The following is a 275,370-nucleotide window of genomic DNA, read 5'->3' as shown; positions in this document are numbered from 1 at the left end:
CCAACAGCTCCCACGCCAAAGAGGCCCAAAACACTGGCACCCCACCTGCTCTGAGCTCATGCTTGACTCCCTGTCTGGATTTCTCATGCTTTTTCCTACGCCCTTGTTGCCCGATGGGTCCCCACGTGGTCCTGGCCCAGTGCTGCCATGGTGTGCCATGTGGGATGCACGGTCTGGCCTGCGGTTCCCTGCGGATGCACATATGGATCCATGGGGAGCAGCCAAGCGGGACGGGGGGTTGCAGGCATTCAAGGCTTCTGGTGGGCTCACTCCCTGGCACCCCCCCATCACCTCCAGTTGAAGGGAGCAGGGTGGCAACGCGTTTGCTTTCCCTGTGCCCCTGCGTGCCCTCTCTCCGCAACTCGCTCATAAATCCGTGCTGGTTTGTCCCGGAAGGCTGCTGAACCAGTTTGTTGGAAGAGCAGAGGAGAATCGCTATGGGGCATCGCCGAGTGGTTTGGATTTTTCCCTTTTTTGTGTCACACCAGCCAGGAGGGTGGCTCTGGTGTTTCTTTAACCACAGCTGAAAAGCTGCTGTTCCAGCACGGTGGTGTTTGTCTGCAAAAGGAGGTGGTTTAGGTTTCACTGGCCCCACCTGACGGGAATTCGAGCAGGCACTAAAACTAGGGCTTCTTGTGCCTTCGTTATCGGCGTTATCTGCTCCGCCACAGCGGCCTGGGGAGCGGGGGAGCCCCCGGGATCTGCTCCAGGCAGCCCCCACCTCCCCGGGCTGAGTCACCAACGGGCCGAGTGCATTTGCTGCCGGTGTGACGGCAGCTGTGAAACCCAAAAAAACCCCAACGCTGATGCTTTTAATGACAGGCGAATAGCACAGCCCCGAAGAGGATTCATACCGTGCATACCTCATGCGCTGGCTATTAGCAGTGACTAAGACCGTGCTGGGATGGAGCAGCGACAGCCTCCCCGCATCGCCCGAGTCCTGGCGTAATTAATTCTGCAGGTACCCATATCGGCACATTAACCCAAACTGGCCGTCTTCCCGCCTGTCCCCAGCCTTGTTCCATATTTAATCTTTCATGTTCACCTGAGTCTCTAATTAAGCCAACTGCAATCCTCAGCCGAGAGCCCGCAGTGTACTAACAAGGTCTGGCCTTCCCAGAGCGCTCTGCATGCAAGACCCCACCAAAAACAACCCCCAGGCTGATGGTTTTTCTGTTTTTTCCTTTTGTTCTTTCTTTATCCTTCCCCCCGCCGCCCCCCCCTCCTCGAACTAACACTGGTCCCAAAGCAGGGTCTCAAGTGAGGGCCCATTAGCAACAAAGTTCTTAAAAAAAGGCATGTGGGGACTGTTTTGGTTTTGTTTTTTGCCTTTTCCTTTTTTTACAGCAAAGCCACGACCAGTTAGTTTGAGGTATCTGAAAAGTGCTTTTATTGGGTTTCTTTTCACTGGCAGCAGCCATCCGGAGAGTGGAGAGCTCGTGTCTGGGTGAGGCAGGGCAGCACGGAAAGCCGTGTGCTGCTTCCCAAGGCACAGCCCCAGGAGCTGGCCCGTGGCAGGGGCAGGAGCAGCCGCTGTCCTGCCCACGACATCCCGCCTTCCTATTACAGCATCCTGGTTAAAAATAAAACCACACGCCAAAGCAGTGAATGGGGTTCTGATTCCCCTCGGTTGTTGCATGGGTCTGGGTGATGGGGAGAGATGAGCGTTGTAAATAGAACAGCATATCCATGGCAACCCCAACTTTTCATTATTGTTAATTACTTGCACAGTGCCAGAGCCGCGCATGGCGCTTCCCGGCGTGGATAAAGATAGATCCCCCCTTTCAAAGCCTCTCCAAATGACATCGAGGCGACAGCTAGCTCCTGGGAGGCTGGAGCCGGGTCTGGCAGGCAGCGACGGAGACATTTTGTGAGGAGTCGGAGAGGAGCCGGGATTTAAAGAAAGAGGGACCGGCGAGGCAGCCAGGAGCTCAGGAGCAGCTTTGCTCCCAAAAAACACCTTCCCTGAGTGTTGGGAAATGGTTCAGAGGGGCCATAGCAGCCAGCACCCGGCTGGGAGGAGGGGGACAGGAGTGATGGGGAGAGGGGCTGCCCCGTGCCCGAGCACTGGCTTTTCTTTCCTGTCTGTCTAATGGCGCTCATGGGAGCGTGGAGGGGAGGGAGCGCCAGCAGTGTTTGTCACTGAAGGGGCAGGGATCTGTTGGCGTTGGCTTGAGCCCTCATGCCCTGGAGGAACCTCCCGCAGAAAGCCTGCTCTGTTTTAAAACCAGTGCAGCTGAGCTCGCTCCTGAGCGGACGAGCTCGGCCTCAGCTGGCACCGTTTGGGCAGGCTTTGCTTGTCTGTTCCTTGAGTTTTATTTTATTGGAAGCAGTTTGAAAGCTCTTGGGTGAAGAGGTCCTGGTCCTGCCTCCCACCCCGTCAGCCAGCCTGGCCCCAGCCAGTGTTACAAGTGGGTTTTTGTACCCAAAATCCTGCTGTCGGTGTGTCTCCGTGACGGATCACTTGCCTGTCCTCAGACGCGGGACGGTTGTGCCTTGGTGGGCTGTGCACGGCCACAGCCCCCAGCCCCTGGTCCCCATCTCACCCCCAGCCTGGCCCAGGCACCAATGGAGCTTTTTAACCCACCAGCCTTTTCCTGCTGTGACTTTTCTGGCCTCCTTTTGCCTCACAACAGTACGTGGTGGTAGGGCCTGGCAATTAAAGGCAGCAGGAGCAGCAGAGGCTCCAACCCCAGCACAGGCGTGCTGGAAGCCTGTTCCCTCCCCTGCTTGGGAGATGCCCTGTGAAAGGGGAAAACCTGTTGTTTGATGCTATTTGGGGGAAACATCCCAGCCCCGTTTCCCCACTGCCTCACGCCCTCTTACCTTGGAAAAGTCTCTTTCCTGGTTCCCCTCCTGGCCAGTTGATCACAGTTCTCACCTTTTCAGAGATGTTTTCTCCCTGACATTTTCCAGACAGGCCAGTTATTTAGCAGTGCCCAAAGCATGGGGCTTGGCAACAGCTCAGCTTTGGGTCAAAGCAGGTCACGCTCACAGTCCTCTCTGGGTCACTTTGGGGTGAAGGAAGGTCGCTGAAGTTTGGGCAGGATGTTGCTGATCTCCGGATGGTACCGGTGTATTTGACTCAACTGCTGCTTTTTTTGTACAAGTTGCAGCACAGGAGACTGGGCAAGAGGAAAGGTAGTTCAGCTGTGTGGTTAATGTTAAAAGACAACAGGGAAAAACATTCCCAAGGATTTACAGCTTACTTTGTCCCCTCCCTTGGCATTCCCAGTCTATACAGTCTCAATTGCTACAGACTTTAATCTTCAACATGTGGTTTATTACTGCTGCTCTTCTTTAAATAGCGATATTTTCTAGGTAATTTAGTGGTCGCATCCATACAGCCACTGTTGGGCATTTATCTCTTCTCTCTCATGGCTGGAAGTTGATGGATACAGATACAGGCAGCTGCATGACCTTTACAGTCCCACTCGGAGTCCAGGAATGCGAATGGATGATTGTTTCAAGCCATTTTGATTTTATTATAAATCAAAATACTTCACATTCAGTGGCACCTCGGGTACACAGGATAATTACTCTGGGGAAAAAAAACCCAAATCTAATCCCCTTAAGTAGGTACTGGTATAGCTGTAGCTTAGTTGGGCTTTCCCACGAGATCCCCAACTGGAAAGCACCCACCATCCCACCTTCTTTGGCTGTTAGGTTACATATAGGACGTTATTTCAGCGTTACACGTTAGCAACGGAAGCTGTTTGATAAAGACTTTACTGTCTCGTGATCCACGCCAAGCTGCATCTGAAAAGAACCATCTCCATCACCTGGTTGTGTTTTCAAATACAAAGGTTTTGTTCTGAAGCCGCACGATGGATCCTCCGGTGTGACGTTGTGCGTGTGTGTGTGGCGACTTGTTGCACCTCATCGTTGCTTTGTTGGTCACCTGGGTAAGTCACCGCTGACATGGATAAGCTGAGAGTAAGGCCCCTCGAGCAGGAGGGCTGAAGTGTGTGCTCTGGGCAGTTTGTTGTGCTCTTTGCTTGTCATCTTTGTGAGAGAAGGTCGGGGCACGGAGCGTCTTTCTTTGTGTTCCGAAAGGCTGCTCTGGTTGTAACATCCAGCCTTTCCAACGAGCTGGAGCTCCGAAGACTTAAACTGAGGGATTATATAGAACTTGACTATCACAAATCCAGAGCAAGCAGATGAAGCTTATTGGTTTGTACAGTGCTCTCATGCTGTGATATGTGCTAATATCACATAAAAGTAACAACTGTTGAGGAGCTTCCCTGCAATGTCCTTTCCCATCCTTTATCACAATTAAGTTAAAAAGAGTGGACCACTGCAAACTCTATTTTTATACCCGCAGGCATGTGCTATCTCCTTTGAAAGCTGCCGCTGTTTTAGGAAGGAGTACAAGGGAGGGGACTGCGTTTCTATACCCCTATACTCGCACAAAGTCAAAGTGTCACTCTCGCTGCGTGCTGCTCTTCTGTCCTTATTCTGTGTCACTGTCAGCATAAAAGTACTGTGATTCCCTTTTTAGTTACAAGAGGTGTTAGAAATGAATGCCCATTCACATTTAAGTCTAGCTTAGATGGCATATGATTCTTCCCAGCGCTACATGGCAGCGTAATTCTGACAACAGCACTGTTAAACAGCAGAGTCAAAAGGAAACCAGACAAAGAAATGTCAGTATTCACACAATTTAACAAAGCTCCCTACTTGTTTTTACAAAAAAAAAGCCCCAAAAGATTTTAAACAAAAGGAAATGTCCTTCATTCAACACTGTTAAAATCTTTCAGCGCTGTCAAAGCGACTTCAAAGCTTCTCCACATCTGTCTGCTCCAGCCAAAGCGCCGATGTCTGTCCTCAGGCTTTCGTGATGTACCCTTCTCTGATAAGGAAGTCATAGATTTTCCTGGTTTTGTTCACATCGATCTTGATGAGTGCTCTAGCCTGAGCTAGTCTCAGGCCTCCTTGTTTGTTACACTCGTTCACTAAAGCAGCTTTATATTCTAAATAGGCTCCAGGGACCAACCTCACCATCTGACAGAGCTGGAAGACAAAAGGTGAAGTTAATAAACACTAACACTTGTCATGCTCTTTCATTCTGTGATCCCTGCTGGGGGAGTAACATTGTGGATATTTTTTCTGAAAACATTTTAAATGTGGGGTTTTTTTTTGCATGGGGGAGGCATACAGTAATTGCATTACGAGCTGTTTCGATCCACAGGTAGGGAGGGGAGCAGCTTGCTGGCTCCTGCATTCAAAAACATTCCTGCCTAAAAAACAAACTAGGAGGATGAAAGCAAGCTCTCAGCTCACAGGAGCGTAACTATGAGTGTGTCCTGTGTGGGCGTTGTTCTTTACAAACCAAGGGAAGTACACATGCCAAAGAGACTTGCAACCAGCAATTCAGCATGCAGGACCAGAGCCAGGGAGGGCATCTGTCTATTAATCCCCTGCAGACTAAGTCTTTAATACCTTTCTACAAAAGCAGCTATGCACACAACGTCTGCCCCCTCCGCAAGGCCAGGATGGCAACCGTGCAGGGAGGGCATGACGTGTTTGGAAGTTGGGGAGAAGAAATTGCTTTCAACAGCCCCTCTGCTCTGCTGTGAGGCTGCAATGCTCCTATTGAGCTTCCAAATACCAGCCGCCGTCGAGCTGGTGCGTTGTATTGCTCCCAGTGGAGGTACTGGCTGTCTCCTCCTTTTAATAAGGAAAAGCTTAATGATTGTTCCTCATTGATAGGAAATTGCAGAATTCAGAGGAACTCAGACTTTATGTCTCAGCTGACGAGGAAATCAGATTCCCCATATACACTAATGTCCTAGTCACAATTATTTATACGCTGAGTGGAGCCAGAAATGCCATGTTCCATGGTGAATCTGTGATCTGATTTTCAATGCTGCCATCTCCAGCGAAGGGGAAACAGTTTCCACACAGAGGGAGAAGTCTGAAATACATCTGCGTTTCACATACGCTGAACTCTGCCTTGTGGACAATCTAAGGACAGATTATGGCTTCTATTAAAAGATATATATATATATATATATATATATTTTATTTCAGTAGATTTCCAGTGTTGCCTCTCACTGAATTAGAGGACAGGCCTACACTGGGCTGCAGAAGCTGAGCCATGAATACAGGGCAGGTTCTGCGCTGCATTTGCATGGGACAACAACTCACGGCTTAAAGAAAGCCAGATTCCATTCTCTGCCACACGTGCATACAAAAAGCTTGGTATATGCTTTGTAAAGCAGAAATATGGAAAAATCATGAAAAGAACAATACACTGTTATGGGCCCCATGGTTCACATCAGTGTTACAGTGAAACACCAACCGTGACTGGTTGAGGTTTGGCTGTGAGATCTCTGTAATACAGCAAGAGCTCCGCTATTCAGGTTCAGTGATGTGTCCAGTGAAGCCCTTGATGAAATCCTCTACCAATTTTAAAACCAATGTTCATTAAGAAAAAATAACCCTTCTGCTCACCCCAGTCTCACAGCGGAGGAAGAGAGGATGTCATACTCTGGATGTTGCAATAGCTCATAATAGCACCTTGGCACACTCCACCTTTCTTTGCTAAATAAGCTAATTTGCTGCAGCCATGTTGTACGTACGGTATGGTAACTGAAATTAAGAAGCCAACTGGAAAACTTGAATGATTTTTGCGAGCAGGAAAGAGTAGTCAGGGCATAAAGCTGAGGTGATATTCACAGCACCTGAGACAGACGGTGTGAACACCCCTGCGCTGTGAAGATAAAAGTTTTACATAGATTCTCTTTCCATTCCTTTCCTCACCTCCTTCTCCTTCTCGTTCAGTTTCTCTGTCCCTGGGAGACCTGTGAGGTTCAGTGGTGGGGCACTCCGTCTACCTGCGGAGACAGGAAAGGAAAACGCTGAAAAACTCTGAGTGCTTTGGCCGTGGCTGTTCCTTAGGCGTGTTACCACAGAGGCAATTCAATCCTGTGATGTTAACCCAGTGTGATCCAAGTGCTTGTAGACAAGGTTATTCAGGGCTTAACACAAAAACTGCACTGATTTGATAAAAGGTATGATTTTGCAACTGGCAGAGTTAAACGCTGTGAACACCTGCATGAGGACTCTTACGCTGTTAACCCTGGCTCACTGGCTTTTAGGAGGAACTGGAGGACAATAGCTTTCTGTCAGCTGGCACTGGCTGTGGTTAAGCTGGGCTGTACCTCCTGACTAAACTGCCTCCTGCAGCCGGGGTCAGCGAGGTGGGTGCTGCGGGGAGGGTGTGCCCCGGGTGTGCGCAGCGCGCAGGACTCACTCCCAGCAGGTGTGACACCAGCGCCCTGCCAGGATGCCGAGATTGCTCATCGCTCTGATAGCAGCCAATTTCTCTGGCATTGCTGGCAACTTCAGGAGGCAGAGTTTTCTTTAAATGCCTTCAAATACGATGCAGATATTGTAAAGCAAATGCAGTTTGCGGATTTATTTTTGTCTGTTATGATAAATAATACTGAAAGAAATACCTATCACAAGGTAGTCTGATAGTTCTCACTTTTGCTATTGTTTGTGACTTTGCTGAACTTTAACTGGTGCAGCTTAAACTTTCACAAGGGCTGTCTACTTGCAGGTTTGTTTGGGTTTTTTTCTAATAGTATTTTTTTTTTAACTTCCAGAGCTCAGAACAAAGCTAGGGTTATTTATTTACATTTTTAGACAGCCTATTGCCCCTGTGCTGGGCGTTGCATATTTAGCACTGTCAAGAGATGGGTCTCTCTATCCCAGGACAGACTTCCCAAATTTGGCAAAGTGATGACTTCTTGGGACATGTGCAGCTCCATTTTCCCAAGGACTGTGCTGGCTGCTGCTCCAGACCCTGCCCTGTCCGGGTCCTGCTCTGGGACCGGGGATCTTTTCTCTCTCTCTTTCTCCTGGGCATCTGTAGGAAACAGATGGGAGTCTGGCTGGGTTTGGGGAGCCTGGTCAGAGAGAGAACTGAAGGACGAGAAAGAATGTGGAGTAGTGAGTGTCTGGTAGGTGTAGAGGAAGTTATTTCCCAGCACTGCTCCCTCTTTCTACAGCTTGGGACGAGTGTGCTACGATGAGACATGACAGAATTTGGTTTTACTCTTTTATAAACCTAGGAAATAACAAACACATGCAAACTACATTAAAGAAAACATATTAAGGCTGCAAAGTCAAATGTAGAAGTAAAGTTAAGCAACATTAATTTACCCTCTTGTATATTTAGTATGATGCAGCCTTTAATTATATAGACACGTGGCAGTTTTTCCACAGTATCCTTGCCTTGTTCAGTATGCAGGATGTTCGCTTAATTAGCAACTACATGGTATTTTGTTTGGGTTTTGTTCAACATGTGATACTGGTTGTAAACACTACATGCCATCTGAGTTCCACAGGCAAAACAATTCATGTTCTCTTGGGCTCTTCTCCTTCACGGGCCCCTGAATACTTCACAAAAAATTAACTTCATTCTTCATACCAGCCCTTCAGCTGGGGGGATACTGTCCCCATTTCATGGCCTCTGGATGCCCAGCCTGAGATACACAGTGCTATTTTCTCTCCAAAATACCAGATCTTAGTGATCACCAAATATGTTTAAAACATAGTGCATACTGCAATGACTAATTGCTTGGTATTCTGACCCAAATTTCCAAGGCTCCTGGCAGAAATGAGGAAGAACATATAGACTCAGTGTCCACCTCTGAGAAGTTTGGTTCAAGTGGTTATTAGCATCCACATAAAAACTGGATGTAGAGACAGAGCTTGAAGCCAGTTTTCCCTGGCAACATTTAACAGCCTTACAGTAAAACTTTACCCCAGTCTCATTCATTGCACGCCACCCTGTGACCTCAACAAATGAGGTGGAATTTTATAGAAGTCTTGTTCGGGAGGGCCTTGACTGACCCCTGAATCTATCCTTACTGGGCACTGAAAGAAGTAGGGGTCCTCTTGGTGGAAAAAAAACATAATTTGTGATTATAGAATTAAAGAATATAAAAGCATATTCATAGAAAAGGAAAACTGAAGTTGCATAGGCAACCTGTATCATCTCATTCTGTCACTCTGGAGTGCTTAATGCTGCAACTATTGCCTGCTTTTCAGGCAACTGTTTTCTGGTGCTCTGCCCTCCCAAATCTGCTTTCTGTTGGGTTCATGTTGCTATGGTATGTGCTGTACAGCCTCATTAAAAACCTGGCTGAGCTTTATCTTTTAAAGATAAAATTTTTTTCTCACGTGAAAATTCTTTTCTTTCCTGCCTTGTTAATGTAGCTTTAGGATGGGTTTTCCCCCTGCAGTCAGAAAAATATAGAAATTCAGAAAAAAATCCTACAGGATTTGTATGTGGAATGAGTTACAGATTGAGGTAATGTTGACTTAAGCAGTGTTTAACCATGAGGCTTGAGGACCGAGGCTTTAGCACTCAAGCAAGAAAGTCACTCTCCAGCAGCTGTCAGAACGTTCAGCAGGGTTTTTATCACAGACCATCACCTAACAGTTACCTGAATTTGAGGGAACTGGTACCGTGGGAGTCAGGCCGGAATCACTGAAAAGAAAGGAAATTTTCAAATTGCCTTCATGTTTTTTTTTAAGAATAACGGCATATATTAGCCCTGCAACTACTTTTTCCCCAACTTCTAATAATTATACAATTCAACTCGCATAACCCAGGCCCTGATCTCAAGTCAACAGGATTTCTAAATATTTAGCACTCCCAGATTGAAGACCATGTCTGAAACATGTCTAAAAAAAAAAAAAAAAGGGGGAGGGGGCAGGGGGTACAATAAAAAATGCAGTGGAGTCTGACTGGGGAAATTACAGATCATCTTCTCTGACCACGTGGCATACAGGATGCACTTCCTTTGCATTGCAGCTTGCTCCTTAAATCAAAGTGCTTGTGCAGGGTGACTACACATTAATAATGCTGCTGCATCTAAAATCATCTGAAACATTTCAAGTGTCATCTGTGCCCTCATTAATATCCATAAAGACCTCATTTCCCTTCATGACTTTATTAACAGCAGTTAAGTTCCTGTAATATGAAATACAGAAAACTGAGATTCTGCTCCCTTACTCGTTGCTTGCTTGTCTGCACTTCAACAAGCACTACTGTTATCCAGTTTCTTGCCCTTCTGAATTTTGCAGGCTGTTCCTACTGTAATTAACTGGGAATGCATTTGTTGTATCAGACAGAAAAACGTGTTTGGTGCCCCTCTGTGACTAAAGCATAGGAATGTCGAATGCACAGTCTTACTGTAACCGTACATATCAGCTTGTCGACTGAGCCACTGCTGGCAGGCGCTGCTGTCCTGGATGTACTGCAGGACTTCCGAAAGCATAGTGCGCTTCAGGCGTTCCTCGTCCCTCGTCTTCTTGAGGTGATCGTATGTTCTGGCACCTATGGCAAACAGATACCACGTTCTCACCAGCCACCTCGGTCAAAATTTGCAGACCAGTTTTTCTGCTTTAGGAAATAAGTGAGAAACTGTTCTCTAGCTCTGGACCAGACTCTGCTATTCTCCCTCATGACAACTACTTGGCATCAGAAGGTATTAGATTCCACCCTGCACCCCTCCCCCCATTAATTTCAGGCCAAAAGCAAACAAAAAAGGCTTCCATGATCCAATTCCAGGATAAAACAGGGCATTTCATTTATGTAGAGGTCTTGGGCCTCCCCCCAGATATCACACTTGTTGATAGCCAGTGAAAGTGTCCAGAGATAAAGCACTGGAGACCACTGTGCCATGACATATATTTTTTTTTCTGCATCTTTTGCAAAGTGGTCACTAAAGCAGAGCTCTGCTAGACAGCTTCCTCTAAGCTGATGGCTCAAACTAGCTTTAAAAAACCACAGCTGGACTGAAGCATTACTGCTAACGCCTTGTTCAGTTAAAGAGCCAGGCAAATGCATTTCAAAAATAAGTGTCTTTTTATTCAACACATCCTAAATGTAAAATCACCCTTCCACACCTTGATGAATGGGAATGGGCTGAATAACGCATCAGGTACTTACTACAGAAATTGGTGATTCCTGCAGCTCTGTATTCCTGTAGTCGCTTTATTTCCCTTCGCAGCTCAAATTCCACTGTTTTATCAAAAGAGTATCCAAAAAACAAATGTGGGTCAGCGGGGGAGGCAGTGAACTGCACTAGGAACACTGCTCGTTCTTAGCTGTCTACACAGTTCGGCTATGAAGTACACAGAACCACAGACAGGGTTAACCTCTCTGCACAAGTCTGTACCACATCTCAAACTCACTGTGTCCTCACGCTCCCTGATCACAGATTTAAGCTGGTTTCTAGCATTTGTGTGCTGAGAAAAGTGATTTTATCTCCATGCTTTGACACTTCTTTTGCCATACCCTGGGACAAGGCAAATAACAATCATGTAGGATTTCCAGGAGGCATTTCAATAGGTTTGAAAAACAACTCCATCCAGTCTCCTTATAGCACCTAATACTGTCTTTGAACTATGACTTTCATAACTGGGCCTTCCAAAATTTTTCCTTGCAGACAACTCTTTTCCTGCAGTCGCTAAGATTAAATACGCATGTTTCTTTTGCTCAGAGATATTTACTGTCTAGCTTTTATCAGCTGGCTTCCAGGCATTGCTTAGTTTTACAGTGAGCAAGTTTGCTTGTCTCAGATTTGCTTCCTCATACTACTCAGGAGATCTGTATAATGTGGGTACTTGACTGTCGGGTCAAGTTGAGGACTTCGCTGTCACTACAACAACAAAATGAGGTTCCTGGACTCACGCTCACATGTGGGACTCATGATTTTGCAGGATCATACTTTTGGTATTTCACACAGGGTGCCCTGAAAATACAGTCACAACTATTTAAATGCTTTGTTCCTTCTAATGAGCAACAATTTTCCCAGTTTAAGTCACAGAATTAAGCAGGATGTAATGACTCGTACTGGAATTTGACTAAATGCATGCTATGATTATGCATAAAGACTCGAGATGATTTGGTGATGGAACAATGCCTCTCCCTTCAAGGTAAGGGCCATAATGACAGCTGTACTATATAATTATGTACACATGTAATAGTTTAACATGCACCTTTCACAGAATTCACGATTCGCTGCCAGCTCCCAATCTCTCAATACAGACATAAATTTTAGGGATTTTGTTCTTTTAGTGATATAGAGTCCCAGTAAATGAATAGTGGTCTTTTGATAAGAAAATACTACTTCTAACACATGACCAGAATGTTCAGTCAACTGAGAAATCAAACAAAGAACTCAGACACAGTTTAATGGAAAAAAACAGTTGCTGCTCATTTAATGTATCAAACCACAAATGTTATTTGTTTTTCTGAGGTAGTCAGATTGGGGAGGAAGAGGAAAACAACCTCCTGCCCTCCAGGAGTGGTATATATTTAGGAAAGTTTGTAGATGATGCAACCCCTCATTATACCTACTGAAGAGCATACATGCTAAAATCCTCAAAATACTTACATGCGTGGCTTTCAATGAACTTATCATGCTCTACCGGTCCAAGAATTCGTGCAAATCGTCGCATTGTTTCATAAAGGTCCTGAACCTCCTTTGGATATCGTCTTTCCAAAACTAGAGGGGGGAAAAAAGTGACACACCTTATCACTCCTACTGCGGGAAGAAAATAAATTCACTGGAACCTGAAGTGACTACCAGTCTCTGTGAACTGCCCAAAGATCCACATTTGGTGCACTTCCTGGCCATTTTGGTGTCACAACTACAAACTGCTGAGTAAAAAGCAACAAAATTACACAGCCCTTAAAAGCATAAAGGATGATATTTAAATGTTATTTGATAATTTCTTGGAATAGCGAGATGCACTTAAAAGGCCTAGATTTCACCTTCACCCCCCTCCCTACTCAGTGGAGGCCGAAATGCTTCTGAAGAGCAATTCCGAGGCAGTAACTAAAACACTGAGCTGGGAGCAGTTAGAGTCAGCCAGTTGGAAACAGCTGGGGCAGGAAATCTGCTGGAATTCAGACCATCTGAATATGGTCCAGTATGAATAAACCACACTGGTGCACTGGAAACAGTGAACATGCAAAGTTTTGCTTCCCGAGTAGAGGCCACTTTAAAGTGAAACAGTTACACCTGATACTCACTCTGGAATTTTCTGAGGTTGATTAGGCCATGATCTCTTATAATTCTGTAATTGAGAGCAAAATGGTATTAATAAAAGGCATTAACTCTTGTACTACCTCATAAATAAAAAGGCTTCAGAAGAAACTTTTGATTTAGACCATCAGAAGGGTCTAAAACTAAACACGTATGAAATTTCCACAATCTTTGAGCTGGCTAGCTGAGAAACATGGTGTAGTGATGCAGCACAGCTTTAATCCGGGTAAATTTTGGGCAGCGGCGTACATGAGTCCAGCTCTGACAGCACTAAGTACAAAGGGAGCTACAATTGCTTTAAAGGTTTGAAATTGCTTCTTTAGGCACAGATTTCGCATCTGCAGTGTCTTATAACTTGCCCTTCCCAAACTGGAGGTAAAGGAATGTCTCATGAAGCATGATTTCCAGCTTCAGAGAGAGGCAAACGTCCTTCTACTAGAGCAAGGGTGAGAGATGGACTGTAAATTTCACCACTGGGCGCAGGATGAAAGAATTTTTCCATGGCAGCTTAGATTTTAAAAAGAGGAAAATGATTTAGGTAACTCGTAAGTTTGAAGTGCTCCTGACAGGATCAGGGAAATGAGCAGAGTAAAAAGGCAGGTAAGATATTTACAAGTGCATGACAGAGAATTTGTCACAGGTTTCAGCAGATGTGATGTGGTCATTGCTATGTGGCAATTTGATAAGCACCCAACTTCTCCAAAGGTAAGAGATACTACAAAGTTGGGCTCATCAAGGTCAGGTTGGAATTTGCTCTATAAAATCCATTACATTTTCTTTAGTATGTGTAAAAGAATATTCCTGTCCCATGTAGAGAAGCCTTTCTGAGACTGACATCAGCATTTTTATGTCATTTTCCAGATTTTTGTCCCATCCTGCTGGAGAAACTTTACAAAAACTGACACCTATTTGAGTTACATAACCGAGCCTTATGGCACTTTCTTTTAGTGTGACATGATTTATCATAATGGAAATTATACCACATAAATATTTTTATTTATGAATTATAAAGAACCAGGTCAATACGTATCAACTCTTACCTGTCATCCAGCAGAACTATGCTACATTATGAGGAGAAGGAACGGAGGAGTCTTACACCAAATTACTAATTCTTCCAGCAGGGAGTAATACAGCAAGATATAATTTTAAATATTGAACAAAGTATTTGAAAGTTATAATAAAACTGAATTTAATGAATAGATTGAGTCATTCTAGAAAGCTGTCAAATGAACTGAATAAATTATTCAAACTCATGTCAGCAATATAGTTATCTCCATTACACATTGTGGAAAACTAACTTATGGACCACTAAGAATGAAGAATAACGATGCAAGCATTTCTACAGAGAACGTGGGGGTCTAGCAATTAGTCACAGACTGGCAGCTTCTTTTTTTCCCTAAAGTAGAAAATGAATTATGTGCAGTCCATCGGCATTACAGAGGGAACAAAAAGAACAGAGATTTGCCTCTTTTTTCTGGTTCTTAGCCCTGGACCTGTGACCAGTTTCCCAGAGAGTATTTCAGTTTCTCATTCTGCAAAACGGCTACGTGATCTCCTAAGGCGTGCGAGAAGCTTTAGTTATTTATGTGTAACTGGATTTGGGATAGTAATATGAAGAGCACTGCGTACATGACTTTCACGCGCTAAAAAGGACTGGAAAATAGGCATTTCACAATTAATGACTTGTTTTGAGCGTTTAAAGGAGAGTTATGGTGTGTAGAGGTCCTTCGTCAACCATGTGTACTACTCAGTCTCAGGGTCTGTTAATCTGTGTTTTCTGGGCTGATACCGTTGCTAAAGCCACGTGCCTGATCTTAATCTGTGCGCAGCAGGAGAACCACACATCCAAGGTGAAGCCTGGGATGCAAATCTCATAGCAGAAGGTCTCCATGCATGGGGATTGTCTGGAAGGATGCTATAGGAAATCAATTATGATTAGTATTAGGACAACACTGGGGACCAAAACATGGTAATGAAGCAAAGGAACACAGTTATTGCTTGAAAACTCACTTTTTTCTTCTCTGTCTTTCCTTTAATCTGGAATGATAGATATCTACAACTGCAATCTTCAGAGCTGCAAAGTAATTAAAAAAAAAAGATTACAGAATACATAAGTAATCACTGTATTAGACCAATTTTCAAGCCTTTACATTCATGGTAGGTTGAAATGGTCACTCTGCTGTTTTAAAAATCCTGTGGCAATTTTACAGGGGCATAAATTCACCAGAGGCTAACCTTCTGCAGACTGTGTACATGCTACCTGTAGTAGCTTTCTCTTGCTTAGTCCTTACAAATACATTAGTGTCTGTAAATAATAAACCTGCATAGATCCCGAGAACTCTTTTCCTCTTCCTTCTTGGACAGTTTTACTATTAGCACTTATTTGTTCCCTCATGCTTGCAATTGTTAAGTATTCCTTCTCCTGAAAAGCAAATTTATCAGATTTAAGGACCTGAGGTATCATCTTTGGACGAAGGCTTCCTTGCACAGAACAAGGAACTCCAAAAAATAGAAAGACACAGTTCTGAACTGTGAAGATTCAAAGTAGCCTTTGCTAACAGTTCTTAAAAACATCTACAAGATTTTAGCTTGTTAACTTCTAAACTTATCTGTCTGCCAGAAGAACAAAGAGAATAGTTCATGACAATGCGAAGAGGCACAGGAAAAAGGTGTGCTCATTAGAAATCATATCCTTTTCAAAATCAAATCTGTCTGCAGTCTGCCTGATCCACTTGGAGATCCTTCAGCTTCTTTTTCCTGTAACCATTAGGTTAACAAACTTTTTTGGTAAATTCTTGAAAGAAAAGATAAGGAGACACCTATTACCTTCCTTTCCCTCATTTTGTTAAATAATGCAAAAACTCTAGGTCATTAAATAAGCGTAGAGTTGGCCGATTTCTTGCTTGGCTTTTTTTCCTTTACGTTAATCATTTCAATATGTTCTCAGAAAGAAGAGGCTTAAGACTTGGCAGTGGGTTTACGCTCTGTAAAGAAACAAAGCAAGAGCACTTCCCCCTTCAGCCCACCGTGCTGTGTGAACAGGGGTGGCCCAAGTGTGACAGAATCCACAATCCTCTCTCTGTAGTTACAGGAAAAGAGCAAAACTGATACTGGCAGTTTATTGATTGCACTCTCCGATAAATAATGAATAATGCAATTAAGAAAGAAGTGTGGTTATGTGTCTATTTTAAAATATATATTTATATGTAAACACCAGGAAGCCCCTATCCTCTAGGCAATTCATCTGTGCAGTCCTCTGGGTAATAAAATTTCTTATAAACAGGGACAGCTGAAGCCTAAAGGCTGTGTGTATTAGTTCAGGAGCCAACAGTTTTGACTTACACTTGCTGATCCTGTATTAGCGAAAAAATCTTCAATTTACACAAAACTGATTTGATGTTAATCTAGGAGTAAAAGATTACGTATGAAGACAGGAGTACAATATTCTTACTTCTTTTTGCAAATTTCTTGCAAAACCAGGTAGTTCAAGAATCATCATGTGTTTTCATAAATAGGTTTTTAAGTTTCCTAATTTAAGAACAAGCACAGGTAGCAAATTCTCCTTCTTGCTTAAATGTGGGGACAAGAAATTGGGAAACGCAGCAAGTTAAGCATGAATGAAATATATTACTAAGTGCTGGAATCGGTGCCAATTTATGGAAAATATTTTTATATTTTTAAACTCTCTGCAAGCTAAGCTAACATGTTATTTTCTGGGGTTTGTGTGGGCAGAACTTAATAAGTACATACAGAAATTGCATTGGGGAACCTCTATAAATATCACAAGTAATTATGCACCTATAACCATTGCTTTTTGATGCTTTCACCTGAGTGCATAATATTCTGAAAGAAATTATGATCAACTGGGGAGGGGAAGGAACATGCATGCGAACAAATGAAGGAAAAAAATGGAGCTTCTGCTTACAGAAAAATTAGTATTTGCTGCCACATGCACTTTTGGAGAGGCTTTTGTTTTTAATAGACATATTCACACAGGAACAGCCGATTACAAAATCTGGAATGCATGAATAACTCAGACTACTATACTGTTACATGCTGCATTGAAATGAGAAAAGAGATGCTGTACGAATGAAAATGATTTGCCTGTGCTTTTCCCCATGGATTATACTAGGGAGGCAGTTGTTTGTACTGGTAACTTAAGATAATCCAAGCTGACACTGTATTCAGAGTGCCCATTTTGGGAAATAATAGGTTCTTCGAGATAGTCAGAGTAGCTGGGAAGGATCCAGTGATAGGCAGAAATTCAAGGCTCCTTTCTTCATTCCAAAAAATCAAAATATTTTGGTTTCTCCAGAGTGTGTCCAAAACAGTTTCTTTGCTTTTCATTCCTCTTCAGCCTCATTTGGTCTGCAAAAACTTTTTTGAGCACTAATGAGTGAGACCTTTGTTTCATGCTAGCTAACCTGTTTGGCATGCAAGGCCCAAATAATGGGAAGAATGCAAACTAATCAAAGTAAACAGGCTGTGTATCCAGTGTGTGCCTTGGTTGGTACAAACTTAATGGCTACAATCCAACTTCACCCTCCCTAGAGGAAAGCAGGACCCTGGGCAAACAGAGTATCTGCCTTCGGAGCATGTCAGGAACCTCCACAGAAGAATAAACATCATGTAATATTTAGAAGGACATTGACTGCCTTGTATCTTATAAAATGAAATTTCACCACTGTACAGACAGAGTTGCAGTCTATTTCCACTCACTTCTAAACTTGCTGTTTCAGCAATTATTTTCCAGTGTTAGAAGTAAAAATCATTTACATGAGAAGGAAAGGGGAGAAAAAGCAGGGAAAAAGGATAAATTACTAAGGTTATAATTCAGTCTGATGAAAACTTGTAATCCATGAAATATTCAAGCACTCTGGGCTGAATCAGATTTGTAACTAGTTGTTTCTTTTGATCTGTCCATTATGTTTTTGTTTAACTGCAATATATATTTGCATGCACTTATTATATTGCAAGTACTGAATAAGAGTTAACAGTTCAAGAAGTTAACTGAAATATGAGAAATTTCATACAATTTCTACCATCTCACTAATATCAAGAAGTGACTGAACAATGCCTGTGACCTCCTGTGTGGCGGGAGGAGCTGGTGAGTCAGCAGGTCCAGGTTTCTGTGTTCCTCATAAAAGGCTGCCTGGGAGCCCTTCCACCTTGTATTAAATTGCACTCTTCTTTCTTGTGGGAATACTGAGAACTTGTTTAGAGCGACACAGGAAAATATAACAGGGAAAATGCAATGATATCAGGAAACAGAGGTCAAGCAGTTTAGAACCAGAACTTTTTATAAAGTGTTTTTTACAAAATTTTAAGAAAAACAGAGCAATGTGGAGGAAAGGGAAGAAGGGGTATTTCGTTCCAACGAAAGCATCAAACATTCCTGTGTTATGTGCAACCTAGACTTTGTAGCACTGATCTGTGACTTGTGAAAGAAAGAAAGAGAGACCATAGAAATTATTCTGGTCAGTGTGTTCTCAGGGTCTAGCCTGAGTAACTTTCCAAAAACGGAATATAAAAGTAGTTTTCAAAAACTAATCTTGAACCCAGTGAGGTTTAATGTATGTCAGGAAAACAAACTGAGGATTTTTTCACAAACCTGACACTTCATCTATGCTGCAAGACCCTACTTGGGTTTCTCTGGGCTGTAAAATATGTTAAAACCCTGTTTTATATCTTTACCTTTTAAAAAAAAAGTCTGCTGTTTGTCCAGCAAAAATGTGTCTCGAGCAGGTGCGGAAGCCAGCCCCAGGGCTGCTTTTCAAGGACATTTCTGTAAGATCCAGTGTAAGAAGTTTGCCAGTGGGCAGGGCTGGGGTAGAGAGGCAGGCTAGAGCCACTGCCTGGAAGTAGTGGGACAGGCACCCCGGGGAGAGATTAGGAGAAGCTGGGCCTCCAGGGCTGCCTCACCGCCTTCTCTCCTGTTAACTAGAAAGTACAAGGGTTTCTTAAGTCATCCAAATGCCTGTCCCGGCCTTTGGATCCAAACGTTGAGCCATTTTCTACCGTATGAAATCCTACAATAAGGTTGCAAAATATTCTCAAGCAAAGTCAGGATCTGAGATCTTTAAAACTGCAGGACGGGAAGGATGTAGCTCCTTCCTTTTCTGTATTAACTTGGAGAAGGGAAAGATTCAATTCCAAAGTTTTTTAGAAAATAGTTCTTTCTCTCCCCAGGATGCCTCATATAAAAGAAAAACAGCTGGCTAGACCCTGGGACTTCATTTTTTAGAGGCATTCTCTCTCACGTGGGCAGATCTCGGACAGTTGTGGGAAGGAATATGCCAGCTCCTGAGCTAAGAGTTTGAAAATGTAGTTGGTCACACTCCATAACCTCTGCCAAACAGTTTTCACAGGGCAAATGCCTGACATCCCATTCTAAATACTGAAGACAACTGAAGAATGGACTAGAGAACATCCAATGAAATTATCAGGCAAAAGATTTGACAGACAGAAGGAAGTATTTTTTCACACAACACATAATTAAATTGTAGAACTCCTAACTCAATTGTTGAACTCACTGCTACAGGATGTTATGGGGGCCGAGGTACAAATACAGACAGTTCTAACAGTAGCTAGCTAAGTTCATGGAGGACAGATCCTTTGGTCCAAATGGTCTGAACACAACCTATGGCTCAAGAAGTCTCTAAACTTTTCACTGCAGGAAATGTGGAAGATATGACAGGAAAAGTATCTGTCTATACTTGCCTTTTCTTACATTCTCCTCCCATGCGTCTGCTGTGGGGTACTAACAGGACACTGAGCTGGAGAGACCAAAGGGTCTGCCCTGCATAGCTTTATGATATTCTGAAGAGATGAGGAAAGCTGATTTTTGCATTCAGACTGACAACTTAAACTGGAGATATCTTAAATGGCTGAACTGTGCAGTGGGAGGGGGCACGTGTGAGGGGTACAGAAGACAGTACAAGTAAACCAGCTTGAATGAATATTAAGCTACCAATTAATGAACAGAACTAGGAGATTATTTTGCTTTTTCAGCTTACCAGGACTTAGAATAGGACATGGAAGCAAGAAAATATATCTTTTAATAGTAATAAACGGTAGAGAGATGACATGATGAATCCGTGACATGCCCACAAGCCAGTCCCCCTTTCAATAAACATTAAAAGGGAAGAGACTGACATACGATTCTCATAACTTTTTTTGAGCCAAGGGAGTTTGCATTCCTTAAAGCTCTGTGTACACTGCTAAATTTCAAACTGATTTTTTAAGTTTGGAAAGACTGTCTGTCTGTAACAGGATTTGTCTGTCTCCAAGGGATGCTAAGGCTTTAGCTTAGAACTGCCTGACATGGATGGGAGAATTCTGAAGCATAAACACAGTACTTTTAAACACTATATATACTTATAAATGTGGGGAAAAGTAGGGTCTTTTCTTCTCTATGGATTAAAATGCCATTTTAATAATTCCTGATATTTGGTATTCTTAAGGCAGCTATGTTCACAGAAACTCAGTAGCAGTAACTGGACTCATCAAACAACCATCCCCTTCACAATAAAAGAGTTGGCACATACAGCTAGTGCTACTGTAACTCAGGGTGCATATTTATTGCATGAAAAACCACACAACTTGGAGAGCAGAACAGCTTCAATGTGTTGCACATAATCTTAATCTACACACCTCCTTGCTGCCTGTATTAATACCTACCCTGATACCAGATTTCCTAAACTAACAGAGTTTAGAATAAGTGACAGATCTTCTAAGAAACTAGATATAGTAGGGGGAAGGGGTATCAGCAGTAGAGAAGAAAGTGTTCCTCTTTCTGCATCAGAAAAAAAGTTGTGCCTTGCTATGTGCTCACAAACATTCTGTAGATGGAAAGAATATCTTTCAGCCAGGGAGGAGAAGTAATATGGAGGAATTGATGTTTCTGTTTTTTAATAGGCCTGTAGGTCTATTAAAACAGTGGTTTTATTCACTGTTTATTCAAACAGTGATGTACTGCTCCCTCAAATTGCTATTTCAGATAATTTGCTTCTACTTAGCTAAACTTTCTCTAGAGTTTATACTGGATAAAACATTTGTGTCTTTCCTAAAGAGATGCCTACTACTGGTGGAGAATATTTGATTTCAGTCATGTTCTACTTTACAACTGGCTACATTTCAGTAGTGAGTGAAGTGCATTATTCTATACATAAATACCATTTGTACGGCAGTTGATTAAGAGCTTTTAAAAGACACTTGAAAGTAAGGACCATAGAAATGCCAGTGTTTAAATCCCAGCGCATGGAAGTGAGATCATTAAAAACGTATGTTCGCTTTTTAAAACTTGTGTAGAGAAAAAGAGTCCCAATGAAATGCTGTGTAGGCACTCTGAAACATTGTTTTCAGACAGTGTACAAAAATATGGGACTTACCATGCAAAATGTCTGAATCATCTTCTACAAAATCAATATCTCTCAAATCCCATTCAGCATAGTTGTCAAACTCCTGTTCAGAGGTGATTAATAAATTGTCACTAACTAGCACCAAAAAACTGGTATCTAGTTTCAGTACACATAGTACTGAAAAGAGAGATATTTATTCATACACAGTTGTACAAGGTTCCAACCTTGAGCAACATACATCACAGGGGAGCTTTCACTTTCACTAGGGAATGTATAATATGCACCCCCATGGCTGGAACTGGAGCAGGATGCTGCAATAGGATAATGAGAATTAATCAAGTAATCTCCCGCACTGTGGTTGTACAAAACCAAGCCCCTATATGGCTGAATTCATTACTTCATGTACAGGAGCTTGTTTTGCAACAGGAATTGGGGCCCTGGGCCCACAGCTAAAACCACTGAAAACAATGCAGGTCTTTCAAGCGATCTTTGGATCGGACTCGTATGTGCTTCTCTACGGCAAAAGAAACAGAAGCGTGCTGAAGCTGACCCCTTTTGCTGAGCATCTAATTCACAACATCTAGCCTGCTTACATAAGAGCATAAGGACTGGACATCTGGTGGTAGCAGCGTGCCTCACAGCCCGCGCACACAAAGCCGGGGACGCACAGCCTGCCTGCGAGCAGCTTTGTAGGCTTGCAGCGCCACCTCTGCAATTAAACCCTTGGATTAATCACTCTGCCCTGTCCTCTCTTCTAAGGGTTTTTACATGAGGAGTAAAGAGCTACAGGCAGGGGCAAACAAGTGTGCGTTCGCTGATCTTGCATTCGGCAGCAAATTTAAAATAATGGGAGAAGAGAGAGTCTTACCTCAACAAAGTCGGCTCTCGCTGGCATGTACCCAGCCATATCCCTGGAGAGCAAGGAATCAAAAGTAGGCCGTGGGGGATCATCAGCAGCTGAAAAAAATCAAGGTTTTTAGTTGTTGTGTAGCGCTTGGGGTCTTTTTTAAACGATCTGTAAATAGGTGTTTCTTTTGCAGGAAACCTGGGAATAATTCATTGAAGAAAAGCACCCTTACTGGGCTTTTATTCAGCATTATATTCAGAAAAACACCCAAGTTCATCCAGAGAAAAATGCAGTAATCTGAGATCTTCACAGTATTCTCAAACACAGAAATTCAAGGTTAATAGTTATAAAATGTAAACTCTACATTTCAGAGCTCAGCATCCCCCCAGTGAACCTCTGCAGATCACTCAGTCTCAGTGTGCAAGTTCTTTTAGTTAATAGCAACAGTGGTGTTAAATCTGCCATCTTCTGGGTGCCATTTACAGAGCGCTGCAATTAAAGCTATACAACTCTGAATTTTTACAGCGCTTCCCAACTGAGGAGCTCGGTGTTTTACAGACAATAATGGACCGAGGCTCACAACACACTTGTGAAGGAGCTAAGCATTTTAAGTCCCATGCTACAGATAAAGCAAGATGAGGCACAGAGAATTTGTCTTGGCCCAGGTCACATAAAAAAAATCAATGACAGCCAGGGACAGAACCAAAATTGTCCAGTTCCCACGGCTTTAGCTCTAACCACTTTATTGTGAAATTGAAACCTCCAGATACCAAGCAATCTTTTTACCCAGCCATTCTGGGGAGCTTTATAATGGAACAGCTGCTAGACCGGGGGAATTCTAAAGATGTTAAATTTAAGGAAAACTGAAAATTTGTTAAATTGCTGAAATTTAACATACACTTCTTAAAAGACAGTTTTAAAGATAGAGGTGTGAAATCCGCATAGTTTAAAGGGAATGATTTTATCACAAATCACATCAGCAGTCAGGCCCAGTACACAGTGGATAATCAGATGAAATGTTTTAAAGATAGAAAACCCTTCTCGGTTAACATTGCTACGCAGGGTCTGGACAAGAAATGGAACCAGCCCAGCATCAGGGTGAGAACTCACACTGGTATTTGCCCTGAAGGCCACGCTGTTGTATCATGCCACATGTGAAGTGGCTTTGAGGTAGTTTGTCCTTTAAACGAACACGTGCAGCCAGGCTTTTGCTGTGGTGATTTCTGTGAGTGACCATTTCCACTGGCTGTGCAGGAACTTCTGGTTTTGAGAACCTGATCACTCCATTCCCTCCCTTTTCCCACTGAACTGGCAGTCTTGTCTATTTGATACACCAATGATTTAATGTGAAAAAAACCCTACTACTATAGTTATTCAAGTCAGCCATCAGAACAAGCTCTCCTTCTGGGAATGAAAGCAAACTGCATGCGTGGTGCTTGCCCTTCTCCAAAGGCTGCTCATTCCAGTTTTGGAAGAGCAGAGACCTTGCGGGGAAGCTCCCTGCGGGTGCTGGCGGGCAGGGGATACTCACGGTGGAAAGGAATGGCTGTTTCGTTGTGCTGCGCCTCCTCCGCCTGCTTCAGGTTCAGTAACGTAGATGCAAACAAGGGATTGTTGATAAAGTGTTTCATATAATGTTTCTCACACTCCTCCTTGGATTTGGTACACATCTGGTTGGCTACGTCCTGCCTGAAGTGGGAAGAGGGGGAGGCTTAATATGAAGAACACAGAAATGTTGAGGGTTTTTTCTTTCTCTAGTGGGAAAAGATAGTTTTGGACAAGCAATTGATTGTGTCTTGTGCAGAGAACTGCTCTGCAATGATGTCTGAATTCACATTTTGTGTACTAACACTGAGCCAATACTTACTGTTTGGTACAGTGCTGGGGAGCACTTTTTTGGTGGTCGTGAGTAATGCAATTCACTGTCTTTACATGAGAAGCTCCCTGGCTGATGTAATGCACTAAATCTTTTATATGCTTGAAATTTAGTATTGTTATTTGAGAGCTTTTTATACATTTTACTAACTCCAGGTAATGGTAAATTCTAAGTCCACAACTGCATTCTTCTTCTAAAGTTTCTCTTGAAATTTTAGTGGTTTCCTCTTTCGTGTAGTGATGTTAAACAGGTTTTTTTTTAAATACCAAAATGGTTGTACAAAACACAGTCTAGAAATCTCTGCCAAACCTTCTTGGAAAAGTGGTTGACTAGAAATACGAAGCATTTTGTCTTAATGAAACGGCCGTGTAGGTTGAGGACTTAAAAAAAATTTTAAAAATCCACCATCAGCAGCAATCATTTTAATTTCTATTAAACTAAGAATTGGATACAAGGGATTCCAGGAAAAAAAGTCAGTTTTCCCTTTATTTGGTAGAGGCTGAAAAATGCCAAGTGTTTAAGGAAAAAGTTAACATTACTTGTATTGCTAAGTAGGACAAAGTGTACTAGACAGCATACTTGCAGAACATAAGACTGAAAACTGGTTGCAGTTAATTACGACAGCAATGTACACATAAGAACTCATAGTTCTGTTTCAGTGAAGTCTGGAGCTCCATACTTTTAATACAGCTATTTTTTCATGAAGGAGAAGAGAGATAAGTCATGGCTACAGATCTCCTTTATTTACAGATGCATAAAACTCCTGTAGCAACTACAGAAATGAACAGAACATGTAAAAATAATAAGATTTTTCCAGTGCTCTATCCTAAATATGACAGAGAAGCAGGAAACCTCCAAAAATAACAATACCTAACTAGTCAACTGTAAGCAAACTGAACCCACACAAGATAAGAAATTCTGTAGTTGGTTTTTACAGAGGAGTAATCTGAGGCACAGAAAATGTTTTTGAGCTCCTTTGAAACCTGGTGACTTTAATGAGAACTCAGGGAACTTTGTACTTTGCTGGAGGTGCCCTGCATCTCACAAGAAGCCTTTAAGAACCCTCATATATCTAACAGCAGATCTGAAAACAGAATCTGCTACCCCAGTCTTCCACTTTAGCTGCTAAATTAGTGTCTCACCCACAATCAATCAACTGAATATTCTGATGTATTCAACAGTAAGATCAAGTGAAACAAAAACTACCCATCATTCACTGAAGTTGGCTGAACCACTAAATTCTCACCAGTTTCCAAATCCACAGTCCATCACAGCTTCCAGGAGAGCCATTTCCTCTTGAGCTGTCCAGTTAGGATCCAAGACAGGGAAATCAGAAGTCTGGAGAAGGAAAACAGCAAATCAAACTGCTGTGATCCTCTGTTATAATCCACCACATGAAGAGCAAAGAAGTTCTAAACTACAGGACAACATAGTATATAATACCAGTAGTTTTAAACTCGTACTGTGTCCCATGAAAGCTGATCAAATAGTTGTTGGATTATTTAGGTCATTGGGTCATCCACTACAGTAAAAGCTTACAGATCTTCTGAATATACTGTTACATTTTGAATCTACCATCAATAATGCAACAATGTTATGCTATGAAACACAATAAAAATTACTGAAGACTTTAAAAATGATTAATTTGGGAGAAGAAAGAACAAGAATAGAGAAACAGGAGTTGATTCACATGGTTAAAGAACTGGAAGTCTAGTGAGATGCATTGTGCTATCTAGGCACAGCAAAAAACCTATTCCATTATGTTCCAGGTGGATATTTTCCTTTGCTCTCAAGAAAGACTCTTCCTTTTTTTCGTCGTTCTAAACCTCTGAATCAAAGAATTGTATCACTTAACTTTTCAATGTAATATTAGTAAGCAAAGGTCTAACTCCTTGGAAGTTATGAAAGCTCAAGATTAGGGAGGTGTTATCTAAAAGGAATATTTACCATTATCTCGTAAGTGTGATCACTCTGATGTTTCTTGTATTCAAATCCTCGTGTGAAACACTGTGGAACAAAAGATTAGCATTACGTTAGTCTCTTACTTCTGCCCTGAAAACATTTTAACTGGTCTCTTTTTTTCCTTTTATTCTCTGACCACTGGGTATCCCAAACTGACCACCTGATATGCTGAAAAAGATACTAAACTTTTCTAATTTCATTTTAGAAAAAACATAAAATGGTAGAAAAATCTTGGTTAAAATTGTGTTAAATCTGTCTTTGTATCTTACTTGTCTTTTGCACCAAGACATAACTCCTGTGGACCAACATACTTTTTTAGGTATTTCTGGCAAAGACAGGCAGGTGAAAGAAGCTTGATGGTATGTTTTAAAGTGGATCGTTCCAGGAAGAGAGCACAGAGCATTTCTTAAATATTGAAAACACAGTTTCCATTCAACCTTGGTTTTCTGTTTAAAAAACACCAGCATGGTTTGCAGCTATTTGCAACAGTTAAATTTCTGGGTTTTTAAGTACAGGTAAATGAACAAAAATATACCCAATATACAAAATACGGGTTTGTGTATTTTGTACATATCTGAGCACAAGGGTAAGCTCCTTCTTCAGTTTTAGAGGTTATTGCCATTTTTTAATCATGAATAATGCAGATTTATTTATTTAATGATTAAAACTAGCAGTACTTCCTGTGGTTATCAGATCACACATAATTTTTAAAGAACTGTATCTGGTCACAAACAATTATTGTCAGTATTGCAAACTTTCCCCAAACTTTCTTTTCCATTTGGGAGGAAAAAAACGTGTTGTGACAGGGAAAGGGTGTTTCTTGATGGCTTTTCTCTTCCACGCCATAAAAAATGACAGAAACAATCTCTCTCTAGACATGCAGCAGCACGCTCTGTTACAGTCAGGCTGACTGCATGTCTTTAGGTAGCTTTGGCTGCCTTCACGAAAATCTCCTGCAGCTGCTCATGCCTCAGTTCTTCAGCCTCCAACATTTTCTTTGTCATTTCCCTGTCCCTGAGCAAATAAGTGTGTTGATACAAGTTTACAGAGACCAGTTATTAATGCATTTATGGAACAGCTTGGCACCGGACAGGCCTTTGATGACTTTCTCAAAGAAATTAATGCCTTTGCTTTTCTCCTTGCACTTACCTGCAAACACAGGAGGAAGGGAGGAGGCCCACACTCAGCACACTTAACATAGGGCTCCGTGAGGTACGAAGAGCAACCTCGGCATGGAGGCTTATCAAAAGGGTCATCTGTGAAGCCAAAAGTAAAATCTCATGCAACACAAACAAGGCACTGGTTTTGCAATCACCTAAATTCACTTGTGCCCAGTAATTTTAAGTGAACTCAGTTGTATAAAACCTCTTTCCTACTGCAGCTTCTCCAAATATCTGTTAGAAGTTCTTGGTTCAGCTGGAGCTGCAAGAGAGACGTTGGCACTGCATCCCCGCTAGACCTGATACCCTGAGGGCCAAACCTAAACCTGTGCAGCAACTCAAAGGACAATCTTCTCTGTAGCAGCCTCCTGGTACAACTCAGCAGTGATGCCAGGAGCTGCGCTAGCTGGCTGATTTGATCCAGTGCCCACGCTTGGGTTCTGCTCTGAAGACCAGACCCAAGGCCTTATTTGTGGAGAATACTGCGCAGAGAGCTGCAGTCTCCCATCCACCTACCTCAAATCAGACTCGTAAAGGGTATTTGCTCTGGTTGCAAAGGCATCAACAAGATTGCTCTGTAACCCGTCCAAACCTCGGACTGCTCAGATTGCTGAACGAGGAATGAAACACTGCTCTGCAAGTTTTTCTTATTTTGTTCATTGCGAAGCAGTCAAAAGAAACAGACTGTCAAGTTATAAGCCATATTTTTCCATGAAAATGAATTTAAACTAGCCCAACTATAAAAAGCAGACAGAAAAAGGACCCAAATTCCCACTGAACCATTCATGTACTCACGCTCTTGAGAATTTGATCAAAGAAGTGACCCTGTGGACCAAATATTGCTAGTTTTCTGTCTCTCTCCCCTAGATGGCCACTAATGTCTTTAAAACAACGGCAAATATTTTCCAAATGCCATCTTATGGTACTTACTACTGAAGGAGGCCAGGCGCTCCATTCCTCTCCCTCGGTGGTGTTCTTGCTCCTCTGAGTAAAACCTGTAGCATAAGCCTTGCCCCAACCAGTATGTCCCAAAAGGGTATTCTCTCCCTGCGGACGTCTCTGACGCAGCCCTTGCAGAGAAGATCCTCCCAGAGCGTCCTGAACGGAAAAGCAAAAGGGCTGTCAGCAGCTTCGTAACAGGGACCATTTGACATGGCTGACAGTCTGTTTTCTGCGTATGAGAAGAAACTAAATGCAGAGAGACAGGATACAGCGCAAGAAGAGATGTGATGGGGATATAAACCAATCCTGAACCGAGGCTTTCAGCGGGAACATATGTGCTGAACATAGCGTTATGAACAATTGTGCAAGAAAGTGTTTTGCATCTCCAAGAAGAACCAGAAAGAGAGCAAACAGGTTAGAGGTGGCATGGACACAGCAGTGCAAAAATCTACCATGCTGAACTCAACTACATTTTCAGTGTTGACTGTATGGCAGCTCCTACGAGCAGGCCTGATTCACCAGCACCTGTACAGTGAGGTTCTACACCGCTGTCCACCATCAGGGAATTGAGTTGCTTTCCACTGTGGGATCTCTAACATGTTGCATTTTTACAGGGTATTTTTGCTGGGAATGGCTCAGGCTTCTCACTTATTGAAATTCATGTTTCTATTTCTAGACTTTTCTCCTCCATGCACCACGTGAGGAGGCATGGTCCTGTGTCCAGGGACAGCACTGAAGCTGTGCAGCCCCCCCACGCAGATGGCAGCTGTTTGAGCCCCGGCTACACATCCTGCACCTCTGCTTGGATCCTCAGACAACCACGAGCAACTTCCAGGCTGGACTTTTTACCCTGTGACCATGACACTGCACAGCCACTGCTGGGCACTCACTTCACTCTATGACTGGCGAACCACTCTAGCCCCGTTTACAAGGCTGCTTGAACCCGCGCACCACTGACCCGCTGGAGCGGTGCCAGCACCAAGCACAGCAGCACAGGCTGTTCCTGCGACAGCCCCATGCACTGCCCACTCCCCAAACCCCACTCCCCCAACCTCCACTCCCCCATATCCCACTCCCCAATCCCCACTCCCCCATATCCCACTCCACAATCCTCATCCCCCCAGCCCTGGCGGATCCTTCTCCCCATCACCGCCAGGCGGCGCGCTCCCTCCCGCCAGGCCACGCCCCCTAAGAGGCTCCGCCCCGCCCCCCCCCCGCGAGGCCGCTGTGGGGAGCGCGCGCTCCCGGCAGCCCGTGTTCCCCACCCCCCACCCCTCCCTGGACACCGCCCTCCCCTCTTCCCCCGCCCCGGCTCGGCTCCTCCCCGCTCTGGTACGGTCCCGAGTTCTCCCCGCCTCGTTCCTCACGGGCCGGGACCGGGGCAGCGCACGGGCCGCGCCGCCGCCTCTCACCTCCCGCCGGGGCGGCGGATTAAGGCCCCCGCGCGCCACGGCCTCCCGCGGCCGCGCCGTGCGCGTGCGCCTCTGCGTGTGTGCGTGCGCGCGCCCCCGCCCGGGCCGCTCCCGCCCCGCCCCTTGGCGGCGGCTGTGGGCGCGAATCCGCGCTGGGCGGGGGGGGATGTTCCACGGGACAGCGGCGAGGCCACGAAGCTCTGCGGGACGTGTGGGGTGTCCCCCGTCTCCCATCCGCCCCACAGCTGACGCTGGGGTGTTGCGTTCGGTTACCCGTCGCGTCGCGGCTGCACGGCGCGGTGCGTAATGGCGGGGCCTCAGCTCTCCCCTCGGCTCTCCCTCAGCTCTCCCTCAGCGGCAGCGCACAGACACCGGCGGGAGTTGAAACTCCCTTCCCTGGCAGTTAATACATCAGCTTTCAGGTGGTTCCTGCCAATGAAATAATCATTTTGGGTTCATCCTTTTAAGTTTCTGGGGTAGTGAAGGCAAATATCGACTGTCACTTGGCGAAGGGCTCTCCAGTCCCCTCACCATCCTGCCTGTCCGCCATGTTCGCTGTCGATGGCCTTGTGAACCAGGTGCACGTGTGGGCTGGGGCTCGTTGGGAACATCCAGTCGGAAGGATTTGAATAGGGCTCAACCAGTCTTGTGTTGCAGAAAACCCTAAAGCTTGGGAATGCTTTAGCTAGTTGCTTTGTTTAAAATAGTAATTTGTTTTCGAGCCAGAGCCAACCTGGCGCAGTGGCAATGCACGCCTCATGGTATCTCATCACCTCTTCATTGCGTTCCTGTGGGGACGTGGTACTTAGAGCCTGGGGCAATTGTAACAGCAATGTTGACAATCAAAATTTGGTTTAACACAGATATTAAGTAGATCCTCTGTACAGTTTATGATGCCTTGGTGCTGGCAAATGTAACTTATTTTGTGGATTTCAAATACTTGCTTATACTTGGGCGCTGTTCTTGCGGTGAACTCGACCTGCCTGGAACACTTCACATGGCCAGGGCTGTGTCTACGCCGTATAGCTCAGTGACCCCATACATCTTCTACAAAAAACTCCTGTTGCTACTGTTTCTGTGCAACATTTTCTATGCTGTTGTGAGATACTGATTTTGTGTGAAATTCTTCTGGTTCGCCTCAGAGCATTCATGATGTTGATTTAGATGAACAGGATCTGCATCACTGGGGGGAAGTGGTATATTGTTCACTGCGAGGCTTGAAGGCTGCTCCTGTTCATTTATGCAGATTCTGGGAACTTGAGATGAGAGCTCTTCTCTGTAGCAGACAGCTGTAGCCTTTGGCAGTTCATATCTGAGAGCTGAAGATTGCATTAGATATAAGTACCTTGCAGATAGATCAGAGATTCATTTTGTGTCAGCACATGAAAATGTGATGCACCTACTCAGACTGAGACAAGAGCTAAAACTCAACAATTAGTATCTGCGTTACTCCCAGAGAGGCTGGAGGAGAAGGTCTGGCATCCTAAGATGAGTTTGCTACATGTATGCTCCTTGTCTGAACTATTTAACTGCAAGACTGAAAAATACTGGAAATTATTTCCTTTTCCTTTTGCCCAGGCCCCAAATGCATGTGAAAAATTATGGGAAAAAATTAAGAATTTGGGAGAGGCGGAGTTTGGAATGTCAATGAAATATTTATTGCTTATGCTAACAGGTTTTTCCTGTATCTGGGAGTTAAAATAAGCATATGGGTAGTTAATGACAGGAATCAGCATATGGGAGTCTTCTCAAAAGTTGCTTTCTGTTGTTTCCAGTAAGCGGTGAGGGAAAGGTGATGCATCTTCGCAGGTAAAAAGGGTGTTTCTCCGAGGCCTGCAGCTTTTCATGGGTAGGTTTCAGAGATGATGATGATGATTTTGGATCTTTTTGTGTAAGAGTCTTGCTATTACACATCTGTCTGGCAAGGGAAGAAAAAATATTTCTGAGGAATATTAAACAACCCTACCCCTAGACTACTGTCTTACACCAGTGCTCACAGTTTTCGGATCAGTAATTTAGTGGTGTGACATGCCCTGGCTGAACTGAACTAAAGTTACAGCACACCTGAGGGAGCAATGACATGAAAACTCTTTTGCCTTAATTCTGATCACATGGTTTTCAGCTTAGTAGAGGCCCAAAGGTGTTACCACCTGACGGCTGTTCAGTGGCTTGTGTGAAATGGCTGTTAAGGGTCTCAGTTCAATTTCCGAACCTCTCACTATAGCACATTTCTCACTACAGTTACACTCCAAGAAGATCTAAGTGGGTGATTTGCAATGAATAATATGCTCACATGCTGCCTTTTTCTACTCAGAAGTTTCAACAAATGAGGTAATTTTCATTTGCTATTTGAAATTATTTACTGATAATTTCTGCACATTAAATGCTCTCAAGTGGTTTGTTCTGTACGTGTACAGAGGGCTTCTTGTGTGTCGACAGGGCTAAGCTCTCCGGTCTCACCACAAGGCAGTTGTTAGAGCTGGGTGACAGACAAGTAACTGGATAAGCTGAAGTTAAGTGGCTTGATCCCAGGTCACAGTGAGAGGTGGGAGTAGAGTATAACTGTTCAACTTTAGCAATTCACTTAATGGGGTAGGAAGCACAAGCTTAAATAATTTCATCATGAAAAGGCACCTTAATAATTCAGGGATATGTAATTTTTGGAGGGGGAAGGGATAGGTCTATCTTCAAGTGCAGGAATTGTTGCTTAGATGCACCTAAAGCCAGGTCACCCTGTGGAGAGCCCGGATGGGCCCCATGCACCCTCCCCACGCCCACTGTCCCAGCTTCCCTCCTGTCTCCCTTAGCTCCCTCCCGTCTCTGCTTGTGCCCACGTGCTGTGTGTGCTGTTTGCCCAGGCGGTCCACAGGGCTTGTCAGATGGCTGCCAGCCTGCATGGGGACGGCCGAGCCCACCCAGCTTCCCTCAGGGACAGATTTAGCTGTCTCCTTACTACCTAATCAGATGCTCGCTTGGAAACTTGCCGGCATTGGGGCCTGCTATCCCTCAGTCAGATTTGGTTGACAGTGACCATAGTACCTGAGGAAGGGAAGCTGAGAGTCAGACGAAAGCTTCCAGTGGCTTCTGTTTTGTGCCCTTCAGAGACAGGGTTAGAAGTGCTGCTGTTGGGTCAGGCACAGGAACGCTCTCTGCAGACGGGCTGCTTCTGCGGCACCAGGAGCTGTTGATCCAGACAGGGCACAAACACTTGGGGAAAGAAGCAAAAGCAGTTTGGGGTGTGCAAGGGATGGTAGGAAATACCAACTGTTCAAAACTCAAAAAAAGCTGGGGGTTTCTGGAGGGGCCATGGTGAATGCTACTGGATTTTTAGGCATCGAAGTAATATGGCTTTACAGAAGGAAGTTGGCATATCGCAGCCCCTGATGTCTTTTATTCTCAGCATCTCCCTCTGGTACATACGCCCCCAGCCAGCATGCTTCAATAGTTCATCCTGCAGCCTAGATGAGAGGGTTACTGGCCTTTGAAAGCCTTGCCTATTCTCTTCCACCCCTAAACTGTTCTTCCTCTGGCATCGGGAGTACCTCTCCCAGCTGGCCAGCAGCTGCTGGGCACAGGAGGATGAGGTTGTGCTGCTTTTTGACAGAATTGCCTCACATTGACAGCAGTAATTTGGGGAGCAGTTGATTGCAACCAAAAATCAGACATGCCTCCCATAAATCAGTAGCTGGGTTGACAGGGAGCTAGTGAATTACTCTGCTGCTGATCTCTGCTGAAGAGGAGGAACAAGGTTTCCTCTAGGAAGAGCAGTGTCCTGGTATATCAAGAAGTTTGTGAGATGGTTGTGGTCATCACAGTACAGTGAATTCAGGAGGTCTGCAAATCTCAGACCATATATTTTTCTTGGCTCGCTGTACTGCGCACACAGCTTCTGTCCATAAGACACTTCTCCCTTCCCAAGAGCTTGGTAACCATTTTTGAACTCATCAGTCATACCTGAAAGGCTGTATTCTGGGTGAGTGGGGGGGATTGAAATGAGAAGCTGCCATGTTCAAAAACTTACCGGGCAGGGAATTTCATATATAACAAACATGATATAGGGTATTACGAAGACTAACAGGATGCTAGCGATGAACACTTTAAAGATGATACTTAGTTTTTGTCTGTTCAGCATATCTTTCCCATTTGTGCTTGGAATTTTCCCTAAAATGAGATAGAGAATAACATTTTAAATGTGTTTACAAGTCTTTGACCGTTCAAACTTTTCCTCATTTTGGTTAGGTTGGGCCAGAGCAGAGGAACAATTCAGTCTCCTGTAGGCCTTCACAGGAAGCTGTAAATCTCTCTAGAATCTCGGAAACTTTTGACTTTAAAATATTTCAAATATCTCTCAGTTCCTGCCTGGTGCCCAGATGAAATTGGTGTGTAAGCCCGCTCACAGTAGTGAGGCTTCTAACTTCCCGCTGAAGTCAGGTGAGGTGTCTGAGGGAAGCTAGGAGCCCTGGTGGGGCAAACATGGGTGACTTCTTGTGAAAGCCACTGCTTAAATACCATTTCCTCATTACAGCCATGGATTCACAAAGCATCTGGGCCAGTGCATTTATTGGTAGAGGCAATACTGCTATTTAGAGAAATTGCTGTTTGGGAGAACTTTGTCAAAGCTGTGTGTGTGAAAGCCAGTATCTTTTTTTGTCCTTTACAGCGCTGAGCAGAGAAAGGAGAATTGGTACTTACTCTTTAAAGTCTGGTTTTTGTGGTGCGCATGCAGGACAGTCAAACCCTCTGCAGAAACTTTCAGCTTGGGCAGCTTTGCTGTTATAGTACAATTTGATAACCGTTTTAGAAACACTGGAAATAAAAAGAAGTTTTAAAACCAGATGCTTGTTTCAGTTTAAACTGAAGAACCAGAAGCAGTTGAAGGCTAGAATTACTTGCATGCTGACACAGTTGGCAAGAGGTGGCTGTGTACCTGGCAATTTGCAGTAAAGTAGTAGAGACAGTTTTCTTGCTTGTATGCAATTTCACAATGTACAGAATTTTCTGTATGTATTAATTTTGGAAACTTTATTTGCCAAAACCTCCTGGCCCTCCCAAAAGAAGGGAAAACAACAACATGGAATTGTTCCAAAACCTGAAGCTTTCAGTAGTGTTAATTTTGGATCATTACTTTCTCCTAGTTCTTCTTTTTTTTTTTTAATAGAAAGGTACAAATATTTTTTTTAATAACTGCTAAGGTATCGGCTATATGAAATTGAAGGTTGCCATCCTCTGACATACCTAAACATATATTTGCTACATTGAACTTTTTACCTATTTCTCTAAGAATACATTTTCTCTGAAACTTCTTCCCGTGGCATGTTGAAACACAGGTATGGTTGATGGCAGGTTTCCCGTCTGCACTGGTGATGACTTTCAGGCTCTTCAGGGTAGGTTTCTCTGCTGTCTGGTCTGTCAAACCTCCACGTGTCTTCTCCAAATACAGCAGATTTACTTGCACATGGCTTTGAAGACTAATGCAATGCAGAGTGATCACTTTTTGGGCTCTGCTTAACTTTCCCTTGGTTGCTGCTATCCCAGGGGTTGGAAAAGGATAAGAAACATTAGAAATCTCTTAAATTATTTGCAGTTCTTGCCAAAGGTTCAGGCCAGCAGTTAGCGGTGAGGGATGTACTGCTGTAAAGGAACTTCAGAGACAGCTCGCTGTTAATGTTACAGCGAGGAAAATCCAAGCAGGTTCTCTCTGTGTAATCCCTTTGGTGGTGCTTTTTTGTCAGAGTAGCTTTATTCTTAATAAAGCACATGATAAGTTGTTACACTCTGGAGGGCAACATTCACAACATCTAACCTTATAGTAATGTAACTACCTATGGGCAACTCCCTGGACAGTCAACAGACCCCCCCCTCTTTGGGGTCCCTGCTGCCTTTGGGGACTGTGTGGGAGCCGAGGCCCTTAACCGAGTGCTGAAATCTGAAAGGTTCAGATTTTATGCATCATTACTGATGGCAAGTGACACAAACCCATCAAAGGTTGCTGTAATGGTCTCTTTGTTTTTTAGCAAAACGGAGCTAAAATTTTCCACGATCTTTTGTATCCTTTTCAGGCAGGTGGCTGAGGAATAGCTGAGACAGTTGAAAATGTTAACCACACCATTAAGAGCCCTGACAGCTTTCCTCTTCCACTGACTCCTTACCTTGCAGGAAGATGTTCAGGCTGCTTACGCTGCCAGATATTTCTGAGGCATTTTCCACATGACATTTGTAGTCTCTGGGGTCTGAGGGAATGGAGTGAAGGATGAACCACTTTTAATTACAAAGCACAGTTAAGTCAGTACTACGCTTTTTTAGTAACTAATTTTAAATGTCAACGTTTTGCTGACAGCAAAGGTGCAAGAATTTGAGGTGAGGGCGTATGGATTAAAGACTTAATTCAGCATACGGCAAAGGAGAGAAAGTTAATATACAAAGATACATTTATTCCTAATATTACGTAAGTTAGTGTCTTACAAAATCCTTAGTTTTACTCAAAACTTGCAAGTATGTGAACTCACCTATTCTGCTGAGACTGTGCGCAAACACTAAGCTAAATATTAATATGGTGAGCATAATTACATCTTCTCTTGATAATCTCGAAGCCCTTTTTATCTTTACTGCTTCCTTTGAGTAATGTTGTAAAGGTGTTTAAGCCGATACTGAGCTGATTAGTAGAGATCCCCGAGTAGCTCTGTAATCATATATTCCTGTTTGGAACTCCTGCACCTTTAACCTGGTCAACATATGGAGGGTTTAAAGTTAGAGCCTTAATCCACTGTAGATTGTACGAATGTGAGAAATGTGGAATTTGGTAAAAAATGGGATCTGGAAAAAAAAATCTTACCTGTCAGTCAAATTAACTCTGGTCCTGAACGCGAGTCCCAGAGTTAAGCACAGAAATGGATGAAACAGGTCAATGCGGCGTCTCGTGGGAGAGGGGTCTGAGCCACGCTGGGCTCCTGGTGTGGGCTGAGGGCTCCTGGTTGTCATGGGGCTGAGCACCATCTAGAATGGGGCTCCACGGCAGCAGCCCCGTTGCTGAGGGGCAAACAGAACCCTTTCCTAAAGCTTTCTCTCCCAGAGAGAGGGGCCCTGGCAACCGCCTGAGAGTCGTGGGGGGCTCGAGCCTCCCCAGGCCCCCAACACCCATGGGCCAAGGGTGAGCCTTGGTGCCTGAGTGTGGCTAAATCCACTGTGCCACTGGGTGAAGTAAAACCAGCACCACGTAATCCCTCAGCCGGCATCGCCTGCCCTCGTGGCTCTGTTGTAAAGATGAGTCTTCCCACTTGCCTGGGGCAAGGCAAGGTCTGTGCTGCAACTGGTCTGGAGCACTGGCTGGGATTTCCACCGGAGCTCTGGCATGGGGAGAAGTGATGCCAAGCAGTCTGGTCCCAGGCCATTGCGGGCTGTTTAGATGATTGCTAAAGCCTAAAACTGCTTAGGAAATGAAGGTAGCCTGTGTTTACCTGCTGGCCCTGGTGCAGATTACTCCCAGGAGCTGGGAGGGAGGCCAGGCTGAGCCCCACACACCGCTTGGTGGAAATGGAGGCAGCGAGCTCAGAGGCAATACGTAAAGGCAGCACGCAGAAATAAGTGGGAAAATTATCATGCTCCTGTCTGCAGGTTTAATCAAAAAGTCCCTGTGAGGTTTCTTGGGTGGTTTTTGGAGAATTGGCATTTTCTGTATTAGACACAAGGTGGCGATGGAAATCATTTTTTCCTCCAAAGCCTCTGGCTCTTAAATGATGAATAACCACAGGTTTATGTCCCCGATCACAGAAGGAAAGATAGAATATTGTTGTTCAATCTAAAATGACCCCTGAAATTTCAAATGACTGATACTCAAGAGACTCAGGAAAACGTTTCCATAAGCACTGATAATGCCAGAAGATGTTTAAGTTTAAAAAGAGAGCAAATGGAGTGGCAAGGGCTTGCATGTCAATATTTATTTTGCATGCTATTTAGTTCAGATATTCATGGTGAATAAAGATGGATTTTACTGTAAATATTTAATATTTACAATCTATCAGGTGGTGTAAAAAACAGATTCTCTTTGCACTCTTCTGCAGGTTTTTTATTTTAGTGTATTCAGCTGCTTTAGTTCAATGATTATTTCATTTAAAATGAAAAAGCCAATAGTAGAATGGAAAAAACAAACCTCTATGGTAAAGGTGTGAAAAGATAAGATAGTATGAGAATCTCAACCTGCACGGCTAGCGGGAGGTACATTTGATTGCTCCATGGCTAGGAGGGCTTCCTGATAACTTGCCCCTCATACTTAATGATTGTGCTAAGTATTTTTCTGAAGTGCTGTGTTTGTTTATAATTGACACCCAGTTACCATGAACTGCAACTTGACACCAACCATATAAGGATACCATTCACCATTTCCCAGTGTAAAAAAGTAAGAATTTGAATCTTCCCAAGAAGTATAAAACCCCACGCAATCCTCCCTTCAAGTGTAGTACAACGAATCTGTAGCTGCAAATCAACACATTTAAATGCTTATCCAGTTGAATGAATCTTTTATTTTGAAACAGTATATTAATGCAACATAAAAATGTTCACTCCAGTTTCTCTGCTTGTCAAATGCAGTGTACAGATCAAAGGAGACCTATGAGGATCCTTACTTGTCAGTGTGTTCTCACTCAGCTAATCAGACACTTCTGTAACCTTTTTTTAAAGCTATTTTTCCATACTCACTAATTTTTATGCAACTTTCTGAAGATTGAAACCATTAGGAATCCAAAATTCCTCAGCCTTGTAAATAAAACCTCAAAAACATTGGAAAGAGAATTAGATTATAAATAATTTCTAACAACTAAATATTTATGTTTAATGCAGTTATCCAGTACTGTTGCTAAATGTTCACCATCCCCTCTGCAGTGCTCGGTTTTGCTTTCTGAGTACTTCTGCTGCTTCTCTTGCTGGGCTGGGAATGCTGAGACGGGCCTAACTTTGCAGTTTTACGAGATGACTTTAGGCACTTCCTGAAGCTGTATGAAAACTTAGGACCACCAACAGCACATCCTGGGGACCGAGTTAGCGATGGCAGCTAACCTGCTAACTGGAGAGAGTGAGGTATTTTGTTAGTGGTTATCCTTGAAAACAGGCAGATATTGTCAGTGTTGTGAGGATTACATTTAATTTCTAATGTTTTAAATCTTCTGTAACATTTTCTAAATAGCTAAAACATGATTTTGCTTGAAAAAGCCATTTGACCTTTCTCTCTCACTTGCCTGCCAGGACGCAAGTTGTGCCAGGATGGATGGCGTCACTAACCCCCCTAACCTGGGATGATCTTTCCTGTGTTTGCACTGGTGATGTTATCAGAGACTGGGGAAGAGATGTGGAACCCTAACTTGGCGTCATAAAAGGTAATAACATTTTCCCTGTATTTTTTTTGGAAATTATTTACTTGCATTATTAAGGCTACACGTGCTTTTTTTGAGAAAATGGGGGGCAGGGTTGCACGTGTAAACAGTGCACACACTCATAAGTCATGTAGTGAGAGTAAGTAATGCGTGGTGTCCAACTTCTGAATGTAATAGAAAAAGGATGTGCATTTAACTGCCCCAAAGCAGAAATGTGGTTACAGTTCAACATCTCATATTGGAAAGTATGTCTGAACTTTATGAAACAATAGGTTTGTATTAAAACACACATTGTTGTTGCCCACAATTTGAAGCTCAAACACATTTTTGATTAATCCTTTGTAACTACTTCAATCTAGAATTGAGGGAAATTTGGAACCCATTTCTGCTCCTCTCTAAAGTCACAGTAAAATTCACTGGGTGTCCTAAATGCAGGATTTGATTCAGCATGGCCAGTAATAATCGCTGGGTATCCCTTACCTGCAGGGTATCCCAAATCAATTATGGTAATTCCTCCCAAATTGTATTTCCTTGTAAAAATTGTTCCACCAACACTTGTTCCCAGTGAGGCGAGATTTTCACACTGGCTTCAGTGGCTGAGAGCAGGTGTGAAAAATATAAAACCCAAAACTTTTATTTGCTTGTGTAAAATTCACATAATGGAATATTTTGGGATCTATTCTGTGCTGTGTGTATATAGGCTATTAACAACTGTCCCTCTGTATGAGCCATCTGTGAAAAAGCTGCTTTAAGGCCATCAAAGCTGAGGGTGGCCCAGGGCTATTATTACTGTTTAATTTCAAAAGCATCTTCCAAATCCATGCTTTATTTTTAAGGTTAATGTATTTCATTTGCTGTTTTCATGTGTTCTTTTCTCTCTTTGCCCTTGAACGCGAGAGTTGCTACAGGATTTAATTACATGTAGCAATCACTCCTCCAGCAGTATTTGAAGAGTATTTATTAACTGAATGGATGAAATGGGCAGGGCAGACAAGCAGCGTGCAGGTTTTAGCACGACCAGAGTACTCAGAACACTAGAGAGGATGAACTAAGCACCTGTCGTAATCTCTGATTTTGTAAGTTCTGTATATAGTTATTATCAGTGATTTAGGACACAATCCCTCAGTGTGCCAAGTACTCCCCCTCACTTCTGCATGAGCTGGGCTTTAGGACCGTATATGATTAAGCTAACAGTGACTAGCTGCCTCTTCTAGCTCCTTCATAAAAATATTTAAATGGAGGAAGATTCTTTACGTAAAAGATGTATCTACAGAGATATAAATAAAAATGTCCATGCCCCGAACAATTGTGCAGATTTGGTCCTGATGGAGGTGAGAACATGGACTGTTCCACCTAATAATATTATTAACCACAAGGCTACAAAGCTCCAGGTAAGATTTTCTAGCTGTGTAATACTTGCCTGCAGTAGGTACATATTCCACTGTTTCCTGGTAGAGCCCAGTCTCACATCCCCGGTAACCATTGACTCGGTCTTAAAACACATTTTAAAAAGAAATTGCCTCGGGTTTGAAACCGAAGTCGGTGGCTGAGGAAATTCACTGTTCTGTTCTCACTCCTGCTGCTGCGGTGACGCTTCCGTGCGCCTGTCCTGGAGCAGTCCCCAGAGCCAGGACCAGCTCCCTCAGGAGTGTCCTCCCAGACCTGGCACCACCCTGCCATTGCAAGTGCAGGAGTATAAACCATACAACGAACCCCTGCTTCCCCCCCAAGGAGAGGAAGGTACCACAGTGACGTTCGGGTGTTGGTTGTGCCCCTCTGAGCACCACAGGCAGGCGGTGATGGTGACAAGCCCTGTCTCAACACTCTGAATAGACCCCAAAACTGTCTGTGCAGGTACTTTGGCTTTTATATCCCTCTGGCACCGCTGCCACTCCCAGCAGGAAGAGGATCTGCCTACGCAGAGGACCAGATCCAGTAGCATTAGGAATTAATTGCTTATTTGATTTAAATTTCAGCAGCTCTGTAATGCAACAATCTTTAAACAAAAAGTAAAAAAAAACCTGTCAGGGATAATTCTTGAAACCACTGTCCACCGCCAGAACAAGCGGCTCAAGGTCGAGGCAGAAGCAGGCGACGCTCGGGCAGCGCCGGGCCGGCCCGGCAGCGTGGCGGCCACGCGTGATCTCTGTCCCGCGGCCTGTGCCCCGGGAGGGGCCGGGTTGGTGTCCCTGCCCGGGGGCCGGGCCCGGTGTGTCGTTCCTGCGGCATGGCTGTGGGCGAGGGTCCCGCTGCCCGGTGCCAGGCCCGGCTGCGGGTCCCAGGGGCGGTAGTGGGGCCTGACCCACGCACAGGCCCGGTCAACAAGGGGCCGGGCCCAGGCCGCGGGGTCGGGCCCCACTGGAGAGTGGGGCCCGCTGCGCTTCGCTCCTGCAGCCCCCACCGTGCAGTTTTCCCCGAAATTGAGCAATTTTGGCGCAGGAAGGCGTGGGGGGGTGCGGGGGGCGAGGCCCGCTGCTCGCCGCCGGGTGAAGGGGGCGCGGGGGGGGTGATCAGGCCCCGCCAGCAGCGCCTCCTCCGCGCCGGGAGCCAGTGGGCGCGCCGGGCCGGCCGCTCAGGCCATAGGCATCTCCTCATTGGCCACGCCCCGAGCGCGTTACCTGATTGGTCACGCCCCCCGCTGTGTTCTCTCAGGCAGCCAATAGGAGCCCGGCGTAGGGCCGGGCCCGGGAAGGGCGGGGTTAGAGGTGGCTGACCTGAGGTAACCCCTCGCATCACACCACCGCGGCGGCGGCGGCGGAGCCGTCGCGGGAGGCGGGACCGGCCCCGGAGGCGGGGCCCCGCCGTGAATGGAGAGGGGGGGGGGGCCCGCGCCGCGCCCCCGCTAGCTCCGCTGCCCAGCGCCAGGCCGGGGGCCCGCCGCGCCTCCGCCGCGCCCGGCACCCTGAGGTGAGCGGGGCCCGGGAGCCCGCGCCGTGAAGGACCGGAGGGGCGCGTGTGGGCCGGGGCCGCGAGCCCCCGGTGCCGGCGGGCGGCGCTGCGCGGGGCTGCGGGGCTGGGCGGGGCCGGGCCCGGGGGAGCGCGGGCCGCGCCGCCGGCTTTGTCAGCACCGGGCGGGCGGGCGCGGTGCTCGGGGGCTGCTGGCGCGCCGCGGCCGCATGCGGTAGGGCGGGAAGAGGGTTTCCAGGCGCGGGGATCCGGCGCGGAGCCGCTCCTGCCGACCGGAAGAGCCGGTCGGTTTCCTCCCGGTGCCCGCGGTCCGGGCCAGCCCTTGCCGCGGCGGGAGGGCCGCCGGAGATCCGCCGGGCGACGAGTCCTGCGGTTCCCGTGTCAGATCACTCGTGTGACCTCCTCGGTTCTCCCCCACCCCTCGCGCACCTCCCGCCTGCCCCGGTGGACCCGGTGGTCGCGGTGGTGCCGCTCCAGCGCGGAACAACGAGTTGGTTGTGGCTTTACCTCGTGCGAGTGAGTTAATTCATCAGAAAAAAAAAAAAAAAAAAGGCAGCAAATCGAGCGTGTTGAAGCCACCAAATCAGCGCATGAGGCGCTTGCTTTGCCAGCTCGGGCATCCCTCTTTTATTGCCATCCTTCTGCTGCTGATGGGATTTTAGGGTCTTGAGGGAAGAGTTTGGGGCCTGTTTTATCGGAGGGGCTGAAAGGAGCCGTGGGAATGGCTTCTGGAAGGTGCTGCGGGGTGCTTAGAAATAATAAAGTTGTAAAAGCAGATTTGCAGAACAGGTTATTTATTCTCACCTCTCCTCTCGTGGTGTCTCTTAAACCTTCTCGAGAAAGTTTTAAAGTGAAATACACCACGTTAAAAAAAATAAAATCCAAAGTCGGTTCCATTTTAGCAGGCTGTAAATGTTCGGCAGACCATTTAAGTTATGCCCAATTCTCTCAAAGACATGGGATTTAGACACAGTCTTGAGTGTTTTAGCAAACTAGGATAGCTGTAAATATAAGCTCTTTTTTTGTATGTATGTTCTTTTTGGAAGTGACACGGACATATTTTACCCGAGGAGACCTAGGAAGCATATATTCCACTTGTATATTTAGCTTTATGTGTCTAATGTTGATACAGTAAATCTGAAAACTAACTAACTAGAACTTCTAACCCGTGGACGTACACTTTTTGTACATTAGAAGCAAAAGAACTTTGTGGAGTATCCAATAATTGCTGAGAATGTTTTAGGATAGGAAGTGAAGCAATGCCCAATTATTAACCAGGAGGCATGGCTCAGGCGGAGCAGAGTTGGACTCGTGGCCCACTGGTTGTGCAGAGATACAGGCTGGCGAAGTTTTGAGGCTGAGCGAGTCTTAGAAAGCAGCAGCGGTGGCGGCTGGCCTGACGGTCTGCGAGCAAGGAGCTCTGCGGGTGGATGGTTTGATGCTTGGTAGCCCGTGTTGGTGCAGAGATCATCTCTTTGCCCTCTCCTGATCTGGGAACTCACTTCCAGTCCCGGTGTAGGTGAGCATGTTGCTGCGTTTTTTTTTGTCTTCAGTAAAAGCAATTAAGTAGTCAACTTGTTACACAGATACCATCTATTTTTACTTTGTTTTAACCTTTTTTGTTGCCTTGTTTTCTCTTACCTGTGTTCATTCAGTTAGGGTGGTGCAAATACACATGGCCCTTTCATTGTTTTAAAATTATTTGTGTTGATTAGCAATACCACAGATCCCTGGGCTTTAAACAGGAGACCTGTAAATAAAACTAGTTTTGTTAATTTTCTTTTTATATGACTTTTCAATATTGTAGAGGTGCTATTCTGAGTCTTTGAAAGAACCTACAACTCATTTTCACTGAAATAATAATGTTCTTTTCAGTAGTGTAATTGTCTTCAGAATGGCGTAGTTCGGAAAAACTAGAAACTTAATTTCCAACTGACATTATGCAAGAATGATCTTGAAGATAGGAATCATCTTGAAGTGAAACTGTTATAAAAACTTCTAAAGTCTAATAGTTCTACATGTGCATTTCACTGTCAAGCCAACAATTTTACTAATGATAGTAGTAGAGCTGTGGTGAATTGGGTTGTTTCACCTCAGGCAAAACCAGATACGTTACTTTTTGAATTTGGATTGCAGGGTTCTCATTGCTTGTAGCGTGAACGCCGTTTGGGTCTTAAAATACCTTGATATCTGCGAAGCTGGGGAGTTATGAAAGTGCTGTGTCTCTTTGGAACTCCAATGTGAGCTGCTTTTCTTCAGGAGGGGGGAGGACAGAGTGGCCCAGGTTCTGTAAAGGTTCAGCTGTGATTGAACATATTTATGTGACTGAGCAGGCTCAGAGAGCACGATGTTACCTGTTTTAAAGTCTTTGCAGGATCTACTTCTCTATCTGTATCCTTCTGTAATTTACAGGTTTTTTGAAGCAAAAAGTTCTCTCTCTGCAAAAGTTGGCTTGTTTGACAGGCTATTGACACCTGAAAAAATAACTGTAGGGGCTGTATATAGCTGCAGAGCCATGCAATTTTGGTTTTTACGGTCTAATTCAACATTATTAAAACAAACGGTGTATGGTTAGTGGTACATGGATGTTGTCTTGGTGGTCAGCTGAATTCAAGATGCTTGTTAGAAACTGGCAGTTACGTTTCAGACAGCAAATACAACATGCAGAGGTTTGGGGAGACTCGTGCATTCTATTTGCAGCAAAAGGCTTCCATGAGATCTCGCAGAAAATCTACATTTTTCTTGGCCCCAGACAATGCTGAAATAAATTCAAATACAAATAACTAATTTCAGCATGCCGAGAACAAGCCGAGCGTATGCCTAATTCAGTGCAATGTTGAGTTACCAGCTGATTGCAAAACATTAGCGGAACTCATGACTTTGGGACTGGACTACCCAGGGTTGGAAGTGGACTGGTGAATGGATTTGAATGGGGCTTCATGGATAACTAACTGCTTTGGAACAGTGTTGTACAAACAAGATGTTTGAGTCAAGTTGTTTGAGCGTGGCATTGGGGATCAGGAGCCTTGGCATTGATTTGATGCTTTCTCACGCGGTATTTGAGTGAAACGCTTCGCTGCCTGTTCCTCTGTTTCCTTCCCTGCTTAGGAAAAAAAAAAAAAAAAAGCCTTGAAACTTGCTTATTAATGTATAAGTTTTTGAAATTAGAAAAAGTTTTTCTTCTTTGAGAAAGGGTTGAAGTTTGGCTGTATCCCAGATTCCTCAGCACCGATGATTGTGCCAACAGTAAATCTGTCTGGATGAAATTCTCTAGGAGTGATCTGATGCCAGGATAAATATAAACGTAAATATTGTCTTCATGTTTATATGTGCAAACAAAATTTGATTAAACTTTACACTGTCTGAGCTCTAAGTCCTGCCTAAGCACCTCAGTTAAAGAAATCTTCCTGTATGGCTTCGTTTCTGTGCGTCACAGATAGGTATGCAGACATTACAGACATGCTTCCTCTTCTTCTCCATCTCTACCCTCAAAAAAGGCAGATTGATCCACCCTCTTAATGCTGGTGTCGGACAGATATTTGTGAAATAAAGTGGTTAAGTACACCTCTCTGCAAAATGAACTGCCTGTGGCCCCAGTGAAACTGGAGTTTGTGGGAGTAATGATGTCAACACAGGGTTTGATCTAAATAATTCAGTCAAGCACATTCATGGTAAAAGAGCATAAGCCAGTTGGATCAGTTTTTAATTCTCAGTTACTGATGAAAAGAAAGAGCATGGTGTTTAAGGATTGCACTGTCTATAAATTCCTTGTCTGTGCTCTAATTAAAACTACAGTCATGTCCTATTTGTGTTATAACATGGTCCAGTTTTGCTTGTGTACCGGATGAAAGCTGTCATGTTCATATCAAACCAATTATGCTGCATCCCTGTACTTGGCATAACATGGCTCTAATTAGCAGGACTGATGAGGTTTTCACACCGGTTTAGGATGTCAGTGTGGCATGAGAGTTAAGGGTATCAAACCAGTCCTTTCTGCATAGTGACGTAGCTGCTGGGAGAGTGGGGCCCTGAGGTAAACGTCCCCTCCTCTTGTCCTTGTCTGTATTGCTGTATCACAGTTTGTTTTCCAGGTAAATTACTGTTTTTTTAATGTAAAAATATGGTATATCAGCTGGGCCTTCTAGCCACCAGTTTTTCACAAGATTTCTAATTGTCCTTGAGATTTACGCCAGACTGTAAAATTCAGCTGAAATCAGCCAGCAGATTCAGTAGTTGACAGAGAAAAAGAAGTTTGACATAAGTAGCACTGGTACAAAGCGTAGTTTCTTTTAGGAACGGAACTGAAATATGTATGGAATGATCGGGTGTGTGCTAACACGTTGCTTGGCGGTCGCCAGAAGGATGGACGAGCAGGAGGTGCCGTGGCGTGACTTGGACATCGCGGGTTCAGTTCCCGCTCCGCTCTGTGACCCGGAGCAAGTGATCTAGTCTCTTCTGTACCTGGGTTTTTTCATGACAGTCTTGTGTTCAATGATTCCTGTAGTTGGGAAAACAAACACGGAGTATTCTTCATAATATTTACTTGTTAATTCTTTTCCAGTTCGTTTTGGAAGTGGATAACTGCTCAGATTGCAAGAATAACAAGAGGTTAGTGCATTCCTCATTTTACAACGCTATGATTTCCAGCTGTGTGTAGTTATCATCTAAGTGCATCAAAGTCAGGCAGAGCAGGGCGTATCAAATTATTATTCCCCATCCCACCTGGCTTTGTGCTGTGAGGTGCTCCTTTGTTTTCTCCATCTGCCATGCTCTTTCTCAGTTGTAATTATTATCATTATTTTTTTTTAATTTTGAAGAAAATGCATTCATTCCCTTTTGGAACAACATTGAATTTTTGATACTCAGAGTTCCCCATGTTAAGAGATTCGTCTCTCTCTATATAATGATTTTTTAAATGGAAAATGGAGACCTGGACTTTTGTATTTTCTTCTTAACAATTGTAAATCATGCCACTAAGTTTCAGTGTATTACCGTCAAGTAGATACTATCCCCTAATTGACATGGATGATCTGGGAACAAGAGGTTAAAGTCAGGGTGAAGTTACAGAAGATGGCTGAGCCCGTCTGACAGTTCACTGCTGCCAAATACGGGAGGTCTTGCACCTGGCAAGGGCTGGGGAAAGGGTGCTTTTGACCGATCGAATCCATCATTTGACTAGCAGTAAATAATGCTATGTGCAGTACCTAGCATTCAGATCCTGTTGAAATACAAATTTTTAATCCCGGAATTACAGAAGGGCTGAGATTGGAAGAGCCTCTGGAGATCATCTAGTGCAACCCCCTGTGTAAACAGGGTCAGCTAGAGCAGGTTGCCCAGGACCATGCCCAGTCAGACTTTAAATGTCACCGATAACTAACCAAAGAGTAATAGTAAAATAAAAATTTTTGATTTTTAGTCATGCATTTGTATGTGATTTTTTTTTTTTTTTTCTTTTAAATACCTACTGCAGTTTTGTCTAAACTATCAGGTTCTGCAGCAGATCAGAATGACCACCTGCTTTGATCTTACAGTCCTTGTGCAAACAGAAGAGTCAGTGATTACAGCAGAAGTAACTATTCTTGATCCTGGACTCCTGTCCGGGTTCAGCTATGGTGTTGTAACATTGCATCTCCCATCAGAAGTGAATCTTGCTTTGTCCTTTTTGTTCTACAATAACAGGTATTAACCTCAGGTTTTGGGTTTTTGCTTTCTTTTGCCCCTTACAGTGCTGAGAGCCCAATTTGTAGGAGCCATGGAAGAGTCTTCCCAACCCACTAAACCCCTGGAGATGAACCCTCACTCTCGCTTTATTATTGGCTCTGTGTCAGAGGATAACTCAGAAGATGAGACAAGCTCCTTGGTGAAACTTGATCTGCTAGAGGAGAAAGAGAGGTCTTTGTCACCTGTATCTGTCTGCTCGGATTCCCTCTCAGATCTAGGACTTCCTAACGCTCAAGATGGCCTGGCGAGCCATATGAGGTACGGATAAAATAGTACTCAGATTCAGTCTTCAGTGTTTTTATCCCACCCATTCCAAAGATAATCCAAAGATTCAACTTTATATCTGGGTTTGGCATCAAATGTTTTTGTTGTGCTAAAACATCATCTGGCATTCTGTTTCTGGATGATCTCTTGTATGTTTATCTGTACCCAAACCTTCTGTTTTCCATTGGTGTTAATGAAATATCTGTGTCTAAATTCCTTAAGCACTTTTCAGACATCTCAGCTGTTGAATGTTATGGTGGGCTTGCTTATACTGCCTGTCTCTTGTCCCCCCTTTTGGAAAATTGAAATGTGTTGACTGAGATCTTTAAGGTTTTCACTTGTGTATGTGTTTTAGACGGGCCCTGTGTGTTGAGAACAAGGACATTAATTTGTTTATTTTGTCTTTGTATGGGATTTGCTGCTTTATATGTAGCCAAAGAATTGGCAGTACCCCTGGGTAAGATCAATCACTCCATATTGCTTGGAATGTTTTTTGGTTTGGATAGAGAAAATTTTGTGGATGGTTAAAGAAGAGATTGGTATCCTGCAAAGTGGTGATAAGCCAGGGCTTGATATGGTAGCTACTGCTTGCGGCTCGGGGAGATGTTGGCCTCACGGCTGGGAGAAGGGCTGTTTCACTCCTACTCCTAATTCTTTGTGGCTTGAATGAACTATGAAGTTGGGATTTTGAGATCATGGGGTTAATATTTGCTTGTCAAAATGTCCCTTTATTTTTACGGAGTTGCTGATTTACATACCATCAGCGGGATGTACCCACTGGGGTTTTCTTTGTTAATTTTGAAGAAATGGTTCCAAAAAGGCTTCTGGCTCTTACTGACCAGTAGTAGATATTTATACAACCAGCTAATGCTTTCAGCTTGTTCTTCTGTTTTGCTGGTTTCTTTGCTTGGGCAGATTAAGGAATTTTAATCTGTCCTTTTATTGGTGGTTCCCTTCCCACTTTAGGGAGACGGCCTCTGATAACAAATAGTAGCAGGCTCTGGGTTGGGGCAGAAGGGGGGTAGTAGTCCAGACCTTACAGAGTTGTTACGGTCATGCCGATGGACGTGTTTAGCCAGCTGGCACTAATATAACAGATATAAAATCTTAAAGCAAATTTTAAGGGAATTACCTTTCCAAAGACTGCCAGTTATAAAGTTTGGCAGCACAAAAGGTAATTTTGAAGCAGGAAAAGATCTAGCCCTGTAACTATATATATTTTAAGAACAGAAGAAACTGGATGAACACATAACCATTAGTGTGGAAATAGACAATAGGAGAGCAAGAAAATCAAGCAACTTCTAGGACACTGCCTGGCATCAGAGAGCTGTAATGCAATAGGTGCGCAACCTTGAGCACCTCTGTTGTAACTTGCTTACTTTGGCACGCTCTTTTGAGGGTACTTGACTTTCAGTTAAATTGGAGAGAAATGCCAATTCAAATAAAAAAAGTTACAGCATTAATAGGCTGTTTTTCTAAGATAAAGTAAGATGAATTGAAATAGTTTTCCAGGATGGTAGTCCCTTTCATCCAAAGATTTCCAAATAATGTGTACAGATGGAGAAACTGAGACAAAGACAAGTTCAACAACTTGCCTGGAGTCACTCTGTGACAGTGAATTAATGGAACACGGGTATTCTTGCTTCCAGCTTCCTTTTGGTAATCACAAAGGTACAACACTTTGTAAAGTGACAAAGATAAATTCATGGGGAGTTCTGTACAGTTTGACTAGCGGGTCAAACAAGGTGCAGGTCCATGGGAGCTTATCTCTCTGAAGAAGTTACCAAAAATCTTTCCTTTTGTTGGTTAATTTCACACAGGAAGTTTTGATCAGTTAAAGACAGAGATAGCTTGTATTTGAGGTGAGGGGCTTTGCTGCTGAGAAGTCCTTCTCAGGGAACAATTATGGCTGAAATCCAGAATTTAGGCTGCTGGAAAGGGGTTCGTGGGTGTACCTGTAGTAACAGGCATTGCTGCTTCTCTTTTGTTCTTAAACCTCCATAAGAAGCGACATCACGTTGCCAGTTCGTGAAGCGTAGATGGTTCAGCAGACTGTTGGGCATGTGTTCAGTACCTGAGATTTGCAGGTCTCCTGCCTGGGCTGGAAAACATTGCTGAGAACCTTATCGTCTGGCGGGGTTGTGATGTCTAATCGATGTATCCTGACCCAGCTAGGGGAGCCTGTGTGCCAATCCGTGTCTCTTCAGTTGAGCATGCAGAGCGTGTGTGTGCTGTGGTGTTCCATCTATCACCTTATTGATCTTGTTAAGTGTTTATGCTGTTGCTAAAGACAGTCTCGCTGGGACAGGTTGTACAATATAGGCTGCCATACCACTGGAGATCTATGAGGACCTTTGATTGTGCCAGTTGGCTGCTATTATATAGGATTGATAAAGCCACACTCTGATAATGAACTTTAAATTGGTGTGTGGAACACCAGTGCTTAACAGAAATTGTGTGTTGGAAGAGTGACCATGCAGGCTAAAATGTTCTGATTCTTTTCTTGCTTGTAGTTGTGCTTTATTTAAAGATTATCAGTAATAAAAATCATGTAAATGCCCTCCTCACTCTGTTACAGCTGAAAACAAGTGCCGTTGAAGAAAATACTCTTTGTGTACAGTTTACATCAACAAAATCTACTCTTTGTTGCGTTTTGCACCTTAAGATAATCAAACCAAGCATACCATTTTTTCTTAATCTTTCTGCTTCCAGGCATCCTTGTATTGTCTTTGAGTTCAGAAGTTTTCCTCAGCACTTCCCACTGAAGGCAGTAGTCCTGTTGGGATACAGTTTTTGTTGTAGTGTAGTGAGCTGTAAGACAGGTGCAGTGCTCCTTTCTGAAGTTTTAGTGGTAGATTAAGTAATTCTCTCTAAATGCCACTTGGAAAGTACTTTGGATTTGCTCGTTTTGTTTAATAAATTGTTCTTGACTATTGCTAAATTTAATTCCTAGCTTCAAAGATGGTATCTTGTATCAAATTCTTGTTTAAAATAGACTAAATCCTGCATGTCTTCTGATATTTACACATCAGGGCTCTGGTTTCATAAGCAATGAGATGGGTGTGCAGAGTCACCTGACAATCCTTGATTCGGCTGAAAGTCAGATTTTTGGAAGTAGCTCAGCTGTTACCTTTGATAGTCAGCCCGCAGAGATTTTGGCTCTTAGCGCCTAACATTATTTGGACTTCTCAGTAAATAGTCTCAATAAATTGCCGAGGTGCTTAAGAAGAACTAATCATCTATTAAAGTAATTTTGGAAGAGTTCCTCAATTTTACTGTGGATGGTGGTGTGTTGAGTACGCCCAGCCTGGCACTGGGTCAGGATGCCTGCTTAGAAACCAGTCCTGGAGTGATTGCACAAAGTACTAAAAGCAATAAAGGATCCTTTTGAGCTTGTTCTGAATTCATAAAAATTCCTTTCCAGCCTGACTGTGGTTAGGGGATTACACTATAGAGCATTGATCTTGTAAAATTATAAGCGTCGCTGTAATTTTATGCACAAACGTGTGCGTAGAAGTACAAGTATGCATTAGTGTCTGCAAGGTGGATGCTTTCACTGCCACATCCCAGACTGGTCCAGCTGCATCCAGAAGGATTTCTCCTTCGCTGAACAGACTCCTTCCCGTTCCTGGCTTTCTGCAAAGTCCTGGCTGTGGGGCTGCGGCTGGAGCTGAAGGCTCCTCCTCTTCCCCTGCTCTCTGTGCTATCAGTTGCCATGGTGCTGCTGAGTTGGTTTTGTGGTTTTTTTTTTTTTTTTGTGTAGGGCCACTTGCATGGGTTTGCATCTCAGGGACCAGAAACTGGAATTGCATGCCTCTTGCCGAGACATTTTCCTTTCCATACGATGAATTGCCGTTGGCTCAGCAGATAGGGGAGAGTGATACTGTTGCATGTTTCTGCAAGTTATTGAAATAAAGCTGTGCATCTTCAAGGAACCCCTGCCAGAACAAAGGATTTAGTTTCCTTTTTGCTACCATTGCTGCCAGGGAGTGATGTTGTGATTTATATTTTGAACTTCATCCACCTGGAGTGAAAAGTTGAATTTCCTCCTGTATTTGTTGAAAAAGAAGCTTGTAAGGTGGTTTGAACTCCTAGCTGTTTCTGGTTATGCTGATAACCTGTGGATTATAACTATTGTTCACTGAACACTAAAGTGAATACACTTTAAAGGACTTTTGATCTGCATACCTCTCAAAAGTAGCATTCTTCTTATTTTGCTGTAACATGTTTTACTCCCTTTGACATCAGTTAACATGAGAAACCTCTATATTCAGTAATTTGTAGGGAGATTTTGCAAAGATGAGCTGGCTGAGATACCACAGTGGTGACAGTCTCCTACTTGCTTACGTACCTGATACTTCTAATTGACAAGATAACAAATTATACTTTGTCCCTATCGGAATACTTTAGGGCCCCCTCCTGTATTTTGCTGAATGCCCTCATTTTTCACCCAGACGGGGACATGTAGCAAAGGCATCCAAAGACAAGTGTTTTTGCAGAATCCCCTCAGAGCCTAGTGCTTGTATCCTCAGTGGCTGCAGGAGAAGCTGTCAATGAATGTTGGCTTGTGACAAATCTGGGAAAAGAGGAAGTGTCATTAGAACCATTTTAGGTAGGGAAAGCAAAGAATGTCCAGGCTAGGGAATAACTTGAATCTCTTGACTCCATATCGTAACTCCGTCTGTAAGACCGGTAGCTGAAATGGGCTGCACCATGCTTTCCATACAGGATTCTCTTACACTAGGCAAAACCTCTTTCAGTGATAAGTTTTATGCAAAACTCCTCCACCCACCCCTTTAATTCTGGTTGTTAGAAAAGATACATTCTCTCCTTCATGCAAATAAGATCTGTTCAACACTTGGACTTTGTCAAAGAGGACCAGGAAGGGTCCTTGGCAAAGATTTCAGTTCTGCTCTCTTCTCAGGTGCAGAACTGTCTGTCACTGTTGTTACTGACTTTTGTCTTGGTGGAGAGTGTTAGGCAGTTGCTCCAGGGACATGTGGGATTTTGTACATCAGGATGTAAAAACAGAGATCTTTCAGTACTCTGGTTTTAGGAACTGGAGTATGGATATCAATTCAATGTAAATTTGGATATATATTTGGATTGACATTTGGATTTACTGGGTATTTTTAAGGGATGAAAATTTGTGTTCTGAAAGAACTGTGTTCTGAAAGATAAATCTGAAGGAGAAGGAAGGGGCTTGGAGCATGCAGGAGGCTAGAGGCTTGTTGAGCACGAGACGTGTAAAGTTGAATGCAGAAAACCTTGGGAGGAGCGGTTAGAGGGAATGGGGAAGGTTGAAGAGTCTCAGGAGTGAAGTGGTTTTGATCATAGTACACAAGAGTGTGTGACCCAGAGGAGCTCAGTGAGCTTTAAACCATCAGGTTCCCTCCCATAATAACAGCTGGGATGTTGCTTTGGAACTTGGACAGAATGCCAGTGATTTGGTGTGTGCATCCTGTGAGTATGGTCCAGTCTAAAATGCATATAGCATGGCAGGTAAAAAGCCAGATACGTGGTTTAGGAAAGGAAAATATCTGACAAACAAGTGTCTCAGCGCTGAAAATCAACATCCATTGCAGCTGTTGGTACTTGGTTAGTTGAGAGGAATCCTAGCAGCTTGTGCCTATTTGGGCTTTGTAGTTTTGGAACCAAAGCTGCTGCTTTAGGCTAAAGACCTGCCCTGATGGCTGTTCAAAGTCTGCGTTAGCATGAAAGTGAAGTTATTTAGCCAGGGAGTAGGGAGAGGGCTGTTCTTGGTTTTTTGTGCTGCATCCTTTATTTAATTTCCTGAAATCCTTAGGCTTAATCCGTTGTCAGAGCTGAGTTGAGGTTTTTTTGATTTATAGGTTGAAGCACTGATTTCTGGCACTGTCTGCATTCAGGCCAACTGTTCTGTCTCTTTAAAATCACAGGCAAAAACTGTCTTTGAGTAAGTCCAGATTGCTGCCTCCAGTGCCCATTAACCAAGACACAGTGAACCATTTACTCCGGCTGCAGAATTCTGCAGTGCTTGCTGGACTACATATATGCTTACTCTTTCTCTCTGCCTTTTTGTGAAATAGGTTGCAAGGACAGATCTAAAACCAGAGCAGATCTTACGGGTGCTTCAGCTGGTTTGAGTCATACCACCCAGTTCAGATACACGTTCACATCAGCGCTTACGTATTTATAAAACATAAAGCCCAAACTGGTGATGAGAGCTGCCCTCTCTCCACACCCTTTACAGGTCTAATCCGGAGCGAGGGGGGAAAAAAAAATCCTTTCTCGGGGGGTGTGTGTGTGTGCGTGTGTGTATGTGCTGCAGTCTCCTCAAGGCTGCCTTTCAAACAAGCCAGCTAATGCATCACTGCCTTTGGAATAAACCGCTACGTCACTGATAGCACTTGGCATGTTGCAGTGCTGGGATCAATGCAGGCTCCTAGCTGCGATGTGCGTCAGGTATGTGTCGGTGATGAATGCTTTTTTCTCGGAGGCTAGAACAGAAGAGAACCGCGCAGGCTTTCCTTTTGTCTAACAGCAGGCCTGGGCTCTGAAGAGGGGGATGGTTTTCATGTGGTATTTGCCATTTGGGTTCTGAGTAGTATTATGTTTAGGGAATGAGCTTTGCAGAGTGTGTGTGTGTTTGGTGGTAAGTATTGTATCAGTGACACATCCTTGTGTAGCGTATTTTTGTAGGGATGTTGCTGTGAGTGGTGTCCATTGATTTCACAGCAGTGAATTCAGCTGGTAGAAGGCACAATGAATGTTTTTAGCCAATGCTGAAGCTGCTCCTCTAACATCAAGCTGTGTGTACATGTAGGATTTGTTTCCTTGCAGCTACAATGCTCAGAAACTGTTTGGATTGGGGGCTGTGGGTGGGGTTTTTTGGAGGACAAGCAAGTATTTGGGAAACGGTTTTCACAAAACCTGAAAAATAAAATTTCAGTTATACTGTGCATAGATTTTAATCTTGAATCAGGTTCAAAAACTGGGAAATCTAATGGAATCATAGATCATGCAAGTATTTTATTTTGAAAATGATGTAATACACCATTTTCTACATGAAATACACATCCAGTAGAGTCACTGAATGTCTGTTGGGTTTTGCTGGTCTTACGTAGTGATGACCAGAAGAGAAAGTGACGCAGATTTTATCAAGCAGAGTCTGTAGGCTCACGATTCTCTACCCTTACGATGTCTTGTTTGGAACTGGTGAAGTGGTGGGGTTGTGGTAGCCTCCCTGCAGAGGTGCAGAGAAGTAGGAGCCTGTTGAGCCAGGGAGAGCAGACCTCCATGGCTGAAGTCATTCCTGCTGGAGTGTGGGAGGCAGAGACCCCAGGTTTGCTCCGGTGGGCTGGAAGCTGGGATCTGTACCACACCTGGGTAATGGTGCAGCGGGAGGCCTTTCCAGATGGAGGCAGTGCTGGAAATATTTCAAGACAAGCTGCTTTTTCTTACATACTTCTGTTTTAAAATGAATTAACTGGGAAATTTCAGGTGTACTTCGTAGTTGGGTAGTTTGATTAGTTCTTCAAAGGGGAAACAAAGGCCGATAGGTGAGAGAGGCATTTGGTTATTAGGTAGATATATAATGTTGGGGTTTTCTGTGTGGTTAAACTCTGTTCTTTCCCTGGTATCTCTTGTCTTTGCTGTCCTGTGAAGAGATTTCTTTCCTCTGTGCCTGCTGCCTTCACTGCCGCAGCGTGTCGCTGTCCCCTTTCCCCTTCTGCTGACAAGGCTCGAAGAAATTGGATCCTCACAGAATTGTTTGCCTGCATTTTATCAGACACGTGGCGCTTGCTGTTGGTCGCTGCTCGTATCGCCTGTGCTGTTCTTAGTTCCCAGTCTCCTGCAGTGACCTCACCTTGCCCTTCAGGGCTCGGGGTTACATACTGTCATCACGTTAATGTGACACTTTTCCTGTGGGTACTTGTTCCATTTTTTGAGTGATCCCCCTCCTGGGTGATTGCATGGCTTTTGCTCAGGCTTTTGGAATGTGTGTGCAGCAAATAAAAGCTGTGCTACCTGGATATGGCCCTACACCAGGACAGACCCAAATGTCGTGAAATTTAAAAATGTAATCCAGTTGCTGTGTCTAGTTCCAGTCCAGGTTTCATCATCACTGTATTGCTGCAGTTGTTGCCCTTGCTTATCCTCTCCCTACCCCCAAATTCGCAATTTCTGTTTTTGCATGTGCTTGGTACTGAGTAAACATGCTTCCTTTCTCCAGAGGTGTTGGTGGACCCTGCAGTACTGTAGCACTTTGCTTGTGAGGATATTTATTCTTACAGCATTTGGAGTGATCTCATCCCCATTTCATAGGGGGAGAAACAGAGGCACAGAAAACTTAAGTGACCTGTCCAGGGTCTCCCAGCTTCCCGGCTGGTGTCCAGCACGAGCTGTTGTCTCATGCCTGGATCTGGATCACCGCTGCGCTCTGTGTGCGGGTACAAACTGTGCCTCTGACTTTCTTCTCTGCAGTCTTGGAAGTGCTTTCCTTGTCACCTCCCCACCCCTCCTGAAAATCTGATATTAAATCCTACGTGTTGATAGAATTCTTCGGGCAAATGGGCCCCTGTAGTTGCTCCTTCGCTCCCGCAAAGCCTCCTGCTGAGGAGGGGCTGGCCTGCAGTCTCGCAGCCAGGGCTGCTCCGGATGCTGGTGGAGCGTGGGGAAGCGGTGCGGTCCCCGCTTCGTTGTGGGGAGCGTGAACTGGGGCTGAGCCCTGCTGCCAACGGCCACTGTGCATCGTGTGGGCTGCAGCAGCGGTGCTCTGTGCTAAGCCTGATTACGTAACCTGTAGATCATTTTCTCTCTTTCCTGATCAGCTGCTTTCCTCTGAATGCAGGAGAGGGAAGCTGCTACCCTCTCTGTGCATGCTGCGTCACAGGAAGATTGACTGAGAGAGGGGTGGTGGAAAGCAAGGGACAAAGGTTAAAAGATTGAAGCAATCTGGGAAGTGCCACTGCTTCAAGGAGAACCGCGTGAGTGCAAGAGGCTCTTTGCAGCTTTCTCCTGCTGGGTTTTGAGCTGCAGTATTGAAAAAAATAAAAATAGCAGCAGCAACACTAGACGAGTCATAAGCAAGCCTGAAATCTGTTAATTCCTTCACTGAGACAGCATGGAGGATTCTGCAGAGCAGAGTCAGGAAATGAGGTATCACATGCTGCAAAGGTAAGAATTGCAGATCTGATTGTCTCCTGATAGCAGCAGCTGTCTTGGACTGAGGCAGTTGGGCACGTTGTCCTGGAAATGCATACTGATATTTTTGCATGTTAATTTTATTCTCTGAAACCTCACCAGTTACTGTGAGGTATCTGTGCATGCAGTCTGTAAGAAAGATGCTAGAATACATCTTAGGTGGGGAATCAGTGTTAAAAAAGTTTGAGATTCTGCACAACTTCTAACCTCTGTAAACTCTGAAGGATAGATGAGCATTCTGAAAGTTGTGACACTTTGCACACTGCAGTTGTGACCTAGTGATTAATAGGGATGACTAGTACTAACTCAGCATTTATTTTGTTTTGTTTAGAGCTCAGTGTTTTTTCTTCATTGCTGCCCAACTTCTACCTCATCTTACCCTGCAAAAAAAAAAAAAAAAATCCTGTTTTGATTATAATGTGCAGCCTGTGGTTATTAGTAAATCAACTTAATGTCCTTGGTATGCTTACTGTCATAAATTAAACTGAACTATACTTGCTGATAAACAAGTGTTTGTGCATTATTCCACATGATGAACCTCTGGTTCTGTTGACATTTTATCTGTAGCAGTATCTTTATGTGTGTAGTAATTTAAACTTGGCAGGATAGTTCATATTCATACGCGTTCACAGATTCTGACCCCAAGATTTTTATCTTTTTTCTATTTTTGTTGAGACTGCTTTCAGTAAACCTGCCATGAATAAACTTGTCTCAGTTGTTGGACTGTGCTCATTCCTTGCCATGCCATAGATTCTGACCCTCTTTAAATGCACAAATTCAGCAGAAGTTCAACCTTAACTGCACCTTTCCTCCTTTTCTTGCCTGTTGGCTCCTGTCCTTGAATTCCTGGGCTGAGATTATCAGAGAGCAGTTTGTGAACTCATGCTCATGGGACATGTTTTAAGTTCAGTGACAGTGTCTATCTCTGGAAGTGTGGCTGGCTGGAAGAAGGGAAAGTGCACAGGGGAAGAACCTCTGCACATATAACTTGTGCTTATGCCCTGTTTAGAACAGATTTTCCCTTCCCAGTTAAGCTCAACATTTGCAAGTCTGTATCTTGAAGTTCTCCACCAGCATGGCTGTTTGTCATGGGAATATCTCACCTGTGGGAGAGGAAGATCAGTGTGTTAACGCAGAATACAGGGTCTGACTTTCAGGTGCTGTAAATATGCTTTCTTGCTGTTCTGGAAATCCTCACAAAGTCAGGGTTGTGCCACAGTAGGATGTCACAGCCAACGTAGATGGTGTGCGTGAAGGCGGAGAGGAAGGGAAGGATCCACTTGATCCTATGTGTGGTAGATAAACGGGTCTTTATGGTCAGATCTGGGCACTAATCTTGCCTTACCTGAAAGATCGCCTTTTGTTGTAGTGCAGTTCTTGGTTGGTTATACCAGGATTTGGCATATACCTTTTTGAACAGGTTGTGCTAGATGATATGGGTCAAGATCCTTTTTGTTAATGTGTACTGAAAAGCACAGCATAGTCTGGATTAGCACCATGGTCATTCACAGGAAAGGTGGGTAAGAGAAGAATCTGAATTTAAACCAGATACTAGTTACAGTTTGTTTAGGGCTTCTTTCATCAGCAAATTTTTTAGTCAAAATACTGGTCTGTGGTATTACTGTGCTCCTGGTGAGGAGTTAAGGAGTGTCTGCATTCCAGGTGGGTAAATCTTTGTAGGCCACAATGTGGTTACGAGGGAAGGCGAGGGGGAGTCTGTGTGTCTCCTCCCGGGCTGTCACCAAGCCCCTCTGCCAGCAGCTCATTCAAGCCTCACACAGGGCAGTGAACGTCTCAGGTGCAGCTCTCGGGCTACCTGACCTTGGTGGCTGTGTTTATAAAAGGGATGCTGTGCATGGCTTGCCTTGTCCCTGTGTTGGTTTTCCCCTTTGTGCTCTCCCCCAGCAATTCCAGTTGTTTTCTGACGCATCCCATCCCATTTCCCCATGGAGTTGCTCAATGGCAGCAGCACTTCAGCAGCTGATTAGGCTAGAGGTTGCTGACAGGTTTCCCATGGCCAAGGGGCAGCCAGCAGGGCCCAGCAGCCAGCTGACCCCCTTGGTTGCTGTTGGGTCTTTCCAAAGTATTGGGTGGATTTTAAAATACCTTCCCAATATGCATTTCTCCTTCCTACAGAAAGGTTGTGTAATCCTGTGTGGTGGCAGGGGTAAGGACTTCAGTGTGTTCGTGGGAAAGGAACTTGTTAAGGAAGGCACGCTAAATACAGTAAGAAAAATGGATGAACTGTGGGGTGACCTGAGAGGTAAAGCTTCAGGGGCTTTAAAATAAAAAGCATCTTATTTCCCCAGTCATGCTGCACTATGGTAGATGCACAGTGTGAAGAGTAGGTCTTTGCTTTTCTATTGAGTGTCCCCTCAAACAATTTCAGCTTTGTAAATTTTAGCAAATCAAATCCTGTAGTGCTTGCAAAAGCAAAGGACGATTTATCCACGTGCTATTTCTGTGGAAGCTGAAGCATAAGAAAGGGAAGCGACTGTCCCATTCCCACACAGTGACGATGGCAGAGCACAGAGCTGATCTTGTCAGACACAAAACTGGCTTTCACTGTTCGCAGTAGAAGTAACGTGATTCATTTGTCCTCTAGCTCTCAGAACTTTGGGGAAAATACTAAAGACTGGATGGTGGAAAATTCTTGGAAAATGATTTTAAGTAGCCAGTCACAGAGTCTCTCGTTTGCACCTGGAGATTTATTTGCTGTGGTTCCCTGAGAGGATTTCCTTACGGAGCCTGATCTTAGTAGCTTGTTTTACCAAAGCCAGAAAACGTTGTTGTCGTTTTCCAGCTTTCCTAGATGAATTGAAAGCAACGTGGAGGACCAGTGTTTTTCTGTGTTGGGCAGCAATATACAGTGAACATATTTTTACCTCTTTATATATTATCATAACTAGAATTTCTCCAGATAACCTGGCTTTTGCAGAGAGATAGCTGAAAGGTGGTTGAAAAACAGTTATCCCTGTAAAAGCTGAGGACCAGGCCATGGTGGTCTTGGCGGCAAGGAGTGATTCTGCTTGTCTACTTGGGGAACATGGTCAAGGGGAGCTTTACAAATTATTCACATATCTTCTTCTATTTGTGTACATCTGCACCGCCAAGTTGCTTTTTTCTGTCGAATTTCCTTAGGCCCAGTATGTCTGGTTTACACCTTGTAAAGCAAGGCCGGGACAGGAAGAAAGTTGATGTGCAGCGGGATTTCACTGTGGCTTCTCCAGCAGAATTTGTCACTCGTTTTGGAGGGAATAAAGTTATTGAAAAGGTAAGTTACTGACCTCTTTGTCTTTAGTGTATTGCATTTTGTTCCCTTCTCTTGAGCTATGACTTCTCTCTATATAAAGCTGTACATTGCAGATGTCAAAATATTAATATTCCTGAACTTGAAAGTTCTACTTCTGCCTGTAATCATTCTGTTTCCATTTTAGTTTATATGTGATAAATAAACATCCCATTGTTTCAGCTTAGTGTGACAGGATAAAAAATTTAGTGAGCTAGAGCACTTCTGCTGATACAGAAGGATTTATAGACAGATAAAACAAAAACAGGCTGGAAAAAACACCAAGAAATGTATTTTTAAATACAGAGTCATTTAATGGATGAGGTCTCTTCCTTTCAGGTATCAAAAGTTTTAGCTGCTCATTATGTCTGTTCTCATGGGTCCTTCTGCTTTTTAATCCAAACAAAGCATAATACCTTAAAATCTTTACAGTTGAGCAAGAACTGATTTTTGAATTGACTGATGGGCCATTAAATGTTCTTACTGAATTGAATGCTGACTAATGAAACTGCACAGCCCCAAAATTGGACAAAGAGTCTGCAGAGAAAAAATTCGTTTTCATTATTGTTTAGAGTTTTGTGCTATTTGGACTCTATTTCACCCCTGCTTCTAATATACTCAGGTCCTGATAGCAAATAATGGCATTGCAGCAGTGAAATGCATGAGATCCATCCGACGCTGGTCCTATGAGATGTTTCGAAATGAGCGGGCAATCAGATTTGTTGTCATGGTGACTCCTGAGGATCTGAAAGCAAATGCAGGTGAGTTGTAAAGACAAGTGAAGGTGCACAACCTTCTCCTTGCACAGCCCTGTGTGCCCACAAGGATGCGAGGAGCTGAATGTACGTCCATTGCATCGCGTACCATTTTGTCAAGTAACAGATTTTTCTGGGAGGACATTAAGCACTTCCAGCCTTGTAGATTTAGGGAGTTTTAGACCAAGTACCGTTTATTAGATTTGCAATCTAAATAAGACCTTCTCTGTGTTTGCAGAGTATATTAAAATGGCAGATCACTACGTCCCGGTTCCAGGAGGACCGAACAACAACAACTATGCAAATGTGGAACTCATTCTTGATATTGCTAAGCGGATTCCAGTGCAGGTGAGGAGTGTCAAAGATAGTTTTGAAAACAGGAGGTAACACTGAGCAATCTTCTCTCCTTAAATAACAAGTTGCATCAGGGGAGAAAGACAAGTCAAAGAAATTGAAATTACAAACCTATACTAGCACCAAAAGGCAATGCATGTTACAATGCAGTGGATTTCCCAGTGTGAGTATCTGCAGTTAGATAGAAGGTTCCCTTCACCATTTCACTTGTCTGCACTTAGTTCCTCTTTAACAGCTTGCTGGGGCAGCCTTTTGGCTTTGATGCAAGATGCGAGACACTAGCCCTTTAAACTAAGCATACCATGCAGTTCAGGAGGCTGCTCTGGCTTAGGAATGTTATGAGGCTGTTTTCAGTGAGGGAAAGAAAGACTTGAAGTATCTGCATCCTTGCTATTTCTGCTCAGTTGCTTGTTTTACTGAAAGAAAGAGTGAATTATGTTATTTTCTTCCACAGGCTGTGTGGGCTGGCTGGGGCCATGCATCTGAGAACCCTAAACTACCAGAACTTCTCCACAAAAATGGAATTGCTTTCATGGGTGAGGATATATCCTTCTGAACTAATGTCTAGTTCTTATTTTAAGATGGCTAGCTTTAGCGAGATAGAAGATCCTGAGTCTAAAGGAGAGCCATGAGGTATGGTTTACAAGTGCAAGATTGATGATATGTTCTTTACAGTAGTCAGAGCAACGGACGCTGCTATCTAACAATGTAACCGGTTCCCAATCATCGAGGCTCATGAAACGAGATAAGGTTTGGACACGTGCTGGGAAATAGTTCTTGTATGGGAGAAGCGGCAAGTTCTCCAACATATCTTTGAATATTGTGAGATACAAAATCAAAAAGGTTCCTGTTAAAGCAGGTTGTTTCGGTGAATGTCCCTGTTGTAATTTTAAAAGGGTGTTTGTAGTTTGCTTTTATGGAAAGAGTGGAGTTTTATGTGGACAGCACACGAAGTTTGTGATCCGGTTAGCAGTGTAGTTAACCGAGTTCTGGAGATGTTTGGTGCAGTAAGCCTCATCTCCTGAACCATGTGGATCTGAATATTGCATAAGGGTTTGGACACGAGCGGTGTTTAAAACTAAAGATGGACTTGTGATAAAAGTCATGGCCTGAACATAGCCTGAGGATAGCTGTATGTGTTCTGCCTTCCAGCAGATCTTTCTATCTGTAGTGTGTTGAGCCATAACCGCAGAAGTGCTTAGGACATTTGAAGAGGAGTGGATTTAAAAGCTGTGTTTTAATTCCGGTTTAAATCTCTTACCAATCATATGCTACAGTCCCATGCAAACCACATTTCACGTACAATCGTGACACTGAATTATTATTCCAGTAGTGTGTGACGTGCACACCTAGTACCAGCTACTGGCACCTGCCATCCCTTTGAGAGCAGGCCCAGTTTGAGGACAGACAGACAGAGGGGTGCTTGCAAGTTGAGTGTGCCAAGACTTCTTTAACAGGATGGGCACTTAACAAACTATTGTGATGTGTGTGGTGGCATTGCTGTAGTTTCAATGGCCTTTTCCTCCTTCTTGGTCAAAAGTACTCTAGTCTGTTTGCTTTTAGTTTCCTGGCCGATACAGCTAATGCTCTCTGTTTCGGTTCAGAAATGTTGATTCATACTACTTGAGATGTGGCATGCAGCAACCCTAAGAGCGTTTATTTATTCCTCTTACATGGAACGTAGATTAGACTTCTGGACGTGTCCCTGATGTCTGATATCTCTTGTGTCTCTCTCATGCATTGTTTTTGCTCTTTGCAGGTCCTCCGAGCCAAGCAATGTGGGCCTTAGGAGATAAAATTGCATCTTCAATAGTGGCTCAGACTGCTGGCATCCCAACTCTTCCTTGGAGTGGCAGTGGTAAGAAGGAAATTGCCCTGTGTTTATCAAGACCATTCTCATCTTTTTTTCTTCAACACATCTAATTTTTAAGAAGTGTCTGTGCACAAAAAGGTGTTCCAAGAAATGTTCCATCTGTTTAGGGTTTCAAATCTGTATTATCCAAGGCTTAGACATAGTGACTATGATATATATGGATATGTTGGACAAAATGTACGTCTTGCGAAATGTGCTGTTAGTCCAACAGTGTGGCTGTAATATCTGGTATTTCTGCAGTCTCTACTTTTCTAGTGTATAGTGGGTAATTTTGGAGCACACAGCCAATGCTCGGCTCCCATGGAAGCGCTATGCAGTTTCAGAAGACTAAATAACAACTCAGAATTGCACAAGGTAAATGAAGGAGGATATAATTTGTTGGATGAAAAGATCTGCTCCCCAGAAAACAAATTTCTGTTTACATTCTGCATTCTCTCTTTTTTAAATACTTTCAGACTAGTTCCTTGTGGAACTATGACTGCGGATAGCTTCACCAATGTCTGACGTGTGAGTTCTCACTGAGCCTTGCAGCAGAATGAGCTAAGAATATAATGCTTGTATTTCAGGTCTTCGAGTGGACTGGCAGGAAAATGATCTTCAGAAGCGTATCTTGAATGTTCCTCAGGAACTATATGAAAAAGGCTACGTGAAAGACGCAGATGATGGGCTGCGGGTAGGTGGCTGGTGTTTTGGGGGTATTTGAGATCTTACTGCATGCACAGCTGGAGAGAGCTAGAGGTTTATTTTATTTTTAATGGGAGTACAAACTAGAACTAGACTGTCAGCCTCACAGAAATGAGTCTTGGAAATTGGAGAGTGATCTTTCACATATCATTTTTGGGTCCAGCCTGCAGAATTAGATGAGAATTGGGAGAAGGAGACAAAATATGGGACCAAAGTTGTATTTCATTAAGGGCTCTCTTCTGGTTTTTGTTGAATGCAGGATGAAGGTGTTTTTAATAAAGACCATGACCTCACACTTGATTTCATCTTTTGATAAGTTTCTCTTTGAGGAAGATTTCTAGAATAAGAAATATTCCTGGCACAATACAGGATTTGGGAGTTTTCCTTTTTGAAGAGAGGGGATGGAGTATATGATTTTTCCATGTTACCCAGATTAATGATTTTTGGTATTATACAAAAGCTTTTCTGTGAGTTTGTAAATTTAATGGCGTGAAACACTGACAAAAGATTTTGTGTTCACTTTGAGAGGCTAGAGTTCTCTGCAGTCACAAAATCACTGCTGATTTTTCCAACTACAGGCACCCTCTCAAACTGGAATATTTGGTTTCTATCCCATTCATGTCTTGGTTGCTAAGTAGTCAGACATGGAAGCTTGGACACAAATCAACAGGGAAATAATGATCTTTTCAACTTGATTCTCTTGCCTTTTTGTACTTACCCATGTTTTTCTGCCCATCTTGATCAGGCTGCTGAGGAGGTTGGCTACCCTGTCATGATCAAGGCTTCTGAAGGAGGAGGAGGAAAAGGAATTAGGAAAGTTAACAATGCAGATGACTTCCCCAATCTATTTAGACAGGTAACTTTTCCCATTGATTTGTGCTGCCTTGTTCTAAATGTTCAGGTTGCGTGATTCTGAGACCACTGTTGGAAATGTTACAGACCTGAAAAAGACTGCATTATGCATCAGAGCCTGTTTAGCTGCTTTGAATCATGAGTCTGTGCTGTCTTTGCTCTGTATGTTGTAGGATGTCAGTATATCTGCATATCCAATGCAGTTGTCAAGTGCCCAAACATCATCGGAGATGCTGAATAAATCCAAGTAATGCAGGGCATCTGCAGTGTAACTCAAAAATGTTGAGGGACACGAGCCTTCTTTAGTTTATGGGTTATTTAGGAAAGCTGATAGGAATGAAAACGGTGCTGTAATGATCTATAAGCAAATACAGAGTATTTTCAGCCCTAAGTGACCCAGGGGAAATACTATGATGTTTCTTGCTTAAAAAATTAACTTGGGATAATTGTGTCTAAGACAAGGGTTTACAAAAAATGATCTGCCAACATCTGTGCTGCCTCTGCTCTAGGTTCAAACTGAAGTCCCTGGCTCGCCGATCTTTGTGATGAGACTGGCCAAGCAGTCCCGCCATCTGGAGGTGCAGATCCTGGCAGACCAGTACGGCAACGCCATCTCTCTCTTCGGCCGGGACTGCTCCGTGCAGCGCAGGCACCAGAAGATTATTGAGGAAGCACCCGCTTCTATTGCGACTTCGGTGGTGTTTGAGCACATGGAACAGGTGAGAGTGGCTCTGCAAGTTCTCTTTTCCGTGTGAGACTCCAGAAACAGGCAGGACTTTTTTTTTTTTTGACATCGCCAAGAGTTTTGCATTGTTGAATCTTTTAAAGGAGCAATATAGGGTTGCATGTCTTAAACTGCTTAGTGCGGGCAGCCACTCACATTTCCAAAAACTGAGTCCATCATGTGCTGACAAAAAGCTGTTGATCTCCCTTCAAAAATAGAAGGGAAGTGTGTTTTAAATGTATATTGTCATATTAAAAGCAAGTTGCAGGAGTTGTATGAATTGTCTAATGCTGAGTATTATAAATATTCGCTTCTGTAAAGCGTAAATGAAATAACCTGGAAATCAAAACTCCTGTGCTATGTGCTTTTCTCTGAGCAGTTCTTGGGCCTGTTAGAAGCCTTTGGATGTTCCAGAATGCCAGCAAAAATGTCTGAAGTGGTTGGGGTGGATGAACAGAGCATAGATAACTGAGCATGGGGCCTGGAAATCAAATACTCTCTTTTTCTGTATCCTAGTGTGCGGTGAAGCTTGCCAAGATGGTGGGATATGTGAGTGCAGGCACTGTGGAATACCTGTACAGCCAGGATGGCAGTTTCTACTTTCTGGAGCTGAACCCCCGCCTGCAAGTGGAGCACCCCTGCACAGAGATGGTAGCTGATGTTAATCTGCCGGCAGCGCAGCTCCAGGTGAGTCAAGTGCCCAGGCCCGCTGCTCCCCGGGGCTGTCAGAAGTACTCAGGCTGTGGGGCGTTGAAGAGGCCCGAGCATGAAAAACCTGTTCTGCTGAGGCCTTAGTAAAACAGGGGGGCGGACTCTTGTCTGAGTCACTGCCGGGGTTCTGTGTTAAAACTGGATCACATGCTGATGGTATGCAGATGGCTAGATCTTAGTACTGATAGAGGAGAGAATATAAAGAAAGTAGTAGAGCTCTCTACTAAACATGGCCTATATCCTCACCTGCAGATAGGTGATACATGACTTCCCTACACTTCCTCCTCAACAGAAATACTCAATAACTCAAAGGCCCATTCTGGTACTTTCTCACCTTGGGACTTATCTTCTGTGGCTGGAACAAAGCTTCATTCGGTATTCCAAAATATATATGCATCCCTTCTGTTATGACTGTTTCACTAAGTTATAGCTCTACTGTTTGGCTCTTTCTGATTTGGAAAGCAAAGAGGTTATTTTCTAGTTGTTTCTCCTGGACTGCTCAGGTAGACCGTTAAAAGCAGTGTGAAGGGAAGCAATAGAAGAGGAGTAAAACAGAGAGGTAGGAAAACTGATTTAAGGAAAGGTTGTGTGTAAAAAAGCCTGTCTCAACAGGCTTTAGCTGTGAGTAGTTCAACTTAAAGCTCTGAAATTATTTTGTGAAACAAGTTGGCTTCTGAGGCTAGCAGTGCAATCAAATGCTGTGCCAGCTTTGAGCAGTGCATCATCCACTCCACCTCCAAGCACCAACAGCCTCTTCCCAGAGTTTCTAATGACAAAAGGGGGGAAAAAAGAACAGATAATTGGATTTTTTGTCTTTCAGCAAGTTCAGCAGTTGTTTGAAGTTCAGGAAAGTGACTTGGGTCTTCTTAATTTTGATGAGCAGTTCCTGACTTCCAGAGCAATTGTTTCCACCTCTCTGAGCCCCTCACTCATGGTAGATGCTTCCTCCTGGCCGAGGTCCCTGCTCTATAGCCTTTCTGCAAACCAGGATTTGTACCTAATAATTAAGTACTTGAATAGATGTGGCAAAGTGACCAAGAATTTGTCTTGATTTATTGTTTTTTCAAGGGGAAGTCATGACAGTGGGTGACAGTTACGGCTTACATGAACGAGTAGGCTTTTTGTTGTTCTGATGCCCAAGGTAATGAGGGAATCTGTCACAGATCCTGTAGAGAGCATTTGTTGCATATGTTGCGGCTCATCTGTCCCTTGTGCATCCCCCCCGAGCTCCCTGTGTGCTGCCACATGATCTCCCTCCTCAGCCCTCGTCTTTTCCACCGGTGGATGAATGCTGCAATCCTCTTTCCCTCTTACACCACATTAGGGGCTCTAGGTGCTTTTCTGCTTCCATTTTCTCAGCTCTCCCATTCTTTACCCTCTTGTTCGCTTTCTAGTTTCTTTCTTCTCCCTCCCGTTTGCATTCTGGAGTTCATTGGATAGATGGTAGAGGAAACAAACAGTTGAACTGTAGTGTCTTGTAGGCTGCTCGGGAGCAGGATCATCCTCATTTTGTCGGGAGGCTGTTTGGCCTCAGCCTGAGCCTTCTCTCAGCAGGTGATTCCAGCAGCTCTATGGCTGTATTTGCCAGGCATTGAGTTTTGTAACTGGTCAGATGCTTTCCTCATTGTCTGGGCACTGTTCTTCATATTGCTGATGTTAGATACAATTTCATAGAATGGCACATTGATTTTTTAACCAGTTTGGTCTTTTGTCTGTTGTTGTCTGGCTAATACACAGCTGAAATAAATAGTTAAGCTAAAGCTCAGCCTTTTTGAACTGTAGCTGTAAAAAAAATCCCAGCTAATGAACAGAACAAGTGGGACTTTACTCCATAAAGATACAGCCAGCAGCCAGTTCTGCAGGTTGCTCTTTTCGCTGTTTATAGTTGCAAAATTCCACAGTTTCCTATAACCCATTAGGGGCCTTCTGTCTCTCTAGTGTATTTTTAACAGACCTAATGCGTGCCCATCCTCAGCTGACCTAGCACTGGCCAGCTTTCTCCAGAGCCTTTTAATCAGTCAATGGAAAATACTGGCTGAAGGGCTTAAGGTGGATATTAGACTGAGCTCAGCTGTCCTGAGAAGTATGGATGTTCCAAGATGTGTTGATGGAGAAGGCTCACATCAGAAAACAGGCATGCATGTTTGCTGTACTAGGTCTGCAGCATCAGCTTTGACAGAGAATTGGTGGAATTAATTTTTTAAGGAAGAAGTATCCTTTGTGAGGACAGAAACTTACTTAGTGGTGGCTTCTTTTTTATTTTTTTCCTTAGATTGCCATGGGGATTCCCCTCCACAGGATCAAGGATATCCGAGTGATGTATGGTGTTTCTCCATGGGGAGATGCCTCTATTGATTTTGAGAATTCGGCCCATGTCCCCTGTCCCCGCGGCCATGTCATCGCTGCACGTATCACCAGTGAGAATCCTGATGAGGTGAGTGTTTTAAGTTCTGTAGTTACTGATCACACTCTGATAACCGTAAGCTTTACACCTAGGTTCAATCCCTGCTTCTGATCCTGAAAATTTTGACAGCAAATTTAAAATATTCTTCTCTTATCTCACTTAGCTGACGGTTCTGTAGACTCTGGTTAGCCTGAACTTATTTGTGTATCTGTCATGTTGTAGCATAAAGAGGTGCTCTAGCCTTCAGAACTCTTAATTACTTCCCTAATTCTGGATTATTTACTTTTTCTTTAGGATGTATAGCAATGTCTGTCTGTCTTTACAGGGATTTAAGCCCAGTTCTGGTACAGTTCAGGAGCTGAATTTCCGCAGCAATAAGAATGTCTGGGGCTATTTCAGTGTTGCTGCTGCAGGAGGGCTTCATGAATTTGCTGATTCTCAATTTGGTCACTGCTTCTCTTGGGGAGAAAATCGTGAAGAGGCCATCTCGTAAGTAGTCAGAAAAGCGGTAGAACCTTGGACATTGCTTGGTTTTGTCGTCTTTGATCCAAAGTGCCATGGATAAAACAAGACTCCTTACTTCTAGGAGTTTTAAGAGAAGTTTTCTTCTCTTTACCTTGTTTTCCACATCCTCGTCAGGCTTCTCATCTTGTCTTGCTTTGCAGTTCAACTGTGTTGCACCTACATTTCTATATTTCTTGCTTACTTCTCTTTATTTTTTTCTTTTCTGTTTCATTCCTGCCTTGTATACCTGCTGCTGGGGTATGCCTCTGTGAAAGCATTCAGGTGGAAGGCTTCTAACAGGAAAAACATGGATAACTTGTTATGCCAATGCCTTAGAATGGTTTAGAAACCATTGAGTGTCCTCATGTGGTGTGAAACGTTAAAGCATGGGGTCATAGCACAGGACTGTGTGACCTGTCATCCAGAGCCTTCCCTTGGTTCCGTTCTGGGTGGGATGGAGACCACATCTGTCTGTCTGATGATACTTCTGACCTGTGGTAGGTGCCTAGACGGTGGTAACAGTGGGAGCTCCTGGTCTCATGGCTGGTGCTGGCTGAGCTGCTCTTGTTCACACCAGCAGCAGACTGAAGAAAATCAATATTCTTTCATTCCCAAGCACACCATATAGGATCTTGCTCCAGTGCACGTGCTCTTCCACTGTTACCTTCAGACTATTTTTTCCCCAACAGCTCATGGGGAACTATCTAGAGCTACCAGCCTCCACACTGCTGTTAATACGGGATAGGTAATAGGTATTCTTTTCTCTTCCAGAAACATGGTAGTGGCTTTGAAGGAGCTGTCCATCCGAGGGGATTTCCGAACCACTGTTGAGTACTTGATTAAACTGTTGGAAACAGAAAGCTTCCAGCAGAACCGCATTGACACTGGCTGGTTGGATCGGCTCATTGCTGAGAAAGTTCAGGTGCAGCTGCTTTGCTTTAAAGGACTCCAAATCAGAGAGGGGAGGGGAAGGGGTGGGGGGGAGGCTTGGTGCTTGCTGGTTGCAAGAGGAGAAGGATTTAGGAGGGGTTAATTTTCACTTACCACTTTATGAATTTTCGCTGGCCTTAATTCTTATTTACATCAAAATCCCAGGTCATCCCTGTCAAGGAAAGGTGGTCTTAAAGTTGGCCAGAAAAGCATCTTAGTGTACGTGTGGATTTAGGCTAGGATTTTGGTTTGCAGTTTGGGACAAGATGATAGTGGAAATGTAGGTGGAGCCTTAAGATTTGATCCAGGAAGAAAAAAAAAGTGGTTTTCTCTTAAGGAGTTACAGAGGTAATTGCTTCTATATAGCGTTTGCATGGATGCTACACCAACTTAAAGAGAGGTTGGCCATGAACCAGAAATAGAGCTGAGCCTGTTGATTGTTCAGGCGGGTGTCCAGGATGGACTGGAGCTGAAGGAGATGTAACTGTGTTACGTACCCTTTATTTCTAGGCGGAAAGGCCTGATACCATGCTGGGAGTGGTGTGTGGAGCTCTGCACGTGGCTGATGTGAGCTTCCGAAATAGTGTCTCAAACTTCCTGCACTCTCTAGAAAGGTAAAATTGCAAGCTGGTCTGGTAGGTGGCTGATAAGCAGATAGTAATTAGTTTTGATTTACAAGTTTTGTTCAAGTACAGTCCAGTCCAGAAAAGCACAGAGCTTGTTATCTGCTGACTGTTCTCTGGCCCCAGGAAGCTGTTCATCTACAGGCCTAAGAAAACTGGCAGATATCTGTGCATCTCCCCAAAATACCCCCTGCTGTTTGTGCAGATTGGTTTGATTTCTGGCAGTTTTGCAGAAGCTTCAAGAAATGGTTCAGAAATGTGGAGTTCTTTCTCTGTGTACTGCTAGGGCAACATTAGGGAGTCTTGAATCACCAGATATTGTCTTCCTCCTGTTTTGAGGTTTGATTTAATTTTCCAGATTTGACATAATTTTCCAAATTGAATGTTTCCCACTAGTACTTAGAAAACCCTCTCTGAGCCTGCTGGCTTTAAAGTAGAGTGGACACTGTAGGGAAACTAGTCATAACTCTCCGTCAGGCTAAACCTGGTGTGATCCAGGCAGGTCTGCTCTTAACAGAGTTCTTCGCCTCAGGGTCCTGTTGGTGAGTCCATACCTAAACAGAGCTGCAGGGGGGGAAAAGCTGCTTTATCCTTCTGTTAAGTCATGCTACACGTTCTGTAATTCAGGCTGTGATGTTCCTTTTGCAGACTCTTCTCCAAGGCAAAAGTGGGTGAATGGCAAGTAAAGCTGGGCTCTGTGGCTGGCTTTGTTAAACTGATATGTGTCTCTCCTAAGAAGAGGCAATTTAAAAGCCTACTCCCATCTCTCTGCTAGTGTTCTCCAATTTCTTGCATGCGTTTTTGAACCTGCTTGGGCCCCTGATAACCATTTGGTGGCTTCTGGAAGACCAGTTTTGTTTTGTTCTTCTCTTTCAAGGGGCCAGGTCCTGCCTGCTCATACTCTGCTAAACACTGTGGATGTGGAACTCATCTATGAAGGACGGAAATACGTGCTGAAGGTATGATCTGCAGCGTGGAAACCCATCTTCTTGCCACTTTTACTTGGAAATGTCTGTTTGTGTACTGCTCTGGCTTAATCTTTGTAATACGTGTAATTATTGGAGTTAAATCTGTGCAGGGTTTATTTTCTTTGCTTTAGTGGGGTTAAGAAATCGGTACAGTCTCCCTTATGATAATACCCCATCACATCTTCCCATTGCAATATCTCTGTGTATCTCTAAATGTTTTAGCCTTTTGGAGTCAAGAACTGCTCTGCATTGGGTGAAGAATACTTTGTTACAGGCAAAGACTACTGTTGGTTTACCAAAACTTTCAACTGATCTTTCTGAATATGTAGATCTACTCTGTTGGGTGTTTGAGCCCAGTTTATCAGCATGACAGAATTTGTAGCAGTTTTTCCCTTTAGTATTGCTTTTTCTTTGTTGTGTACACAGAACCATGTTAGAAATACTGTTTAAAGGTTGCAAAACCAAACATGCAAAAGTTAGGAAATATTAGACTTAAGATTGCCTGTGCAATCTTAAATAGCTTCCCCGGGCAAATTGATTATGGTGAAGTTTTTAATGACATGACCATATACGGGTTTTTGCAGCTATAAGTATTCTGCACCCATGCACCTCCCTGATTTTATCTTGGCACCCCTTTGATGAGAGATACAGAGGCATTGAAGAGCAGCTAAAGTATGCTTTAAGTGATCTACCCAGCTTCAAATAGGAGCTCTGTGGCAGAGACTGCCATAGGAGTCTCTGCCACAGAGCTCTCCAGGGAGAGCTTTAGCTGCTTTCTCTGGGAGACAATATCTTTTTTTTTCCAATTTATGTCATTCATTATGCAATTTTAGTACACGACCATGACTTGTACATAGATTGGGGTGAAGAAATGGTATATGGTTGCATAATCAAACCTATGCAATTAATGCATAAGTGTGAGAGGATTAAATCAAGATTCATGGACAGCATTAGTCCTGGCATCTCTTGACTGCTAAATACTTGGTTTTGTGATCCCAATTCTTTTTTACATTCTTTTTTTCCATCTAACATGAGAACAGATGACTCTATTCCCCTTCTTTAATTCCCACTGTTGCAGTGCTTGGAAAACTGTGCACGCTGTGCTCTCAAGGCTGTGTTTATTTCTTGTGACACTTGTGGATCTGCAGGTGACCCGGCAGTCCCCCAATTCCTATGTGGTCATCATGAACAGCTCGTGTGTGGAAGTTGATGTGCACCGACTGAGTGATGGAGGACTGCTCCTATCTTATGACGGGAGCAGCTATACTACCTACATGAAAGAAGAAGTGGACAGGTAGCAACCTGTAAAGATTAATGTTCAACATTTACATGCAAGCCAAAATTAGGTGAACTTGGAATTTATGCTTCCCAAAGATCAGTTTGGAACGAAATTCTCTCCTACGAAGAGGTTACTCTGTGTATTGTGGATGAGTTTAAAGGGAGAAGTTGCTTTCACCTGAGGAGCAGATCTTGGCTACTGTTGGAGGAAAGATCTGAATGTGTACCCATGTGGAGTCCATGTGCTCCTGCCGGTTCTTTAGAAGTGCCCTTTTGGATTATAAAAAAAAAAAAAATCACAACAAAAAACAGAGCATGAAAAACTTTAAAATCCTTGAAAATCCACAGCTGCCTTAGAAATAAATACGAGATTTACTATGTCAGTGCATTCCGTCAAAATTCCCGTAGGGATTGTAGCCATAAGACCCGTAAATCTCCAGCTTCTGGAATGTGAACCACTGCCCCCTCTGCTGGTTTCTTTTCTGTGACAAATGTAACGAATCTGGTCAGGAGTACAAAGAGTTTGGGTAACTTTCTGGGTTGGAAGATGCTATAAAATCTCAACATCTCAGTCTGCTACATGGGTGCATCCTGCTCTTTTCAGCTTTTCTCTGTATACAAGAGGGTTTTGCATGAGGCGGGCGGTTTGGTGGATGTGTTGGGTGTTATGTATGGCACGTCTAATCTCCACTAATAGCAATTTTCGTTTATATGAAAGCTTGACCTTCATTGGTGCTGGTTCTGACAGGAAGTGATACCTGTTGGTAGAGAATAAGCACAAAAGTAACATACGTATGACCTTGCTAAGGCCTGTTCTATCTGGTTTCTGATCCCTGGCTTCCATAGTCCTGACTGGACTCCAGAAGAGCTGGGTGTTTTTCTCTGGGTTTGTTTTGAAGTAGAATAGGGAAAGAGTGAATGCATTGTCCCTTTCCCGTGCTTTCCACAAGAAATTCTGTTGCAGTGATTCATTCTGGTCTTTCCTAGGTATCGCATCACTATCGGTAACAAGACCTGTGTGTTTGAAAAGGAGAATGATCCCTCCATTCTGCGCTCACCTTCGGCTGGGAAGCTCATCCAGTATGTGGTGGAGGATGGGGGACACGTGTTTGCAGGCCAGTGCTTTGCAGAAATAGAGGTAAAAGAGTCTCAAAGAACTGACTTGGCTGCAGGTGCTGAATCTGCCCAGGCAAAAGCTGGGGGGAAAAGTTGAATGCTTTGGAACTGGGAATTGAGCATGAGGGATAATTCACAGTGTTTCCTTTCCAAATTTTGTCTGTGTTTTAATCTGGACTAATGCAGGAATCGGCAGTGAGAGTGATGGAGTGGGGAAGAAATTACTTAACAGCTTTTTGTGTTTGAGTGTTTGAGTGTTAATGACTGTATACCAAGTGATAAGCACAATTTCTCAGCAGTGAGACTGTGGTTATCACCTTGCTGTGTACTGTGTTTTCTAGCTGTGGTGAAGAAGGCTTCCTGCTTGTAGATCACTACTTAGTACTAACAACAGACTCAGAAGCAGAGTTATATGCTAGGATTAAGTAACAAATTAAGACTTCTCTGATTACCTGATCATTTATTGGGTTGATTGGATGAGTTAATAAGTGTCACTCCTCCCTTCTCCTTTGGAAGTTACTTAATTCTTAGAGAGGAGGAGGATGAACAATTTCTGCATCACTGTGAGGAAAGCACGAGGGGTTGTGTAGGAGTGCACGGCTCAAAACAGATTGGAGGGAGGGGAGGGTGTGTGTTGACAGAGGGGCAATTAAACCACGTGGGGACAATGTGTAGGAGAAAAATATCAAGCCAGAGATCCAGGTGTTTTGTGTAAGTGCTTTTACGCTGCAACAGAGCCATGGCTCAGAAGGAACCACCTACTCAATTCCTGTGTTCCCAGTTGTGTGTAGTGTAGCAATGGCAAAACTATAGACTGTCTCCCCTCATACCCAACCCTTGTGCTCCAAAGGCAGGAGCTTCCATGGCTGATCTAAGGAACCATCTTTGTTTGGGAAGAGTGATCTGTGGCCTCTAGAAAATAATCCTAGTTCCTTCTGCTAAAAGTGTGTTGCTGGAGCTTTTGGGAGTGGCTCTCCCACTTCCAGCCTTTAGAGTGCAGCAGCTGCAGGAGTAAATTGTATCTGCTTTGTTCGTTGTCTTGAATGTGGGACCTTCTTGAGTACCTGTTGGGCCAAGCAGTGTGGGACAGGTGCCGTTCCTGAGGATGGCTTCTGGCTGTGCTAATTTGTGGCCAGTTATTTAGTTCTACCATTCACTTCAGTGTCTGGGGTTTCATTTCCAATGTTTGTGCTTTTAAGCCTTTGAGAAAGCCTGAACGCAGGAGCTGCTCATGCAGGTTAGTTTGTCTGCGGTAGGCCATTGGCTGCTGGCTCACAAAACTAGAACCATTTGGGGAACGTGGAAGCTGAGTGTGTAACCTGTTTTCCTTGCTACAGGTGATGAAAATGGTGATGACACTAACAGCAGGAGAATCGGGCTGCATCCATTATGTCAAACGCCCAGGGGCAGTGTTGGATCCAGGCTGTGTGATTGCCAAGCTCCAGCTGGATGATCCCAGCAGGGTTCAGCAGGTGAGAAGTTGCAGGAAGCGCAGATGTTTGTTGTGTTTTTAATCGGGGAGTGATGTTGTGAGTGGTACGAGGTGGTCCAGTGTACTGAACCGATTTCAGATTTGTGCATTGTACTGGAATTGTCACTTTACCATTTATTTGTCTCAGATGAGGACTAGGACTCTGATTATTGTCTCTTTCTCTGACTCAGGCTAAGCTTATGTACCGTTCCTGCTCTCTTCCTACCTTAGTACTATTGTGGGTACGTGGCTATGTAGGATATTAGAGGTTGGCCAGATTTTTTTATCTGGTTTGTTCCTGTGCAAGTTTAACTTCTTTTTATCATGTATTCTTCAAGTGACCCTCTTTGGGAGGACAGGAGTTGATATCTCACCTCCAAGAGTGTCAGGCCCTGTGAAAGCAATTTCAGCAAATCTGGAAATAAAAAAAAAGAGCCTAGGATGTGAATCTTTTAAGGTGAAAGGCAAAGAGATACATTCATTTGGGGATGGCAGGCCGGAATGTAGCTGGTGGTGGTGGAAGAGAATCTATTGTTCCTTTAGCAATAGCTAGCTGAAAATGGTGGGAGATTGTCGCATAGGGAAGTGATTGGCAGCACCAAACTGTTGGCTTTTCCTGTGCTTTTCTTTGAGATTTTTGGTCATCCTGGATCTAAACAATGAGATCAACTGTCACATTTGGGAGAGAGGCTGGAAGCTTATTTTGTGGGTGTAGATGACATAGAACTGTTGGAGATCCAGCTTATAACTTTTCTGTCTCTCAACCAAGTGCATTTTCCACTCTGGGAATTCTTCCAAGTTAAATCTGAGCCTGCAGTCGAGGGTAACTGGATGTTACCACCATGGCTGATGCCATTCAGGAGGGTTAGTGACACCGTGCTGTTCGTTGTGTTCCCAGGCTGAGCTGCACACGGGTACCTTGCCGCAGATCCAGAGCACAGCGCTTCGAGGCGAGAAACTCCATCGCATCTTCCATTATGTCCTAGATAACCTGGTCAATGTGATGAATGGATTCTGCCTGCCAGAGCCCTACTTCAGCAACAAGGTACTGGTTACTATTTGTTTCAGAGCGAGAGCACAAGTATTCTTTCAGTTCAAGGTAAGGCTGCCCAATTTGCCTGTCACAGCCAGAGGACCAAGGGCCAGGGCAGTACTACCCTGCTAGTGCCAGCTTGATTTGGCTTTCTTAGATGGCTTTATCATTGGTCTCACCAGAGAGGAAGATGGAAGAGTCCCATCTGTGGTACCCAAAACAAAGACAGACAAGGAGTTGAGCTCAGTCTTTACTGCTTGTGCTTGCAGCCTTGTACGTGGAAGCTGTGTGCATAGCCAGCTGTGGTAGAAGTCCTGGAGGGAGGAGGAAAGAGGGTGAATGAATCTGAGTCAGCTGTTGGAGTAACAGCAGCTTTGTCATCTACCCCAGTTCTCTCTTTTAGTCCCTGGACTAGCTTCATGATAAGAGTATTGAAGAAGACGTCCATGAAAAGCCTTTCCTGTTCTCCCTTCTTACTGCTTACTCTTTGCTTCATGCTTGTCTTTACACTGACATGTCTCTAGGTGAAAGGCTGGGTTGAGCGACTAATGAAGACACTGAGAGATCCATCTTTGCCTCTGCTGGAGCTTCAGGACATCATGACCAGTGTTTCTGGACGGATCCCACCCAATGTAGAGAAGTCCATCAAGAAGGAGATGGCCCAGTATGCCAGCAACATCACGTCAGTCCTCTGCCAGTTTCCCAGCCAACAGGTGATCAGCCACACTTAGATAGAGGAACAAAAACTGGTTTGTGTTGGGGCAGAGAGGAAATTCCTTTAAATTATGTGGAGGTTAGTTGGACCTAAAAGGTGCGTTTGAACATGCAATCTTCATGATGAAAGATACTTACCTGTATCACTGGAGCTTAAAGGCTCACCTCCTTTACCGGGGCTGAAGGGTATGTGTTCCCTGCTCTGTATAGCTTTAAACAGGCAGTTTGGAAGCAGTTTAATCATATTTATTTTCTTTTTGCCTGGTACATATGCTGCAGTGGAATCTGTAGTGTCAACATAACCTTAAAAAAGAGTGATTGCAACTAAGGGAGGCCTGATCAGGTAATGAGATGCTGGAAGATGATTTCTCCGGTATACGATACTGTGCATTGATTTTTGTATCACTGTCAGGTCATTAACTTCCTTAGCAGTTTAAGGCTTTGGCCTTTGCTGGAGTCTGCTGGAGCTCTGCTCTGGTCTGTCTGGAAGTTCTCAGTTTCTCTGCTGGTTGTTCAGCCAGATCCTCCCATCCAGGAGTGGCACTGTCATGTGATTGCTCTCTTTCAGATTGCCAATATCTTGGACAGCCACGCAGCCACCTTGAACCGCAAATCAGAGCGTGAGGTCTTCTTCATGAACACCCAAAGCATTGTGCAGCTTGTACAGAGGTGAGCCATTTTCAGGGGTGCCCGCTAACTTTTTTTCCTGCTGCTTGAAAGACCTGAGCCTGCTTGTCTTTACTGAAATGTTTTTATTACACGCAGAGTGTAAATCACTAGGAATAAGCCTGCATACTTCCCTCAGGGAGGTTAAGAGTGAGGGAACCATGTGCGTGTGGCTCCTGGCTGCCTGGGGGAAGCACACATACAGATCCTTCCTCTTTTTCCCTTTACCATATGAAGGAAAGATTTAACTTTTGCCCTGACAATGATCACATCTTGGCCATTTCACCAAGCCGCTGTTATGCCTTTCAGTGTCTAGCGTTTTGAGTATTTTTAGAAGAAAAAGGGACATTTTAATGCAAAACATGAGCCGTGCTATCCCACAACAGTAGTGGCAGGGGTTATGTATTCCCATCACAATTGGGGTTTTCAGAGCCACTTATTTCCCTAAGCAGACAGGCTTATTCTGCCACTCGTGTTGAGTGTTCCTCACTTGCAGGTCTTCAGGAGCAGGGCCGTGCGAGGCTCACTCAGTGCTAGGCTTGACTTACTTGCTTCTGCAGGTACCGGAGTGGTATTCGGGGTCACATGAAAGCAGTGGTGATGGATCTGCTCCGTCAGTATCTGAAGGTGGAGACTCAGTTTCAGCATGGTGAGTGTCGAAGCACATCAAGGATTTGATTTCTGAAAGAACCACATTTGGTGCCAGAAGATCTCCTTCAAGAAAGATGGCTCTGACTTCATGGTGAGGCTGAGCTACACTGGTTTTCTTTTAAAGGTCTGCCAGTCACATCCTGTTTTTGTAGAGGAGCTTATGTCCCGTTTGAGTTTTCGTGGTAGGAGTGCTTGTAATGCTTATGACAAGCAAATGACAAACTCCACCCCAAAGCTGTCTGTTCTGCTGGTTTTTCACTGTTGGTATATCCATCATCTTTTACATCCTGTGTCATTTTACCCACAGTTTACATGTCGTAATATGACTGGTCTCTTTTCAGTGTAAGAATGCTCCTTTTCCCTGTAAATCTTGGAAAGAATAGCTCCTATATGAGTTTATGATCCTCTAAGTGAGGACTTTTGTATGACCTGGAGTAAAAAGACAGACTCACTGAATTACGAGTTTCTTCATGTTGCCATTTCTAGTCTGTTACTGAGCTGCTGAGGCTCAGCCAGTCTGTGGTCTCTGCTTGTTTTCGATCAGAGATGAAGCAGTTCTCCTTTGCGTTCACTCGCTGACCCTGTCAGCAGCGGCGCACCACTGCAGAGTTCCCCCACTCAGGTATTCCATGTGTAGAAGCTTCATATTAGAAGCTTGATTTTTACTTCCCGATTTCTGAGCATCTGCAGAAAAATCAGAATCAGAAAAACTGTTTAAATTCACCATGCTATTTAGTTCTATCTTGCCTGTTATTAAATTCCGTAGTAAAAAAATCAAGTGTAGTAAACAAAAAAAAAGTCACTGACTTATTTGCACCAGCTGTAAAACACCAGGAAGCTGTTTGCTGTTCTTAAGAACAAACCTCAAACCTGAAACTGAGAATTGAAATAAATGCATTGCACTGCTGTATCCAGGCACAAGATGGCAATGGAGCACTAGCTAATTTTGAGGCTCTAACTCTTACAGGTGGTTCAGATTCTGCTCTACTTTTCTTTTGTCCTGCTCCAGTACCTGCAGCAGCCTAATGGCACTGCAGATTCATTTCCACTGCAATTTGCTGGTAGTAGAGGATGGTGGAAGTCTTTTGCTATTACTTTATTTTGGTTGTCATTTGAATGAAAGACTGAGCTCACCATTCCTCTCTTCATATTCCTCACAGAGGAGGTATTTGGTATTGGAACTGTTTTAAGAGTAGGATGTTTAAATTAAAGTTTACGGTTGAGGGTGTGGTGGTGGGAGGAATGTTTCCTTCCCAGAACTGGTTGTGTGGACCATGCAAAGTAGATTCTCAAAACATGTATGTAGAAAAATAAAGACACATCTAGTAACTTTTATTCCTTGACATAGAGGTGCGGAGACTGGAAAAAATGCGCATTTCTGATTGCAGGTCACTATGACAAGTGTGTCTTTACCCTTCGGGAAGAGAATAAAAGTGATATGAATGCTGTATTGAACTACATCTTCTCACACGCTCAGGTCACCAAGAAGAACCTGCTTGTTACAATGCTCATTGTAAGTTGTCTATTGGTGCTCTAGAAGTTTGCTTCTTCTTGTAGTTGTATGTTTGATGCTTTGAAAGGTACTGAATTAGCAGCTCTCATCCTTAAAGCTTCAAGTCTTCTAGCTACAGAAGTAGTGGCAGCAGTGTAGTGTTTCTTCATGTGTTCTTAGGACGTGTAAGCCACGCGTTAGAGGAGACCAGAACATACTGTTCAGCTCGGTGTCTGTGCACCTTCTGGTTCATGCCTGGTCTGCATTGATTGCCTGTCAGACTGCAATGAAGGCTAATTATGCAAGTGATTGTGAGTGTCTGTGGGGAGAGAAGAATGGAGACTTAACTCTTCTATTGGGAGAATGCTAGAGGCTGACTTTCAGACACGGGGCTGCGACTTTGTATTTGGTTTAGTTTGCTGCTTCATCTTCAGGGGTGTCAGGGCAGTCCTGTCTTTATATAGCTCATGGTACTCAGACTGGAGTTGCTTGGAAAGCAAAGCAGTGTGCTACCAGCATAAAAAGCAGATGATTTTTTTGTGGTAATAATTCTGTAATAGCAACATTTTTATGATCCTTCATTACTAATGAGGGTGACTTCCTGGTAGTGAATGGCATTAGCCAGCCCGTATGGAGGCCCTTGATGAGCCACGGTTTGGTCTTATAGGTTTGGCAGTGGCTCTCTTAGCTTCTTCCTGGTTTTAGTCTCAGGAAGTCTTATCTTGGGTCTGCAGTGGTGCTTTCAGACCAGCTGTACTCTGGGCTGCGTGATGGGATCTGTCTAGGACTCAATACCTCAGCACAAAGCTGGTCACTCCAGTGCAGGCCTCTGACCCTTGGGATGGTGTGTGGCTGTTCAGGGGGCTTGCAGAGGGATGGGGAATTTCCTGGGGTCAGAATCTGTCTTGGACAGACATAGATTCCACCCTAGAAACACAAATAAATCCTCATGCCAGGACCTTCTCCTGTTCTTCTGCTTTGTTACTTCATAAAAAAAAAATCTCAGTCCTCATTAACTTCAGTCCCACTCAAATGGGTAAAACTCCCAGTAAATTACATTCCCAGGAAAAATAATTAAAAAACAACAGTTGAGTCCTGTCTCTTTTTTTCCTGTTTCCTAAAATGCCTCAAAAAATCCTTGTGCCACATAATGCTTTGAGGCAGAATGAATGTCCACCTTCCTCAAGGCAGGATGAATGCTACCACATGATTTTCAACAAACTACAGTTAGGTATCCTGCATTTTAAGAGGCTAATTACAATACTATATGTCTCTCTCCTCCCTCCCCTTTTCTTTTCTTTCTTTTTTTTACAAACACAATATGGTCTGTTACTGTCAAAAATATGTCCAAAGTAGCCATCCACAAAATAACTTTCAAAAGCAGAAAAAAAGTCATAATTGTCCTAGGCTGAGGCTGGGTTTCTTAAATTCTAATGTGTAAGATATAAGGACCCTGGCATTCTTTCTTTCTGGCTCTCCTTCCCCCCCCCCCCCCCCCCCTTTTTTTTTTCTTTCCCTTTTTGGTGTGTGGTGTGATTGTAAGTAACGCTTGCCTTAAGAATCTCATTATTTGAACACGGAGCCATATTTCCTCTGAGAATTCTGGAGTAGCTTTGAGCCGGGGCTGTTCATTTCTCAAGTAATCATGCTGGCGTGATGGAGAGAGAAAATGGCAGCTGTTCGCAGCTCAGGCCTTCAATTTTCTTCAGAGTCCAGTCACTCAAGTGTGTAATTACACGGGGGTGCCGGGGAGGCGTTAGGCCTTGTCAAAGAGCTGGTTTGAGGCTTTGCTCGCTGCCTTTGCCAATCAGTGCAGGCAAAAGCCAGTGCAGCGCCAGCTACCTGCTTTATTTTGTTGTTGTCATCCTGATTATTTCTTGCTAAAACGGGACTGAAACTTTTTGTCTAGTTTTTCACCTCCGTGCAAGCTGTGTCTTGGAGGCAGAGCTTTGCTGTGTCTTCACGTTGGCCGGCACTGTGTCCGTCTGAGGGAGCGAGGGCTGTGCTGGCAGGTAGGCAGTGCATAGAAATGCCAGAGAGTTTTCCTTTATCCTTCCTGTGCAGTCATTCTTCCCACCACTGTCATTTCTACTCAAGTAAAGGCTGACATCGCAGAACTTAAAACACAGTGGGGAGGCCATGGTGGAAGAGCAGCCGGGGAGCTGGCCGGTGACCCCAGCGCCATTTGTACAGCCTGTGCCAGCGCAGCGCCTGGGGCCTCGGCCCTCACACGAACGCTGTGTCGCAGGGTCTGCTCAGCTCGAGGGGGTGCCGGGAGCTCGGGAGGGGTGACGTGCCTTTGGTCACAGTGTCGCCTGCGGCTCACCTGGGGATTACCATCTGCTGAGTTACAGGTCACGCTGTTAACCAAGACCGTCGCTCGCCGGTAACCAAAAGACGGTCATTCCTCTTTCTTCCGACTCTCATTACTCTTCATGTCTGAGGCACCCCGTGGCACATTTGGTGTAATCATGGTGAAGGCTCTGGCATTTTATGGGTTGCCAAGCTATTTATGTGGGATGGTTTAAGTTTGTCCTCCAAGGGCAAACGTCATGTCAAAATACCCTGATGCTTATGTTGCTGTTATTGATGTATCCTAGGAATCCATTATTAACAAGGGGCTCTGAGGATGGTTTTAGTAATAGTGTTATGCTGCCATCATTCACCTTTTTTTAGCTAGCAGGCATTTAAGGCAGGATGGGAACTACTTCATCCTTCATATATTTGTTGAAATATAGTGTGATTTGAAGTTGTATGTTCATTTTATGTACTTAACTGACTGTTGTATGCACATCCTAGCCTGAACTGGACAGAATTGCTTGTGGCATGGCAGATGTCCTGTGTCCTCTTGGATTTTTGCTACCTTGAGCAGTAACATTTACAACACCCAGGAATTTGTATTTCAAATACGATGAAGGCACTTCTTGAATTTATTCACTGTGAATTCACACAGTGACCTGGAGTGGATAAATTTACAGAACTTTCTTTGGGAATGCTCATTGTAACGTTTGCTGGCCCGAGACTGGTTAGTAGGGGACAACAATCTAATAAGAGGTAGTAGCTTAGATCTTTTCTAGTAAGAGTGATTTAGCTGTGGTTTCTCCCCCTGAGAGATGTACGCCATCATTCCTAGGGGTGGCATCGTGCTTGAGTGGGGTCGGAGAGAAAGGGGTCAAGAGCAATGTGGGGGAAAAACTATTTAGCTTTGGACTCGCAGGTAGTATGAGCTGTTACTTGGTAGTCAGTCAGTGCGACTTGTATTACTTGTTTTTTGGTTTTATTTTCCCTGTCAGGCTTATCAATCTAACCTGCTGTGCAGAGGTTTCCCTTTTTCCCTTTCTATTTCTTGGATCTTCAAAGGGCCTTTTCTGGACTGTATGTGTTTAAAATCTCTTAAAACTTTAAGCACCAGCTCTCTTTCCTGTTGCAAATCCCCTTTTCATCTCGCATTTTCCTCCTGTGATTCATTTACCAAGAGAAAAGCTGTTAAGTGCTGTATAGAAGAAACACATTAGAGGCTCCTAGAGGGTCTCCAGCTTTGGGAGTGGGAGGGAAGAGGCTCACAAGCCAGTGTGAGTGGTTGAAGACCATGGGATTATTCATGGGAATTGAAACTATTTTTGGAAGAAAGTGTGAATGAGACTGCACCTCCTCTGTTCAGAAAACAAAGCAACTTGAAGTCTTTACTGTTTGCATTTTTTTGAATGGCTGAATCCAAAAGAGTTTTGAAACAGCATCAGCACTGAAAATGGTGCTGCTCAGTTTTATTGTTTTATCCAGCCAATTTAGACAGTAAAGTAAGCTAGTGAACTTCCTCAGAACCAGGATTCTCTGATTAGAAGAAATATTATGGAGTCAGTCCTGTACTGTGGCAGGAAACACATTATATCATTTATGGCTTTATAAGTTTTGCTTAGCCTTGTTAGAAGGATGACAGGATCTGTTTTTTCTGGTGTTGCTGAAACTGTACAAAGCATGTGGTTGGTTTGTGGACGTGGAGTTGTGGGTCTTCTTTGATTTTGAGGGTTTATTTAAGTTCTCCTGGGAATTAAACTCTTTCTGTTTGGTCACCTTTCACGGTGAAAATTTTCTAATCTTTGCATGCTACACAAGGCATTTCACTACAGTTAAATGCTGTTTGAATTTTGGAGTGCTGCTAGGGGAGACTTCTGATACAAAGCTGAAATTGGGTAGTGGGAAAATGTTTTACTTGAGTCTCTTGACAAGTTGGTGTTTCTCATGTGTTTGCATGCCAAAACACATGCTACAAGTAAGAAAATGGGTGATGGTGCCAGTCCCTTCTTTCCTCTGTAGCTTTATGGATCTGTGTAAAATTATTGAAAGCCTAGTACCTGTACCCTTGTCAGCACAGGATTAGAGAATAATTTAGAGAGGGCCCTCCAGAGGTGGTGTGGTCCAGCACCTGAGAGCATGCGTGTATGTATTTCAGGTTTAAACTCCTTTGTAGGAGAATGGAAGATGGTTTTCCTCTGTTCTAAACATTTTCAGTTCTCTTTATTTTTAGGACCAGCTATGTGGCCGTGACCCTACCTTGACAGATGAGCTGATTAATATTCTGACAGAGCTGACCCAGCTCAGCAAGACGACCAATGCTAAAGTGGCCTTGCGAGCGCGGCAGGTAAGGGAGCGTGTTTAGCAATCCAAGCTGATCCCCGATGGAGACGGGCTGTGCCACTGCTGGTCAGATCCACACGGACTGCTCCCACTTGGAGCTTGCTCTTTTGGAAAGTCTGTATCTCTTGATGTTTATTATGATTACTATGCAAATGTAAAGAGTAGATTACAGTGAGCAGCGCTTTAGCAATGAAGCTAATTAACCAATGATTAACCATTGTGACAGTCTAACAAAGATTGCAGTGGATTCCCAATCACTGTAAAATTTGAAGTTAAGATTACATTCCTTTGTCCCTGCTCCTCCAAAAAATTTTCCCTGGCTCAGATAGGAGTTAACTGAGAGTAGCCTATGGTTTGTGCGATAGGGGAAGTTGGAATACATGGTCACTGTGGTTCCTTCTGACTCTGTCTTATCTGTGAACCCGACAAGCACAGCCTGCCTGGAGGGTGCAGGCAGCTGTACGTAACCATCCAGGACATGGTCTCTGGGTTCATCAGCTACCGTAGGATTGCAAATCAGCGTGTGCAGAGAACAGGGAGAGAAGTTTACACAAGAACTAGATGTTCTTTGCAACTGCCAAGGAATTATTGCAGAGAATGATGTTGGTCTTTCGCGGGATTTCTTCTAGCTTTTGAGTTGCATTTTGTCGATTTCTTTATAACCTGAAAATAATTGCAAAAGCTCTTGATACTGTCAATTCCAAGAGTCTAGTACCAGATAATAATTTGAATGCCAAATATCTGCCTCGATATTACTGTGAGCTTCCTCTTCAGCAGTTAGTCTGTAGCCCAGAAGGAGTGAGAGGGCATAATCGTTTCACGGTAACGCTAACCCTGCAGTCTGATCACTCCTCTTGCTCCACAGTCCCTATCTTCCTTCTAAAAGTCTTAAGCAGGAAAGCTGACACTTTGGGATCGCTCCTTTTATTTCAGAGCTTGACTGTTGAAAATGAATGGGGCGTTTGAAGCTGCTCAGTGACCTTCTGTTTCCTTCAGGATTGTGTTTGTGTCCTTGAACCATTCAGTTATTGAACCTCTCAGCAGCATGCTGGGATGGTGCTGCAGTCCTTGTGTATGTCTTTATGTCGCTCTTTCACTTCATTTTCCCCTGCAAGCTGCTTCTCCTTCCTATCTCTGTATCCTTCATGTTGGGCATTTAATACCTGGCACCAGTGTCTCTTGCTTCCTCTGCTCGGAAGCTGTGAAAGGCGGTCTCCGTTGCTGGCCTCCCCACAGCTGCTGCCTGCCAGATCTGCTTTCCAATTAACAGCCGGTCAGGCAATCCCCAGGACTAGCAGCTCTGCAGTGCTAAATCACATGCACTGATGGAACTTGATTGAAGCTGTTCCTTTTCTCCATGGGGAATTGCCAATAATACAAACCGAGCAGATACACAAATGAGGCTGGGGAGGGGAGAGAGTTTGCAGCATCACCCAGGTGCCACAGAATTCACAGGAGAAACCGGTCTCCTCTCCTGGGCTGGAGCAGAGTAGTGCTGCCTTGGAGGTAACAGCCTCCTGCCGATGGCCCCGCACAGCTCCAGTCCCTGACACTCCTTGTGTTTGCTGTTTACCAGGTTCTCATTGCTTCCCATCTGCCATCCTACGAGCTGCGTCACAACCAGGTGGAGTCCATCTTCCTGTCCGCTATTGACATGTATGGACACCAGTTCTGCATTGAGAACCTGCAGGTATCAACCAAACTTCTCGCCTTGTTTCCCTGCTTTCTTCTCACTGAGCTTAAGGTTTCTGCATTAAATCTCACCTCTAGTCCCAAGGTCATTGGGGCTTTAAATGGTACTGTCCCGTTTTCTAACTTCCCCCTTATTTTTGTTTTCATCCCTCCACTGATAGTGAAATGACCTCATCGGAGAGTACAACTTCCCCAAGGGGAGCAGCAGAGAGGGAGGTGCTGATCTCCTCTCTCTGGTGACCAGCCATAGGACATGAGGAAATGGGATGAGGCTGTGTCAGGGGAGGTTCAGATTGGACATGAAGAAGCGGTTCCTCCCTGGGAGGGTGGTCGGTCACTGGAACAGGCTCCCCAGGGAAGTGGTCACGGCACCAAGCCTGGCAGAGCCCAAGGAGCCTCTGGACAATGCTCTTAGCCATATGGTTTAGTTTTAGGTAGTCCTGCAAGGAGCAGGAAGTTGGACTCGATGGTCCTTGTGAGTCCTTTCCAACTTGAGATATTCTGTGATTCTATGATTTAATGTAAAGGTCATAATCCTTGATGAACAACAGGAAAAGCATGGAAATCAGAACTAGACAGGCTTGATTTGGGGTTTTTGTTTTTTTGCCTGACCCTGTTTGCAAGACAGGCAGTTCTCTCTTAAAACTCCGCTTAATGTGATCTCTTCTAGAAACTCATTTTGTCTGAGACATCCATCTTTGATGTGCTACCCAACTTTTTCTACCACAGTAACCAGGTGGTAAGAATGGCAGCTTTGGAGGTAAGTTTATTCCATTGAAAAAATAAATATTTTTAGTTTTTCTGGGTTTTTTATTTTGGGTTTATTTGTTTCGTAAGAGAGCTGCAGGGTGTGTGGAATCTGGCACGCTTGGAGTCTGGCATTTAACAGCATTAATATTTGTAATTGACTGAAATTTCAGATTCAAGTTGTCTTCTTTGCTTGAAGAAGATTTAGGTGGTTGAAAGGATTGAAAGTGAGGCTGCTGTCAGAGAATGGGGTCAGCCTACCCTGTGTGCCTTGTGCTGGTGGTTGTACCCTGCCAGACTGACCTTCCTCAGAGAATAACTTTAAATTCTGGTTGAATTAGAGTTCTATCTAGATACTCATTTGGAGGTATCTGTTTAGTTTTTAATATTGTTGAAGTCTCTGGTGTATTATTTGTCTTGTTTCTCTCTGCTTCCTTAGCACAGTTACGCTGATGGAGTTTCTCTCTAACCAGGTGTACGTTCGAAGGGCGTATATCGCCTATGAGTTAAACAGCGTCCAGCATCGCCAGCTGAAGGATAACACTTGCGTGGTGGAGTTCCAGTTCATGCTGCCTACCTCCCATCCGAACAGGTCAGATCACGTGTTCAGGTGCCTTTGGGAGCGGAGGTTTATGAGGGGCTACATCCTATCTTGGCAAAGAAAACTTGCAATAGTACTGGTGGAGAAAGAGAGTCCCAGTGCTTCAAATAAGCACAAATTGTTTAAGATAAAACCCTACATTACCCAGTTCCTTCTCCTAAGCTATTTATAACCTCAGGAGCTGTGGGTAGTAGTTTCTGCAGTTTGGATTCATTTAAATATGGTACAGTTTTCACGTATTTTCTGACTTTTAAGTTCAGCTTGTGTAGTGACTTGCATCTAGAAATTCAGTTCTAGCTGAATCCCAAGCCTTCCAAAAAATACAATTCCAAACAGAATAATCAATTACTCAGAATTTTAATAAAGAACAGGCAAACAGTCTCTGTCCCCTCCTGCAGTGTTCCCCTGCCAGGCCTTTGTAACTGTTTGTGATCAGCTCTACTTTCAATCCTGGCTTTACTGGATAAGGTGAAATCTTTTCTAGCATGTGGTTTTTTGACTGAGAAGGCCAAGATGCATGTATGAATGTATTTTATATAGAAGTGCTAGAGTTGACATACTTTGGTTTTCAGTCAGTATTTTTCAGAATGTATTTCTCATGACTGCAACCAAAAGCATCAACTATTTGCTGCCCGAGCTGCTAGAAGGGTCGCATCTCCTAGTGTATGCTAAGATAAATTTAAAAAAAAAAAAAACCAAACAAACTTGGTTATCAGAACTCCTTCAGCATCTGTCAGGTTAGTCAGTTCCGGTGTTTTTTCATTTGCAACAGGAACTTGGAAGGGTATTTTAGACGATATTTCATTTTTGTCCCAGGCAGCGGGGAGCGTGCTGGAGCCCAGAGGCGCAGTGAGTCTCCGTGGCCGCCGGGTGCCACTGTTGGTCTGTGCTGGTTTGGCAGTATGGTACCAGTGCTATTTTTCTCCTTTGTTTCCAAACATCTTTTTCCTTTTTTTATTTTTGGTGGGGCTGGGCAACGGGGTCCAGTCTCGCTTCATTGAGAATCCATCAGTACATTTTATGAAATGGTTTTCGGAATCTGGTTTGCTAGAAATGAATGACTGTCCTCAACAAGCAGCACAAAACACTCATGATACAAATGGGACATGCATTTGGTCTCATCTGTCTCCTACATTTCTAGAATATTTGTAAATAATTGCATACTATTTTTAGTACCCCTTTATAATACTCTCCCCCCCCCCCCCCCCCCCCCCCATTCTTTCTTCATTTTTCTCTTTGCTGGTCTCAGTTACTTGTGTTGCTTGGGGGTTGTTTGGCCTGCCCATGCTGACCACTGCTCTATTACCGTACACAAATTTAATTGGACAAGGTCAGCTGGAAGAGGAGAACTGTTACCTGCTGGGGGAACAGCTTCTTTGTCCTGAAATCTCCTCTCTCCTTTACGCTGCATTCGCTGGGGCAATGTTCTGAAGCTCAGTTCTGCTTCTCAACCATCGGCACTGCTGATGGTTGATGAAAATGCATCGCAGGCCTTGTGCAGAGGCAAGCAGGCTTGGGATGAATTCACTGCTTGCACGGGCAGGTTCAGTTCCTTTGAGTTGCACCTCCATCTGTGAGCGATGAATTTGGCTCCCGTTGCCTGATGCAGCTTGTTGCGGTGTACCCCTACTTGTGCGGCTGTTGTGTGGCTGGGTGCTGGAGCACAGCCGGCAGCAGGGTACCTCAGGTCTGAGATTAGCACTGCCTGGGTAGATTTAAGCTAGCTGGAAAGGCAGACTTTATGTTAAGCCCAACACCCAGAAATCTCAAAACTCTGACATTGTCTTGCTTAAGTCTTCTTTGTTGTTTTTGACCGTGTTCTACGTCTATTGTATGTTTTTCTGTATCTTCTGTAGCATGAACTTTTAGGCTGAAAAGCTAAAAATGCATTCCAAGGACAAACCCCAAAGCCAAAATCAAGCCAAATGTCCCTTGAGGCTCTGCAGGGTTGGGTCCTGGTGAACCAGGAGTAGATACCAGACAGCCCTTAAGAGACCGTTCTCTTTTGGAGCTGGTGTTAGTTGTATGATGCCACACATTTCTCAGCACTTTATCAGATATTTTTAAGCCCTGGTCCCTTTTGTGTCTGATTTGTGTGAACGTTTAAGGGCCTGAATTTTACTGGAGCAAAAAGTCATGTAGAGAAAGTTGCAAACTGGTAGTGATTGTTATATTTAAATTCTTTGCTATTGGTATTTAACCTCGCTATGCCTTTACTTAATTGTAACAGAAACAATCACAGTCACTACTTCTGATCTGACTAATTGCAGCAAGGCACTCAGACTTGGTATTTTTGGCCACTGAATGATTGCCATCTACTACCCACAGGAAAGCTTTGCATGGAAGTGGAGAGGAAAGAAAAACTTTAAATCTGCTAAAAAAGTCATAGAAATGCAACCTGCTCCTGGTGGGTTTTGTGGGCAGAAACTGTTTTGGGAATTATTTGTTTAAATTAATAGAAAATGTTCTGTTGTAAGAATCCCCACGGATCCTGATTGCAAGGGTAAGATGTAGGGAGAAAAACTGCTTATAATTGAAACCATAGAGGGCTTTATAGATAAACCCAGCATTCCTTATTGCCCGGTGCAAGGCAGATGAGGAGTACAGCGTAACCATCTGGTGCCTTTTGCAGTAAATGGAGTTTGCAAGCCCTCTCCGAGTAGAGGGCGTTGCAGTAATCCAATCTGGAGGAAGCGATACGAGGGTATCTACGGGATGCTGATCGCTCCGTGCTGCAGCAGGGTACTGCAAACAAATGCTTCTGTGCAGAGCCCCTTGCATTTGGATAACCTGCCTCTTTCAGTCATCTAGAGTCCTGGTGAGAAGAGATGCGAGGAAGAAATGAGCCCTGTTCCAAGCTGTTCTTTGCTTCCCTCTTGTTCAGACTGCCCTGCTGAGATGGGAAGCTGGTGGAATATTGACTGGTGTTTAGAGAGTTCAGCTTCCTTTGTGAGAATGGCAAGCCAGGTGACAGACACTGAAAGGCCTTTCTTAGGTGTTCAGCACATGAAACAGTGCTTGCCTAATCTTAGCTTAAAATCTTCTGTTCAAAGACACATTGTGTGTCCAGTAAACGAAGAGGGAGAGGGAATTATAGTGCTTTTTCAACAGGAGAAGTTTTTTTTCTAATAATCCCCCTCTCCAGCTTTTGAACAGCCTTTCTTATGTCTGAAGCTGTAAGGTTTAAATTAAACTGGGACGTTGTCTGCTGTAGCCAGCTTTTGGAGCCTGCTGCAGCATCGTGCTGCTGCACTGCTCCTCCTAAAGCATCCCCTTTTCTCCAGCTCGCTGCATTCCCCCAGCCAGGTGGTTCAGCTGCTCTCTTGATCTTTCCTTCCCCAGTAGCAGATGTGCTGGAGGATCAGAAGGGAAGAACTCAGAGATAAATGTGTTTCCATAAAACAGACCCCTCTGTTTTACTCAGAGGTAAATGTGTTCCCTCGGTCAGATCTCCATACAAGGGTGACTCAGGTGCTGGATATATCTTTATTTTGGGGTATGGCAATGATACCACAGGGCTCTGCCTTCTGAAAATGTTGAGCCCCAAAGTAAATGGAAGCGTAACCCAGCCTGTTTTGCTCACTTTGATGCCTCAGCCATGCCTTCCCCATTCATCTGTGCATGGAGCCCACGCCTTCCTTTTGTCCCACATGTAACCCCTAACTGCCGCACTTGGCCTTGAGATGTCCTGGGGAATCTGGAGTCAGGATGTGCCATTAGAAGGTGGAAGTGAAGGAAGGTTTTAGCACTGCAGATTAAGACACTGAAGTTTTGATAACTGGCTAAGTTAGCTTTAAAGCAAGTTTTACTTTATAAACTTGATAAACAAAATGTCTGGTACCAGCTGGCCCTAGATGCATTTGGAGTTGGGAACACACACAACACAGCAAACATGGACACAGAGGCAAATGCCTTAGACTTATCTAGGTTGAATTTGGTTTTGGGACTGCATCCTGCTGTCTGTGATGCTTCCCAGGCTGGAATTCAGGTCTAGTCATTAGTTGCTATTTCCAAGGGTATCAGTATAAATGTCTCAACTATCTTGTGCTTGGTTTTGCCCAGTAGCTCCTCTTTCTGTGCTTGTGGATGTTTGTTGACACCCTACTTGGACTCTGATGTTGCTGATTTCAAGGCTCAAGAGTGGTGCATGATCTCTCCTTTGCTGTCTCTTGATGTTTTATCATCTATGGAGTAGTTTGGTTGTTCTTTTTTGTCAGCCTCTTCCTTAGCTTACAGGTAGAAACCATTTTGAAGGCTGAAAGCCAAATTAAATAATGCTCTTTCCAAACAGTGCTTTTTACAGGAGAATAAGAACCAAAACTCACTTAGAGCAGTGTTTATAGGTTCCTTCCTACTATCATTTTACAGCAATATAAGATTTGAATTTCTGACAAAATGGAAGCATTTTCTGTGGACTAAAGCAGTTGCTAAAACAGGCTCTTGCATCAATCTTTGGATTGCTAGTACTGAATCAGCTGTGCTGCTTTGGACTCTTTAACCGTACGAGCCTGGAGACCCGAGTGTATAACTCGCAGTGTATCATTAGGTAGCCTGAGGTCCCCTCCTTGTTGCGAGAGACTGGCTGATATTGGGAGGGAGGAGGGGAAAATGATTCCAGGACACCTGTAAATCCCTGCAGTTTCGTGCTGAGGGTTTGATGTTAATTAGACAGCAGGCAGCAGTAATGTGTTGCAGTTCCCTTGGCTTGCCTGTTTCAGAAAGGGCAAAATCTTCCAACAAAGCAAAGAAGGGGCTGTTGAAGGGGCAGCAAACTGAATGGAACGACGATAATTTTATGCAAATTGGACTTCAGTAGCAGATTCAGCTTGGCTGAGTCACAGAGGGAGCAAAAGAATAAGGAAAGAAAGAGGGAGAGGAAAAACCCAATCAAAATGTATGGTTTGAGGCGTGTTTCACAGCCTTCTGTTTAGATTCTTCTACAGAAATGGAGAAACATAAGAGGAATGCCACTGGTCACAGCCAGTGGAATTGCTCTTTCTCCTGTGGTACTGCTGTTAATAACTACAAGTGGGTTATTCAGCCGACCTCTGCTGATTCCGCTTTGCTGCCTGATTTCAAAAGCTTTGCCCTGCGCTGGCACTCAATCACAGCTTGATATAACCAGTGGCGCTTTGCATGCATTGCCATCATTTTCATAGGGGAGCGCTCTTGTTTGAAAAAAAAAAAAAAAACCAAAAGGAAAGAAAGGGAGGGGCAATGGGAAACAAATTCAGATTCAACCAGGAGGTGCAGGGGGGAGCTGAGGGGATTTTTGTTTGCTTGAGCTGAAGGAGTAATTGCACCAGTAGAGCTTCCATCCGTATGGAGCAGATTCCTAGTGAGATCAGCTTCCCCGGTCAAGAAGGGCCTTTTTAAAAGTTCAAAAGAGAAAGGGAGAAGGGCTGGTGTCGTGAGGAGGTTTCTGATCCAGTGGTTGACTTTGTGGGGTTGGCTGTGGGGAGTGCTGCCGGCACGCTCCGTCAGCTGTGCCTTTCCTCAGCTCCCAGAGCCGTGGTGCAGGTCGTGGCACTGGTGCTGGCACGGGGCCGCGCAGGCTGCCTGGCTGCTGGTGGTTTATTTGTCAGAGCTGCAGGGGTGTAGCTCAGTGGACTGTAGCTCCTTTTCGCCAGGCCTGACTGTACTGCAAATATCAAACCTTTACCTCTTAGTGCACTTCAGTGACGAGCAACAATGCAGCTGCTGGCTCCACAGCTGTGATGACCTGTAGATAGAAAGCCAGCCCCACTGTGTGCAGCTTGAAGACTATTTCTCTGTTCTTTACTGACACCTCCAGCCACTGGGTCTTCTGTTTTCCTCATTGTGACTCTTGCCACAGTCTCTCAGATAGGTGCTGAGCGGCTGGAGAACAGTTCCTGCAGCAAGGCAACAGGGTGCCCTTTTTGAGACAGAAAGGAACATTTATTATGCTATTTTTTTAATGTCTGTTTTCGGAAAGTATTCCGGGGACTGCTACACAAGTGTACCAGGTGTAGGAACTGCCAGTCCTCTCCAGACTATTTTTTCCAACTGCAGTAGATCCCATGCAGCTTTCCCACCGTTTGCCAAGCTAGAAAAATAATCTCAACCCTCTGAGGCCTCATGGCCCTTTTGGTCCTAACCACAAGCTCTACAGCACAGTGTCTCTTCCCACCGTCTCCAAATGAAATTCAGTATTTGTGTTATTTACCATTGAACAGATACGTCTTTAGGCCAGTTTTCTGCTCTCTCCTGTATGGTTTAAGGAGATCACGGGAACTTTTTGTGCCTCTACCAGTAACGCACCAAACACACAACCTTGCAATGAATATGACTCTGCTGTGACCAAACCAGTTTGAGAACAGGACCAGGTGCAGTCAGTGTATTTAGCGCTGTGACCATGGAAATATGCTGGTCATTAAGTACTGACACCTCATGCCCAGTAACCTGGGGTCTTGCCTATGGTCAAGGACGTTAAGAAACTCTGTGGTTTGATCTCCTACAGGTTTCTGCAGGGAAGGGGAGGGTGAATGTCCAGTTACATGCTCCCTGAAGCTTTGCTTTCGATCTTTCCATGTTTGCTCATTTCTTTGCACAAGCCTGTGTGCATGTGGGGTTTTTTTCAATTTAATCTTTACTGTTTTGAATGTCAGATCACAGCAGTTTTCATGTCTCGCATGGAGCAGTGCACCACTCTGTGCTTTCATGAATGCAGCTAGCATTGGCTAGACTCTGCTCTTTGGTTCCTTTCTGTCTTACGTGCGTCACTACGCCTGAGTCTGCATGCAGATATGTGAAGAGTTGGACTGATGTTATAAAAGGAACTGTAAAATTTTCCTAAAATTAGCCTTAAGTTCTGCTTGTTCCTTTTGGTATTCAAGGCCTTGAATGCTGAAAATGCAAAGTATTACGTGGTGTTTCTCTGTGTGCTCGCTTTATTACTACATTGTTGTGGGAGCCAGTGCGTGGGCCGCTGCTTAGCGTAGAGGTTTGGCAATGAGGACTTGGCTTGTTTTCCTGAACCTGTTGCAATCTTCCTGTGTGAGACGGTCACTTTTTGCATCTGTGCTGTTTGCCTTTCTGCCAGGGAGGTCTTGCTTGTGAAGCTCACTGGGTGTCTGCAAAGGGCTTGAAGCGGGTGCGATAAATGATGCTGTAGAAACGCAGGGTACCTTGCAAACACGATGTCTTTTCCTGGGGTATATTTGCATGTGATGTGCATGGTCTGTGCTCATTCCCATGGCAGCCATGGCAAGCGAAGTCAGGTGGTGGGTGCCTTCTCAGGGACAATTGAAATTGAATTCTGCCTGATACCTGATGGTTGACAAATTTTGGTTTAATAAATTGTAATCTTGTTGCTGGTCTGTGTATCAGCTTGATGATAGTTCTTTATTATGGCTTTCACTAACCAATCTGTAACTAACTGTGGTTGTTTAATTACAGAGGGAACATCCCCACGCTAAACAGGTATGGTACTTGTAATCTTTTAAAATTTGAAAAGACAGACTAGAAAGAAGTAGCCTAATACTTAATGTTTTAACATGTTTTGTTTTAGTGCCCTTATCTTTACTCGGGAAACTCTCCAACATAACTCTTCTTTTTTCCTTCCCTTTTCCTCTCCCTTTGTCTAAAACATGTTTTCAGCTTTTCTTTAGCCTTTAAAAAAGCTTTGCATGCTGCAATCTTTACAATTAAATTTGCCAGGTGGCTCAGCTCATCTGCCGCATGGTACACAGCAAACTTCTAGCAGAATGCTGTTTCTAGGGTCTCTTTTTTTGGAACTGGACTCCCAGCTGTTGACCCTCTGGCAGGGTGTCACAGTGAAACAGGCAGTCACTCCTAGCCGATAGCATACCTGTTGCTACTCTGGTTTCTTGCAACTAGCTTAGAATTTGTCGAGGCTGTTTCACCTCCCTCACACCATAGATGAATCTACATCTCAAACAGCTGACAGCATGTTTTGTTGTGTTTTGGATGCTAATTTTTCCTCCCATGTCTCAGTAGAAAAGTATTTCTTGTTTTAAATAATACATGAAAAATGTCTGCTGTCTTTTTGTTTAGTTACTGTTCTGTGGTATTTTTTGTATTAGTTGTAAGAAATGTACACCAAGGCATGTCCTGAAAAATTTTTCTCTTTCAAAACATGAATACCTATTATTTATTACTGCTTACAAGCCTATTTAGGGAAAAATAGTAAAAATGGGCTTGAAAGTCTCATGGCTCTTAATCAGAGATAAACTACAGAAACACAGAGTGACTTTAAACGTGGAGAGCTATTAATCAATCTGATGATACTCTAGACTTGTTAACAGTATACTTAAGACCGTATCACAGTGGTTTTTTGTATGTGGAAAGAAAGAAGTCTTAGTAAAGCAGATAAGTAGCGGTGCCAGCAGTCCGCAGTTTGGTCCCAAATCTGCGTGGCTGGCAGCAGTGTCGTAGCCGGCGTGGCCGGGCCCCTGTTTGCCCGCTGTGCCGCTGGCGCCTGATCCAGCACTGCACTTGAGCAGCTTTTTGACTTTACAAGTTGGAAGTCAAGCATGTGCTGTGCTGAATCAGCGTGCCGATTTGGTTTGTTTTTTTTTTCCCATTGCCTTCTGCCTCCTGTTGTGGCACCAGTTGGGGAGGACTTCGTTACTGTCTCCCTAAGGCCCGAGGAGAGCGAAGCAAGTGAGAGTGCTGTTCCTGTGCTGCAGAACACTGCCATGTGCCTCCTCGGCATTTCTGTCTCCTCAGAACAAACTTTAAGGTCTCACCATGTTGCAGGGAGCTTTTGAAGTAGGTCCCTCAGTGAATTAGGATGACTCCGTGGCACAGTTCAGAAACGAGAAATAATTATTGCAGAAAAGGCAAAACCCAGTTCTAGTAGCTAGGGAGAGGCTGTCTAGTTAGTTGTATGGTTTTTGTTCACGGTGTGAGAAATTTCTTATGCTAGTCTTGACCGTTACGTTGTGGGTCTTTAAAAAAACATAATAATAATAGCCCAAACCCCAAAATACCACGAACTATTTCACAGCTGGTGTGCGCTGCCGTAGCAGTTGAACTGTATGAGAACTCAGTGATAATTTCATGTACTGAGGACCTTGCCCTCTGCCAGGAAGCAGTGCTGACCTTTAGTGAACGGTGCTCCTGCTTCAAATAGAAGTCTCTTCCTCAGTGCCTTCCTCTGAGCTTGTGTAAATCTGCTCCAGTCCTCCTCACTTCAGTAAGGAATTGGTCCTGTATGAACAGGGTGTGTACTGCAGCGTACCTCAGTGCCTGAACAGCAGACATCGGGCAGGAGTACAGCAGTAGGAAGTGTCTGGAGCTCTGCCTTCCTCCCTCCTTTGAGAGAGATGTGTTCTGGGGCCAGCTGCTTCTGTTCAGCAGCTGCCACCTTTTAACAATCAAAACTGAGCAAAATAATTGACTAGGGGGAGTCGCAATGTAAGTGTGGATTAAATTAGATGGAGGAGCATGGTAATTTGGTCAGTGGAAGGCACTGTAACAGGACTTTATTTAGGGTAGGAACACTAGTGTAAGGCTACAGAAAACCCCGTGTGCAGTATGGGATTTTAGAGAGGCCGGTGTACCACACTGCATTTGAGGAGTGTAAATTATAGTATGGCCAGAAAAATTGTGGAAGCAATAAGGAAATATAGATTGGTACACTTCAACTAAATTTGTAAAAATTTACCAAATCTTTAAAGTGTCAAAGCTTAGAATTATTGTTGTTTATCTCAGTATTCCACCTGTAAAGCAAAACATACCCACAGGAGGAAAAATACATTCAACTTTGCATAGTCATAATTCACCTGTCATCTCAAGAAACTCCTTAAGAAATACTTGTTTTAAAGGGTTATAACAGCATTTCCTAACTCTTTTAACTGTTCCTGTACATTGGGACACCATCCAGGTAAGGGCATTAAAGGCACCAGAGGCATTCCAGCCTTGCAGGGGCTTTGGAGAAGCTAGCACAGCAGGTCTGACATGCTGGAGATTCTACCAAATCATGCAACAGTTGTATTGGATAAACAGCCACGCTTCAAGTGGTCAAAGCATACACACACGCACAGATCTTTTTCCAGTGGTACTCTTCTCTCCCTTGTCCCTACTAACTGTGATCTTATTGAATTGCCGTTTAGAATGTCCTTCTCTTCCAACCTCAATCACTACGGGATGGTCCATGTAGCTAGCGTGAGTGATGTACTGCTAGACAATTCCTTCACTCCGCCGTGCCAGCGGATGGGTGGAATGGTCTCCTTCCGCACATTTGAAGATTTTGTCAGGTATGTGGGAAAGGGTGATGATTGTTTGTGTTGCCAGCTTCCTAGGTGGGCCCAAATGGAACTGGACAAAATCTTTGTGTGGTCTAGAGTCAGGTTTAAACTGGTCTTGAGCTTGTTTGCTGAGTTTCTGGAGTTTGAGGTGGAAGTTTGTTTGGATCCCTTTGTCTGTCTCCTTGAGATAACTGCAAGTTTCAGACTGCTGTAAGAGCACTTTGCAGCCAGAAGGATCAGCATCTTGAATTTCTGCTGATTGGAGATCATTTGCAAATGTGCTGATTTCTTCTAACGCTCTTGTTCACGCGTATATATGTGGGAGGATGTGTTCTTTATGCTTTCAACCTTCAAGGGGTAGGCAAAAAAACGCCAGCAGAGCCCATAGCAGTCGTGAGGGCCTGCCAGTGTAAGATCTCTGACAAACGTTAGAAGATCCAGGCTTGGCTTTCGTTTGAGGGGTGGAGGAGGTGTTGCCTCCTTGTCTTTTGAGTTTCAGTCCTGCAAAAAGAAGGAGCCCTTTTCTCTCCCTCCCTCCTTAGCAACGTGATTTGTGGATTTTAGTGCTGTATGCTTGCAGTGGGCTAGCAGCAGTGTGCTGATGACTAATACTTCTCTGGTGTGTTTCAGAATCTTTGATGAAGTGATGGGTTGCTTCTGCGACTCTCCTCCCCAGAGCCCAACCTTCCCTGAAGCTGGCCATGCTTCCTTGTATGATGAAGACAAGGTACAGTAGTTTTTTCCTCTTGAGATTGCTCTCAGGGTGGAAATAGAAGGCGTGCAAATGCCGCAGTGACTGCAGGCTAGATACTTTTCACTAGTTCGAGTGCTGGAAGCAGGAGTTAAGAGCTTTATGTATTTATGTATGTGATTTGTTTGCTTGTTCCACAGCAGGTGATTCAAAGTAGGTGGCCATTTTCTGACTCCGTTTTAAAACTATGCCTAAGTCTCTTATTCTCCGTGTAAAGTTAGTTTGTAGCTTTTAACGTCAGCAGTATAACCAGATCCACAGCAGTGTAACTGAGTTTAGACCCACAATTAAGTTTCCAGACCTTCTCTGTGCATTGGGGTGTAGAACTGCATATTCAGCTGCCTTTGCCTTAAGTCTGACTTGCTTATTTTGTGTCTTACACCCTTCCTAGTCACATTACATTCTGATTCTTCCCTCTGTTTTACTGCTTAGAACTGGTTTTAGGAGGAAAAGATGAGAGGAGCCCCTCAATTTTTGCACCGCTGTGGAGAACAGGTGCAGAGGCAGCAGATGGTTTCTAATCCCTAGTGATAGACCAGTTTCCCTTAGAGACACAGGTAGCTGCTCCACTGCTCTGTCCTTCCCCAGCAGCGGGAAGCTCTGTTGCAATACAGTCTGTGTCCAGAAAAGGGCTTGGTTTTAAACTGATCTTCATATGTGTAAGTACTGTAGCCTTGTTCCAGAATGTTATCATCGACCTTAATGTCCTCAGATCTCTCTCTTTACCCCCCCCTCACCTCACCAAGGATAATTTCCTGTTCATACTCAGTTTTTCACAGTTAACTGCAGGCTCTTAAATGCTAAATTCATCATTTCTCAGAGCTCTAATGTAATTGATGCTTCCACATTATTTCATTTTGTCGTAGATATGAAAACATACATTGTTTTGCTCTTACACTTTGAATTTGCTTAATTTTATTACCTTTCTTGATGCCAAAGTCCTCTAATGTCCTGCCTGCATCCTGTAAAGAAAGGACCTGATCCTGCATTCTTTCTGCATCCAAAGGGAGCACACTTGAGTTAGCCAAGTCAGATGTGACCATCAGAACTGGATTCTCCAAACGAAGCTCCTGTTTGCCATTTGTGGACATTAACTCTTACTTCTGTGAACTTGCACCTTTGTGAGGCTGCTTGGTCAAGGATTTCCCTCGTAGTTTTCCTTGGTTTACAGCATGCTCTGCTGAGGTCATTTTTCCCTAGAGCATAAGTATTTTAGAGTTGTATTTAGGGAGCCTTTTTTGAGAACTCACAGGTGTTAAGTCGTTAACTATTTATTTATGGGGAATATCTTCTTTAAATTGCAGACCGCCCGCGAGGAGCCCATTCACATTCTTAATGTTGCTATTAAAACAGATGGTGATGTTGATGATGATGGGCTGGCAGCCATGTTCAGAGAGTTCACGCAAAGCAAGGTAAGTTGCCTTAATTCTCTCTCTGGAACTGTGTGATTGTGCAGAGCAGTTCTGTCTGCTTTGGGAACAGTCAGTATGTTCCTCAGTTTTTTGGGTTTTCGTTTTGTTTGTTTTTCAAAATAAGCAAATGCAACAGTTGCATCCTTAATTTATCCCATCTAAAACCTTACCACTTCTTTGACTGGATGTGGCTGCGCTTTTCCAAAGCCTCCAGGTCATTGTTTCTCTTTGCAGTGCATTCTAATCCATCGGGTCAGGACTTCCTCCCTTTAAAAGTCTTTTTCCCTATCAAAAATTAAGGTTTTAAATGGATCAGATCCATCTTCAGTACCTATCTCCGGATGCTCTGAAAAAATGTGCTGTATCCCTCTCCCTTGTGGTGAAGTTGTTGTTTGAGTAACAAAGGCATGGAAAGTGATGTTAAAATGGCCTATATTTTCTGTATCATGGAAATCTTAGTGCAATTAAAATTTGTTCTCCTTGTTGTTGGCATGCCGGAGCATCCACCTAGTGTGATACTTCTGGTACAAGGTGGAATTGGTTTGGTATGCTCTGTTGCTCCTTGATAAGTAGGGAATGTACTTTAGCACACCAAATGTTATTCCCGTGGTCAGTCGTGAGGCAACATGGGCTGACGAGAGCCTCCTCATGTCCGCTCTGCTCTCTGGTGTCTGCCTGCACTTGCTCTCCTGCTTGGTGGGGAGAACTCCGCAACTGGCTTGTGGATGTGAGTAGCCCATTGGGCCCTGGGACCCTGCTGTGTCCCTGGGATCTGCAACGACCATGGGAGGACTGAGCGAGTAGTTTCTAACTTCCCTTCCCAGCGTGGGAGGTGGTAAGACATTCTGCAGCAATGAGGCCTTCCAAAAATGGGGCTGGTATCCACGCAACTTCAGCAGCTTCCTGTCTCTTTAAGCAGAGAAAATAATCAAATAGAAAAATTAAAACAAGTTCTGCTTTTCATCTGCTTGATCATGCTCCAGGCGTTTTATGGGAGGGGATAAAAGGAAAGAAATAAAAAAAAAATTCCAAAACACATTAAACTATCAAATAGGTTGATCCAAATTGTCCAAATAATCTTCTAGTCCCAGCATGTTGTGTGTGTTTTTTTTAATAGAAATTAGGATCATATACTTGTAAATGACTTGTGGAGGAGATTGAGGCAGTCAGTGTAAATGGAGTTTCTCCAGGTGCTGATGGCTAATCGCTCTGTAATAGCTGTGGACTTGCTGTGAGACCCACATTATTACGATGTAATCAGAATCCTGTTGCTATGCTGTTATTGTCTGCCACTTGTGGAATTTTAAAAGCAATAACAATTTTTGCTTTTTAAATCATGGCATTATTAAAGTTATTTTCTTCCTCTTGCTATGAATATAGTCACTGATGCTCATTTTCAAAGGGCTTAACCTTAGTAAAACATTTCAGTCTGTGCCGAAAGGGGTTGTTTTGTTCCTGATCTAGCTGAGTTCTTGTTTCTTTTTTCTTTTTTTTTTTTTCCCTTTGCTTTTGAATTGGAAAAAGGAAGATAAAGGAAAAAGTTTTAGAAAGAGGAGCAGAATTGTGAGATCTTAAAACTTCAAAAGATCAGTGGTGTTGCAAATACCGATGGCAGCACTCATTTGAAATGTGGCTTAGTGGAATTTGATAAAGAAGCAACCAGAGTGGACATTCTCTCATCTATTTGAAAAAAACTAAGTAACACCTATCATTTATCACCTTTGCAATATTGACACATCTGTCCTTTGGTCTGGGTTGTCTGTGTGGTTATTGTGCCAAAATCAAGTAATGTGCTACATGCTTCCTTGGGTTAGTTCCTTTAAAACTCATTTTCTATGGCCTTTCCATGTCCATGCTGTGCTCCCTTCAAAAATTATTCTTTGCAAAAAAGACCAACTTACTTTGACAAATGAACAAGAATATTTCCTGCAAGACTTGTATATGACTCTCCTGCTTTACTTGTTAGCAAGGCTCAGCTGGAATACTCTGATCTTGTCATTTGGTTACTTACCTCTTCAGATTTAATGTATTTGCTTGTGTGTGCTACTAGATGAGCATCAGATGAGAAATCTTAGCTATGAGTAGACTGAAGTGGACTAGGATCTTACAGCATAAATGCAGGAGGATCTGTAGAGCTTTTTCAGTTCATAGAAGACTTTGACATGTTTTTGATGCATCCTTTTTCTGCTAATCCCGTCACCTGATTCCACCCTTGCCTTCTTACAGAAATCAGTCCTGATTGAACATGGGATTCGGAGGCTGACTTTCCTTGTAGCACAAAAGGTATTTTGATATCTCTCATGCTGCTGAGAACTCTTTAGTTTCTAGCTCATAATAACATTGACATGTGATGTGTTTTTCCCCAAATTAAATGCTGTATTAACTATATTTAGTTCTCTCTTCACTGTTTTTGTTCTCTAAAATTTGAGATGGTTTTGATGAATTTGCTTAAGAAAATTAATTTACAATTGTAAACAATCTTGGCACCTCTTGTATTCTTGAATTAATTAATTTTTGATTTTCATCCTAATTGCTAGCTTTCTTCTGCTTTTTTTTTTTTCTTCCTGTGTTTTTATGTTTCGTTTGTAAGGACTTCAGGAAACAGGTCAACTATGAGGTGGATCAGAGATTTCATGTAAGTAAAAAGGGCCTAGAACACGGTGGTATTCTTGACCTGAGGCCAGGAGACACGTAAGTGACTCTAGGCTTCTCATTTGGTTCCTAGCCAAGCATTTAATGCCAGCATTGGTGTCAGAGTGAAGTGAAGTATTTAAACAAACATCTGACTTCAAATACAGGAGTGGGCCTTTTGCATTTACTGGGCCATTCACATGCTAAAGTCTGTCTTGTTACCTGGCTGAACTCATGACTGCCACATTAATAAAGATCTTGTTTGTTTCACTATTGTTTTGCATTCTAAAATGTAATTATACAACTAAATTTTTGCATTTCTTATGTAGTGTGACTTCTTTAGGCTTCTTAGAGGAGTAATTGAAGTGCCTTGCTGAATTTCGTATAATGGCTTAGTGATGTGGAAAATGTTTGATGCTCTTACTGCTAAGAATTACTTCCTTCCCCAGGGCTTGGGCACCAGTGAGGGCTAGTTTAGCCCTGTTTTCAAGGTGGCAATGTAAGGCCCGAGGCAGATTTTTATCCCTTGTGTATCTGCTTTACAACTCGAAGTTATTTGGAGTCTTGAAAGTGATTGAAATTCATCCTGTGCTCAATGCACCTGGTTTAGCAAGTCTTATGAAAGGAAAAGTAGTTTACAAATCAGCAAAAATAGTATTTGAACAAATGTGGGTATCCCCACATGGGAATCGCTGCCTGCAGTACAGGTACAGATACATATCAGTCAATGGCTTATGTAGGAAACTGGACTTTGCAAAGGTCTTGGGACCTTAAACAAGGTCTAGGCTTTAGATTTTAAAAAAAAAAAAAAAAAGGAAATTTTAGAGAAGTGAATTGATATTTGGGGAATGAAAAATAAGACGCTGAATAAGCACTGTAGCATGTGTCAGTGATCAGAAAGGAGGCAAAGAATGAAATCAGTCATCACAAAAAGCTTTCTCTGAGGTGCCATTTAGAGCGATGGACTCTTAGGATGTTCCTAGTTGCTAAGCCAGAGTAGGCAGCGTGGTATGTCATCTGTTTGCAAAGTTTGTAGAGTACCTCTGAGATCTTCTGTGAGTGTCAGTCTTTATTACTATCTCCTATTCTATTCTGGTTATTACTGGACCAACTATTAACTTACCCAGGGCCTGGGCTTGGGTTTGTTTTTGTTTTAATTACAGTCTATATAATTAGTTCCCAGCATGTTGAGGTAATAGAGAGTTGCTCCAGCAAGCTTCCAATTTCCTCATCTCATTAGGTTTTTAACGTGATTATTAGTATAATAATCAACTATGATGATTTCTGTTGTAGCTTTTCACATTCTGTGGTTTGCAGGGTGTCTTGATTGGCTAATTTAGGCAAATTATTTTGATTGTCTTGATGATGGTTGGTTGATTAGAACACAGCAGGGGTATAATTCTTCTGCCTAGGAAATGGAGCACTCTTTTGGATTTTGGTACCAAAGCACTGAGAATTTTTGTGTGTGTGCACATCTAATTATTATATTTGCCCACAACACTAGTCAAATGCCTTGAAAGCAATTACATCAGTGATAGAATGAGCATGGATGATGTTAGGAGAAATTGGCAGCACAGGGGAGGACAGGTAGGAGGGATTTGGAAGAGAAGTGAGGAAATATGGAAGTGGTTGTGTTCTTAAGAGTGTAGTTGATGCTCATAGGCTCACCTAATATGCCCGTTGCCTGAATTTTCAGGCAGGATTTCTTGTACTGCTGGCTAGTCTGGCAGACACACTCCAGGCAAACACAAGTTATTTTGCTCAACTGAGGGTCATCAGGTGAAGTTCTGGGGACTGTTTTTTATAGGAGGTAAGGAAGATGACCAGCTAGAAGATCACTTCCAGCCTTAAAATCTGTGTTGCTCTATGGAGCCTTATACTCTGTCACCATGCACTGGTGGTTGGCCTGAATCAAGCTAGGCTTGCAAGTCTTCCATTGATAGTGAAATGCGATTCCGAAATCCAGTGACTCCAGGACAGATACCTTCTTTTTTTCTTAGTAACACAGTTCTGGCAGATTGTGTATGCTCTCTGAGGTCATCTGTAGCATAAATGGCTGGTATTCTCATGTTGGTGCAAAACATTCACAAAAGATCCTGCACCCAGTAAAAGTGCAAGCCCATGGAAATGGATGGCTTTGCTCCCATGAAGTGGGAGGGAGAGGTAGAAGGGTGCTGTCTGGAGTTTCTCTTTTCTTCTAAGATGCTTGCAATATGCCACAAAAATGTAAAGCCCTTGCCATTTGCTAGAATTTTATCTGTGCAACAGAATAACAGAGAAACCTAATCATATTTGTGGGATTTTTTTTTAGAGTACTATTTAATACATGAGCATAAAGTAATTTGATTACAATTCATAGTTTTCCTTGGGAAGAGAGTACTTCTGGCAGTAATAGTATGAAGAGAGCTATAGAATACAGATCATTGTTTTGTGTACATCTGCTTATATGGATCTGCTTATATAATGGAGTGTTAATATCATTGTATGGCTCCCAAACATTTCCACAGTTAATCATAATAGAACTAGAAGAAGTTTCCCACTATTGTCTGGTCAGTTCCATGTTACTGTCTGTTAATAATTGACAATAATAATCAAAAGCCAATCAAGTAGCCTCTGTTGTATTAGCAGTCAAGACAGGTTTAAATGACCTCTGCTGCCTTCTTGAGGGTAACTTGATCTTCCACCAGCCTTTGTCATGTTGAAAAAGTAGCTTGTAACAACAACTGTCATCTCCTCTGCTGTGGTGCTGCCGCGGGTCTGGCCTGTGAGCACTCTTTGGGTAGATCACATGGCTTACTTTTGGAGGGCTAACATCATTGTTTTTATTTTCAAACAGAGGGAATTTCCAAAGTTCTTCACGTTCCGTGCCCGGGATAAGGTAAGTTGTGTATTCTTAACAGTTTTCTCTAAGTGTTGGCTTTATCCTTCTTTCATGTAGCTCTTCGTTGCCAGTCTAAGAGGGTGGGAGCTACTTCAGCCCAACTTCACTGCCTAGTGTGGTACTTTCTCCTCCCTCGCTAGGCCAGTTGTCTGCACATGCAGCAATTGAAGTCAGAGACGATGAGTCTCTGATACTTGGGACTAAAAATCCGTGTATTTGGAAGCCTGACCTGAAGCTGTTGTTTATGGAGATTTTAGTCATGGTGCAATAAGGAAGCATTGGAAGCAGTGCAATGATTCAGTACCAAACTTTCTGGCTTCTGCGAAAAAGAGGGTTTTGGGGTCGGGGGGTGAGCTTGAGAACTTGCCGTCTTGCAGTTTGTCTTGCAGTATTGCAACAATTTCAACGCAGCCCTTAGTGCTAATGACTCTGCATGAGATAGGAAATTCTGGGCTGGATTCATTTGAATACTGAGTTTTTTAGATAAATACAAAATTTCATAAGGGATGTTGTCTAGTTCTTCCCATCCTCAGTGTTTCAGCTTCTTAACCCACCCTCCTCTTTTACACCCTTTTCTGCCTGTATGATGCCTCCAGTTTGAGGAAGATAGGATTTACCGTCACCTGGAGCCAGCTCTGGCTTTTCAGCTAGAGTTGAACCGAATGCGAAACTTTGATCTCACTGCCATTCCATGTGCCAATCACAAAATGCATCTCTACCTGGGAGCAGCTAAAGTTGAAGTGGGCACAGAAGTGACAGACTACAGGTTCTTCGTGAGGGCCATTATAAGGCACTCAGACCTGGTTACCAAGGTGAGTTTTGTCACCCGTGCAAGGCCTCATTCCAGGATGGTGTGCGAAACACACTTAAGTCATTCTAGGAACCCGCATGTGAAGGCGTTACCTGTACAGAGCGCTGGATGCGCACCCTCTCTTTGCTAGTCTTGGCTCTGCAGAAGAGTTAGTATTCCTATGCTTCAGGGAGACTTTTCTGTGGCCCAAGTGGATAGTCAGAAATCCTTGCATTTTGAGGCAGCAGTTATTTCTCTGTGTTTCTCCTGCACTACTTGGTTTGCCCTGTCTAGTTTTGGATTTATGCTGACCTAAACGAGGGCACAAGTCAGCCGCGTCTGCGAATCCAGGCAGCGGGAGTACTGGCTCTGTGATTGGGATGGATCTGTTTCAGGGTTGCACATCCTGCTGAAACTAATGTAACCTATCTCCTCAGTCAAGTCCTTCTGCACTTTTCAAACACTGTATTCTTGGGCTGTGATTTTTGAGTAGAAAGTTAATGATTTGTTGACAACATCTGGCAGGAAGCCTCCTTTGAATATCTGCAAAATGAGGGAGAGCGATTGCTTTTGGAAGCCATGGATGAGTTGGAGGTGGCGTTTAATAACACCAACGTGCGCACTGACTGCAATCACATCTTCTTAAATTTCGTGCCTACTGTCATCATGGACCCATCTAAGGTATGATCTCTTCCCTGACTCTGAAGTGTTTGTTTTTCTTGGGCTTGACTCACCAGAATTAAATGGTCTTTTGTTGCCTTTTTATGCTATGTAAGTGCACCTATTGCTTGACTACATTTGAATACTGTTTGGTGACTGGCATGCAGTTTCTAGTAGTCATATTATAACAGAAAGCATGAGAAATTGGGGACCAATATTGCAAGTGGTAACATGAGGGTCAGTTTAGTTACTCTATGAATACTGGAGTTTACTTTTCAGTAAAGAAAGTGGAGTCACCTAACTAATAGATGTCTCTAACTGAAGATCACTTGTTGAGCTGCTAAACCAACTTCTCAAAAGCAGAGAGAATATTTTTTATTTTAGCTAGTTAAGGCATGGCAAACAATTAGTTTGTTTCATGTTAGGAACCTGTTTGGCAGTGAGGAAGGAAGAAAGCTTTGGTTTTTCTTCCAATTTATGAATAATTATTAAATGTAAGATTTCAGAACTAACAGAGCTCATATTTTTAGTGGAGTAACACTGTCCTTCAGGCAGTGCAGCTCACTTCCTCTGTGTAAACTAAGAAACAGTTTATTAGAAATATGTTTTGTATTTGAAACTAAACTTATTTTTTCATTGTGTGTTTGGGATAAACAATTTTAATAAGGAAATAGCTTTAAGTGCTCTTCTGTTTGTTACAAAAGTCCAGATTCTATCCAAATAAAACATGAGATAAATCATGAACTTAAAAAGAATTTGTAAATTCAGCTACAAAAAGAAGTGCCTCATTTTCATTCCCTGGTACAAAACCACAGAGATCAACATTATAAATAAATGAACGTTAAGCTTTGTAGATGCATAAATGAAAGTGTTTAGGCATGAAGCATGTTTCTGGTTAGCAGAAGCACCACAAAGAAAGCCCCAAATAAACTGTAAAGGCTGCATTTAGTTGGAAATCAACATTCTGTTCATGGTTACTGAAAGATGAGAGCTGACCTTTCCTTATGAGAATAACTGAAAGTTTAAAAAGATGAATTGGTTATCAAAATAAGTATCTCTTGCTTGCTGACTTTTAAATCATGATTAAAAATTGGTGGCTTAAATTGCTTTTGAATAAATCCTCTCTCGGCACATCCAAAATCTTTAGTTCCCAGGAAGTTCAGAAGAAGCTGGGATATTCAGCCCCTGGAAGTTAGGCTGCCCTCAAATGTGTACTGTGACTTTTCCCTGAGCTGCTGTGGAAAAGAGACTTTTTATTTTTTGAAAGAATGTTAAAAACAGCCTATAAATTGCCTTCTTTTAATATGCGCTATTTTCCAACAGTAGTATATTATAAAGTTTAATAGAACACCAGAAGGCCAAGCTCCAAGTAGTAATTGCTTTGTTGATTTAATGCACCGTACCGCATGTGTGGTGAAACATGATTATTGTGCATATAAGTGCTACATAACTGTTTGTCAAGGATTTCACTTTCCTGCATTTTGTAGTTCTTAGCTGTGAGCTATGCCTGCAGGAAGAAAGGCAGATGAAGGGGAGCAGTGGGCACGCTGTGCCTCGCTGGGGTGTGATGTGCTGTGGGGAAAAGGGATGCGAATCCAGGCCTGTCCCTCTGCCTCAGCAGTGCCCGGGTGGAGTTCAGCTCCTGCCTCCCTCGAGGCTCGTTAGGATGAGACTGGACAGGCCACCAAGGTCCTGAAACAGCACCGGGCACGGGCTGCCCTTTGGTGCTTCCACCTCTCCTCTTCTGCGGCGTTCCCCCGCACGCTGGGGTGCCCCTTTGAGCAGGACCCTACAGTGGCGGGATGGAGGGGTGACAAAGTGGTGGTTGTGTCCAGAAGGGTGAGGGAAATGCTTCTGATGTGTTTTAAGATCGAAGAATCCGTGCGGAGCATGGTGATGCGCTACGGGAGTCGCCTGTGGAAACTGCGCGTCCTCCAAGCCGAGCTGAAGATCAACATCCGTTTGACACCGACCGGGAAGGCAATTCCCATTCGGCTCTTCCTGACCAACGAGTCGGGCTATTATTTGGACATCAGCCTGTACAAAGAAGTGACAGACTCCAGAACAGCACAGGTATGCTTCCATACGGCTCCGTGCTTTGATGAGCAAATTATCTGGGGGGACACATTATACCCGATGAAGCTCTTGTGTGGTTCGTGGTGTTTTCAGGTCGTATAAAATTGCCATTCAACTTTGCAGAAGGAAGAAGAATGTAAAGATAATCTTGCAATAGGCACGTAGGTGTGCAAAATGTAATCAGTTGTGTAAAAGTGCATGTCTTCTGATTGCTTTGTATGTACCTTCGGTCATTCGTACATCTGCTTTCCTCTGTGGCAGAGTGCTCAGAAAAGTAATAGAAAAGCAATCACTGTTGGTACTCATCCTGGAGGTCGTAATAAAAAATATTATTAATTATACCTTTCACTGAGTAGATAGAGAAAATCTGTGAACTTTTCTTTTAAATTCTAAAGATATAGGGAATGACCTGGGTAGGATGATATAAAATTATTGAAGGTGCTTTTATATCATTTTTATGAAGCATAATGGGCTCTTTTGTAACGGTTGTGGCTATTCTGGTATTTCTGCTTTTCATGGCATAGGAATAGAGTGGTTAACTGAAATACCTACATATGCTAAAATACATGGTGCATAGGATGCATGAAAAATATTTAAATACAGAAATGTTTACATCTCCCTCTGTAATAATCTCTCTGCCATGCAGTAGTAGCAGCAGAATAAATCACTTGGGCACCATTAACGTTGAACACAAAGTGCTGAGTCACCTTTTCTCCCCCTTTTCTCCATTTAAATTTTTCCAGCAAGCTGCCTGGCCTTACAGTCCATCCAGTTCTGGAGATCCTAGAACAGATAGTGTCTGTATGTTTTACTTCATTTCTGCCTCTGAGTGGAGATGAGGAAAGAAAAGAACATTTTAATAATCTCCAGTAGCTGAGCTTAACCCTTGAGTTCTGTTAGTCATTTGTGAAGGTCACCTTTCCTCTTAAACTCTGTCTCTGATGAGCTTTGTTATTTTAAAGCTAGGGGAATGCGCTTGTGTGTGTACGGCTTTTAGCAACTTTTCCAATATTTGATTTTTTTTTTTAAATTTCTTTTTTTTTTTCCCCAGGATATTAAACCAGATTCTATTAAAAAATTATACTGATAGGAATTATTTCAATTAACTCTTTGAGTAGTTGAGAGGAAGGTTTGTCTTAAAAGCTTGAAGGTGTTATTTTTTTAAGACACTTTAGTAAATCTTCCCCCTTGTGATGGAGGTTTATAGGATGCCTTCAGATCTGTGTATTTTTTCCTGTGTTTTCAGAGGGTTATTTTCAACTTAGAGAATTCTTTTAAAAGAATTCAGACATTACTGATGTACTGGGTGCTGGGCACTTTGACTTCTGAAGAACGGAAAAATAGATTCATCGTGAGAGAATGACCCTGATCTCTTGTTCCCCAGTTTCTGTGGTAATGAGCGGTGATGCTCAGCGCAGGCTTCCCCAGTTCCCACAGAACTGCTCTGAAGCTTTCCAGAGGTTTAAGGAGAATTGGGCCCCAAGTGCAGTAACAGACCCCAACACAGGTGCTGTCACAAATACTTGTTACCCTGAATAAGTATTTCTCCCATTGAAGAAGCTACTTCACAAAGCAACGTTTGTGAAGACGGAAGAGAACATGAGCCACTATTTTTAATCTAAAAACTAAAATAGACTTTACTTAATGAATTTCATCTTTAGTGGAATTTTTCAATTAATTCATCTTCTATTAGAAAAAGATGTGCCGCTCGTAACAGCAGATCTGATCACCATTCTGTTAAAACCAGCCTAATCGTCGTGCTTCCGTCAGGCGTGTTTCTAGTAAGCAGCATTTGTGCAGTGTTGTCCCAGTTAAGCAGTGCTCCTCCTGTTCCTTAGTTGAAATAGATTTCCTTCTGAGTCGTGGCTGAGCGGAATATATAGTGCCATGAAGCATGGCAGCTGATAATTCATGTTGCTACTCTGGGAAAATCTTTTAAACTTATAATATCAAAACTTCAAGCCAAATGACATATGCAAGTCTTGACCTAGCTTCCATGATCAGTCAGTGGAGATACGGATACCGCGCTGTTCGACTACATAAATAACAGGCTTCTCCTCTCTGCTCCCAGCTATCACAATCCATCGGCATAGGTACGGTGTCAGGGGAAATACTGGTGAATGTGAAGTCATCTAAGTCACAGGCTTTTTTCTGTGGGGACGTGGCTCTGTTCGCTCAGCTTTCTGCTGTGATACGGTAATAAGTCAGTGATACTCGGATCCGTGCAGTAATGGTCCAGCACTGTCTCCAAAGGGTAGTAACGCATGATGAAGCACGGTGTTACAGGATATGCGAGTATTAACATATTTGTAGAGAACAGAAACAAGCCTGATCAGACTGGAATGTCCTGATGATTTTTGGTAAAATCGGGATGAGATAGGTGCATGGAACCAGTGGATTAAGCAGTAATTGGTCGTGTTTTGTGCTGCAGATTATGTTCCAGGCCTATGGGGATAAACAGGGGCCACTTCATGGGATGCTGATCAATACCCCGTACGTGACCAAAGACCTGCTGCAGTCCAAGAGATTCCAGGCACAGTCTTTAGGGACATCCTATGTCTATGACATTCCCGAGATGTTTCGGCAGGTAAGTGTTCTTAAGGCCCGGTGGGTTGTTCTAAACTTTTGTACCTGCAAAGCACTTCTATCAGTTGCCATCCTTGCTTGTCAGGGAAGTGAGTGGCCTAGAGTGGCTAAAAACGGTCCCCCAGGGTCTGTACAACTACGGATTGAGTCTACTTCGAAAGAAATTAGGACTCGATACACTGCTGCTGTAGTTCTATTAATAAGTCAAATGGTAAAAGCTGAAATGTAAAAACCATCTTCTGTTTCTTGTTTATGTTTCTTTGTTTTCCCACCCTGTTATCTGCCTTCCTAGAGGGTTAGACAGTGCAGGGGTGATAGTTCCTAGGATAGGACTTGTGCATCATTGAACGTGTTAATGAGTTGCAGAATTTATGATGTGTCTGATTTGCTGGGTTCTATCCTGAATCACATAATTTGAATTACACCACTTCGGGTGAAACTCTGTTTCATGGTTTAAATTCCAGAGTAAGTGATATCCGCTGAATATTGTCAGTCAGACGGGGGGGAGGGATGTTTCAGTGTTCTGTCTTGAATATTAAATCACAGTGGATTGAATAAAAATATTTGCAGATTACGTTCTTAACAAGAATTTATCTTTTCATCATCTAGTCTTTGATTAAACTCTGGGATTCTATGAATGAACATGCATTCCTGCCAACACCACCGCTGCCTTCTGACATACTAACGTACACTGAATTGGTGCTGGATGATCAGGGCCAGCTCGTGCACATGAACAGGCTGCCAGGAGGAAATGAGGCAAGTTCCACTTTCTTTAATGCTACTTTTCTTTCCATGTCCTGCAGTACATTGTGTTTTGGACTAGGTTTGACAATTGTAATGAAAATTTACCAGCCAGGCAAAAAATCTATTCATTCAGTCTTTCACAGATGAAATCTCTTACTTGAAAATGAGATTTTTGTTTCATTAAAAATTAATACCTTCCACACAATGGGTATTTTAACCTCCATAGTAAATGATGATTCCATTTCAAACCTCTGCCTATGCTGTTTTTCCTTCATAATTAAAAAGTGCTCATTCAGCTATTCCAGGTAACTGGGGTTTGTATTTGTGCAAAATATGTTTTACAAGACTAAATAGAAATGTTTTCATTTGCTTAAAAAACCGAAAAACCAATTTTATGCTTTCCATTTAAATACTCACCATGCAGCGTTTGTGTAGCACACTGGCAAGGTGTGTGCAACATCCCCCTCTAGTGAATGATTTACTTGTGACTAACAACCTGCTAATGCTGTCGGGGTAGTAGAGTTACTCCTTCAGCACAAGCAGGAGGAAGCTGCACTGTTGTGGTGGGCTTTTGCTGGTAGGTTATTACATTAGCAAGCCAAAGATTGCAGCATTGCAGTGGCTGAAGAATAAAGCTAACTAGTAGAAGATACATGGTTTTTGGTTTTGTTTGGTTTTTTTTTGCCTAGGCTAGGTGGAATTCAGTATGTGATTGTTCCTACAGTAATTTAAATTTGAACGGTTCTAAGTGGCAGTATCAGTTATTTTTTTCTTAGCATCATTGAACTAATACTGTCCTTTTACTAGATATGTAACTTAAGATTTGCAAGAGCTCTGTTCATAACCGTCAAGCATAGTGATGAGAGGAAATAGGGGTTTTCATCACTATTTACTGCATGTATCTTGTCAGGGGAAGGTTTTGAATATGATGTTTTCAAACTGAACCTAATCAGTAAATGGTGACTATGGGAGCACTACGTCCTTGTCTTTTGCTGGCCTATAGGAGAAATGTTTTAACTAGTATAATTAAAACTGAAATGAGCTATTCCCTGCATTCTTAGTGAAAGCTGGGGCTGTGGTGGCTTATGCCATCATCTTTCTCTCTTTCTCTGCTCTCATTCAGCGTTTGAGTGCATGGTGGCTGGGGAAATAGCAAAGTCCCTGAGGGACGTAGCTCTGTTCTTGCTGAAATTACAAGCACAGAGCTGCCTGGGCATGAACATGTAGTGTTTACTCTGCCAGTATGAATACAAATAGTCTTATTATAAGAGATTCTGTACCCAAAGACCACCAAAAAAAATTAGGAGGTTTTTTTAACCCTTGGTAGACTTAGTTGTGCTCAATCTGTAAAGAAATTACATGGCTGTTGTGGTACACACAGTGTTGTTACCTAAGGCACAGGTTCAGGCCCTGCCTCTGTGGCTGTTACACCGAGGGGTTGAGTCACTGCAAAGTGAGATAAACAAGGGGAAAACATGATGTTCCCCCCACATTTTTCAGTCTGGCTGCTGAAGATTGCTTCTTGTGGAGGGATATGACAGGCTCTAACCTGCCTTTTAAGGGCTTCCCAGAAGTGAGGTGAGGGCGCTGGCCACAGAGGTGAAACACCAGCCCAGGGTTTGGCGTGTGGGGGAGCCTTGTGAGCGGTCAGACCGCTCTGGGCCGCCCAGAGAGGTGTGCGGCGCACGGCTGGGAGTGCTCAACCCTCAGCCCGGCCTCTGCGCAGCCGGATGAGTCGCTGTAGGACCGTGTGCTGCTGGAATGAGGTCTGAGGCTGTGGTATTGAATCCTCTTACACACAATAGCTCATTCACAGGTGAGAGCGGGCAATCTGGGGAAGAGGTTCCAGCAGCAGTCTGAAGGACAGGTGACATTCAGGAGGTGACAAGCTGCCGAACAGATTCATTGCTCCATGCTGCACTTTCTTTATCAGGATGAGCTGACTTTAGGCTTTCATGGTTTAATTCTGTTCAGCTGAGGAAACAAATTTCCACAAACGCGTGCTCAAGTTTCTCTTTCCAAAGAAGATGGCTGCAGGGGTGGAGAAGGAAGAGACAGGATGCTAGATAAATTCAGAGCATAAGCCTTTTCTTTGTTAAGGCTGTAAGTGGATCCATTCTGCTTTTTTTTGAGAATCAGTCTGCATAGCATCTGGGCAGACAAATACAGCATCTTATCTGCTGGGAAGCAGAGATCCTTGAGGTAGTCCATCTATGTGGCAGTAGCTGGTAGTATTGCATAGCAAGAGGAGACATGCCACAAGGAGCAGGAGAAAATGTTATGCACTTCTTCCATAGCATAGAATGGTGAACCATTCTCAAAATGTGGCACACTTCCTTGGCTCTCAAAACTTGCCTGAGTTCGTTGAGGAAGAGTTTTGTCCTCAGATAGATGTATTTGACTTAAAATGCCAGAAAGCCCACGTACACTGAAAATTGTGTTACAGGGGAGGTGATCCCTAAAGACATGAGTACAGCAGGGAAGTGGAGGTTCCTGAGCTTTGCAGTGGCTTGCTTGGTAGCTTTAGTCAAAGCTTTCACTGCTTCGGTCTGTTCATATCCTAATAAGATGGGACTGCTTTGGGGTGTTGTGAGGATAATTCAGCCAAATATGTTTTAAGAGTCTTTGAATTTCGACTTGCTAAATAAGTGCTGGATAGTACATTATACAGCGTTCCCCCAGTTTTAGTTAGTGACCCTTGATGGTCAGTGCCAGTGGAGTCTGTGCCCCAGCGATCCAGAGGCATGAGCTGTTTCCAGTTCAGACCCCAAGGAGCTGACAGGTGGGAGTACTTGGTAGGAACGTTCACTGGGAAGAAAGGAAAAGAAAAATTGGGGGGGGGGAGGAAATCACATTTACTTGGAAAGTTTCTGATTTTTCTGAACCCAGAGTCTTTTGAGAGATTGTACATCATGTGTTTTTTACTGAAGAGGAAATTTCTGTTGAAAAGTTCTGACTGTGGTAAATAAAGCTGCTGTTTAGTGCATTTAGGTTCCTATTCCTGTTCTACTTGTTTTAGATCAGAGACTCAGCCACAGCTACTCCCCCATTGCAAGTGAGTGCCTTACCATGGTGGTGTCGGCTGTTCCGAGGCAGGGGTTGTCTTCCCTGTTGGAGCTGTGCTACACAGGATGAACAATTACATTTTCTCTATGTGAAAAGGGGTCACGACACTCTTCCTCTTAAAGCATTGAGCTGAGCTGAGTGCCCTAATTGTTTTAGCTAGCAGGTGAAATTGAGAAACCAGCATAAAATCCAGGAGATTTGTGGTCAGTGTATTCAGATGAATGTCAGCAACCAAAGTTACAATCCCTGCTGAGATATGGGGCAGAGCAGGAGCTCGAAGCTGAGTTTCTCCTCTCCTCTCAGAGTTTGTGTTCTGGGCTAACCTGGCTATGTTTTCAGGAAAATCTGTGAAACAGGAATTCTCAAGAACTTTCACAATACAAGAAATTTTTCTCTGCTTAGCTTGCGACCACTTCACGTAGCCCACCACCTCATTTGGCAGTAATTATCACTTTGCTCCTAGTCTCAACAAAGAAGCCAAGGACTTAATGGACCATGAAAATACAACTTGCTATTTATTCCTAGACAGTGCTCGCTCCTTCTGAGCTGAGGATCCCGTGTCTTGGCCACGCGGGGGAGCTTGCAGTGCTGCTGGCCCTGCCGCCTGCTCTTGTGGCACAGAAGATACCACTAGTGCAGGGCCTTTTTCCAACCTCTTGTCTGCTCAGTGCAGCCAGAGTTACTCCTGAAGAGCATCTGCTGTTGCTTTGGACTGCAGACAGAATCCTGGATGTTGCCTGGAGCTTTCTGCTAGATGGTTTCTGTTCTGGATCCTTCATGTTAAGCTTGTGAACTGTGTCCTGATGTCTAGTTACTCTTTTTTTCATTTGTTTGTTTTGAGGTTTTTTTTGTGTGTGTGTGTCCTCTGTTGTCTGGCTGCTTTGACACCTCTGCTCACATGTGAGCCTGTTCTGATAAGCTCTGTCTGCTACCGTAGGATTTCAGTAAGCCAGCACCCTTGACAAGATTGAATGTGCCACACTAAAAAGTTGAGAACAGTTTGTAAATAATTCTCAGAGCCAGCAGTTGTAGAAGGGAGCTGAGGAAGACAGTATTTTATCAGCAGAATCAAACACCAGTCGATAGCTCCCTTCTAATGCTCCTGAGTAAAGACTGAATAGACTTTGGGACAAATGGGATGTAATTTATAGTACAACTGTGAGCATATCAAGAACTAAGCACCAGAGGTGGATGCTCAGCCTGACTCCAGCCTGACTCGTAAGACAGACATGGACCCTTGAAATGTAGAGTTCATATAGCTGGGAGGAAAAAATCTGCTTGTAGTTGTTTGCAATCTTATGCACGTTACTCTAAAGTGTCTTTAAGAAAAAAAATTTTAAGTTCATACCATAGCCTGGATGCTTATCTAGATTATAACATGAGACTTCTAACATTCCTGGTAATTTAACTTTTTTTGTAAATAAGTGGAAGCCTTTTTATTTTTTTAGTGGCATGATCTTTGGTGTCTTTAGCTAAGATCTTCACTGGACATGTGGGGTAGATGTGTGTGATTGGGACTTTCTATGCTACTACAGGGAGGGATGGGTTTGAGAAGATGCAACACCTCACCCTGTTTGACAGGGTAAGAGGAGCTGACGCCTTTGCCCTGGCACCTCGCCGCTGTCCTGCCGATCATCTAGGCCTCTGATGTTGCTCTGTAGTTATGTGGCTGTGCTAAAATGGGGAAACCTCTGAAAGGGTCAGAAATTGCGTGAACACAGACAAATGAACAGGGCTGGAGTTCAGAAGTGTATAGGAACTCACGCAGTATTTAAAAACGTGTTGGTTGCAGTCGCTCTGCTGAAGACACAACCTTATTGTAGTGACACCCTCTTCAAATGCCCCTTGAAGACGGCTTTGTTCCGAAGATTAGCATATTAGCTGGAATCTCAGTGTGAAAAGGTAATTCCCTCTGCTGGTTCGAGAACTCAATATATTACTTGTCATTCTTGAGCTGGGCATTCTGATGTTTTTCTATAGCACTTTATGTATTTTGACTACGATTTACCATGATCCTCTGGCACTAGGACTGCACCATCCGCTGATAAGACCCAACTAATCTTCAAGGACAAGGAGAAAGTGAGTGTAAGGAGTGCCTGCAGCAACACCCCATGTTACCCGTCATCTCATGCAGTGGCCACATAAAATGTGTCATTTTCCCTATCGGCACTAGATGTCACAGTTTTTCCTTCTCAGTAGCATGAGGATCAGAAATAATCCGTAATCGGAGCTGTTAGTTGGCAGGCACCCTTTCTTGAGAATGTGGGAAGGTTTGGCCAGGTGAAATTCAGGACGGCAGTGGGCAGAGGGCTGCAGAAACTCTGCTTCCGCAGCTCCCTGGATTGCCTGGAGCTGAAAGGTGTAGCTAATGAATTTTATACAAGCAAAGCTTAATAGTTGAACTGCATGTTCTGCTTTGTCACCCCATGTTCCTGCATTTTATGACAGGCACAGGGTATTAAAACATCCGCTGGGCTACTTACGGCGGGTGGTAAGTACTTGAGCAAAAGCAGGGAATGGGCGATGGCAAAGTCACTGAGTTAACATGAAGGTGAAGGAAAACACCCCTGCAGCCTCTCCCCCCTGCCCCAGCCCCACCACTATTTTCCCAGAGATTACTGCAAAAATAGTTGTTTTTCTTTGGGTTTCCCAACCCTTCTTCTTGATGAGTTTTGGGAACAATCCTGACCTGAAGGCTCTTCTGGCAGTAGGAATGGGTTTAAATAACAGGGAAGCTGGACATCTGTTTGTGCCGCACAGCAAGTGGTGTCTTCTCATCTGAAATACTCGTGCTGCAATTTCAGAAGGTGATCCTCCTTTGGCAGGATAATTTTAGCCCCTATCAGTGAGATGCTCGGAGGTCACAATGAGACGTGGGGGTAGGGATCAGGACAGAGCAGGTTTTTGACATGAACTAGAGTGTTATTTTTAGTAGAAGGGGGAATGTCTTGTGCCAAGTGGAATACAGTATAAATTAAAAGAGGGTCCCCCAGCATCACTGAAAGCTGATTTTTTTTTTTTTCTCACTTCAATGCATTGATCATTTAATGTAACTTTAAGAGTAGCAGGTGCGTGCATGGGAGGATGGGACTGGTGTGGGGGGGGTCTTCTGAACTCTGCTGGTGTTGGGATGGATGCACGTCACGCTGCATATGGAGCATCTCCTTAGCTGAGCAGTGGTTGTACAGTTAAGCAGGAGTGCTCTGTAGTACATCAAATTGTTTGAAGGGTTAATATTCATGCAGATCAGTATCTTCAGTGTGCTATTTCTCACAGTATTATATCTCCCATGGCCTGATTTTTGAAAAAAGGTACGTGTATGCTCTAGCAGTACTAGAAGTTCAAGATTTGAAAAGGCTTTCCTTACAGAACCAGAGGTTATGAACCTCTAACATAGACCTTTGAGTTAGAATTGATCATAATTATTTAAAATATGAATTTTGGAAGGGTGTAAGTAAATGCTTATTTTTTAAAATTTTATAGAATCAGATATGACTAATAGTGTTATGAAATTCAACAGACAAATACAGATTTCTAATGTTGTTACCTTTCTTGTGATTCTGACTTTTATCAGATGTTTACATTTAAATGTTTGTGATATTTCTTAACACCTTCCAAAAATTGTTCTTGGCCAGGAAATAACCCCACCCGTCACAGGTGGGGCTTTCAGAAGACGCTCAGAGCAGTGACTGCCCAAGTCATGTCTTAGTCAAAGAGCAACTAGAGCTCCAAATTTCTTCAAGGGTTTTAAAACTCTCAAATACAAACATTACTTGATCAGAGATGTAAGTGGTGGTGCAGAGAGTTTTATTCTGTATTTTGATATATATGTTTGAGTGTATATGGATAATATGGGTACTGTAGACAAGAAAGTTCTTGCCTACCAGAAAGCTCCTCATAAAGGTTTTCTGTTGCTCTCTGTCATATATCTTTATCCATCTGTAACTTCACCAGATGCAAACTGTTTCAGCTGAAGTTTCCAAGCCTTATGCTGTGTCTGGGGAGAAGTTATTTATTGTTTAGTTTGGAAAGCTTCATCAAAAATGCTTTTGTTTTGGGGAAAAAGCTGGCAGTGTTGCTCACAGTTGATTTCATGGGCTTGCAGCAGGAACTTGAATTTGATAAGAGAATTTGGTTTGGGTTCAGCATTATGCCTTTTGCTACCCCCAGGAGACACCATGCAAGCTTCATACCTTGCAACACAGATGTGTGTGCAGTAAAAACTACTTCCACATTGTCTTTAACGGGGTTTTTTTGAGCTTTCCTTTTGGTGCTCTGTGTGTCCATCTGCTTTCCCCGAACATCAGCCAGCCTTTTGCTGGTTTGCTGCCTGACTTGCCATCCGAGTGCCCTTTGGTCTAGTGCAGGGAACCAAGACAGTACGAATTCACGTCTCCTTGGGCCCACGGTACTGCATGATGCCTTTTACTGAGCGAGCCTTTGTCACATCTCATCCTGGAACTGTTTCTTCCCATCTCTCATCCACTTGGCCGCGTGCTGTTCAGAAGAACCGTGCCAACGTGTGCTTGGCTGTGCCGCCCGCCACCGCTGCTCTGATCGCTAAATGACACCTTTTTCAGAGCCAAGAAGAGAATGAAGGAATCCTGGGTTTTGGCACTCCACCCTTGTCAAGGCATTAAGTCTGAATGCCTCTAGCAAACCACGCGCACCATGCCCTTTTTCTGGGAGTTGGTTCATGCTGAAGATAAAAATTTTACAGCTTTCCGTCACAGTATAAGTGCAGAGAGTCTCTCTGGGCATCAGATTTGAATGATGAAATGCCAGAATTGCTATGTCTGCAGCAAGTAGAATTTCTGGGACTGTCTTTGTTCCCTTTCTAACACACACCTTGTCCATGGCCATGCAGCAGAGTGATCCAGCATCCTGGGGTCAGTGGACACTGGTTTACCTCCAGAGTAGACAGAGATTTGAAGGGGAAATAAAGCACACGTTCCTTGATTTAACATCGTCCGAACACGTGTGCACAGCAGGGGAGAAATGGGCTTTCATTAATGTTCAGCTTCAACATTTCCACTGCTCATGTGCTAGACTGCTGCAACTGTTGCATTTCCTTTCTTATTATAACTTTTGTATGTAATAAATACTGACATACAAATGTATTCATGTTTTACATATATTTTTTACAGATAAAACTTACATACGATACAGACGCAACAGATGGGAACAAGACAAAGTTGTTGTCAGGGTTCTCTAAGTTCTGTTGTCCTACTTAGAGATTTCGAGACCCACATTCAGATTTCCAAATTTGGATGTGAATAAATAAAATGAAGCATGGCATAAAGTACCTAGGCTCAGGCATCATCCTGGTTGTGACAGAAGTAAATGAACACAGTTGGCATGGCTCAAGTGTAGACGCTGGCAAATAATAAGCTGTTCGTGTTTACATCAGATTTTGTTTTCCAGGAATTACCAATCCTGCTAGAAAGAGATTTACAAGCTCGCTCTGCCCGAACACCGGCCACCATTTGCGTTGGCTTCCCTTCATCCGAGGCTGTTGTGCTTTCAGGAGGGAGACCGGGATCGGTTTCTTCCCCATTCCCCTCGGTGCCTGTTGTCAACAGCTCCAGCTGCCACTAGCAGTCAATTTGTAACTGCATCAGTGTGTGTATTACTGTTCACATCGATAGCGCAATTAATGTTGAAGTCAATTTTGGTGTTAATTTTAGGCCATGATTAGTGTTGACACTGTGTGTCAAACTAATGGCATTTATGAGCACCATGAAAACGAACGTTAGTTAATACTGTGTTTTTACTATCTGTTAATGGTTACATTAAGCCAGAGATCTAGTGGGAGAAGGTGTGTATAAAATTATATATATAAAACTTGTGTGTAATATATGTGTGTCATGCAATTCTGCATTGCTGGTGCTATTCAGGGAGCAAATGACATCTGAGCACTGAATCCTAATCACAGTTTGGAACATCAGAAATAATGATCACTTCTGATCGGGGGTTGTGAATAATTCATCTGGTTTGATTTTCACGTTCTGTCCAGTGATACTTTTCAAACCAAATGTGTTCCTACAGGAGAATAATGGTTCCACTTCTTATGGAAATACCGTGGCACAAATCATTTTGCCAACATAAAAACAGTTAAATAAGACGGTGCCTGCTTTTATTTTTTCCTGCCTCTCTCCTTCATTCCTGGGTGTGCTGGGAATAGAGCTGTGGCGGGAGCAGCACTTCCAAACTGTGCTGGCTCTTGAAAAGAGCCCGTTTTGAAGCCACTGCCGCTTACCATCACCCATTATTGTTCTGACAGTGCTCTTAGGTGATTAGCTCAGCCTGTCTAATTAACCTGTGAACTCTCCATTTTTTTGGCATGCTGCCGTTAACTTAAAAATCTCATCTTTTTTTTTTTCTGAAATAGAAAGCTATACTCCACTGCCCATAAATTTAAAGAGAATCTACATTGTTCATAGCAAAAAAAATCCTTAGTTGTGCCCTGTGATTTTTATTACTGGATAAATGGCACAAAATACACTCTGTATTGGGGAGGCAAAAAGACACAAGTTAATAAAGTGGTGCACTTCAATTTTTCTTTTCTTAAACTGCATATGGTTGCTTGATATTTATCAGCTATAAACTATTTTCAAGAGTTTGTGTTTGCTGTGCCCTGGCTAGATAGTTTTCCCTATTCTACTAGTGAGCATTAACAAAAAGGATTTTATTTACTTAGAGGATACATAATCTCGGGTTAGGGAACTATTCCAAGATTCCTGTTACAATCTGAATTTTGTAAATAGGAAATTATTTTAATTTGCCTGTTTTCTGTACTGTAAAAACTCATCAAGCTGACAAAAGTGAGGGAAAATCTCTTACATCTTGATAGGCGAGAGAGTCTGTGGAACCAGTCCTGGATACTAACTGAGCTTGGTCACTAGTCCCTAAGCCCTGGAGCAGGTGTTAATTCAGCTGCCTCACATGAGAGCTGAGGGTGCTGGGATTTTACTTTCAGTATGTTGCAGTTATTGTGTAGGTTTCTGGCAGTGTTGTTTCGTGTTTCTATCTTGCAGTTTACTGCGGTGACAAGCATTTAGCGTGTACACAGCCTGAGCATTTGTCCTGTTGCTGGTGTGGCTTCTGTTCATCTGATGGTGCTTGAAGCTTCCTGGTGTGGTCCTGGCTGGTGGGATCAGGGTAGCTCTAAGGAAATGACCACTTAGGCAAAAACCTGTAAATTACTGTTACTTCTGTGCTATTTTGAAACAAGTTTACAGTACAGTTTTAAAGAGAATATTACTGCATCTTCCCTGTGGGTTTCTGTCAATAACTAAAGCTGGTTTCTGAGGTGGTATCAGAAGGAGTTGGTAAGTTCCCACTTAGGGGTTTTAGTTATGGCAGGAAACAAACACCCTGTAAAATCTGGTAAAGAACTGAGCTGCAGTAGGTGATGGGCATCCCTTATTTCTTAGAAGCTAATCTTGGAGCCTTTAACTTTGGGTTTGCAGACTTTTTTAACCTGCTGTTTCTAGTTGCAAGCTTGCCCACAGTTGAGAGTGAGAACAGTGACATAATAGCCAGCCCCTGGCATCTCTTCTCCTGCAACGGTCAGGTCAGAAGGACAAAGCTTACGTTTCTTCTTCTGTTTTCACCTTTGTTCTAAGTCCAAGGAACCCCTCTGGCTGTATAGGTTTGTTTGGGATGAATTAGGCTGCTCTTCCAGACTCTGGACTGCTGGTTTGTGTGACCCCTGGTCTCTTTGCACACACTTTTGGTCTGTGTGCCCGACCAACAGCTGCATCCACTTGTTTTACAGCATTACAACTTTTCCTTTTAATTTTGCAATAATACTGGTATTTTAGCAAAGCATCCCACTGACTTCTAGGGATTTATTCTCCTGTCTTTGCTGCAGTATCTCTCTCTTGCAAACACTGCAGTTGGATGCTAAGATGTAACTGTAAATCTGCAAATATTCAGAGACAAACAAATTAATCCCTTATGACATATCAGTCAAAATAGCAGTGGATGAAACTGCGACCAAGGAGAAGGTGAACTGAAACACCATCACTCTGTTAACTTGCAATCTCAGCTCTCAAAAGGGGAGGTGTAAGGGAAGGATCTGCCAGTAGCTGGTTCTAATATTTTTGGATTGCTGCCTGCTTTACTTCCAATGACCCTTTGATTAATTCCTCTGCCTTTTTATTTTTTTTAATGAGCCTATTATGGCGTATCTTATTGCAGATGCTGATTGGATCTCAACTGTGTGTTGTGCCATTTTGATTTGGATTAAATGGCACATATCTATCTGCGGCTTCTCCCCTCTCCCCCTCCCGCTTTAGTTCATCATGTTCAGAATTCAGAGTCTTCACAATGAGAGTTTCAACCCTCCTGATTGCAGAGGATGTGCAATTGGCTTGAGGAATGTGTACTCGGAGCTTATGATCCTTGGGCAAGCGGAGACTGGGTGATGCATGTGGCTTTCAAGGGACGCTGCTATTTCCATCTGTTAATGGCATTCCAGGATGGCCAGCTCCCCAGTGCAGCGATATGCAGCAGCTGAGGGATGGGAGATGCAGGGTACAGATGTTGCTGATCTCCATAAGATGGGCCAGAAGAGATCATCCGGTGATTTTAAAAAGAAAAATATGCAGCGAAAAGCATTACTTACCCAGGCAGGTTTGGAAAGAAACTGCTGCAGTATTTGGGAAGGAAAAAGGGAAGAGCCCAAGAATAGAAAGGAAGGACAGAAAAAAAAAAAGAAGAGGAGGTAGTTATGAAATAAAAGGATTATTAAAATGAGGGCTAGATGAGAGAGAACCAGGGTGACAAGGTTCTGGGGTGATATCTGGGTGGCCTAAGCAGATGGTCAGGCATCCTGTACAGCAGCACGTCCATCCTCACCCTCTGAGCTCTGGCACACAGAATAAACGCAGCACCCTGTGAAAGGGGCATTTGCAGACTGTGGTTTGGACCTGTGACAAATCCCTGAACGGGGAGAGCAAGGGCCAGTATTGGTGCCTTGGGTGGGAAGAGAGCAATGGAGGATGTGCTCCAGTGAGTGGGGAAAGGATTGAGTCCCGCCAGCTGTCTCTGCGCTGGCTGCACGTTCAGGGCTGCTGCTATCAGAGCTCCCAAAGAAAATACACGAAGTGCAACACACATAAGAGCAATGGCCCCTGCGTGATTCCCCTCTTTCACATCTTGAAGATAAACATTTAGGTTTTGTTGTTCTCTGCTCTCTGATTGCAGATTGGGATGGTGGCCTGGAAGATGACTCTGAAGACCCCCGAGTACCCAGAGGGCCGGGATATCATTGTCATTGGCAATGACATTACATACCGAATCGGTTCTTTTGGGCCTCAAGAGGATGTGCTCTTCCTGAGGGCTTCAGAGCTTGCTCGAACACATGGCATCCCCCGTATCTATGTGGCTGCCAACAGTGGAGCCAGGATTGGTTTGGCTGAGGAGATTCGGCACATGTTCCATGTAGCTTGGGAAGACCCGGATGACCCATACAAGGTAAGGAGGCACTGGAATCAGAGGTGAAATGGCAACAGCTCACACAAGAATCATATTTTTACACTGACTCTTCTAATAGAGGTGAGGGTAAATATTTGCCAGACTGCTAGGTCCAAAGTTCTCCTTGGCGTTGGATCTCTCGGGCAGCAGGACTGGCATCCAGAATGAGTTAGTGCTAAATGTTGAAAACATCCCTAGCTGTCACCAACCTCAGCTGGAGCTCCGATGTTAAGAGAGGATGTTCTTATCGCTATCTGGAATTAAATTCTACTCCCTTGAAACTGCCTTTTTAGAAGGAGTTATTGGGGTTTGGGAGGGAACTACAGGTGGGGATGAGATGAATGAACTGTTTTTCCCTGCAGGGATACAAATACTTGTACCTGACTCCTCAAGACTATAAGAAAGTCAGTGCCCTGAACTCAGTTCACTGTGAACATGTGGAGGACAACGGAGAGTCCAGGTAAGCACAGACAGGTCAGAATGAAAAGCTTTCTATTCATCCTTGGGTATGCAGGGTGATGCATGGCACGTCCTTGTCTTCAGCTAGGACATTCTTCAGGATCTTTACACCCAGGAATGTAGCAGGGCATAGCTGCGTGTGGTCAGAGCATGGAACAAGAGAGTTAAAAGCTGTACCAAGCTGTGCCTTGTTTGAGGCAGTGCCTGGGGGCCCAAGTCATGGTAAACACCAGGTGACCAGAACAATGATTCTTGCCCCAAGACTTGCAGCCTAAATTTGGAAAATTACTTTTCCGCTAGATTCTGTGGAAAGGATAGAAGAATTCCTGAGTGAAGGCTGAGTCATCCATTCATTTTGAAGGGTTGGACTGCAGTAGTTGCACTAAACTGTCTTATAGCCTATGGTTTTCCACACACATGGTGTCTGCATCTTCCCAGCTACACCCCAAAGGCAGCACATCTGAAAATGAGGTGCAAAGAAGCTGTTTCAGACTGCAGCTAGTGGTGCTCCCAGCTAGAGGGAGGAGGGTGTGCTTAGGAAGGGAAAAAAAGCCTACTTTGCAGACTGGCAAGCTCTGCAGGAACAGAAGGGTGGTGCTGGGTGCAGGGATGCCTGCCTGCATGGTGGGGAAGCTAGAGGCTCTCTTCAGTGAAGCACTTAAGCACGTGCTCAAGTATTTTGCTTAGCAAGGGCCTAGTGGAAAAGATAGAATCCAGTCTGAGAGCGCTGAGTAAGAAGGGACCGTGCTGGGGAAGGAAGTCATGAAGAAAGAAAATAAAGGTAAGAGCCTCATTATAATCTCTTGTTCTATTTCTTTTTCCTTTTGGCTGCATTCTCTTCCTTTCTTGCCCTTTTTTCTATAATCAGCCTGCTCCTCATGTCCTGTGGGAATGACAGAAGAACACTTTTCACGGGTGTTCCTCTCCCTTGGCTTCTCCTCTTTGCAGTGCTGCTGTGGCCGCTTATATGTAGGCCTATTCCATGGTGTTCAGCAAGGCTGCAGAATGAGCCCACGTACAGATCCTGGCCAGGTTTTATGCACATTACTCTTTGGAACCTTAATGATATTTAGTCACTTTTCATTTTCTTTGTAGCAGACTGATTCAGCAAATCACTGGACCTTGTGACTCAAAGGCTGTATGTGTCTCCCTCAGGTATAAGATAACAGATATTATCGGAAAGGAAGACGGACTTGGAATAGAGAACCTCAGAGGATCTGGCATGATTGCTGGAGAATCATCTTTAGCCTATGAGAGTATTATCACCATCAACTTGGTAATCCCCCACTGCTTTCTATTCTTCAAACTGTATTGTCTGTTTCAGCTAAAAATCCTGCAGTGATACCCAGAAGATACATCTGGGATCAGACTTCTGGTTGATGTAAATTGGCTCCTGTAGGCTTTGAGCAATGCTACTGGCACCATTGTGGGGCTGGGACCCTTTCAGACTAAATTTAAACTACTTTTAGAAACCAGTCATTTGGCTACATGTTTGCTCAGTCTGTAAGTTACTGCTTCTCTTTTTTTAAATAAAATACACATATGTTCAGATACTGTGTTTTACAAAAAAATAGGTTCTGGAGTTTTGCAGTGAGAGTAGATTTTATAGTCGTGTAATACAAACATGCCTAGTTTTATCTAGATGTTTGAATGGATAGGTTTTGGCTGTGTGGTAAGACAGAAATCAATGTGATTTCTTTTTTTTCTTTTTCTTTTTTTTAAGGTTACGTGTCGGGCAATTGGAATTGGGGCTTACCTTGTTCGGCTAGGTCAGAGGACTATCCAGGTTGAGAACTCTCATATAATCCTGACTGGCTGTGGAGCTCTCAACAAAGTAAGTCTTTGTGTTTCAGCCTTCAGAGCTATGTGAATTGAGTTGGTGTTACGGTGAGTTCTGCTGGAGACTCCAGGAGCTGCCACCACGGTACCTGTCATCACGCTTGGTCCCTTTTGCTTTCTCCCTTCTCGGGCTCCCACCGATCAAGGAGGAGAACTGACACAGGGCAGCAGCTGTGAAACTTTCATGCCTTTGCAGTCTTTTTTCTTTTTTTCTTTCTTCTTTTCTCTCTGGTCAGAAAGCAGTCCTTTCATGCTCCTGTTTCACTTGACAGGAACATTGTATTGACAGCCAGAGGCACTATTCCGGGCATCCTGGTTGGAGATTGGCAGGGGACCTAGGCAGAACTGCAGATTTAAGGGCTTGAGCATAAACCAGGTGAAGGGGAAGAAGGAGAAGCAGCTTTTAACGTAGGTGTGTGCAATGACTAAATGACAGAAGTGGACAAGCCCACTGACTGGGCAGCATCTTCTCCCACCCATTGTGTACTGTGGTAGAAGAAACGGGGCTGTTTCCAGTGTCTGGAAGACCGTGTTTCAAAAGACGTGGGCCAGAATCACCCTGAACTTTCAGCCATCCACAGCGTTGTGTTAATACTGGGGGAGCACTGAAGCCTGAGGAAGCGTGTGTGGATGGTGATTTTCAAGGGGTCAGACCTGCTGGAAATCTCAGCTGTGGGGGCAGGGAGGAATAACTCAGCCGTAAGAAAACTTACAGCTTTCGCTACTAAAGTGGCTCTTCTGTTTTTTTCCCCACCAGAGGCAGTTTTTCTCCCTTGCTGCCCCAAGCCTATTAATATCGCAGCCTCCAGCTCCTTGTCTGTAGCAGACACGGCTCACAGCCGACTCTGCTCTTGTCCCTCTCACTGAGGGCTTTGTTTACGTGGGAGTTAGGATTGTGCGGGCGCGAGTGCCCTTCCCCATTGTGCAGCTTTGTTCTCAGGCACTCTCCAGCACCTGGGGTGGTTGTGCTTCATCGCAAGCTGCGTTTCAAGGAGTGCCTGCCTGACAATGGGAGATAAAAGGAAAATAGGCTCTCGTTGAATTATTCCCCTGAATAAAGGGGGCTCTGCAGAAAATGAGGCATTGATCCTATCAACTCTAGGATGCAGCACCCTCAGTTAGATCTCTTACACACATCACACACACCTGCATCAATGGAAGGAAAAGAGGCATTTGAAGATCCATCCTTTAAAAAGAAATTGAGTCAGTTTAGTGCTTGCTGAAGTGGAGTAAGTTGCCTGGTTCCAGCTGTCAATTGTTGGGGATCGGGGCCCTGCAGAGTTCCCCAGATGGCAGGGCCAGTCTGTTTAGTCCTCATCTTCTGCTCTCTTCTTTCCAGGTTTAACTCCACTCTCTACCCGTGGAGTGAATGTTTGTTTTTACAGGACTAGATTAATCTCACTAAATTTTAGGCACTTAAAAATTAAGGATTGGGTCTAAATTAAGCACCTGACATCTGTCAGCAGGCATCAACAGAAGGAGATGCTTTCTGGGAGTGATTTATCTCGTCCCAAGAATTTCAGTGGGTTGAATAATCCCACATGTCCTTTTCTCTCCCCCCTGCTCTGTTGGAAAGGTGTATATTTTTATGTAGGCACTGAGCCTCTTACCTGTCTAAAGGTCAGGCAAAGGAGGAACCTATTGCATCATATCCAGCTTTCCCAGTCAAGCAGCTAAGCCCAGACCCAACAATAAGTTTACCTGTCCTTGAATAGTGGGAGACTGGGAGTCCCCACTCACTCCTGGATGTTGTGTGATGTCCCTTGCTGGTTCATAGGTTCTTTATTTGCTAGTCCCTGCAGTTCTGGTCAGAGCTTCTTGAATGCATCCAGCTATAATTGTGTCCTAGAAGTATGTCTGAAGTAGTGAAGTGACATCCAGTGCTAACCTGAAACAACCGAGCTCAGCCCAGTTGAGATCCTAAGGAGGGTGTGAAGTGAATGGTGAATGCGAATGCATTTGCCTCATCCTGCCATGGAGGCAGCATCTACTTCAGACTTACCCTCTGTCTCCCTGTTCTTGTATGTTCAACACTTGTCCCTTGAATTTGGATGGACAGTCTGAATTTTCTTTTGGCTAGAACTCAGGTCTCTGCCAGCCAGGGGCCAGTTAAGCAAAGTCTTCCCTTGTAGGAATGCAGAGGCTGTTTGGGTGGGATATATGATGTGTTCTTGTTCGTCCGCGTGAGTAAGACCCCAGAAGGGTCTCATGGTGGAAACCTGTTGTAGTGTGTCTCTGTGGAGTGAGTGAGCCTTGCTGCTTCTTGTGCCCTTAGAGAAGATGGTGAGAAGAGCCCTGTGCAGCAACGTCAGTGCTTTGCTTTGTGAGAGTTAGAAGGTCACCCATCCAGCTGGCAGGGTCTGGAGGAAAGACCATGACTGAAACAACAACAAATAAATGGAACTGCTACCTTGCATGACACTTGGAACGGAATGCTTTCTAACACAGTTGCATGCAAATATTTCTTTAGCTTTTCTCAATTAGGTGTCAGAGATTTGGGACAATTTTTTCCATTGGTGATTTTTAAACACTGTCTTCATAGACGATGCTGTACAAAGCTTATGCGTAGTCTTGTGTCTGCATACACATCTTCTTCAAAATGTCTTCTCTCTGCAAGAAGAGAATGTGCAGTGCAAAAATGTTTCTGCAGCAATGGAGACAATTAGGCTTTCAGAGAGCAGTGAGGTTTTTTCTGGAAAGTTGTTTGATATTTTTCAAATTTTTTTTTTTTCCTGTGAAATACTGGATTCTTTTTAATTTACAGGGGGAGCAGGGGACTGTGACAAACATTACGTGCCAGCAGATCTGTTGCTGGTCTTGTTCATTATCATTATGTAAAACCAGCCTGAGGGTTTAGGTGTAGAGGGAAAGGTCCAGCTGCCAAAACCAGACTGTAACCTATAATGTAGATGATGAGCTCAAGGTCAATATCATTTTTAGCTGAAGCTAATGTTTGGTTCTGGAGGTTGACTAATCACACGCTGGCTGTTCACTGCGCCCGTGTTGCTGCTTTGTAAGTAGAGAGGCATATCACTGTAAGACACCTGATATCAGGCAGGTTTAAGGATTCTCTCAGCCCCATTGCCTGTCAGGGGTGACAAGAAACTGTGCAAGAGCTGGACAAGGTTTCCCTCTGCTCCTGATTAAGCTGTCTTTGTTTATAGTCCAGACGGACAGGCACGGGAAGGACCCGGGGAAAAGGTGTGATGCTTTGTGGTGGGGCCAGTGCTCCACGTGTGGGGCACCAGGGCTGCATTTCATCTGTACCCCTTTTGTCTTCACCATTGCATTTCAGCAGGGGGTGGAGAGGTGGAAATGACATTTCATTCCTCTCCTGTGAGTGTGTGCGCGCGCCTGTGCTGAGCCCGCTGACCCCCCTGAAAATTGAAATAATGATAATGCGCGTCTCCTGACTGCATCAAAGTATCAGCACATCAAAAGCCAGGAGGCATGAAATGCAAATGATAAAGTGAAAGCAGATGGATTGTGCATGATCGCCTGATGCCCAATGAATTTTAAAAGATGCTGGTTCACATGGGGAGAGGGGCTGAAATAAACACGTTATCCCTGCAATTTTTTTTTTGTTCTTGCTGCTCACTCCTGACAATATTTTTTCACACTTCAGCGAGCAGCCACTCCATCTCTCTCCCTCCCTCTCCCTCTCTTTCTCTCCCTCTCTCTCTTTCGCTGTCTACCTCACACACGTCTCGGGTCATGTCGCCGCAGCTCCGGTGGAAATAATAAGATATAAACCACGAGGTTGTTATTTGCATAGAAATAGCATGGAGCCCCAGGCAGCATGGGAGAAGGACACAGAGATCATTTGTCTAAAATTTTAATGAAAACTTTTGCTGAGGCAGAGGTTTTATTTTTTTTTTTTAACTTTCCCTGCCTCCCCCTTTTTCCACCCCCATACCTTCCTCCACCTCCCTCAACTCCCTTTCCTTGTCATAAGCTAAACATGGTGTGGTTTCGTGTGAGAGAGGTGCTGTGCTGCCGCCGTGCCCTAACAGGTTAATTTCCATTGGTTTTCTTTTTAATAAAAGTAAGGCTGAAGAGCCCAGCACTCCCCATTTATGCATTGCTTATATGGTTCAAGCTTCCATTTCATTTCAGTCCTCACAAGGATGTTCCCAAGTCTGCTGCTGACCTATTTTTAATTAGTTTGCTCCTCCTTGTCTTTTGTCTTTAAAAGAAATCCTGTGTTTAATACTGTTTTGTTAACATAAACAAATAGTGGCTTTCAATCACATTTTCTCTACAGCTCCATGTTCTAGGCTTTTCCTAAGGGAAGCCAGGTTCAGCGGAGATTTTCAGGAACCACTACTAACTTGATACACATCATTTTGCTATGTAGATATTCAACCTGGTATGTCAAACAGCTCATTTTCTGAGTGATGATGAACTGTCCCACACACTGTGCTTCACAATAGGACATCGAAAGTGGTCCTCACTTCTGGAGGTGAAGGGAAGAATCTAACCAGCAGACTGTTCTGTTTCCTCTCCCTCCTCTTTAGCTTTGTTTTCCCCCAAACTCTCCAGGTTTGGCCTGCCCAAATGATACATCAGGCCCTGAACCCACCCTCCGGTGTGCTCGTCCCTGGGGCCCCATGACACCGTACTGTTGGCCTGGTTTGTCAAGAACATCCATGTGTGCCAAGCCTGAGCTTGACAAATGCCACCTGGAAGGAGTATATGTCCATGGAGGGAAAGAGGCAGTGAAGGTGAAGTGTCAGAAACCACTAAAATATGAAATGTTCAAAGTATAGTTCAACACCAGAACTCCAGGCTTCATTTCCCAGTCTGCAGCCAACCGCCTGCCTGGCTGTGGTCTGGCTTTTTTGATCCGAGTGGGTATAATGGCAGCTACCTGCTGCCAGCTTGGTCTTGGAACCTTAGTTCATTTGTATTTGCAGTGTGTTTTGGAACCTTAGTTCATTTGTATTTGCAATGTGTTTTGGGCTCATCAAATGGAAAGTACCTGCCAGCAGTGGTGCACTGGCAGGGTAGGTAACCCCATCCACAGAAAGAAATCCGAAGTTTTTGCCTTCAGCATAATCTTAAACAATGTGTCTGCTTGTATAACCTATTCTAGACCTGAAAGAGCTCAGGAATTAGTGATGCACTATTTCTGGCACTGTGAATTGGTGTTTTTTAGGGGGAGAAGACATTTCTGAAGAACAGCTTTAAGAGGGGTGTTTGGGAGATGAACTGATTAGTGGAAATTTGATGGCTTCTTAATGCAATATGTAAATATCTAAGAAACTTCTAAGCCCAGTACCAGCAATTGTCCAGTGACCTTTCTCGAGTACATTTTTCGTTAATGGAGACGCTGCTTGTGCATGGTGAAGACGTTAACACAAGAGGTGCCATACTGTGTCAAGATAGCGTAGTGTATGTGTCAATCACGTGACTGTGGGTGAGTCCCTGAGGACTTGTTGATACAACAGACCATAATTGCTGCAAGGATCGTTTTGACAATCTGCATTTAAAACCCAATGCCCCAACAACCCCCTTGCCCAAGGCCGGAAGAAAATATCCATGTATTTTAAACTCAGTCTTGAATTGTACTGACTGTCAAAGCCAGAAGTGCGATCGGGGTGGCTGTTTTGAGGAGGTTTAGGGTTTCATTGGTGTAGATCTGGGGTGGGATTGCAGCTGAGCTGTGGGAGCATCCTCCCGGCAGGCAGAGGAGCGGCGTGTACATGAGCCAACTTGAAGCCAGCTCACTCAGGCGGTGGTCAAACCCAGCTGTAAGCTCCTCAGGGAGACAAGTTTATTTTGAGGCACTTGAGCCAACGTGGCTCTCTGGTATTGGTTGCTCTTCAGTGTCTTCTGAGTGACACGGGGCCATACCCTGCCTGCTGGGTGGGATGGCACTGGCACTCTGGGCTGGAGCTCTGAGCTGATGTTTGCAGGTCGCAGCCGAGGGAAGCTGTGCAACTTGTTGGGTGTCCTGGGACTCGAATAATGGGGTGAGACAATGGGTCAGGGCTTGGGAGGAACAGGCAGAACTGCTGGGGGTGCTGTGCCCATGAGGGAGGCTGCTGGGTCAGGTCTGAGGCTCACTGGAGGAGCTCCTGTGAGGAGTAGGAAGCTTACACAGTCCGTCAGTCTGTCTTGTGTGAGTGATCGGTCTTCAGTATCGCAAGCAGTAATATTTACCCTTCAATTTCACAGTCTGGAAAAATAAATAGAAGCCCTGTGAGACTGATGCTGTTTAGGGGTTTTACTGTAAAACGCAGAATGTGGAAAGCTCTTTTTTTTGAGATTCAAGGCAGGGATAGCTCAGTATCTGCTCAAGATGACTCCAGTCTTGGGATTAGATCAAAGCAATCATGTGAGAGCAATCATGTGAGTTAGAACAGCAAGTGCCAACCCTGTCATTCAAAGAAGCATTATAATTATTAATGCATGATATGAATCTTTCTGTAGTGGCACAGCAAGACTATTAGGAAGATACGTATGGGTGCAGGGTGTTGGAGAATGCTAATCAAAGAGGGTCTAGGAAATGTCAAACAGAAACCGACACTTCAACAGCAGTAACTGTGGGTTGGTTCCTCTCGTGAGCTCCCCAAGGTTACCCTGCTCTTGGCTTCGGCAGTGGGGGAGGCAGGAGGCGCTGCTCAGCTGTGCCTTGGGGGGTGACAGTGGGTGGGGTGGTGAGAGCAGGGGTGGTTTCATGGGTGGAGGTTGGGTTCTTCAGCTCTCTCAGAACCGATGCAGGACCTCGGTGCTATTGGAGGTCTCCTTGGTGTAGGTTGTCATTGCTCATACCCTGGCAAAGCCAGTCTGGGTTGAGAGTTCTTGTAAGAGTCAGTCTCAGTTTAGCAATATTTGGCAACAGGAAGAGAGCAGAATTTATTTCTTTTAATGCCAGTGAGAGGCGTTAGCTGCTGGGAGTGTCTGGTTGATGGCAGTCCTGGTAACACAAAGGTCTTCACTCTGTGTAGAGAAATTAATATAAGCAGGATGGATGCCTGGACTTGAGACAAGTGCAAATAAACAAACACCACCCTCCATTTCTACATTTTATTTTTAATTGCCTTTCTTTAAGTGGTGATATTTGTGTATTGTTCCCATTAGAGACAATTTACGTTCCAGGCATCGCATTATCAGTCCCTTTATGTTTGCTTAGGGAAGAAAGTCTAATAGATTCTTGTTGACTTTTTTTTTTTTCTCCCTCCTTCTATCATTTTTAATATGGATCTTGATCAGTTTATCTATGTGGATGGTGCCTGTGCTGTGGGGGCTGTGTGTGTATTTATTCCCACTAAAGAGGAGTTTAGCATAGTGGCCCATGTTCTGCCTATCTAAATCTCTTTCTGCACCTTCCAGGGAAACTCCTGTATTCTAAACCTGATATATATTTCATGTAACCAGGACTGTATCCCAGTTCCTGCTGATCCTGCAACGTGTGTTATTACTGGTGCGTTAACTCCGGTACCTGATGTTCCGCTGGAGCTGAACGGAGGGAGGCACTTTTCAAACATGTCCCAGAATAACTGGCCCTGACCACCCCTCTCTTGGGGTGTCACTAGGGGGTATCAGGGTGACCTGCCTGTGGAGCTTTTCTGCAGTGAATTGTGGAGAAATGATCTGCCACGCTGGACACATGAATGGCGTTGGAGGATTGTCACATATCTCATGATTAAGCCTAAAGCTGCCCTGCAAAGTGCACAAAGTTTCACTGTCCTGGTGACAGAGGTACCTGCACTGCAGCCTGTCCCCGTGGACAGTCTCTGAATCAGCGGGTTCTGTTGGGCTCCAGAAGGTGACCAAGGGAATGACCAAAACAAGCTCTTTAAATATCAGAGAGACAATCATTAATATTGTTCATAGGGCTGGTGTCTAGATTAGGAAACCCCTAACTGAGACAGATGGGATTTATGAGTGTTTGTACCATGTAGAATAGGGGGCTGTAATTTTAGTTTGCAAAGTATATTGAGTCCTTTTGATTTACCACTGACTGATGGAGTGACCTTGAGCAAAACATGCAGTCTCCCTACACTCTGAAAGGAGAGCTAGGCAGGAATTTTTTGACAAGACATTTTTCATTTGAAAATGCCAGTTCACTGAAACTGGAACTCTTCAGGAAAAAAGTATCAGTTTTGATGAATTTCTCATTCAGATTTTTTTTGGTCAAATGAAAAGTTTTGTTGTTTGGTGTCCCCCCCCCCCCCAACTGGCTTTTCTTTCATAATTAGTTTTTATTTCTAATACCTACAACAAATATTTCAGAAGTCAGAAGCAAACATCTTGACCCTGTCTGATATTTGTGCAGATCTCAAGATTGCAAAATTTGATTTTCTGTTGCAATCTGGAAATTTTCAAAAATCCTCATCAATTACTGCAAGATGGAAAAACCGTTTCCTCCAATAACGTTTCATGTTGCCATCTGCAAACGGAGAGGATGCCTCCTCCGTGTCGGCTCAGCCGTGGAGCCCTGCTCCCTTTGTATGGGTGAGGGGCTTTGGGATCTTCAGGCAGAAGGTGGTGTAGAAAGGCCAGCTGTGGTTGCAGGGTCCATCTGGATGCGTCTTCCCCTGCTGCCTCCGAGGTGAAGTGCGATTGCTTTTTTTCCCCCTTCCCCCTCTGATCTCACCAAATTAAAGCAAGAAAAAGACTCCACCAGCAAGACCTGCTTCTGGATTTGCAGTCAGTAGCCATCTCCAATAACCATCAGGCTGTCAGCTTCCCCCCCACCTCCCCCTACCTCCCACCTCCCCCATCACTCACCAAAGGAAAAAAAGAGCTGGAGCCACAGCTTGAAATATATCATGCAATAGTGTATCATGAATTTCTTGTGAATCACATTGGTGAAGCAGGTTTATTTATTTCTGAGACTTTAAATCAATACAAAGTAGGTCTCTTAGTTCTGAAGCTGGGATGGAGTGTGAAAAAATGAGCCCATTGTACTCTTAAAACTTTGGGGAAAGGAGATGACAGCTATATAATTCCATTTACCAGGCACTAGGGGCTTTAATGTGAAGGTGACGGGGAGCTCTTTGTGCATTTAGAGCACCATATCTTCTAAATAAAAGATCTGTAGACTTGATAGTGGAGTATAGCTCTGACTTTAATAATCTCCAAGCATTAGACCGAGCCAATATGTTCCCAAGTCAGAAGGGTCCCCCACCGAACGCTCGTAAATTAAAAGTGCGGGAACTGCACGCGTTTGGAGATTAGAAATGCAAGAAGTGCAGCCCGTCTCCCAGCAGAGAGGAGAGGAGGTGTCTGCGCTCACGCCGCCACGCCAGCGGGCGAGAGCCTCAGGACCGGGGCTGCTCGCGAGCACGGCTCTGGCTGGCATCCTACCTCGGCTTGGGGCTCCTGAGCAGCGCTGCTGCTCTTTTACCCTCTAATGACATGGTATGTGTGGGGGAAGAGCTGAGGGATAGAAATGAACACTCTTAAGATCTGCTGAGGCTTGACTGCACATAATAGCAGTCAGGTTTTAAGTTCCTACATTGTGTTTTCTGATGAGACATTTATTCTGATCATTTCTGCCTGTTTATGAAAAATAGGCTATTTATAGTATGTGCATGTGCCTTTTCTGCTTCAGGTTTCTGGCAGATAATATAAATTGTGGGATGGGAATTGCAATTATTGAAATTATTCGGATAAAAATCTGGCACTTATATTTGATATAAACACATGATATGCTCTGAATAATAACAGCACTTATGTTACATAATGATTCCCATTCAAGCCCTCTGCTGTCATTTTTTCAGATCTTTCATCTTTGATGAAACATATGAGCCAATCAAGTTTGCAGCCAAACCAGCTTTGCAGTGAATGTCTCAACTAACTAGCAGCTCAGTTTCTGAAAAGGAGCACAGAGAAAGCAGCTGGTCATCACGGGTTTGAGTGCTAGAAAATTATTAATATGCATATGACTTGCCTATAGACCTGTTGAGGATGGTCTTTTAAAGGCTGAAAAGGCTGCTAGAATCCTGGCTCTCCTTTGTGCTTTCCAAAAGATCTTCTGAAGTAAAAAGAAATGCAGTTTCCCATTACGGTAGGGAGAGTGGCTTTTGGAGGACCAAATGAAATAAGTGTTGACAGTACCGCCCATGTGTTTTGTAAGCAGGTGCTGTCAAAGGTTGCATCATCTGGAAAATAGCGGGTGTTCTTGCAATCACGGGCTGAGCTTTAACACGGGCGGTTCTAGAGCTAGTGTTGCCTTCTGACCACTTCACTGACATCCTCATCCTTTTGTTGAGATGGGGGCACAGAGGAAGCACTTTGTCCTGTGTACCCTGTTAAATGCGCAGCTTTCTGCACACCTGAGAGGTTTGTCTTCAAGGAGCAAAGGAAGGGGAGACTCAGCGGCTCCTCCAAATCCGACCGGGGTCCCTAGTGACCTGGAGGCTGATTGGCATCAAATACACAACGGGTGACAGTCCTGCGTTAGTGGTTGTGGTTAATGCTAGTGCTTGGAGGGGTGGTGGGGGAAAGAAAGCACTGGAAAGAAGCTGGAAAGAAACACAGAAGACTGCTGGGGAAAGGCCTCTTTGCTAACACCTTCCACAGAGGAGGCAGCACTTGCTGTGCCTCACTTGGAAACGTCAGACTGGCTACTGCTGAACTGGAAAAAGGAAATGATATCCAAAATGCAAAGGCACTGGGCTAATGTGCAGGCAAGGAGTAGTAACAGAAATGGGAGGTCCTCACTAGAGACTTCAGAAAGGGTGAGTTTGGGATCTGTGTACGGGGCCAGTCACCCACAGCAGCTTCCTCTGACTGGTAACATGTCAAACTCTGGGCGGACAGAAACATGGTTTCTGGGTTTCCTGGGGTGGAAGGAATTTTAATTTAAAGCAGATTTTCTGGTGCCAGAAGCTTACTGTCTGGTGCTTTGCTGTTCACGGCTGCTCTTTTTTTGGCTGTTTTTGCCACCAGATTAAGCACAAGACCAGAGGTCAAATCTTGCCAATATTCGGGTATATGCGTATTGTGTAGCTCAGCTTTAGAATCCTGGAACCTGTTCTTTCCCACCCCTCTTGCTGGACCTTTCTTGATCTCTGGTCTGTGGCAGCTGACTCTGGTAGCTGCATCTTTGTCTGCTCCCTGGAGTGCTAGTAACCTTTCTGCTAGGAAGGGCCTGCTTTGCAAACTTAACCCTTCCAGGCACGTGTTTGGTCGTTAAACAGATACTTTCTGTAAACCTTGGGCTAATGGTACTTTCACTTCTTAACCCCCTACTCTGTGTGACTCAGTGTACCCCCCTGGCAGGCCCAAACTTGAAGTTTACCATTTTGACAGATCCTGATCATATCGGATACAGGGTTTAATCCTGCGCAGTCTTTTCTCCCATCAGTTTGTTTCTAGCATTACCTGTCTAACTGATTTAGCAACATTTCTAAATCCACTCGTGCCTCTGCTGACGGTGTGTCTTACTGAGGAACACCTGAATCCCTTCGGTGTAGAAGCATCAGTTTTGGGCTTCTCCAGCAGATGTATTCTCTTTCACCCTTGGATATTTTCTTGTGGAAACATTTATACAGCAATATGCATTGCACCATTTAAGATTGTTAATTGGAGATTGAATTACTTGTCAGCCTTTAAAAATGTAGTCCTCTGAGGTCAGAGATGAGGTGGTTAGCAGAGCTGAATGGATGAGCTATTGCATTCATTTTTTTCTCAAGCCCAATGATCATTGTCTATAAGCTGGCTAGCCCTTCAGTGCCTTTTAACCTCTGGCACCCAATTCAGTTTGCAGCTGCAGGTGTGAAACAAGCTGGCAGGATCTCTGCTCGTTCCTGAGAAGGCAGAAGAGCACCGTGCAGAAGCAGGTTAGGGGAGCAGCACCCAGCCTAGCAGTATCCCCAGAAGACAGCGTCTTTAACCCCTTGGCCACACGCTTTCTGCACCAGGGAGGGGAGTAGCTTGCTCTACATTTGGGCTGTGCTTAAGTCAGGGGCTGATTTAGAGCTTGCGAGTGACCATATGACATGTCCCTCCTGCTGCACTCGGTGCAGGTGCACGTATGTGGACATATATGTCATACAAATGAAGGCAGCGAGCGCTCATTGGTACAACTTTTAAATGCAGCTTGGGACTGCGTCGCCTCTGCTGACAAACACTGACAAGTAAATACTACGCTCGCTCAGTATTACAGAGGGATTTCATTTGCACGGCCCCTCACAGTGCTCTGCCACTTCACTGAAATGTCTGGAGCACTCGGGAAAAGGAACTGCATATTTATCTTGATCTCCAAAAAGGGATTTAAGGGCGAGAGCAGGCGGTATATTAGACTGTTTTCATTGCCTGTCAGCAGTGGTAAACCTGAGCTGTCTACAGTGTCTCTGGATAAGCAGCAGCAGAGGCCCATTTTGCATGTACATACGTTTGCATTAGTTCATAGATGGGGAGTTTAAATCCTGTTTATTTTTATTTTCCTCTGTGGAAAGCATTTAGCTAGGCTTGTGCCTGGCATCTGGAGGCCTGTGCTTTTCTTTTCCTTGAACCTAAATCTGTGCTGCTGTCTTTTCTACCATGCCTTTTCATGGCACTGATTTTCATAGAGGAAGATGAAGGTGTTTGAGCTCGGAAGGGAGACCCAGGAACATCTCTGTGCAAAACCACAATGCTTACATTGACTTCTGAATTTTTGGGCTGGTTGCATAACTTTTGTGCCTTGGTACATAAACCTCAACTGACATCTGTCTCACGGGGAGTTTTGTGAGGATCATCTAGTGCTTACAAAATGCTGAGTTTTGTGAAATGCCAGTCCACCAGGCCTTTTCTCCTGCAAAGGAAGATAAATTTGGAGTTAGCAAATGATAGTGTTGTGCCTTACTGGTTAGGCAGTGCTTTACACAGGCACAGTGGCTCCCTGACCCCAGCTGTGATTAACTGGTGGTGTGCAGGAAGAAAGCTAATTGGTCGCGTGTAGTTTTATAACCAGATCAACATTTTCTATTTTCACGTCCCTTTAGCACCTTCTTGCCTTCAGCCCCAAAGGTCAAATCCTGAGAAATGTGGAGTTCCCCTCTGCTATGGGTGAGATGTGTTGCATCCCAGGCGCTCACTGTAGGATGTCGGAGCGAGGATGAAGGCAGCCAAGCATCCCTTCCGTAAGGACTGGGTTGCCTTGGGCTCGGGCTGCTCCTCTCTTGGGTTAGCCCTTCTTCCTCAAATGAGCTGTGCTGGTTGTTTGGTGGGGGAGGGCAAGTTGTTTGTGTGTGTTCGAGGGGTTTTTTTAAGATCTAAATGAAGCAGGTATGTAATGCCCTCTGTCTGTTAGAAAGACTCAACCCATAAAAATAACAAACGGCATGTATTTGCTAGAATGTCAAAGTTATGAGTTTATTTTGTAATGATGTGCTCCTGCCTTCATGAGGTAAACTGGCCGTGGCAGAGGTGTTATTAGTAATATGGACTCAGTGGAGCAGAAAGCCGAGTGACCGAGAGATCAGTGTATCAGTCAGTGAGAGGGCAAATGGAAAGAGACAGCAGGAGAATGAGAAAAGAGCTGCGGTGCCTGGGCTGAGATTAGAGATGGAGCTGTGCAAGAGAATTAGAAGCCCAGCAGTCGGAGTCTTATTCTTTCCAGTCTCTCCAAGGAGCTGGTGGGGCTTTGTCTTTGCTATACCTGTCTTCACGTACAGTGTTGGTTTTTTCCTCAATTAAAGGTTTAAATGGGTCCACCCTACCAGTCATCTTAGTCGGAGCAAGTTTGAATTAGTGAGGCAAGCTCGGGTCAGCACCCAGGAGACTTGGTCATATATCAGCTCCATTGCTGCCTGGGGACGGGCAAGTCCTATAACTGCCTTCTGCCTCAGTTTCCCCACTTGCATCATTCCCCCTGGGATCATTATTCATAAGATCCTACTTGCCAGCAGGGCTTGGGAGGGTCTATTGTGAGTGGTTTGATCCATCCTTTGGTGTCGAAGCGATCACGACTTGCTGCAGGTATCTCCTCAGCCAACACCTACTTGGTACATCCGTCCACTGACGATTTTCCTGTTTTTTCACTCAAAAGGTGCTTGGACGGGAAGTTTATACCTCCAACAACCAGCTGGGCGGGATCCAGATAATGCACAACAATGGAGTGACGCACAGCACTGTGTGTGATGATTTTGAAGGAGTCTACACTATTCTGCAGTGGCTTTCCTACATGCCAAAGGTAATTCCTGGCCCTGCAGGAGCATGAGGTGCCGCTACCTATTTGCTTTGTTCACAGGGTTTTGGGGGCTGGGGGACTCTCTTTATTTGTGGTTTATTCCTGTGTTTGTATGGTGCCTAGCAAAATGGTTTAGGCTCATGATCAAGGCTGATAAGCCTTGTGGTACTGAAGGAAACAAAGTAGTTTTTGTCTTAAAGTGCTGCAGGAACTGGGATGAGGGGCAGCCTGGCACTGCCTTGGGCACTTTCACATCGCTCCCCTGGCATGCTGCCCTCAGTACTCCGGGCAGCAGCATTTTATGTAAGCGGCGGATTGTCTCTTACTGAAAAGACTCTAAAAGTTCCCCTCTGGGGCAGTAATTTGTAGGAGTTGATGTATATGTGTAAGCTGCTCTGCAGCCAGGAAGGTAGCAACAAGAACATGCAGGTCACCTTCCTTCAGGAAAGAGTGCACAGAATGAGTCAGGTGGCCTGGGCACCTTTCAAAAATTAAATTGCAACCCCTCGCTAAATGCTGTCTGTGCCTGAAGTTCAAGAACAAATGAAGTACGTTGTATACCAGATGATGCCAAAGGAGGGTTGGAGAGGGTGTATGGAGCACCTTGGAAGTTTCTTTGTGCTCTTGCCAAGGCTCTGGGATTCCATCAGTGGGGGCTTAGGCCGTGTGGGGGAAAGATGACTCGAACCAGGTCCTCTAGAGCAGGTGTTTGGTGCAAAGCCGTGTAGAATTACTTCAACATTTTTCTTTTTCCCTTAGAGTGTATACAGCCCTGTTCCTATCCTCAAAGTCAAGGATCCTATAGACAGAACCATAGAGTTTGTTCCAACCAAGACTCCCTACGATCCTCGCTGGATGCTGGCTGGACGTCCAAACCCAAGTACGTAGATCTTTGGTGGCCAGGATATGCAATAATGTGTCAAGGCTTTATGTCTGCAATCCAAATATATTTCAGAGCTTATGAAGTAATTCAAACAATTTGAATATAATACATAAAAATAGCATGTAAACTCTGAGTGCTTGAGGACACCTACAATTATTAGTTACTTTTATAGATTTTCTTTTTTTTTAATGGTTAAGAGGAAGATCCATATACACAGGGTCTGTACACCAGAGGAATCACAGTATTCCTGCAGATCTTGGAGAATAACTGTATTGGAAACGCTGCAAACCATTGAACCCCCGCGTGTGCTTTTGGGGTTGTGCAGCCTGTGTAGGTACAAGCTGCAAACTGGGTGACCATTATGCCTGCTGTTATTAATGAGTTTGGGGGGCTAAAATGAGATTTGTGATAAACTAAGTTTTCTGTTTTTGGATAATATTTTTTCATCATCTCTCAAGTAATTCATCCAGCTGTCTGAGTGCAGCTAACGCTGGCTTCCAAATCGAGTGACTTCAGATTTTAATTTAGTGGAAGCGTTAAGGAAAGCAGATGATTCCCTGTGATAAGTTAAAGCAGATATCTCCTAGGTGAAAAGTTAAAGCCATTTATTAGAGGAGATATTGCCGTGATATTCTTCAAACTGACGCCCGACACGAGGCCAGAATCTAAACGATCAGCTTTGGGCTCACGATAAAGAGATAATTTTGAAATGAATGGTCACATTTTACAGTGGGGCCACAGAGGCAAGGAATGTAGAACACAGTAATTACAAGTTTGGTCTTGATAAAACACTCTCCATCCTGTTTAAGTCAGCAGAGGTTAGCTTGCTTGGATCTCCACTTTTAATTGGTTTTGGACTTGGGTTTGCAGAAGCAGAGGTGCTTGTTCAGATTAAAGCCTTCCTCAGAAGCTGTGTGCCAAGGGGTAAAGCTGGGAGGGATTTGGGGTTTGGGATTTTTTTTGCAGAGCTTCATGAAGCTCCAGTGGAAGGCAGGTGCCCCCAGAGAGTTGTGATTTCTGTAGTTGTCTGGGTGGGTAGAGTATCTCGATGCCCTGACTTTGGGATATACAGCTTGCACAGGCTGGGGGGCTGCACAAAGAGAACTGTCTGCAAATTTTCCTTGTCCCTCCCCAATCCAGCATCAGCAGTCAGCCCAAATGAAAGCTTTTCATTGTGGCCTTACCTGTTCACTGGAGTAGGGTCCAAGCTGAAATACCGGAAAACATTCCTGCCACGGTCTTCCTGTCTGGAGAGTGGAAACAGTGCCATGTCACTGCACAGGTTGGCGTAGTGAGGTGTAACTTGTTCGTAGTGTCATTCGTGCCCGCTTAAGGAACACCCGTGGAAAGTAGCGAAACACCCTGTGAACTGCTGCCCCGCTTCCCGTGGGGGTAATTGTCATCCTGAGAATTTTATTTGAAGGAATGTATGTGGATTGGTAGTGAGCAGGTATGTTGTTGCACGTGGGGATGAAGAGGTATTGCCAATATATTGGAGTCTGTGACACAGGAGGAACCCCAAACCTGATGCTGCACTGGCTTTATAAAGGGTAAATAATACTAGTTCATGGTGAGCATGATCAGGGTAATCAAGCCTCATACTTCAGGGTAGGAGCTGATTGTCTGCAAGGGTCAGGAAAAGTTTATTTGTCTTAGAGCTGCACATCTTGGTAATGTTCGCTTTGGAAACAGTTTGATTTCTCTCAAGCATTAGGAAGTTGCTGCTGCCTTTGGGCAAGAGAACAGGTCTGATGGCACGTGGACTGATCCAGGACGGTGACTCTTAAAGTGTGCTTTGGTTTAGGGAGACACATCATCTGGGGTCTTCTATGCAGCAAGCAGGCTTTTGGTATCGGAGTACTTCAGTTTTTTTAAAAGAAGGTGTGAAACATGCTCAGATGTATGGTTTAGTTAGGCAGTCATAGAAATTCTTATATTTAGTTCCTGACTTTCTTCAGCATTCTTTCTTTAAAGGAAAGATTAGGCAGAATCAAGAGAAAAATGTGAGATAAGTTTTAAAATAGAGATAGGTCTTTTGAAAACATCTTTAATGGCTTTACTGCCTTTTGACAAATGTTTGTAGTGTCTTGAAAAAAACAGTTATTTATGTAAAAGCATGTGAAGTCCCTCTGCTATCTGAACCCCATCGTTTAACAATAAATGATGCTTTTGCTGATAAATTACTGTCTTTATGCAGACTAGCAAATGAAATAAGACATGATGGCTGAAGGCAGACAAATGCTCAGCTGTCTAATGTTTCCTTGTATTATAATCTATTTAAAAATAAATAAATAAAAAGACTGCCATCTTCTCCAGTTGGCATTTTTAAGCAAGTTTCAGTTGCTCCTTTGATATTCTCTCTTCTTCCTTCCCTCCTTCCTCTGATATTTCCCTTTTTTTCCCTTCCCTTTAGGTCAAAAAGGACAGTGGCTAAGTGGTTTCTTTGACAATGGCTCATTCCTGGAGATCATGCAGCCCTGGGCACAGACAGTGGTGGTCGGTAGAGCAAGGTAAAATCTAAGAGGCATTTCAGACATTTGTAGAAATCAGGTTTTTGTTATGCTTCACGTTTTTCTAGAACAACCTTTGGAAGTTGATGGCTATAAGTAAAACTAAGTCATTGCTTGAATAGGAAACTTCTTTATCACATGAATGAACCATAGTCTGATCGTTTCTCCTGTTTTGCTTGGAGGTGACAGCTTTAACATGCACAAAAGCCAAAAAGAGAGATATTGTGAAAAATGATGACAGACAATATGCTTCCTGAGGTACGTGGTTGCATAGTGAGGCCTTCTTGCAGCTCTGACTTAGTTGAAGGTACACCACGCAGTTTATTGTTTTGCATTTTGACTTGCAAGAAAAGTTCAGCTAACACTATAGCAAATTGCGAGAAACTCTGCATAGAGAAGAGCTTAATGTTGAGGTTTGCGTGGAATAACTCATGGCATTTTCCGAATGAGCGCCCACCACACCTGATCTTAGTTGTTTTTCATGAGACAGAGATGTGCAGCTCCAGAGACCTGAGGCACTCGCCTCCTCCCCAGGGGAGTCACTTCTCCTTACCTTGCTGCGAAGTGGCACACGTTCCCTGTTGCCCCAAGATTTAGATCCCTGCCTTGAAAATATTTGCAGCCTGGGTTGTTCTCAGTGTTGCAGGTCTGTGAACTCTCAGAGCTGGCAGGAAGCAGAAGCCTGGAGAGAGAATCCTGTATTTTGACAGAATGCAAATCAGAGCTGGGCTCAAAAACCCCTCAGTCACCTCTTTTCTAGTTTCTTCTTTAGTTTTTTGCCCCCCCAAAATGGCACCGTGAGTTTCCTGACCCGATTGTCTGCTTCCTCTCAGAATAAAGCCGTGTTGAAAGAGTCCATTTATCTCCCTTGAGTCACCACTACAAGTGCTTGAGCTGCCCAAACGCAGCGTGCTTATCCTTTGTCACTCCTCATTCCTCAGACTCCTGCCAGCTCTCCTCTCAAGACAGAGCTTCATACTCTTGCCTCCAGCAGACTCCCAGCTCCTAATTGATGTCAGTGGTTTTGGTTAATTGTCAGCCTTTTTTTTTTGTTGTTGTTAGCAAATGAGAGGGGAGGAAAAAACCTGAAGTGCCTGAATGGGGTCCTGGAGGCTTCAGGTGTTAGACTTAATGAGATACAGTCGTGCCCGTGCATGACGGGTGTTCAGAGTGCCTTAGTTCCTAGCAGAAGTCTGCGTCAAAGAAAAATCTTTTATTTACAGATCCTTCACCTCCCCTACTGTCAGCATCACAGTGCCAACAATCCAGAGCCAAATGACCTGATAATGCTTACAGTCTTCTGGAAATCCTGTGGCCACCCCTGGGGTCTGACTCCATCAGCCTCTGACCTCACCCAGTTGGTGACTCAAGGGCTGACTGTTGTACCAGGATATCCCTGATCATCCTGTGTTTGATTCCCAGAGCGTTTGGTGGGAGACAGGGAGAGACACCGCTGTTCCTGAAAGGCACAGCAGGGCTGGGGTGGCCACCTGGGCTCCCAGCCACTATGGCCGTGGATCAGTGCTGTGTCTTATCTCCGTTATGCTGACAGCGCATGTGGCCCCAGACTGTTTGGCACTGGGAGCTCCCATTTTGCTTTTAGCCTTTTTAAAGCCACAGCTCGACAGAGTCCTCCTAATGAAATAGCAAAGCTTATGACATTCACTAGAGCTCCTGTGCAGTGTCCCAGAGGATTGTGTCCATTCTGGAGGTCTCTGAAATGGCCATCAGGAGCTCTGTTAATATGTTAATGAAATGCTGCATAATAACTGAACGAGGCTTCCAGATACGAGGGTGTGCTCAGCAAAATGTCCTCTGTTGCTCTTTTCTTAAGACTTTTGAGGGTCTTTAAAGAGTTTAGAACTGCCTTTGGAGTATCCCAGTGCAGAGTGCGGTACAGAGAAGCATACCCATTTCCTCAGATACCGTACCAGGGCCCTGCCTCGGCTCAAGACAGAGCAGTGTGGTATGTGTGGGCTGGACAGGCCCAGCTAGAGACGAACTGGTGCCGAGCCAAAGCAGCTCTGCCTTCTTGGAGTTCCATGGCTCTGACCACTGCTGGCCCCAGGGGTCTCAGTGCCGGTACCCCTGAAGATCCTTCGCACTCAGAATGTTGTCTGATCTTTATACATTGTTGAGAGGAGCTGAAAATACCTGCTGACCCCACTCCTTATTGTAGCATGTAACCTTGGGATGTCCTGTGACCTTTTGATACACTTTGTTATTTTTATCTACTGTCTGTGGCACTCTGAAGCTTTATCTTGCAACATTCTGTAATTATTTAAAGGCGTTTAGGTTAAGCAGTATACCAGGGGGCAGGGAGAGGGGGGGAATCAATGATTTGACAAAGCTGGACGGTCTCTGTCCAGGCCCATGCTCAGCTTCACTTGCAGTTCCTTGACAAATACCAAGTTGCTCTGGACTCTCACATACAGGTATATATAATACAAATGAAACTGACTGCTTTCAAAAGCAGTGGCATTTTGAAAAAACAAATAGGAATGTATTCTTCTGGGATTGTTACTGTAAGTGCTGCCAAAACTCATCTTTTGTATGTATGTTTGGAATATGTGTGCTGTTGGCTGTAAATTGTCTTTTATTATTCTATGGCAACTTGTCCAGGGACACACTATAAAACAAGATGTAGCATCTTCATGTGCTAGCCTGATAAAATTTATATGAAGTATAATGGAAAACAGAAGTTGTTTTGAGCTGTTTTCAAGTTCAATAAATAACTGTAATACTTGGATAAAGATGTTCTTTATTAGGTCACATGGGCCCTAATATAGAAGTTATAAGTTACCGATTTAAGACGGCTTCTGCAATTACGGGTTTCTAGGCAGACTCTTAATCATAGTGAATGGGAATATTTTCAACCCCCTAGTGCACATAGGCCTTGTCACTTTTTCTGCCTGCAGTGCGTGTCATCCAGCTTGAGGTGGTTGAGGAGAGAGCGTAGGCTCTGCTGGGACTCCCGCCCTGGGAGTAAGCAGTTGTCATCGCAAGCAAGATGCCTTTTGTGTAAAGGAGTGGTGAGATGCTGTGGAAAGCAGAGCTGAGCGTCCTCCCTGGTGCCAACCCTCCTTGCCCATCCCTCCCTCCCTGCACCCGTCCCACCCTTCTGTCATCCCGCAGCAGAGGGTCTGGGGAGGAGGTAGATGGGCAAACCCAAACCTTTTACCCATCATTCACCCTGACGTCTTGGGAGAGGGAGTTTCTGTGAGCAGTGGGGGCTTAGGGTGGCTGAGACATCAGCATTGCTCAGATGTGCAGCCTGTGGATCTGTTCCATCAGCCGGCAGTGCTTGTGGAAACAGGGCTTGGAAAGGTTGGCTCTTCATGTTTATTTTTCGTGGTTAAGACCATCAGAATCAAAATCTCTGTGGTGGCAGGTGAAGGGCAGGTGAAGGTGGCAGGTGGAGATACAACTATATCATTCAAAATTTGAGTTTTGGTTTATTCTATTTAATTTTTAGTGAGGTATGTGCTAGGTTTTAGAACTAGATTTTGCTTTCAGAACTGTGACTTCTACTCTGAAATTCTCCAACCACGTGCCTAAACTCTTCAAAAAGGCCAGAGTGCTGCTTCTGCCATTTGCTTGCATTATTTGTCTGCCTTGAGTATTTTGATGCAAATTGGAAAAAATGTCTAGTTGTGTAACAGTAGAAATACGAATTTTCATTTGTCTCGCATGTTACCAGGCTGGGAGGAATACCTGTAGGAGTAGTTGCCGTAGAAACGAGAACGGTGGAGCTCAGCATCCCTGCTGATCCTGCAAACCTGGACTCTGAGGCCAAGGTAGGTTGAACGTGTGCTCGGTTGCTTGTTTGTCCTCTGCAAACGAGAGTCTCTGTGGAAAGAGCACTTGTTTTGAGGGGATTTTTTTTCCCCAAATGTGGGACAAAACGTATAGCCATTCCCCAGTGAGGTGCTAATGCCTGGCAGCTGCTGGGAGGAGCGAGCGGACGGTTGTGTTGGCCATCGTACAGGAGGCACATTCCCCGGCAGTTCTGCTTCTCTTATGGCTTAGGTGAGGTGCAGAGACGAGGGACCAGGAGATCTGGCAAGCAAAAATCATTTCCCTGTTCTCTTGCTGTGACCGTAGTGTTTCATGGTCTTTCTGCTCTGACATTTTGCTTTTCTCCTGCCTGATTTCACAGGTCTGGCCCTACATCATCTCTTCAGGATTTTCTCCTTTGCATATGGTTTTCTCTCTTCTTCACCTTCTTACAGCTGTCATAGTGTCAGGCTTTCTCTACCATCTCTATTCTTCTTAGCTAAACCAGTGGCAACACTCCTGTTGCTGTTGGTGACAAAGGGATTGTCCCAATTTTTCTGGGGGCAAGCAGATCCGAAGCGCTTCATGCGCTGAGTTCCTCGTTGTTAATTCCACATCACAGCTCTTGTTGCATCTATTTTTGTGGTTTTATGCCAGCTCTTGCGTTAATGTGCTTCAAAACTTAACAGTCTTTTTTTACTCCCAACAGATAATCCAGCAGGCTGGTCAGGTGTGGTTCCCTGACTCTGCCTTTAAGACTGCGCAGGCTATCAATGACTTCAACAGAGAAGGGCTGCCTCTGATGGTCTTTGCTAACTGGAGAGGCTTCTCTGGCGGAATGAAAGGTAACCGTGGGTTTGGATCCCCTTTTGGTGCTGTCCTGCAGAGTGGCTTGTCCTTCACTGCCTAGGGAACCGCTGCTGTTGCCCGCCATGGCACACCCAGTGGCACTAGCTCTACTGGTTTCGCATCCTGAAGCAGCTCTCTGGGGACAGACCGGCTGTGGAAGAGTGTGGCAAGGGACAGAAGTAGGTCCTCTCTTTGGGCAGCAGCTAGCTGTTAGATTGGCTTAACTGTGGTGACAGCTTGTGTCTGTGAACTTGCAGAGGGGCTCTGGTTCACCCCTCTTTGATGCAGTCTGCATTCAGCCCCCCCTTTCATGGCAAGTATGTGACCTGCCTTAGAAATGCTAATAAGGGGATACTTTTCTAGGCCTACCAGAGTGTTTGGACATGTCAGCCCTCTGAAATCATGGCAGTGCTCTGCCCGGCTCTCCCAGAAGTCAGTTGTAATTGTTGCACAACCAGCTGGAGGAAGGGGACACTCTACAGGGTTTCATTCCTCTCCTCCCCCTGTGTCTCTTGGCTTTAGACACGTAGCAGGAATAGCATAGAATATGCAGGGTGCAAATCTGATTATCAAGTTCTTTTCAAAATATGCAATGCAACTGTATTTTTATGTGTACCCTCATATACAGTTATAGGAACTGGCCAGATCATAGAATCATTTAGGTTGGAAAAGATCATTGAGTCCAACCAAGTCTCATCTGCAGTGAGAACAGGTAATTGAATGTTAACAGTGGTCTAGTTGCCAGCAAAATTTACAGCTGCCAACCTGGGCTAGTTAAACACTAATCTCAGGAAACACCTTCTGCTTCGAAAGCTTTATATCCTTCTGCCTCAGCTTAAAAGTGGGGCTGGATAAGCCACCAATATTGCATATCAAAAATGTATAGGCATATTCTGTCAACATTGTCTCACTGATGATTTTTCCCACTGTAATATTGTCCTATCAAGGACTGTCTCCCAGCTGACTCTTTTGGTGGTAGATGCTCGGAGGAAGTGAACAGTTATAAAACTGCTCAGTTAATATCCAGCAGTTACATTTTTGCACCACGTATTGCTACTTTATATTTTGTGAAGTGTCAAGAATGTGAGATTGATACTATAAAACTTAAATAAGTAAAAGATTAAGGCCTCTTACTTGCATGTGGCAGTTAACAAACACAGGAGAAAAGTTAGAGATGCACTAACGTGGAGGAAGTTCCTGCTCTGGAAAGACTCACAGGGTGACAAAGGCTGAGGTCTTGCTCTACTGTATCATTAGCAGGGTGAAAAGCAGTGCCATTGAGTTTGCAGGTGCAAAGATAGAAGATGGCAAAAGATGGCAAAATTCTTTCCTCTGGAATACACCTGTTCCCTTTCAGGATGGTTTCTGCTCCATGGGCTGCTACTGCCCTCCCTTCGTGACTTGCTTTCGCTACCATGCAGCTCACGGGGAAGCTGCTGATGTAACTTTACCAACCATTTGTTAAATATTATTTTACCTTACTATGTTGAGAGATCTGTCGGCTTTGCCAGTGCCATTTGCTGGGTTCCTCAGAAACCGAGTTTAGCTTTGGAGTTGGGGCCAGAAGCCCCAGGTGAAAGGCACTGTAAGGATGCTAATACTGATACTGTGTGTCCCCACTTGCTGCACCCCAGCCGGTAGCAGGAGGAGGAGGAGGGAGCCACCACAGAGGAGGGACGAGCAGAGCCACTGCAGTTTGCACCTCGGTCTGTGCGTTTTCCTGCACCTTGTTTGCTGCTGGGGCCCACGCAGCAAGTGTTGGTCTCTCCTGACACTCTCTGCGCTCCTTGGGGAGTTGTTTGCAGTTTTGGTTTCAGTGCTGGCTGGGGATTATGCAGGGAGGGAAAATAAACAATTATGCCACCCCTCAGTGCACACAAACACACTGCCAGGAGCCGACTGCACTGTGGGTAAAATGACTCCAAAATTGTGTGTAATGAGTAGGAAAAGATTAGAGACAGCTCTTGCTATGCTGAAAATTGACATTAGTGGAGGGGGAAAAAAAAAAACGAGAGAAAAAAAAAAAAGCCCCTCTTTCCTAGTTGGCCTAGGAGGTCTAATTCAAGCCGTAAAATAAATAAATAAATAAATAACATAAATAAAAGCGTATCACAATGGTATTGGTGGTTTCCCCAATGAGCTCTATCTGGCCAGAAGGCTATTCAGCATAATGCAAAATTAAATTATAAAAACTGGCTTGAATATTTAGATGGAGGAGCCATTTGGAAGTGGTTTATTTAGGCGAACCGGCAGTGACCCACAACGGGGAGACATCAAGCGTGAAATTTACTGAAAATTAGCACCAGGGTCTTGGACTCGGCATGAATAGTTTGATAGCATGCAAATCCCCGCGACATTAAACTGCAGCGCCGCTTGTGCTACAGGGTCACTCGCAGTTGGTTTTTCATGTTTTACTTATTATTTTTTTCCTGGGACAGGTTATAAATAACAATAAAAAAAAATTTCAGCAGAATGAAAAGGCTGTTTTAAATCTCTGATTACCTGGATGTTGAATGCTGGTATTGCTTGTATGGAATGGGTTTATGAGGGACATTATGTGTCTGCAGCCAGTACACGCCTGGTGTTTACCTTCAGGTCCCATCTGATAATCCAGCCAAGCTGATGAGATCCGTTCCAGCTTTGGAGGTTCAGGGCACGCTGCCCGCCACTATGGAAATGCAGAAAGCTGTCTGCAGCCTTTCTAGCATGCTTGCTGCATCCGACTGCCAATATTTACACATACAGTGTAATGATAACAGCTTCCAGCAGATTTCATGTCTGTGTGTAGTAGACGCGGATGCACAGTGCAGCTGAGCAGGCAGGCAGAGAATGGGAAAGTGTGCTGCGAAGGCTGTCTGCCCTCCTGAATAACGAACACCACCGTGATTCCTAGAGACTTCTGCAGCATTGCTGTCTTGCAAGTGGCTTATTAGGCTGAGCTTTAAATTAATACAGGAATTAAATCTGGCCCACAAATATCATATTTAATTTTCATTATTCCAGTCTCAACATAAGCAACTTCTTTGCAAGAACAGTGGTGCGAACAGCCTGCTCTCCAAATGCGTGCCGTGTTCTTTGCTGCACGGATGATGACGGAAGGGATTGGGTTTTGTTTTAAACATAGTAAGTGTGTTAGTTACAGCATTAACAGTTTATAAAGTCTGCACCCTGCCAAGGCACAGGGCTGCACAGAGCAGTGGGCACCACTGAGACCCGGCATCATGTCCCACCTGCAGCAGTTACATTTGGTGCACTATGTGCATTGTAAGGGTGGAGAATGCAGCAAAACTGCAAATAAGAGGCAGTTGTCACAGTATGGCGAATGTTGCGTGGTTTCACACTCAAATGCAATATTAACATAAAGCAGGGAGGTGGTGTGTTCTGGTGAGTGGGTGTGGGGACTACAAGCAGGTGTTTTGGGTTGTTTTTGCAGTATTTTTATGATCTTCATCAACTCTACTTATGTTTTACCTCTTAAAAATACACCTTAGGAGTCCCCACTTTGCTGAAGTGGTAGGTGTAGGCAAGTTGAGCAGTTGGGATGGAGGGAAGGCAAGCCCCGGGGGAGAGCAGGCTGCTGTTAATGCTGGGGACAGTTCTGGAGCCTGTGGACACTGCAGTTCCCCTTGGCTCGTCTCAGGAGCTCTGCAGCTTCTGTGGTCCAGAGCCGTGCGTGGCACCGTGGGGACCTTTGCTGGTGGCAGGCAGATTGATTGTCTCTCCTTTATTTGGGCAAAACTTGGTCTCTGTTAGTGGAAGCTGTGACCTTACAAAAAGGGGAAATCCTCTACGAGAGGCGTTCACAGCCAGATCTCAAACGAGTGCAGCAGCAGGTCTGTTGACCTCTGTGGAAGTTTCGAGCGTCCAAGGAAGCCAGCAGCTGGTGTAAATCTGTATATATAAAATATAAAACTAAGGCTGCTGGGACGTTCCAGGAAAATGAAGTGCTGTGTTATAGGATCCCAAAAGGAGTAACTGTGTACAGAACCACGTAGAGGTAAAGTTCATGCTTCTGGATGGCTTTGACAGTCTGATCCTGAAAGTATTGCAGCACAGAAATACTGCCCTGACCTTGCCGATGCCACCTGGAAAAGCTGAGAGATTTAGAGCTATGCACAGAAAGCATCAAGTGTCTCTCAATTTCTCTGCTCCTCCTCCCTCTGCCTTCTTCAAACAAGTAGTGCTTCTTTTTTCTACACTTAACCTGAGTAAAATATATACCCTTGGCAGGAGTGAAAAATGTATTGCTAATTACACAATTATTTTATTATGTAGCACTAGTAAAAAATGTCTAGTAAAGAATTAATTCAGTTAAAATAATTTGAATCAAGCAATTATTTTCTTAACACTAGAATTAGCTGAAAGTACTTCAAGTGGTTTATTACTAGCACTACATAATAAAATAATTGTGTAATTAGTAATAAATTTGTCACCCCTTTTGAAGTCTTTTTCTTTGCTTAGGACAAAGTAAAAGGTTGGAGTTTTGTTTGGTTCTCAGTCCGTGCTGTCTCTGCCAGAATTTATGTTTATTTGCAATTAGAGGAAATAGATTGTTCTTCTTTTCATCAGCATTTGACATTTCTTAAATAATGTGAAACTCCTTTTCTTGGGTACTTGGACAATGACCTTGCAAATGAACTGGAGAGATCACATCAGTGCCTATGGTGCTAATAGCTATGGATAGATAGATATAGATATAGATATGCACACAGACACACACACACTATATGGATCTCTCTCGCCTGCTGTAGACATGTTAGTGTGTGTATATCTCTGTAAGAGTGTGTGTGTGTATTTCCCAAAGAGTTAAGTGCTTAACTATGTCCACGGTAATGCTTAACATTAAATTGGGGTTAAATGCCAAGGGGACGTTGGCTGGAGTCTCTCTCTTCCACAGAAATCATGGCTTTCTGAAGTGATTGTCAGGATTTTAGATGAAAAAATGAGTCTCACCCTTTTAAGACTATTACTGAGGGCCAGCATGTGTGCGTGGTACATACATGCAACCCACTTGGTTTTTCTGCTCTATCCACTGGTATTTTAATGGCCAGAAAAAATTAGGCAAACTGGGAGGTGCTAAGCAAAGAACAAAAATGATGAAGGGGATTGAAAATACTGTCCTGGGAGACAGGAGAAATGAATGCCTATAGTGTGTCTAAAAAAAATACCACTGAAAAGCGTACTGCTATTTATAGCAAGCCTGAAGGAGTGGAGAGATTATGCAGGGTGATGCAAGGGGTAGTAATACGAAATTAATGGGGATGGGGAAGGAGGGGAAGTTTGGCTGAATACTGAGGAAAATTTCATCTATTTGGCTGTGGAAATGCCCCTAAAGAAGTAGTAGATTTATTGTTTGGGATTTCTAAACGAAAGCTTTAAAAAGCGCTGGGAAAGAAATGTGGGATACAGTCCTCTGTGAACAAAGAGATGGACTAGATGATCCTAATAAGTATTTTTCATTTCTTGTATATTTGATTTGATACCTCTATATATAATTATATGTAACAAAATGTATATATTCAAGGGTGCCTGTTTCCGTTACAAACTATATCCATTATAAACTATATCATCTCATATAAATTATTTTGCCTTCCTTTTTTCTCTTTTATTTAAATCACCTTTGGGGCTGATATTTTCAATGTACTGTCTTTACACAGTGGAGTTACTCTTACTAATTTTGGGCAAAATGCCTTAAATTTTAATGCAAGAAGGGAAAAACGCTGTTTCACATCCCTCCCCACACACTAATTTTTATAAAGATGGGTAAAAGCTTTTGCTGCTGTTAGGTTGTGCCACACGCATCATGTGGGTGGTGAGGAAGGTCGGTGGCAGTGAGGCTGAAACGGGGCAACTGCGCTCTTGTTGAGCACCACGGTACCTGGCTGCCCTGAACCGAGCACCCTGCAGCCCGTGTTCTGGGAATCCATGTGGTTACACTGGAAGGAACCGGAGTGGGTCTCCAGAGGGGAGGTGCAGTATCTGGGAGCAGGGCTGATGTGGGAACATCTCCTTTCTCAGTCCGCCTTGCCCAGGTCCAGATAACGACAGCCAGAGCTTGCATATTGTAGCGGGAGGTGGTTAGAAGAGCTGGATAATTGTATTTTTCTCCCAGTTTGACCAAGCATGGCAGGGCTGAAGCACTGACACGCTGACTCCAAGCGCTGTGTCCTTTTTCCTGCAGACATGTATGACCAAGTGCTCAAGTTTGGTGCCTACATTGTGGACGGCCTGAGAGAGTATCGTCAACCCGTGCTTATTTACATCCCACCGCAAGCGGAGCTGAGGGGAGGATCCTGGGCGGTGATTGACCCTACCATTAATCCCCGTCACATGGAGATGTACGCGGACCGAGAGAGCAGGTACGGCAGCTTTCTCCTCCCTCCGTAACCACCTGCTCTGAGGCATAATTACCTGGCTGAGTGAGAAGCTCTCAGTTAAGAGCGTGGCAGTTTGTTACTGAGAGGGGCTGACTGCTTTCCAGTTGTAACCTGTGTCTCGGAGGAGTTTGCTGTGTAGTGATCACAGCGAGGACAATTCGGATAGTCTCCTGACTCAGACTTAGGTGGGGGTAAATTCTGTAGCCAGCGTGAGCCAGCCTCTGTGAAGGTTCATTACTAACAGTCACAAAGCACAGTGAGATGTTGGTGCTTAGGATTTTTTTTTTTTTTTTTGCCATTCTGATATTTCCACATGTGGCTTTGCGCTTTGAAGCAAGTGCCTGGCTATACAATTTTGCAAATTAAATAAGTGTAAATAAGTGTGTGCTTCAAAATCCCTGAGTGTTGTACTGTCTGTCATATGAGCACCTGGGTAGTTGCACTTTTTTAATGAAATACAACTTGTATAAGTGAAGTTCTAATTACTGGTGTTCAGGGTATAAAACTACAGGCAAACTCTTGGAAGCAGGTTTTCAAAAATATTTTAAAGAATCTCTAAAATATAGAGATATTGAATCATTTGGAGGAAAAAGCCAGCCCTGCCTGAGCTATCTGCAGCAGATAGAGGAAGGCATATAGGACAGCATGAATATCATGCTATCAGGGCATCTTCTTCACTCCTACCGTCTCGGCAGCGCAAAATTCCCAGGCAACTGCTCCAGAGGGGGGAAAAAAGCATTGAGAAGATGCCCGTGCCAGATGCCCATTTCCCCTGCCCTTCCTTTGCTCCTGGTGGGATGCTTGCCTCTCTCTCTGTTCTGAAGAAGTGAGACACAGAGACCTGTGGTCTGTTGCCCCCTGCTATTTCCTGCATCTTGAGCAAACATTGTCTAATCTTCATCTCATAGAAGTCAGATGTTTTTGTTGTTCTCGTCCTACTTAGAAACGTGGAGCCTGTTTACTTTACAGTCAGACACTGTGAGCAGGATTTCTACAAACTACTTCCCCCCCACCGAGTGTTTTTTGGGGTGCATGCAGGAACAGCTCCCTCCCGCTGCTCCTGCCCAGTACCTTTCTGAGGAAACCTCAAGCCAGCTCCCCACCTTGCAAGACATCAGGAACTTGTGTGGTTTGCAGAGCTGTAGTTGGACCATAGGGGTCTTGAGCTCCAGTATCCAAGAAAGAGATTATTTTGCAAAATATGTCATCCTGTCCCTAAGTACTGTTATGCATTTGTAATAATTCTCTTCGCTGTTGCTGTTCCACAGCCCTCATCAGGAAGCCCTGACCTTCCTCCTCGTCATTACTCCCACCCTCACTGTTAAAGACCAAAGTGATTTTATTTACCAAGCCCAAGTTTCAAATCACATGCTCCTGTCTTTGACCTGGGAAGTGGGCAGGTTCTCTAATGAAAATGGCTGGTTAATTGGTTTGTTTCGTAAAGCTTACCTACCTTTTGAAAGAGCTTTCAGGCCAGAGCTTAAAATAGACTGCCGAAGAGCATTGCTTGTACCAGGCTGTACTGTACACTGTGGGATAGACGTGTTTCTGTGAAGCCTGGTGTGCATTTGTGGCACTGGATAAATAATAGCTAAGATTCTTTCTTTCTTGTTCTCTCTTTCTCTTTGTTTTGTCTCCCTCCCTCCCTTCTCTTCTTTTTTTACGTACTTTCTAGATAACATTGAACCATTCCGTTTTGTGTTTCCCCTTGTCTGATGACCTGAAAGTGCCTTTCTTTTCTCTTTTCCCGTCACTGATCAGAGGAGGAATCCTGGAACCGGAGGGGACGGTAGAAATCAAATTCCGCAGGAAGGATCTGGTGAAGACGATGAGGCGAGTGGACCCCATCTACATCCGCCTGGCAGAGCGGCTGGGTACGTCTGCGCGGGGGCTGGCGGAGCAGCCATCCGTTCAGCTGGTGGCTAATGAATGTGTTTATAGACCTTAAAAAGGGGCACTGAGGCATTTTATCAAATTCATGATAATTTTTATTTACTGTCATCTAACTTGGGAAGAAAACCAGATGAGACAAGCTGCATGTACGTACGTGTGAGAGAGATGATATTCATGTGCATTTAGCATACCTAGGCTGTGTGTAATACAGGGACTTTTTGAACAGATTTCTTTTTTTATTTTTTTATTGGATGGGTCTTACAACAGACACTTAGAGATGCTTGGGTCTAGTTTCCATCTCAGCAATTGCTCAGCTCACTAAAAGCTCATGGGCCAAACCTTCAGCTGGTGTCATTTGACGTAACTAAGAATTTGGTCAAAGACATTTTGGGCTGCTGGACTATCACAGTGTGTCTGAGGTAATTTTGAGTAATGATATCTGTCTGCTCTTCAGTCTCAAGAAAATAAAATATATATTCTTCACCTCCTCAGTAAAACAGGTGGTGATCTGCAGTGCTCAGTGGCTAGCATGTCGCTGCGTGTGCTGTATTACTGCTGTGCCTTTCACTCCAAATGATCCCAGCGCCTGGGAGACACCCAACAACCCAAAATACAGAGTGTTCAGCAAAATGCACTTAATATCAGATATGTACTCTCTCAGGGGAATAGACTCTTTAAATAGTTCTTTACTAGCTCTTACTATAAGAATATAATCTTACAGAGCCTCTTTTTACCTCCAAAATTGACTACATTTCAGTAGTGGAAGAGGCATGCTACGTGGGTATGGTTTGAATTTATAAAGCCTTTTGGGATCCTTCAGGAGGAAAAGTGTTCTGCAAATGACTGATAAATCGTGGCTATTGCTGCAGTTACATTTTATTATTTGGCTTTTTTTAATTTATGGCAGTGCAACAATTTATGTACAAAACAACCGTTCTGATATGCCTTGGGAAGAGAATAATAATTGTAAAGGGTGCAGGGAGTGTTAAGAATCAGACTTCTTGCTGAAAAACAGGTTCTTACTGATGTCTTTGATAGCATCAAAGACATTTTCTCTCTTTTTAATGATAGTATTTTGAGACTCTCTTTGTTTTCTCTCACTGTGCCGATTGCTTTATGGGCGAGAAGCAGGTTAGCAGGTGTTTGAGTTTTGCAGACCAGCACGAGGCAGCAGTTTTACCCAAGTTCAGAGCTTGCTCATGTACATTATGTGTTACTGCGTGAGAGAGCGGACACAGATGCCCGTGTGGATGGATGTGTTACTGTCTGCCTGTGTCTGTTGGAATTCAAAACCAGTTTTAATGTTTGCAATTGCAGCAAGGAGATTCTTTTCACAAAACCTCACTTTTGACCTATGTTAGACTTGACAGCATCCCTTTAGGAGCAGACGGATGGTGTGACTACACCAGCTCGTGGAGACCCAGCACAGGGTCCCAACAAACGCTCTTGTAAGGTGTTTGACCCTTCACAGTTTAAAGGCTGCAGCCCAGTCCGTGGGCAGGGCCCGCAGCTGCACCTCCCCCGGGTGGTTGCACCTCGGCAGCCGCTGCAGGAGCTTGCTTCTGCGGCGCGAGTCTCCAGGGGCAGGAGCAATCAGATGTGTGGTTAGAGAAGGGAATATGCTGAGCAGTCAGCGCGGGTCCGTGCAGATAAATGGCACTATGGCGGGAGCGCTGCTTCTGAGGAGTATTTACCTTCTCTCCACCATCTCCCTGCCGATGAACAACCCAACCAACTCTCTCTGCAAAGAAACGGTGTCCTCTGTGCCACGGCTGCCGGATCAATCCTTTCCCAGGAGCGGTCACTGGCTGGGGACAAAGAGGGCTGCTGGAGTCTTAAGATCTTGAAGTGGTGGAGGAAGAGGAAGAGCAACACACTAATTTGCTGTCAGGTGGTCCCTCCAGAGGGTCTGTCACCCGGGGTAGGTGCGGGACGCCTGCAGAGCACCCTTGAATCACACTGGTGGGACCTGCACCAGCGTCACCGGAAGAAAATACAGGCAGAAAGAGGGGATATGGTCTCAAAAATCCAATGCCACACTATGTGAGGAGGCAGGAGCCTGTTCAGGGATTTTTTTCCCCTCTTCCTCTACAGGGTAATTACTCCCAGCAAACTCCATACACTTTAATTAAAATGACTGCAACACAAGAGCAAGTCACTTACAACTGTACATACAGAGAGCTCTAAAAGCTTCAGTCACTGATAAGCATCTCACTTAGATGGCTCGTAATTGCTCCCAACATCAGGCGATCATTGCTGTTGTTTTGCCACTAATTCCGTACCATAGCAGGAAAGCCAAGATTGCAGGACACAGTGAATTGCATAATTTTTTTTTTTTTTTGCTGGTTTTCTTTCTGGCCAATTTAAAATTTGTCAAAGTCGGTCTTCTTCTGGATCACTGCCCTTTGATATTTCGCGCACTCCATTTGCCACAAACAAGCCGCAGGGCCGCAGTTCATGCTGACTCCAGCAGAAGCAGAGAAAGCTCCATTTATCTTACACTGCCTGCTGAATTCTTACTCATTAGCTGGGGGTTCACTGCCTCTCTTTAACCCCTGAATGGCTGTCATCCCTCCCTGGAGCTGCTGAATAGCGGGGAGAAGGGAGATGCTCTCAAACGTGTGCCTGTTGCAGAGGGGTGGGGAAAGAGGGCGACGGTGTCTCATCCCAGGCATCTCGAGACACTGGGGTTGGACTTGCAATTGGGGAGTGTGAGAGCAGAGAAGGCTGGCAGATATTGAATAATTTGACATAAATCTGTTCATTATCAATTCTCCAGCACTATTGCTGAAATGTTTATTAGCCCCACGTTTTATTAAAATGTCACTCAGAGTTGTGCTGTTACAAACCAGCAAACAGTGAGGAGCAAAGGGCAAGGAAGGAAGGGATAGCCCTTATCCTGCCCAAGAGCACAATTCCACACTGAGTAGGTGTGCAAGAATGGTGATTGTCTGGAAGTGTAGGAAGGGTTCAGACTACAAGCCTCAGGCCATAGTTAAAAATACAGAGACTCAATTTTTTATTTATTTATTATGGTTAGAGTAAAGCATATAGGAGTGGAATAAAAATTAGCTTTGTCATGCAGATTCTGGGCATGTAATGTGTCAGATGCACAGTGTAATGTACACAAAAATTTGGTGGAATATGAATGAAAGGAATGGCAGAATGGCTCCAGTTAGAGCAAGAATGGGTATTAGATTTTCGTATTTCTCCTATCAGGTGTTTATCTCCTAGCAAAAGGGAAGCATCTGCTCGTCACCCGATACATGTTGTAGTAGTGTGAATATCCTCTTCAGCTGGTCCTGTGCAATAGTCACCCCCGTGCTGGCACGCGTTTGCCCGTGTGCAGCGTGCGAGGTGCAGGAGGCAGCGCACAGCTCCGCGTGTCCAGCAGCACTTCGGGAAGCGGGAGGCAGTGGTTGTTTCCTGCACAAACTCCAGGGCTGTAGACAGCCCTCCACTTGCCACAGGTCATGCTGCCAGTCAGGCTGTGCTGCTGGCTTCTGATTTGCTTCGCATTTTATCTGGCTAAAGACTGTGCAAAACTTTTCTTAAATTTCCAAACAATGAGTGAACACTCAAGCATTGAACCCATAGCTCCGCTTCAGCGTAGCAGTTCCTCTCTGAAAATCAACGTTCTGGGGTGCGGTACCAGACTTGAGCCCGCAGGTCCCTCTCAGCCCCGCCTGTACCACCTCGGGAGGACTTTGCTGGTGACCTGGGTGCTGCCGTGACGCACCCTTGTTTCTTGTGTGGCCGAAAACTTCCATCCTGTGACCTGTCTCGTTCTGAGCTTTCGCTTGGGAAGTTAGATTGCAGCTCTAAAGTCTAGTAATTCTTTTCTGCAGGGGGTTTGTTTGTTCAGTGTTGTAATTAATCAAAATGCCGGTTGTTTTCTTGAGCAACAACTAAGAAAAATGCTGCTGTTGTGATTCCATCTCTCATGAAGTCTTGGACAAATGCAGTCAGTGCTGTTGTAACTTTGTCTTTTTAGGCGATGCTGATTTCCAGTAACGGCTCCTGTGCGCAAGTGCTGCTGCATTTAAATTCTTGTTAATTCACAATCATGAGTGGAGAAGAGCAAGTGCTGCTTTCTGTCAGCTCCTTCATGACAATTGGCATCTTGAATATCCTCCCAGAAGGGCTGTAGATGTTTTCCCCCAAAACAGGAGTTTTTTGGAATGATGTACCTGCCTTTGCCCCTTTGCTCTGATGCCAACACGAGGCTTTAGGACACAGAGCTGGAAAGGACCAGGGTGGAACAGCCCCCGGTGCAGTTGTACAAGGATATTTCAAGCCAGTGTCATGAGCATGTGTGACCTTCACTGCTATTTCATATTGCACCTTTATGACATAAATCCTACTGAATATTTAGTGAAGCAATTACAAGCAGTCTCATTTAAAGAAACAAGCGACAATCCAAAAACGCCTGTCTCCCCAGGGACGTGAGTGGCTCGGAGTGACCTTCCTTCTCCCCTCCGGAGCGGCTTCCTCCGGCTGGGGTGGGAGATGTGTTGCCATTGGCGTTCTTGCTGCCTTTGCTGAATTTTTGTCTGGCAAGAGCTTTGTTAACAGTCAGAGGAAGAGAAGGTGAAATTCAGGTAGGAGGATTGTTGTTGCAGGTGTGGAAATCAGGTGGGACAGTCATAACCAGGATTAAAAATCGACATTTAATCATGTCACTGGATGCAGGGCAACTGGTGTACTTCTCCAGAGTTCATTTCCTAAGGACAATTCCAGCACATGCTGCAGTGGGATTTAACTGCTTTGCTGAAAAGAATGGCCACGGGCAGATGACAAGATAAATTGAACTTAATGTGGGGTTTTTCTGGTGTTACTCAGGGGAAAAAAAAAAATCCCCAAATTTGCCTGTAGTAATTGTAACATTGAGATAATCGTTATTAATGCTCTATTTATCTTGTAAAAGTCATCTTTGAAAATCGGAGGTGTGGGGTAGTTTGCTGGAGTCAGAGGTGGGTGTTGGCAGCTGAGGCCTGGCTGGAGGGTCCCATCTGTGGTGGCAGCTCGTGGACCCGCGGCTCGTTGGGTCGCTGGCCGGGGGAGACGGGCTGGCGCCGGGGCCGGAGCTGTCCGCCCTGCCCGGCTCTCGACGCGCAGAACCCGGGGCTAAGCGCGAGGGCCGTCTCCGCACATCCCTTGGGTCAGAGGCCTTGGTGCTGGGCTTCACCCCGGGATTTGAGCGCCTGTTTGCGGAAGAGGAAAATGGATAAGTAAATGCTTGGCCATGCTGAGGCTGTGCGCCGAGGGTGAGGGAGAAAATCCCACATTTTAACGGCTTAGAAACCATAAACCATCAAATTGATTCAGAAGCTGCCTGGCTTTCTGCAATCAGAAGGAACCTACAATAACATTTCTTGAAGTCATTTTGTCTAACCTGTTAAACTGGTCATATTTAAAAAAAGCACTTTGCTACTAAATGTTATGGGAAGCCATGATTCATGGTCCTGCCGAGCCATTTCCGTCTGGCAGGAACTTTATTAAAGTCAGCCCGTGCCCTGCCACCGCAGCAGGACCCCGCGCTCTCGGCGGCTCCCTCTGCCCGGCGCTCGCGTCGGGGGGATGCTCGGAGACGCCGCTTACTTCGGAGGAGATTTTTTGTTTAATGGGACACAAATCAAAATAGTTTAGATGTTGCTTTCCCTGCTGTGATGCTTTCCCTTAACTTTTGGAGAGGAGTATAAATTGATATTCAGTATCAGAGTGTTTTACAGGAGAGGTCTCTGCGTGGATTTATGGCGGCGGCTTTTCCATTTGTCTGCGCGGGGAGGGCAGCTCCTCTGAAGCCTTCCTCCACGGTCGCGGGCTGTAAAGCATCTGTGTGTGTCCCTGCTGCAGGGCCGGGAAGTGCTTCTCTGCAGGGGGGTTAAAGGCCTTGTTTTGGCAACCGCAATACTTGGCGTTTCTTGTTCTGTGCCACCCAGCTACTGAGAGCCCCTACCCGAGGTTTGGGGGCCTGTTACAGGCTGTAGGACACAGAAGAAAAGGGTTTGTAACCCCAAAAGCCAGGCTGTAGCAGAGGGATGGGGAGGCTGGTGTCACCCCACAGAGAGATGGCAAAGATGGGCTGGTGGGGGTGTTGGTGGGGGAGACAGGCTGGTGTGAGCTGCCTGCTTCCTCCAGGAAGCATTTGGCAACATTTTAGGTTAAATACTTGTTATCTGTGGTTTTAAACTTGGTTTTGTTGGTTCAACTGGGTATGTTTGTGCAGAGGGTTTTGGCAAGACCCTGGCCGATGCTCTTTTGACCTCAGAAAAGACCCTCCAGTCTCTTTGGTACCCTGATGTTGTTGCTTCCCCAGCACATTTTTTTCAGCTTGTTTAAGGCAGTTTTGCTACCGATCAAAAAAATAAAAAAGAAGGAAAAAAGAAAAGACATTGTAAAACAAAGAGGTCTTGGTGCTATTACCACTGTGGGTAGGCTTTAAAGGTGCTGAGAGCAGAATTAAGACATTTACCTAGCCTCTTCCGATCACGCCAATGGCTGTGATCATACCAGCACTATATATAGATACAAGCGTACTTGGAGACTGCAGAGCAAACTGCAATCCAAGATAAATGTGACATTTTATGGTGCTTAGAGTGCTGCCTTACAAAGTGTCCTGTGCTGCCTGCCAAGTTAGGAAGGTCAGGCATGTTCTTTCTTCCTTTAAATTGTCGTCTTGTCTTCCCTTCGTGCCCCACCTGCATGCCAAAACCCGCTACACTTTGTGTTTGCATTGTAATGTGGCCGTTTCAGAGTGCTGCTCTTTTGTTGCTCTATTGATTAGTAGCCGATCCATACCTAGAGGTCTATAATGTTCCTATGATTTAAACTTTAACAGTTTCATTAACTGTCAAGTACCTTTAGAGCAAAGGAATCCCGTATTTTAACTCACCTCTCCTTGCCAGTATAAGATTTGTGGAAGGAGACTTCTTTTTCCGAGAAATAAATAAATAAAGCCCCAGCTTTCCGAAAAACCCTGAGGCCTCAAGATCTGACTAGGAAAGAAAGAAAACCATTCCAAGATATTTAATTGTACAGGGGGCTTACAGGATTGATCGAGAGCTTAGCTTTTTACAATAGTCCAGTGAATAAGAAATGCTCCTGACAAACGATCGATGATGGGATAATCACTCTTTATCCCCCCTCCTCATTGTTACCTTCTTTCTTCCAGGAGAACAGGGTTCAGAAGTCAAAAATCTTTATAGACGCTGCTTTTAAATTAAGCAGAAAATAGACATTGACATATTTGTTAATCTCACCTAAATCATTACTGGGCCTGGCTGGTTTGACTGTACACCGTGAGTGCGGCAGATAGGCCAGAATACATGAGCGTTACTGGCTTAAGTGCATGGATTGCCATTTAAAATGGGGAGTTGTAGGAGCCTGTGAATTTAACATGGATAAATATATATAAATTTTTATTCTGAAGGTTACAAGAGTAGCTTCTCTTAATTAAAACCACCTTACTAGCATTTGAAAGGTTAGGTAACATTTATATTGGTAGGCACATAAAAACAGGCCTTCCCTAGAAGGAACCATCGTGTGTCTGTGTGTGTGTGTAAGTGTAAAAATGTAGGCAGACGGGAACAGGGCGGTGCTGGGTGACCCCGGCTGGCCGTGTCTGGGGGGGTCAGCCACAGACACGCACGGGGAGAGCAGGAGCGTCATTCCGAGGCAGTGTGACGCTTTCCCTGGGACACTGTCTCAGCTTCCGCCAGGCCTGTGGTTTAGAGGCTTCCTGCGAACAGATTAAGATCTGATTTTCAGGCTTAGAAGCCTAGGATGGACTTTCCTTGCATGAATTTGTCTGATCCCTTTCTGGGAGCCTGTTTGTACTTCTGGCACCCAGGTGACAATGAGTTCCACCGTTTGATTTTTGCCCTGTGTGAAAGTGTTCCCTGTTGTTGGGGCTTTTCACAGAATCACAGAATCGTCTAGGTTGGAAGAGACCTTGAAGATCATCCAGTCCAACCATTTTTGTAAAGCTTCTGCCTGGTAATTTGATCTGGAGGTGTTGGGAGTGACTCGGCTTGCTGGGGCTGCCTGCTGCCATTCCAGAGCCTGCTGCTGTCAGGCTGGACGGTGTCTGTGGAGCTGGTGAGGACCCCGGGACTCAGCTCTCAGTTGCACAATAGATGTTGATGTTGTGTTTAATCCCATTGACGTTCCTTCACAAAGGAGAAAAATTAAAACCAACAAAAGCTGGGTGGCGTTCACACACTCACAAAATGCAGTCGTGGTACTGAGGCCATAAGATAACAAGGGCAGGGAGCGTTGTCCTCCGCCAGCTTTTGTGCCGGGTTCTCCCGTTGATTTCTCGTGCTCCTGGGTAGGACACCTCTTTGTTTTCTCTGCACGCTGAAGGCGCAGTCAGGCTTGCGGGGCCGGGGCACAGGGCGGTTGGATTAACATTTGAATGGAAGGTGCCCAAGGACAGTTGAATGTTACAACCCACCAGTGCTTGGAGCAAGACTCATCCATGACCCGGCTTCGGATTGCCAGTGGCCTTGGCTTTAAAAGGGGAGGCGGGATGGGAGGCAGCTGCCTCTGAGGCCATGAACTTGCAACCAGAGCTGCTGGTGTGGGTGAGAGGTTAAAAAATGGCACAATTCAGCAGAGTATCCAGTACCATATAATTTGGCTCAGATTGCAATCTTTGCTTAAATTGAACTAAGATTGGCTCTAAATACTCTGCCTCTGCACAAGGACCTCTGGCCCGTGTGTTGGTGAGGCAGCGTAGGAGAAGCATCAACTTCTGGGCCAACTTTGACCTGGTGTAAATGACGGCAGGTTCAGCAGAGAGTTGCACTCTGGTTATGCTCCCTGTGGGCTGTTCCAGGGGGAAGAGGGGGTTTACACTCTTGGTTTGGCAAAGGGGCAGCTGTGGGAAGGAGCACCTGGGTCTGCTGCGGGAAGTGACCGGAGCTGCAACCAGCACGGTGCGTTACTCTGGGTCAGGCAGTTCTGAAATTAATGAGAAACTGTTTAATGCCTGGTTTTGTTTTCACCAAAGTTAATTTTATCAGAGCTGAATGTTTTAAAATAAACGAAAAATTAAGAACTCCACAGGACATTAGCATCTTGAGACAGTTTTATTCTTGTCCACCATGTCAGTCCGTGACCGCGACGAGTGTGTGCCGGTCACTTGTAAACTGAACGTGAGCAGTTTTGGCATCTCTGGTGTAACTTGTGTTTTCCTTAATGAGGCAGCGACTCCAACAGCTACTGGCAGGAACCAGCCTGCAGGAAAACTTGAAATTGTGTAGGTGGTTTTACACTGTCCATGTTTCTTGCTAAATGAACTGCGTGTTGGGACATTATTCTTTTTTAGGAGTAAGTCCAGTAAATGTCACTTAATTGATGGCTCAGCTCATTGGCATTTAAATGGAATAGAGTTTCCATGGTGAAAGCTCCTTCGAAGCTCTTGCCTGAATATCAGTGGCTGGAAATCTGGTCTGGAACACTCGACGTTTGACTCGAGACTCTGCTTGGCATTGCGGGGAGCTGACGGTCTGGTGTTTGTCCTGGCCAAACGCAGTCTGTATGCAGGAACAGAAGCAGCCTCCCCTCTCCCCCTGGGCTGTGCAGAGCTGCTCGCCTTCCCTCCTTTGTACCCCCCTCTGCTTTCCTGTCTCTGACATGTGGCCGTGCCCGGTTGCAGGTACCCCCGAGCTGAGCCCTGCTGACCGAAAAGAGCTGGAGACCAAGCTCAAGGAGCGGGAGGAATTCCTGAGTCCCATTTACCACCAGGTAGCCATGCAGTTTGCTGACTTGCATGACACGCCGGGCCGGATGCAGGAGAAGGGTGTCATAACTGTGAGTATCCCCGGGGCCATCCTTGGAGGGTTTGACACTGGCAGTCTCCAGTGGGACAAGCTGCTGCTGCCAGCGGCCTGCAGGCCTGCAAATAAACAGAATCACAGAATCATCCAGGTTGGAAAAGACCTTGAAGCTCCTCCAGTCCAACCATGAACCTCACACTGACCGTTCTTAACTCCACCAGATCCCTCAGCGCTGGGTCAACCCGACTCTTCAACCCCTCCAGGGATGGGGACTCCCCCCCTGCCCCGGGCAGCCCATTCCAACGCCCAACAACCCGTTAAGTCTGCAAAGCTCAGATGTGGGAGTCTTTGTATTTCTCTTGTGCAAGTGGTAGAACCAACTGTACAATGGCTGCAAGCCTGGTTTTGCTGTCTGGAGCAAGGCGTACATATTTTTCCACATAAATGTTGTCCCTCACTCATTTCTCCTTCTCCACTTGTGTCTTGGGCAGGACATTCTAGACTGGAAAACTTCCCGTACCTTCTTCTACTGGAGATTAAGACGTCTTCTTCTAGAAGATGTGGTAAAAAAGAAGATCCATGATGCCAATCCTGAGCTGACGGATGGGCAGATCCAGGCTATGCTGAGACGCTGGTTTGTGGAAGTCGAAGGGACAGTGAAGGTAAATGGAAAAGCAGTTTCACCAGGGCAATAGTCTTTTCTGGGCTTACGTTCAGTGAAGTTCTCTCAGGTGGAGTTTGATCTCTGGTTTTAAATTGTAATGTCCACAAACATTTTTAGGTTATGAAAGAGAATGGCCCCTGCTGTTCTTCCTCCAAGCGTCCCATGTCCCTGGGTCACACAGGGCTGGGACAGGGACAGGGATCAGCAGGGAGCTCTGACTGCCAGGGCCGGGGGTCACCTTGGCACCGCCCGCACGCCCCACACGAGAGCGCTCTGGGGGATTCCTGGGCCTGCGCTCAAACTGGGAAGGTGGCAACCTCTGAAGAGCAACCTCTGGAGCTGCTCTTAGGTGGTGTTTGTCACAGTCCTCCAATCTGAGTTCTTACTTATTTTATTTTTTTTTTTATTTTATTTTATTTTTCTATTTTTTAATTTTATTTTTAAAAATTTTATTCTATTTTTTAAAATTTTATTTTTCTGTTTTATTTTTCTGTTTTATTTTATTTTACTTTAGTCTATTTTATTCTATATTTAAAGTCACAAACACTCAGGGGTTCCAGAAACAGGGGGGAAGTGTTCTCTGGAGGGCAGCAGGCTTTCCAAGGTAGTGGCTGAACGTCTTTAAAAGCGGGCATCTCGTTAGCTAATACATTACACCAATCAAGGAGAGTTATCTTAAGCCACAATTAATCTGCTCCCTGGCATATGTTGATAGGAAAGCATCATGCTGTTTCTTAATTAAAAGCAAACGGATTAAAAATGATTAATAAGAGTATTAAATATTCTCCTAAACTAAAAGCTTTGGGATTCTCGGGTAAATCTAGCTTTACGCAGGTCTGCAACCGTAAGGCAGCTTCTTGGCTTTTTTATTTTTTCCTTTCCCTGAAATCTTCCTAAGTGCCCTACTTTGTATGCAGGGAGCATTTCTGTCATGTCTAGGGGCAGAAGCAAGGAGCAAAACCTAACGAGTTTAAAATAATAAGAAGAAAAACCAATGAAATAAGCAAAATCTTGAGGTTGAAATGACATCACTGATTTAAGACAATCATATACATAATGTTAGGAAAAAAAATAATCCTGATTTCTTATTGAAGTGTGTCAGGCAGGACCAACGCTGGGGGCTGGAAGGGGCTTCCTCAGAGCAGTGCTGGCTCTCCCCTGGGGGAAGGAGCGCTTCCTGTGAGCGCCCCCGGGAAGAGGGAGAGGATTTCTGGCCTTTGGAAACTGATAATTAAATATATAAATGAAGAGTGAGCAGTGCAGGGGCTCATCGGCCCGAGTGCTGCCTTTGCGCTCCTCTCCGCTGGCAGAGAGGAGAGGGGAGATGTTCTGCTGCTCCACGGGGCTCCCGGGCCTCGGCAAACACGGGGCCCCTCCCCAGCGAGGCTTCACCTTTGGGTGCAAACACCCCTTGGGTGCTTCTGCCTCCCACTCCCTGAGCAGCCCCTGAACTCTCCCTGCTCCCGGCCAGGCCACGGGATCCGGGAGGGTCAGGGGTGTTGGAGGCTCCCGGGTGTCCCCACGTGCCGGGAGGGTGCCGCGCAGTACTGCACTGAGCTCATTGTCATTCTGACTTTGACTTCGTTAGTGATAACAGAGAAGGATAGTGCACCTTTAAATGACGAGCTTTGTGTTTAATTACCCAAATAAAATGACATAAATATGAATGAGTGCTAATGGCGGTACTTGCTTTTCCGGAAACCATTAACAAAACGATTCTTAAATGATTTGTAAAGAAAATGAGAGGAGAAGAGAGGAGCAAGAAGGCTATTAGGCGTCTAACACACTCCTGAATTATTATGTAGTCAACTACCTAGCAAATATCAGGTGAAATGATCTTGCAAAAGGAAAAAAGGGGTTTATTGCTGAGGCTTTTCGGGGATGTGGCCACCCCGGCCTCCTCCGCAGAGCGCACACCTGCGGGGCGGGCTCAGGGAGGGGGTTGCTGGGGGACACCAACACCGGGTCAGTCTTTAGGTGACTCCTGGTCCCCTGGCAGCCGAGCGCTGGGAAAAGCCCCAGATCAGCTGCATCTCTCACCACCCCCCACCCTCACCTCGGCCTCAGTCGTGTTTCACCCAAACTTGGGCATCTGATCTCAGAGGGAAACGGGGTTTTAGCCCAGAGAGCTTATGGGGCTGATGCAGGTAGTTCAGTGGCAGCCACCGACAGCGATTCCCTTTGGTCCCATTTATGGAAGGAGAGGCAAAAGAAATAATGAAATAGTATCACCTTTTGACTTTTTTGCTAACTGTTCGTTGCGTTTATAGAAACTCCACGCACCGGGAAAACCACAGAGGGCTGCCAGCCAAATGTTTGAACCTGTGGCTGCCAATAATTGCAAGTTCAATTTTGGGGAGGGCGCAGGCAGCGGCGGCTGCCCGGTGACACGTGCGGTTTGTTCGCAGGCGTACTTGTGGGACAGCAACAAGGACCTGGTGGAGTGGCTGGAAAAACAGCTGACGGAGGAAGAAGGCGTTCGCTCGGTTGTGGATGAAAACATCAAATACATCTCGAGGGACTACATCCTCAAACAGATACGGAGGTGAGCCAACCGCGTGCGCTGCCCCTGCGGAACGGGGATTTTTAAAAGCTCAGGCTCTGATCTCGGCCTCATGCACTTCCCCAGCGGAGGAGAGTGGATTCATTGGCCTTTTTGTGTGGCAAACACAGAAGGAGTATGTGGAAATGCAATTTCCTTTGGAAATGCAAATAGAGGGGCTGGTGTGGAACAGGGATTTGTGCAGCGTCCGCCCCTCCCGCTCCCCAGCACGTGCAGGTGCCTCGAGCAGAATCACAGACCGGCAGAGCCGGGCTCTAACCCAGCAGTGGCTGAGTTCCCTGGCCATGCTGCTCCTCACTGAACCGGGAGCCGTGAGGAGCCAGGGCATGGGAATTTCACTCCTAATGGGTCTTGTCTCCATTTGAGACAAATGGAAAATTATTTTAGAGGGCCGCATGCTGCGTGAAGCAAGGAGAGAAAACAAACTCTCTGAGCTGTGCTACTGCTGTCGAAGCGGCGTGTTGGCCACGCGTGGACAGAATGTCCTTACGGCTTCCTGCCCTTGAATTTTTGTAGCCCCAGACTTCCCAGGCAAGTTACCTCGTTTCTTCTGTGCTCAATGTCATAGAAGGCCCAGTTCCTGCGACTGCCGTCTTGAACTACACCAAATAAACCCCCAAATACTAAATAAACGTTGGCGGAGTATCTGTTCCTCCTGCTTGTAAGAGTCACTGTGCGCATTTGCACAGACATTCATCCAGCAGAGCCAGTTAAGCCTCGTGAGCCAAATGCTTCGCTGGACTTGAAAAGATCTAATTTTGATAATTTTTAGGTCCTAAACTGGAGGTCTCTTAAAGCAGCTTTGCCTCCGAGGCAGCAGAGCTAAGGGAGGGCACCCAACTGTGGAGCGAAGCTCCTGTGGTTTCCACACCCCATGTCTGATCCGTAGGGCGTCTTCTCCGTCATTTCCACCAGTTTCTCCATCTGGGGGACGGGGAGGTGTGGGTGCTGCTGGGGGGAGCAGGGCGAGCTCCTGGGCTCCCCGTGTCCACCCTGGGCCTGGCCTCTCAGGATTTCAGCCTCTGTGCGCGTGGGGACAGATCTGCCACCCGCAGATCAAGTGGCGCGAGGGGCCTTGGAGCGAGGGCAGCTCCTGTGCCGGTCGCTGTTGGCTCACGCCGGTGCCTCGTCCAGCCTCTCCCGCAGCCCCCGCAGCTCAGTTCTCCCCTCCCCGGGCCCGGCGGGAGCCGTCGGACACGCTCCGGGGCTGCTGTCTCTTACCTCTCGCCTCTTTCCAGCCTGGTCCAGGCCAATCCCGAGGTTGCCATGGATTCCATAGTGCACATGACCCAGCATATATCACCCACCCAGCGAGCCGAGATTGTGCGGATCCTCTCCACAATGGACTCGCCTTCTTCAACATAAGAGCATCGATCTCCCACATTCCCCCCTGCCCGGTACAGTGGAGGGGTGAAAAAAAAAAGAAAAAAAAAAAAAGCTCAGAATTGCCCTTTGTCTGCTCGACTGTGACCACTGTACCGAGACGGGGAGGCTCAGGGAAACGCTGGAAGAGTGACATTTTTATTTTTTCAAATCAGACTGACCAGAGGAAGTGTGCTCTTTGGCCAGAGACACGAGGAAAATGTATAAACACAAGCGCCTGCGGAATTGAGTTACAGCTGTCTAACTGTACCTTATTTATTTAACAAAGCGTGACTGGACCAACGCATCGGTGCGCTGCTCGAAAGCGCTACAGCCAGGCAATGAAGGGTGCTCCGGTACCGTGAGGTCTCGGCGTAGCAAAGCAGGGGCTCGTTTAAATTCCACCCCTGCGCCCCCGCCTGCTTCTCTCCTCGCTCCCTGCCCGCTCGCAGCAGCTTTGTGCTGACAAGTGCCAACCTTACCCCCTGTGAGAGCGTCGCCGAGGACGGGCGCTGCCTCCCAGGAGCAGGTGGGAGCCCAAGATCCTCCTGCCTGGCGGCCGGTGGGTGAGGGGAGCCCACCGTGGCTTGGCTCTGTATTTCAAACCTCTCTTGTTACTTTGTAGTAGAGGAAAAAGACCCCAGGATTTATGCTGGTGTGGCCAGGGCTGGCCCCACGCGGGCGGTGGGGGAGGCTCCCCGGTGTCCCAGGACTGTGGAGGTGGCGGGGCGGGATTTTGGAGGCTGAATCCCGCTCGCTTTGACTTGGTGCCCAGTTCCTTTAGAGCAGGTCAGTAAAGCGTGCGAGAGGCCCTTCTAGGAGGAGGTGAAAGAGGAGACCAAACCGTGGCTGCTCGGCCATTTCTGCTCCTCCTTCCCTACTTTATTTGGAGGGATGACAGACATGGGCAGCCCCACTGTGGCATAAACTTCCCGTGAGCAGGTGACTGGAGCAGAAAGCAGCCGCAGCCTGGCAGGGTACGGGCAGGGAAAGGACAGAGTCAGATACACCAGCGGGATTAGAACTGCGACAGGAACTTGCCTAACGCCTCCCCGCAAAGCTCTTCTCTGTCACCCGGCGCTGGCTCAAGTGGAGCTGCCTCCGCTTGGCTGGGGAAGGCACCAGTTCTTCACCTGGGAAGACGGAAATACAAGAAAAGTTATTTTGGGTGATCTCGTTCTAATGGTCCCTTTTCGCAGCCGGTCGGGACTAACCCTCTCCATGGCAGGTGGGAGCGGCGCCAGCTCTGAGCCAGGCCGGAGCTGTCACCGCCAGCTGACCCCGGCCCAGTCTCTGGCTTATTTCTAAGCTTTTTTTATTTTCATGGGCCTCCTGACGGTACTAAAAGATCAGAGAAGCTGGAGGGAAGCACGGTCAAGCCCCAGTACACAGGTACTGTTACGGAAGTTGGTCTAAGCAGAGCTGGAGGGCTCACACCAATAATTGTCTTAAAGTATTTCAGATTTCACAATTCCTCTTGTAATGCAGCAGGGAGGGGAAGGGATGTTTTTACGAGAGAATGAATGAACGATGCTGCCAGTGCCTCACACCCTTCTCTGCGCGTGGTGCCAGAGCTCCTGGAACACCCCGGGGTGCAGCATCGGGGCTCACTGCTCCTCCCGGGGGGGAGGCGCAGCCCTGCCCCTGCCCCGCGGAGCCGTGGCACCTGAAGGACTAGCTTTTTCTTAATAGTTAAGAACCCTAATTTGACTTAAAAGACATTGTTTTTGCCTCTTGAGCCCCCTGAACAACCCCCAAAGACGCTTTAACTTATGCCAACATGGGCTGCAGCAGGACAGAGGATGGCTCGGCCCGGCAGCACCACGCGGGGCGTTGCGGTGTGGGCGACTCGTTGGGCTCCTGTCACCAGGATTTCCTGTGTGCTGGTGTCACAAATTGTCCCTTAGCCAGGGAATCTGCGGGTGTTTGGGGACCCACTGCTGGGGTGGGAGCTGTCACTGTGTCAGTGTTCCAGGCGCTGGGCCAGGCTCCACTTCATCTGGGGGTAAAGCAGCTCCAAAAAAAGAGCCGTTAGGTCACATGAGAGCTGGTCTGAGGTCAAAGTCCGGCACTAGCCCCGTGAGCCTGGTGGAGGGCCCGGCCGTTGTCCCCTGGCCGTGGCCGCAGGTGCGGGGGGCGGTTACCCAGCGGGGCGGGGGCGGCGGGGAACCCACCCTCGGTACATACGGTTCTCGCTGGTGCTGAAGTATTTCACTTACCTCAATTTCTTTTAATAAAAAGAATGAATTACATCTCTGTTGCCGGGAGTGGAAATCTGTCACCCTCATCCTGAGCACCCCTCGGGGAGCTCTGCTTTTCCTGAAGGCAAGAACAAGGAGTTTTACCTCCCGAACGAGGGCTGGCAGCTGCTGATGCCGCGAGGATGGAGCTGAAGTACCTCGCGGTCTCGGCCGTGCGCCACCTCTTGCCGGGCCCCCGTTGCAGCTCTTGTTCATGTCAGAATGTTTGAAATAAACCACCTGAGACATGACCCCATGGGGCACAGCCTGTCCCGACACTCGGCCAGCCGGAGAAGAGCGTCCTCCTACGAATCAGGCACCAGAATTTACCTTCCCCCGAGCTCCGCCGTGTGCCCTGCGCACCCTCAGCAGCGCGAGGAGCTGGGCTGGACCCGCGGCACCAGGGCAGAGGGAGCAGCTCCTCGTCCCAGTGCGGGCTCTGGTCTCTGCCCGCCGCCCCAGCACAACTCCCAGCTGCCGCTGGCGGATTTATTGTCATCTTTAATTGTACAGTGACCAAACCAAATGGAAAGGAAACCCCCGCCCCAGCGAGGGCTTCAGAGGGTGGCGGGAGAACTTCCCGGCCCCTCTCCCCGGCGCTGTTACGTGGGCAGGGACTGGGCAGTGGGGGCCGCTGGAATGACCCCCCAGGACTGAAGGGTGGCCCCCACCAGCCCTGGAGCTCAGTGACACAAACGCCTTCCAGAAGTTCCCTGTTCTAAAGGTGAGTATTAGGGTGATGTTAAACTGGACCACGTGAGCAAACACAACTCCAGCAGTTATTTTTCACCCATTTCTCAAACCAGAATCCTGATGGTTAAAAACATAAATCACCTTAACAAACAATATGACTGGGGGTGGGTGGGTGAGGGGACGGACCCTACTGAACTCCAGAAACGCATTTAAAACTCTTTAGCCTAAAATATCTACATATTAAAATGCCAAGAAAAGAAGTACCAAAGCTGTAAGCTCTCAAAAGCCCAAGATCAAAGTGCCATCATCTTTTAATGTAAACCTTTTGTTGCATCAACAGTCTTAAGAGGGATGAGAGACATCAAAATAAAAACTGAGACAAACTGTGGCTTTGTAGCTGTTTTTTGTTTTAGTCTCTTCTCTCAATTTGGGCCATGAAATAGGTCAGCTCCATTACTGATCAGCCTTCCCACAAATATTTAAAACAAATTGAATTGCACACCCAATACCCATCACAATTACGCCAGGCACAATAACTAAATTAGCAATTCAACAAAATAATTGGAAATGCGATTCTCTCTATTCCACAGCCTCCCTCAGGGGTTTGGCCGATCTATGGGGGGAAAACTCTGCTTTACTAATTCTGCAGCTAATTAGAGACACACTTGTAAATGAAGTTGTTTGTCTGAAAGTTGAAATTCTTTGCTATTGTGGGGTTGGGGGGGGGGGGGGGGGAGAGGATTAATACAACCCCCCCCCTCACACACATAATTCCCCAATACACCTTCTAGTTGCTGTGCAATGTTTTGCAAAGGTATAATGCCCATTTGTGTAGGTACTAATTAGCAGCTGTATCATGAATTAATAAAGAATTAATATTCTATTGGGGGGAGAAAATATCTCACTTGGTGTTAATTGGCAGCATTAAGAAAACTTAGTGGAAATCATCCTGGTTATCTGTGCCCTTATTAAAGAGCACTCCAAGGTTCTGCCCCCGCCCCGCAGGACAGGACCCTGCCAGGGCGGCTGCTGCTCCCTGCAGGGTCAGGGCAGGAACTGGGGGAGCAGCGCCTGCCCCAGTTCACCCAGACTGGGCATACTGGTGCGTGATGCACAGTCTAGCCTCCTGCCCCCCTCCCTGGCCAAGGCACCATCCTTGGGGCGTGCTGGGGTCTGCGAGGGGCCCCCCACCGCAGCGTCGCGGCAGAGCCTCTGCGGGCGCTGGCTCTGGCGAGTTGTTACTCGGGGATTACACAGGCTGTGCTTTCTCCCGCAGCACAGTCGGATCCAGGCCAGGGACCGTTTTCCACGCCAGGCACAAAGCGCTGCCCTTACTGGCAAGGTCAGCAGATGAAACGGGGCCTCCTAAGCTGGCACTGCTGGCCCAGGTTCTCCCCGTGTATCACAGCACCCAGGTGGGGGGGGGACGGCGGGGAGAAAAGCCTGCTTAAACACTGATAAGTAAATTCAAAAGCATGCTTAGGAGGGCTTTGACTCTTATCTCTTCAAACAATATGACCGAGAAGTTATCACATTTAAAGTGTTTCATATTACCCTTTTAACATTACATCCAGCTCGCACGCTCAAAATAAGAAAAAAAAAATAAAAATCAAGTGCCCTGGTGCTACAACTTTAAAGGACACAGAAGTCAAACTGGAAAGGGGTGGCAGCGCCCGGAGCCTCGACCCTGAGGCGACAGCGGACTCGAGCGGGCACACGGTGCTCCCCGTCAAACAGCCTCAACGCCCGCGCCGACGGCGCCAGCAGCAGGACACCATTCCACCAACATAAACTTTGGAAGCAGCTGATTTACTGCCCTCGCTGCCTTTCGGAAGGGTGGTTATTAAACCATGAGATTTTAACGGTGTTGGAAGAGCCCAGGGCTCTGCTGCTGCTCAGCAAGGCCGTGGGTACAGTCTGAGGGGTGGGGACACAGGCCTTGCCGCTCGGCGTCGCGCTGGGGAGCCCGAATCGATGGTGGGGATGGACGGATGGAAGGGACGGGACGTCACCAGGACTTGCATGGAGGACAGTTCCACCCGAGCCCCGCTGTGTACCCCCACAGCCAACGGCAACATTTAGCGTTTCCACCTGGCAAATTTTGCCCTGCGAGTGGAGGGGGCCGGGGAAATCAATGCCCTTCCCGGAGAGCTGCAGCTACTGCCTCTCTGCAAGCCAGCCAGAAGATGTATTCACCCATGATACGTGTGTCTTCCACACACAGTCAGTACTCACCTTGGCACTTCTTATTTTCTAAAGGCAGGAAAAACGCTACGTTCTTCCAGAGGGTGGGGAGCCTGCCCTCCGCGGCCGCTTCTCCCTGCACTGACCGAGGGCCAAGGCCCAGCACCGTCGAGGAACGGGGGAAAGAAAAGCTCCGACGGCAGCGTGGGGCTGGCAGCTCCTCCTGGCACAGCCGGGCCCGCGGCTGCCTGAAGAACAGGCAAAAATCCAGGTGGTACTCTGGTTGGAGGAACTGGGTTTAATCACATTACCACACTTTTTCTTCCCTGCTTTAAAAAAGAAAAAAAAAAAAGTCACAAAAGACACGTGGGGTAACACGCTGTCCCCTCGCCCAGAGGAACTGGGTCTGTGACTGGGAACTGGCCCCTCACATCACTCGCACGGGGCTGACGCCAGGCTACGTGTGTGGGGGAGGCAGAATTCAGCCAGAACTGTGTTTGTACACAGGTGCGATTTTTTTTTTCTGCTTTTAAACCCAGGATTTCACAAACCAACCGCTGCTCAAGCCAAGTGTCTGCAGCCGAGCCGGTTCCCCCGGGCTGTGGTGGGCTCTGCTCCACGCAGCACTGAAGGTATTGGGGTATTTACTGGAAGCAGGTGACTAGAAGGGAGACTTCAATCTGTAATGATGAGGTGCAAAAATGATTAATTAATATCAGCTCTGCAGACAGCTCCAGGGACACAGTGGAGTGCAACAATGCAGCTATAGAGAAAGTCTAAGGGGAAAAAAAAATAAATACAGAATTGTGTTGCAACACCTCCCGTTTCAAGTGGATGCAGGACCCGGGGAGCAACACGGTCGGAGCAGAGGGAGCAGGGTCAGCGCTGCGAGGAGATGCAGGGTGGGATCGGCAGCTCCTGCACACTGGGCCTTGTCTGCCGGGGCAGCACAGGCTTCCCTCCATCGCTCTAACCTGTTACAGACTTAGAAATGGTATTTTTATTTAAGCTTAATAAGAAAAAATAATTTATAAAGTTAGTTACCCACTCAAAAGCCAGTTGATTTAGTTGCCCACTCAAAAGCTGGTCGGCTCTAACTTAGGCAAGGAAAAATCCAAAAGAACCTCATCTTGCTATGAAGTTCAGAAATGGGGCTTTTCAGTTGGTGAACAGAAACATAAATCCTACTGCCAGCCCTTATGTCACGGCAACGTGTGCTGGGTGTCACGAGCGCAGCCCCCGCCGCCCGCTGGCAGCCGCCCCACGCCTGTCGGAAGCCCAGGCAGGGGCTCAGCCCCCCAGCACCATGGGGACACGGCAGAAGCTCCCCCACGCCACCAGTGGGACCTCGTGGGGTGAGGGTCTCATCCCACCAGCGCCCACTGTGCCGAGTCTGAGCGTGCCCAGGGCCCTGGCAGCCCAGCGACGGCCGGGGCTGAGCTCCCGCTCCTTCCAGCCTGCCCCGCCGCCTCTAAACCCCCCCCACATTTTGGCCGTTTGCTGCCAGCGCAGCCTCTGCAAAGCGACGCGGAAGATGCCGGATAAATATCACTCTGCTGGCGGGGCTGAGCGAGGCCGTGGCTGCTGGTGCCTTTCCTGCACCGATCAAACTTGGGCAATCAGTTCAGAAAGCATTTTAATTAGCTGGCGCAAAACAAAGACAGTGCAGTTCATGTGGTCACAAGCAATGGCCATCTTACACACGAATATATGCACATATTATTTACGCAAGATAACCTCCATTTCAGATTGATCACAGCAGGCTAACAAATTCCCCTTATGGGGATTTAATTTCCGGCTTCTGACCTTTGGATATAAAAACCCCACAAAACCCTTCAAGTGAGTCATCTCCTCCGGCCGGTTTTACATTCCTGCTGGCATCCTGCAACAGTGTGCCATGGTGATGGTGAAGACAGGATGGCTCAGAGTCACGATCAGCAGAAATAATTAAGTGTACAGGATCAATGCTGGACTGAAAAATTCACCAATATGTTCTAATTGCAGAAATATCCCCAGATGTAGCCCCATGTTGTGCTCATCACCAGTCAGCAAATGTCCCTGTGCGCAGCGAACAGTCATTCAGAAACGGGAGAGTGACCTGGAAGCCCTGGCTGGCTGCGAGGGAGAGCACCTTTTCTCTGTTTTAAGGCCATGTTAATTATGTAAATGACATTTAAATCCTCTTGACTCAGTGAAAAATAAAGTCACACATTCCAGATATGCAGCCAACGACCAGAACAGCACGCTTAAACACCCCCCCACTCCCTCAAATAAAAACCTCTAAGGATTTAACACAAACGTGGGTGACCCGTAGTCCCTGCTGGTCTGACTCGCGTGAGTTCCCCCCCCCGGCACAACACTCCGCCCGTGCTGAGCAGATTGCAAAATCAAGGTCAGGAATTTAAAGAGAATAGTTAAAAACGGATTGTCTTTGGGAGGAAGCAGAGTTCATTTTCAAGCTAGAGAGGAGGGTGTTTAGCCAAGCTACGTGTCTACCCCCGACTCTTCTTTCCAAGCCCATGTGGTTTAGCAGTAACCGTATTTGATGTGAGGTTTTTTAGGAACGAACCAGAGCTGGAGGGTGCTCCCGGGCAGAGGAGATGCCACGAGACGGTGCTGCTCGGGCGCTGGCCAGGCCGGGGACGTGCGATGCGGAGCGGCCAGTGGGGTCAATCCTGGCACGAAGACCAGCTGCTAATTCTGCTCCAGTTCGTCAGGACTCGTGATTTTTCCAAACAGCGAACGATAAAGCTCCGTCCTGAGGAAAAGAGGAAGGAGGAGGGGGAAAAGTTACTTTTCAAGGTCAAAACGGAAGCAAGAGGCTGCCAGCAAAACCATCCGCTCCTTAAAATGAAAAGGCCTTGTATAATTAAAAATGCATTCGACAATCCTTATTAATAAATACAGGCAAAGGGGAGAACTTGCATAAGACCAATCACACGCAGTACAGAAATATGTAAATAGTTCAGTGTGGCTGGATACCATATCTCTAGAGAATGAGGTTTTCTGTAAGTTTGCCCTTTACAGACAGGCTCTTCAAGTAAGAAAACAAGATTGAATATTTTAATAGGATGTATGAGACCACAGAGCCAGAAGGAGGATTCAATCAAGACGGTCTACGTGGGACTATAATTTAGTTTTCATACATTTTCTTGGACTTGACGGTACTTGAAAAACAAGGAAAATGACCCAGCAACAAGATTCCAATTAATATCACATATGCAGCAATTCTGATAACAGGAGCAAGCTTCCCTTTAAAAAAAAAAAAAAAAAAAAAAAGTGGGCTGGTGTTACTTATCTTTAATTTTAGAACCAAAGTAACCTGAGAAGAGAGATGGGGGAAAAGGAGAGAGCATTTTTGTAAGTCACGCATTTCTGGAAATCAAGGAAAAAGCATCAGGAGAGCCTTATATTTTACATATGCATTTTCTATGTTGTAAGAGAATGGCCCACACAGAGCGGGGTGTTGGTTACCCGTTGGACAGGCGCTAACCAGGGTCATCAGAGCAGTAACCAAACCATCCCACTGCCGTGGGCCTGTGTCTCGATGCTTTGTTAGGGCAGCTGCTGCAGAAGCCAGGCCAGGAAACCTGCCAGGATGGGCAGAGAAAAGAGACTTCTCCACTGGTCAAGAATGAGTCAAACATGGCTTCGAAGGACGAGGTTCAGACCTGACAGGTACACCCTGATTTTGGATGGCTCCTCAATGAAGCCCACAAGGACCACTCTCGCTCGGGACTGCTTTGATGCCTTGCTCCTTCACAGATCAATAAAAGATGGCAATGGGTTTGAGAGCTGTCTGCTTCCTGCAGACACTTCCACTGGAGAAAGTTACCTGTCAGCCTCGCGAAAGAAGGAACTTCTAAGTTTTGAACAGCGATGGCAGAAAAACACCAGCCATTAATCCCAGGAAGACAAGGAACAAAGTATCCGTTCCAGCAACGCGGGAGGATGGACAGACCTGCACGGCCACTGAGACAAGAAGCCATTCTGATTCACAGGGCCACATCTCTTAAATTAATTTTCATTTAGAAGCTAATTAACCAATCAGCCGCTCTACCCTCAGAAAATGAGTCTGTGGTGAGGGACGCGGCTCCTTACCCAACAAAATGGTCGACGCCGTGTTTTGTGTGCAAAGCTCAGCCGAGACTGTGAAACCACAACTGGAGTTTCTGTGTTAAATCAGGAGCGTGCGCAAAGGTTTTGGCAAGTTTAACACAAACGCAAAATCAAAACACTTCTGGAAAACAGAACTGATACTTGAAAAGCTGAAAACTTTGAGGCTTGAAAGAAAAAAGAGGAGGAGGGAGAGGAATGCCTTATGCAAGCTGTAACGTTTTCCATCTTTCCTATTAACCAATAAATGCAACTCACTTTTGCTGTTTCAACTGAGAAATCAGGCGGCAGGAGGCACTACTGCCAACAAGGACATTGCGACTTCATGGCTCCGTTGAATGATCAGAAGGAAAACGCAGAGCGACGCTATTTAGTCCTCTGATGATCGCAGCCCTCCAGCCCCGCTCAGACCCCGTCATTACACTGAGCCAACGCTGCCACGGGTGCCGCAATCCCGATGAAATTCCCGGGCAGCGCGCAGCGGTTCCCGTCCGCAGCAGGGTTCATGCGTCGGGAGCAGAGAGGGAAATGCTGAAAGTGGTGCTGATAGAAGATCATTTCACACTCAGGTGGGCAATACCTGCGCTTTGCTCCTGTCAGGAGGCTGAGCAGTGTGGGTACTTTGAACAAAACACCACCGATGCCATTCTTTCTCCCCTCGCTCTGGTCAGGCATCGTTTTAAATAAACTTAATTGCACCGAGAAAAACAATCTACGGAGATAAATGACAATACCAAAGGCACCCACTTTGCTGGTTTCCAGCCTGCCTGCTCGCTCTCAGGCCAGAGGAAAGCGTCCCTGCACAGCAGCACCCTCCTGGCAGCCAGCAGCAGGCTCTCACACCTCCTCTTCTCGGGATTGTTTCCATTTTCCTGTCCACTGTAGGGATGCTGCTGCTGTTCCCTGGCTCGGGGCTTGAAGCCTCTTGTCTGTGCAGCTCCTGCCGTCTGTTTGTTTTAATGCACGTGCTGGGCACAGGCACTAACCAGCCAAGTTCGATTCTCGGCTCTTAAATAACACCCGGCTCTCACACACGGACTCACTCCCATCCCTTTGCGCTTTGCTGAGGAACAACATCTCCACACGTCTCCTGCACTCTGTAGGCTCCCCCCAGACTTTGCACAGCCGACCTAAACACCATCTCAGACCTCAGTCCTGATCCATCACGTGGCGCTGTGGACACGGCTGCTCCCTGGGAGGACCCAGCGCTCCCACTGCAGATGGCTCCGCTGCCCTCCACCGACGTGAACTCCGCGCTGCGGGGATGTTCTCTGTCCCAGCTATAAACCCACGCTCTCCTCCGGCCACTGAGTCACTTGGGCTGAAGAAATCCTCTTCCGGAGCCTGTGTTAGCACTGCCAGGGGCACGGATTCGCTCCCAGGCAGACCCGTTCAGCCTGGCCACGCTTGCAGCAAACTGCACACAGGTCTTCTCCCCCTCCTCTTCCACACGCCGGGGCCAGCGAGCAACAGAAACTGCTTTTATTTTGTCCACAAGCCTCACTCCCAGGTAACAGGCTTCAAACCTTCCGGCTCCAACTGCTTGCCAAACACACCTCAAAGGCCTTTTTCAAAATTCGAAGGGGACTTTGCTCCCAAACATCACCTCCACTGCACAGAGGGGCTCCCCTCTGCAGTTTCTCTACATATGCCCTCTTCCTTTTATACATTTGTTCATTTTTTTACAGTCCTCAGTAACTTAAGGAAGTTCAAACACAATGTGCATGTTCTGGGGAACTCCACAGAAACTAGCCCAAGACAGCAAGTTTCTGTCTTTTCCCGGTGAGCAGGCAAAAGCCAAATGTAATGTTTCTCTGCAGCCCGCCTTGGCCTTTTCCCACTGGTGAAGAACCAGCCTCCGCAGGCTTTTGTCTTCATTTTTGTTTTTTGATCATTTTCTGATGGGTACAAGAGTTCAGGGATCAATGCTGAATTTTCCTCCAATCCTACAGATTTTAAATAAACAGTCATTTTTCAAGCAAGCAGGGCCGAGGGAGACTTCGGCAAGAATTTGTCTTCGCCGGCAGAGAAACATTGCCAGCACTGACAGACTCCGACATTCGCGCCCCAGGTTTCATGGGTGCAAGCCCAGCACTCCCCCCAGCCCCCATCCTCCAGGCACGACACCAACAACCTCTGCTGAAGTAAAAATTCCAGTGGAGCTGTTTGGATAATAACACAGCATGGGCAGACATCCTGGCGGAGGGTGACAGGAGAAGGAGGGAAATCAGGTAACCCCACCACCCCTGAAACAGAACACATATTTCACCCTGGAAAAAAATAACAAATAACCCAACCTTTTTTTTTCCTCTCCTCATCATCTAGGCTACCTTTCTTCTACAGCATCTCCCCTCAGCAGGATTTAACCATGCAGAGAGTAAAACTCATCAATCCTCCAGGTTTAACCTTGTCTGTGTTTCAATTCACCAGGGTAAGTGTGGATTTTAATACTTTCAGCCCCCTTAAGGCTATGCATAATAAACTTGGATTTTGGTTAAAAAATATAAAACTTCTCTCCTCCACCCACATATATTAAACATCAGACTTGAGCCACTGAGTTGAAACAACCCACCCTGCTGCAAGTCTGCTACCTCCAGAAGAAGGAAAGGTGACTTTAGCACAAAGAGGTGCTGGTCTTCGCAATGTGCTGAGGAATAACCTATGTGAGTAATTAACAGCACTTACACCTCAGGTGGAGAGTGTGGAAGAAGCAGGTCGATACAGGGGTCTTCCTTGAATTAAAATTTAACTTACCCTTTATTGCAACCTACAAAAGCAAGTAATGAGCACTAACATTTTTATTTCTTTTAAACTGTCATTTAGGCTGTAGAGGGGATAATTACCTATTTCCACTGTAGTAAGGTTTTATCACCCTTAGTGAGGCATTTTCTAATTTAATATTTTTACTATATTATCATAAAACCTGTTTCTGGAAAAAATGATCACGAACCACACAGCCATTTGCCATAAAACATGTGTGTGTAAGTACCCTGGCTTAATTATTTATGCATTTCTTCTGAGCGGACTCCAAAGGCAGCGTCCGGCGCAGGTGCTCGACACACCGGGCGTGCTGTGCCCAGGCTTCCCGACGCCGGGGCCCGCTCCACAGGCACCCAGAAAGTTTGCACAGCCCTTTCTTTCCACGCACCAGCAGCCCGAGACAAAAGGTATATGTGAGGGAGGTGTTTTATTCTGCTCCCCGTGCCTCCACGCTATTAGAAGAATCCCCTTTTCAGTGCAATCTGTGGGTGTGGCTGCCGGTGGTGCGGGGGGAGCGAGGTGGGCAGGCTGCAGCCCCTGGGGAGGCCGTTCCCGTGTGAGCCCCCAGGCAGCAGCTCCACTGTCCTCCCCTTCGCAGCTGAAGGCGCGCGTGGCCCTTGGCACGGGCAGAAGGGGTGCCAAGGCCCGGCTCGACCCCAGCCCCGCGCGCAGCCCCCACTCCACAGCACTGTGGAAACACCGATCCGCTTCCCACCACCCAAAGGGCTGATTTTATGTCAACAATGTTATTTTAAAAAATTAAATAAAAGCAACAGCTGCTGCAGACAGTGAGCTCTGTGTGCTCATTGACCAGTGGCCTTTACCACCATCCAAATCCCAGGTATTGCTGCTACACACATTTTATAGGCAAAATCCTTGCAACAAGAGAGCAGGGAAACACACACACAGAGGGCAGGAGTGCCCTGGGTGAATAATAATAGCAATAGCAGAGTTGATGAATATATGAATCATCAAAATATAAATCATAAAAACTGTTAACAGTTCCCCAGGAATCTCCTTTGCCCATCTGCAGTAGCACTACTCCATCAAATATACAAAGGGGAAAACAAACACATACCTGCAGATGGGAGGGGAGAACAGCTAATGCTGTACTATTTAGTGGAATTATAGTCATGTTACTTCTTGTTTTTAAATATAGTTCCGTAAACCAGTAGAAGAACAATATTAAGGGGAAAACTCAGTTTCTGGTGGTTTTTTTTTCAGAGTGTGACTAATATAGCAATACTGCATGTGTCACTGCTGTGCTGTTTTAGTAAAAATACCCTCCAACAAATTTCTCTACTTTTTCTCATGTACCTTTTACTTGTCTTCTTCCAGGCCAAAAAAATAAAATAAAAATTTAGAACATGCCACAAGCAGTACTGAAATAACTATACCTATCCCATTCCTACTGACATCTTCCATTGGGAACAATGAATTTTTAATTCACAAAAACTGGCAAAAGACAGAACATGAACACCCATGAAGAAAGGGAGGATGACAAACACATGCCTCCTGATGAAGACTGAAGCTGGTTGTGGAACAGATGGCTGGTCATTTTCTTGGAAAACTTTCTGTCTGTATCCTAAGAAATCTTTTGTTGAACAGTGTGAAATTCAGAATGTGAGGTGCCAAGCAAGAAGAGCAGGTACCCAGGAAGATAAAACAAGTTGAACCCCTTTATTTTGCTATTTCTAGTCAAAGGCTTTACCCTAAATCAGCACGTGGGGTGTGGGATTTGGCTCTGTACTCACACACCTTCCTCCCCGCGTTCCCCACTCCGGCACTGCCGCAGCGACAAACCCAGGCTACGGGCGATGGCGCGGAGCAAACGGAGCAGCGGCCACCGTCCACGCAGAACGAAGCCACCTGCGCTGGGTGTCCGTCCGGTGCGCGGTGCGGTGCGGGAGCGCGGTGCTGGGAGGGAGGCAGCCCCACGAGATGGCACTCTCTCACTCGCTTCCCCGCCGCGGCCCAAAACCCGAGCGCGCAACTCCGGCTATAAATTACAGAGCCAGACGGCTCTCATCACCGTGCCCGGCGCTTGAAGGAGATTCAGAAAGGTCTGCTGCAATTCCCTCTCGCTCAGGCAGGTCAGGATTGGGTCCTTCAAGTCTGTGCAAATGCTTTTAGCCCCACGGCTTTAAATTATGAAAGGTGACATGTGACCTCTGGTTTGTCTCATGAGACCAGACACAGGATTTATAAATATTTCAGAAAGCTGGTTCTTGCCCTAAACAAAGGGACTCTGTGGATTTTGTGAGGCCGGATCTGGGGATGGGGTGGGGAGTGGGAGTACAGCAGAGAGGTGGAAGGGCTGCTGCTGCTCAAGGTATCGTCCCCCAAACTCAACCAGACCCCGGGCTCAGAACTGCCACCTCTGTCACCAATTCTGACTATCTCCCCCTTACACCAGCACACATCTGCCTGCTCGCCAGCCTTGAGCTCACGACAGCATTAACGGGACCAGAGGTGCAACCTCTCTCACCCTGATTTTGAATAGCATTCACATTTTCGTATGAGCTTTTACAGCACAAAGCATAAAAGATGTGGACAAGTGTCGGGAGAAGTAGCAAAACACAGGGAGGTTCAGAAACCCCCAGCTTGCTCCACTGGCATGCTTTCCTGCAGCTTTAATTTCCCCATGAAATTCATAAAACGTTGCTTTCTCAGTCTCTGTTTTTAGATGGGTATTTGAGCAGAGCAGCCACTGTCATGCTGCATGTGAAGTGCCCTGTGCAGACACGCACACAGGCGCACGGAGGGGACCATTCTTTGTGTACCTTAACATCCCATATTCCTAGGATGATTTCCCTCTTTCACAGCTTGCCTGTTTTATAACAGATTTGATGCAGGAGAAGACAAATTGTCTCACAAAGGAAGGACGACAAATCATCTTGCAGCTCTTAACAGGTTATTTTTTTTCCCTTTAAAAAGGAAATTTCCATAACAGAGGCGTCTGTCTTCTTACTAGGGATGTCAAACATCACATGTTGGAACACGATGATTTCAGCCCATCGGCACTAACCGGGGTCACGTACACCACTTCACTACTGCCAGCTTCAAAACATACAAAAACTCCTTGTTCAAATACCAACCCTTCTAACAACTACAGTTAAAAGCGATATGGGATACTTAACTGCACCTACATGAGTTGACTTCTAAGGCTAAGTCAAAGGTTAAGGGGATAAAATCCACCAAACAAAATGATACACAAAGGGCAGAATGATACTGAAGCCACGGTGCCTCAGGACCATCAGCCAAGACAAGCAGGTTTAGTTTCACAGGACAAGACGTGCTTTTTTCTTGGCTCCCAGCAGAGCCCAGGTCTCCCCTGTGCGAGCCAGCTCAGGGTGTGCAGTTGGGCACACACCACCTCCCCAGGAGAGCCCACACATCTCCCCCAAGAGACCAGAGTGGGTCCGTGCCATGGGGGGGGCTCTCCCAGAGCCCAGGTAGGCAGCCTGCTCTCCCACCCACAGCCTCATGCCAGAAACACCAGCTTCCCCTAAAATGTCAGAGCACTGCACGCTCCCAGAGATTGCCCTCCACGTTAGCGCTGCTCCCTTTGTTTCCCAAAACAAAGCCAATACATGGCAGGACAACCTTTCTTCCAGTCTGTGTCTATATAAACTTAGAATAATTCTCCTCACCCAAGGTTTGTGTCACGCAGCACAGAAGCCGCTGGTTCAGGAAGGCTTTGCTTCCTCTCAGGGACTTCTGTCGTCATGAATGTACTGGATTGACAATCAAACAGCCCAAATTCCTCCATTAATCTAGTCTCATGGTGTTTTAATACCCAAAGTACAAAGTGAGCTAAGTTAAAGGCTGGTATCTCACCAACCTTTTTTTTTTTTTTTTTTTTTAATATTAAACTCTTATGTCCTATAAGTCAATTAATCTTTTAATACCAGGATTTCCTACTATGTACCCCCCTCTGCTTGCAGCAAGACACACTGTGACAAAGCAACTGCACTAAGTCCAAGAGTGAGAATGCTGATTGGGAAAATACACAACGTCCTGGCTGAATCCAAGGGCAATGCTCTAACCCAAACCTCACTGGCAGCTGGATAATCTGTGTCTTAATTCAGGTTCCCAGCAGGCACTGGTCTGCTCGTGCAAGAACAAGAATGGGCTGGATGCTCTTCTACCAAGCATGACCTGAGGCCAACAGGACTGTGGAGTCATGGGCTTAATTTCTTGCACTTGGCCATGGGATTTCAGGCAGTGATTCCTGCCCTGAGCCCTGTTCTGCTGCCTCGTGAGTCTGCACTTCTAAAATCAAACACAAAGGTACCACCACAGGTGTGGAGAGACTGTATATTTATGTATGTACGTATATACACGCATCTATGCTAGAGCACGGTGTGCTGGAACTTGACCATATGCTAAAAAAAAACAACCCAACCACCTCACGCAACCTCACGCTGTGGTGGAACTGCATGGTTTGACACAGTCCCATTACGGCCATCTTCTTCCCTCTAATTTGGCTCACAACGGATGCAAAGTCCTCCTCCGTAATGAAGGTCCGTATCTCAAGGTAAAAATACCTAAAAGCTGATACATTCTTCCGCATCTTCACCCAGTTAGAAATGCCTGTTTAGAATTTCAGCTTGCACTTGAGAACACGTCTCTTTTGTCCTGCCTGACTTTACTGCGGGAAAGCCTCCTTTTGCCTCCCATTTCTGCGCTGGGTGCCATCTTTAATGATGATGTATGGGTGTCCTTTTCCTCAGCGGTGCTGTGGGGAGGGGGTCAAACATGTGACATCGCCAGCGTGTGTATCAACAGCAAATTATAAACCGTGTCAATCCAAGTTAATGCAAAGCTGTAATCCTCTTTAACAAGAGATCAAATCAGTGCCATGAGTTATGTTCATTCTGTAATCTGATAAGAAATAGAGTGAGCCTCTAATAAAAGAGTAATGAGAGCCCTTAATGATGCTGTTAAAAGGTAGCGCCAGTTAAAATATTGCTGTTGTTCCAGCTGATTAGATCATTGTTGCATATTTGCACAATCTTGTTTTACCTGTCAGAATAACCTGAGACGTCTTGGGAGATAAAGGTGTTTGGATCAAACATCTGTGTCCTTAAAGAATGTCTCTCCTGCAAGTCACTGTCCTCCAGAGGTGAAATAATGATGTTCATCGAACTTAGCAGTAATTTGATACGATACCTTTGGTTTTTTTTAAAGTGTCTGTGTTTAGTCTCTGTTACACACACACACACACACACACACAGTGCAGAAAGATCTACATATCAAAGCTGACAGAGAGAACAAACCCCAAATCCACATGCAGCTCTTCCCAGGAACACAGACTTTACCTGACCTTGCCACGACTAGGCTGTCTATAGGATCCACTCCTGCAGCTACGGCACCGCTCACTTGTCTATGGGCCTGCAGGCCTTCAGTGGGAACCCCCGGCCTCAGTGTGCCCATGCAGAAAAACACCTACCTAGCACGGAGTTTGCTGCAAGTGCACAGATGTCTGATCTCCTAAAAACACGGGGCTGTTCGGAGCTAGGCCAGCTGAAGGCGTCTGCACGGCAGAGCTGGCTTTACAGCTCTTGCCCAAACCTGCTGTGTCCCCTCTGGCAGGTCACTGAGGCTCCTGACTCACGGATATCTGGGCCCAAATGCCTGTGGAGATACAGGCTATCGTTTCTCTGCGCCTCATTTCCCAAAGTGTAAACCAGAGAAGACTGGCATCCTCTCAACTCTGTTGCACATGGCGGCACTGCAGGATTATTATATTAAAGATTACACTACTTACTTTGGGATCAGCGAAGTACCCTAGGTCATGAAGATGGGACAAGCGTATTTCAAGGAAAGTCCAAGAATTGGCACCCACGTGATGCCACCCTCAAACCCAGGAGAAATTACAACCAGAGAGATCAACCCCGTTCTAATTCTGAGTAATTCCTGCCCACGACAGCTATCCTCTCCTCTGGACAACCACCACAGCACACTCACATTCAAGCTTTTGCCTTCAGGTTCCTTGTCTTAGGGCAGGCCCATTTACATAGCAATGACCTTGGACCGATTAGAAAAACCTTGGCCCAAGAGTACAATAAATGTATTTAAGTCTATAAACATATACCCCAAGATAACCATAAAAATCACTTTCCAGTGTATGTTTTAAAATACTACCAAAGAGGGGTTAAAATAGAGGAGGGCTTGAGGCCACCAGTGGCCCACACATTACAGCATAATATATGTGAGCACAAGGTTAAACAGCCATGCCCATGCGTAGGGTGCATGAAAAACTGGCAAGTGGAAGATTAATTGCCTGCACGAATGCTATTATTCCAACCAGCAGCAAGAATAAGAAAGAAAGTGGCAGTGATGTTGACAAAGGCAGTTATACTTGTATGCTTCTTTTCTCAAATTCAGGCTGTAAAACAATTCTGGAGTGACTGTTCATCCCCTTCTCCATGCAGCGCGCAGGCTGTTTCTCCTCACACGCGTTTGCTCTTTGTTTCCCCAGGCAGCGGCAGTGGCAAGAGATAAACTTGGCGTGCCAGATCCCCAGAAGTCCTGGGCATCCCCCAGCCAGGACACCACCACACCCGGCCCTTCAGGTGAGTGCTGGCAGTTCCTTGCACTATTTTAAGGTCTCTCTGCACAGCCAGAGTAGTGTAAAATGGCTTAAATGTACAGCACAATCAGGCCCCAGATGTATTCCTAGGCTGCATTAGCTATTTAAATATACATTTAAAAATAAATACAAAAAGAAAACAGCGAGGTATTACAGTGCTACACAGACTCATGCCTTCAAAAGCACTTACAGCAAGCAAAGCAAGAAAACAGTCACAGACAACTCCCCTCTGCTTTTGCCCCAGTGACAAAGGGGAGTTCATCATGGGGAGTGAAGACTTGGCACAGCCAAGGAAGACCCAGAACTACACCACTTGCACCCCCCAGGCTCTACGCCACCCCCCCAAGATTCTGCCCCTCCCCATCTGCATGTACATATTTATTTACTGGCATTCTCCAGGTAGCTACCTGCCACTGTAGCCACTGGTAGAACTTAAGGGGAATGTTCTGCCAGCTCTGCTCCTACAACCCTTTTTTATATACAGCTCACTGACACTTTAAAATTTCTCACTCTACAACGCAGAGCGCCCCGTTGTTCAGATGTGTATTTATTTTGGGGTCATGCCTTTTAAGTGCCTGACCAGAAAAAAAAATGGCTCAGAGCATGATCACATCACTGTGAAGTGTATACTTGCATTTTCAATCTAGTAATTCACACTTGCAAACAATAAAATTACCTTCTTCTGTCACAAAGGAAAGCTGTTATCATTACTGCTTCCCTCTCATGCGTACAGCCCTGGTCCTTTCTATTTAATTCACCTGCAGTTTAAAGCAGATGTTGCATTCTTCCTGCCTTGTCCGGTACGGCTGTGTGCTGCTAGAGAGGTATTATGGCCCATGGCAAGTGCGGGGACATTTTAAACAGGGATGTGAAGGGACCTCTAGAGAGTGGCTATGATTTTCAAGAAAATGACTGATAGCAGCAGATATCTTCATTTTGGGAGAGCTGAACCAAAACACCTGTAGAGACCTAGTTTTCAGACACTGGCCACTCCAGTATTTTGAATATATTTTATGTCTGGATGCAAACATAAATGGTGTAAACTAGGGAGGAAAGGAAGCAAGCTAAGCTGAATGAGGCCCAGGTTTTCAGTGTGCAAAGCAAAAATGCCCACCCAAATGTGGAAGGGCTGCTGCAAAACAGAGACAAGAATCTGTTCTTAGAGCCCACATTGAAGAGGACAAGATATAACAAACTTAAATTACAGCAGAGGGAAATTTAAGCTCAACATTAGGACTAAACAATGCCAAAGCACATTGTGTGGGGAGGAAACTGCAGAGAAACTGCTTAAGGAAGACTGTAATGCCTCCAGCAGGCAGAGGTAAGGCATACTCTGTGTTACAGGTAACCAGCGGGCATTTTGGCTAACAGTGAGGAAAGCTTAGGCTTCTATTTGTGTATCTGTCTCTTGTCTGAAACAAAAGCCTTCCTATGCATGTTAAAAAGTGAAATAATACTACTAGTATTAGTAAACCACTGTTTTATACAGGCACTTCTCAACAGCAGACCTCTGCTGCACAGAAGGGGAATCAGTCTCAGAAACACAGAGCGATCCGTTCAAGGTCATCCACAAAGCCACCAGCAGAACTAGGACCAGAACCTGCCCAGGCGTTGTCCCATCCATGTCCAGGGTTTGCCTGAAAGCCTGATCTCGGCAGAACAGGACACAGCTGCCCACAGGGTATGACCCTGGGGCACACTCGCTGGTGTGCGGACACATCAACTGACAGTCTCACTCTAGATGGCTAAACCATCATCAGGAGATGAGTGACTAAAATGCCATTAACAGGAAGTATGGCGGGCCTCCAAAGTGACTAATAAACTTAATGTAAGAAATAAGTTCCTGCAGTCAGACAATAAGCAGCAGCAGCTGCTGCCACACTGCTGCCACCAAAGAATCAGTAAAACATGCAAGCGATGTAATAACCCGCTCAATGTGGAGAAAACCCCCAGGAGACATTTTCAGGAAACCAAATGTCAAACACTCTGTCCCTACCACAATGATAACTATGTCGACACAGCGTAACGTAGATGGCATCCTATTAGCTGGAACGGCTTCTGAGGGTCAGCCAGACCCTGTGCAGCTTGTGGTGGATTCAAGGTGCCTCCCGAGAAGCGAGGGGAATAAGGGTTATGAAGATGGCAGCCAGATGAAGTGTAGCTGAGGCCCAGGAAGGCTGTTGTGCAGAACGACTCCACCGTCCCAGCTGTTCCGATGCGCTTCACGTTTGCATTGACTTGCTGGAGGATTTTGGCTTATGGAATGTATTTTCTACGCAACTTCTGGAACACAAGTGAGTGCGGTGGACTGCGAAGGAGGAGGCAATGTCACCTCTGGGGACAGCAAATACAGTGTAACTCCGAAATTATTAGGATCAGTCTCACTATTTTTTTTTTCACCTTCCTCTCCCTCACACACACCCCGTGCAAGCTAAGCTTCCCTTCATTCTGGGGACAGAGCAGGGCTCTGCATGCCTGCCTAACCTTTAGGACAGTGCAGTAGGTGGTACACGCAAAAAATGACAGACACCCTAACCTCATTTGGAATTCTCAAAGCATAAGTAGTAACCAGTCAACTGGACATAATACTAAGATAGAGAAATACGAGAATCATGCACATTATTAATGAATATGGTATGAACTGGTTCTTCCTGTACACACATATGCCACCTGCTAATTACCCTCAGACAAAAAAATGTGGGAACAAGCAGCACATCCCAGAACCATTTCTACAGGATGGTAAAACTCCACTAGGAATGCATGTCTGTCTCGCCCCGTGTCTGATTTGGGGCTATCCAAAACAGCAAAGACACCAATTCCATACAGGTGAGGAGGGACTTGCCAGCTGGGACGCACAGAGAGCTGCTAGCTCAGGCCCTGCATATCAGAAACAAAAACACACTTGATTTCTTTGCTAAATAGATGAAAGTGCGTATGTCTAATGTCACAGTGCCCAAGACACTTCTGTCCCTCTCTTCCTATGATCCAGGTAGTGGGGTGGAAGAACTGACCACCTTATACAGCTGGGGGCATAGCTTTCACCCTACACATGCAACACATTTATTTTTGTGGTGAGAGGATCTATGCAATATTCAGAAATCAGAGCAGTTTTCTCACTTGAAAAAAAGAAAAAAAGAGTAAAGAAACTATGAGAAAGATGCATGATGAAACAGCACAGGTCCTATTATGGATACAAAACATCTTAGTGCCAGCTTACCAGAGAGCCCTCATCCAGAAGTCTGTGCAATACCCCAAAAGGCAACAGTCTAAAGAACAGCAGGTGTTTGGTTTCCATTTCGCAAACAGACAAATGACATCTCTCTCTCACAAAGCACAAACATGTTCCACAACCCAGGGGAAAGATGTTTCTCAAGCCTTCTACATCCATTCACTGGAAAAATTATTCCACCTCCTTCCCACAAAAGGCTCAGCATTTCAAGATTTAGTTTAAAAATGTAATACTGAGAAATATGCATGTATATATAGAAAAACTAGCTAGTAACTATGCACAAAACTTCATTGATATTTTCTTTACTAATTAGCACATTAAAACATTATAGTCTTCCAATAAAATTCTTCACTCTTTAAATAGGCATAAACACAAGCAACATTTAGGTCTTGAGTGAATCTCGACTGAACTATTCCAGATATTAACTGATCTAAGAAAATGCACACTAAACAGAATTTAGAACAGTCGCCATTTCCGTTAAAAGACAAGTTCTTTGTAAGTTGCGATTATACCTGAAGACACCAGATAACTTAGTTGTCTATTTCCAAAATAATTCCACAAAACTCAATTTCAAAATCAAAATGTTTTAAAGCAGGGATCAAAACGTAGGTACTGAGATTTATGAAAATTTCTTGTTTGGTGTCACAGTAATTATAGAGCGAAAGCTCAGCCAGACTGCCTGGACAGATGTGACCAAGACACCCAGGCTATGATGCCAGTGACAAATGGTTAACTGATAAGAAGAAATGGAGGAGGCGACAGACTGAAGAACAGGTCAATATCATGCTGTCATGAAGCCATTTGAGAAACATAATTAATCTATTACTCACCTGGCATCATCATTCATTGTACAGTGGTCAATAGGTGCCATGAAGCTCACCAGCTTGCTATGGACATGATACCTGAATAGTGCAGGAAATAAGCAGGCAGCACATTAGTAACTATTAATGAAACGTTGCTGCTTGAATAGACACATACCAGCCCCTGAAATGCAAAGCACTGGCTTTCCTGGTGGCTGATACCTAATGAGTCACCAGTTGTAGCTGGCGATTCCCCCTCCCCTCCCTCCTCCTCCTTTCTTATAACATGGACACAAGAATAATCAGATGATACAATGAACTGAATAACAAGCAAATCCTGTTCTATCACAGCTAGAGAGAGGATATACAGCATCCATTGTGTGCCAGTACCTGATCAGACTTCCAGACAGACAACCCTGAAAAGTCAGACAGAAATACAAGAACTCGTTTTCAGCCTTCCATTCAGCTGGCACCTTAATCACCTTCTGGAATTTGTGCCCAAAGAGCCCACTGCAGGCAGCAGAAGCGTCAGAGCATCAGACCTCAAGCATCCATCTGCTATCACTTTTTCCTTGCTCTGTGGTATCTCGGGCCCTAAAGGATATCAAAATCCCACTCTGCTAGCCATACCCTTGTTGGAAAGTCTTGCCCTGAATAACTTACAGATGGAGCATGTAAAAACAAGCAAAGAAGGAGACAGGGAAAAGACCCGTGCAAAGAAGAGATGGGGCACATCGAAGGTGATACAGTGCTGCATCTGTCTCAGCTTCTGATCCACCAAAATATTTCTGCAAGCTGTCCTGCACCTCCAGGTATAGGATGCCTTTCCCACTTTCCATGCTGGGGTAGGAACTTGCAGTAGATTTCATGATTTATAGTCAAGAACCTGACATAAAATTTCACAGAGTACAGAAAAACTCTGAATGAAAAGGTGGTTTTAAACCTTAGTGTCTAAGGGCAGGGGATTCCAAACCAATGGCTTTTGGTGTACACTACCATGCTGCCTACCCAAGTCTGAAATGTTTTATCGAAGCTCCTGCTATTTTTAGAGCTTGACAAATAGCAGGCAAAAGGATTCACAAGCATTTGCCCAGAATCACCTTTCCACTCTGTCACCTCTGCACTCCCTTTTGTTTGCTTATGCAGGAACATTCCCTCGAGGGGATTTGTAGCTCACAAGACTATTTCAGAATGGCTCTTCAGGCACAGCACATGCTCACCCTTACACAAGGGCTTCTCTGCACAATCAAGTCTTTGTCACTCGGAATGGAAGCAGCAGCCCTGGTCTAACGCTGACAGACATAGCCATGCAGGGCCAGTACTGCAACAAACAACAGGTCAACAGGCTGGACTATGGAACAGTTCACTTGTGAGACAACTGATGGATTCGTACAGACCAAAGCTTCTACAGGGACAGCCTGGTGTAGGGCAAGGGGACCTAGCAATTCTGACAAATTCTCTGACACAAGTTGTTTGTCCAGAACTAAGTACTGTCACGTTTTTTAAATCAGGACTTAAAAAAAATCTCAGTCTAGCAGAATACTTCATTTCATTCACAGAAAGGCATTCCATGCAGTACAGGACCAGAAATCATTGACATGAAAAACAGGGGTGCACACATCACTCCTCCGTATCTACCTCAAGAAAAGGTATGTCCTAGCGAGGGTAGCAGAGTTCTAGGCACCAGGTTTCTCAGGTTCGACCATGGAGTTTTAGGATGAGCTCACTCCTCCTCTTAGTGCCCCAATGTCCCTGTCTATGAAGGGAACACGTCAAGCATAAGATCAACTGCTTTTGAAAGCACTTGAGGATCCTCAGACCCTACAATAAACTAGCACATTTCATGCAAACACGCTCTAACATTGAAGGTTTGCTAAAGGATTGCTAAAAAGGAAGAATTATGGAGACAGATGAAACTTAGTAGGTGATACTTTGCTTTCCAGGATCTCAAAACAAATCTATACACCACTGCCTCAATTTTAGAGAAGGAAAAGAAAGAACAGAGGATAAGTGATCTGCTTGGGGTGACACTGAGTCTCTCAGTGAAAGAACCAACTATTTAAAAACGCCCATTTAGGCTCTATTGGACTGTTCTGAAAAGATGCTGGAGCTTAACTGCATGTTAATCCTAAACACAGACAATGACACTTTTTTCCTTTATTGATATTTTCCCTGCAGGGTCAGTACAACTTTTATTTAAAGAAGAAAAAAAGAGGCACCTAAGATCTAAGAGGCAATTGACTTGGCGAGATAGCTGATCTCTCAGGAATGCTGAAGCGCACAGATTGCACACAATGAGAGACTTCCCCATTATTCCTGGAGGTTTACGAGTCTGACTCAGTTGTGTGATGTTGTCAGTAGTTTTGACTGAATCATGAATATATCCAATTATGTGTGATGCTGACAGAAAAGAATATTGATAGTCAATAATTATAGGCTTTTCAGGCCAACAAAGTAGCTCTTCCCTCTTTTAATAAATTATCTTATGACATCTATCTTAAAAATTGCTATGCCAGGCCTGACCCAGACTGACTCCACTGACTTTCTATCAGATGCCATCTAAACTCACGATTTATAGTTTACTCACAAAAGGATGGTTAATGTTGCGGATTTTTCAGGAAGCAGTGCAGCTTTTCAGCATGCCTCCCTGCCACAAACACCTCCTCCACTACAAATCATGCAGTCATGCTAAACTCAGGGAGACTAATATATCTGCTCTGCAAAGGGGAAAAAAACCCCTACGCTCTCCAGACTGCTTCCCTTTCCACCCTACCACGTGGAATATTCTTCCACTGGAAACACAACGGAAGAGATCATCCCAAACTAGTGATCCAGGAGTCAGGATGTGAAATGCTTTGAAGCTAAAGAAAGCTGCGATGGGACTTAGAAAAATAAAGAGAGATTAGGCACCAAACTCCAATTGGCAGTCGGTGGGAAATAGACATCTGCCTCACTGAGGCACTTCTGCACATCTTCCCCTCGAGCTGCTATCCACGTTTTAGTCAGCTAAATATACATTGCACAACATTGATGACTTGTTTTTTGGCTTTCACTGGGAATTACGGCCCCAAATCACTTAGGGACATTTGAACACCTCTCTCCAGTATTTTCTGAGACCAGTGAACACTCTTGCCAAGACTGACCTGGGCAGTGCTCACAGGCTGCACCCCACCAAGCCCTAAAGTAGGCTCAAAGAACATTAAGATTCCCCAGTGGATGTCCCAGAGCAAGACATCTTGCCCTAAAAGGCATGAATAAGCCTACCAATGCACCCCAGAGCCAACCCCACGCAGTCAAGACTTTATTTGGCAAAATCAGAGCTTCTTGCAGAAGCTGTCACCCACCGGATTCTCCTTCCTTTACTGGCTTTTCTGTCCACTTTCTTCTTTATTTTGCTTCGTAACTTCTGGATGGCCAGCCATTGCCTGAGGAATGGAAAACAACAGGTACACAACTTTTGGAGCCACTGAAAAAATGAGCATTAGGTACACTGGGGTCTAAGGCCCTTCCCAGCCCTTCCACCTACTGCATTTACACAAGTGAGGGAGATCAGAACCTCAGGAAAACAGGTATGAAACCTCAAATGCCCGTGGTACTGCCTCACTCCACAGACATGACATTTAAACCGTAAGCAGTTCTCCTGACTCCAGCCACAAGGGGACACACGGACCAGACCTGCTGACCCCGATGAGACAGTCGCTGTTCACTGAACATTCTACCTGTGGGGAACCCATGGAGGCCACAAGCCTGGCTCCATTTTTCATTCCTTCTTGATTACTGAGTATTTTTAAGAATCTGCAGAATTAAAAATAAGACCTTTACAAAATATAAATGCTAAAACCTGAAAAAAAAAGTCTTTACGGATACTGCTTTTTTCAGCCTTGATTACTAGAATGACTTCTGTTTTGCATATAGAAAGCCCATAACAGAACAGATGGTCTGCCACATCCTAAACTGATTCTTTCAGTGAGATAGGTTATGCTAACTTCATGGACAGAATTACCATGATGCAGTAGATGCTATGAATTCCTTTCCTCCCTCAGTTTTGCAAAGTATACTGAAAATTATAAACAAGTATTTCTCCCCACCATCTCTGACTTAAACCTGGCAAATCTAGCAGAAGTCCTATATAACGCTCCAACTATTAACTACAAAAAACTACAAAAGAAAGAAAAGCAATAAACACTTTCAGAAAGTGCTGTCTGATCCCAACTGTATTTAGAAGGGAGAGCTCGACTCCTCAAACAGAACTTCATCAAGTCAAAGAAGTTTTCAGCTGGGAAAACTTCTACTAGTTATAAATATTTTTTTACAAAAACGAGCGTCATCTTACCTGATTTATACAATGAAAATTCGACATCAGGGGAAAAAATCTAGCAAAATCCAATTACAGCAATCTTAATATAATCTTAATTACTGTAATCTATTTTATTGTAAAGTCAGATAAATGTACAATGTAATCACCACTTAAATGTAATTTTGTCTATATCATGTTAAATTATAGTGAATAGCTTTCCATAATATTCTAGATATACACAAAATAAATTTGACACATTGCACTAAAATTTTGGTAATATTTTACATGGACAAAAGTTATTTCACCATCACAAAATTTCCTAACACATTTTCTCCCCCTCCCCATACACATACCCCACTTTTTCAGTGGAGAGCCCAACTCCAGCATTTTCAGTCATCCTCTGTTTTTACACTTTTCTAAATTATAGCCCATGGCCATTTAAATGTACACTGTTCATTAAGTGGTATTTGGAAGATTCTTTATTTTCTAACTATAGAAATAAGCAGAGAAATAAGAGCTTCCCTGCATGGAATTATATTTTACTTCTGCATGCAGAAAACATTCCCTGATATTGTTTTAATTATATAGTATCTTTTCTTACAGCAGGGAGAGAGCATACACAGGAATTGCTTTAACTGATCTCACGACAGCTCTAAAACAACGACAAATCAGAGCTCATAATGAGAAAAGGCCAAATTTCAGCAGCGGGCAGTCACTTTGTCTAGTTCCCCCTCACTAGGTCACTCAAGACACCCCTCTATGGATTCCCCTTGTGCTGCCTGAACCACTGAGAGACAGAAATATCCCAAGTCTGGAACAAGCCTTTTAAACCTGGGAAGTATCTTTAGGGCATCGCAGACAAACCACGGCACAGCTCCACAGCTGGCAAACTCAGAGCCAGGCAGTGTGATCCATAACTAAGGAGTATGTTACAGAGGATGACTTTCCTGACTGATGTCATACTGTTTTAATAACTTGTTATGCAATTTCTTACACCCAAATGCTTTCTCCGCAGTCATTCAAAATTTTGCCCTCTACAATGAGCTGGACTGGAAGCCCACAAGTAGTTTTGCACTTCTGGACTGGGATGCAGTGCTGGGGTGAAGCTAGCCATGTTACAGATAACTTCTGACTTACCTTCCCATTGCCACCTGGTCATTGGGGTCCAGTGAAGTGGTTTTACGTTCTATAAGTTCTCGAAGGAGCTAGAAGAAAGACAACAACAATCCCACTTACAAGCACAGTAAAGACATGTTCATGCAAACAGGCTCATAGGTTTCTCAGAAGACTTAAGAAATTAGCTGCCAAGCTCCCAAGGGAACCTGCATGCCTCATTTCTTGAAGCTCCCTAGAAAACCCCAAGCCAAGCACCAAGGGTTTTAACATTTCCTCTGCACAAAAGAGTTTTCCAAGGGAAAAAACTGATGGCTATGCTAAAAGTTTTAAGTAACTGTAGGTCATCCTCCTCTTCCAAAAAGGTCCCTGTAAAATGTGTGATGAGCGTAACACTGACAGCCACCAAAAAGAGTTTCTGCATATAATTTCAGATGGATCTAGTAGTATAGTCTTCCCTTTAATGCATCATGGTTTATTTAGGTGACATGTAGCATCATGCCATTCATTTGAAGAGAATCTAAATACGCAGAGCCAGAGGGGCACAGTTTAGCAGCACCCTGGTCCAAGCACAAGAAGCCTCGCATGGGCAAAGCAAACTAATAATCTTAAGTCTAAGCAACAGCAAAGGACTGGAATCCCTGGGGGCTCTGCAAAGCCCCCTCTGGGATTGTCGGATGGACCAATCGTTCAGAAACTGCGGGTCCCAGGAGCCCAGAGCTCTGTACAACCCCAGAGAGGGTAAAGAGGTGACAAGCCTGGGGGGCTGTGAGCAGCTGAGCCTGACACGAGATGGTCATTTCTCAGCCAGAGGGGCAGAATGAAGAACTCAGCTTGTATTTCAGAGACTGGTACCATTCCTCGGGATTTTGGAAGGATAAAAAAGGCCTGAACACTCCCAGGCTGTTGTGTACACAACTCCCATGGACAAGAGACGCAACACGGACAGATCTGAAGTAAGACCTCTGCCCCACAGGTCTCGCCCCACACTTCCGAGTGGGGAGGGCAGCAGGGAACTGAAACACTTCACCAAACAGAAGTCAAGCATTGCTGGGCAGTAATGCTCGCTCTGAGGAACAGCACAGCAAAATAATGTTTATAGCAAGAGCAGGAATGCTCAAGCAGGCTGCTCTATTTCTTTTCATGTCCTGAGGGTTGGGTTTTGTCCTTTTTGCTTCCTGCAGCCAAAGAATATTGTGAATGGCCTTTTTGGATACTTGACCAATGCTATATGTTTATCACCACTCACTGTAAATTGTACGTGCTGTGCCTTGGGTATTAGCCAACACATTAACACAAAGAACAGAAATAAACCCTCCAAAATTGAGGGGAACAGACCGCTTTCTAGATGCCAACATTTCCCTGACTAATCAAGTTACTGCCACAGCTCAGAAAGCACCCAAAAGAGACCCACCTGGAAACCAGAGAGTCCAGGCAATTCCACAAAGGTGCCAGAGAGGGAAGGATGAAAGATGCTTTTCCTCCACCCTGTAGTTTTGTAGGAGAGCTGGACTGCAATGGTCAATCGAGGTACAGTAACAGTCACAGAAAGCAGGGCCTGGGGAGCAGCCATGGTCCTGCCTGTAGTTTTCCCCCTGGCCCGAGACAGCATGCCCAGACAAGGCAAGAGGACAAGAAAGAAGCTCCACATCTCCCCGCAGCCAGGAAATATCAGCTCAAGTGAGACGGCAGCGTTTCTGAGCTCAGCTTAGCTCTTGACTACCCCTGTGCCCGGAGCAGCGTGCCCTCAGATGGCTGCGCAGGCACGGGCGCTGCCCCACTGAGCGCAGCTCACCCCAAAAGCTGTCCCGGGCACAGTGCTACCTGAGGAACTCGCTGACCCTCACGGTTTCTGATCACTTAAGCACACTACTGGAGTGAGGGAGGGAAAAGGCATGCACCCCACAATAGAAAAATGCCATAAAGGTAGATGGGTGTTATTTTATGACCCTTTTTTATTTTCAAATAAGAGACACTCAAGCAACAGAGATAACGTTTATACCTGTCCACATCTCTCCTCTCCTTTAAGGCATACATCATATTACAATAAAAAGAGCAATTCAAGCTTAATTAAAAACCTGCCATGACGGTTTTTTTCTATTTTCTTATTTTTGGAGATTATTACTGCAGCAATTACATTTAAAAATTCCAGGAGGAGAGGCCACTGGTTTATTATCACTAGAAAACAGCAAGCTACTTCTCTGCCCTGTTTATCTGATTGATTCCCAACATCTTTCTGGCACACAATCTATCAGTTTATCTCTCCCACTTCATCACAGTCACTTCTGGCAGCTAAATACAAGATCCAAATCCAGTGTTACACAGACATACGACACAGTAAACCTATGTAACACCGCCACTCTGTAAACAGCTGCCCTTAAGGCTAAGCAGAAATGGGATCTTGGTTTCTAGTCAATATTCTGTCAAAAGCAAGGTGGGAGGGAGGGTTTTAACAGCAGCGAGAAATGGTGCAGCAAGGTTTTAGTGGTTTCTTCCTATACCAGCAATAAGGTGTGTTTACTGTCTCTTCTCATCTTGCTTCCTTGGCACGATGCACAGAAAAAACTGCTGAGTAGTAATGGCAGTGGCTAAGGCACAAGAAGGCAGTAATGTACAGACATCCTACGCTCTCAGAGAACTAAGCTGCAAGACATTTTCAGCAGGACTTGTTCTTCCTGGTGGACCACCAAATCCCCAGACCAGCAGACTAAAGAGTGCCGCCGAGGTCTCACAAGTAGGTCCATGCTGGCTAGAACAAGATTTTTGGGGCAGGTTGCTAACGCTGTACCTGGGAAGCGGGCGGGATATTGTTGGTCAGGATCACTCTCCTCTTGGCAAGGCAGCGCTTCCCGTGACGGCTGTGAAGGGCAAGGAGTTGAACTGTGTGCATTTAGCAGGGTGACAGCAGGGATCCCATTATTTGCTGGGGGGCATATCCTCTCCTCTGTGTACTGAATTAGCAGGGAAAAGCCTTGAGCAGCAGTAGGAGACTAAACCCTGCACACAGTCATCTCCTCAGCACTAACTAGGCCACCAGCCGATCAGCCATTAGTTGAGGCAGAGGCGGTTTTGTTGACCTTGGGGCTGACAGTGAAATGTTCTTTCAATGCAGCGTCAACTGCAGGACTGGGGACACTCCCGGGGAGAAGAGAGGGGGACAAAGACAAGGGGGAAGTAAAAAAAGAGCAGGGAGGAGAGGGAAATTAGGAAATAGAAATAAAAGCTGCGAAGCATCTTATTACATCTAAATAGTGTACGTCTTAAAGCTAAAGTTATAAATCATGCTAACAATGGTTACTAAAATGAAAGTGGATGTAGCCAGAGGCTACCACTGAAAAAGTCAGTCTAGACCTGCCTCGCTGCCTTTGGTCTTTAAGGATTTGATTAGTTTTTCCGCTTTCTAGTTCAGAGTCTTGCATTCAGCCCATGCTCCAGAGCCAGCTAGGGCTCAGGATACAGAATGAATGATAAATTCATTTACTGAATAAAGCAACACTGTTTTCACAGCACAAGACTTAAAACACTTCCGAAGCTGTAATATTTCATTAAGCTTGGTGATTCTAGTTAAAATTTATTAGTCAAAACAGAAAACTCTCATCAGACCCCATATATTCCATTAGGAGTGATATATGGTGCCTCCCAATGTCTAATTATTAACTAGGAAGTGTAAGTAAATCACTATCAGCATTAAGCCCTGATGTGTGAAGACAGAGTTTGAGTTAGGCAATTCCAGCATCAAAAGGCTTTGATTTGAAACATATCCTTTTTTGCTTTCCCTCCTTCACCTCTTCACATTTTCCCTGAACTTCAAAAACCTAAGCTCAGGCTCCCACATAAACAAACACAACTGCCTACCCGCAGTGACCGGCAACCTTGTGCAAGCACTCTGCGGCTCAACTACCGACTCCAGGCTGCTCCTGCCAAAAGCTGGAACCAGGAGGACAAACTATGTGCAAAGTGGACAACAGGCAACAGTAAACAGAAGAAAGTTGCTAACGTCAGGTTTATTTGCCTTTGGAACAAAGCGGCAATGCTTGCCACGAGTGCTCCTGTGCCTGTGTTTCTGAACGAAGCTTTGCTATTAAAACCAACCCAGTCAGACTCTAGTCAAAACCAGGGGCTACCCACCACACCAGCAAAGAAAAGCACCCGAAGTCGCGTGGTTGGCCAAGGCCCACAAGCCGTGTTCGTGGAGGGCCGGGAGCAGATGGGAACTGACTCTGCCTCCTGCATCCTCAGCAGGAGAGAGCTTCACATCTGCAGGCACTAGCAAAGAGCACGGCAGCGTTGCCGTAGAACGTGTCCGAAGGCAAGAGCTTCCAAAGCGGTTAGGAGTCACCTACCTTTGCTGACACCAAAGCCATTGTTAAAATTTACACTGGAGTCAGTGATGTGTGCTTTCTAAAGGATTCACCTGAAAAGGACTCCCTCTCTACACTAGTTAAAGAGACGCACACAAAGTACATTGTACAAAATTAGAGGGATTTAGAAATGCCATCAGGGTGTTATTCAGGGGTAACAGGGATTCATTCCTCATGTTAGAGGTCAATTTTCATTTCAGAGGTTAGGTCTCATTTTCATGCACTATCTATCAGCGTTTCTAATGCTACAGTTGCTGACCTTTCTGATTTGCAGACCCCCAAGAATTTCCAGTTCAGACAAAGAGCTAAGCATAGCTGAAACAAGCCTTGCGACAAAAGGCTCACTTTTCTTAGACCTCACAGATCAATTCAAATTAATACCTCGTTGATCTATAGTAACAGGAAACAGTTGAGTTTACAAACCTTAGAAATATCGGCACAAAAGACACACTTTTTCTCCAATGTTATTAAAATATTCAGACATGCCAGTAAAGGCACGGGTCATTTCTGTTACAGTGCATCAAAGCCATCTACGCTGTCTTGCAAGTGGCACTGCTGCCTTTGAATTCAGGAGTCGGGTACATGAAGAGGTGAGACACAGTCTCAGCCCAGCCACTGTGCTGGCTGCTGTACGGGGAAGGCAAACCAGCCCTGGTCAGCTCCCCGCGCCGATAATATCAAACAAGGGGCCAATAATGTTCATTTTACAACTGTGCAGAACAATGGAAAAGCAGAACCTCGCACTGCTTCTGCCATCTTAGTCATTTGCTGAAAGCAACAGAAAGATTTGACTATCCGTGGATTCTGAAACAATGCGAAAAAAAGTGAGAAACCCAGACTTCAGGCATGACCTTTCCTAGAACACTCCATCACTCCTTGGCTAAAAAAATACTCAGTTTACTAGTGAGGAACTCTGAAATAATTGCAAATTGTGTATGTGGACTTCTCTAGCCACATGTGCATTTCTCACTAGAGAGAGTAAACAATTACCATGGTGTGAAGGTCTACTAATGGCACTCTGCTACCTTTTAACACAGAATCCTTTCAAAAGCTCAGACAAACTACCTTCATCCTGCCTCACAGAGCCGCAACATGACACATCACATTGAAAAAATGTTATCTTTTAACAGTTTAAAAAGCAGTTATTTTTTAACAAAATCACTGTAGGAAACAAAAAGAGAGAAACTAAGTACAACTTGTCAAGCCCAAGTAAAGAAGTAAGACTACAAACACCAAATGCTTTTCCTCTGTCTTGGTGAAAATACAAAGTCACTCTGGAACAGAAAGTTGACAAAGCTGCACTCTATCAATGTAATTTCAATACTTTTTAATTTAACTTTTTTCTCTTTCAGTCTTTAGAGAGACATGGTAAATCACATGAATTTTTCCTTCTTTTTCATATTTATACACCATACAATTATTTAAAACAGCATAAATTATGACAAGGTTGCTTCTAGTCCAGGACTCAGCACTCATTTTACACTGCGTTCAGCCCAGACATAGAAACAACCTGTTTCTTGTCCTCTTTCAAGCTCCCACACAGTAGTAGCGTAACACCATTAGGATTTCTAGGAACACCAGAGAAAATTCAGACTGCAGCTCAAACATTTTTAAATGCCCTTGAAACTTTTTTAAAAATTTAATTTTCTGCAATCTGTTTAGAATGTAAAAACCTAAACTGCAAGACGAAATCGCTGGACAGTCTCTTTTTAAAAAACATTTTATTAAAATTCAGTTTTGTATAAAATAGGCATTGACTTGCGTATTTTCTAATAACCCATTAAGAGAAGTTTCAAATCAAGCTTTAAAACGTGTTATTAACCATCTACCCAGCCATTTGAAAGATACATGCCTGTGATAAGAGTATTGTATTGCCATTAACCTGTGGGATGGTTCGAGACATCTCTTATTCACACAAAACTCTAAATGCATCTAATTAAAGCCACAAGATCAGCTGTCCATATTAATCACTCACCAGTTTAATTAAGGTAAACCAGCTTGTCAGAAAGCCAGTCTTCTCTCTATTCTTCACCATTATCGACTTTTAATAGTTCACTGGATTAGTAATTACTTGTTTATGGCATTATCAAATACCTGGGAGAAGAAACCACAGTATGTGCCCAGGAAACTACTTTAGGCTGACTCTTGTTTGGGACACAAGGAGAAATTTACCCCATCAGGTAAAGTTTTCTAAAAAGCCATACAGTGTGATTTAGACACAGGTACAACTTGGAAGAGAAACAAATTGATCTAGAAGTGTCGTAACAAGAGATTCAGACTTGCAAGTTTATTTTGCAGTTACTCAGATTAAAGCAGGCATTCTGAACTCTAAACGAGGGAAAAGGAAGTTAGTGCGATTTCTTGCTCCCTTGTAAAATGCACATCTGTCACACCAAGTGTGCAAGAGTGGGCAGTGCCACTCCACAAGGGACAACAAGTTACATGTCCTACCATTAAACAAAATCTTCTATAAGATCAACTCCTTTCCTAAGTAATTAGGGTGTAGATAGGGAAGAGAGCAAGCCTATTCAAGAGTGCTCACCTTGGGAGTAAATCCCAGGCAGTACCAGTTCAACTCAGCGCAGTAGCTGAGGGGTGACAGCCCTCTCCAACCTACCGGCAGTCCTGCCTGGCAAACTGCTGCTGTCTCTCTCTGAAGACTTCAGTGTTTGGTTAAACATTCCCCATCCGCTTTGGCTCTGCTCAGCTTCTGAAGTTGTGGTGATCACAGACAAGACTGATGATTGGGGGTTGTTATAAAACGTGATGGTACACAACGTAACCAAAATTAGGGGGAGGAGGGAGCAGGACAGCGGAGAAAAAAAGGGATTATGTATATTCCTAATTCTCTTTAGGCATACCTGCTGCCATCAATGATGAACATTTGTTCTGGGAAGAGCTGCTACCAGTGGAACGCTTAGCATATGAACACTAACCTAATTCCTGTCGGAAATAAACCAATTTCCACTCTCTTCTTTACTAGAGGAGTATTTCAACCTAATAATAAAATCTCCACTGTAGCATGTCAGACCAGCAGCTCTCTGGTAGCAGGCTGGAATTTTAAGTCTTAATGCTGCAATATCAGCTGTAATGAATTCTACGTAAATATGACTTCTAAAAATACAAAAGCCTTTTTCTTCCCTTAAAACCATGTATGAAGGAGAGTTTAAAAGAAAAGGAAATGGGGTCTAGCCTCTCACTGCTATCAGTAATGAGGATCCTTCCAAAACAGTTTAACTATTCCCACCCAGTGCAACCCAAATAAAAATATTTCACTTGCATTATTCAGCTCAGCTTTACATTACCATTCAACATGGGCCACCACAATAAAAATTGTAACTGCTTATAAAACCAAGTGAAGAATATGAGGAAAGGCAAAGGGGGATGAACAGACACAACAGAGTTAAATCCTGAGTTGTTGTAAAATTCCACCAGCCCCACATGGTGAATTTCACTGAATACCAAGACCTGGATAAGAAAATTGTTTTTCCACAGGAAAAACAGATTCATTAAAGACTTTTGTATTATAATCTGTAACGAAACAGTATAGCTACTTATTCAGTTATTAACTTGTGCACATTCATCAGATCTCGTTCATTTTTACTTGCTTAATTTCTCACTGAAACATCCAGGAAGTTGGTTTCCAATGTCCTCCTTTATCTGGATGCTTACTTTTAATAAGCCATAAACAGTAATCAAAATAAACGAATCATTATAAAATGTTATTTAGAAAAATGAAAGTGATACTAAAGAAAGTCTGGATCTAAATTTAAATACGAAGAAAAAAGCACCCGTTGAAATGTACACTTACGCTTTGCAATAAGTATTATGCACAGAGGTCAGAGTTTCTGAGCAACCTCAGCTCCAACCACTAGAGACGTTGCTGCCGATTACTCCTGAAGAGCCAGTTCCCTTTCTACATTTTATTTATATATGTACATCCACACACGCAATCACACACGCACACAAAAGCGCTGCATAGTTATGACCCATCTGAAAGAAAACACATTCACCGTATTGTCAGTGCGCTATTGTAATGCACTCTACCCTTTCTGAATGCAATGTTCAGCTTCAGCTTACCACCCTGACAAATAAAGGAAAGCACTTTATGAAACCAATTTAATTGGGAGGTGACAGAAAACATACAGCCATTTTCTTTAGCCTTATCAGTGAATTGGCTTCCGCTCCAATCTCTGCCAAATCCCACTCAAGAGCAGACATTAACCAGGTCAGCGGAACAGGTGCTGCGCGGGGTCTGGCAAGGGGCTGGCATCCCCACAATTACTTGCACACAAAGAAGCAATAATCTTTACAGATCATCTCGCCCAAGAAGCACGCTGGGGACGGGAGGAGAGAAGAAGGGTGGAAGGGAGGGAGGGAGGGAGGGAGGGAGGGAGAGAAGGAGGGAGGAAGGGATATTAAAAAAAAACAAGCCAGAAAGGAAAATGAATGTGTAGCTGCCTCGCGGCTCAGCAGATGTCTGTGCGTGATGTACGAGGCTAGGATAAGCTGTCGTAGCCCGCTGCCAAAGAGTGGTAAGTGATTAAAGCCTCCACCAGGCTAAGCACCATATTTAGAGTCTATGGGGTTTCGAAAGTTGCACCCATTCCTCGCTGTGCTGCCAGATGTTGTTGGCTGGTCCTGCTCCTATTCACTGCGCGTGGGAGGCAGCAGTTGGTACAGCAAGGAATGCAATCTGGAACGTTTCCGGAGGTGCCGTACATTAAACTGGTGTCACCCATCCTTCACCTCTACCGAATGCTGAAACAACTCCAATTTGCTGCCACTTCCCTCTTGGGAAATGGCCAAGATACAGTTGTGCCTGGCAGACCCATTTGTTTTACTCAGGTGATTCTCTTCCCTCAATGACCTCTATTAGTTTAAGTTTTAATTTAGATTAACCCCAGCACCCCAATTAACCAGTGAGGGGAAAAGCTAAGCTGTGACTAGTCATATTTCTGAAATCACGATTTATCGAAGTTAAAGTTATTAGAAGGAAAGATGGGCCATTCAACTATTGCTATTTTTCTTTTTAAAATTTTACATTTCACGGCCAATAAGCACCTTCTCTGCACAGGTCCACAAACTGTCAACCACAGCTATTTCTCCTTGACCACTTCACAATTTTGTTAGACTAACTTAATTTGTTCTGTGTTCTCAGGGTCCACTTGGCCTCCAAAGCTGGGCTTCTGGTCCACTCGGACCCCAAATTCCAACTCAGTATTATCTTACTGCCTTACAGACTTGGCCTCTTCAACCACTGCTGCCAACAAGACGGGCACTCTCCGATCGCCATTTTAGAGCCCATCTCCACCTGCCCAAGAGATGCTGCTCAAGTCACAGCAATACTAGCAGAAATGCTCTTAAAATACAGACACAGCCTGGAGAGAAGCTAGCTTGGAATACAATCCTGGCTCTGAGGCAGCCTGCCTTGAGTAGATCTCTTACAAACATTAAATATTCAAATTGTCCTAATTCTGCACTAGGTGAGGTCTACTGCAAAAATTTTCTTGGACATCTACAGCAGTAGGGTTGGAAGTGTGTTGAAAATCTTCTTTGAAGGAAAAAAAAACCCAGGCAGCATTAAAGTTCTCTGTACTTCCTATCTGTAAAACACAGATAAGAATTACCTATTTAATACACTTTTTTATTCACCTTTAGTCCCGGCTTTGTACGTGAAACCCCAAATCTTCGAAGTATTCAAATGCTTCTGGTTAAATCAGTTATCAGAGGACAGTCACACAGCAACAGCTCTTCCACTGCCCTAACACTTTACTAGCCACTCTAATAACTATTCAGATCAGAAATTTATGCCTTTCTAATGATATAATGATACTTGTTTACTCCTGAAATTAAGGCTCTCTGTGGATCATCAGAGAAAAACTAGTTTTTCATGCATTGAGGAAAGACAGTGAATCATACTCCTCAATAATTGGCAATTTCAGTATTTCATAAAGCCGGCACTGTCGTTTATTAAATAAATTACAAACACAAGGTTTCCCTAAGCTGCAGCCTCCATGCACTGGGTGCAGATTCCTTGCTTCTAAGAATTTTGCAAACAAAAAGAATAACTGGCCTAAATCCAAGCTGGCACAACTCCAAGAAAAGTGCTAGAGAAGCCCTGTAGCTTTTTCATTCAGTAGGTAGATGAGATGATTTAGGTTGAGATGAGAGTAACTTAGGTGCTTTTGAGTATCTGCTAGAATCGTTTTTCATAATGGGACTCTACCCACAGAGAACAGTCACCTTTAGAGAATTTAGCAATTTTTCTCTTGTGTAGCAACGATCACCAGCGAGAACAACATCCTGCAGCCCTGACTCACTCGAGCGCTGCAGTGCCAGCAATGGCAGTAAGGTGACATCCACAACGCAACTTTAAGCTCACATGGCCCTACATCGAAAGTCGAGAGCAAAGTCCTCTGAGGTATCTACAGAGATGCTGGATGTTAAACAGGTAACTGAGTTTCACTGGTAAGAGAAATTTAGAGCACAGAACCAACCACATTAGCTCTGTATTAAAAACGAACTGGAGCCATAATTCCAACACAGATTTACCATCACCTACCTGGTGATAAAAGTCATCATCATCAAATATCTCCTCATCTATGTCCTTCAGGTGCCTGTTGGAATCGGACTGAGGGAGGACTTCCTAGAAGCACAAAGGAAATACTGAAAGCTCGTATATGCGTATTTCTCTCCCTAACTCTGATGACATCACGTGCAGCAGCTTGTAAACACACTTGAAGATATGAAGGAATGGAGAAAAGCTCCCAACATAACAAGCTTTTAAGGACTAGGAATACATTTAAAGGCAAGGCAGAAACGCTGCCAATGCCAAAATAGATTTATGATACCTTTACTGGGAAATAAATAGGACTGTGCAAAGTCTTTCTGGCAAAATACTACAGATATTTTTAATGTAATGGCAAAAATATATCTTGCAAGTGCAGTAATTCTACATGATCTCTCTGAATTGAATATTTATTCATTCTTAAATACTAAATTAATAACAGACTTACTACTAACATATTCTGTAGGTTGTATGCAGTGTGATTTTAGAAGTGACTTTCCGGGTTAAAGATTCTAAACGCCAGAGCAAAACCAAAGTTTTGTAGCCGGTACCTCAAAAAGCAGATATAGTGAGCTTCACTTCCTACATCACAGGAGGGGCAGAATCACAGACCAAACCTTGTTTTCCCCTGTCAGGAACTGGCACAGGAGATAATGCAAACACCATAAAACTAGAATTGAAATGTCTACACCTTTTTCTTTGTCATTACATTACAGGAATCAACATGCAGGTATCTCCTTCATAAATCTCTCACAAACAAGAATATTACCTGCTAAAGGCTCAAATTAATTGTTTTGCAAAGAGTTTCACTGCTACTACAGGGTGAGTTAAATAAACAAAATACCCTTACCGAATTTTCGGGCAAAGATTCAGGGACCGGATTAGATTCCTGTTCCTGCTTTCCCAGCACTGTATACACTGATCGCTTGGTCTGCGTTCGCCGTAGTAATCTCTCTTTGTCCATCATAATATGATCAATCTGAGTCAAGATTGAACGCTCAAAGGCACCGAAACCCTGCAACAACATTAACTAGTGTCAGATAATGCAGAAAGCTTTTCCTCAAGGCAGCAATGTTCCTCTATCTTTCCATGTCAGTGGATAAGCAGACAGCATTCCAAGAGGAGGGGGTTTGGGTTTCATTGTAGGGATTTCTGCTAGGATTTTTTATTTGTTTCTCTCTCCCTTCCCAACCTGAGGCAACCTGACGCCTGGCTTAATAAAATGCCTTTGCTGTTCTGGTTCAGATGAACTTCTCAATGATTAATACTAACTCACAGATGTTAGGAGACCCTGGATCTTTGGGCAAAATGATTACCCGTTGTATTAAAGCGTACACTTCCTGGAGGAGGAGAGCCACAGAAGCCCCTAGTTCTGCTGTAAACCACGAACAGCTTGTTGATCAGCAATAGTGGCATTTTCATAGAGCTTACTTGCTGCTGGAGACCAGCTATGATGAGATGTCTGGTTGGGAGCACACCAACACTATCAAAGAGTTTTTCCCAGAACTTGGGAAACCATTTGCCCCTGAAAAAATTTTTTCCTGCCCATCTGCTCAAAACAAAGGAGAGCAACCTATGCCTTTGAAATTTGAGGGCTCAGCTTCTTTCCAAACTCCTTTAAGTTTGGGGAAGAGCGTGCACCTGTGTAATTCTTACGGCTGTAACTCTTGACTTAACTTGGAACTTCCACAAGATGAAACTTTCAAATCCACTTGTTCCACAAATCTCTGCTAAACAATGAGCATGTCAGCACACAGACACAAAGACTTGCCTTTCCCATTTTGCCAGATGCCAGCTTTGTCTTGTCATGCCACTTCTGCAAGATGTTGTTCCGATAGGTCCTGAAGTCAGCATACCGCTTGGCTATGAACTCTGGGTAGTCCTCCATCTTTAGCTTTCGTTTGGGGAGGCTCCTCCTCTTCTCCTGAGCCTTATCCACTTGCTCTTCATCACTACTGCTAGGGATTTCATCATCACTAGAACAAAAATACACAGACTAAACAACCTACACCTCTCTAAGGCAACGTGTGTGAATTCTTAATGGCTCCTCCACTGCCACCCATGCTCTTTCCACACCACGGTGATATTTATGGCAAAAGACCCACAGTTTAGCCCCTCCTCCATTAACAGAAAAATTACAAAACAGACTTCCCACACTGGCAGGGGAATTCAAATGGTCACTTGTCCAGTGTCTGTCACACAGATACAGCAGCAACTGAGAGAACAGCAGAGAATGAATATGGTCAGGAAGGCTGTGCATTGTCCTGTTTGTTGGAGCGTTGGAGACCAAAGGATTCAGAAAGGTCTTGTCTTATTTTGTATTTACCTCTCAGTTTTTGATTGCTTTCCATCTACCAGATGCCTCGTGCCTGGGTATTGATAAAGCAGCTCATCCTGAAGGTCCACTAACACTTTCAGCAATGTCTCCAGGGCTTTACAACCTGCAGAACGAGAGACACAGGTGACAATTTGCCACTGATCCTTGTTTCTGGTGAAGACTTAGCTTTGCAGTGCTTAATTTCTCATCTTGAATCTGAATTTCTACCACAGCTACTGCATGTTCCATTAACTGTTTTTCTCTAATCAGTTAGAAATGTGGTTTTATTTTCAAACTGATTTATAGCTGTTAATGTCAAATACCACCACTCTGGGAAAGAACACTTCTTTCCTACAAAGGAGGAAAGGAGGCAGGACTGCCTTCTAAACATCTGCCTGGCTGCACATCAGGAGTACACTGATCTAATGTTTTATCGACAAATACGCAGACTGCAGAGCCTAAAGCATTAACATATTGAAGAAGCAAGTACTGTGTGCAGAAGTGTCTGATGACACTCATATACGACAACAACCTTTTTGCTGACTCACTCATTTCTCTCCTGTGTTAAGTTCTGCAGCAGAGGCCAGCTTCAGTTGAATAATATGAAGTGATATGAAGTAATATGAAGTAACACAAGGGAAAATGTGTGTACGTACATCCCGTCTAAACTTGACCTCTGACTTTTCTCTCTTGCACATAATGCACGTTACAGGGAGCAGAAGGAAGGAAGGCGAGAAGAGAAACCAAACTCCCGCAGGGCTGTGACTACCGCTGTGCTCACCACGCAGGAGGTATAAGAAATTAGATTGTAAGTAAAATTAAATGTAGCAAGATCTGATCTATGGGGGAAACTTAAACAATGACCTGGCAAGTTTAATGAGAAGATTCTGATCAGAAAAGCAGAACTGCAGGCCTAGAGATCCTTAGAAAGAGAGAAAGTGAAGAAAAGCTTGGGATGGAGAGGTGTACAAAATGATCAATACATGGTGTGAAGGTCTAGTTTTACAGGGATGAGTAGTTGCTTTCCAGAGTATTTGCAGACACAAATCTGAATGTAGATCTGATGCTGTGTATCCATTGGCTTTCATAGCTGACAATTTTCCTGTATCTATGCAGATGCAGAGAAAACAATCTCTGTTCCAATGATTTTATGTTTTCCAAGGATGCACAGTTGCAGCTGACTGCGGGAAGGGTTAACTGCACACTGTTGCAGCATCTGTGCTTTAGAAATAGTTCTTTTGTGGCAACCAACAAGCCTCCCTGCAGACCACTCTGATATAAAACAAGTGTTTGTCTAGGCCTACACAAACTCTCCCTTTGTACCTTGCTACACATCAATCACTGGGTCAGCTCTTACAGGTAAAACACTTAGCACGCTTCTATCCAAAAACCTAAACTGAACTTTACACAGATTAATTTATATTTACCCGACACTGGTGTATTGCCTTTTACTTTTACAAAGAGGCACCACAGAAAGGAGAAAAAATGCACCGCTTGGAGGAACGTAGCATACCACCCCAGGATCCACTTTGTTGCAGGATCCGTTCACGCAGGCATGGCCTCCCTCCCCACGCACCCAGAACACGCATCCCCTCACGGGGTGGCTGTAACCCCGGTGGACGCAGCACCTGGATTTGTCCGAAGGGCAGGAGGAGCACTGCGGTGGTGGGACCACCCCAGAGCTTGGTACCTCCTCTGCTGGCTCCTCCGCTGACGTGAAGTCAGTGGGGTCGCTTTGCTTAACTCCCAAAGCTGTTCCTTTCTTTGTAGTCAGCATAACGGAATGGAGAGAACTTTTCACCACTCGATTTTTTTCTTCTTCTTTTTTTTTTTTTTTTTAACAGAGGACACAGAGATCATGGATAGAGTGAACAGCAAATCTTCATCAGACAGACAGAGACAGTGCAAGCAGAAATCAGCCCAGACGTTCAGAGGTCTCAATCTCCCGCATGTTACCACTGTGATACTGCTCAGTTGTCACCATCTTCAGATAAATTACGGCCTGACCTCAGTAACAGGAATGTCAAGGAGAAGATGCTTTAAGATTTTTGTTGCAGATCAGCTGTTGGACTCATCCTCCCCCAGCCTGCAGTCCATTATAGATACGTTCTGACAATGCTTCTATATAAACCTATTAACGGATTAGGTTTGCCATACTTGTAAAACAGTCATGTGTTAGCATCAAAACAATTCCAAGAGACAAATAGACAAAAGCCCTTAAAAATGCAATTGTTGTATGTGTCTGCAGCTCAAGCATCGCTTGCAAAGGGAAAGAGCCCCCACCCTAGCCTGAGTGCACAGCTTACAGCAGCAAAATCCTTCCTGCTGCCTGCAACACAGCTAAATGTCCCCAGAGCTTCCGAAACTGTTTATTTTCTACCCGCTGCCTATCCTCCAGCAGCAGGGCTAATGCACCCCAGGCAGCTTTGATCCTGTCAATTACAACTGGAGTAGCACTCCAGCTCTTCTGGGGTATAGCAGGGCCACGGCAAAAAGGCGAGGAATAAAGACAGGCTCAAGCTCCCCCAGGCTATGAGATACGGACCCCAACAGAAGTGGGGATGGGGAGCAGTTTTATTTGGAGTGAAGGGGATGGAGAGGGCAGAGAAGACAATGACCGTTCGTCTAACCAGGTGGGAGGGCTAATTATTCCAGACAGTGGCTTCATCATGAGCCTCTTACAGCTGGGTAATTTCCATGTTTTCAGTTCTTGTGTATTTAATAGCATTATCGGATGGCATTCTCATTGTTACTGTTGGGTGCCTAAGCGTGCTGTAAACTCAACTTCAGAAGCCAAGTGTCACCCTCCCCTGCCCTCTTCCCATCCAGCCCTGCCCTATCTATTTCACATTTAATTCCAGAAGGGACCGTTTTCTTCCCAGTCTCCTCTCGCTCTTCATCTCCTCTTCCTGCTAATGCCCTCATCTGCCTTTACACCGGCTGCTTTGGGGAAAAGACTGAATCCATTTGTGAATGTAGGCAGCATAGACCAAAACTGTTTCACAGATGCAAACTGTGTCATTCTGAAAGAAAGCCGGATGCTAGCCCTCCTGCTCTCCTACCCCCACCCAGCACATTTTTTTTTAATGCTGCTCGTTGTCTGAAACAGACAATTAAACAGAAAAGAGTCACAAACATGGAGCTTTCAAGCAGGCCAGTACATTAAGGCAACCAACTAGCAGCTTTCAGATGCCATAACCATCAGGTCTGTACCTCCTGCTCCCTTCCCAGAACAAAGGCAGCAATACCTCTAAGAGCAGAGGCAATGCCAGCCCTGACCATATAGCAGGGGCCTCCCCCTGCCATGAGCTGTATTAGGTCCTGGGCAGTCCCTGAGGATTTTCAGTTGCTAAAGCTTTTGGGGCCAAGAAGGTATCGAATCAACACCATGGTTCTCACAAGCACCACAAACCAGCCAAGGCTGAAACAACGCTGAGACTCATTCACCAATGGGACGATCCTGATGTCAACAGCTTACTGCCAGAGCTACTACACTAACTCTGCCATCAGCATCACTTCTGGGTATTGCCCTAGTGTGTTCAGCCAACTACAGATGCTGAAAGGTCCCCCAGCTACCCCTTCCCAGACCGGCAGTGGTCAGCAACTGCAAAAACTCTCCTGACCTGCAGGCACAGCCTATCACCCCGGTTAACCCCAGTCTGTGCCTCTCACACCCTTTCTCTCCCACTCTACACTGGCAGCTTTGCTGCCTCTGCCTTATAATCCACGCTACAATGTGCTGGGGTAAATATTCCATTATATCGACATCAGTGTCACAGCTAACACCTTTAACACTGGGCTGTAAATCAGCAGTGAGAAAAATCTCAAAACTATCTCCTTTTCCAGGAGTTATGACTTCATGTCCAACCTGTGTTTTTGAGGACAGGTGGCTCAGTACTGCCTTAAAAACAAAAGAAGCTGGATCCCTTTACAGCATTTCAGTATGAGCGACTGAAGTCCCCAAAACAACTCATACTCTGTGTGTAGGAGAGGCCAACTAACCCCAGGACAACACGCAACCCCTTCTTCCATCAAACCTTTTCAAAGCTGCCCTTTGGGAAAGAAAAAAACATGCTGAGTGAGATCCATCTGCAGCTGCTCCAAGAACACAGCAAACGTGGTTTGAATATAACTTCCAGCTTAAATGGGACTCAGAGTGTCTGTGGTGAGATGCTAACTTGTAAGAGTCACTTTTAAGAGTCCATGGGAGCCCCTTCATTTTGTATACAGGAGTGAAAAAGTTGTTCCAGATCCAGCAGACAGCATATCAATCCAACAAGAAAGCTGGGAGCTAGTCTCAGTAAATCAAAGTGTGCCTTTCTGTTAATACTCCCTCATACGTTCTCATTTTATACATCCCTTCACCCAGTCAGAAAGTAGCCCTGGAGTATTTAGCTCCATTCAGGGAGAGCACTGCCATGTATCAAAAGTGTCAGGAGACCCACCAGAGATGAAATCTGTCCTACTGCTCTCAAACCACAAAAATCAATTTTGTCAATGCCAGTGGTTATGGACAAACTGGCTGTGCTGCTGGCAGCCCCCTCTGTGTGGGGTGGCTCCTGGCTGCAGGGCAACAATCCCCCCAGGGGGCTCCCCCCACCAGCCCCCTCCGCACGCAGAGGACAGCGGTGCCTCCACCACCGCTCAAACCCAAGCACCATCGTGCTGGGGACGTGCCGCCACGACGGCTCCCATGCTCGCCCGTCGCCGTAAGTTCAGCCTGTCTACAGCAAGGCAGCTTCCCGCGCAGAAAAATAGCTGCGCTCTTTTTCGTGACCTCTAAAAATGGGGTCTCATTTCATCTTCCCAAGCAGCTGCGGAGAGCAGCAGCTGGTGTGGAGCAGCAGGGAGCGGCCTCACGCAGAGACGCTTTAAGTCGATGGAAAAAAGCCGGTGCCTCAAGGCCAGGCTTTCAAAGGTACTCGCAGAGAGCCAACCAGTGGGATTCCCAAAACTGCTCCACCAGGCAAGCTCCTCCCCGCCTGACCCTGGCGCATCCACCCAGCAGGGATGGAATCCTAAAAATTGGGGCAAAACTCCCAGGATTTTCACTCCGTCGTGATATGCTCGTGGCACCTTACAGGGTGTGAAGGGGCACTGCTGCGGCAGCGCTCCCCTACAGAAGGGTGCCCGCCTGCTCCGGGGTACACACCACATGCAGACACAACCAGGACCATCATTCCAGCATGAAACACCGCACGCACGGGACACGGCTGAAATTCAGAGCCCACGCCAAAGCTGGAAATTAACTGCTTTTTCCCCTCAATTAAAGCGGAGGATCTGGCATCGCAGGAATATCATCGGCATGCAAGCTTTTAATTTTCCATGTATCTCCACAGGCTGGATCAAGTGCTCACACAGAAAAGCTGGAACAACGCTTGTGGTTGAACCAGGGTACACAGAGCAAAAGATGAGCTGCCAAATATTGGGAGAGTTCCCCCGGCCACGGTGGGGAGTTACCGTGTCACCGCTGCCAGGAACAGACGCAGTGCCCAGAGCACTGGTCACATTATGCAAACAAAAAGAGGGAGAGGAATCAAACCTCTTTAATTTTAATAGCTGTACATAATGAAAAGTATCTTTATCAGGTACACGCATTTATCCTAACATTCAGATGAAGAGGGGAAATTTTCACTCCTTTCAAACGACTGTGGGACAGGAGTTAAACCACAGGTCAAAATGGCACTCAATATGCTGGCCTGAGAACAATACTTCTCATTCAAATCCACAAGCCAGCCACTTGCACTAGTCATCCCCAGCAATTAATCCCCCAAGAAACACGTTTGATTAAATCTTTTCAAGCAAATCCTTTGCTTTGCTTTTGTTAGTTCACTTCTTGTCAACATCTATTAAAATATGCCTTTAATTCTCCCACAATCTTAAAAAACACCGATTCCACTGTCTTCAACTTTAATCAACTGTATGGCCGGCATTTTTCATTTCATAATAATGTGCTGTTTGGAATTCAAGAGGCAGGCTCAACATCAATCATTCGGCAAGAATTTTTCCACTGCAATAAATATGCAAATGAGGAAAGCCAGTCAGTCGTATTTCAGGCCCGACTTGCTAGTGTTTTAAAAAAGACACAAATTTATTAATTGCCGTTGGCCAGCGGAATCCTATTACTTTGGGCATTGATTACAAAGCTGTGTGAGTGATTATTGTGCAACTCGCAGGCTATCCAGGCATGAGGAAAAATTATTAAAGCAAGGCAGAGATTATCAACTCAGAATAACAATAAGCCTTAACATTTTAGGCCTCTAACTTCTTCAACAAAGAATTACGCCAGAGCTCCAGTGTATCATAATTCTGAAGTCTGTCAGTATTACTTTTGGAGCTTGCTCTATATTCCCAACAGCAAAGCAACGTTACCAGCCAGGAAAAGGCGGAGGGAATTCCTCCAGGTATCGCATCTTAAACATGGGGCTTTGGACAACAGCTTTTCTGTAATTCCCGCTGCGTAACTAACTGCAGGAGGAACAATATGGTGCAGGCAGGACTTTTGCTATCTTCAGATTTGCACCCCTGTATGTCCTGGAGCCCCAAAACCAAGACGGTACAGAAATAAAATAAGTGTAAGACAGAAGCTACAAGAGCCAGCGTAGACGAAATTATAGGCTAGCTGCAAGCCCTTTGCCAGAGGAGAGTGAGCTCATTTTTTTAGAGGTGGTGTAGTTATGTCTACGTTTCTCACAGACTTCAGCTGAATCCTAGCACAAAACAGGTTATTTTAGGAAATTATGGGAGTAACATTCCCTCCTTGCTTCCCAAAACACTGAGTTTGTGGAATTTTATCAAATGATAGTAAAAAAAAGGTCGACTTTTCTGCTGATTGCAATAAAAAGGTCTGCTCCATACCAAAGGCCCAATTTGCTGGTTCCATTGGAATGCAAATGATGCAAAAGCCTTTGCAGAGGGGAAAATTGTATTCCCTCAGCACAAAGGAGCCAATGCTGCAAACCCCTTTCACACAAGCAGTTCAGCTGACTCCCGAAGAGTTACAGAAAGGACTCAATTTAGCCCTTTCACTCTAATATTACTGCATTTGACAGTAAGGACAACAGGATCAGACACAGATGAGTTTGCTAAAAGTAAAGAAAATAACTAGATGCAACAACAGAATAAAAGGCTTGGTATTCAAGGATTTTATTAGTGGGGACTGGGGGAGGGGGAAAGCTGAGAAGGGAGAGAGAGAGAAACACTTCCATGAAGTTCATGCTCTACTGATTTGCCTCAACCGTCATCTTTTGATATCAGCCCAAACCAGGGAGGGGACGGGGCTTGTAAAAATGAGATTTATAAAAACTGATGTTTTACATTACTGTAAATGTAAAGAAGCTGACAGCATGCATTCCCATCTCTGCCAAGCAGGAATCCCCAAGTACATATGCAAGAATGAGAAAGGAAGAGGAAATGTGAAATTTCATAGTTATCTAGATATTAAGGCCAGAAGGGAACATTAGCCCATCTAGACTGACCTCCCCATATAATACCAGGCCATTAATTACATTTATCATGACAAGCACTGAGTTTCCATCTCAAGGTAACCAATTGCCAATTAATCCGAGTTAGCTGACATTTGCACATGCCTGTCCGGATGCTTTGCAAGCTTTTGTTTCCCCACATCTTGTTTGTGGAGTATACAGACTAACATGCACAAGTATTTAGCTAAACTCAATTTAATTAGCTATTAAATATCTTGGAAAACTTAAGTGTAGGCAAACCTATTTGACATGTTTAAAGTGTGGCATAACCCCACAGTCCGGAGTTCGGGTGCATGAGGTCAACAACTACAGACTCTCCTAGCTTTTCTTGCACTAGAATTTAAGACAGCTTTAAAATAACCCTCAAATGCCAATAGCATCCAACACATATGGCTATGGAGATAACCTATAAAATGCAAGCATTTAAATTTTACCACATCTATACAAGAGAAGCAGACAAAAATTCTGCTCAAAAAGACTAAATACCACAAGCTAAAAGCCTTGGCACTCAGTGAAGAAGGGCAAGAGGCTTTTTTTCTGAAAAAAACAAAACAAAAGCCCAAAGCTGCATGTTAAACAAACATCCTGTGCTTCTCCACTACCTCCCACACAGAATTTCTGAACTATTGACAGACAGTAACGACAAGCCACAAAATACTTTCCTGGTACCTCGCACAGCCCAAATTCTGCACATGCACAGAACATCACACCCCATCACACCCCCAGTACCCAACTAAACGCGCACACAAACAACAACAGACCTCCAAAACAGAGACCTGTGCCTTTGTCTGAGAGCTTCTCACTTCACATCTCTTCCCTCTCACTCGCTGGCACATACGCAGAATGGCCACCCATGAGCCTGGGAGCTTATCATCCTTCCTGACCCCAGATCGTACCAAAAGCTCTCCACATCATAGGATCATTACAACAAAATTTACAAAAAAGGGTCTGATTCATTCATTTGTTTTAGTTGTGAGAAAAGTCTTCATTAATGTCAACAGGCTTTGGCTCAGTCCCAAAAAGAGTTGAATAGATTCTTCATTAGATCAGAGAGGAAAGGTGAAATTTGGGGACACCTGCATCCACATCCATTTAAATCAAATTCAACTCTGCGTGAATTGACAAGCACAATGTTTTTTGTATTCATAAAGTGTCTAGACTAATACACTTCAATTAAAATGAACTACCAGTTTTAAGTGGGCTAGATCTGATCACAATAATTTACACTCAGGCTTGAAACCCAGTTCTGCTGTCACACATTTGCGCAGGCTCCCAGTAAAATCTTCAAAGCAAGAATATATTTAAGTCCATGATCTTGCCTAGCACCAATTAATCCTGTAACTGCTCTATGCCTCTGGAAACTGTGTAATCTGCCTGTGCCTCAGTTCCTCCCCCACTCCCCTGTGACACCTACCCTGCTCTGTATTAATGCGTTATCATCTCCAGATGGACATATGGACACATTTTAGTTTTAAAAGCGATCCACGAATTAGAGATGGTAACAAAATTATGAGTGAATTATTTGCAGCTGATTCCTGCAGGCTTCTGTGAAAAATCCCCAGCCGGTGTCAATAAAGCACATTTCATCTGACAGCTTTTCTCTAACCAGGTGAGTAAAATGACAACCAGGTGAGCAGAGGGGCAAGGCAGAGGGTGAGTTGGAGCATGGGCACAACCCCAGAGGAGGACGCCTTGCCGGACACATTCTCGCTCCCAGGAAGTGGAACAGGTTCTCTGGTACCTAAAGCGGACTTGATCTTATCCAAAGTTAGTCAAAGCTTAATCCGCTTCTTTGATGTGGCTTACCTGGATGTTGCATAGAATGTAATTTTTTAATTTTTTTTTTTTTTAAAGCTCAGGAATTAGAGTGACAGAACTCAGAAAAAAATCCTCTAATAAAAGACACTGAGAACGTACAAATGAACATACACTAAGTAGATACTATACAGAATCTTTCCCTCTGTCTTGAGTCCCTTTTCAGCGAAATATTATAGAACTAACCCAGAAGAAAATAAAGATATTCATTGTGGAGCATTCATACAGAAACATTTAATATGCAAGAATGTAAAACCAGAAAACACATGGCGTCTTTGGAGGTCTCCTGCTGGCAATGAATGTAAGTGGGATTCTTAATCACATCCTTAAGAGGCCTTGTCCACAAATGTGCTGTTTAGTCACAAGCCACAGATATTTGTCACGGGAGCAGTTAACCAGCCTGGCGTACCAAGAGCCCAACTCAGGCAATTATTATAAAGGTCCACGCAGCTCCAGGTGGAAGCACACTCCTTTACCAGCACACTTGCTACAAATGCACCTATTTCCATCCCAGAAACAGACATTTCTGGGTCAAAGTGTTTGGACTGGACAGCACATTTTAGAAAAGTAAATATCTTCATTTCCCAGAAGGCACTAAACACTCGGCCTTGTGCAGTCCCAGGCAAGTTCTGCAAAGTTTTCAAGTGCTCCTTTTACCTCTGCTTTTCAATAAAACATAATTAAATAGCAACCATTGGGTAGCTGCACCTGAGACATACAACACCTTAAGGGAATAACTAATCAATGTGTAATATAAGTTATCCAGCAACTGACTCTGAGTTGAAGAAACTGGTTACAGTAAAATTATGAATAGTGAGTTGCTTCCTGCAAACTCTTCATGCAGTTCACACTCATTTCCCTTGTTCCATCTTTCCATGTCTGTCTTTTGAAGAAAGTCTCTTCACAGCACCCCATTTAAAACACAGACTGAAGGGTGTAAAAGGTGCACATGCTCTAATATTCTGCAGTCCAAACTCAGCCTGGAGAAGGCAAGGCAGGACTGGGAACCACCGTGCAGGCAGCAACTGCCATTTCCCATTTCAAGGTGTAACTGCACCCCTAGAGCAGCCACAAAGCAGCACCCTGCGAAACACCACGCAGGCTGTGAGGAGCACTGCTGGCAGAGTACAAGAAAGGACCGGTCTCCGTAGCTGTATTTAACTTATTCCCAAGAGGCAAAACACACTGTTCTACTGTCCTGGGGCCCCAGCGCGGCGCACTCGGAGCGAAGGGAGTCACGCGTTGCAGCACGGCCCATCTGTGCTAACCGCAGCGCTCTGCAACGCCCCATCTCTGATACAAACTCACCTCTGTGTGAATGAGCCCAACGCAACAATTCTTCTGGAGGGATTTCAAAGGGGATACTATAGAAATGTCGTACAATGGAGGAAACACCTCCCGGACTACACGGAGTACAGGAATTGCATTCTGCGCATGGACGCAACGCCACTAGCTCATGGCCACAGAGAGTGTCCATGGATGAATCATCTAGAGCAACATCACAGCCATCAGGAAAATTAGGTAGAGTTGACTAGAAAATACAAATTAAAGTTCAAACATCACTGTGAGTTGAGAAAAGATGCACAAATTTCAGCAGAATTTAAAAAGCTGTATACAATTTTGTGTCTGTTAGCAGCAGAGAAAGCACTGTGCTGAAAAGTTCAGGCCACTGCTAGGCAGAGCTCACTGCTGCTGCTCCACTAGAACATGAAGAACCCGGGCAGGGCTGGGGATAACGGCCTTGTGAGCACGTGGAGCATTTCATTTGATTTTTTTAATCTGATTCACTTTACTCAGGTTTATTTTCTTATTGATCACAAACCTTTGTATAACTTCTCCACAGCTCTACAAAGTATAAGTAACAGTTAATATTTGTTGTCCCCGTTTTTGATCCCTCAGTGACAAAATCCATTCCTACAGACGCTGCATGTCTACCTTTTACCAAAACCAGTATTTTCTCCATTTCTTCAAAACAACTTATCTTGAGCTTATGCTGAAGAATAGAAAGTGGGATTCCGGTATTTTCTCTTAATCCACTGACAGAGGGAGTCAAAGCAAAAAAACGCTACAGAAATTCAGCCAGTAGTTTACATTTCAGGGACCTACTGAACTCTTGGAAGGTGAAAGCAGATATATATGAAAACATACAACTACACCTCCCTTTACAGCCTGGCAATTTCCATCAGCATCCTGCCTTCTGCAAGAGCCTCACCTGGGTTTCTGCATGTTTTTAACCGCTCACATCGCCAACTACAAACTGAAAATAACCCATTATACTATTTAAAAGCTAGAATCCCCAGCTTTTTTTGTGGAGCATAAAGTACTAGTCACTGAAACATTCCCAGCTTAGTACTTTTAACCGGAATTATAAAGAGAAAGTAATTAAAATAGCAACAAAAGAGCTGCATGACCATATTGGGAAGCTCAGCTACCCAGGGCACATACAACAGCTTCCAGCCTTTGGTGATTGAGAGAGATAATTTCTTAAAGCTCTTATTGCCCCCTGCCCCCTCAATTAGCTGTGTTTTTTTTGCCAATGAATCAAAATTTAACATAACAAGCCCCAAACCTATGAACTGTTTAATTCCTGACACTGGATGTGGCTTCACTAATGTCGCTTCCATCTTTTTTGGCTCTTTCTTGCCCTTGAGGTAATTTTTGGTGACATTAGCATGAGATCCACTTCTAACCTTCCTCCTCCTTGAAAACATACATAGAAATATGAATGGCAGGCATGCAATCTGTGCAGAGACACAGCACAGAAACTTGCACCTTGCACTCTTTTTCTATGTAAATAATGCAAGGATCCTGCGGGAACATGCCAGGGATTGGAATTTTTAATTAATGGGTCTCTTTAATGTGCAAATCAGGAGCAGATTGCAAATTCTGACTTGCATTGATTATGAAAAACATTAATTGAACGTGCAAGACCCCAAACAGAGGCAACATCTCAAGCCCTGGACTGGAAGATATGGTGCAAGAGAATACAAATGTATCTTGGAGAAACAGACCACTCCAGGCAGCAGCACCTCACAAACGTAAGCTGTGGGAGTTCACGTGTGCAGTGCATTAAATGTTAAACATTTGCACTGCATCCCGAGCGCAGCCACTGTGATTTCAGGATTAAAAGCCACTCAGACTTTCTCCGTGGATGCAAAACAGGAATAAACACGAGCTCCATGACCACAGTTTGTTCTCCAATTTGTATGTAAAAAGGGTGACAGAAAAAAAATCTGGAATATAATTAAAGATTAAAAAAAAAAAGAAAGAAAAAGTAAGACAGTGCAAACAAAGCAATGCTGTCTCTTTAAACAGAAATTCATCCTATATAAATTATGGCCATAAACTTTTCCTGCAGTGCAGCCTAATTAATTCTTGTTCTATACACAAAGGGAAATGCTGGGTGACAAATGGGTGTGAAGCCTGAAAGCTGCCAGGTCTGCAAAACATTTTCTACTTCAATTTATAAGCAATTTTGCAGTAAATCATCCACCAGAACCTGAGATCTCAGGAATCCAAGACTGTCCAAAGCATGTTGTATTTTTTTTTAATACTTCATAAAAGATTACAAAAATAATAAATTAAACTTGAGATTTTGCAACCTCCAATCTCAAAATTTGGAAAACAAGCATGACCTTACCATTTTCACTCAGATTTGGCTTTAAAACTGCGAATGTATAGAGCATTGCTGTCTACTCTTTAACACAATTATACTCAAACCCCGAGGGAATTTCACTACCACCATGGGCTGCACAGAGGGTTGTCACAAGCGGGAGATACCAAAGAGGCAAATATACAAAGGACCACTTTCCATTTCAAAAAATTCATCCTCCCTGTGAGCACAGAGCAGAAATTTCATGAGCAACGGAAGGCCTTGGGGTAAATCACCACAAGCATTCTGGGGCAGCTTTCAAAGAGATGTGAGGGACTTGTCCAGGGCGTCAGAGGGCTGGTGCTGAGACCCTCTGGGCCCTCCTGCCTTCAGCAGGCTGCAGTGTGCACCAAGAGTCTGGATTTTTGGCACCAACTGCTTTGTGCGACTTGGGACACCAAATCATTTCCTCCTATTCAATGAAGATGATGAAAGCATGCCAAATTTATTCTGTGGATTTGGAAAGAAGTGCAGAGCCTTCCCTGAAAGGAGAGTATCATCCAGTCCAAAACAGTGTCAATGTCATGATTATCCCAACTGCTGTCCAAGACTGAAGTGCATCACGTACAATGAAATCACCTCAACATTCAGTATTTACAAAGTCCTGTCTTCCACTCATCTTTAAACTTACTCACACCCAGTTCTTCTCATTTTTCCTCTCTGGGGAATGGGATCCTACCCACAAGCTGGTAACACAACTGGGGTGAGAACTCAGGAGTTCAGAAATGTTTACCCAGCCCACTACATCACTGTTCAGAATCAAGTAAAAAAGTTTACTTTTCTAGAAGCCACTAAACCACTTGATCAGCTAAAAATCAGGAGTTTTATTGAAAGCTGATTTATAATAAGTGAGATTCCCCCCCCCCCCCCCCCCCATAAATCAAGGTGCATCAATTCATGAAAGAACTTTATATTAGCATGCCTATTTTCAGGAAGGACTTAGTTTCACCTCCTGAACGGACAGGCCACAGCCCTGTTATCCAGGCAGAAGCTCCGTGAGCAAAGATGTAACACAGCTCAGACTGCCAATGGGGTAAAGCTCCAGCTCTTGATCAGACACAAATCCCTCTCCCAGGGCCCAACACAGCAAAGTGAGAGAGAAATGGGTCTTTGCCACGTAACACCAGCTACACCTCTAGTCTTTCATAAGATCTTAATGTAAAGTTTACTCCTTATTTCATGCTTGGCATTTTGCAATTTCTGGAAAGAGCATTTTTGCAGGGCAGTGAAAGGTAGTTGCACTGGACAATACTGTAGCTCATGGTAAATGACTATTTACTATAACCTACTTTACTGTACAATTACAGATTGTATCTTAAAAAAATAGAAATAAAAAAAGGAATATAAATTTGGTCCCTTAGAGAACACCAGAAAACACTAAACAAGTGTAGTAATAGCAGAATGTTCCTAAATTCATTACTTCCCATCTGTCAGTCTGAGCACTTCCTCTGCTAACTTTGGCCAGGTCACTCCAGCTTTATTTTCTTGCTGTCTTCACAGACGAGCTAGAGAACACAAACCCAAGCTCTCAGGAACATCAGAGTATGCTCCTGTAACTGTCCTGCCCAGATTATAGGAAGAGGGTGTGGAGGGAATCACTGAGCGGTTATTAACAGTGGGTTTTCCTTTAGTGTTCTGGACAACTGAAAGATTAGCCTCCCTGCTGTACTGTGTACAGTATTATACTCCGTGGTCTTGGATGTATTTTGCTTATGGGAAATATCAAAATGTCAACCATTGTTTCTGTTAAAGGTCTTTAATGATATTGCATTTTAGACCTGTAATGAAACATGGTGCTCGGTGCAGTTTGTAATGCATCTCATTAAATACATTAATAACATGTATTTCACAGAAAGGTCAGCTTAGTATTGTTGGGAGTTCGCCTTTTTTTTTTCCTTAATCACTTCATTTAAAGCAGCAGAGCTAACTTTAAAATATAAAGTATCTCACCTGCTGGAACTCCAGATAAGCTGATTAGCTACCATGTTCAGACCAGGCATAAGCCATAAGATGACAGTGAAAATTTGGTGTGGGGGCAAGATTCAGGGTCAAGTTCAATGACGGTGAAAGTTCCTAATCCAGTTTTAAGCTGACTTGTGCCAGCCCAGGACACAACTTCTCCACACGCAGGTATCACCAGAGCACATACAAACCAGCACATCATGTGGCCGAACGGCCACGGCAAACTCGGTGGTTCAACTGCTCTCACTGCCGTTAGCACGGACGGCTGGAGACACCACTGCTGTGTTTCCACTGACTGCTTCATCACCTAAGGGACCCTCCAGGGCTGCTCACCTACGGAGCTCAAACGTTCTGGAAAGTGAGCAGTATCTTAAGACTGGGGAAGAAGAAATAGAAGTGAAAGGGATAACCAACCTGGCAAGCTTTAAAATGTGACTGGGCTTATCTTTATTATTCAAAAATCACTGGAAGAATGTCCTGTGAAGTTCACTAATTTCTGATTAGAGGGATAAGAAAAAAGAACAATCTGTGTATAAACATTGTCATCTGTATGGTTTCTGACAGAAAACAACAAACATCTCAGGGAGAAATGGACACCAACTGATACTTGCAGTAGTTCGTATTTATCCTCAAGGATAACACACCAGACATTTTATCTCCCTGTGCATTTACCTTAAGGCCAGTAAAAAGGGTGTCCAATCCTCAAAATTAAATAGACCCCCAACACACTGAAGTTGAGTACTTTGCACTTATCCACTGGAGCATGCACACTGTATTTGCCATCTTGGAGAATCTACTACAAATCTCATCAGAGCAGTATCGTTAACAGTGATCTCAAGAAATAAACAGATGAAGCAGCTCCAAGCTCTAAAGACATTTGCTGTTGCCTTAACAGCACAGGCCCTCCCCTTTGTGCTACATTACTCCTGGTTACGGCAAACCTTTGCATTCACTGACCCAGCACAAAACTGGTACCAGAAGACATCTCTGGACAAAGAGGCATCCCAACTCTGCACCAAACAGCAATAACCAAAGCAACTGTTTCTAAGATACAGCATGAAACTTAAATTTGATAAGCAAACTTCAATCCCCACATGAACTAGAAACAGCAGCAGGACCTGAGCTGCGGCTTACCAATGTTACGTGAGGACAGGCCACCAGCTGAGATCACCTGGGCTTAGACAGACGTGCGGGAGAGGAGACATTTTCTTTGTCTGAGGTAGGAAACAGGTTTCGGTTTCTGTTTGCATGGTACCTAATGATTAAGGCCATACAAACCAACAGCTAATCCTACACACAGATGCAACTCCAAGCCCTCACTTTCCCATTAACGCTTCCCCACATGGGCAAAACATACTGGCTACAGCACAGCCTACCCAAAGTAAAAATATTGAAGAATTCTTACAGTTCTGGACAGCGCTGTCAAATTCTTGTCCACCTTCCTTTCTGAAGATTGGGTAAGCATCCGGCTGTGGAAGTCGGTTGACTGTTACAAGTGCCTTCTGCATCTTGATTCTCCCTTCCAACAGTTGATCCCACAATGCTTCATAACAAAGAGAAAATAAAACAATTACTTAGCAAGCCAAATCCCTTGCTCCTTGTGAAGGAGCTGTTGACTTAACCGCACCAGCCCTCCCCTTTGTGCTACATGGCTGCTGGTCGGGACAAATCTTTTGCATGCACTGACCCAGCACAAAATTTGTACCACAGAGCGTCTCTGGACAAAGCAGCATCCCAGCCTATGATCCTGACTGCAATTCTGTGATCCACAAAACAAGTCATCCCTTCACTTTACTGTTTAAAAAGACATTCTGCAAATGGAGGTCTGATAGTTTCATAGGACAGATAGGAAGAAATTGCATTTGGCATTACATTTTGGAAAGAAACAGCAGCGGTATCACCATTGCTGCACGGCTCTACCGTGGGAAGTCCCCATCCCCACCAACACTACAAGTATATTCAATAATGGCTCAATTAAGCCAGTGGATAAATACGCTTCATAACACGAGATTTCATAGCAGCAGTGATACCAGCTTGCATAGCAGATTTGGCAGAACATTTGCAAATCACCAGGGCTGCTGTAGCACGCACGTGCAGTATGCTAACAGCATGTTAACGTGCTGAAATTGTTCCTAACATGGCTGGTTTCTACAGTGTCAGCAAGGTGGAAATCTGGTCAAAATACAAAGCAAACATGCACAAACCTAACTGGTTCTTCACAGCTATTCCTTTTTCTACTTCTTCAGTCTCTTGTCTTTTTGAGAATGTCATCATCCCCCCATCATCTTCGCTGTCTTTGGTTTCCTTTATATTGTCATGGGTTTCACTCCCACATTCCTCCTCATCACTTTCTTCTTCCATGCTGGCATCACCATCGTCACCATCATCTTCCCTCTCACTGCTTCCTACATCGTCCATCCCCTCTGTAAATTTCTCAAAGTCTGTGATGTTCTGGAAACTGAACTTTGGTGCCTTGGCCTTGACAGACAGATCTGTCTCTTCGTCGTCTTCCAAGTCATCCTCCTGGTCACTGCCAGCACTGCTGGGCTTCTCCTTTGTTTCTCTGCCTAAGCTCTCATTCTCGTCTGAATCTTCACTGCCGCTGTACCACTCCTCTAATGCTTCTTCAGCTAATAATTAAAAGAGAAAAAAGTTATTTACTCACCAGAAAAATGTGCCACTTTGCAGTGTGCATCGTCAATAGCTACAGGTTTGGGCTGTTTGAGCTCCAAACTCCATTTCATCTGTGTATGAAGTTACTCTGCTTTGGCTAAATAATGGAAACACAAGGCCAAATCCACAAAAAGTTCTCAGCTCACATTTTCTGCAGCCATGGTTAGATCCATGGCTCAGCTTTCCCAGGAAACAATGACATGATAAGCAAACAAGGTGGTCAGAATGTGCTATATGCATTTTTAAAATAAGAATCTGTATATACTTGCTGTCCCTGAGATATACTGGCCTAAAAAAGAGAGCTGTTTCTTTTCCTCCACACAACATGCAGTCAGTGCACTGAACCTCACCTCACACTTAGTCATGCTCTTCCCTCAATCTGTAGAAGTGACCTCCTCTCTGGGATTTCCCCTTCCCAAAAAATATGGCCTGAATTTCAGGAAGATGTCCAACTTAACTGGATCTGTTTACTGCCCTGTAACAGCCCTGAAGTTTGTCATCTCAGTTCAGATGGCACTAGCTCAGTTAACATGCTAACATCACATTTTGAGCGGTCTAGTGAAAAGGAGAAAGAAAGGAGATTTCTTACCAGACCCTTCTTCAGACAGAGCATCTCCCCAGAGTTCTTCTTGCAGAGCTTTGCGAGATGTAGCTTTTCCACTGTACCTTTTATCAACTTCCAAGAGAGAGGCTGAAGCTTTTTTTCGTATATCGCCAACGGGGAAAATGTCATCTGCAGTTTCATCCTCAAATTTGTCAATCACTTTAGCAACTGTAGCTGTGGGGAAGAAGAAGAAGGGAGGGATGTCTAAACTGAACTGAATTTCAGACTGGAAGAACTAGTTGCAGGAAGGGGCCATGGGAAACTCCTCATGCTCTACAAACAAAAATATACTGCAAAGGTGAGCGGGATGGTGACATGGCCTCACTAAGAGTCTGGCTTTTAGGCTTTGAGAGGGAGCAAGGCTCTTCCTGCCTGGTGAAGGAAAGCCAGTACACTAATTTTCTGCAAAGGGGGAAAAGGTTGCTGAGGAATCAAAGGTGGAGAAAAAACCTCAGAGCTGGGTTTAGTGTAGATCAGCACCAGTCCTGCCTAGGAACTACTAAGTAATACCTAAGGTCTGGCAGAATAGAGAAGAGCTCCAAGGGTATTTTTCAGAAAACATCCTGTGACTTCTCTGCAGCCAGAGGTGTTCTCCCAGCTGCCAGGTTAACCTTTGCAGGAAGAAGGGAGCTGTAACATGAACTGACCAATGCCAACTCCCCCCTCAATACTCTGGACTTCTCCATATACAGGTTTGGTACCACAGGGCTCACTGCAATGCAGAGATCAGTGTTTCTTAACAAATGCCGGAAAGATCCTGTTGAACTATTATTTTCGAATGAACACTGCCTACATCCACACTTTCTTCCCTGCCTCTTCTTTATTTTAGAGAACCCCCACAAAACACTAGACAAAAGAAGCCTACCCAAGCCCTAACACAGATCCATGAGGGTCTCACAAGAAGCGTAGTCCTCTGGGTGGAGGGCTCAGTAAAGCTGGAATCCCTTCACTCACTTCATGATGAAATGAGGAAAACTGCAATTCAGATGCACTTTGCCCTCCTGCTATATATATGAGCCACATAAATGCATCAACATTTCACAATGGCTAAACAAAGAAAATCATTTCACTGTGGTTGTTACTCTCTTTCATACCCATCTTCTCCAGGACACTGAACGGAGCAGTTCAGCAAAGAGAACACATCATACCACACTCCCTCCCTATTTTCATTCATGTGCAAGACACCCTGTATGCAAAATTACAGGGTTAGCTTTGTTCAACCAATTGAGTGATCCAACTGGCTGAACATCGCTAAGTGCTCTTTTAATGTGTGTTTGGAAATGTTAATGCCTCACACACAGTGTTTACTTGAGGCAGGGGGGAAGCAAAAAAAATCTGCTGCTCATAACCAAAGCAACAACATTAGGTCTAAATATAGTCACTCCAGCTACAAGAGGATGGCAAGATGCTCGGCACCAAGGAACGACTGGGCAAGAGGGGCAGATGCAGATTGAGCTGCAGCACTCTACAGATCTTCCAGCATTCTCAGCCTTGGCACCACTAAAGTATGAAGTCTGAAATGAAATAATGATTACTAAAACGGGAAAACACCTCTGCTGACTACATCCGTTTCCTCAATGGTTACTAAGATGCTGCTTACAAGATACTACTGCTCTCACATCACTGTACAGAAGAACCGGGCTAGCTGGCACAACATTTACCGTGACTGGTGCCTAGTACGTCCGAAAGCCAACTGCGATCGGTGGGTGACGGTTAACTCGCTATCTCAAGAGGTGAGTGCAGGAACAGCATGCCAGACGTGCCCTACAGACCAATCCTGCCCCACGGCTTGGCTGGTCTACTGGCCAGTGGGGAGACCCTGCTCTGCAGAGGGTAGGTCAAGGCAACGGCAGGCACCAGCCTGGAAACTTAGAAGATGACACCGCCACCCACATGTCATGGGGGAAGGGGAGGAATGCCTCCCAAATCACCATTAAGGCAAAAAAGAGCTTGATTAAAAATACAAATTGATAATTGGTCCCTGGTAAGCATCAAACAAGACCTGCACAGCACACTGCGGCCTGCTCTGAGCACCGGAGAGGGGTGTCACCAGCCACCGCGCCCGCCGAGCCCCCTCCCCGCCCCCACAGCCACGCTTCACGGCCAGAGGAAGCAGTTCTGCCCCGACGCTGCGCTTTTATGGCTCTTTTTTCTGGAGATTTCCAGCCGGATCCACTTCCCAGCGTGGCTCCAACCTGTGGCGGGGCCTGCACTGGGCCAGCCCCAGCCGGGCCGCCATGAGGTAACTTCAGTCCCGGACACCGAGGTAACCCCGCTCCTGGAGGCAACGCCGGCCCCTGAGGCAACCCCGCTCCTGAGGTAACCCCGCTCCCGAGGCAACGCCGGCCCCTGAGGTGACCCCGCTCCTGAGGTAACCCCGCTCCCGAGGCAACGCCGGCCCCTGAGGTGACCCCGCTCCTGAGGTAACGCCGGCCCCTGAGGCGCGGCGGGCTGAGCACGGCTCGCTGAGGGGCCGCCCAGGGCTGAGGGCACAGCGGGGAGAACCGATCTCCGCCCGCGGCTGGGGGAGACCGAGGAGCCCAGCGGGGCTGAGGGCGCCCAGGCCTGGGCCGAGCCTCCCCCGCGGAGGCGGCGGCCCACTGCGACACCACGTGCGGCCGGTCCAGCAGCGCCCGGCCCTCCCCATCCCGCCCCCGCCAGCCGCGGGTATTAAACCCTCCTCCCGACCCTCCCTCACCTTCCTCCGCGTCGTCCTCGGGGTCGCGGAAGCTGGGCCGGGGGTTGAGCAGCTCCTCCAGCTGCCGCGCTAAGGGCGCCGCCATCTTCTCGCGGGAGGGCGGGAAGGAGGCAGAGGGCGGGGCCGCGGGGCGGAGCGGGGCGGGGGCGTGCCCTGGGGCGGGGCCAGCGGAGCCGTGGGCCGGGCCGGGTCCTAGCGCCCGCCCGCCGGGGCGAGTGCCGGTGGCCGGGCCCGCAGCCGGGGCGAGCAGTCGCCGCGGGGCGAGGGGAGCCGGCCCAGCGCGTCTCGGGGCTTCGCGAGTGTCCGCCCTTTGTCCGGGGTGCGTCCGGGCTGAGGTGCGCCGGGTGCGCGGCCGGGAATAATAGAAATGGAAATAGCCCCAGCGATCCAGGCCGGCCGAGCCGGGCGGGGCTGCCTGTCCCGGTCCCCCCATCGTTACCGGGGCCATAAGGACAATTGTTATATCGGGGTTGTGAGAACTGGAGTTTGCCCTGTGCCCTGAAGCTGAGCAGCACTGGGATAACAGCGGCATAAAAGCAAAAGTCCTATTATACAACGCAAAATATTACAACTATTTATTTAAGTCGCTATTGCACTTTTTTAGCACCACTAGCTGCACAGAACTGAATTAATTCTGTTCTTGTCCTGTCTGTTAAACGTTTTGTGGCCTCTATTGAAGCCAGGGTCCCTCTGACAGCAGAGCCGAAAGGTGGGTTCCCTGATTAGACCCCAGTCCTTGCACACAGATAGATTTACACCAGGTGGATCCTTACACCAGATTTACACCAACCTCAGTGAATCCATACCAGCACCAAAGCTCCTGGGGTGCTTTTGCCCAACTCTGGCCTAGAAGCAGCAGCAAAGCGATGCCGAAGTGACCTGCTGCCAGCGTTAACAAAACCCGGCTCTTTCGGGTTTGCCCGCTGACAGCATCTCCGGGGTGCTTTTGGGGTGAGGTGGCCCCAAAACACAAGGTTAGACCTGGGATCGGGGAATGGCAGTACCAGTTGGCACATATTTTGTTACAAGGGAGCAGGGACCCAAACCAGCATCTCAAATCTGAGTTGCAGAGGTAGGTCTGGACTTCAGACCCCGCAGTGAACAGGTATAGGGGGTCAGGATTTGGGCTTTCCACAATGAGCAGCTTCAGGGGGTCAGGATTTGGGCTTTCCACAAGCAGCACTGAGATTTTGCAAGGTGCAAACTTGAGCTGGGTACCCGGCTCGAGCCCTAGCTCGGAGACAAATTGCGTAGGCTGCTTGCTCATCCCCTTCTTGTCAACATAAGACTCTTCCCCACTCCTTATCTGCTTTTAAATGCTATAAAAATTAATCCAGCCATGCTTTTTAATGAGAAGGCAGGAAGGTGCGGGCCAGGCGGCAGCGCTGGGCCGGGATCCGGCTGCATTCCCCCCAGCAGTGTTCAGTGCAGGCAATTCTCCTACAGAGGGCAGAGGAATATCATTAATTACTATTTTCCTCCAGCAGCCGCGGCGGTTTGCTGCTACCCACCAACTTCGGATGGGGGCTTGGGGGTCCTGAGAGGCAACGACTGGGGAAAACCCAACCATCCCACACCCCCTTCCCAGAGACCCTGTGACTCTGCCTATAAAACTGCGTGACATTGTGTACTGTGAAGACGATACACAGTTCCATTTCTATAAAAACTGCTGTTTACTGAAAATGCACATTTTCATTGCAAATAAAGCCCTTGGATTTTATGCTGTTGAGTATTTCAATCCTATTTCAACTTTATTTTGTAGTTTGTATTTATTTTATCATGGCATGATTGACAGCTATAATGCTCTGTATTACATATTACGTGGGTTTGCCATTGCTCCAGCTATGTAAGATTAAGCACTGCTATTCTTTTTTTTTTTTTACTAAGACATGGTTTTATAAAATGGGAAACTTATAAAACAGGAGATGTGTACAGTATGTCTTCCCTGGCTTTGCTTCTGTTTTTTTTTTTTCATTTGAGTTTGTAGGTATTTTGTTTCCAGAGTAAAAGATGCCATTATAAACCAAGGGAGGAGCCTGGAGAAATAAATCTATAGAAGATTAAGTAGCAGAAACAAGTGCTTAACCTGAACAGTTACTTAGGAGTAACCAACCACTCACCTAACCAGAGAACTAGTGCCAAGATGCCCCTGCATTACGGCATTTTCAAATGTATGCACCCATTCAGAGTGAAAAAGGGTTGTTCTCTAACCTACGAAATAATAAATAGCCCTGTTAATAAAGGGAGAGAGGCTTTTAGTGATAGTTAAATAAAACATACCCAATATAATTACTAAAAACCACGGTGAGTTGGAGTAAAAAATGGGCTTCTTGGAGTCGACAGCGTTTTTGCCACTCAAGCCAGTGAGATCAGGATTTCACCCACCGAGACTAATGGGACAATTGTTCAGTATAAATCCCCGACCCAGCAATGCATTAAAATCCACGTATGTACAACTGCAAACTTGCGGGGTTCTGTCAGAGCTTATAGACCTGTTTCTTTCCCGTCCTGCATCCGTCACTTACACCTGTGCAAAACAAACGTGAAGGAGGAAAAGCACCCGACGCTCAGACGTGTGCGTGGCCCACGCCTTCCCCTGCGTGGGGGTGCGGGGAGAAGGGGGGAGCCCCCCGCACACTGGGACTTGCTCGGGTTACCTCAGCTCCGCCAACCAGCCCTCAAATGGCTGCAGGAGCTGTTCATTCACAATTTTTGATAAGGAGATTCACAGTATAAACCAACATCAAACGGAAAATGCAGCGCATGAAAGACGTGGATTGCTAAAATATTTCACCAACAGAGTCTCCTCCTTTGCTGTTTATTCTCGCTCTTTCGCCTTTCACTTAGCAGGGTAATTAAATCAGACACTCAGGCTCGGTTTTAATTTCTGGTTCACGTGCCCTCAAACCATGCTGCCGCGGTTTGGACTCATAATCATGCGGGGGAATATTTGTACAAAAATGATATCAATACATTTTAATTTAAGACGGTCATGAAAGCCTGTTTATGCATCACGGTATGTTCTGTAAAACCCTCTGCCTGTTTATAAACTATAAGCAGAAGCCATCAAACTCACTGACATAATTTCTTTGGCATTTTTCCTCTTAATTTTACTTTTTATTTACATGCTTATTTGCTAAAATGGAAAGAACACCCTAAACACAGAGCAGATAAACAAGTGAATTTTGAATAGTCTGTGCTACAAAAAAGCACTTTTAATTTCTCACACTCAGCTTCTTTTGCTCCCGTGTATTTGTGGAGCTTGTCATCTTTTAGGAAATTGTCAGATTAGATGGTAGCTTTGGCAGTGAAAGACCGTATCATCCTTGTGTGTCTGTAGAATTACGGGTTATTAATACAAATCCATTTTTCAGAGCATTTCTTTACTTAAATATATAAATAAAGAAACGTGTCAGAAACGTAAAGCCATTCAGACACCGCCACCGAGGAATTCGCTGCTCGCCTGCGCAACCCGCGTTCAGCAGCGCCCGGCGCTCGGTGAGCGGCGCGGTGGGAGCGAGGTGGGCTGCAGGCACCCATCTGCGACGGGATTCCCATGGAGATCCACGGGAATTACACACGCCACAGTCGCGTCTACTGAATTTAATTGAATTGCATTATCAACGGCAGAATTTGACCCATATACCGAGGACTGCGTGCTGTCCAAAAATAGCTACAAGCCGGAGCTGAGCTTATCTTTCCAACACTTTGGCTAGCAAATGTAATTTCCCAAACCAACCTTTTTCATTTCAGTCATACTATTTCATTTTAAGATTTTCTTTTTAAATCAGCAACACAATCTGTCAGTGAAAAAGAGAGAAGAGAAAAAAATTGGGGAGAAGCAGGAAGGAGCACACATAAAACCTATCCACTAAAACAAATTACATAACTGGAAATTTAGATTATGTACATAAAAAAAACATACTCCTTATAAATATTTATTACTATTTTTCTTCTGTGTTTTTATTTACTTGAGTATTTCTGATATTCCTAACCCATCACTCATTCAAAAAGCACAATTGTTTTAAAGATCTAATCAACCCTTAATGGTTCTTACATCTACAAATATAATGAAATAGTGTGTCTGGATAGATGCACAGCCTAAAGATGCTTCCAGCGGATAAGAATGTTAAAGGCCACCCAGAGACAATTTAAAAACCAGAAGAAAACCTCTTTTCTTTTTAGACGGAGCAAAAAATCTATTTTTCATCCACACAAAAAATCTCCCCGTGCAAACCCCCCCGTGCGCACTCCCCCGTCGCAGGAACGCCAGCACACAGCTATTCTCGAGAGGCAAAGCACGACCACGCAAGGCAGCGTTTGCCGTCAGCGTCGCTCCCGGCAGTTCACCGCAGCACCTCGGCCTGCGCCTCGCCCCAGCTCGGTAGGAGTCGGGGGGGGGATTCTCCAGCTCACGTTTACAGGCTGCGCCGCGCGACGCTTCTCGCACCATATAGAGACCTCTCAACAAAATCCCACTAGACCTGTCCTGCAAACTCCGGCTTCCTCGATTAGCAGAGCTAAGGGTTTCATTCCAAGCCACGTGAGACAGAGACCGTCAGCCTCTTTAAAGGTTCAGATTCTGCAGGAAGCAAGCTCGTATTAAAACCAATCAGGAAAAAAAATCTCATTCTTAGGGTTGCCAAAAATGCTCTCTGAACAGTGCACCAAATGTCATCAGAACGGAGCTATTCCTGAATTTGAAGACAGCCTGTAACAGAAGACTTGGGAGAGACCAGTTGTGCCCCTCGTCCCCACGGAGGATCACACAGAGGGCCGAGGGGATTCTCCGAGAACTGGACCACGATACACACAGTAAAACCAGCGACGTGCCTCACATTCAGCGATCCCACGCGCAAATGGTGAAAACACTGCAGGAAAATCAGTCACCCTAAGAGCACCCTCACCACTCCAGTTCCAGCAATCCCAAGTACCGAGATTTAGTGATTTGAGGTCAGCTAACTGTAAGGCCACATAGACTCTTCAATTTCTGCATTACAATTCTGCATTTAATGAATGAAAAACTCTCCAGACAACAACAATCTCCACTTTCTAAGTGTGACCCCATGCTCTACAGCTAAAAGCACCACAAATACTATTGAAAAAGAAGCAGCAGATAGCAATCCCAGAAGGATTTGTAATCAAAATATACTTTTAATGATCCCATTAAGCTCATCCATAACTTCATGGCCATTTTGTTGGCATGAGGAATGCTGAGCACCCCAGTGCCATGGCAGACACGAAGAAAAGACCTTCCAGAACCCGCTCCAGCATCACAATTCCCTGTTGCCAGCTCAACAGCGTCGGCAGCATTTAAGGATATGTATCAGTTGCTTAATCTTAATATATGTGAATTTATCTACTAGGGTTAGTAACAGAAAGGGAGACTGCAAACGCTTACATTTAATATTGTAAGACCACGCAAAGCTTAAATACAATGCTCTTGCTCGGGGAAAAAATCCAGACTATGGCAAAAGGAATCATTCCTGAGAGGACACTGCAACATCTGCTGCTTCCTAGGATGGCAAAACTATGTAAATCACCACCGGTATTTTAAAATTATATTTATTTATAGATTTGTATCATGTACCCATTGCTCAGCACCTGGGTACACATACACTTATTAAAATAATACACATAATTTGTCTACAAATTGTAATTTAAGTACATTCTTACTCCTGGGATGCAGATCTTTATAAATCCCTACTGTTCCCCAAGCAAAGGCCTGAGTAAATAGATCCCAGCAGTGACTGGAGACGAAGGGAAAGGGCAGAGAGGGGCATCGCACAGTGACGGCGCGGGGGGACACGACGCGCAACCGGTTTGGGCCGAAAGAGGCTGGAATGTCAAAACAATGGCAAAAGAGGTTTGGATGCTGGAAACTCACGGCATTTTAAAGACACTTCGATTAGCCTCAAAAATATCTCCTTCATATAGATTAGCTCAATATGAATAATACTTACAACATTTGCCTCGCACCTTTTTCCTAGCAAACGGTAAATGGTCTGACACGGGGCTTTTGCGCAAGTCTTCTGTCTGGCGCGTTTAAGCACGGGGCCTCCCTCGTCCGTGCCGGGAGGGCGCGTACCGCTCGCCCTGGCTAACGCCGCGGACGCCGTCCCCAGCGGGGTGAGCAGACATGGGCCTGCGCGGGGTCTCACGTCACCGGGCTGCGCCTTCTGCCGGGACACGGCTACAAGGTGAAGGTCACCGAAACCAGCAGCGGTCAAGGAAGGAAAGATCAAAAAGAGAGCAATTATTTCGAAAAACGCTTTTGAAATGACATGGCACATCCGTATAGTCGCGTGTTGCGTGTCCGTGTTCCTGCAGTTAAGAAAATGAATACGCACATGTAAAATCCACTCAAGCAGCACATATTTTTCGAGACCCTTCTCCCGCAGACCTCTTTTCACCCAAGTAATGCTACTGAAGTCAATGGAAATGCTCTTGTAAACAAGGACTTACAAGAACCCAATGTGACAATGATTTCAAAAGGAGTTTTGACTGTGCAATTGTTGCTGGATTAGGGTCTTCAGAAACACCGAGCTCGCTCTGAAGAGCCCAGAATTCAAATCTGCAAACTGCTGGGGCCTCCAGAGCAGATCCCGGGAAGCACTGAAGGACACGCTCAGCCTTAAGCCTGGGAATGGCTCCTGGGCTCCCCCCCCGAAGACGGGCCAAACCCCTGCGGAAGGGATGGGAGCTTCAAAAAATACAGGCTCTCCTCCCTCCCTTTTATAAGCCACTGACCTAAACTGAACCATACCACATCGCCGCCTAAATTAACAGGGAATAAACTTATACAAATACCTTGTTACCAAAAAAAAAAAAAGAAAACGAAAGAAAAAACAACAAAACCCCCCCACTTGGCAGACAAGTTTTCTACAAAATAAGCCTATTTGGTGAAATTCTCATTTAAAATAATTGATTCAACCATAAACCAACAGCATAGACCAGAAGCGCGAACAGCAGCATTTATCAATAGCACTTGCCCAGATAAGTAAAAGTTTGTAATAAATAGATCACCCATTACTGTGCTTATATAAATGCAAAACAGAGCAACAAAACATAGCAACAATACAAAAGACAAATAAATGAGTTAGACACGGAGTCCATGAGTTTAAGAAGTCTCCCCTGTATTTAATAAAGCATGATTTTTTTTTTTTAGAAACACTAACAGATCCCTTGCAGATAGTTTTTTATCTTTATATTATTATATAAGACATTTTGTGTTTAAAGTGAACTATTGCTTCATCTAGGCGGCCCCTCTGCTGGGCATAGAAACTAGATTGTGAACAAAATAAAAAATCACCATTGGAAATTACAAATCATACAACTTTAAAGCATTTTGATATCCCCCCCCGCCCTTAGTCCAAAGAGATAAATAATTGAATCGCGGGGAATGTAGAAGTCTGTGGTTTAGCGTAAATTTCTGTGTCTACATAAAATAAAAAAGAAGCCAGCCAGAGTCACGATTAGCTGAGAGACGAAGGAAAATATGCAATTATCGTTCATCCCGGTCTATTAGCTCAGCAGGTGGAAAACATTGAAACCAGCAACTGCTCAGAACCGAACCTAATTCTTTGCTTCTAACACAGGTCAAAGTCCTCTCGGAATCAGTGAGACTTTTGCTTTTGAAGAACTGAGTATTTGGGATTCTGCAATCATTTATAATTAAAACATTAAATCTGTCATTTCACACAGTTCCAGAGGTTTTTTTGTTTCATTTTTCTCCAAGAAAATGAGTATGTATCTAGTGCAAAGCAAAATATTCTCCCCCGCTGCCCTTCAGAGAACTTCACATATACCAAACGCTATTAAACAATTGACTTTGTATCAGCTCTATGAAAGGATTAAAATTACTTTCACAACATCGAGGTTATGCTGTGTTCAAAACTATCCAATTAGAAAAAAAAAATTACCTTTGGAGAATAAATTTATCTAAAACCGGACCAATTAAAAACTGTACCTTTGCAAGCTTTTTACATTTACAGTACATTTTTGTTTATGCATAAAATAAGCATTTTGAATATGTTTTCTCCTAGCGTAGACCAAGAACAGGTTAATATATTTAACAATTTGATTGGTTTCCAATTTGAAATTTAACGTACAGCGTCAGGTATTATTTGTGCTTCAACAACTGAGCCTGCAGATGGAAGGAAAGGCTGGAGCTGCCACTGACTGCTATCTGCATCAACACCAGGGTTTCGACTTCTACCACAGCAAAAGAGCTATACAGGATTATCAGCAGAGTGGATCATTCTCAGGGCTATTTTACTCAAGAGAATCCATTTAAAACTGCTTAAAACATCAAATGAAACACAAGTTATCTAAACATCAGATTTTCTAATTTTATTAAAAACGCACAAATTTTATCCAACATGTTTTCTTTCATACAGTGAATGGTCTAATATGCACTGGAGGTCACACAAGCTTAGGTTTATTAGAACAATAAAAGACATATGAGAAATTTAATATATAAAGAAAAAAGTAGCAGCTGTTGACTGCATATTTGACCATAAAATTTAAATATTTTGGACTTTTATTTTAAAGACACAAAAATAAAACCTGTGTGGGTCTATATTAGTCATATTAACAATTCCATGAATGTTCAACAGGACTAAAAATTAGCAAAGATGTTTTTGTTTTTTTTTTTTTTAACCTTGTAACACTTTTTAAACACCTTCTCGGGTTGCTGGTGCAAAGCACCTTACAGTATTTGTGCTATATATTTACTTTATTTGGCAACTGTCTGGGTTTCGTGGGGTTTTTTTCTTTGCCTTCTGTAAACAACACCTTTTACAAACTAGCACAGTGAACCACAAGCCCTGCAATCTGTTATAACATCTACAGAAAAGAAAATGAACTATTTTGGTTGGTTGCTCAAAATATTTTGCTTTTGAACAAGAGGTTCTAAAACAGGATTTATTAGTAAAACATTGAACTCCTGAATTTAACATTAGACGTAAACAGTTGACTGTTTTTAGTTCAATAGAGTCTTTTTGTTTAGCTTTTCTCTCTCTGTGAAGGTAGAATACTTTTTGTTTGTTTGTCTGTTTTCAAGTCATTTTCGTTAGAGGTCTGGGTGGTGACCTTTGCTATGATGAGGAGGTTTTGTACGTGTAGCTTTGTGAAGGTAGAAGAGTTGGTGCTGAGGGCTTAACATTTAGTATTTGCTATTTTGGAAAACAAAACAAAAACAGAGGAAAAAGAAAGTTGTCCCACCTGATAGTCAGCAGGCTGAAATGGCTGAAGCTAAAAAGAGTTTCTTGCTGTCGAACTTTCTGAGAGACAAAAATTAACAAACAAATTCATAATGCCAGAACCATCCTTAACCGGGAACGCTAGAGTTCTTGAAGCTTTTTTCCCCCTTTTCTTTGACCTTTCCTTCATTCAATTATTAATTTTTTAAATGAGAAGTTTCTAAGGATTGTGGCTCTTAGGATGACATCCAACAGGGTAATCAAACTTACGCCATCCTACGGTATGGCAGCACTTTACTGTACAGCTTCACCAGTTTCTTTGTCAATGGTACAAAAAAAGTCCCCTTGCTTGTTTGATACAACCATAACATGGAGATTGTCCTGGTCTAGAGCAAAGCTTGCCTTGGAGCGATTTGGATTCAGTTCGTTCCCAAGGTAATATTGTCTTAGGGCAGGAGAGATGTTATATTTATTCATTTCTGTACACCGTAACAATAAGCAGACTAGATGATCATCACTTACTTAGACCCAGTTTGTTTTAAAGCTACCACACAGCCGCTTCATTCATTTCTGGTGGATGTGACAAGTGATTGCCATAGTTAGCACCACCGTTGACGGATATTGAAGAAAATGGAGGACTGGGGCCAAAAACTTCCGCGGACATGGAGTGCAAGGACCCGGGCAGGTTGGGTTCGGGGCTGGGCGAGTCTCCTGGGGGGTGCGACATGATGTCAGTGAAGCGCTGAGCCTCACTGGAGGGGTGATGTCCGGGCAGGGGGTGGTCCATGGCCCCCAGCGGGGTGCCTGATGGCCCCGAGGAGGGCACGAAGGGGAGATCCACGGGGGTCTGAGCTTGAGACGAGGGAGGTCCTTGCGGAAAGAAATCGTAATTGCTTCCAGGGCCGTAATACTCGCTCTGATAATCTGGTGGAGAAGGAGAGAACAGCGGGAGGGTAACACGCAGGCAGAGGAACCGCGCGGAAAAGACACGAGGATGCGCTTTATAACGGCGGTGCTGCCGCCGGCCCCCAAATGTCACCCGGGGCTCGCCGAACCCACGGGGAAACGCGCTGACGGGCTCCGTCCGGTCCCCGGGGACCCCCCGCCTTCAGCAGAGCCCCCCCCCCGCCACCCCCGGCCCCGGTCAGCGGAGGGGGCACCGAAATGAACCATCCCGCTCTGCCGCGGGTCCCGCCGGCAGCGCGGCGACAGCAGCCCCCGTGGAATTGCCCTCCCCAAGGGGCGAGGAAACCTGCGGGGCTGCTCGCCCGCCTCCCCCGGGGAGGGTCGGGGGTATCGTGGGCGGGCAGGTGGGGTGTGTGGGGGTGTGGGTGGCCCCGCCGCATCCCCGGGGGTTGGGATGGCGGGTGCGGGGCGGGCTGGGGGGTGGCGTTACCCACCTCCGTAGAAGGAGAAGGGCCCGTTGGGGATGAGCTCCCCCGGCTCCAGGCGGTCCACCAGCGGCCGCATCCTGCGTGGGCTGCGGAAGAAGGCGTGTCGGCGGGCGCCCAGCGCGCTCAGCTGCTTCATCCGCCGCTCCTTGGAGCGCCGGTTCTGGAACCAGACCTGGGCGGGCAGCGGGAGAGGCGCCGGTCACGGGAGCCGCCGTCCCGGGTGTCCCGTTCCACGGACCCGCCGACGCCCCGCGCCTCCCCCACGGACAATCCATCCCCCCCCCCCCCACCTCTTCGGTGCTGCGCGTTTCCCCGGTGTCTTTTTTTTTTTTTTTTTTTTTTTGCGGCGGGGGGAGGCTCCGAGCCGGGGTCCCCCCGAGCCGCGCTCCTCCTCGTTTCAAACGGGGCCGAACCCACGCGTGACGGCGGCCCCGCGGCTCGCCGGCTGCAGGTCAAGAATGATTGAGTTAATTCTTATTACCCTGACAAGATTAGTCCTAATTACCCTCACACTGAGACTCTCCAATCTAACCTCGTCTTTAATGGTCCTTTAACCCCCCATTACCCCCAGCGCTGCGGGTTTATAAACCTTTTAATAATTCCAGCGCATTGTCATTCTTATTTATCCATTAACCCCTCACATTTATGGTTATTAATTTCGATACTGTTTGCAGCTTCTTTAGGACTTTCGAAAAGAAACCCGCAGCTCTGCCCCTGCCATGGGGAGGGGTGGGGGGGCTGCCGGGCTGCCCTGATAATAACGATTTAAAACGATGGCGGGGCTCCCCCCGGCCCCGCAGCGCGGGGGCTACCAGACGCCGGTCCCTCCTCGCCAGGGCAGCCCCCGGGGCGATGGGGGGAGGGGGGGGGTGGCGGTACCTGGATGACCCGCATGTTGAGGCCGGTCTCCTGCGCCAGCTGCTCCCTGATGTGCCGGGTGGGTTTGGGGGTGGCCGCGAAGGCGGCTTTCAGAGTCTCTAGCTGTTTGGCTTTGATGGTGGTGCGGGGTCCCCGCCGCTTGGCCCCCAGGTTCTGGTCGTCGTTTTCGTTGCTGCCCGTCTCCTTGTCAGACACGTTAGCGCTTTCCGAGTCCTTGGCGTCGTCCTGGGAAGGGTCTTGGGAGTCGGGGGACAGGCTGGGGTCACTGCCGGTGGTGGCTGCGGGAAAGGAAATGGGGTCACGGTCAGGCTCGGGGCGGCCGCGGGGGATGGGCCGCGGTACGACCAGAGGAGAGGGGGAAAGAAAGGAGAGGAGGAAAGGAGAGAGAGGGGGAAAGGAAGAAGAGAGGGAAAGGAGGGAAAGGGGGAAAGGCGAGAGAAGAGAAAAACAGAGGAGAAAAGGTGAGGAGAAGGGAAAGGAGAGGAGAAGGGAAAGGAGAAAAGGAGAGGAGAGGAGAAGGCAGAGAAGGAAAGGAGAGGAGGAGAGAAAAGGAGAGGAGAAGGAAGAGGAGGGGAGAAAAGGAGAAGATAAAAGGAGAGAGGAAGAGAAAGGAGAGAGGAGAAGGGAGAGGGGAAGGGAAAGCACTGGCTCTCACCCCACAGAGAAGCGGGGACTGAGCACATCACCCCGGCCGCGCTCCCTCACCTGAATGCAGGCTGTTTTCTTTGGCAGTATTGCTGTTATTTAGGTAATCTTCTTTGCAGACAAACTTGTTTTCGTCTATGATGTAGAGCTCCTCGCCGGTGGAGAGTTGCTTGTTACACATCATACACGTAAAACAGTTCAAGTGGAACACTTTGCTCCGCGCCCTGCGGACCAGGTCGCTGGGGGAGATGCCCTGGGCACAGCCCGCGCACTTGGTCCCGAAACACCTGCGGGGAGAGGCCCGGTAGCGGCTCAGCAGCGCCCGCCCGAGCCGCGGGGCCCCCCCGCGCCGCGGAGCCCCCTCCCGAGCCGCCCGCAGCCCGGCCCCGACGGGCGAGCGCACCGCGGCCCCGCGCCCTCCACCGCGGCCTTTGGGCGGCTGCCCCGCTCGGCCGTGCGGGGGGAAAGGCGATCAAATAAAGCACTGCTCCGCAGCCCTCGAAGAAGCGAATGCCTGGAATTATTATCTTTTAAAAAGAAAATATTAAAAAATGTAAAAAATTAAAATAAAAAAAAATTGGCCCGATCCGGGCAGGGGAGGACGGAGGGCTGAGGGATTAATTAAACACCAGGGCTGCGTTGTCCAGGGTTTCCCCTCTGCGCCCTGACACGCTGATTAACGACGCTCTAATACACATTAAGCAGAAATTCTTCTCTGTTATTAATTGGCCCGGAGGAGCTGCCGACCCCGGCCCCGCACCGGCGCCCGCTGCCCCCCGCGCTCCGCTCAGCCGGGGCCGCCCGCAGCCGGGCCGGTCTTCGCTGAGATTACCGGGGCAATAACTACGAAGAAATTTATCCCGACGCCACTGCGGGCCGGGCCCGGTCGCCTCTTCCCCTCCCCACCAACCCCCCGGTGGCGGGGCGGGGGGGGCTGGGGGTCCGGTCGCTGCCCTCCAGAGCGGCCTCGGCTCGGTTTGACGGGAGGCGCTGGGCCCGCGGAGCGCTGCGCTCGGGGCCGCGGAAAGCCCCGCCGGGAAGGTGTCACCCCCCGCTCCGCAGCACCGGGCCCGGCCCCCACCCCCCCGCCCGCTCCGCCGGTCGATAGTTTCGGGGGAACTTTGGGGCAGGGGAGCTCGGCCGGGCCCCGACGGGGCACCCCGGGGGGGTCACCTGCAGAAAGACCACCGGCGGCGGGGGGGGAGGGAAAAGGCGTTTGTGGGTCACACGGAACAACAGAGGAAAAGAAAAAAAAAAGGGAAAAAGGAAGATGAAAAATGGATGTCAAGGAGCTACGGCTCCAGGCGGGGGGGGGGGGGTGCGGTACTTACCGAAAGAAGTCGTTTTTGCAGTAAAGCTTGCCTTCTCGCGAAAAGCATTTCTCTGTCAAATTGCATTTACATTCACAGCACTGAACACACTTCACATGCCAAGCCCTGTCCAGTACATTCAACAAAAACCGGTCCAAGATTGGCCTTTTGCAGCCCGCACAGTGAACCATTGTCTTTGGTTATTTCTGAGAGTGGGGGGTATTGGTTTCCCAGATGTCAAGCAAAAAAAAAAAAAAAACAACCAACAAAAAATTTTTTTAAAAGACGACAACACCGGCGTAAGTTTGCTCTTTTTTGTTTTGTTTTGTTTTAAAAGCCTTGGAGAAGTGAAGGAGGAGAAAAAGAAAGGGAAGAAGAAAAATCTTCGTTCGAGTGTCCTAGGAGGGATACACAGGAGAAACCACCCACTGCCCGAGGAGACCAGCGCTTCGACACAACCGCAGAATCCCGGCCGCTACCAACCACGACAGCAACAATGATAATAGTGACAATAAAACAACAACGACTATAAAGATCGGCGCTCATAAAAATTAAAAAAAAAAAAAAAAAACCAACAAAAAAAACCCCAACAAAAACGCCAAAAAGCGAGCGTGATGAGTTTTTCTCAGGTCTGAGGTAGAGCAGTCAGGAGTCAAAGTGCTTTTCCCAAGGAGAAATCAAAGGAGGAAAAAAAAAAAAAATAAAAATAAATATATAACAAAACGAGACATGGAGACCCGACAGCGGTCAGAAGGGCTTTGCCTGCTGCCGCGGCGACATGGCCCTACGCGCCGCGGAGCGGGCCGCCGTCCTTACGCGGGGGTGGGGGGGGGGGCGGGGAGGGGAGGGGGGGGGGGAAGACGCTCCGCAGCTCCTCGCTCCGTCCCCTCGCTCCTCTCTGCTCTTGCCCTCGACGTCTCGGCGGGACCGTCGCGCCCGGCTCCTACCTACCCCCGCGCAGCGCCCTGCGCGCTACCCGCGGCGGCCGCCTCCCCGCCGAGCCGGCACGGCATCGCCCGGCGCTGCGCGGCTTTTGTTCCGCCTCCCGCGGTGGCGGCGGCGGAGGCGGCGGCGGCCGGACCGGTGGCGGAGGGGAGGGAGGGGAGGGAGGGGAGGGCAGGAGAGCGGCGCTGCCCGCGCCGTCCCGGCAGCGCTGGGCGCTCTGCATGTTCCCGGCAGCCCCGCGGCCGCTGCCTTATGCACCGCGCGTAGACGTCACCGCCCGGCCCGGCCAATCGCCGCCGCCGTTACCGTCGACCCCCCCACCCCCAATCCACCCACCCACCCCCTCCCCTACACACACACAACCATCCCCCCCCACCCCCCCACTCCCCCCCATCCCCAACAACGCGCCCGCCGCCGGACGGGGCGTCCGCGCCCCCCTTTATAGAGCCGCCGGGGCGCCGCCGCCCGCGCCCGGCCCGCACCGAGCGGCGGACGGACGGACGGACGGCCGTGCTCGGAGGCCGCGCTGCAGCGGGTAGGTGTGGGGGTGCGCTTCGGGGGGGGGGGTTGGTTGGAACGGGGCAGCTCGTTGGGTCCGACAGCCCCCCTCCCCCCCCCCCCCGTGGGGTCACGCATCCGTTACCGGGACCCGCCGAGCAGCGGTGCCGTTCGGTTGGGAAGCGGCGTCGAACGAGTTTTCCCGGTTTCGCGTTGTTTTCCCCCAGCAGAAACGGCGGGTCCCGGGAGCGGGGCGGGGGGGCGCGGAGCTTCCCGCGGGGCGCCTCGCCGAGGGGAAAGAAGCCGCGACGGCTCTCGCTTTTCCGCGGAGAAAAAGCGCGGAAGGGCCGGGACGGAGGGACGGGGCGCTCCGAGGGGCCCGGGGCTGCGGGGAGGGGGCGGCCGGCCCCAGCGCCCGCCGGCCGCCGCGGGCAGAGTGAAAACGCCGGGAACTTCGCCGGGATTCCGTTACCGGCGCTCGCAGCGCCCGGCTGGGGCCGATCAGCACCAGCCGCCGCTCATGTACTTTTTTTCTTCTTTTTTTTTTTGGGGGGGGGGGGGGGGGGGGGGGCGAATAAAAATTAATTTGCTTTTACCTTCCAGGGGCTCGGTTGGTCGCGGGTCGGAGGGACGCGATTTCTCTCTCCTTCGCGCTTCCCCCCGCGCTCCCCGGGTGTTACCGCCCGGCCCGGGCCCCTCCCGTTCCCTCCGCGGCGGAGCCGCCGCTTCTCCCCTTCCCTGCGGGCTGATCGATCCGCTGGCGAGGAATTAGGAGGGAAACGGCGGATTAAACGGCTTGAGCGGTTACACACGCGGCCAGGCGCGGTGGGGCGCGCACCTTCCGCGGCCGCCCCGGAGCCCGCAGCATCCCGCGCTCTTACTCACCGTTCGCGCTCTCTTTCACGTCTGGTTTTCCCCGTCCTTGAAAAAGAAAAAAGAAAAAAAAATGGGGGAGGGAGAAATTGGAAAATAAAAAGGAAAACGAAGGGAGGAAAAGCCCCTCCGGTGCCGGGGGGCGGACAGGTCCGGCGGGGGGTGCGGAGCCTGTCCGGGCCGGGCGAGCCTGCGGGGCGGCCGCCGGGGCTGTCCCCGGGCCCAGGGTGCTCCTGCGGGTGTTTAAAAGCCGCGGGGGGCTGCTTCCGCGATTTGTGTGTGTCGTGTCCGCCCCCCCCCCCCAGATGCCCCCGCGCCGGGCCGGAGCCGGCCATCACCGCCCCGTCGGGGCCGCGCACCGGGGCTCCCCGCCGTCCCCCCGCCCAGCTGTCGGGTTCGTTTTGCCGCCGGTCGCGGGGATCAATAGAGCCCTGGGCGCCCCCCGCCCGCCCGGTCCCCCCGCATATGGGCCACTTCTCATGCGGAGCGGGGGGGCCGGGGGGGCCCCGCTCCGCCGCCCGGGAAGGCGACAGCTGTAGGCTGCTGCCAGGGGACCCCTTCCCTTTGACTGCGGCCCCCGGTGACATGTGTTGGTGGGGATGAATGAGGGGAAGGAGATGAGCATCTTATGTCCATCAAGCACCAGTTTTTCACAGCCTTTTTTTTTTCTTTTTTTTTTTTCCCCCCTCCTTTCCCAGGCGTTAGCGAAAGCATCTGGTTATCCCCTGCCCCCCCTCCCCTCTCCCGCCCCGACGGCTCCGCACAGGGCCCGGGGACGCGCCGAGGGGGGTACAAACCGCTGCCCCCCCCCCCCTCTCCCGGCACACACACACCGAGGGGGGCTGCTCCCCCCAGGTGGTGAGGACCGTGGGGTGCCCTAAATTCGTCTCTCCCCCGCCCCCCTCCCCGGGACCCCGACTCAGCGCAGGCGTTTGAGAGGCGAAAATATCGGCGCTGTTTCCAGCAGGCTCCGAAAAGAAAATCTCACCAAGCCTGGGCTCCCCCGCCCCCCCCCCCGCCCCGCGGGACAGGAGTGTCCCAGTGTGGGGCACCCACGGGCCGGGGAGTCCGCGGAGCCCGAGCGGAGGGGCGGGGGGGGGAAATCCCCCCAGGCCACGGGGACTGACGGCCCGGCAGCACCCGGCCTGCCGCCACCCCCTCCTAAGGGCAATGCGTCTGGGGTTTTTTTGGGGGTGTTTGTGGGGTTTTTTTTGGTTTTCAGTGTATTTTGCGATTCGCCCGGTTCCGCTCCCGGCCGGGCTGCAGCCCCCAGCCCCGGCCGGGATGTTGCAGAGAGAAACGGGAGAACCGGCCGCGGTGTTTCAGAGCCGAGTAACCCCGGTGCTGAAAAAGAGGGACATTAAAAGAGTAAAAAAAAAAAAAAAAAAAAACAAAAACAAAAAACCCAAAAAACAAAAAACAAACAAACAACCAAAAAAACCCCCAACCCAAAATTCGAGAATTTATTTTAAATCTAATACAGAAGGGAAAGAAGTCCCTTTCAGGCGCGTTTGAATTTGCCTTTTATTGGTGTCGTTCCCATCTTTTTAGTTAACCATCACCCTGGTTATCCCCAGCCTTTCTGCGCCGCTGCGCTCGGCGATGGGGTTTCTCTCTCCTCGCCGGGGCTCCAGCGCTGGACGAACACCGGGGCCCGCCGGTCCCGGACACCGGGGGTGCTGGCGGGCTCCGCGGGCCCCCGCGGTGCGGTGCATCCCCCCTTCCCCCGCCGCTCCATCCCCCCGAGCGAAGCCGAGGAAAAAACTTCCCTCCCGCCCGGGCACAGACACTTTCCCTACCGTGTTCGTCCCGCGGCAGCACTATTTTATTTTTTTTTAAATTTTTAATTGAATTTAATTGTATTTTTCCCTCCTTCTCAACCTTTCACAACGACCGCGCCCGGGATCGGTGATGCCGTCGGGCTTTCAGCGACCGGCGGAGCCGCTTCCAACCCCCCGCCCCCCCACCCGCAGACCTCCGCCCCGCCGCGACCGGTAGCGTCCCCGACGGGGGGAGGCAGCCCCGAGCCCCCCCTCCGACCCCTCCGCATCCTGGCGGAGCCCTGCCCGGAGCGGCGGGGACCGCTCCGACCCGGCCCGGGCAGCGCTGCAGGGAGGGGGGAACAGAGCCCGTGGGGATGGGGGGGGGGTGGGGTGTGTGTGTGACACCCCCCCCCCCCCCCCCCCCAAACTTTCCCCCGCAGGAAGAGCGCCTCCGCCTGATTAAATATATCCGCGGCTAACGCACTCAACAAATATTGAAGTTAAGATGTAATTAAGCCTGTGGAACATCCCCGCGCAATAAACCCATTGCTGGACAGGATCCATCGCTGCGCGCCGCGCCAGGTTTGTTTTAAAGGAGCTTGAAAAAAAAAAAATCTTTAAATTATTTATTAGAGGGTCCCAGTTTATTCTGCCACACTCGGGTCGATGCTGAGGGTAAACACGCCCGGGCGGTCCCCCCCCACCCTCGGCTCCGCTCGCCTTTCCCTTTTCTTATTTATTTTTCTGCCCCCCTCCCCCTTGATTAGCCCTCCCGGGTTTCCCTCCACGTCGCTAAATGCTGTCGCTTACACTCCAAGCTCATGCATTGTTGATGGGAAATATAGTTAATAAATAATTACAAATCCGAGGTGTGCCCCCGCGTTTGACTTGAGCTGCCGGCGGAGACGGGGAAGCGCCCGCGAAGGGGCCGGGGGCGGCCCGGGGGGGGCCCCGAGCCCGGCCGGGAGCGGGGCCCAGGGGGGGCGTTGGGGGTCGGGCCGGGCTGGGGGCAAGCGGGGCAGGGCAGGGGGGACCCCGGGGGTGTGAGAGCTGAACGGGACCCTGCACGATGTTAAAGAGAGAAAGGGCGGATAAAAGACGAATAAAAGAGAAAAGAAAGAAAAGTAAAGAGGTGGCGGGGGCGGGGGGAGACGATAAAAAAAGAGGGTGAAACAAACCCCAGGAGGATGCACCGATCCCGGCTCATCCATCTTCATTGTCTCCGTGTGTGCAAAAGCAACTCCAGTAGAAGGAAAAGCCACTATCAAAGCCATGGCTTTATTTTATATCCTATAGATCAGGAGGGAGGCAAAGCTTTATTTTCGCCCAGAGACAGATATTTTATTTCTCTCTTACGGTTTTATGTGTGAGAGATGTCAAAAAGGTAAAATAGATTGCTAATGCATAGGCAAAACGAAGCTGTTTTGGCATGCTCTGTGTCATGAGGTCTCCCAGGGAGAGCAGGCTGGGGATTTAGGGCTGATGGGGGACTCGGGGGGATTTCGGCTAAACCATCTCCCTCCATAAATCCAGCCGCCTGGTCAGCTCGGTCGGGAGAAGGAGGTTTAAAGGGGAAGAGTAGGAGCGCGGCGGAGCGGGGACCGCCTCGGGGGTGGAGGGGTGGGGGGGGGCCCGGGGCGGCCCCCGGGGCGGGGGTTTCACCGCCGGTTGCGATTGTTTCTCTCGGCGGAGCCGCGGCGCTGGGGACTCGAAACACGAACCGCTCGTCCTGCCCCGTCGGTGCGCACCCCTCACCCCCAAACAGCCCCGCTCCGCTCCTCACCTGATTTGACTGGATTTATTTTTTTGGTGTCGTCGTCGTCGTCGTCGTGTCCCCCCCCCCCCCCCCCCCCCCCCAAGCCGCCAGCCCCCGCTCGTCCGTGTAAACGCCGCGGCTCGCTCTGGAGCGGCTCCGGCTGCCGGCAGCCCCCGCTGCTCCGCGGCTGCCTCTCCAGCGGCTCTGCGAGGACCTTTTGCAAAGTTAAAATATATCTCCCCAAGCTGCAACAATTTTCATACTTTTTGACCTCGGGGATTTACTTAGCGCGTTAAGTTCAAGGCTCAGAAGCCCAAGGCTATTACTCATTTAGGCACTCCCACCACCAACACTTTTCACCACATATTTTATCATTTGACTTCCTGGCTTAAATTCATGTTATGGCAAATAATGGATGGTAATACTTTCCCCCTTCCCCATGTTAATTGTCTTGTCTGACAACCTCCGCATTTGAAATGATTTAAAGCAAACAAGGGTGCAGCGAGACCAGGAGACGCAGCACAAAACATCTGCAGGAGCCCTGCGGCTCCGGCTCGTCCCTCGCAAGTTGGTGGCTGGATCCAGAGCAGAGCGGGGACCCCCAGAAAGCATCGCCCGGCCCTCGCTGGGGTCCCTGCGGCGCTGGGGCAGCGGCTCCCTGGTCCCCAGCAGCCCCCCGGGGTGCTCGGCCCTGCCCCGGGCCCCTCCGCTGCCCGAAATATCGCTGCTCTTGGGGGGGGCTGAAATGGGGAAACAAAACCCAGAGTCCTATTTGCAAATTTAAAAAAGCAAGGTGTAGTTGATTAGCAAATTAATTATTTCAGTACCCCCAGGATTATATTGTTTTTCCAAGTTCTGTGGGCCTGTATAATTTACTAATTTCACAGTCGCTGAACTTCCCTGGGAGGGAGACTCAATGTCACCCACCTCTCACGCGTACACGGGGTTTTGTGCCGAGGCAGTGAGTCTGGCAGCGGTGTCGGAGGGAAGAGGGTGTCCAGACCTTTCCCCCTGCTCCCGCCGCTGACCTGCTGCGTGACTCTGGGCAAATTCTTTGTTTTTCTTGTTTCTGAGGGTGGCCAGTACTTTCCTACCCAACAGGAACCTATCTTCCTGCTTAGAAAGAAGTAACTGCACGACTTTCCTCTACCAAACACTGTCACTGCCTTCCCATATGTGTACAGAAAAAGGGCTGCTGCGTTATTTGTCCTTTGCAAGCAGCTGGAGAAGAGGGTTCCCAGTATAAGAGGTTTTTTGTCATCAGCAGAATGTCAGCTTTTGGCGTCTGACATCACCGTCACGCAGAACGTCTGGGAAAAAGAACTGAAATCAAACCAAATAGGACTATCCCAATAAAATATAGGGATAGTACACCCGCACTGGTGGGAAACCAGCACTTCCCTCTGCCGACCTGCTGCAGATACGGGAGCAGCTCTCGGTTCAGGGTGATAAAACAGCATCACCTGGACCAGGTACCATAGCACCACAAACCTCCCTTGTGAAAATGAATCCAGAGCTCCTGGCCGTGTTTATATCTGTCTGCTTAGCCCCGACCTCTGATTAATCTTCTTCTATATATAGATTCTGTAATTTGATACCACGTTACTATATAATATCCTATGTCACACCCTATTTATATAGGCTTCTATTTTAAGGCTTCTGACACCGTGTGCCCTTCTTTCTCCCTGCTTTATCACACAAATCGAGGAAGCTGCCTTTATGCAGTTCCAGCCCAACAAAGTCACTGGCTGCCAGGTGTCTGCAGCTCAGCACAACGTTTTGCCTGTCTGGGCCAGGTGGGCAAGAGAAAGGTAAAAGGCAGACGTTGTGTGGGAGCCCATGGCTCCAAGTGCTCGCCTGCCCTGGCCCGGCAAGTGGGGAGGCAATTAAAGAGGCCGCTGGCAGCCTCCAGACAGGGCTTGTTAGCACTGCACAGCACTGCGCTGCTCGCGACACCCGAGCTGCTAATTGAGCATCTGATTTCTGTAGGGTCACCACTGCACTGGCACGAAACTGGAGCACTGCAGTAAGGAGACATGGCCAAGTATGTTGCTTTATAAAAAATGCACATTGAAAAACCCTGTTTCCTTCCCTTCATGCAGTAAGTGATGTCCTAAGTTTGGCCGTACGCATGCACAACTTATTTCAATGCTATAGCAAGGATATGGCATGCACAGCCACAATCCCATTACTCTGAAATGCATCAGTATACTGTTTTCAAGATTAAAAAAACAGATAATTTTGTTCTAGAATATGAAGTTTCACTAGTTTCAGATAATTTTTCCAGGAGAAGCCAGGGGTAGAGCTCAGTCCCCATGAGGGTCCTGCGTGACGACACTCTGGGACAAGTCCCCCGAGCAGGGCAGAGCTGCACGCTGGCATTACCAAAGACCAATCCTCCAGGCCCAGAAGCTCTTAAAAAAACCCATATTGTTGTAAAAAAAATCATTCCTCAAGTTCGTTGCCACTCATATTCCAGCTGGGCCTGGAGATCCCTGCCAGAGCCGCTGTGCTGGTGAGGCAGTGCGGGGGGGACGGGGTGGGGAGCAGATCCTCGGGGGTCACCCAGAGACAGGCACAGCCCAAATCTGCTGACTCCCACACAGATGTGCTGCACCCTTCCGACTCCATCACCCTTTGGCTCCCTTCCTTATCGCATTGCCTGGCGGATGGGGGGACCCCCCCTTGCCCAGACCTGTCTGCGTTGCCCTCCCCAGGGCTGCTGCAGAGGGCTGGACGAGGCTCTGGAGTCTGGCAGCACCGGAGGGGCCGTCTCGCTCCGCGGGGCATCGCCGGCACTGGAAACACAGCCCCGCAAAGGCATTGTCATTCCAAAGTGGGAAAAACGTCACGCGAAAGGCTGCTCACCCCTGGCTTTGTTATGCCACAGGCTGAACTGGTCCTTTTCCCCGTTCGGTACTTTCAATGGGCGGTTATTTGTTGAACTCCCGGCAGCAGACTGTTAACATAGCGCGTTACAACTTCTCACGTCAGCTGCTCCCAGGAACACGCACGCATGGTGCGACGTACCCAGAATAGCTAATGGCCCAGCCGGGGACACATCGCCCCGCTCCTCTCCTGACCGAGGGCCTTTGATAACTTGTCACTGAGTTTGTCCCTCACGAGTGACCGGGCGCTGGGGACTCATCCACCAGGTCCTGTGTGCCCTTCTCACCTCTCTGTATCCACAGGTGAAGGTAGCTCCCGAGAGCAGTGGCCGATGCGTCCAAGCACGAACCAGCATAACCGCGAAGGCACAGGAGCTTGTTTTGCTGACAAAAAGTCAACTTTGTTTCAAATGGACAGTCACTATTTATCTGTGCTTCCTTCAGGAGGAACCCCAAACCCTAGCAAACAGTTTTACAAAGTCTGTTTCTCCTGCCTGTGAAATTACAGAGTTTTCACTGATAACAATTATCTGAAGGAGCTATTCTGTGCTGATCTGCCTCGTGCTGGGAGCGCGGTGATGTCGTGTGCATATGAAAATGGAAACTTCCCGAGACGTTGAGACTCAGAAGCTCTGAGTCTGCAGAATCCCCTACCGATGTGTTTTTTTCAGTTGTTGAAATAAAATCTTCATTGCTGTAATTACTTAATATTTGTAAAGCCTATAGGATTCCAGAATAAATGGCTGAAAGAAAGTCATGTGGCTATTAGATAAATGTATTAATAATAATGAAGATGGCTGGTGAGAAGACATCACTCCTAATGATGTACGATTTATTTCCTTAAGGGTGTGCTAATAAACAAAACTAATTTTTAAGACCTGGCACATTTATTCCACATATGGTCTCAGATCAAATAAGTCCCTAACCACAGCACGGTCTTCCTCTTCTCCCCTCTCTGAAATTTCTCAGTAACACTCGCCGTGCTGGGCTGTTGATTACAAGGACGAGCACTCCTTCCCACCCAGCACCCAAGATATCAAAACCTGTCGCTGCTGCCAGCCAGAGGGGCTTCCCAAAGGGTCACTTAACCTCTGTGAAGGAGCTTGGGTGTTTGTCCTCATCCCAACCCAAGTCCCTAGATGGATCTCTGGGTCCCGGATCAGCTGTACGCTCTCAAACCAACCTAATCCCACACCAAATTTTATGTCCATAGGCTGTTATCACTTTTCTTGTCAACCCAAAGCTCACGAAGGAAAGTGTTTCCCTTTATCCGTGGGGTCAGCCCGTGGCGGCCGTAGCAGCTCCATCCCTGTGGTGTCTGTGCACAAGGTGAAATGCAGTGGGAGAGCGGAACAGAGCCGTGTGCCGACGGAGCTCGGCGGGCGCCTGCCGCGCTCTGCGCATAATCTCTGCTCGCTGCCATTCCCGCGGATGTCTTTACACAAAATCAATAAGGTGTTAATTTGAAACAAATCTTTTCTGCATACCTGCAGGAGATTATATCCCCTGCAGAAGGAAGCACGCAGAAAGGCTCCCTTCCTTCTTCCATCCTCAGGCTGGACAAGCAAACACACAGGGCAGAGTCCTCTGGTGCTGCAGGATTGCTCCAATGTTTGAGGAATAGTTTAGGGCTGTGTGCGCTCTGGAGAAAGATGATTTCCTACCATAGCTTCTAAAACCCCAGATTAATATTCTACAGGGCTGGTGCTTCACGCGGGAGGGTAATGCCATTTCCAAATACCGATGCGGTTTTCATTCCCCTATTTGAATTCAAGTACTTTCATACACAAAATACGGGCTTGTTTAGCTTTAGAAATGACCATGGAAAAGCTTCTCCATACCTCCAGTGCATACCACTACCACGAGCAGCTGTGCCAGCAGGCTGGGTGGCAATATGTAAAACAAGTCACTGGACAGGGACAGTCATGCTCAGGGACCTGACGCCATCCAGGACACCGGGGTGAGACCTGGGGTAACTCCCGCATTGCTGCAGAGCTCTGGGAGGTGAGCAGGCATCGCCTTCGCTCTCCAGAGGAAAAGCGAGTGGAGGTAGGCACCGATAAAGCATCCCGACCCTTCAGATTTGTGCGGAAATCTCTGTCTTGGACACCCCGGGGTCGTGCCGGGGCTGTGCCCAGTGGCTGGTGCCCGGCCGGACACGCGCTGTCCCCAGATGGACATGTCTGCGGAGCCAGGCTGGTGCTCACCCAACATGCTGTCATCAACTACGGGCGTTTCAAATTTAGAGAGAAAGAGGAGGGAAAATGTTTGAAGACAGCAGTTTGAGAATTAGCAAAACCCACGCTTTTCCTTGGGGTAAATCCCCACTGAGGCCCAGCTCGTGCCAGGGAAGGGCATGAGGCTGGGCCAGGCAGGTGTCCCCGTGGGGCTGTCACCTCTCGGGGCCACAGCCGCCTTTAGAGCCCAGACCCGGGGAGGAGAGTGTGAAAATTGCTGTTTCTTGCCCCACGCATCTTGAAAATACTCATTTTTCTTATTACTACTACAGCCTTTGGAGGTGTGTGCCCAGCTGTCTGCTGGATCCGTCCAGGCTGGGGGTCTCTGGGCAGGGTGTCCCAGCACACCGGGGCTCCAAGAAGAAATTATTCAGCCCCACTAACACTACAGTCACCAGCCACGACAACACACAACACGATAAAAAACTGCAGCTAAACGTGCAAACAGGAAGAGAAGGAAACGTGCAGGTCTGGTGAGGAGAAGGATGAGAAACACCTTTTCTGGGGAAAACCAAGGATGGATGCGAGGCTTCGTCACATGGTGGAGGACAAAATGCCACTGTGTGACGGGTGAGACCCCCGGGTCTGACAGAGCAGCACACACAACACGGGAGCGCTGAAACGTTTCTTTTAAATAAAGAAATTCCAAGACAAAGAATAAAAATATTCTACAACAGGAAGCCATCTGAAAACCTGTGCATCTTTCACTGCACTTATTTGTTGCTGCTTTTTTTCCCTAAAAAATCAGCTAAACTCCTGAGTTTTATATGAAAACAAAAAAACATAGTTAAAACATCACTGAAATGGTCATACAACCAAAATATATGCATTAGGTGTTAAACCTTCTATCACAGAGCTCAGCTGGATGTTGTTTTTTTTTTAAATCTGCGAAATATAATTAAATTGGTGTTGGGAAAAAAAAAAAAAAAAAAAAAGATAGCCCAGTCCAAACCCTTATAAGGATATTTCAGACATGCTGAGGTTCCTTTTCCATAAATGTTAAGCAGACATCTGTAAACATAATTGGAATTTACTGCACACGTGAATAACTGCATATAAATTAGCCTGTATCATTGGGGTTTAAGAAAGGGCTGCAGGTCCCCCCCCTTGTCGATAAGACGACGGTGTTTCCAGCGCGCAACCCAGCTCAATTCCAAATGTCAATTTTCTACATTTTAATTTTTTTTTTGCATAGCTGTTGCCTTGTTACATTTATCATAAGGCCTCTATAGATGAGACATTCTGCTGAATTTTGTACACTTCCAGGTTTGTTTACCAGGCTGATAGTTATTCTTAGGGAAAATGCAGAGTGGTATTGTCAGGGATTGCTTAATATTAATGATGGAGACCCAGGCATCTGAGGGAGCTGAATGAACACAACTTCATTTCAGCATTCCTCATTTTTTTCCATTTTTTCCCCCCTTCCTTTCCTTTTCTCTGCCTTCTCGTTTGTTACGGGCAGTACCGCAGGAGGCATGGAGCCCTCTGGCCCTAAACCCGCAGGGACATGGGGCCAGATCCTGCTCCTCATCAAGTCAATAGAAAAACATCCAACTTCTCTGGCTCAGGACTAAGCTTTTAAGCACTCTGCTTAACTTTATGACCAGGTGCTGAGAAGTCCTAGTTAAGGCATAGTGAAGCCTGTGCACCACGATGAGGATGAAGCTCTCAGTGGAGGAAGGAGCCTCCTCCTCCTCCATCCTCCTGTCCCCATCCAGGACCAGGGAAAAGTCGGGAATTCCTTACCCGTTGCGCAGGGGAGGGCAGGAGGGGCACGAGCAGCCTGCATAGCCTTGCTTGGGTCCAGCATGAAAAGAGGTGTCCAGATACACGTAATTCAGCTAAAGCGAGGATTACTTCAGATTTGCATTGAGTCAGTCGGGAGCAGGATTTACACAGAGTCACATCACGTAAAAGCACGATTTTACGCAGATTTAGTGAAAACAAAGGCTTGCACCCACTTTCAGAGACACACTGACACCCAGCTTATATCAGCTCAGCTTTAGACAGTGAATTTACAGGAGTAAATTCAACCAATCCCACTAGTTTTAAGCAAATATGAGCCTGACACCAATGGGGCTGAGGTGCTGAAGCACCCCTGGGGCGCAGACCCCCACGCTCCCAAGCTGGGGAAGGACCATGCAGCTCGGTGGAGAGGGGCAAATCCAAGAGGGGAAATCCCTCCCACACCGGGATAAACCCTGGGATGAAGCTGTGCCCCGATCCCAAATCTGTTGAATTCAAAGGAAAACTGAACATGGGTGTCTCTGCATCAGGCGCTCCAGCCAAGGACGCATTCGGGGGAGCTGAACGGAGGCCACACACCGATGGCTGCTGCCTAAAGCTAAAGATCAGCGTTAGGCGATGGGACCTGATGGAATTCTGCTCACCCAGGTGGGGCAGAGGACAACGCCGGGCCCTGTGGAAGGGGACAATCCTACGTGCAGCCCCTACCCGGCATCCCCCAGCCCCTGCCGTGGCACGATGGCAGGCGTTGCTGACAGTAACGGCATTATCAAGTATGCCAACGAAGGAACCGGGTGATTTATTTCATTGTCACTCTTCAAAGGCGCATTTGTTTACCATCCATCTTTCGCCCCCAGCTCGCCATAAACTCTGTTTGTTTGGAGGGGGCCAGTGCAGGAAGCACGGGGCTGTGAACCCGTCCCCAGGGCAGCGGCCCCGCGCCCGCCACCGTTCTCACCTTGACTCCGAGCTGCCGGAGTCGGCGGGCACCGCTGGCGCGGGGATCCCCGCGGCTTTCCAAGGGATGCTCTCAGAAACGTGTGACCGGGAGGGGCTGACCTGAATTTAACCTTTCTCCGTGCCCCACATTTGATGGGGAGGGGAGGTGAGAGATACTGTAGCCTGGGCAGAGCCGGTGACAAACTGCCGGCGTTTCTTGGGATGAAGAAGATGACGCAGGGGGGGAAGTGCTGCAAACCCACCCCAGCAGGACCCGCCAGAACTGCCCGTCGGCTTGGTGGGGCTTCGGGCCACACCATTGCTTCTTAATGATGAAGGTGTGGTACCTCGCTTCTCTTTAGGAAAAAGAGATGGAAGGAGAAAGCAAAAACAAGCAAAAACAAAACAAAGAGCTTTTTTTCCTTGTTTTTTTTCTAAAAAGAGAAAAAGATAGATTTTTGGTCTAAGCTCCCTGGTCAATCTGGCCCTACAATCTCACAAGTCATGTATTTTCGCCTTGGCAGACCCAGCTAAGCAAGGGAATGGCTCCACCAGTGAGGTTTAGGCAGGGCTCTTGGCCGGAGGAAACGCAACCCCAGCACACGGAGCCATGGCCCCCGAGGACGCTGCCCGGATAACCACCCTTGGGGTGCCGGCAGCACTCCACTGTCCCCCCACCTCATTAAGTGCCAAAGTGGATGGAAGTGACAGGGAGGATAAGGAAGGACGTTTACACCCCCGTCGGGAGGTGAGAGAGAGATGGGAGTGGGGGGTCCTGCCCCACACCTCGCAGGCAGTATCTCCTCCCTGCCTGCACCTCACACGGCCCCCGCGCTGCGCTGGCGTGGCCACGACTGGCGGTCACCACTGAGCCCCCACGGTCACCCCCATATGGCACAATGGTCATTTTATAATTCAAAATTATCGACTAAGCATTTTTTTCCAGGCCAGTCCAATTACTTTCAAACACACCTATTTGATTTTAGTGTCAAAGAGATTTTCTCGCTCTCTCAAGTTGTTTTCACTTAAAAAAAAAAAAAAAAAAAAGTCCTGGAGCACCAGACAGAATAATAAGCAGACTCACTGTTTAGTCATAGAATGACCTGAAATTTCTCCAAGAAAACATATTTTTCACTGAAAAATACTGGAAAAATCTGTATGAAAGTTTTTCCTTGACATTTTCTTGGTTTAGAGGAAACAGGAGAGCAATTTTTCCCCATCACTTTCATAGTTTGTTATTGTTTCTTCTCTCTCTCTCCTCATCCCCAAGAGTTTCCTCCAGGATGGCCACTCACACAGTAAGAAAAAAGGGAGTGGGATGAACGAGGCATTGGGAAGCACTGAGAAACAGGGACACATTGCAACGAGGAGAAATAACCCAAGTTCTTTTCTTTCTGATGCTTTCCAAATAAATATAAAAATGTTTTACTTCTACAAGTTGACCAAGAGAAGCCAGTTTTTAATGTTTTCCTTGTGAAGGTAAGGTTTCTCAGCTTCTACGAGACTTGGTTTTTCAGCAAAATTTAAGTTTATAATCCTTAAGAGCTGACTAGATAGCCTGGAGCTGTCAAGACTGGGCGAGCGAGAGCAGCCCGAGAGGGGGACTTGGAGGGCTGCGCTTTGTCCCTGGCGCAGCCAATCTTTGGCTGTATTATCCCAGGAACATCATGGTCCCTACTCACCCCGCTGTCACCCCACTGCACGATGGAAGTAAACTATCTGCTTCATATGGGTTTTGTGATTTTAAAGCATAATCCTTTATAAAAATGTTTTGAGATGGAAGTGGCTACAAGGGACCACTGGGCATCCCTCCTTCCAAGCCCCCTCCCGTGCGTCCCTCGCGTGTGGCTCTTGGCACCTCACAGCAGTCTGCAGCTGATACTCTGCCAGCTGAGAGCTGCAAACGGTGTCCCCTCTGCCTGCCCCACGCTGCAGACTTCTTAATTTCATTTTCATAGTTGGAATCAGAATTTATGTCAAGGATTTAATTTAAAATAAAATTCACAAGCAGTTTGGCTATTTTGAAGTCCTGACCCAAATGCTACTGAAGTCGACGGGAACCTTTCCTCTCCCCAACACTGATCTGGATAAGGTCCCATTGTGTCTTCCCTGTTGAACTTGCTAGATGAAGAACTTCACCGTGGTTCCAGCTGTTTACATATGACCACAGCTGGATCACCGGAGGAAAAAGCACTTTGCCAAGGGTGTGAGGGAGATGTACCTGTGCCAAACTCAGCAGTGAGCAGGGAGCGCTGCCGGGAGCCACAGCACCAGCTCCTCGTCATGGTCAGGGTGCTGGGCTCTGCAAAGACCCCAACAGCTCTTCAAAGCATCCCTTCCTGACCGGCTAAACCAGCGAAGAGGAAGACCCTCTCCTAAAGCTCTCCTGGCCAGAAAAGCCCCGATTCACAAGATTTTGTAAACCACTGGCTGTTCCAGAGTGTCATTTAATTATTATTAGGAAGAGAATTTGCATTACAGCAGCAGCCTGAGGTTTCAGCTGGGATGGGGTCAAACGTGACAGGAGCTCTGTACATGTACGACAAGAGCTGGTCCCTGAAACAGCCCCCAGGCTTAGTCATAAGCTCTGTGCAGTTACACTGATTTCTCTAACACCCCTTATATTTGAAACACGAATTTGGTGCATAATTATTTGCACAACTACAGCATTAGTCAACAGAACAGAGAAGGAGAGGGAGGAGGTACAATCCCCCTGTTTCCTAGTAGGAAACAGAGGCGTGAGGGACTAAAGATGGAAATGCTCTGGTTGCCAGACTTGGCTGAGAGCTCTGACAAGCCCTGCCTGCAGACCGACTGCCAACACGTGTTGGCAGGGCTGGAGCAGCTGCTACAGCTCCTCAATCCCCTTGTAGCTCCGCAGCCACAAACCCTGTCCTGTGACGGAGCCGCCTCACATTACACTGCAGCCTGTCCCCGCGCCGCTGCAGAATTACAAGGTGAGCTGGAAAAACCACCAACAAAGGGAAAAATAACCCAGGTGCTGAAGCTGTCACCTCAATGATTGTTTTTTTTTCTCATCGGCACGTAGGGCTGAGGATCCGCAGCGGGAGGGACAGCCAGGCCCTGAAAGGCCCCTTACTGCTCTCCTCAGCTGCTTTGATTTATCTGGAGGTAGCGGCGCTTTGCTGGATGGCACAGGATGGTGGGGGGGGTTTGCAGTAAATCTCTGGCTTCCCTGTATAGTTTTCTTTTGTTTTCCTTTGCTGCAGTTAATCTGGATTGGGCGTCCACTTCCACTCCCTGAATTTACGGCAGGAATCTGCTATAAACGCTGGGTTCTCAGGCTCCTATTTTGGTGGTTTTTAAGGCCCGTTTTTACTGTGGCATGGCGCATGCCAAGGCATCATACGATAAGCGACATAATGGGAACGGCTTACATTTAATGGGAGAACTTTGAGCCGGGCTCACTGCTCTCAACCCGCGGGAACCAGCATCCAGCTCCCACGGGGACACCACTCCCCACCGAGACACCCAGCACCCCGCTGGGACACCGGGTCCCCTCCCAGACATGTGGCTGAGCCAGAAACCAAAACCTGAGCCTGCCAGTTGCTTTTGTCTGGGTTTTTCACGCCCTCCTGCCAACCAAACATTGTGCCAAGGGGTCTGTCATATTTAAATACACGGAATTATCTATTACAATGCTTCAATATTTATTGCATTGATTTCATTTTAACTGCTTTGTAAATCATAGCAGAAATAATGGCCTTCCAACTGAGAGTCATATGCTGTAATCAACCAACAGAAAGTCAAGATTGTAATTTAAAGTATATATTAAAAAGCTCTTATACGAACATTTTGTTTAAATTAAGAGATGGAACATGACTCAAACAATAAGGCCTCACCAAAGATGATGTTCCCTAGCAGATCAGTCAAGGGTTTAGAGGAGGCGCAGGGGGTGCGATGGAGCAATCTTGCCCTCCCAAGACTATAAATATTTTTTGCTATCAGATTATTTGAACAGAAGCCTCTGCCCAGCCAGCGTGGTCTGTCTCTAAGCGGCACCTCGGAGGTTCCGGCGAGCAGAGCCGCGTTCTCCCGCCCGGTGGGGCTGGCTCAGCGCGGCAGCGGCAGAGCTGGACACCGGACGCCGTCCCTGGGCCACGGCCAACCTCCCACGGGCAAAGCTCTCCAGCCCCGTCTGTCACATCCCTCCCCGGCCCCAGCGCCCCGACACGCACCGTCTGCTCAGCCTCCAGCGCTGGGCAGCTCCGATCTGACTCCCCATGGCTGAGCTCCCCGCAACGTCAGCTCGCTTGCAATGGCAAACCCAGCCCTGTCCTGCTGCCGTGTGCTGTCCTTGTCCCCAGGCTGTGCCACTGCTGCTGCTAAACCCACAGCGCGGTACCCAGCTCCCCGCTACCACCTCGCCAAATCGCACTGCACACACATCTCCCCGACCTGGAGCCCCCCTGCCCGCTCTGCTCGCGTACCCGTGGTTCCCTGCCTGCCCTTCCCACCCGCCGTGCACCCCTGGGGTACAACTGCCATTACCGCCGGTGCAATGATGCAACCCTACAGTGATCCAAGCAAAACTGAAGGTACCTCATCCCTGGGATGGGGATGCCCTAAGGGCAGGACATCTTTGAGAGCCTGGTGAGGGCCAGAGGTCTGCAGCCCAGTCCCAAGCAGAGATCACAGGGCGTTTATGAGCTTGGTTCTCATAACAGATCACGGTATTCCAGTATTTATGAAGCCTCCTTTCAATAATTATCACGCTGTTACATTGGTGAGTTTCTTGACAAGTTATTAAATCATAATTTCTAATTTAAATGCCAGCTTTTGGCGTGCATGCCTGCTCAGGATAAGCTCATTTTCATTTTTATTAAACATCACCTATTAAACACAAGGAGAATTTTCTTAGGAATAACAGAAAACACCACAGGTGCCTTATTTCCCAGCTCATGTAATGGTTTCAAATAATTCCCCAAACATGTAACCACAAAGGAATTGTTATTCGGTTTACAGGACTGAGGTCTGCAAAGACCCTTCTCTGGATGCACGGGTGCTGGCTGGCACCTTCTCTTTGTATTTTCTCCTCGCCAGCCCCTGGGGGTGACAAACCCCCCAGCCGCAGGCTTTGCATCATGCCATGAAACACCTCCACCTTCCAAAATCGAAGAGCACTCACATAAAACTGAAGGAAAGCTCAGGACGTCTGAGCTAGACATCGGTATCCAAAGCACCCAACTTCCAGAGATATTTCAGAGGCTCACGACACGTCAGTCATACTTCAGTGCCACTCAATACTTGGCTTTTCAAGCAGATGGTCAATTAATTATGCTCGTTTGGCATTTATGGTGCCTGGCCCTGGGCTCCGCGTCGGAACCGTGTACCCCTGCGTTGCAGGAACGGTTGCTGCGGCGCTGCCAGCTCCGTCCCACCCAAGGTTATCCTCCCCACCCTGCTGAATTTACGGGGCGGGGGGGTTGTGTGTCTGTGGAGCCCTGGGCCAAGCCCATGGTGTATGGCACAAAACGTGCAAAAATGGGATTGCGCAGCTGTTTTCATCTGAAAATGGGAAGGAAAAGGAAAATAATAACTCCAGTGCAAGAGACGTGGGGCGAGAGGACATTCAAAAACATCCCTTGGGATGAAGGGTCGTGTGCTTGGCTTAGTGCCTCTCTCTGGGCTGGATTTTGTGCTAAAATCCTGCCTTACTCTGGGGCTGATGGGAAAAGGAATTACCCATTTCCCACAGATGATTTCCATCTCCAGACTATACATTCTCTGTGATCAGACTGATTAGTTAAATAAATCATCCTTACCTGAAGATAATCCATTTACGCTTTTTAATTAAACACAATTATGACAATTTGTTCTGCTGCCTGCCAGATTGCATGTGCAATCGAAGCCGAGGGCAAGAAACTTTTGCGAATGCGTTTACCTCCAGGCCAAAAAAATGAGCAGAAAAGTACCGAAAGCGTACCTTTTGATAATGGTGCTGAAGATTGGCTGGGCAAAAATAACAAGGGGAGATTGGGGTTGAGATGAGCGGTGTCCTCTGGAACAGCCATGGGCTTCTCTTGTGCCACGCCTGCACCAGAGTATCGGGCTGAGGCCCCTCCACACTCCTGATGGGTGCAGAAGGAGCTCGATTTCGGGGCTGCGTAACCCCCTGCTGAATGCAAAGCCAGGACTAGGTGCTAATACAAACACGGCTGTTTTCTTAAAAGAGCACATGGTCCTTTTCACAGTCCAACAAGACAAGAAAACACGTCCCATTTACTCTGCCAAGGGCTTTTATTCAGATCAACTTTCCTTCAACTTGCTCGCACAGAGTGAGAGACAAAATAAGACATAACGAGCCAGCTTAAATAGATGTTAGAGACCTTCCAGTTATTTAAAAGCCCTCTGCGGTCCCACTCCCCTCCCCTTGCCACCGCGTGCTCAAGTTCAACTGCGAGCGAGTACGGCAGACTATGTGCTGTTTGTTTTGGGTTCAATGGCATCTCATTTACACGTGTTAATTGCAACTAATTGGCACTAATTGGATGAACAGGAAACCCTCTGGGAGCACTCATACCTTTAATTTGTAGTAAATATCATTAATTAACATATGCTAATTAGAGCCAATTAACATTGATTAAGGGTTGCCAGCTACTTGGAAAGTACAACTATCCATGTTGTATTAAGTCAGCACAAAATATGATGCATGCTTTAAGTATAAAAGAAGAGGCAAGCTAACACAAGGCAGCATCTGGGCGGCGGTGTTTGCTGGCTGGCTGGACGCGTGTCGCACATGGGGCACGTTGAGCTTTCACTCCACTCACAACACAACTCGGGCAACCTCCTGCAGCCCAAACACCATGAGGGGAACAGTGTCCTACCACCACGTATCGTGCCTTGCGCCCACGGATGTGGTAGGAGAGACAATACGTCTCCAAAATGAGTTGTTGCTACCCCAAAGCATGCAAAAACCAACATTTGGGTCTCCAGGGAAGCTCGGTGCCTCCTTGTAAGCAGGTCTGTGAACGGGGATCTCTGGCCTTTAGAACAGAAGTGAAGCCAGAACGTCTTCTGCCTATGTCCAGCAGGTACTGACATGTTCCTTGTGGGATTCAAGCACGACACATCCCACCATGCTGGCCCAGACGGAGCCACAGGCCTCAGTAGTGACTTTGCCAGCTGGGGGAAGGAAAAGGGTCTGGTCCTGACCAGCACTGACTGCTGGTGGGTGTTGTGCAGCATCTCTGTGGGGCTGCAAGATGAACCAAGGCAGAGCTGTCCCTGTAGAAAACCACCCCATTACTGCAGAGAGCCCTGAGTGGGCTCCCAAGGGACGTTTCTGCATGCCTGGGCTTGGCAAAACTCCCCGCACGGGCTGGGGGACGTTACGGAGAATCAGCCCAAATATTTGTACAGCTACTGAGCCGGATCCCGGCTTTGCACGGTCCTGGGGGCAGGCAGGTGTGAAGATGGCCTCAAGCCACTGTACCTTGTAGCAGGAGTTCTGTGGAGCACAGCTATTTGATCCAGCAAATATGGGTCACCGCGTTCCCGGGGTCTGCAAAGAGCCTGGGGGCTACTCTGCACAGAGCTCAGCCCTACCCTCTGCCAAATGTATTTACCCAACAAAACTGGGAAGGTGTAAAATAACACGGCAAACCTCCCACAGGGTAAAATCCTGCTGCTCCCACGTCAGCTGCATTTTTGGGTACAGATACATTGCAGCCTGTAGCCAGGGATGATGCTCTGCGCTGAACGAGCCAGCTCAGACACCAGAAATACCAACAGCAGCGGCGGGCAGCACCGCACGGGCAAACATACCCCATCCCATGGCACTCACCGAGCCCCAGTGCCAGGCCAGGGAGCCAGTGCACACCCCAAATCCCCCCGCAGATCCCCTGGGATGTGGGTGCAGGCACGGCCAGGCCTTTGGGAAGCGCTGTTGCATGGGGTCCTTCCTGCACAGGCCACTCTCTGCTAATTAACAAGCAAACAGAAATAAAAGGCTCTAGCTGATAATGGCTTTTTCTTAAAGGGTAGGTCCATTTGGCCCTACCTTTGCCACCCAAGACCACCAATGGGCTGCAGTACCAGCGCCCAAGCCCATGGTAGAAATACTGGATTCAGTCGCCCCCTCTTACTATTAGCGGAGATGAGCAACCTGCAGTGCCCAGACATGGCCAAGTCGGTCGCAGGAGGCTGAAGTTCAAATACCTCTTGCTCCCCTAAAGCTTTTGCACTAAAATTATTACCAACCTGTTTACCCTGCTGCTTACCATTTTATTATCTGATAAAACAACTGCTTATCAGTTTGCATAGAAGGACAGAGAAGAAAAAGCGCTTAAGCTTAACAGACACCTGGGAGGAGACATGATTCGGGCTGCCACCGGGTCTGTTTCCCAATTTACATGTTTTTAAAAGGATTAGCTTTTTCCATTGAGAAAACAGAAGCCGGGGTTGAGACATGGCAGGGAGAAGATGCACTGCAAATGCCTTGAATTTTGTTGTTTGGCTACAAAATGCGCTTTGTTAGCTGAGCGGGAAGCACGAGGTGCCGGCGGAAGGGGGTGGTGGTGGTGTGTCCATGCGCTTACCTTTCCCAGCTCCTACAGATGTTGATTGCGCAGGATGGGAGCACACAATTAGCTCTGTCTCTAATTGCAAACTGACCCTATAATTTGAGGACTGTAATTAAAACATAGTATTTGAGGCCTCTTTCCAGCGAACATTTTCACTATTTACGTTGCAGACTGCCCCAAGAGAGGGTAAAGGATGAAAAAGGGACTGGAAAAGATGCTGCAGCCCAAATCTTGCTGCTCGACTCCAGACCCAAAGCCCCAAGAGAGTCCAACACTCGGCACGGGAGTAGCAGAGCTGTGGGCACAGTGTTATCGCTCAAAGACCTCCCTTCGTCCCCAAAGGCCACTGCAGAACAACGCTGCTGAAGAGATAGCAAGGTTTTATGGTTGTTTTTTTTTCAAGCCTCCAGACAGACACAGCGAGGCAAGTGCCGATGGAGCCGTGGTCCCCATCAACCTTTCTGGGAGAAACCTCCCACTACACCCTGCGCTGAAACTCCTCATCCGCTGGGTGTCATTTTTGGAAATGTTAAAAGCCCTGTCCTCAGCCTGGACACAGAGCAGGGCTGGCACGAAGCCTCGGGGAGAAAACAGGATTGCGAGTCTAAAAATGGGCTGTAAAATTTCAGACAACCTCAATCAGAGGGGACATCTGAGAACCTGAAAATGTATTTTTCATGAGTTTAATAAAAGTCTCTTGGAAAGGAGCATCACTGACACATTGAAAGCAGTATCAGAAAGCTGATAAGCTAAAAACCCCAACAACATACACATATATATATATATATATGGACACATAACCTGCCCCTCTGCGAAGATATGCTCAGTAATCCAATAGGCGTGTTCCACCTCTAATTACAGCGGTCCCACAACCCAGGTTTCCTAACCAGGGCTTTAAATCTGAGTTTACAGTATTTAGGAAGTGTTGTCAATAATGTTTACAGTGAATTAATTACTGAAGTGATTTTAATTTATTTTCACTAATTATAATCTTATTAACCAATTAATTAAATCCAAACACAGGATGTGACATTGTTTGGTGGTTACACCCTGGTAAGCAAACAAGCAGCATAATCATACTTCCAGCAAAGCAAACCAGCAATTAGGGAGGACCCGGGACACCAGCGCTTCTCCAGGTGGATCCTTCCAAGGGTTGGATGTTCTTGGGGTGCTGCTCCCCACCACCCCGTCCCACTCCCGCTTCCTCACCAGACACCACATGGCCAGGTTGACCCACCCAGCACCCGCTCAGCTGCAGCAATAGGGTATTTTTTTCCCTCAGGACTCCCCCAAACATGTAAAGCTTTGTTCAGACACCCCCTGTGACAGCTCCCTGCTGCTGCTCCTCACCCCTTACCCGTGCCATGCTGGCAGTGGGAGGTTATCAGATTTGTACCAATGTGGTAGGAGAAATTCAGGATTATTGGACAACGTACGGAGTGTGGATTCCTTGGTGAAAAGAAACAAGTTGAATGAATGACTTAACCGCTTGCAAATTCGAGATCTCTTTTTGTTTTATGGCTGCCTTAGCATCCAGCCACACATGGATACAACCCCTTTCAACAAACATTATGCACAGGATTTATTACAGATGTATACTGTTTACTAGGGTTTACAGTGATATATAGTCTCTCTTCATCATTTGAGCAGTAAAGTATATTGTTCTGACCCTTCCACTCCCTCCATTTGCCTAAGACTCCAGCCACTTGATATTTTTCCAGTTCTGACATTTCAAACATGCAATGCCATATGTATTGCCACTTTCAGGTAATTATCACGTAAAATTAGGCTAGTCTTGTACATGAAACTAGCAATTAGCCAAGGATTGAAGGTCAAAGAGATCTCATTTATAGAGTCTCTAACAAAATGTTAAGTGTAAATGTGTGTCAGATGGTCCAGGATGCCGGATTATATGGGGTCATGACAACGGGTCTGAAGTGTCATCAAGCACGATGTAACCAGTCTGTTGGGCACAGCAGTACAATCTGGGACTTATCTCTTTCAGCCTTATCAGAACCTGTGCTAAATCTAGGACACGGCCTTAGAGGAGTTTCTGCAAAACCAGGAAAATGAATCACGGCCCATTGTTTCCCTCGCTAGGACTTTTAAACGAGCTGTTCTTTATTACAGTGCGCTGTGCGTGACAAGCCTTGTCCTCGTCCTCGCAGGACGCGGGTGTGCAAGCCGGAGCAGGGCCCCGTCCCTCCCACTCAGATGAGGTCAGGTTTTGCCCCGGCCACGCGTGAGGAAGGGCAGCAAGGGCTGCTGTGCCCCAAGGAGGCGAGCGGGACATGCCAGCGCTGGCTCCTGCCCCGCGGTGCTCGCTCCGGCGTGGGTGCCGGGGGCTGTAGATCCCCCTCCAGCTCTCTGCCAGGAACGTATCATCTACCAGCACCAACCCATCATCTTTTAATCTCATCAGAGTGGGGTTATCCAGCAGGCCCAAAGGCATTTGGGGCCTTAATCAGGTGCTAATTTGTCCAGCCCTTTTGAAGATACCAGCCTTAACTTTTGCTGACGCAGGGGCTCGTCCTGCAAGCCCTCGGGAAGGCAGAGCAAAGCTCCCAGGGCCACCACGGTGCTGGGCCAGACCCCCCTGCCCGAGCAGAGTGCAGAAGGGCTCCCTGCCACCTCCACGAGCAGACACCAGGCTTTCTGCTCCTTCCCGTGCCCGGGAAAGTCCGTTCTGTGCAGAGAAGTCAGGGATGCTTTCGTATGTGCGCATCTTCTACCAATTTTCTTTAAGTGTTTGTGGCTGAAATTTCTCACTAACCCGATCCCCCTATTTTTCCCTCCCCCAATATAATATTATCCCACTTTCCAAGTGCACTTGGGTGGACAGAGACGGAACACAAAAGCCAAGCGGCAGAGGCCTGTGCCAGGACTATCGCTGAACGAGACCTTCTCCTTCTCCCACAAGGAAGGGGACGGCACCTGAACCAGGCATTAAAAAAGCCTCCTTGCATAATTTTGCTTATTCTCACCTGTATAAATACTTATTCTTTCTTCGCCCCTCCAGAAAGGAGAGAAATAATAAAAAAGTATTCTCTTCAACAACCCAATATGCTTTCTGATGGGATATATCCTTTGCCAGCCCTGCCAGCTACTCCAGGCCCTTGCTGCGTGTCACCCCCTCCCCAGCATTAAGCCCCCGTCCCTGTTACAAGCAACCTTTTCCCACCGCGCATCCCGCCGCACGCCGGCCGGGACTCGTGGCAGATGCCTTTCACGCGCTCCCCTGCTGAAGGCAGACGAAGCAGAGGGCTCGCAGCATTTTCCTTCCAAGTTTTCCTGCCCATCTCTTCCCTATCCCTCCGTTTCCCTCCGCTCTGTGAATGTCGTCGCCTCCTTTGCTTCTCCTCCTCTCTCCCACTCCGGTTTCCAGCCCGCGTCCCTCCTGGCTCTGTGCCCTGACTACCAATGATGCTCCCAGCCCTGCTCTGTATTCCGGCTGGAGGCAGAGGTGGGGGCACGCCACCGCTCCGCTTGCCAGCCCTTCGCCTCCCGCACAGGGCCGCAAAACGCTGCCAGAAGAGAGACGAGCGACTTTCCCGCTTTAGCTGAACATGGCGCCGGTGCTTTTCTAATTGCAAACGAAGGAGCACACTGCACGGCCAGGGCCCCGCCGGCGCGCGGCCGACCCCGGGGCTCTCCCTGTCCTTCTCTCCCTTTCCAGCAGCTGCGGCGAAGGGAGGAGGGGTGCTCCTTGTGCCAGCGTACCGGAGCTGATGGGCTTATTGCAGATTCCCCCTTCGGTTTGCCATCCAGACCCGTCCCTGCCGGCAGAGCCACGTCGAGGACAGCCTCAAACTTCCCCGGCTCTTCCCTCCGCCCCGTGCACCGCGGTGGCCCTGGCTCGTAACCTCCCTTTCCTCCTTGAAGCCCAGGTCGTAGCGGCACTTAGCTAAATTATATAACTGCAAACAAAGTGTGACAGCTTTATTTGTAATTATACTGCATTTAAAGGAACAAGATGAGCTTAATGAGTTAATAAAGTGGCTGCCTGTCAAAGCAGGGGCTGCTTTGCATAGGCGCCCGGAGGGTCCCGCTCGGGGCTCATGCATATGGAGGGGTGCACGGAGGTGCCGCTGGCCATGGCAACGCGCAGGTAGCAGCCCGCGGCCAGCTGCCCCCGTCCCAGAAGACTTGTATGAAGTGAAGACTTGTGAGAAGCAAGCATTTTGTCTCCGCACACTTGACAAAACAAAGACAACTCACTCCTCTGGTTTCATGCCACATTTTTTATTCATAAACAAGCTGTTGGCTGTAAAGACATGATAAAACTCAAGCTCAGAGGAGGCTGGCGAACATTTGAATGCAAATCCTCAGCTGCTACAAATCCCTCCTATTATTCAGCCGATTTTTTTTTTTTTCTTTTCCCCATTTTTGTCTTATGCTAAGCTAGGCAGGATCCCAACCAGAGATATGTGATAAACTCTGGTCAATGCAAAGAAAGGCACTGGCATAAAAATTCAAAGGCTTGCCTGGGAGAGGGGAGGCAGGCAGGCTCCGCGGGGCGAGGGAGCACGAACAAAGGCCACTGTGCTGCCGGGGGGCTCTTCGGCGGCTGCCGAAGGTTTAGCTCTACATGTACAATATTGCCTGTTGTGATCTTTTTTCACCTTCTTTTGCCCCAGCCAGGTAGCTTTCTCCCAGAGGGGGTGCATGGGGAAAACTCAGCATGCGGAAGAGGCAGGGAGAGCTGCCCGACTGCCGCAGCGCTGCGTGGAGGAGCCCCAGCCAGAGGCCAGCACGGCAGCAACCCCCCAGCAAAACCAGGAGCTTCCCAGCCCCAGGCAACAGGAATATCTCATGGGGGAAAAACCAGCTAAAAGACACAATACAGATTGTTTTTATGAAATAGGAAAGAAGCAGTAATTCAATATTTTCCATTTTCATCCCCAAGCCTTTCAGTGACACACGCATGCTCTAACACTGCTCAGAGCCTTTGCACACTCAAACCTCCGTGCCAGGGGTGAGCCTCTCTGGCCCGTACCACTGCCGGCTGCGGCTGTGCGTATGGGCTGAGGAAATCAAGTCTCAGATTAGGGACAAAGCTGGTGCCAAGTGGTGAAGGTCAAGGATGGCCCAATGGCCAAGGCCACCGCGGGGTGCCCAGAACCAGAGTCTGTAACTTAAACTCAGATGTGCCAGCGCCCCAAACCCCCGTATCCCCACTGGTTTAAGTCCAAATGTTTCACAGAGCCCAACTCTTAAGATCTTTAAGTTCTTAAGAGTTTAAGATTGCTGTCAGGCTGGACCTGACCTGGCTCCTGCATAGCTTCTTCCGCTTGTAGATATTTGCGCAAGCCTTTTAACCTCTGCAGCCCCC

General features: G+C 45.9%; 4 protein-coding genes and 1 long non-coding RNA gene across 19 annotated transcripts; 2 read left to right on the top strand and 3 right to left on the bottom strand.

The window, feature by feature from the left end:
* Positions 1 to 3,458: 3,458 nt before the first annotated feature.
* TADA2A (transcriptional adaptor 2A) lies at positions 3,459 to 29,699 on the bottom strand. Its single transcript, XM_074890302.1, has 16 exons — positions 29,636 to 29,699; positions 28,212 to 28,379; positions 27,271 to 27,377; positions 26,107 to 26,166; positions 25,406 to 25,497; positions 23,815 to 23,972; positions 22,305 to 22,393; positions 21,467 to 21,539; positions 15,087 to 15,150; positions 13,064 to 13,107; positions 12,423 to 12,533; positions 10,973 to 11,044; positions 10,225 to 10,357; positions 9,462 to 9,505; positions 6,766 to 6,839; positions 3,459 to 5,013 (listed from the first exon to the last, which is right to left on the bottom strand). Exons 2-16 carry the CDS (start codon positions 28,234 to 28,236, stop codon positions 4,828 to 4,830), a joined length of 1,332 nt encoding a protein of 443 aa, XP_074746403.1. The 5' UTR covers positions 28,237 to 28,379; positions 29,636 to 29,699; the 3' UTR covers positions 3,459 to 4,827.
* A 12,088-nt stretch (positions 29,700 to 41,787) lies between these two features.
* Positions 41,788 to 174,501, top strand: ACACA (acetyl-CoA carboxylase alpha). 8 transcript variants are annotated; one of them, XM_074890471.1, is made up of 56 exons: positions 41,788 to 41,904; positions 46,466 to 46,512; positions 47,631 to 47,883; positions 60,217 to 60,349; positions 60,987 to 61,125; positions 61,358 to 61,467; positions 61,928 to 62,009; positions 63,233 to 63,331; positions 63,913 to 64,019; positions 64,776 to 64,886; positions 65,392 to 65,601; positions 66,123 to 66,293; positions 68,590 to 68,751; positions 69,047 to 69,210; positions 69,997 to 70,147; positions 70,666 to 70,769; positions 71,656 to 71,737; positions 72,895 to 73,040; positions 74,012 to 74,162; positions 75,478 to 75,612; positions 76,510 to 76,656; positions 77,169 to 77,357; positions 77,927 to 78,027; positions 78,585 to 78,673; positions 80,064 to 80,188; positions 84,693 to 84,806; positions 86,379 to 86,492; positions 87,165 to 87,254; positions 87,715 to 87,833; positions 95,262 to 95,285; positions 97,943 to 98,086; positions 98,708 to 98,804; positions 100,133 to 100,240; positions 102,467 to 102,523; positions 102,831 to 102,875; positions 105,708 to 105,749; positions 106,349 to 106,564; positions 107,068 to 107,223; positions 109,072 to 109,275; positions 111,710 to 111,865; positions 112,474 to 112,620; positions 124,888 to 125,157; positions 125,520 to 125,617; positions 126,772 to 126,892; positions 127,340 to 127,450; positions 141,446 to 141,589; positions 142,346 to 142,466; positions 144,883 to 144,979; positions 148,680 to 148,776; positions 149,466 to 149,601; positions 155,787 to 155,964; positions 157,744 to 157,856; positions 167,540 to 167,694; positions 168,152 to 168,322; positions 170,733 to 170,869; positions 172,126 to 174,501. In XM_074890471.1, the coding sequence occupies exons 3-56, from the start codon at positions 47,657 to 47,659 to the stop codon at positions 172,250 to 172,252; spliced, it is 7,044 nt and encodes a 2,347-aa protein (XP_074746572.1). In that variant the 5' UTR covers positions 41,788 to 41,904; positions 46,466 to 46,512; positions 47,631 to 47,656; the 3' UTR covers positions 172,253 to 174,501. The 8 variants fall into 8 exon arrangements, with proteins under 8 accessions (XP_074746572.1, XP_074746567.1, XP_074746568.1 ...); XM_074890465.1 differs by lacking the exon at positions 41,788 to 41,904 and adding an exon at positions 42,406 to 42,420; XM_074890464.1 differs by lacking the exon at positions 41,788 to 41,904 and adding an exon at positions 43,194 to 43,423.
* AATF (apoptosis antagonizing transcription factor) lies at positions 174,436 to 234,512 on the bottom strand. 8 transcript variants are annotated; one of them, XR_012631703.1, is made up of 16 exons: positions 234,417 to 234,512; positions 231,704 to 231,892; positions 230,646 to 231,071; positions 229,847 to 229,984; positions 213,538 to 213,652; positions 212,983 to 213,187; positions 212,062 to 212,226; positions 211,206 to 211,289; positions 200,304 to 200,371; positions 198,214 to 198,294; positions 194,900 to 194,971; positions 179,936 to 180,124; positions 177,922 to 178,350; positions 177,418 to 177,695; positions 174,648 to 174,794; positions 174,436 to 174,568 (listed from the first exon to the last, which is right to left on the bottom strand). XR_012631703.1 is itself a non-coding variant. In XM_074890472.1 (12 exons), exons 1-12 carry the CDS (start codon positions 234,499 to 234,501, stop codon positions 180,061 to 180,063), a joined length of 1,692 nt encoding a protein of 563 aa, XP_074746573.1. In that variant the 5' UTR covers positions 234,502 to 234,512; the 3' UTR covers positions 178,990 to 180,060. The 8 variants fall into 8 exon arrangements, 2 of the variants coding, with proteins under 2 accessions (XP_074746573.1, XP_074746574.1); XR_012631704.1 differs by lacking the exon at positions 174,436 to 174,568 and having other exon boundaries at positions 174,639 to 174,794; positions 177,922 to 178,046; positions 178,185 to 178,350; XR_012631706.1 differs by lacking the exon at positions 174,648 to 174,794 and having other exon boundaries at positions 174,486 to 174,568.
* Positions 234,513 to 241,531: 7,019 nt separating this feature from the next.
* On the bottom strand, positions 241,532 to 248,657 carry LHX1 (LIM homeobox 1). Its single transcript, XM_074890352.1, has 5 exons — positions 247,869 to 248,657; positions 246,598 to 246,824; positions 245,893 to 246,170; positions 245,020 to 245,185; positions 241,532 to 244,543 (listed from the first exon to the last, which is right to left on the bottom strand). The coding sequence occupies exons 1-5, from the start codon at positions 248,036 to 248,038 to the stop codon at positions 244,164 to 244,166; spliced, it is 1,221 nt and encodes a 406-aa protein (XP_074746453.1). The 5' UTR covers positions 248,039 to 248,657; the 3' UTR covers positions 241,532 to 244,163.
* A 532-nt stretch (positions 248,658 to 249,189) lies between these two features.
* LOC141952572 (uncharacterized) lies at positions 249,190 to 257,445 on the top strand. Its single transcript, XR_012631655.1, has 2 exons — positions 249,190 to 249,327; positions 256,874 to 257,445. It is a non-coding gene; the product is annotated as an uncharacterized LOC141952572 (long non-coding RNA).
* The last annotated feature ends 17,925 nt before the right edge of the window (positions 257,446 to 275,370 follow it).

This window comes from Strix uralensis, chromosome 20, assembly GCF_047716275.1.
Source record: "Strix uralensis isolate ZFMK-TIS-50842 chromosome 20, bStrUra1, whole genome shotgun sequence".
Taxonomy (NCBI): domain Eukaryota; kingdom Metazoa; phylum Chordata; class Aves; order Strigiformes; family Strigidae; genus Strix; species Strix uralensis.
The sequence above is the reverse complement of the archived record's forward strand: the minus strand, read 5'-3'. Positions and strand labels throughout refer to the sequence as shown.

Bases quoted from the DNA above. Each gene is read 5' to 3' on its own strand.
- ACACA (XM_074890471.1), top strand. From the start codon at position 47,657: ATGGAAGAGTCTTCCCAACCCACTAAACCCCTGGAGATGAACCCTCAC. The intron at 68,752-69,046 runs GTGAGTGTTTTA...CTGTCTTTACAG, and splicing joins CCAGTGAGAATCCTGATGAG to GGATTTAAGCCCAGTTCTGG. The intron at 70,770-71,655 runs GTAAAATTGCAA...TTCTCTTTCAAG, and splicing joins TTCCTGCACTCTCTAGAAAG to GGGCCAGGTCCTGCCTGCTC.
- AATF (XM_074890472.1), bottom strand. From the start codon at position 234,501: ATGGCGGCGCCCTTAGCGCGGCAGCTGGAGGAGCTGCTCAACCCCCGG. The intron at 229,985-230,645 runs GTTTGTGCATGT...TTTGTTATGAAG, and splicing joins AGCTGTGAAGAACCAGTTAG to CATTGTGGGATCAACTGTTG. The intron at 213,653-229,846 runs GTAAGAATTCTT...CTCGTTCTGCAG, and splicing joins TGACAGCGCTGTCCAGAACT to GTTGTAAAGCCCTGGAGACA.
- TADA2A (XM_074890302.1), bottom strand. From the start codon at position 28,236: ATGGAGCGCCTGGCCTCCTTCAGTA. The intron at 26,167-27,270 runs GTAAGTGCAAGG...TTTGTTCCACAG, and splicing joins CCTTCCTCCTGTGTTTGCAG to TGTTTCACACGAGGATTTGA. The intron at 15,151-21,466 runs GTAAGTCCCATA...ATTACTTTGCAG, and splicing joins TGATTCAGACATTTTGCATG to CTCTGAAGATTGCAGTTGTA.
- LHX1 (XM_074890352.1), bottom strand. From the start codon at position 248,038: ATGGTTCACTGTGCGGGCTGCAAAAGGCCAATCTTGGACCGGTTTTTG. The intron at 246,171-246,597 runs GTGAGGGAGCGC...CCTTTCCCGCAG, and splicing joins AGAAAACAGCCTGCATTCAG to CCACCACCGGCAGTGACCCC. The intron at 244,544-245,019 runs GTGGGTAACGCC...CTTCTCCACCAG, and splicing joins GCCCTTCTCCTTCTACGGAG to ATTATCAGAGCGAGTATTAC.